This window comes from Ipomoea nil, unplaced genomic scaffold, assembly GCF_001879475.1.
Source record: "Ipomoea nil cultivar Tokyo-kokei standard unplaced genomic scaffold, Asagao_1.1 scaffold2922, whole genome shotgun sequence".
Lineage (NCBI taxonomy): Eukaryota > Viridiplantae > Streptophyta > Magnoliopsida > Solanales > Convolvulaceae > Ipomoea > Ipomoea nil.
The window spans coordinates 1288924-1490843 of NW_017619350.1; the positions used below are offsets into that span (position 1 = coordinate 1288924).

At 37.7% G+C, this 201920-nt stretch overlaps 33 protein-coding genes, 1 long non-coding RNA gene and 3 other non-coding genes across 59 annotated transcripts; 15 read left to right on the plus strand and 22 right to left on the minus strand.

Annotated features, from left to right (window-relative positions):
• Positions 1-252: 252 nt before the first annotated feature.
• On the plus strand, positions 253-2710 carry LOC109161514 (probable indole-3-acetic acid-amido synthetase GH3.1). Its single transcript, XM_019309940.1, has 3 exons — positions 253-712; positions 838-939; positions 1079-2710. Exons 1-3 carry the CDS (start codon positions 393-395, stop codon positions 2451-2453), a joined length of 1797 nt encoding a protein of 598 aa, XP_019165485.1. The 5' UTR covers positions 253-392; the 3' UTR covers positions 2454-2710.
• A 6564-nt stretch (positions 2711-9274) lies between these two features.
• Positions 9275-11410, plus strand: LOC109161508 (pentatricopeptide repeat-containing protein At1g08070, chloroplastic-like). The gene has a single exon (XM_019309931.1). It carries the CDS (start codon positions 9314-9316, stop codon positions 11207-11209), a length of 1896 nt encoding a protein of 631 aa, XP_019165476.1. The 5' UTR covers positions 9275-9313; the 3' UTR covers positions 11210-11410.
• Positions 11411-12548: 1138 nt separating this feature from the next.
• LOC109161509 (pumilio homolog 12-like) lies at positions 12549-16020 on the plus strand. The gene is made up of 5 exons (XM_019309932.1): positions 12549-13694; positions 13814-13976; positions 14373-14536; positions 14650-14908; positions 15579-16020. Exons 1-5 carry the CDS (start codon positions 12763-12765, stop codon positions 15699-15701), a joined length of 1641 nt encoding a protein of 546 aa, XP_019165477.1. The 5' UTR covers positions 12549-12762; the 3' UTR covers positions 15702-16020.
• A 1534-nt stretch (positions 16021-17554) lies between these two features.
• On the minus strand, positions 17555-24402 carry LOC109161506. Of its 2 annotated transcripts, XM_019309929.1 has the most exons (10): positions 24251-24402; positions 23829-23895; positions 23436-23689; positions 22212-22797; positions 20988-21647; positions 19932-20372; positions 19249-19443; positions 19081-19137; positions 18060-18122; positions 17555-17978 (listed from the first exon to the last, which is right to left on the minus strand). In XM_019309929.1, the coding sequence occupies exons 1-10, from the start codon at positions 24286-24288 to the stop codon at positions 17895-17897; spliced, it is 2445 nt and encodes an 814-aa protein (XP_019165474.1). In that variant the 5' UTR covers positions 24289-24402; the 3' UTR covers positions 17555-17894. The 2 variants fall into 2 exon arrangements, with proteins under 2 accessions (XP_019165474.1, XP_019165475.1); XM_019309930.1 differs by lacking the exon at positions 19081-19137.
• An 8170-nt stretch (positions 24403-32572) lies between these two features.
• Positions 32573-35240, plus strand: LOC109161242. The gene is made up of 3 exons (XM_019309561.1): positions 32573-33423; positions 33875-34222; positions 34317-35240. The coding sequence occupies exons 1-3, from the start codon at positions 32965-32967 to the stop codon at positions 34938-34940; spliced, it is 1431 nt and encodes a 476-aa protein (XP_019165106.1). The 5' UTR covers positions 32573-32964; the 3' UTR covers positions 34941-35240.
• A 1994-nt stretch (positions 35241-37234) lies between these two features.
• LOC109161501 (upstream activation factor subunit UAF30-like) lies at positions 37235-39010 on the plus strand. 2 transcript variants are annotated; one of them, XR_002050926.1, is made up of 3 exons: positions 37235-37665; positions 38565-38773; positions 38809-39010. XR_002050926.1 is itself a non-coding variant. In XM_019309921.1 (2 exons), the coding sequence occupies exons 1-2, from the start codon at positions 37369-37371 to the stop codon at positions 38682-38684; spliced, it is 417 nt and encodes a 138-aa protein (XP_019165466.1). In that variant the 5' UTR covers positions 37235-37368; the 3' UTR covers positions 38685-39010. The 2 variants fall into 2 exon arrangements, 1 of the variants encoding a protein (XP_019165466.1); XM_019309921.1 differs by having other exon boundaries at positions 38565-39010.
• Positions 39011-40096: 1086 nt separating this feature from the next.
• LOC109161500 (3-oxo-Delta(4,5)-steroid 5-beta-reductase-like) lies at positions 40097-41765 on the plus strand. The gene is made up of 2 exons (XM_019309920.1): positions 40097-40284; positions 40432-41765. Exons 1-2 carry the CDS (start codon positions 40246-40248, stop codon positions 41557-41559), a joined length of 1167 nt encoding a protein of 388 aa, XP_019165465.1. The 5' UTR covers positions 40097-40245; the 3' UTR covers positions 41560-41765.
• Positions 41766-42047: 282 nt separating this feature from the next.
• On the minus strand, positions 42048-43669 carry LOC109161502 (zinc finger SWIM domain-containing protein 7). 3 transcript variants are annotated; one of them, XR_002050927.1, is made up of 6 exons: positions 43511-43669; positions 43344-43365; positions 43165-43270; positions 42960-43067; positions 42563-42840; positions 42048-42377 (listed from the first exon to the last, which is right to left on the minus strand). XR_002050927.1 is itself a non-coding variant. In XM_019309922.1 (6 exons), the coding sequence occupies exons 1-5, from the start codon at positions 43569-43571 to the stop codon at positions 42739-42741; spliced, it is 399 nt and encodes a 132-aa protein (XP_019165467.1). In that variant the 5' UTR covers positions 43572-43668; the 3' UTR covers positions 42048-42377; positions 42737-42738. The 3 variants fall into 3 exon arrangements, 2 of the variants coding, with proteins under 2 accessions (XP_019165467.1, XP_019165468.1); XM_019309922.1 differs by having other exon boundaries at positions 42737-42840; positions 43511-43668; XM_019309923.1 differs by lacking the exon at positions 42048-42377 and having other exon boundaries at positions 42480-42840.
• A 409-nt stretch (positions 43670-44078) lies between these two features.
• On the minus strand, positions 44079-47128 carry LOC109161505 (probable protein phosphatase 2C 63). The gene is made up of 4 exons (XM_019309928.1): positions 46550-47128; positions 45911-46284; positions 44744-44980; positions 44079-44560 (listed from the first exon to the last, which is right to left on the minus strand). Exons 1-4 carry the CDS (start codon positions 46803-46805, stop codon positions 44309-44311), a joined length of 1119 nt encoding a protein of 372 aa, XP_019165473.1. The 5' UTR covers positions 46806-47128; the 3' UTR covers positions 44079-44308.
• A 2806-nt stretch (positions 47129-49934) lies between these two features.
• LOC109161538 (probable E3 ubiquitin-protein ligase RHY1A) lies at positions 49935-52950 on the minus strand. Of its 2 annotated transcripts, XM_019309981.1 has the most exons (4): positions 52858-52950; positions 52477-52742; positions 51437-51627; positions 49935-50861 (listed from the first exon to the last, which is right to left on the minus strand). In XM_019309981.1, the coding sequence occupies exons 2-4, from the start codon at positions 52711-52713 to the stop codon at positions 50450-50452; spliced, it is 840 nt and encodes a 279-aa protein (XP_019165526.1). In that variant the 5' UTR covers positions 52714-52742; positions 52858-52950; the 3' UTR covers positions 49935-50449. The 2 variants fall into 2 exon arrangements, with proteins under 2 accessions (XP_019165526.1, XP_019165527.1); XM_019309982.1 differs by lacking the exon at positions 52858-52950 and having other exon boundaries at positions 52477-52836.
• A 1299-nt stretch (positions 52951-54249) lies between these two features.
• On the minus strand, positions 54250-54854 carry LOC109161304. 2 transcript variants are annotated; one of them, XM_019309639.1, is made up of 2 exons: positions 54733-54854; positions 54250-54625 (listed from the first exon to the last, which is right to left on the minus strand). In XM_019309639.1, the coding sequence occupies exons 1-2, from the start codon at positions 54789-54791 to the stop codon at positions 54316-54318; spliced, it is 369 nt and encodes a 122-aa protein (XP_019165184.1). In that variant the 5' UTR covers positions 54792-54854; the 3' UTR covers positions 54250-54315. The 2 variants fall into 2 exon arrangements, with proteins under 2 accessions (XP_019165184.1, XP_019165183.1); XM_019309638.1 differs by having other exon boundaries at positions 54250-54628.
• A 2499-nt stretch (positions 54855-57353) lies between these two features.
• On the plus strand, positions 57354-61890 carry LOC109161351. Of its 3 annotated transcripts, XM_019309707.1 has the most exons (6): positions 57354-57854; positions 58931-59089; positions 59191-59363; positions 59456-60872; positions 60960-61457; positions 61577-61890. In XM_019309707.1, the coding sequence occupies exons 1-6, from the start codon at positions 57729-57731 to the stop codon at positions 61637-61639; spliced, it is 2436 nt and encodes an 811-aa protein (XP_019165252.1). In that variant the 5' UTR covers positions 57354-57728; the 3' UTR covers positions 61640-61890. The 3 variants fall into 3 exon arrangements, with proteins under 3 accessions (XP_019165252.1, XP_019165251.1, XP_019165253.1); XM_019309706.1 differs by having other exon boundaries at positions 57355-57854; positions 59456-61457; XM_019309708.1 differs by lacking the exon at positions 57354-57854 and adding an exon at positions 58562-58704 and having other exon boundaries at positions 59456-61457.
• Positions 61891-62032: 142 nt separating this feature from the next.
• On the minus strand, positions 62033-62942 carry LOC109161362 (histone deacetylase 6). The gene is made up of 3 exons (XM_019309725.1): positions 62699-62942; positions 62482-62607; positions 62033-62398 (listed from the first exon to the last, which is right to left on the minus strand). The coding sequence occupies exons 1-3, from the start codon at positions 62860-62862 to the stop codon at positions 62245-62247; spliced, it is 444 nt and encodes a 147-aa protein (XP_019165270.1). The 5' UTR covers positions 62863-62942; the 3' UTR covers positions 62033-62244.
• Positions 62943-69574: 6632 nt separating this feature from the next.
• On the plus strand, positions 69575-73160 carry LOC109161353 (QWRF motif-containing protein 2-like). 2 transcript variants are annotated; one of them, XM_019309711.1, is made up of 6 exons: positions 69575-71168; positions 71246-71365; positions 71652-71768; positions 71850-71939; positions 72413-72520; positions 72620-73160. In XM_019309711.1, the coding sequence occupies exons 1-6, from the start codon at positions 69840-69842 to the stop codon at positions 72677-72679; spliced, it is 1824 nt and encodes a 607-aa protein (XP_019165256.1). In that variant the 5' UTR covers positions 69575-69839; the 3' UTR covers positions 72680-73160. The 2 variants fall into 2 exon arrangements, with proteins under 2 accessions (XP_019165256.1, XP_019165257.1); XM_019309712.1 differs by lacking the exons at positions 71850-71939; positions 72413-72520; positions 72620-73160 and having other exon boundaries at positions 71246-71402; positions 71590-71672.
• A 1025-nt stretch (positions 73161-74185) lies between these two features.
• LOC109161361 (LOB domain-containing protein 38-like) lies at positions 74186-75236 on the minus strand. The gene is made up of 2 exons (XM_019309724.1): positions 74818-75236; positions 74186-74733 (listed from the first exon to the last, which is right to left on the minus strand). Exons 1-2 carry the CDS (start codon positions 74999-75001, stop codon positions 74348-74350), a joined length of 570 nt encoding a protein of 189 aa, XP_019165269.1. The 5' UTR covers positions 75002-75236; the 3' UTR covers positions 74186-74347.
• An 8186-nt stretch (positions 75237-83422) lies between these two features.
• LOC109161358 (zinc finger protein ZAT6-like) lies at positions 83423-84503 on the minus strand. Its single transcript, XM_019309722.1, has one exon. The coding sequence runs from the start codon at positions 84389-84391 to the stop codon at positions 83606-83608; it is 786 nt and encodes a 261-aa protein (XP_019165267.1). The 5' UTR covers positions 84392-84503; the 3' UTR covers positions 83423-83605.
• Positions 84504-90169: 5666 nt separating this feature from the next.
• Positions 90170-94274, minus strand: LOC109161357 (zinc finger protein-like 1 homolog). Its single transcript, XM_019309721.1, has 9 exons — positions 94048-94274; positions 93485-93565; positions 93156-93276; positions 92951-93045; positions 92228-92299; positions 91886-92152; positions 91611-91719; positions 91222-91408; positions 90170-90582 (listed from the first exon to the last, which is right to left on the minus strand). The coding sequence occupies exons 1-9, from the start codon at positions 94069-94071 to the stop codon at positions 90498-90500; spliced, it is 1041 nt and encodes a 346-aa protein (XP_019165266.1). The 5' UTR covers positions 94072-94274; the 3' UTR covers positions 90170-90497.
• Positions 94275-94810: 536 nt separating this feature from the next.
• On the minus strand, positions 94811-99524 carry LOC109161352 (vacuolar-sorting receptor 3-like). 2 transcript variants are annotated; one of them, XM_019309710.1, is made up of 12 exons: positions 98931-99521; positions 97651-98343; positions 97477-97565; positions 97319-97388; positions 97153-97236; positions 96986-97062; positions 96824-96905; positions 96646-96728; positions 96499-96562; positions 95969-96097; positions 95772-95884; positions 94811-95325 (listed from the first exon to the last, which is right to left on the minus strand). In XM_019309710.1, exons 1-12 carry the CDS (start codon positions 99238-99240, stop codon positions 95227-95229), a joined length of 1893 nt encoding a protein of 630 aa, XP_019165255.1. In that variant the 5' UTR covers positions 99241-99521; the 3' UTR covers positions 94811-95226. The 2 variants fall into 2 exon arrangements, with proteins under 2 accessions (XP_019165255.1, XP_019165254.1); XM_019309709.1 differs by lacking the exon at positions 94811-95325 and adding an exon at positions 95616-95691 and having other exon boundaries at positions 95728-95884; positions 98931-99524.
• Positions 99525-101035: 1511 nt separating this feature from the next.
• TRNAN-GUU lies at positions 101036-101109 on the minus strand. The gene has a single exon. It is a non-coding gene; the product is annotated as a tRNA-Asn (tRNA).
• Positions 101110-115521: 14412 nt separating this feature from the next.
• LOC109161354 (protection of telomeres protein 1a-like) lies at positions 115522-120721 on the plus strand. 6 transcript variants are annotated; one of them, XM_019309715.1, is made up of 12 exons: positions 115522-115732; positions 115839-115975; positions 116339-116534; positions 116623-116687; positions 116817-116905; positions 117602-117883; positions 118421-118497; positions 118585-118646; positions 118893-119045; positions 119454-119549; positions 119642-119688; positions 120646-120721. In XM_019309715.1, exons 1-12 carry the CDS (start codon positions 115624-115626, stop codon positions 120707-120709), a joined length of 1377 nt encoding a protein of 458 aa, XP_019165260.1. In that variant the 5' UTR covers positions 115522-115623; the 3' UTR covers positions 120710-120721. The 6 variants fall into 6 exon arrangements, with proteins under 6 accessions (XP_019165260.1, XP_019165258.1, XP_019165262.1 ...); XM_019309713.1 differs by having other exon boundaries at positions 119454-119688; positions 120646-120702; XM_019309717.1 differs by lacking the exon at positions 120646-120721 and having other exon boundaries at positions 119454-119553; positions 119642-119762.
• Positions 120722-120728: 7 nt separating this feature from the next.
• Positions 120729-123480, plus strand: LOC109161356 (dual-specificity RNA methyltransferase RlmN). Its single transcript, XM_019309720.1, has 9 exons — positions 120729-120855; positions 120940-121102; positions 121343-121453; positions 121594-121728; positions 121831-121935; positions 122176-122345; positions 122491-122590; positions 122743-123001; positions 123092-123480. The coding sequence occupies exons 1-8, from the start codon at positions 120764-120766 to the stop codon at positions 122983-122985; spliced, it is 1119 nt and encodes a 372-aa protein (XP_019165265.1). The 5' UTR covers positions 120729-120763; the 3' UTR covers positions 122986-123001; positions 123092-123480.
• Positions 123181-124686, minus strand: LOC109161360. The gene is made up of 2 exons (XM_019309723.1): positions 124108-124686; positions 123181-123665 (listed from the first exon to the last, which is right to left on the minus strand). The coding sequence occupies exons 1-2, from the start codon at positions 124609-124611 to the stop codon at positions 123459-123461; spliced, it is 711 nt and encodes a 236-aa protein (XP_019165268.1). The 5' UTR covers positions 124612-124686; the 3' UTR covers positions 123181-123458.
• A 305-nt stretch (positions 124687-124991) lies between these two features.
• Positions 124992-129321, minus strand: LOC109161557 (DNA polymerase kappa). The gene is made up of 14 exons (XM_019310017.1): positions 128975-129321; positions 128667-128839; positions 128429-128602; positions 128211-128334; positions 128027-128127; positions 127792-127878; positions 127479-127574; positions 127243-127363; positions 126850-126978; positions 126578-126669; positions 126302-126413; positions 125782-126113; positions 125412-125698; positions 124992-125308 (listed from the first exon to the last, which is right to left on the minus strand). Exons 1-14 carry the CDS (start codon positions 129072-129074, stop codon positions 125185-125187), a joined length of 2052 nt encoding a protein of 683 aa, XP_019165562.1. The 5' UTR covers positions 129075-129321; the 3' UTR covers positions 124992-125184.
• Positions 129322-129378: 57 nt separating this feature from the next.
• TRNAP-CGG lies at positions 129379-129450 on the minus strand. The gene has a single exon. It is a non-coding gene; the product is annotated as a tRNA-Pro (tRNA).
• A 210-nt stretch (positions 129451-129660) lies between these two features.
• Positions 129661-129732, minus strand: TRNAP-CGG. Its single transcript has one exon. It is a non-coding gene; the product is annotated as a tRNA-Pro (tRNA).
• A 637-nt stretch (positions 129733-130369) lies between these two features.
• Positions 130370-136068, minus strand: LOC109161532. Of its 2 annotated transcripts, XM_019309973.1 has the most exons (18): positions 135905-136068; positions 135630-135700; positions 135172-135265; positions 134913-135021; positions 134785-134823; positions 134506-134589; positions 134127-134188; positions 133832-133934; positions 132928-133077; positions 132618-132686; positions 132467-132523; positions 132115-132378; positions 131885-131968; positions 131680-131790; positions 131485-131555; positions 131115-131306; positions 130911-131004; positions 130370-130820 (listed from the first exon to the last, which is right to left on the minus strand). In XM_019309973.1, the coding sequence occupies exons 2-18, from the start codon at positions 135688-135690 to the stop codon at positions 130527-130529; spliced, it is 1938 nt and encodes a 645-aa protein (XP_019165518.1). In that variant the 5' UTR covers positions 135691-135700; positions 135905-136068; the 3' UTR covers positions 130370-130526. The 2 variants fall into 2 exon arrangements, with proteins under 2 accessions (XP_019165518.1, XP_019165519.1); XM_019309974.1 differs by lacking the exon at positions 133832-133934 and having other exon boundaries at positions 132618-132690.
• A 1380-nt stretch (positions 136069-137448) lies between these two features.
• On the minus strand, positions 137449-140920 carry LOC109161546 (telomere repeat-binding factor 1-like). Its single transcript, XM_019309993.1, has 7 exons — positions 140772-140920; positions 140004-140199; positions 139643-139860; positions 139021-139105; positions 138691-138774; positions 138170-138520; positions 137449-137905 (listed from the first exon to the last, which is right to left on the minus strand). The coding sequence occupies exons 2-7, from the start codon at positions 140151-140153 to the stop codon at positions 137891-137893; spliced, it is 903 nt and encodes a 300-aa protein (XP_019165538.1). The 5' UTR covers positions 140154-140199; positions 140772-140920; the 3' UTR covers positions 137449-137890.
• Positions 140921-142019: 1099 nt separating this feature from the next.
• On the minus strand, positions 142020-143603 carry LOC109161544 (cysteine-rich and transmembrane domain-containing protein A-like). The gene is made up of 3 exons (XM_019309992.1): positions 143398-143603; positions 143116-143305; positions 142020-142362 (listed from the first exon to the last, which is right to left on the minus strand). The coding sequence occupies exons 1-3, from the start codon at positions 143444-143446 to the stop codon at positions 142317-142319; spliced, it is 285 nt and encodes a 94-aa protein (XP_019165537.1). The 5' UTR covers positions 143447-143603; the 3' UTR covers positions 142020-142316.
• A 1223-nt stretch (positions 143604-144826) lies between these two features.
• LOC109161302 lies at positions 144827-145584 on the plus strand. Its single transcript, XM_019309635.1, has one exon. The coding sequence runs from the start codon at positions 144900-144902 to the stop codon at positions 145362-145364; it is 465 nt and encodes a 154-aa protein (XP_019165180.1). The 5' UTR covers positions 144827-144899; the 3' UTR covers positions 145365-145584.
• Positions 145585-146963: 1379 nt separating this feature from the next.
• LOC109161551 lies at positions 146964-148050 on the plus strand. 2 transcript variants are annotated; one of them, XM_019310001.1, is made up of 2 exons: positions 146964-147789; positions 147913-148050. In XM_019310001.1, exons 1-2 carry the CDS (start codon positions 147242-147244, stop codon positions 147914-147916), a joined length of 552 nt encoding a protein of 183 aa, XP_019165546.1. In that variant the 5' UTR covers positions 146964-147241; the 3' UTR covers positions 147917-148050. The 2 variants fall into 2 exon arrangements, with proteins under 2 accessions (XP_019165546.1, XP_019165545.1); XM_019310000.1 differs by having other exon boundaries at positions 146964-148050.
• On the minus strand, positions 147994-150505 carry LOC109161550 (40S ribosomal protein S3-3-like). Its single transcript, XM_019309999.1, has 6 exons — positions 150396-150505; positions 150138-150285; positions 149240-149411; positions 148614-148668; positions 148399-148530; positions 147994-148310 (listed from the first exon to the last, which is right to left on the minus strand). The coding sequence occupies exons 1-6, from the start codon at positions 150423-150425 to the stop codon at positions 148134-148136; spliced, it is 714 nt and encodes a 237-aa protein (XP_019165544.1). The 5' UTR covers positions 150426-150505; the 3' UTR covers positions 147994-148133.
• Positions 150506-162433: 11928 nt separating this feature from the next.
• On the minus strand, positions 162434-165894 carry LOC109161275 (protein FAR1-RELATED SEQUENCE 5-like). The gene is made up of 6 exons (XM_019309597.1): positions 165837-165894; positions 165451-165534; positions 164381-164979; positions 163907-164115; positions 163229-163541; positions 162434-163135 (listed from the first exon to the last, which is right to left on the minus strand). Exons 1-6 carry the CDS (start codon positions 165892-165894, stop codon positions 162434-162436), a joined length of 1965 nt encoding a protein of 654 aa, XP_019165142.1.
• Positions 165895-169944: 4050 nt separating this feature from the next.
• On the plus strand, positions 169945-172211 carry LOC109161511 (cyclin-D4-1-like). 3 transcript variants are annotated; one of them, XM_019309938.1, is made up of 6 exons: positions 169950-170311; positions 170482-170568; positions 170772-171084; positions 171162-171271; positions 171380-171421; positions 171455-172211. In XM_019309938.1, exons 1-6 carry the CDS (start codon positions 170126-170128, stop codon positions 171656-171658), a joined length of 942 nt encoding a protein of 313 aa, XP_019165483.1. In that variant the 5' UTR covers positions 169950-170125; the 3' UTR covers positions 171659-172211. The 3 variants fall into 3 exon arrangements, with proteins under 3 accessions (XP_019165484.1, XP_019165482.1, XP_019165483.1); XM_019309939.1 differs by lacking the exon at positions 171380-171421 and having other exon boundaries at positions 169945-170311; positions 170772-171088; positions 171162-171254; positions 171454-172211; XM_019309937.1 differs by having other exon boundaries at positions 169949-170311; positions 171380-172211.
• Positions 172212-175832: 3621 nt separating this feature from the next.
• Positions 175833-176943, plus strand: LOC109161513. Its single transcript, XR_002050930.1, has 2 exons — positions 175833-176513; positions 176572-176943. It is a non-coding gene; the product is annotated as an uncharacterized LOC109161513 (long non-coding RNA).
• Positions 176944-177237: 294 nt separating this feature from the next.
• Positions 177238-178332, plus strand: LOC109161276. The gene is made up of 4 exons (XM_019309598.1): positions 177238-177636; positions 177726-177809; positions 177918-177994; positions 178092-178332. The coding sequence occupies exons 1-4, from the start codon at positions 177238-177240 to the stop codon at positions 178117-178119; spliced, it is 588 nt and encodes a 195-aa protein (XP_019165143.1). The 3' UTR covers positions 178120-178332.
• Positions 178333-183060: 4728 nt separating this feature from the next.
• On the minus strand, positions 183061-191296 carry LOC109161510 (receptor like protein 30-like). Of its 4 annotated transcripts, none has more exons than XM_019309934.1 (3): positions 189668-191295; positions 184428-184898; positions 183061-183178 (listed from the first exon to the last, which is right to left on the minus strand). In XM_019309934.1, exons 1-3 carry the CDS (start codon positions 191280-191282, stop codon positions 183108-183110), a joined length of 2157 nt encoding a protein of 718 aa, XP_019165479.1. In that variant the 5' UTR covers positions 191283-191295; the 3' UTR covers positions 183061-183107. The 4 variants fall into 4 exon arrangements, with proteins under 4 accessions (XP_019165479.1, XP_019165480.1, XP_019165478.1 ...); XM_019309935.1 differs by having other exon boundaries at positions 183094-183138; positions 184388-185132; positions 190931-191296; XM_019309933.1 differs by having other exon boundaries at positions 183094-183138; positions 184388-184898; positions 189668-191294.
• Positions 191297-192495: 1199 nt separating this feature from the next.
• Positions 192496-193620, minus strand: LOC109161277 (putative F-box protein At1g32420). Its single transcript, XM_019309599.1, has one exon. It carries the CDS (start codon positions 193618-193620, stop codon positions 192496-192498), a length of 1125 nt encoding a protein of 374 aa, XP_019165144.1.
• Between the last annotated feature and the right edge of the window lie 8300 nt (positions 193621-201920).

Below are 201920 nucleotides of genomic sequence, written 5' to 3' on the forward strand. Positions count from 1 at the left end.
TACCCTACAGTAAGGGGCATGCAGACGTGGATGGGCCCCCACTGTGTCCCCTCTTCCCATTGCAACATGATATTACAAAATTGTCCACGACCTCTCTAGTCTCTAGCTAGCTCCCGTCGACTTCCTTCCAACCTTCCAACCTTCTTTTTGTCTGTGCCGCCCACCGCGTAGGCCCCACCATGACATGGCACGTGACGTGGCTCCTTACTCTCCACTTCTCCTATTTAAACACTCAATCCCCTCAATCCTTTTCCCTCACTACTGCACCCCAAACGCAAAGGCAAAGCTCTCCGATCTCCGATCTCCGATCCTTAGTCTCTCCCTCCGATCCCTCTCTCTTAAACTAAAAACTGTAATATTATTATATATATACTTTCCTGAGAACTCCATAAATGGCGGTTGACTCCGTTTTAACGTCGCCGTTGGGTCCTCCGGCCTGCGAGAAAGACGCCAAGGCACTTCAGTTCATTGAAGAGATGACCCGAAATGCCGACGCCGTTCAAGAGAGAGTGTTGGCCGAGATTCTTTCCCGGAATTCACAGACCGAGTACCTTCAGCGTTTCGGACTTAACGGCGCCACTGACCGCGAAACGTTTAAGTCCAAAGTTCCGGTAGTAACCTACGAGGATCTCCAGCCGGAGATCCAACGCATCGCTAACGGCGACCGCTCTCCAATTCTGTCTTCTCACCCCATCTCTGAGTTCCTCACCAGGTCAGTATATAACTATATATTAATTACTTAATTGCCTAACAAAAACACAAAAATATCTTATATAAAAAAGCATATATCAAATGCGATTGATATTGACTGGCATGTGTATTTGTCAATTCAAACAGCTCTGGAACGTCAGCTGGCGAGAGAAAATTGATGCCCACAATCAAAGAGGAGCTGGATCGTCGTCAACTTCTTTACAGCCTTCTCATGCCTGTTATGAACCTGTAAGTATTTAACTCAAGTAAAAAATATTAATATAACCCCAGCCAAATTCGTCAGATTAAATAGTTACGAATAACTTAAGTTATTTTAGTGTTTTTATTATATTCTAATAATATTTTGCTTGTTTTGTGTATGTAACAGTTACGTGCCTGGATTAAACAAGGGAAAGGGGTTATACTTCATGTTTGTGAAGTCTGAGACGAAGACGCCGGGAGGGCTTGTGGCCCGGCCCGTTCTTACCAGCTACTACAAGAGTGAGCACTTCAGGACCCGGGCTTACGACCCGTATAACGTCTACACCAGCCCGAATGAAGCCATACTTTGCCCGGACTCTTTCCAGAGTATGTACACGCAAATGCTTTGCGGGCTCTACGAGCGGGAGCAAGTGCTTCGACTTGGCGCGATTTTTGCTTCGGGGCTTCTCCGGGCCATCAGGTTCCTCCAGCTACACTGGCCGCAGTTGAGTAACGACATCCGGACCGGAATTCTGAGCCCGCATGTGACAGACCCGGCAATCTGCGAGTGCATGACACGGGTTATGAGGCCCGACCCGGAGTTGGCGGACTTTATAGCCCGCGAATGTTCGAAGGAGAACTGGGAGGGAATTATCACCAGAATTTGGCCGGGGACGAAGTATCTGGACGTGATCGTCACCGGAGCCATGGCGCAGTATATTCCGACGCTGGATTATTACAGCGGCGGGTTGCCGATGGCATGCACCATGTACGCCTCGTCGGAGTGTTATTTCGGCCTGAATCTCAACCCCATGTGTAAGCCTTCAGAAGTGTCCTACACAATCATGCCCAACATGGGCTACTTCGAGTTCCTCCCACACGACCAAAACTCCGACGGGTTCACCCGTGACTCGCCGCCGCGACTCGTTGACCTCGTGGACGTCGAGGTCGGAAAGGAGTATGAACTGGTAATCACAACCTACGCCGGCCTCTGCCGCTACCGAGTCGGGGACATCCTCCGAGTCACCGGGTTCCACAACTCGGCGCCGCAGTTCCACTTCGTTAGGAGAAAGAACGTTCTACTCAGCATCGACTCGGACAAAACCGACGAGGCCGAGTTACAGGGCGCCGTGGAGAACGCCTCGAAGCTCCTAACTCAGTTCAACACCAGCGTGGTCGAGTACACGAGTTACGCCGACGCGAACACCATCCCGGGACATTACGTCATATATTGGGAGCTGTTAATGAGAGACCCGTCGAACTCGCCCAGCAAGGAGGTGTTGGACCAGTGCTGTTTAGCCATGGAAGAGTCGCTGAACTCGGTGTACCGACAAGGCCGAGTCGAGTGCAACTCAATCGGGCCCCTGGAAATCCGAGTCGTGAAAAGCGGCACGTTCGAAGAACTGATGGACTACGCGATCTCTCGAGGCGCGTCGATTAACCAGTACAAGGTTCCCAGATGTGTTAGCTTCGCACCCATCATGGAACTCCTCGACTCACGGGTGGTTTCGTCGCACTTCAGCCCCTCTCTGCCACGTTGGACTCCTGAACGAAAATGTTGACCCGACCCAGTCAACCCAAGTCATTTAGGAACCCCACCCCCTCTTCAGTTTTTTTTTTCTTTTTTATTTTTATTTTCTCTGTCACCTTTTGTGATTAGATTTTTTATTGTATCTAGATTAGGACGTTTGGGAAGAATTAGGTTCTGCTGTCTCATGAATGCTTTAACATGTGAAAAGGATGTAATATCCCATGCTTGTTCAAATCAACTGTTTCTTTCGTCCAAGCAACTAATGCATTATGGCACTATTGACTAAGATAATTATTTATCTTCTATATAAATATCCATATCCTCTTTTTTGTCAAAAACCAATATAAAAAATTTAAGTTTATAATATATATTGGGTTGAGACTCGTTAATTGATTATATTCAATAATTTTTTATGTGATAAATTTCACTGTTTATACGTATTCGTATGCTTTATTAAGTAGGGAATATTTAGTTACAAGGTCTCGGGTTACCGTAATCGAAGGTCTCTCTTTTTACAAGCATCTAGCAAGGTATTTATAGGAAATTAGAGGGGACACATGCCGGGGGCCAGTATGTACGCCACGTGTACTCCATGCACTCAGCAGTCTCAGAGGCCAGAGAAAGGCGTCCACGTGTCGAAGAGTATCCGTCTAGCCAATAGCTATTGGGCTTGGTTATCAACATACCCCTTTAAAGACTTAGCACGGGATCAGGGCCTTGCTCGGTCAACCGGCCAAGTCGAGACCGAGCACAAGAGCTAAGGGCAGAAGCTCACCAAACCAATAATCAACAGTGGTCCGGCTCTAGAGTCTGATCCGAGCAGGTGTTCAATACATACGGGTCAGTATATCGGGATAAATTCTCTATCAATTTTATTCATATGCATTACGGTAATTGATTGATGACCTCGATTCAATCTTAAATTCTAGCTAATAACACTTTTTAAAGATATATCTGCACACATATGATGAGCATTAACCAGTAATAATTGGGTCATCTTAACCAACCCATCCAACATATAATGTTGGTAACAAAACAGTAATCATCATCGGCTTGCATTTTAAATCTTGTAATGTCGGTAACAACCTAATAATTATCTGCTTAGCTTGTATTTCAAGTCTTGGTCGAAGCTTCTTGCTTGCTACGCCTTAACACAAGGAAGATTAGAGCTTTAAGCTAAGCTAGCTAGCAAGAATCGAGACAGAAGTTAATATTAAGAAAAAAAATTATTAAGTATTTAATAAAGCATTATTCGATCAAAGATAACTAAATTGTGTGGAAATTGTATACATGTTTGGCAGCCGCCGGCCGCCGGCGGTTGACCTGGGACAGAATATCCATGGCGGCGACTTTCATGAAATTCAAAAACCATTTGATGTTTGCACTTTAATGTAAGGCTGCCAACTCAGTGCAATTAATAGTCCGGCATAAAGAATGAATGGAAATTATTCGTCCCCTAGTTGAATCTCCAACCCCGTTCCTTCAGGGACATCCAGACATTCGATAAAATTAGAACGATACAGAGAAAATTAGCATGATTCTGGACAAAAATGACATGCACACATCAAGGAACTTCAGTCCGACAGTGCACCGTGACTCAATAACTTAACAAACAAGACCAAATATTGTACAATGAATTTATCTAATTTAAATATAATCCCTAAACTATGGTCGCCAAAATTCAAACCTTAATTTATTTTCCGAATATTGCCCTCTGGGACAGGAATGGAAATTATATATAGTTAAGGATAAGGAAGCTGCGAAGGCATTTGATTGTTAATTGGTGAATGGGGCCGTGGCCAAGGGGTTATAATAATCATAGATTATTTAAAAATATATATTTTTTAGTGGTAGAAATTTTACCAAGAATGACAGAATAATTACGCTGAAATTTTGGTACGTAGGTGAAATGTTTGAATTATCTTACCAAAAGAGACGACAATATTCAATGCCAAAACTATCCTAATTTGTACTTGATGATATCAATATGTCGGATATCCTATTTATCCACTATCCTATTCACTATTTTTTTCATATTAGAAAAAAAAAATTTAGATGGAACAAAGTATAGTCACGACACTCCAAAATTATCCACTGCTAAAATGAATTGTGGGCACATCTTGATGGGGATCATTCAAAGTCTGCAAATTAAATTAAGTTGTACACTCTTTACATGCGTTGCCAATTCAATCAGTATGCACACGAATTAACTTCAATTCATTATGAATACGTTTGACACAACGCACCTGTCTCGTCGTAATTATATATAGAATGTGACAAAGATGATTACATTTAGGAAATTACAACAAAGTGGAAATGCATCAATTACAATTTGATTAAGTCCTATTCTACTATAAGATAGGTATAGATAATAACATACAAAAGAACAAGACCAAGCCAATATACTAAGAATTAACAAATTATTCTGTAGACTTGGATCCAATATGATCCGTTAATTGCTTTTAAATTTTATATTATCGATCTCTATAAGTTTAATTCCAATACAATCAATTTATGATAAATAATTCATAACTTTGCAAAGAGGTTCATGGTAACCCTCATCCTAAATTGAAACTCACAATCTATTCAACAATCATTATCATGTTCTCTAAATCTCTAATTATGAAATTATGAATAATTAATCCCTGATTCTTCTCTTTCGGAATACTTTAATTAGCTACGGTCCAAGCATGGTTTAAGAGGTCATGAATATCACATTAGGAAAAGAATCTTAGCACAATTTGTGAGAGTAAAAAAAGGTCGTAAATTACGACCGCCCTGGCTAGTTGCTGCCAAGCTAGTCTATGTGAATTAGATCTTGCTTTGTGTATTTAATCCACAAGCACATGGCTATGGCATTGAATCCCATATTTAAAGTTTTCATCAATTTTGTTTTCCTATTTTAGCTAACTTTCTTTCTTTTGGGTTTATGAAAAAGTCCGCAATCGATATTTAAATTAAAAGCTACTCGAAAATGCACCCTAGATGAAGACTGCGGTATGACAACAATAGTCATCAAAAGACTATAAAGAGATAAAACAACACTCTTTGAATGTAGCTTGTCTTATGACTTTATTTAGCAAATTAAAAGACCATAAGAAAATAAAATAACTTAAGTTGCCCATAAAGATCAAATGTAATTCCCACAGTAAATTATATTTGGAACTCTTGCCAGACCAACTCGACTAGAGTTCTTCTTCTTGATTTACTCCCAACATATATGTCCATCTAGGCATCTAGGGTTACATATAACATATATGCCATGGAATTCCATCAATATATATATATATATATATATATATATATATATATATATATATATATATATATATATATATATATATATATATATATATATATATGCCTTTAATTTTGAATGAAAGACATACTTATGCAGTGTCTAAGCCACTATATTATATTACTAATGGACTCACTTGATTCCAATAAATTTTTTATTCAAAAAGTGTGTATATATAGAATTGTATATATTATGTCTCTTACAATTGTATGGTGGCTTAATTAGCTTCAAAAAATAGGAGAGGACAGAGTGTGTAGATTATATTAACTAGCTATATAGGTTGAGAATAGAAATAAAAAAAAGTGCAAGTTGACAAAACCGCCTAACACTGTTTTAAAATTTTGATGATAAGATAACACTTATATTGTAGGGGACAGTAAATCTTTTTCTTGTATGTATAAAAGTGTAGGTTGACAAAAATGTCCAACACTATTTCATATTTTGACAATTTTACACCTATTATAGGGAACATTAAATTTAAGATTCACGTGTACGTGTGTGAAAGTGTGAAAGTGTAGGTTGACAAAGATGTCCAACACAATTTCACATTTTGACAATTTAATACCTATTACATGAATCATTAAATCTTTCTTATGTAAAACGTAACTAGATTAACAGAAATGTCCAACACGATTTCATATTTTAATAAGTTAAACACGCAATGCAGGGGACATTACTTTTCTTTGTGTGTAGTCGTTTTTTAATCTTTTAGTAAAGTTAAAAACACTGTTGAAAAGGTAATTAAAAGTTTATATTTAATGGTGTCAAAATGTCTATGGAAAAGAATAACATGCATAAGAAGACAAACTGCTCTTTCACAAAACAATGGGCATATCTACCTAGCTAGTAGCTACCCACCACGTTATACACAACTTCACTCTCTCTTCATCTTCTACGCAATTGCAATATTCACATTGTAAATATAGTAAATTATATTTTGATTCACATCGTAAGGTAGACAGCTAACAAATGTTCATCTTTAATATATTTACTTTTATTTTTAATTAATTAGTGTATTATAAGTTCATTTTCAAGTCGTATATAAAAAATAATAAACCTTCAAAAAGAAAAAAAAAAAATTCTGTATTGTCCGTGGTCAACCTTACAATATATATTAATCATGAGGTAAATTCTGCTTTTATATGATAGTTTACAAACTATAGGAGAAAGGTATACCTAAACCGCACTAGAAAAAACTGTATACAAAGAGCTTGACGTTGTTGACAAAAATTATTGAAGAATCAAACTCGTGATCTTTAAGTACGAAAATCATGGTTTGTCCCCTTCGCAACCTTTTTTAACCCATTGCAGCATTTACTCTAACCTTTTGGAAGGATTATGAATTTTTTTAACAAAAATAATAATAATAATTCTTCTTTGGAATAATGAAGACAACGGTCCGTGGTAGTATTCAATGTACGTGGCCTTTAATTTACTTATCGTCTACCTCAGCTCACTGCCTTCATGTCTGTGCTTTTATTGTCAAGATGTTATGCTTTCCTACCGCATGCAGTTTCAGCGGCTATAAACCAACCGGCCGGCCGGCAGCCAAAGCTTGCCATCCATGCATACGGTCGGTCGCCATATCAAAAAAGTGGTTAATAATGTTCTGAATTAACCACGCAGCGTCGGTAAATTTTTGGCTTTTTGTCTCAATGTAACGTAACCTTTTCTCTGCAAGGATCCATCTTTAATTTGAAATTCGGGACCGCTTACAAGAATTTACTTTCAATCTTCAAAAAAAAAAAAAAATCTTAAAAAGTGTTAAAAATAATTATTATCAGCTTATGTCACTCTCAGTTCGTATAGTGTAAGCGGGCTTAGCTCAATGATTTCAGTGGGCAGTATTTGAGAGAAGAGATCAAGGTTCGAACTTCGGCGGTAGTGTGGGAAATATGTTCAAAGTGGGCACTGGTATTTGGTCCTGTCCGCTGAACCCATTGAGTCACCATGATTTACATCCTCCCAAATACTATGTCGGACCGAGGTGGCCAAAGTATAGTGAATTTCGGCTTGACACCATACAAAAAGGTCCGTACTTTTTACCTTCCACGTAAAGATCATTGTGTCCCTTTATTTTTCTTCTCCATCCATTATTTATCTTTTATTTAATTTTCCGATTATATTAACCCTCCGCTTGACTACTCTGGTGGGAAATAAAATCAACAATTGTAATAACACGTACTCTACTTTTAGCTCACCCCGAGTGACAAAAAACTCTTCATCCCTTCCTAGTATTTAATTTATTCATATTTTCATTATCCATTATAAACTCAAGTCCAACAGTTTATGTTGGGATTACTAAATTAATTGTGTCGAAATCCAAAAGTGATACAATGTATTTGGATCAATTCTGAATTTTCCGACAAGATGGAATTTGTTGGTGAACTTTGTGGATAATCTGAAAGTTTGTTGTAGTGCATTTTCCATACAAATGCCGTGACAATAAGTATATATATATATATATATATATATATATATATATATATATATATATATATATATGGATCTTGGATTAAGCAATAAAAATATTATCTATCATGATAAACCTTTAATATATTATTTGGAATCATTGTACTAACAACAAAAGACATCATGTTACACTCACATGCCATCCTTCCACGTGATCTTCCACTCCTTTAGGACCAACCGTGCAATTTTAGATATAAAATGCCCATGGATTAGGTTGGCCCATTAAGAAATAAAAACAATAAATTTCTCGTGGGACGGGCCCAGTCAGCTGAAGTGGGTTGGCCCGTTAAGAATTGTTTATAGATGCTGCGCTGACTCACCACGTGGGGCGGCCCGCTTGACACAACTAAATTGATGCTCTAGAAGAAAATTAAATAAATATTATGCAATTTTTTTTTATTTATTTAAGATACATTCAATAAATATATGGCGTATGAGCTCATGATGATTCATGGAATTATTATTGTGTGGACTGTGATCTACATAGCTGTACATAATTGTGTGGATCATACTATGATTATTATCAAATAAAGTATATTTAATATATAAATAATGTACTTTTAATATATTAAAAACGAATAATTTTTAGTATATTAAAAATGTATTTTTTTGTTATAGTCCACAACACTTTGTGGATCATGATTCACATAATAATTTGTCATTCATGGGTTGAGTTGGAACCTACTAGATTACTCATTTCCGAGAGCAACATTTTTTTAGGGTGAAAATGTAACATTCTTCTGAATTTTTCGCAGTGTTGATCTCACGAGTATTGTTGCCACTCATAGGATTGTTTCACGACTTTCGAATCTTGTAAATTTGGTCCACGATTATCATTTTTTTTATAGTATAAATGGTTCTTCCGGCTAAATCTCATCCACGGCTCAACCCTACTATAAAGGGAAAAAAATCCTCACAAATGGACGAAAATTGAGAAGGAAGGACCATTTGTGCTTAAAAAAAAAAAGTTGTGGACCAAATTTATAAGGTTTGAAAATCGTAGTGGAATCATGTTAGTGTGACAAAAAATGTGAAAAATCCATTTTTTTGTTTCCCATGGATTCGTTAAAATTAGTTAATTACGGACAAATGTGGTAGTTGTCGAAGCAAGGCCACAAAGGATGATGCACATTTCCCAGCATTCTCATTTCCCCAACTGGAGAGTGCATGTTTCTTCTCTCTTGCCATTTCTCTATCATTTCATGCACTCGCTTTCACCCAATTCAGATTTCGCCCCTCTCTCCCAGCTTTTACAAGGTCGTATTCCCACCTCTCATCTCGTCCAAATCCACGCTCGCGTTTTTCGTCTTGGCGCACACCAAGACAACCTCGTAGCTACTCGCCTTGTCGGCCAGTACCCGTCCAAGCTAGCTCTCCACGTTTTCCATCACCTGCAGAAGCCCAATCTTTTCCCTTTCAACGCCATTATCCGAGTGTTGTCTGAAGAGGGTTTATATTCTGATGCGTTTTTGGTGTATAAAAATTTGATTAAGTTAAAGTTCCTCTCTCCCAATGACTTGACGTTTTCTTTTCTCCTTAAAGCTTGTGCCCGCGCCAGTGATTCAAGTTATGTTCAGCAGGTTCATGCCCACGTTGTAAAGTTTGGATTTTTAGTTAATTCTTTTGTCTGTAATGGCTTGTTGAGCGTGTACGCTAAGAGCCTGAAAGATTTCGACTCTGCTTGTAAATTGTTTGATGAAATGCCTCAAAAGGATGTGATTTCTTGCTGGACTTGTTTGATTTCGGGATATGCCAAGTCGGGTCAATCTGAGAAAGCTCTGTCAATATTCTTGTCAATGGTTAAGGGGAATTTGAGACCTGAGAAGGATACTATGGTTAGTGTACTATCTGCTTGTTCTAATCTTGATTTTGTACAGGTTGAGAATTGGATCAGGAAATTATCAGATACAGTTAACCATTATGATCTGAAAGATTTTAGCTTTGACTCTGTGAAAACTGTTCTTGTTTATTTGTATGGTAAATGTGGAGAGGTTGATAAGAGTAGGGAGATGTTTGATCAGATATCTGTTGATGGGAAGAGAAGTGTGCTTTCTTGGAATACCATAATTGGTGCCTATGTCCAAAATGGATGTGCTTTGGAGGCTCTAAGTCGTTTTCGGTTGATGACAGAGCAGCACAAGTGTAGTCCCAACCATGTTACAATGGTTAGTATGCTCTCAGCTTGTGCTCAAGTTGGTGATTTGGACCTCGGTGTTTCGGTCCATGAGCACATGAAATCGAGCCAGCGAGAGGGAGTTGGGTTACTTTCAAACAAAAATCTTGCAACCGCGTTGATAGATATGTACTCCAAATGTGGGAGTTTGGAGAGGGCGAGGGAAGTGTTTAATGAGATGGTTGCAAAAGATGTCGTCTCATTCAATGCCATGATCATGGGCCTAGCGGCGAATGGTGAAGGGGAGAACGCGATGAGACTTTTTGCCACGATGCTAGAGCTCAACCTGCAACCAAATGCAGGCACATTCCTCGGCATCCTATGTGCTTGCAGCCACTCAGGACTATTGCAGAAAGGCCGGGAGATGTTCAAGGAGATGAGCCAGCGCTTCTCCATTGCCCCGAAACTAGACCACTATGCTTGCTACATTGACCTCCTTGCTCGAACGGGTTGCATTGAAGAAGCGCTTGAAGTAGTTACCTCAATGCCTTTCGAACCAAACAATTTCGTGTGGGGGGCTCTGCTCGCTGGCTGCCTGCTTCATAACAAACTAGAACTCGCCAATTTCATCTCTTCCATGCTTGTTCAGGTGGATCCACATAGCTCTGCTGGCTATGTGATGCTGTCCAATGCATTTGCCATAGATCATCATTGGAACAATGTTTCAGGGCTGAGATCTTCCATGAAGGAAAGCGGGGTAACTAAGCAGCCCGGTTGTAGCTGGATCAACATTGAAGGAAATGTGCATGAATTCCTTGCAGGATCTGCAACAAATTTTCAAGATGGAAGAATACATGATGCACTTGAGGGATTACTGAAGGAGATGAAATTACCAAGTGCATAGAAGAATTTGATAGCCTTTTTTTGTAGGATTTTTGTGTATGTTATTTTCTGTACAAAGCTAAGAATAGAGATTGAAGATGCAATAATCTCTTGTATACAATTTCAGGTTTTTAATTTGCCATTCAATTATATGTATTTAGCAGTTCTTGTGAAATTTGGGAATTAGAAACTAGCATTATATTGCCTTTAAGGACCATTTACAATTCCATTTTTGTTGTTGTCATCCAAATTATTTAGGAAAATGCTAAGTTCCTAAAGGCTATTTGATTTACAAAAAAAACCTTCCGGTGACTATTGCTCTTGGTAAAATCCATCTTAGACAAAGAGTCAGCATAACCTAATATTAATATTAGAAGGGTAGAGATTTATAGAATATTATAAAACATTATAGAACTCATATGATTGTATAGAATTTTAGGAAGGATTTTAAAAATATAATAATATCATACAATCGAGTAGATCCCCACCTTCCGTTGTGAAGGTGGAATGAGTATAAATAACCTCATGGCTCATTTTGTAACAATAAGTTGTCGAAGAAGATGCTTGGTGGTGAAGAGTCACAAGATGAATAAAAAATAGGAGAAAGAGAAAATGTCAAAAAAGTTTTAATTAGAAGGGGTAAAGGATGCCATTTATTTAAAATAATAAAAATAAAGATGAAAAAAAAAAATTTAGAATCTACCAACTTATTTTCGAAAGGCGTTTCATAGACCACAATGGCAATTTTGTTCCTTAGCGGGGTTCCTTCTCCTTGGTAGACAACAATGGCCAATTTTGTTCCATAGCGGGGTTCCTTCTCCTTCATAGAAGGACGATACACCATTTTGTTCCTCTGGCGGCTTCTCCGTGACAGTGGAACCCTCAAAGATTTGCAAAATGGTGCCAATAGGAACATCATTACTCTGTTGAGATTCACCGTACTCCTCTTTTAAAAATAAGCTATTATTTTGATCATGATGATAAGCTATAAGCTTTTAAATAATAAGCTAATTATTACGGTTTAGGTTTCTATTCAGCAAGTTGTATATTAAAATATGTTAATTAATAAGATAATAATAAAAGGTGACCAATTTGTTTAGAGGATCAAGTATCAATCATTATGTATATAGAAAAATCATATAATAAAAGATTTTGTTGCTGGATTAAATATATATTGATTAGTCGACCATTTGAACTCTCTCAGCTGGATGAGACAGGCTACACACAATATTATCCACACTGCACCACGAAATGCACTCTAAAAAAATTTAATTTTGTAATATTATAGCACTTGCAGAAGTAACTTATTATTATTTACCCTTACTACCTAGGAAGATCAGATAAACAATTTAAAAAGCCTAAATATTAGCCGAAGAGTTGTATTGTGATCAGATTCAATGCCTACCCCACTCTCTAAAATCTTGTTGCCGTGATCCATGGAACAAACTCTCCGTTTGTTTGGTTTCATCTCCATCCTCCTCTCTTAAACCCTACTACTATACTGCATATACTTCAAAACCCTATATTTTTTCACCTCTTTGAATTTCTTTGGGTTTATTTAATTTCTGTTGCAATATGGATGGATGGAATGGAGATCGGCTGTTTCCCACCGTGAACAACCGCAATCTGCTGCCGGGTTCCGCATTGCTCTCGCCGTCCGACAGCTACGGTTTGTTCCACGTAACTTCTGCTCCGGTGATCGGAAAACACTTCCAGGTAAACCCTAATAATCTAACTACCAACGCGAATGGGATCCATTCCAATCCCTTTGATCTCCTACCGGTTACCGGTAGATTCCACGGCGGCGGCGGCGGCGGTAACAATCCTTTCGCCATTTCACCAGTTGCCGGCGGCGGCGGCGGCGGCGGCAATATTCATCCTGCTCAATTCGGCATTAAACGTTACCCTAATTCAAGCCTGGTGAACGACAGTTTCGAGTTTCTCGGAGACGCTACTGCAGATTCGAACTTCAGGATCGGCGTCCGGAGCCTGATGACCGACCGGATTCCGTCCGCCGCCGGTTACAAGACCAGAGACGGCGCGCTATCTCTCCATGAATTAGAACACGCTCTTCGTGAAACCAGCAATTTCAACCTCAATTTCAGTAGCAGAAACAACGGATATAGCAGATTGGGAAGCAGCAACAACAACAACATCAACCTCAACCTACAACCACCCTCCATTAACCGCAGTCCCCGACAACCTCAGCCGCAGGTCATGAATTTCTCCACTCTCGAAGACCTGAGAGGCAAGGTTTTGCTGGTGATCAAGGACCAGCAAAGCTGCCGATTCTTGCAGCAGAAGCTGGAGGAAGGTAAACCCGAGGAAGTGGAGATGATCTTCTCCGAGGTTAAGAATTGCGTCCGTGAATTAATGATCGATCAGTCCGGGAACTATCTGATTCAGAAGCTTTTCCAGGTCTGCAACGCCCCACAAATGTCTGAATTACTCGTCTCCACCGTCAGAGACGATCGTCAACTCGTCGCCGTCTGTCTTGACATGCATGGGTAAATTAAACCTCGTAAATCATACATTACATGATTATTGTATCGAGTATAATTTAAAAAAAAAAAAAAAAAATTCTCGTATTTTATCATTTTTGAGATTTGGTTTTTGTGGATGGAAGGACGAGGGCGATGCAGACAATGCTGCAGCACCTTACAACAATGGAGCAAAGAGCTTTGGTTGTCTCAGTTCTAAGGCGCATCACAGTAACCTTGACAAAAAGCGTCAATGGACATCATGTGATTCAACACTGTGTCAAGTTCTTCTCCGATGAAGAGAAGAAGGTATAACAAATGAAAAATACTACATATACTCTCTTCTCTACTCCCATCGCAATACTCAAAATCCAACCCAGAGGCTTGTAATGAAGCCCACATGAAAAAAAAAAAAAAACTTTACTTTACACATGGGGAAACCCTAGTTACTATTGCCTTGTGACTTAACCGGCAAGTACATCAGGTTAAGTTGTTTATAGTTGATAAGGTTTCTCATTGGATGTGAGGGATCTTATAAGCAGATTAGACTGTCATAATTGATTGGTTCAAACTAAGAGATTGAACTTTAACCTTGTGGTTATCATGACCGGGCACAGACTTGATGAGTTGCCCCAACATATGATGTTATGAACATATATACGCAGTTTCATTGTAATTATCATCATATTTTGGGTTTGTTTGCAGCCAATTCTGAGTGTGATAGCAGACAACTGCCTGGACATTGCAACGGACAAGAGTGGGTGTTGTGTTCTTCAACACTGTGTTGAAAACGCAGATGGGCAATCGCGAGAGCGCCTCGTGGCTGAAATCACTGCAAATTCCATAGTCCTATCTGAACATCCTTATGGGTATGTGCAGTGCTTTTTCATGTGTTATATATGGAAGAAACTAAGGGGTCGGTTGGTTGGTTGAAATGTGGGTTGTTCTTGAATCTATGGATGAATTTGTGGCGTTGTTTCAGGAATTATGTTGTGCAGAACATTCTGGGACTGAAGATACCACATGTGACGTCGGAGATCTTGAAACAGCTGCAAGGGAGCTTTGTTTCGTTGTCGATGAACAAATACGGGAGCAATGTGGTGGAGAAGTGTTTGAAAGAGTCGGAGAATGAACAGGCAATGCAGGTGGTGGAGGAGATCATATCCAGCCCAAATTTCTTGATGCTTCTTCAGGATCAATATGGCAACTATGTTGCCCAATCTGCACTCGCAATATGCAAGGTTAATATACACCCCATCTTCTCCCATTTTATCACTTTCTTTAAAAAAAAAAATTAAATTAAATTTTAAATAAACCGGACACACCTAAAGAACCTGTGCTCCTAAAACAGGTTAATCCTGAATACTGATCCTCCTCACACTTAATGGACTAAATTATCGTGATTTACTCAAATTGGGATGTGAGCGAGAACTATGGGGCCAGGAAATTTTGCCGCCTTTGCTAGGGGCTAGGTTAACCTTGAACATGCTTCCAAAATAGACCCTAAGTGGTGAACTCCTTGAACACCATGTCTTCCCACCTAATTATAGGTCATGGGTCACTGTGGTTTATCTATCCATTATCCATTATATCTGGGGGTGTGGGGTCGTAAAGAGAGATAATTTTGCTTTTGAGTGGTGGGCTCCTTGGGTACCGTGTCCTCCCACCTACTGAGACCCACCTACTGAGGCGAGAGTCACCCTAATTATCCATATCCTGTCAGGTGGAAGAATAAAGACTTGGAGAAGAGAATTTTACTTTTTATAGACAAGGTTAACCTTGAACATGCTCCATCAAAACAGGTTAAAATGAGCATGCATAGACAGTGACACATAAAATAGGATGAAAGGAGAGTATAAAATTAGGTCATCATAATATATTATTGAATATTTTGTTGTTTTGTATGTACAGGGATCTACCCGGCATGCAATGGTTAATCTCATAAACATGCATTATAACTACTTGCACAGCCATCCCTACGGGAAGAGGGTGCTGGCAAAGACCAGAGGGAACAAGCAGCAGCTGCATGGATGAGCAACAAAACCCATATATGTTTGTAAGCTGTGTAGGATGAGAGATTGAGAGAGAGAGAATGGTGGTGGTGGATATATGCATGCATGGGATTATTATATAACAACGTATCGATCGCTGTGTCACTACGTACGTACACTATGTTGTCAGCTTTAAGTTTGTGAGTCTTATTAGATCGAAATGGTTTGTTGCTTGTAGTTTTTCAAGTGTCATTGTGATTCTGCTCCTTTGGTATATATATATATGTATGCTGATAGAGCAGATGTAAAATAAATTAGTTTTGTTTAGTCCGGATTGGATAATTGTATTAATTGTCTGCATCTCCCTGCTGCATATCATGCTGCTTCTCATCTTACACTTCTTCGGATTTTCCAAACTTTTAGTTTGTATGTGGTGTTTAGCTTGGCTCAAGCTATCTTTTGATGGAGCTTCATTCACATAAAAATAGTTGTTAATTAAATCTAGAATGTGAATTTTTAATTACTAGAGAGAACAAAAAAAAGACAATTACTTGAAAGTGTTATATATTGACTTTTTTTTATTTATGTCTTCACATCTTTTTCTTTCCTTTTTTCTCTCTACAAAGACACATACTTCTCGCGAGGATTAAGTTATCTGTGTATTGGGTAAGCGTCTTTTATGATACAATCAATAATTCACAAACGATCATAGTACAAAACTAAAAGTTGGTCAATGTTTGGAAAATTGCTAATAATGTTACTAAGCTTGGATCGGAGTACGTGAACTTAAAGCACCATCAATAGTATGCAAACAATGTCAAGTATTTTGGCCAAAAAAAATTGTGCTTACATGGGCAAATTTTTTTTTTTTCACTATTCTGATGGGAGCCTATAATTTGAGTCATAAGGGGCCTCATGTGATTAACCAAGACCTTAGAAATCACCTTAAAGGCCACGTCGAGAAGGGAAATCGGCCTGAAGTCTGCAGCGGTCTCCGAAACTTTCTTCTTAGGGATGAGAGTGATAAACAAGCGTAAGAGATTTTCAGGCATCCTACTAGTCATAAGCGCTCAATTCACCATCTCTGAACAGACGTTATGCCATGGAACCGTTCTCTCTTACTCTCTCTTCCTCCAATGCACTTCTTTGCCAAAAACAAAAAACCATTGTTGGCCATGTTTTTACATCTCACAAGTTACTGCCACTTTTAGGTTGTTTTTTTATTGAGACTTTTATATCTTACTATGCGATTTGATACTCATTCTTATATTTATTGTCTACTTTTATTATCCTCAAATCATTAGAAAATTATAAAACTCATTACCATTATCATTCCATAATGCACTGTCAAGCAATTATCTATGCACTATTATAAAGCATGTCCAAATGCACCATGCATTATATGGTTCTCATTGATTGTCAACTCTAGTGGATTTTATAAATGACTGACCAGATTCTCATTGATTGTCAACTCTGGTGCATTTGAAAATGCTTGCAATACATATACTTGCTTGACAGTGCATCTGCACATGAAGCTTTGTCCGCACCAGAATCCAACACACACACACACATATATATATATAAATATATATATACACACACACACACACACATACACACATTAATTATTTATTTTATATTTATTACAATTACCAAGTTGATTCTCATTATTAATTCAAATGCTTGAACCAAATGCACCCTTAGTTTATTCTATTATCTTCTCACATTTGATCTGCAATTATTAATCTTATCATATTTGGTGCATAAATATTCAACGTAACAGCCAAAAAAGTTCATTTTTCAAATGTGATAAACGATAATAGTCAAGTGAAAAGTGACAATAGCTTATCTAAAATGAATGAAATTCGTTATGACACTAATGCTTATCTGCACCAGAAATAACAGCCACTCTTGGAATAATTACTGGCAACACAATTAGAAACCAAAGCAAATTAAGGTTTAAAAGAAAAGCTTGAGATATGGTAGACAATATCAATACATCATTATTTTCTTATTATGATATACTACTATATTTACAAGCGCAACTAAGCAAGCAATAATACTATATATATTTCCTCTATTTTGCACCAAACTTTGTCCAAAACGACACAGCTTTATCGAATAGTTGATAAATACGATAAACATTTATGACAAGCCACATCATTTCTGACATAATTTGGCGCAAATGAGGAATATGGATATATATAGTTTGTACATGGGAATTGCAGCAACTATGTTAACCTCCACTACCAAATGATGGATGGGGATGGTTATGGTGTGAACGAACTCTATATTGGTCATTGGATGCCAACAGATTCACCTGCAAATTACAGGGCATAAGCATATGTGAGAAGGAACTTATAGATAGTATGTGGCCAACATATTGAATTGCCTATCTAACCTTAACAATTTCTGAAACTGAACTTGGACGCGTATAGGCTGCTAAGAAGCTCATGTTGAAGTCCTGGAGGTGTTGCAAAGAATGTAATGTTAAACAAGTTGGCAACTTTTCTGGAAAAATTATAGGAACAAAGCCTCCAACACAATAGTAAGAAGGAGGATGTAAGATTGAGGTCATTGACTCAAACAAGCAGATATTGGATGTAGAGGATGAAACACCTTTCATAACTTTGACAAAAATAAGCAAAACTCTTTTGCGAGATGCATTTACCAAACGCATTTAGCTAACATGTTTCAAGTAGAAATGCATTTAGCTAACGTGTTTCTGGTTGAAACGCATTTAGCTAACGTGTTTCAAGTAGAAATGTGTTCTAGGTAGAAACACATTTATTTAGCTAATGCGTTTCAGGTAGAAACGCATTTAGCTAACGCGTTTCAGGTAGAAACGCATTTAGCTAACGTGTTTCATGTAGAAACGCATTTAGCTAGCGCGTTTTTGGTTGAAACGCATTTAGCTAACGCGTTTTAGGTAGAAACGCATTTAGCTAATGCATTTTATTTTAGGTAGAAACACATTTAGCTAAAGCGTTTCAGGTAGAAACCCATTTAGCTAACGCGTTTCAGGTAGAAACACATTTAGCTAACACGCCTGAGGTAGAAACACATTTAGCTAAAACGTTTCAGGTAGAAATGCATTTAGATAACACATTTCAGGTAGAAACGCATTTAGCTAATGCGTTAAACTTGGTAGAAACGCTTATAACATCTCACTCGCTAAGCCCAAAATTAGAAATTCAAGTGAAACGCATTAGCAAATGAGTCTCTCCTTGAAACGCATCTCACAAAAGAATTTTGCCTATCTTGGTCCAAGTTTTAAGAGTTGTCACATTTAAAATCTGCCTATTTTAGTCCATGATTTGACAATCATATGAAATTAAAAATTCTTCACTTTCATACATGTATTTTAACATAAAAAAAAAAAAAGAAAAAGTGAAGGCATCATTCAATAAAAGGGAACTCACTCTGAAAGGGTCACCCCTCAAAGATTGAACAAACATAGATGCTCCTGAACCTTTTCCCTGAGGAAAATCAGATAGTGCACTCAGTGTTAAAGATAAATTGTATCCCATGCATAACACTGCCCTTCCTATGATCTTTAAATCAAATGCTATATCAATATAATAGAGTACCTCCAACGATACATCCCTAAGTCGCCTCCCCGTTTGAGCACAGCAGATACGAATGACATGCTCATCACAACTTCCACTGATAACATAATCTCTCCCATTCATGTAATAAGATCGAGTGTAATTCTGTGAACTGCCAGTTGAAGCAATACCAAAATCCAAGTGAAGCCTTCCATCAACAGCCAATAGTTGTTTCACCTGTCATGATATCCTCTAGTCTCAAAAACAGCTGGCACATGATACTTATGAGAATTTAATTCTAGCAGTGTGTATTAAATAATTTCCAATTAATACAACTCCTTCAAACAAACAATTGTTTCTAAGGCTAGAGTACTTATAACACATAATTGGCATAGGTAAATGGACTATTCATAACTATTTCCCTCACAATGCCATAGAATGACTTATCCAGAGTTTTATTTAATCATCCTCTTGTATCTAATTCAAATGCTTAGCGATAATTGAAATTCAATGCCTGATTAACAGGACTCTGTATTATTTATGAATTAGTTGAATCCATGGTTCAACTATATTCTTTACGGTTATCCTTAAAATCCAAAGCAGTATATACTGAAATTGTTCAAAGCATATTACAAGTACATGTTAACTCCACATCAAGCAAAGTAATGCATTAAATTGTCAAAAGGAATTTTTTTTTTTTTTAAAACACTAAATAAAAAGTTCACCTCATTATCAACAGCTGAAACTAGAAGATAGTGATCATCTGGAGAAAAGCAAACCATTACATTCCCGCGAGAGCTTGAAGCAGTATAGCAAGGGTGGATTGGTTTCTGTCTCAAATCCCACAGCTTAACATCCTGATCAAACGATGAAGTGGCAAAAATGGACGGGGAGTGGTTTGAAAACTTAACAACGTTGATATGTTCTTGATGCATATCATCAAACACCTGTAAACGTTTTCCACTGCTTATATCATACAAGGCAACATGCTTTGAGTATCCACTTGCAAGAAACAGTTCATCAGTTGAATTAGCATGAACAGACGTTAACTGGTCAAAATCATCAAAAGTAACTGAGCTAGCACTCTGATATGCGCCTGTCGTTGTCATAGTCATACATTGGATATCATACAATCTCAGCAAACCATTATCAGAACCAGCAATGACCTGAAATTTAACAGAACAATGAAGGAGATGGAAAAGCACAAGAAGTCTCACACGATTCACATTGGACAAGGATTTCATCAGGATAAGATCAAGAAACCTTGATTCCAACAATATAAACATTATGGTCAAATGTGGACATCCGATAAAATTACAGCATAGTTTTAGTGCTTCTTTGGCCCAACTTATTCTGCTATTTTGCTCCAAAGTGCAGAAGCTAGGCCAAATTGAAAACATATAAAAAGGTCTTAGAAGCCAGATAAGATGAAAAAGGCCCAGTTTCGATGAGCTTATTTTCAGCTTATCAATTAATGTAAAAATTATGCTAATTTTGTATTGCATTTGGAAAGGCTTATAAAAAGTGTGTAAGGCTTTTGAAAAGCTGATTGGTTAAATGCAAACCCTTTTAAACTGTTTTAAGTTTATTAAAACGTGCTTACTGAAAGGTGCTTATCTTAAAAGTTAAAAGCACATGTTTTTAGCTGTTTATCCAAACAGAGCCAAAAGTTCTTTTTTCAATGAACTTCCAAATTAAGGCTTTTTTAGAAAAAGAATGTTTTTAACGAGTTCAAGTGTTCAACAGAAAATTCAGTAATAATTAAATATAATTTGACATGCCTTTGAAGGGTGTTTTTTAAGCCAGCACAACCCCAGAACACTGTTCATTGCTCCAAGTGAAGGAATATGACCAATGACTTTCTCACTCTCATGGTTTAAAACAACCACTTCCCCATCCAGTGTTCCAAAAACCATAAGGCTTGCATCAGATGGATGATACTCGAATTGCCGCGGACGAAAGCCTCTTCTTTCCTCCCTTTGTGTGTTTCCAGAAATGCACAGGGGATGCACAGCAGGCCATGCACAAGAACCCACTTTGGCAGCAGACAATGACCTGGAATAGCAGTGCTGTGTATTTCCCAATTGATAAGATAGCTTTTTCCTTGAGGAGAAGGTACAACTGTGTTTTTCTCTAACTTCACGCTTCTGCAATATACTAATGATACCCTCTTTGGCTGTTCTCTTGTATGGCAAGTACTCAAAATGTAATTTAAAGATGAAATTTGCCCTCTCTCTGTCAAACTCACCAATATGCAAATTATCAAGAATTTTCAAGTTTGGCAATGAAGCTATCATGTACTCCCTGTAGTGCTTCTCATAACAGATTGGTGATGAATGACGAGAAATGTGCCTCATTGAGGAAATGTGTAGCCTAGACCTTGGGATGTATAAACTGGAACTGGCTTCATCATTTTGTGTTCCCCATGTGCCGAAAGAAATCTGTCAAAATTAGGAAAAGCATTTAGTATTTAAGTCGTGTTTCCCAAAATCTAAAGATGATGATGCTTGGAAATCAAACAATCAAGAAATGTACTGCTGTTGAACTCCTATATAAATCTCACACCAGCATTATCAATAGGTTTGATTTCTAATGGTGTAAAAGAAGAATTTAATTAAACAACAAGATAAGCCAAGCATACAGCGAAATGTGAGGCAGGCCACAAAAAAAAAAAAAAAAAGAGAAAACATAACACAGCTTGGATAGAGCAGCCCAATTTATGTGCATAGACATTTAACCATATGCATACAACTCAACAGTAGAAGTTCACAGGTATGTTAAAATATATCAGTACACTAAGATTCAGAGAAGATCAAAGGTGATGCATGACTATTATAATACACATGAAAGGCCTTTGTCAGGAGGTGCAAATATGATGTGCTCAATACAAACACAATTGATGAATTGCCAATATGGAGGGTTCATGAAACATAATAAACACATAATTGCCTTCTGTACCCCAAGAAAACAAAAGAGAGAAGATACCCATATGTTCATGCTTATACCTCATTCTGTAGATTAACCAGATCATTCCAGACAGGAGGTAAATCAGGCAACTGTTCCAGAAAACTCAAGTCCCGATCTTGACTGTAAAAGTCTACATCACTGTCATGATCAGAAGAATCATCTGACATGCTTCTCAGATCATGGTTTCTGTTAGTACTAATATCTTCATTGTCAACATTGATTTGTCGATATGCGAACCCTTCACCACTGATACGTGGGACTTCTAAGTGTAAACCAAAATCCAGATGACCTGAGTCTGAATGGTTATTCCTTCCAGATGATGCAGGATACTGCCATGTATCAACACTATGTAAACGATTTTGAAAGCGCAGTTCAACCAAGGAAGGGAGCTTGGCAAGTGCAGCACTTGTTGTCCATAAATTAGAGATTCTTGTCTCACATAATGAAAGGCACTTCAAATTTGGCATACATGTAAAGCAATCCTCGCGGAAATTAGAGAGTGAAGCACTGAAATCCAAGTTAAGTGTGTGCATCCGCAGAAAACTCCCAGCCATGTTGAGCTTCCGGAAATGAGAAGACCTCAGGTTTAAGACTTGGCATGTCAACCCATGTTGAGCAAGGTCCCTACAGAAATATCTAAACAGATTGAAAGGAGGAGATAAAAGTATTCCATGGAAGACAGCATGTCTACAGAAAGTCACATAAACAGCTTCATTCTTAAGTCAAACAAGTGAAAAAGCAGCCATGCCCCCCTAACTAAGAAATGACTACATCACTAGTTTAGGCAAAACATTCCTTGATATATTGAGTTGCATTTTGCAAGCTTAAAGAAAACTATAGATTTTTTATAAAAGTAGAGAAAATTTCACTTTTGGTCCTATGAATATTGGGGTGTTGTTAATTGTAGTCCACTGAGTTTCAAAACTATCAATTTAATATAGTAACTATGCATTTTTTCTCAATTTCAATCACTCCGTCCAGATTGCGGGAAAATTTTAATAGGTAAAATAATGAGGGCAATTTAGTCATTTACTCCATCTCTTCTCTTTCTTCTCCATCACCATTATTTTACCCATTAAAATTTTCTGGCAACTTTTTGCCGATAATTTGGCTGGCGTGACTGAAATTGAGAAAAATTGCATAGTTACAGTATTAAATTGATAGTTTTGAAACTCATGAACTGCAATTAACAAAACTCCAATAGTCAAGTGAAATTTTCTCATTAAAGTATCTAACAGAAAATAACTGGAATCAATACGTACAGCAGGAAGTCCTTCCCAAATAAAATATCCTGGAGATCAACAACTCGAAGCTTCCTACTCACAGCCCGCAAAAATAATATAACACGATCCCCACTCAAGGTACATGTCGACCTAGTAATTATGTCTACTGCATCAATGTCCGAAGCATCAATTTCCCTCAACAATTCAAGAAGTGGCTGGAAATCAACATCTCCCATATCATCTAGCACAATGACAAGGATAGTTGGCTCACGGAATACTTGGTTCCACCTGACCTGAAGATAATCATTGACATACATTTCAGTACTACCATAGCAAGATTTAGAGAAACAATCAATAAATTCAGTAGCAAGAATCACAACAGTGATGGAAAAAAGTGGAAAACAAAGGTGCAAACTATTAAACAAGACGCACCTTGAAGAGAGCCGAAAGAACTGAATGATTAGGAACAACTCCGCTCTCCCGGCAAGAATTAAAGTACCTGGACTCAATACCATTAAATTATAACAGCACCTAAAGCATTGTAAGATGCGGACAATGGAAGAAGAAAGCATATAGAGCACAGAGAAAGTGATTAAACATTTAAACGAAATACTATTCAACTGAAGAAAAAGTACTCAAACAAAGCACTAATGCAACAGCATTTCGCATAAATTTCCACAATCAAATAGTATCAGAAGGGAGCTGGGGATGGAGAATGGAAAATCGAAACAATACACTATATAGCTGAAATAAATAAAAAATCATCGCAGGAAAATTGAAGCTTACGAGGAACAGAGCAGGCAGTATATTGGAGAAAGGTCAAATCTAGGAAAATTTTGTTCGAATTACGTTACCTCGTCTCTAAGTACTGTATATCGGTGGCCATGGCCATCGGCCGGCGGTGTGGCTCCGGTGAGATCAGAAAGCCGTGAGGCAAATTCAGGAATACAAACTGGCGCCCCGTCTCTAAAAGCTCCGGATTTAACGATGTTACGGTGTAACAGTGGTGGGTGGATGGGGCCGTTAGTGAGAAGCGTTTTGTAGTTTGTACATATTGATTCCATAACGGACGTGGTGACCCCACAATCACGATGGGCCGGATTATGAAATGGACTTTGTTGGGCTGTGTGTTGTCGAACAAAGCAGGCCCATTTAATGCCTATACGTAGTGGATATTAAAGCAGATGTTTGTTTATGGGCTACAGCCCATTTGGATAGTAGGACTGGGGCCCGGAGTTGCTTTTACTTCATTCATTCACTTTGGATATATAGTTATGAATTTATGGATATATAGTTATGAATTTATGGATCTTTAGTTCATTCATTGTGGATATTTAGTTCAATCATTGTGAATATTTAGTTCATTCATTGTGGATTTTTACTTCATTCATTCACTGTGGATATATAGTTATGAATTTATGAATATATAAAAATGTTATTGCCGGGAATCGAACCTGATTTCTTTTTTAAGTGGGACGCGCGTTTTTTAACCAAAACGACGTCATTTTGCATCGTATGCACCATGTGCATGGTGCATTCAGTTGCACAACATAATTTGCGAGATAATACAACTGGGGCCCAAAGTTTTGTAATATAGTTTATTTTGAGAATAATTAATTTAGTTTTATCAGTTAAATGTATATATTAAAATTACATTAAAAGTTATATCAGAATAAGGATCAAATAGGTCACTTAAGTGCACACCAAATTGAAATTAGGTCATTGAATTTAAAACAAAAAAAAAAATACAATTAGGTCCCTGGACAACGCAAACTCATGCAATTCAACCAAAAATGACATGTTTATCTACAGTTATCGAATTTTAAAAAATGATTTTAAATAACATAATTATTTAAAATATTTAAAAAGAAAAATAAAAAGAACCGTCGGAGACGAATTCGTCTCTGTCTCCCATAGGCTTCGTCTCCATGGTCAAGCAAGTTATGAGATTTCTTTCCTGATGTGAAAAAGGAAGCCACACTCCCCAAACTCTAGCAGGGCGTTTGGTTGGAGGGAATTTAAATTCCCTTCCCACTTAATTCCCACCTAATTCCAAAGGCCATAAAATTCCTTAGTTTGGTTGGAAGGAATTGGGGGAATTGCAATTCTCCCATTTTCATGGAATTAAAATTCCATGCCCCCCCCCCCCCCCCCCTCCCACCCCCCGGATTTTAATTCTTAGGATTTTAGGAAGAAAAAAGCTAGTGATGAGACAAAATTACCCATCACTTTTTTTAACCTAAAATTAATACAACTACAACAATTGGCATTTTAGACTTTATACTACTTATTCCTTTTCAATTCTCATGTATACCAAACATTGGAATTGAAATTCCCAGTAATTCTATTCCTGTAAACCAAACACTGGAATTTAAATTCCCACTTTATTCTCAGTAATTCATCTCTCATGAAATTGCAATTCATTTCCAACGTAATCCCCCCCCCCCCCCCCCCCCTCCAACCAAATGCCCTATAGAGGGTCATACAAGAAAGCATATCTCACGCTGGGCCTAGTATCCACCGCCTTCTGCCAACCGCCTACCTGGGGCTCCCGACAAGGGTAGCCTACCCGGTCTAACCAACTGGGTACCTACTCGAGGTATTCAACAATTAGAATAAATTTAGCGGATTGAATTTATTGATAAATTATTTGGTGATCACACAATTTTAAGTTTGATTCGCATAACATTAAGCTAAGGAGTATTGATTGGTAAAATGTTATGCTTCTCTAACTTGTAGTTGACACTCAGATTGCCTGATAAAGTGATTACAAAATGCACACAATAACAACTGCAAAAAGGCAGGTAATAATTATGGCCAACCATGATGGACTTACCATGCTACTTTCATTTGTCTTTTACAAAATCTTTAAAATGCGGAAAAAAAAAAAAAAAAAAAAACATTACGTTAAAGCTAGAAACAAAAATGATGAGTGTGTAAAAACATGTCTGAATAGTGAAAACATATTTATATTAGATCAAACCCATATTTCTTTTTAATGTACGAGAAAGACTTATTTAAAGTATTCGCATTTCATATTTTTTTATCCGATCTAAATCGATAGTAAATTACTTTCAAAATTGAATAACCACTCACACATCAGTTTCAAGCTAATTTTTCAACACATAACATGAAGACTTGAAAATGTGGTGAATGGGATGAATGTGGAGAAGTTTGCAAAAAATGAAGAAGAAACCAAAGGTGCTTTAGATTTGTCGATTGCATGACTTTATGATCGGAGGTGGGGGTAGGCAATAATAGTGACTTTTGTATGGCCATGCAATGCATGATGAGTGATGACAGAAATTCCAAATATATATTATTTGGTGTGTTGGGCTGGGCATGCACCCAATTCAATCGACTTTAGGTGTTGAAAAGTGAAAGAAGGAAAAAAGGAAAGTGAAAGTATAGTAGTAGGATGGATAATATATATTGTACGTTGGAATTATATATGCATGCTGTGTATATTTGTATGGTAGGGTGATCGGATGCACGTGCTGTGCCGCGTAAAGCACAAGGTAGGTTAGTTGTTGATGCGTCAACGTGCAGTGCCATCAATTTCAATTCCTTCCGGACCCATTATTATATTCCAATGCCATGCACCCATTTTCCACCACATTTAACTCTATTCACACTTCTTCAAATATTACATTCTTCTCCCAAAATGTCGAATCCGATCCCTACCCCCAATCTGATAAAACATTTGGAAGATGTAAATTACGGTGACTCAATGGCTCAGCAGACATTGCTAAATATCGTTGCGCACAAGGGATCTGTCCATTTTAGGCATAATCTCTACACTGACGCCCGCTGAGGTTCGGCATAATCCCCACACTGCTGTCGCTGAGGTTCGAACCTTGATTTCTTATCTCAAATACTACCTACTGAACCAATGAGATAAGCTCATGCGGGATCAAATATTGCCCTCTAACCCTGTAACACGTGATCGCTAATATTATCAATTTATTTTGAATTAGTTAAGTAAACAAAGAAAATTACATATAGTTTATGAGCTTGTCCCTACTTGAAGGTGCATATTGTTCCTTCCTAACATCTCAAGTGGATCTTTGATGAAAATAGGCTTGTTGTTACATGACCTAGGAAAGTTACTATAACCATAGTCGATTGTTCCAAGGTGTTTTCCTCCTTCCAAATCCACATCAGATACTACCGGATCCATGTCATCAGGTTTACAGGGAAACTTTTAAAAAAGACTAGGCGACCAAAAAAAAAATTAATTTGTGCATCAAATCAGCACTTATGAAAGGTCAAGATGCGGCAAGAAGAATAACTTATGACACTTTAGCCTAAAAATAAAGATGATTACAAAATTAAAATACACCAAAAGCATATAATCCTTAAACGAAATTGCTAAGGTTTTTCAATAATGGCGGGTTGTAGATTCAACTTACAAAGTGATATGTAAGAAATGGCATGTCTTCTTTATTTGGTCTCAGACAAAAAGTAGAAAAAATAAAAGAGGAACTCAGCTTTTATATGCATTCCTGTTTTTTTTTTTATTTAATTGCAGATGGAGATAACAAAGAAACATATATATTATCTTTTCAGGCTTAAAGATACTAAAAGAGTAAAGGGTGGCAGTAAAGTGAGGTGGGATGGATGCTTGGTTTTGAAGGAATAGCAATTTTGTCCGACACCCTAGCCTTTAGAAACAAACAGCCCAGAACAAAACCTATAATTGTATTGTAGCTCCACTTGAGCCAATTATGAATCTCTTCAATTGTCCGGCTTACAACTTTAACTTGTCAATTAATTCAAAATAAGTATATAAATTTTATTTTATAAGCGGTTGTTGTAAGATGTAAGGTTCAAATCTTTTTAAGACCAGAAAAATGAAGGTGGCCGTACAGTCATAAAATATTGGATTTGAATCCTATCAAAAGACCAAAAAAATGGAAGTGGTATAAATTTAGACTTGTTGTCTTAGAGCATCTCCAATGTAGCGGTAAAACTGCAAAAATTCACGCCATCCCGCCATCTTCCCTAATTTCGGAGCTCCAACGTGGTGCTGCATAACGGCATAACGCCAAACTATTTGGCGTTAATGAACAGTGCTGCGCCATATTTGGCGCGGCACTGTTCATCTACGGCAAATATGAGAGGGGCTGCCAAATTACATTCCTACCCTTATTTCCTTTTCTAATTCCAAATGTATCCTTATTTGTTTTATATATAATTTTTTATTTTGTTAAATACTTATATTTAAAGTTTGTATTATTAAATATATATTATACCATTTGAAAGATCTCATTGAAACGATCGAAACAAGACTAATATTGAATATAGATTAATTAAAATTTCAAATACATTAAACATAACTAAAACATAATAATAAAAATTAAATTTTATGCTATATTATTATTGTGGAATAAATTAAATTTTCAAAAATATTGTTAAATTTGATTTTTTAAAATAATTAATGTTATAAAAAAATTAATGTTAATAAAAAATTTTATTTACATCACAAGTTATATTTTATATTAAACAAATTAAGTTCGAACTAAATTATATTAAACAAATTAAATTCGAACTAATAATTGAGAAATCAAATTATTTTAGTGTAGAAATTTGGTATTTTGGTGTAAATGGGTTGGAGATTGAATAAAATTTGGTGTAAGAATATTCTTTCTGATGTGACATTTGATGGAGAAATTTGGTATTTTAATGTAAATTGGGTTGGAAATGCTCTTATTGAGACACATCATACAATTTATCTCATTTACTTGTGTTTAAGGGAGAGAGAGCCCACTAATTATGGAATGTTTTAACATTGATAGTTAATAATTTGTGTCAAAATAAGTGTTTCAGGTGACGTTTGGACGTTGCTTTTGTGTGGATGATAAGAAGTGATGTTATGACAATTGACAGGCAACATTATTGCAAAAACAATCAATAAAACATATCTTTTCATATCGGAGTGCATTCCGTTAATTAATCATTAAGACACGTGAAAACATAACGCATGTAGTAATCCCATCCCGTCATTGAATTGTGGTTCTCAAAAACTTGAATCTGATTTCACGTCCCCACCTTACAGAATATTTTGGAGAATGTAAATTATGGTAATTCATCTGAACACAGAGACTAAATTTGTAAGGTATTTATTTTATTGTGAGGATGTAAATTATGTAAATCCCGTCATTGAATTGGTTGCATAAGTAGGTGTAAACTTGCGAGGTATTTATATTTTTAAGGAAATAAAATGACTCAATTATTATGTAGTATGATGACACATTGATTTGTTACCATTTTAAATAGGTGATCAGTTTTTTTTTTTTTTTTTAGGAAAAATAGCTTTCTCATGGGTGACGTGTGTAGAGCATGATTCTCGTACTATTCATTTGGATATGATTCTATCGAAAGTGTTAAGCTGACAAAGATGGATAAGATTTCCAGCAAACCCTGTCACGGGATAATTCATTGACTTCATGTAACGTCTATTAACTTTTTTGTAAATCAAAAGATAATTCAATATTGGTATGATTCTTTGCAAATTGATTCGTCAATTATTATTCTTTAAAAATTTCTATAATTTGATTGCACTTTCGCCTCATTCTCCAATTGGGATATTCTTAAAAATTGTATCTATTTCATACATTTCAAAATTCTATTTGGATTTTGAGATCCCATGCATCTTACCATTGTTATTTCTTGAACTCCCGCTTTGAGTCTAATTCAAAAATTAGATTTTTACCAATCTTTTGAAGCTTATAATAAATTTATGATCTTTATTTCTGGTCGATTTATCTTAACATCTATCCCATTTTGATGGTGATCTCATTCTGGCATTGATTTATTGGATTTGATTTCTATTTTGGGTATGCCTGAACCGTCACAATTTGCTATTTTCATAACATGAATTCTATCGATGAGGACAAACCAACAATTCACTTAGGTAACTTTTGCTATTTTAACAGTTTCAACACACAATTAAAAAAGTATAATTTATGAATTTATTTTTATTTTGTCAATCACTTGAGTTGCGTTTTCAAAGCATCATTTTTGGTATTTGTTATCTTATTGGTATTGTGGTTATTATCATTATAATCATTACATAATAAGAAAGGAATTGAAATAACAACAAATGATAATGAAACATTGTTTTAAAGCATTCCCATTAGAAGAGATATATATATATATATATATATATATATATATATATATATATATATATATATATATTATGAAGAAAAAAAAATAGTTGAACGAAAGAGATAAGAGGAGAGAAGAAGAAATTGGATTTGCAGTTTTTTGAATTAATATTGGTATTTCAATTCACTCTATTAAATTGGTATTTCAATCAACTCTATTACAATGTAGTATGTGCAAATTGAGCACAACGTGCTTGGTAATTCTCAGTTATTCGTTATGTTTTTTTTTTTTTTTAAATGTTAGTATATAGCAAATATATATTAGACATTTAAAAAAAAAATTATAAAAAAGTTTAAACAAACCAAACATGTTAATCAAATTTCTAAGTAATTTAATTATTATGTTTATGTACATGTTAATTAATTAATATATGGTGGATGCATGTGCATGGTAACAATAGTAGAAAAGATAACGGAAGTTATAACGGTAGGGGTATGTTTGTCCAAAATATTGTATAGTACAATATTTATAACATAATGTATCATAAAATTTAACGAAAAAAACGGACATAAATAAAGGGTATAACCTTCATCCACACTTATTATGTTTTTAGATTAAAATTTTAGATTTAGATATAAATAAATATATAAATGGTGGATTAAAGGCTCTCTTTGGCAGAGTTTATAGCTTATTTTAAGCTACTAATAAGCTATAAGCTCTGTTTGGTAATGTTCCCAAAATAAGCTCCTAGCTTAAAATAAGAGCTTATTTTGGAACGCTAACTTAGGTAGCGTTTCAAAATAAGCTCATAGCTTCTTAACTTTTTTTTTTTCCATCTTTATCCTTATTATTTTAAAGAAATGACGTAATTTACCCTTTCCAATTAAAACCATTTTCTCTTCTCCTTTATCCGCAACTTTCACCGCAATTATTATTATTATTATTATTATTATTATTATTATTATTAAATTTTCAACAATATTGCTACTTCATTATGAGATGCTAGATCATGATTATGCTAATAGTTTTATTTTAAAATGTTAAATTTTTTTAAAGACAAAACGTTAAATTTTAATATGTAAACAAACTAATTTAAATTTTATGAAGATGTCCTTTTTAGTTTTTTTACATTTATCAGCTTATCAAAAAGCTAATTTTACCAAACACTTTCAATCATAACAACTAGCTTAACAACTCTTCAGTTTTCAGCTCCGAATTTATAGCTTTTCAACTTTCAGTTCCTAACTTATAGCTTTTTAGCTTTCAGCTCCTAGCTTATAGCTTTTCAGCAAGGTTTGTCAAACAGAGCCAAAGTCTATTTACAGAGTAATATTTTTTAGTGAGTTAATACCCAAAATCGTCCTCGACTATAGTGGTTTTTCTCAATTTCGTCATAAACGACTTTGGTGACCTAATATCGTCCCAGACTTTTGTGTTTCACTCAATTTAGTCCTCCATTTGTTATTCCGTCAAATTGGTGTTAAATTAAGGGACAATTCAGTAATGTCAATATTGATATCTCTTTACTTTCCACTTGTGAAGTGCGAAATTCCTCTTTCTTGTACGAATTACACCCAGAATTACTCCTGGACTTGCAAATCAAATTCGCAGTTTTAGGAGTAATTCGTAAAAAAAAAAAAAGAAAGAGATTTCGCAGTTCACATGTCTATGAGTAAAGAGATGCTAATATTAAAATTACTGAATTGTTTATTTATTTAACACCAAATGGACAGAATAACAAATGAGGGACTAAATTGAGCAAAAACACAAAAGTCTAGGACTAAATTGAGCGAAACACAAAAGTTTGGGACGATATTAGGTCACCAAAGTCGTTTAGGACGAAATTGAGAAAAACCACGAGGACGATTTTGGGTATTAACTCATTTTTTTAGTTTTGACCGATTAATTATAGTGTTATTTTTAGTAATTTTTATCTTAAAATATATTTTGACTGCTCCGTATTTTGTTCTGTAAAGTTTAACGAAAATGAGGTGAGGTGGGGCCACGTAACAATTCGGCGCGTGAGACACGTGCCGACTTCCCCCACATATCACACAAACCAGCAGGCAGCATTCACAATTTCACACTGTAAAACTCTTTCTTGCTCACACCAGTCTTCTTCTTCTTCCTCGCTCTCTCTCTCGTAACCTGCATTTTCTTCTCGAATATTCCTCTGCGATTCATATCTTAGTTCGATGATTTTAGCTTCTGGAAAACCTAGATTTTCCGTACATTGCATAGCCATTGCATCGACTTCCGCATACTCGTTTTCGTGTTTTCTATATCTCTGATTTTACGTGCGGTTTTTGTTTTTGGTTGGATTTTTAGCTTTGAATCTGTGGATGGAAGTTTTTCCATGACAACTCCTCAGTTACATTGTTATTGTTTCCCGCTCTGAGAGTGCATTGTGTATTGAGCTTGGTTAGGATATCTGTAACGTGTACTCATATAGGAAATGGAGCGGAAGCAGGGCTTCTTCTCGGCGTTGAAGGAATTTCGGGGATTTTCTCCGGCGAGGTCGCGAGCAGCGAGTCCGGCGAGAAGCGGGTCGCCTAGGTCGGGTCTGCTTTGGAGGAGGAGGAGGAGTATCAATAGCAGCAGCCATTTCGTTTCAAATCCTGAGCTGTTAGTCTCTAGATCGGGGAGTCTAAGGCAGCCCGGCGAGACCCTGACGCCGTTGATGGAGGGTCCGGATCCGGACGGGGACGTAACCGGGGAACCGAAGCGGGTCGGGTCAGGAATCGGCCAGTGGGTGAAGGGACAGCTCACGCGAACTCCCTCCGTCGCCTTGAATAGCTACGGCCGGAGGTCCGATCTCCGACTGCTACTCGGGGTGATGGGCGCCCCTCTCGCGCCGGTGCACGTTAGCACGTCCGACCCTCTGCCTCTTCTCAGCATAAAGGACATTCCTATTGTAAGCATTTCTGTAATTTCAGTTCATTTGTCTGCATCTCACTGTCGTTGTGCATATAATTAGTTACATGTTAATTTAGTTCACTCGAGAAAACGTGACCAACTTGCTTGCCTTTTTTTGCAAAATCACTGTACAAGTAGCAAACTTTTGTCATTTCTCTTAAAATCATTGCAAAAATCATGAAATGCTGCCTCAAAATGATGAAGACTTGAGCGTTAAAGGTGAAGTTTAAAGCAGCATACTGAATTTCAGGCCTTTTAGTGAGCAATTAAGTCACTGGATTTGCAGAAAACGTGTGGTGATGGGTTCTTTGGATGAAGATATTGTTGATTGTGGGACTAACCCAATTTTGGCCACTGTGTCTTGTCTATATTGATATAGTTCTTGTCATTATTGATATTGATATTGATATTCCTGCTTTTGCCTTATCTGATTCATTTTAAAAATGAAGGAAACTTCGTCTGCTCAGTACATACTGCAGCAGTACATTGCGGCTTCTGGAGGGCAGAAGCTCCAGAATTCAGTTAAGAATGCTTATGCCATGGGAAAGCTTAAGATGTTGTCTTATGAGATTGAAACTCCTACGAAGATAGTGAAGAGTAGGAATGGTGCTAGGGCTCCCGAGTCCGGTGGGTTTGTCATCTGGCAAATGAATCCTGACATGTGGTACATGGAGCTTGCTATTGGAGGAAGCAAGATTCATGCAGGGTGTAATGGCAAGATTGTGTGGCGACATACTCCATGGCTTGGTGCTCATCCTGCAAAAGGACCAGTTAGGCCACTGCGACGAGCCCTTCAGGTTGGAAGATAAGACCAAACTATGTGTCATATTGTGTGCAGATTATTATCTGTCCTCCTTGCCAATTTACTGATTTGGGCTGTATTACTTTCAGGGTCTGGATCCAAAAGCAACTGCTACTATGTTTGCCAATGCTAGATGCATAGGAGAGAAGAATATCAATGGCGAGGACTGCTTCATCCTCAAGCTCTCTGCTGATCCTCAGACATTGAAGGCCAGGAGTGAAGGATCTGCAGAGATCATAAGACATGTCCTTTTTGGGTACTTCAGCCAGAAGTCTGGGCTCCTCATACATATAGAAGATTCTCATCTTACCCGCATCCAATCTAATGGCGAAGATGCAGTGTATTGGGAAACAACCATAAGCTCTTTCCTAGACGATTACCATCCTGTTGAAGGAATCATGATTGCTCACTCTGGGCGGTCTACTGTGACACTCTTCCGATTTGGAGACATGGCAATGAGCCATACCAAGACCAGCATGGAAGAAGCTTGGACAATTGAAGAGGTCGCCTTCAACATTCCAGGCCTATCATTAGACTGTTTCATCCCCCCTGCTGACTTGAGATCAAGATCTTTAAACGAATCATTTGAACTTCCTCATAACGAAAGCGATAAGAATTCAATTGCAATTGCAGCTCACTGTGCCAAGGTTGCCGCGGTGGAGGAAACCTGTGATGGCAGTGTTGATAATGTGATGTTGAAGGTGAAACTATAACCTAGTAGGATCAATGCTGTTTATATTGATATTGATAGACAGGTTCTAATTGACTAACCAGCAGAAGTTACAATTAGGAGCATAGTTGAATGAGAACTTTATTATAATATGTATCTCTGTAAATAGAGCATAATTGTTCACAGACTCTTCCTTCCCTTACCCAAAATTTTATACCCTTCACATAGAATCATCAAAGGGATTGATTGTAGCACAAGCCTTCTAAGGCCATAGGAACTTCCAAGTTTAGTTCTGTCTAGTTTACCTTCTGTGACCCAAGAAAGATGAGACTATTACCATTTACCAGTGTCATATCACTATCTGCATTCAGGCTCTTCCTACCCTAAATGTTGTTTATTCCCTTCAAAAAATATTAGTTGTATTTCTAAAAGTATATATTTTTGTCACGCTCACTACCTTGTATTGAAGTGACGAACAGAGATTGATAGCATCCAAGTGACATTGGTTTAGTTGATGAGAAATCTCCCTTAAAACTTGTTTTAGTGACAGAGTAAGAATTTGTTTCTTGTAATGAATATATATAAAAGTGTATAGTTTGATGTTAAATCTCAAAACTAGATTGACTCATTTATTTCATCATGAATTTATGAGTGGGATTTATAAGATTCACAATATAGTTTGGCATGAAAAAAAGAAAAAAATCGAATTAGGTGAGCTTTCCTATGTTTTAACTGCTAAACCTAGTAAAAGACAAAACTGTCGGCGGTCGTAATCGGCAAAATGTGGTACTGTTGGGGGAAAAGCATTTAAGACGGTGGAAGACTCTCTGTAACCAAACCTGATGAATTATGATTTAAATAGGAATTTTTAAAGATTTTTGAATTAATTTTTTTAATGAATTCTTTTTTTTTTTTAATAAATTCAATTACGAGCATTGGCAATCTTTCCTTGATGGAGATTAAATAGTAATATATTTTAATTAATTAGAATTTAAGGTAATTACCTGGTACGTAAATAGCAAATGCAAGGCAATACGGTGTAGCATATTGGTGTGAATACCAAGGTTGTTAAATTATATTCCGTATCATTCAATTGTCCCTCCATTTAAAGCATTTACTCCCTTTGTCATACACCCGTCCCTGTATTCACGCTTTGACCTTAACAATATCAACTGGCTAGGTTGGAATTTTTTTATTTTTTATTTTTAAAAAAATGAGTCATTTTCCTTTCCAATGTTTGAATGCATAATAGAAAAATATATTTGTGTGTTTGGTTTATTTTATGAAAAATGAGTAAAATTGTATAATTAAATATTTTAATTATTTTATTTAGAATATAAAAATATTTATTAAAATATTAAAATATTATTATTTATTAAAAATTGAAAAAAAATGACAAAATTAAACTGAAACTTCATTGATTTTCAACAGAAACTAGAGATCCGCCAGAAACCATGTCTGGCTTCCACGTTGCAAACGAGAACATATCTCTGGTTTATGCGCGGAAACCAAATGATTTGTTTTCAGCGGTCAGAAATCTGGTACTATGATTTTTGTTTCGTTTCCAACGGATTGAGTGTCAAAAATTCATGCTGAAGATGAAGACTGAGCTGCTGAAGACTTGAAAAATGATTTTTCCAGAAAAAAAAAAAAAAAAAAAAAAGGAAAAGTTGTTTGATGGAAAAGTAGGCTCATTTTATTTTACCAAAACACCCTAAAAGAGAATCCTTTACAAGAACTGGGCCGAGAAGGCCCGCTCCATTTAAGCCTCAAAGTGTGGCCCAAATGACCAAATATATACGGAATAGAGTAGTTATGCTGTGCATGCATGGTGTATGCGGATGCAAAAACGACGTCGTTTTATTAAAAACGCGTATCTCCTCTTTAAAAAAAATTCAGGTTTGATTCTCAGCAACATCATTATGTTGTTTATTCATTATAGAATTTTAGTTCATAGATTATGAAATTTTAGTTCATTGATTATGGAATTATAGTTCATCGATTCTGGAATTGTAGTTCATCGATTCTGAAATTTTAGTTCATAGATCCTGAAATTTTAGTTCATTCATTCTGGAATTTTTAATTCATAGATTAAATTCTGGAATTATAGTTCATCGATTATGGAATTATAGTTCATCGATTATGGAATTATAGTTCATCAATTTTGAAATTTTAGTTCATATATTGTTGCTGGGGATCGAACCTAATTTTTTTTAAAGGAGAGACGCGCGTTTTTAATAAAACGACGTCGTTTATGGTGCATACGGATGCACAATATAATTTGCCTACGGAATAGGCGGGAGACGGAAGAGGATAAAGGGCAACATGGTCAATAAAGAATTTGGCCTAAACTCTGGAGGCGGATTAAACCTTTTTTTACACACGGACACAAAAAACCCTTTCTCCCACTCTTATCTGCTGCCGCTCTTCTGCTTCTCTGTAATTTACAAATCCAAAGTTTTATCAGAGAAATGGCGTTGTCTTTGCACCTGTTCCCGGGCTTCGTCACCGGCGGAAAACAGTCTTTTGCGAAGCCATCGGCGCCGTCGTTGTCTGCTACTTTTGGTAACCCGCGCACTGTGCGAATGTTGACGGTTGTTGCCTCTTCCGAGCAAGCTACGGAAACGAAGAAGCAAGCCGGCCGTGGCATCATGAAACCGCGCCGAGTCTCGCCGGAAATGCAGGCGTTCCTCGGCGGCGTCTCTGAGATTCCTCGCACTCAAGTGCTTAAGGAGATTTGGGCTTACATCAAACAGAACAACCTTCAGGTATGTGTATGAACTCTGAAGCATTTTATTCTCCAGTCCTTTATGTTCTTTTACTATTGAGACTGATTCAGCTTAACGCAACATTATTATATATTTGCTTGTTTGCCTCCCGGTTTTATCTTTTGCTATATTAGGATATAGTAGTAGTAGTAGTAGTTAGTTTATTTAAGCTAGTAATCCATAACTTGGACTTGATTATGGAGTGTACACCATCCAAATTAGGTCATTAGCAGTAATATTGCCTATTATTCTGTTTTGCAAGACTGTTAATACTAACATTTGCTAATTTTCTTAAGATATTCTGGATATTAAATGCTAATTTTGCCTTATTGGATATTGAAATGAATTATAAATATAGGAGTTTATCTATTGTCATTAGACCTTGGAATGAAAGGAGGTTATTTGCATTTAGGGATGTTAACGAATCGAACATGAACGAACGGAGGTTGTTCGTGTTTGTTTGTTAAGCGTTCATTAGTGTTCGTTAACGAGCACGTTAACGAACACGAACACAAACGAACGCTTATCGAACACGAACACGAGTAGTTTACTGAAAGCTTTGTTCGCTAGCACCCCTATAATTGCATCTTTGACTTTAGACTTGGATTTTTCCCAAATGCAAGAATTTTAAATCAAATCTATAATAAACATGGCGACCTTTGTATGTTGTGGTATCATTTCTGTTGCTTAAATATATGATAACAAATTAACAATCAGGTACATAAGAAAAAGAATCACTGCTTTTTATGCTGCAACTAAGCTCACCCCACCCTTCCCTAAGATTTACTTTTGATAAGCAATGAAACTATCCACTTTTTACAGTCCAGATTTTGCCTTAAAATTTTGTTTCTTGAACAAGATTTTACTTGAGTCATTTGACATTTTCTTTTCTATTGCAGGATCCTGCAAACAAAAAGGTCATAGTGTGCGATGAGAAGCTGAAGAAAATTTTTGCTGGAAAGGATCGTATTGGGTTCCTTGAGATTGCTGGCTTGATTTCTCCTCACTTTCTTAAGTGATTATTCGCTATTGAGAAAGAATGGCTTCTTTTTTGTTTCCCCCCTGTTTATTTGCCTCTGTATCTTCTTTTGTAAATGGAGTCTATGGGGTTCTTAATGATATTACACTCGGAAATCTATGGTGATTCTGCCTAGTCTAGATTAAAAGCATCTTTGGTATGAAGATAATTATTGTTATATGGAGGAGCTTAGCTATATGTTAGGGAGTAACTTTTAAGCTTGATGCTACAATGCAGTTATGACTAAATTATGTTACTTGAGATGCCTCTGCTTAGTATTTGATGAAAAATGTTCAGGCAAAAAGTTAATGTACCATGTTTTACCCACTTCTTCATCTTGTGCTTCTCTCAAAAGGTTGAATCCTCAATCCCAAGGGTCTCTCACATTTCTATCTAATAGAGCATTTGGAAGGGTGACTTAATGGTTCAGTAGACATAGTCAAATACCACGATCTACCCACTTTGAGCATAATCCCCATCTTGTGCTGTAACTACAAATTCATGGTATTGCAATCTCTAACATGTCATTAGTGTCTTGTTCAATAAACACGAAGAATCGCCAACATATTAATGTGTCATTAGCATCTTGTTCAATAAGGTTATGAGTCACTAAGTACATTAATGTTATTTGTGTTCACATTGATGTGTCATTAACGTCTTGTTCTATCAATGTGAGTAATCACTAATAGCAAAGTAATGTGTCATTGCTCCATGAGCATGAAGGATCGCTAACACTCTTAACAGCAGGTTAATATTTCATCATTCCATGATTGTGAAGAATCATTCACAGCACATTAACATGTCATTGGCGTATTGTTCAATAAGCGTAAAGAATCACTAATAGTACATTAATGTTTAATGAGCGTGTTTCATGAGTGTGAAGGAACCACACTAATAACACATTATGTATCATTAGCGTCTTGTTTTATGAGCATGAAGAATCACTAACAATACATTAGTGTGTCATTAACATTATATTCAATGAACGTGAAGAATCACTAACATCACATGAATATGTGTTAGTGTCTTATTCGATGAATATTAATTATGTAATCATTGCATATAGTCATTGTGATCCTTCTGTTCAAACCTAGAACATGATCATTATAGCTGTACGCTGCGTCATTTGATCACTCCACCTAAAACTGGTTATTTCCTGGCATCATTTTTTTTTTTTTTTGCCTATTAAATTCAATACAGCCTTGCACTTTTGTCCTCCCCTAGTCCCCTTTGCCCCAACCCCAATTTTGTTTATTTATTTATTTATTCATTATTTTAATTTTTAAGTCCCTTGGTTCCAACTGATTGCAAGGGATTAATTACATTTTTTAATTGACATTAATTCTAAATTATTTTAATTTGAGAGTTCAATCACAGTTTTTAAAATTGCATTGGATAAATATGAGAGCTGAGATGGATTTGTCTGTCCATTAGGCAACGTTTATCTCATCTTTGTTCTACCAATTTATGCACGTCTCATTAATCTTTCTTCTACAAATACCCCATCTTCACTCTCCAATTGCAATTTGCAGCGAACAGTTTCTCGTCCGGAAATCTAGAAAATGAGCTGGTGGTGGGCCGGAGCTATTGGCGCTGCCAAGGCACATCCTCTCTTTCTCTCTTTCTCTCTCTCTCTCTCAAATTTTTTATCTTTAGGTTCGGGGATGGAAATTTTAAATTTAATCCAATTTTGATGAATCGATGATAGTTAAATCTGATACTAATGATCTTGATCGTCATTTCCGCAGAAAAAATTGGAGGAAGATGATGCGCCACCCAAGTACCAGAGCGTGGCTCTGATCGTCGGCGTCACCGGAATCGTTGGCAACAGCCTCGCCGAGATCCTCCCTCTGGCCGACACCCCCGGCGGCCCATGGAAAGTCTACGGCGTCGCTCGGCGCCCCAGGCCATCCTGGAACGCCGATCACCCCATCGAGTATATCCAGTGCGACATTTTGAACTCCGAAGACGCCCAATCCAAGCTCTCCGTTCTCACCGACGTCACGCACGTTTTCTACGTCACCTGGACCAATCGAACCAGAGAAGACCAAAACTGTGAAGCCAATGGTAAAATGCTGAGAAACGTGGTGAACGCGATAATCCCCAGTTGCCCGAATTTGCAGCACATCTGCTTGCAAACCGGCCGGAAACACTACATAGGTCCCTGGGAATCGTATCTGAAATTCGCCCACGACCCGCCTTACAGCGAAGATTTGCCTCGATTGAAAGTACCCAATTTTTACTACACTCTGGAGGATATCCTGCTCGAAGAGGTGGGGAAGAAGGAGGGATTGACATGGTCAGTTCACCGGCCGGGGACGATCCACGGCTTCTCTCCGTTCAGCATGATGAACTTAGTCGGAAGTCTGTGTGTGTACGCGACAATATGTAAACATGAGGGTGTCCCATTGAGGTTTCCCGGCGTTAAAGCCGCCTGGGACGGCTACTCAGATTGCTCCGATGCAGATTTGGTGGCGGAGCACCAGATATGGGCAGCCGTGGATCCTTACGCCAAGAATGAAGCATTCAACATCAGCAATGGAGATGTGTTCAAGTGGAAGCATTTCTGGAAGGTGTTGGCTGAGCAGTTTGGAGTGGAAGCTGCAGAGTTTGAGGAAGGGAAGAGCTTTAGTCTGGAGGAGGCAATGAAGGAGAAAGGGCGAGTTTGGGACGAGATCGTGAGGGAGAAAGGCTTGGCTCCAATGAAGCTGGAGGAGGTTGGGAATTGGTGGTTTGTAGATTTGGAGCTCGGGGGAGATTGCCCTCTGGACACCATGAACAAGAGCAAGGAGCATGGGTTTTTGGGATTCAGAAACTCCAAGAATGCATTCGTTTCCTGGATTGATAAGGTGAAGGCTTACAAGATTGTTCCCTAGTTTAGTCAGGTTGGTTTTTGGTTAAATTATCATTACATTTGTGTTAAGAGAACATGCTTCCTATGTTGTACTGTTGAAAGGAAGCCAGTGAATGATACTAGGAGGAGCCATATCATCTGTGTGTGTGTGTATGGGCTTCTGCTTCTGTTGTATTCTATTGATTTCTGTATCAATGTTATTTGGAAATTCTTAGTTCAAGACCAAAATTCTTGAGCATTCATATCATATTGGTACTACGTGGTAAGACACATTCATAGGGAGGCCAATGCCTATGCTAACTAGTATCGCTACCCACCACAGATTTCTTATGCTGCAAGTGTACAATTGTCTTGGCTACCCACCACAATTTCTCTAAACCTAGGCTGCAAGTCAATGATCTTCACCCGATTATCATTGTTGACATGGTTGGAGTTGTCTGGTGTCGTTTTATGTAGTTTCGTGTTTTTTAGTTTTATTCTTTCCTTAGATTCAAAGCATTGAGTATGGTATTGAAGAGGAAAGATCTATTTACCATTGAGATACTGAGAAGGGGCTGGTGCCTAAAACGCTAGTAAGAGTCTAAGAGATCAGAGAAGAGCACTATGAAGGAAAGAGGAAAAGCTGCATTTTGCCTGAACTAATAGTCTAATACAGTTCATCATGCAATGCTATTAAGCATGGTATACGAAGCTGATGACTGAAACATGTTTACAGAAGGTTACCTTGAGTGCATTTGATGTTCCATTGGTTTAAGACAAAGGCAATTGTTTGCATATTCCAAGCATCTGATCCTCCTGAATGCATCATATCTGAGTGCTACTTGTTCTTAGCAATAGATTCTGGATAAGACAAATGTGGATTAATCAAACAAACTGATTCATCATTTCTCGAAGCAGTAGTAATTATCGGGATTCAAAGAATCTTGGCATGTTGTAAATTCCTTTGCTAAAACTCTTGTAAATTAGAAAGAATGAGAGGCTAATGAGGCTGCCATAGCTTTTCACTTCTTACAATTCAATGGTACTACATAATGTTCTGAGAGAACTGAAGCAGTGCTCTCACAAACTGCATATGTATTCTCATATTCTGTTCAAATTATAATTCCTACATGCATCTATAGGTGCTATAGTGATCATTCAAGTGTGACATAGAAATGCAGCTCATTTACAGTATGAAATAAAAAATCCAGAGTGCAAACCATCAAAGTTGGGAGAGCATCACCGCGAGCTCTTCATCGGACACCATAACTTCAATGCAAGCTCCCAAAGACTTGGCAAGTCTTGCAGCCAGTTGATGCTTACACTGCAGGACAAGAAGCTCATAAGATAATTACAGAAATGCAGCAAAGCTTCAACACTTTTGAAGGGAGAAATACATGGGACACAGAATCTCAGAAGAAAAATTCAATCTAGAAATCTCACACATAGTTGCTCCCCTCTGTTCACGACGTCGTAGAAGAAAGAATAACAAGCGCAATAATGTTCCGGGAAGCACAAATACTCCTCTTTCTTCTTAGACTCTCCAACCACCTGAGAGAGAGAGAGAAGAACACTCTTTTAGGAAACTCAAAATTCATCATTTTCCATGATTATTCAGCTTAATTTGATTAGGTCTAGAAGATCAGACCTGAAAAACGGAACGTCCACTTGGTTGACCGCAGATTCGCTTGACTCCTCTTTGATCAACTACCCGCGATGCTCGCTCGAAATTTTTTCCAAATAGAAAATGCAATCTGGAGAATACACAGAAGTTACGGATACAGAAAACTTCTAATTCAACGGAGAAAAATAGCAGAATGTACCGACATCGATAGCTGGTCATCCGTCACTGCTCCAGTTCAAATTCAGCGCCATTAACGCAGGCGGGCGTGCATACGAAATTGAGACCAAACAAAAATAGGTAAATAAATCCAAAGAGTGAAGAAGAAAGATGAATGTGAACTGATTCAGTTTAATGTAAGCGTGGCGAGGACCTGAACGAGTTGACTCAATGTCGTTCCAGATTTTCTCTGCCACCATAAGACTCGTACTCATTCTCCGAAACCAGGAGGCCGCGTTTGGTTTCCTAAAAAACTACCCAGCGGGCAGCTCGTTATAACATTTCTTAGGCATGGCGTAAATTTTAAAAGTAAGGGATATATAAGTCAAATGGCCTCTTTTGCAATTAAAATTTTTGCTTACTTAAATCCGTCAGTTATAACTTAGGTTGGTCCTTTATCAGCTAGAATCATAAGACGGAGTTTATGTTGCGCTTTGGGAACCAATCAATGTTAAAGATAAGGTATTTTAGTCTCTGAAGATGAAGACTCATCCTCGATCACTCCTGCCGGGAGACACAAATGGAAAGGACTTTATCGTCTACTATATTGCGGGGATGTGTCTAGACCTCATCGCCCTTATCCAACAAATATTGTCATCATTGTTGAAATTAATTTAGGGATTAAGAATCCAGTAGCAAATCAAGGATAATTTGCGGTTAACTGGTGTTAAATGACAATGATCCAAGTGAAAATGGAAAACCAACCAAAAAGAGGAAAATAATACAGCAAATAAGTCATTTTGGGATCCCTTCTTGCATATTATGTATTATAAAGAACAAACAAATGTATACATCAGATCCAAAACAGCAGAAAAACCATGTTTTCATGCTCAAGAACCATAATTATCTACACCAACCCTGCACAGTCTTTCCAGGAAAGATGGTTCTTTCAACCAGAAAGCCTACTCTTGTAATGTAGTCAGTATGCTACCCTTAATTAGGTTGTCCATGCTCAAGAAAGTCCGAGCATTTTATTGTCTGTAACGTTGGCCGAGAAGATGTCCCTGGGGGCGCTAACAGAGTCAACCGCCCCTTTAGGATGGGAAGATCTTTTATGTTGATCCAGATAAATCACAACTACTGTAATGTCATCATGGAAATGGCGCCTAACTCCCTTTTCAATCTTCTTTATGTCCTTGTACCTCATCTCCCTCTTCTTAGCAGCCTCTTGAATAGCTGCTCCCACCAGTTTCTTAGCTATTCCCTGCAAGTATTTCACTGCCGCATTCAATATACATCCATTGGCAATAGTTTCAAGGATATGGATTTGGCAATAGTTTTGATTAAGCTAGTGGCTCAACTGATGAATGAATGCACAGAAGTTTTATAATTTGCCTTTTTCATGATGAAAAGAAGTAATGTCAACATAATAGTTATGGAAACTTACAGGTCTTGGGTTTTTGAACACTATATCAACTGCTGCTTCGTCGCTTAAATGTTCCCAGAGGCCATCAGAAGCAAATATCAAAAACAAGTCATGTGGCCGAATTTTTCTGGTAACAATTGACGGCTCGGCTGTTAGTACAGGATGCTTCAAAGGTACAGGATTTCCAAATTGCTGAAAGAGGGGATCTCTGTTAAACTCGGGTTTCTTAAGATAGACGTCACCAATAGATCTTGACACCTAAAAGTGTAAAGATACATGTTAGCAAAAACTATCACAAATAAGTAACAACTAGAAGGCAAGTTAAAAGGCAATCATTTGTTTAGCCTTGAAGAAACAAACAAAAGCTTATTTTAGAAGCTAGATGAAAATGATGTCAATTTATAGCAACATGATCTCTGGAAAGGCAAGATGTATGAGAGGCTAAACATTCAATGGAATCACAACACTTTGCTTTATGAAACCTCCATGTCTGTCCCATGCAACTATGTAAGGAAGACTAACTACCTTTATAACTTCAACAGCATGTGATAGTGGACCAAGGGGAAGATGATGTTACCCTCTTAGAATAGAATGGACAGAGACTTTAGTGATGCTGTTCAAAAGACAGATAGATAAAGGGAAAGGCAATATTCCAAATAGGATAACATAATTGTGAAAAACACACAACTGATTTGAGTGGTACTGATAATGAGAATGACCTTCTCTCTTGTGGTGACACTGAAAGATCCTATGTAAACAAAGAAATCCACAAGCCAATCCTTACTATGTTCACATGACAAGATCAGGACAACCACTATGCCTTGCTTAGTCCCTATTTAAGTCTTGATAAGTTGATATGACCATCAATTTGAAGGTTTCTCGGAATTGAGAAACACCCCAATTGGAGAACTAACTGCACATGTCTAGAGCACATTTTCTCTTTTCAGATAAGTGAACACACCATAAATGCACATGGAGTAGATGATGATGCTACAGAAGTTTAAGAACAGACAGAATGAATCATATAGCACTGCTTGGAGAATCAGATTCCCATGTTATCTAAACTATTATCCAGCAGTGTTCACTATAGCCTATACAGTGCCCACACTTATCAACAAAAAATATAATAAAATTAGTATTAAAAAAATCATACAATTGTAGTCAAAAGAACATTTGCAGCTAGGTTACCTGAATTATGCCTTTGATTCTCCAAACTCCTCGACAATAGAATACAATAGGGGAATCGTCAGGATGAAGTTCTTCAACCTCCTTTCGCACCTTCTCACATGAAACATTATGATCAGTAGATAATCGTTCTGCTACAATGGATTTCATATCCCCATCAAAACCTCTCCTCCCCAGAACTGCTCTTGAGTCTCCTAAATTAGCTACATACAATTCACCATCCGAAATCGCACCTACAAGACAACAAGATCCAACGGAAGCAATCTGTGGCATTACTGGCAACGATCTCTTAACTAATCGAATAAAATCCTCTTCTGTGGCATGAAAAGCCTTCTTGATTACATCCGTTGACAGTCCTCCTTGTTCCGTTGCAAATTCTGACCAAATTAGATCAATAAAATCAGTAAAACAGGACCAAAAAAAACTTCTATACTATCTATAGACAACACCCAAAAAAAAATACATTTCAAACTTCAAAATTCAAATTGAGCTTATGCTAACAAAAAGAGAAAATCCCAAAAAGCTCAAAACCGCACAGACGATCGTCGTAATATGGAGAAACTGCCAAACTATTAGTTTACAAACACGTATGTATTCATACACAGAGATATTGCAATAAAAAAAGACGAGTAATTAACTCACGTTGTAGATAAGGGAAGAGGTGGCGATTGACGAAGCGGGAAGCTTCAGGACCGCCGTGGCCATCGTAGACACCGATGTAAGTAGCGGACGGAGAAGTGAGGACTTGGCTCTGGTCTTCGAGGGAGGAATTAGCCTGAACAACCGCAATTGAGAAGTCGCCGGAGGCGTGAGGCTTCAAGTCCATGTGCCACAGAAGTCCGTCGCCGCTCCGCAGGCCCAAACACCTCTCCAGCGGCCTAAAACACGATCGCAACATGGCTCCTTACTGTTCCGTCCTTATACCTCAGAAATGATTCAAAAAACTCCGGCGAAGATCTCAAATACACGATAATGCACTAATACCTCGGAAACGAATTTTTTGTTCCTAAATATATATAAATATATATCTGTGTGTATATATAAAATATATACACACAACACAACGTGTGTGTGTGTATATATATATATATTAGAGATAGATTATAGATGGAAGTGCGTATGAGAATTGAGGAAGAAGAAGATGAAAGGGGCTTTAGGCTTAAGACCCGGAGGAGTAGACCGGGGGTTAGCGAAAGTCTCGGAATTAAACCGCGTTGGAAGATGACTCAAAATTCAGAAACACGGTGATAATATCTTTACATGTATGACGCGTTTGTCCGCATATATATATATATATATTTCTCAACTCATTTAATTATTAATAAATTCATTAAATTACGTCATCAATATCTCTATTTTCATTTTAAATTTTTTATTAACATAAGATGGAAATATAAACAACTCGAGTTTGATGGGGGTTAAAGGGACTAGGGTAGTTGACATAATAATTTAAACAATAAGTTCAAATATAACAGCACAAGAATTAGTATTATGAAGGATGAACCTGATCTTGTTTAGTCGAGGGAAAAATGATCAACTCAACTCGATTTGTAAAAGATTGTTTAGACTAATCTACGCATGTAATAGTAATGATATAAATCATTATAGTCGAGCCCAAATCTACCAATTAAGCACAACGATTATCAATATGAAAGACCAATCTAATCTTGTGGGAGTTATCTATTGATCTTATTTATTTGATTCAATCAATTTTGATAACCTAAACAATTTTACCTCAGTGTGGTCTTTTGTCGACTAAAATCACAAAATGAACTTTATCCAAATCGCTCATTTAAGTAACATTTCCGGATTTTTTTAATAAACCAAAACACCAACATTACCATATTTGATAAAGGAAAAAAATGATTGATGGCATAAGCCATCATAGTCATCTCAAAGCACTGATATGCCACTTAATTGGTTGATTACATCAACCAACAAGAAAGTAGCATAGCAACTCACCCTTAAGTGATCAAAATCAAAATCATAATTTTCTAATACTAAAATTATGGTCCATATCCCCTCTCCCTTCTTTCCAAAAAAAATTATGGTCCATATACTCCTTTGGAGGGTGACATATTCCTTCTTAAATCCATCCTAGATTTTAATTTGCATACTCTACTTACCATTTATCTGTATTTAGTATACTTTAGTCTTATTTTGCGTGCATCATGGGGCAATACTATAGGTATGCATTGTTTGCGTGTAAGTTTACAAACCTTTATTACATGCAAAGGTTTTTCTTTTACTTATTATTATTATATTGGCATTATTTATGTTTTTCGTGTCCCAAAAGATAGACGACTAGGACCAAAATTGTTTAGGTAAAGTTTGTAATTAAAGTTCCTTAAAATGGTCAGTAGCAATATGAAATTAGCTCTAATTTGTGAACCGTCCATATTTTTGTTGATTTTGATTTTGTAGTTCACACATGACATTTGTGGTCTTTTTTCTTCTACTGTATATTGCCTTGCTAAGCACGCTGCAGTGATTAGTCGTGGTCAATGCAAGCGACCGTATTTGTACTGGTGAGAATTAATGGAAAGAAAACATATAGGTGAATATTTTTTCTTTTTTGGGCGTAAATCCATGATTTTTATAGTCGGACACAATAATTAATTCTTCCAAAAGACTGAACTCCAAGACACAATATTTTTTCTTGTTGAAAAGTTAAGATTGTTTCATACCTAGAGTCAAAAGATCAAATCCTTGTCGTTTGGTCAATGATAAATAAATTCTTTCTACTCAATCACACTCCAGAATTATATATAGGGTGAATATATTTTGCCATAAAAATAATTAATTTGAACCCCACACTCCCACACCATTTTTATCTTAAAAATTGATGGAAGAGATAAATCACAAGTATCTCAACTAGCATATAACCCCTAATTTGTATACTTGTGGAGGACATAACAAACTTATGTCCACTTGTTAGCCTTACACGTTGTGGCTGATAATCCTGAATTAAAGATAATTTTTTTTTTTTTTTGTTTGAGTACTACTGACTCTGTTACAATGTAGTATCTATTCATAACTACTTTCTCAACCTGAAATACAAAGAGTCAATACCGCCCCCACTGAGGCTTGAACTCATGACTTCACATTTGGCAATATAAGATAATTATTATAGCCTCAACTAGAGTGTCCAATTTAAAATTTTGTTTAAATTGCAACGATATAAAAAAAAATAGTAACAAATTACAATTGTAGTGATAGGAAAGATAAACCCACATTTAAATTTTAACGATAATATCTAATCGATGAATTAACATTATTAATAGGGGATTGTTCTTGATGGAGTTTGAACTCCTAATCAGATCGAATTTGAGATAAGATTATAGTGATAATTTTCCAAGTGATACAAGTCTTGTCAATGTTAGTGCTTTGTTCCCCACCATTTGAAAGAGAGACAGGATTGCAGGGCGGGAGTTGGGTGGAGCATTTTACACTTGGTAGCATTTATATGCGGACATTTCAAAGGGGAGAATGATTTGACCCAGATATTATTTTGTTGATTCCACTTGGACGGCTAGCGGGCAAACCGTCCAGTATTTATGAATAGTTTGGTTAGTTGGTCATCTAAATTAAAGTGTTTAGTTAGAGAGAATTCTAATTCGTAACCATTCCCATATGAATTGCAATTCAATAAGAAAATAAAAGGAAAAAAAAAAAAAAGACTTTAACCTTAACTATTATTAGTATTATTATCACACAAAGACATTTTAGTCATTATACCACTTCTTCGTTTTTCATTTCCAATAATTCTATTCATCTCTACTAAACAATGCAATTTGAATTCTTACTTTATTCGCACATTATTTTTTTCTTTCCAAATTACAATTCCTTTCTCCCTAATTCATCCCTTCCAACCAAAAGCCCTATTAAGATTCTGGAATTTTCCTGCGACGTTAGAATCTTGAAGGGATCCTGTATTTGACCAATACTCAACCCAACTGTTCAATAGTCCAAGTGTCCAACCACAACCTTAACCTTCACGGAATTTCCATGCCCCGCGTATGTGTCGTGTTTGAAGAAAAATTTATTAAAAAACACAAAGAACTAACCACTCTCTCTAGACTTTTGAAGAAGGTTATACATTACAGCAGACCAAGAAACCTAACTGAAAGTTACAGCTTACTCAACATAATTGGCTGACACCAAAAGTTTAGTAGGTAAAGTGTTGACCTTTAGACAATACTTTGATTACATTTCAACATTGCATCAGCCTCCCCACTTTCATTGAAATTCCAGTAACAATCCAAAGTGGCTTGCTTGCGTGGTTTTGGAATGGCACCACTCGGGGCCCCTCATCACGCCATATGTCTGTTGGCTGATGCTTCCCGGTTTTCGTCTGGCATTGACACTAGTTTACAGATGGGAGGTGGAGGACGACCTACTTCGTACTAATGTATTAGTGTGCACTTAGTGGTCACTAGACATGTGTGGACCAAGGAAAGCAACAAAGACCTAAAGACAAAAATGCATTCTATACAGCGTGTGGAGAAGAAAGTGTCTGTCACTACTTACTGGGCAGGTGTTTTAGGTAGACAGAGATGATATACCTGCTCGGCAGTTTGGGCAGTCCCCACAAGTTTGAACCCAGGGAACCAAGCAACTTTTGTGGAACATGTGCCCACACGGTAAAGATATTAGCTTGTCTCCGTCCAGAAACGCCTCGAGACAAATGCTGCACTCTCGTACTATACTGGGAACTGCTTCGCTGGTGTAATCCAAGTTGCGGAAAATTTTAACGGGCAGAGACTCCAGTGCTTCTTTGGTTAGCCCAGGAGGTCTACTGATCTTATCCGGTCTAAGAGAGTTAGAGAACATGTCTGCTCCATGCCACTCCCTAGAAATTTCGGTTTCCCAGTCAATAGCATCAGTAAGTTGAAAGTCATCTGCAATTGTCGAGTCTCTTCTATGGAAGCTTGCTGCAACACGGTTACTTTGTCTACAATGAAAAAACAACACTGCCTTTCATGATTTGACAAAAGCCGAGGTGGGAGATTGGAAACCACACAAGCAACAACTACCACAAAAAGCATATAATTGGAAAGCAATCAATGCATGCCTGACCAGAGATATTTTTGCTCCTCCATTTTAGGACTAACAGATGTACTAAGTGCAGCAAACTAACCCACAATACACCTAACATCCCACATTCCAACACGCCACACGTTTAGGACCAACAGAAAGATATTTTGCTGAAAAAATCCCAAACACTCATCCCACCCCACCCCCTCACCACCACCCAAAAAAAAAAAAAGATACAGCTCCTACCCTATTGTGTGGAATGCGGATGGATTAATCACACCACAACCCTTGTAGGAAGAGATTGGAAGAGAATGTAAATTGAACTAGATCCTTGGAATGTTAAGATACAGAAGTGGACCCTGATTAACTGAATCTTCTAAAGGTTTAAAAATTTACGGTATCATGAACCACCATTGGATGTGATCATACAATTACGCGAGAAAAAAAAAAAATAGAGAGAATATGAAGTTCCATATATCTGAGGGAATTAACCTGTTTCCTGATAGAGATACACCTCTCAGCCTCTGAAGGAGCCTTTCCCTTGCAAGTAGTACAGCACTAGGAAGCCTTTCATTCCCAGTAATTCTCAATCTATCTTGAATACTAAACTCATTTTCTATGCTGTTAACATTTCCGGAAGATGATGGGGTACTGCTCAGGTCAACCCAAAGTGACTCCCGCTCCTGAGCATGCAAGAAAAGAGGAGACAACTTCAGAATTAAATGCCACCGATAAACTATGAGACTTTCATATTCAGTGTAGAAAAATAAGGGCGAGAGCAGAGAAGGTGCAGCTTGCTTTTTAAAGAACACTTATGTTAAATAGAGGCAAGAGAGATGGAATCAAGCAATCTAGAATTGCATAGCAAATTCTAACACTAACCACTTACATTGCCTCGCCTCTATGGCTTAGACGTCTAGTGGAGAAAGTAAATCGTGAGGCGTGTTTCAGTTAGACAAGGATAAAAAACCGCTATATCAGTGCCTACAATGAATCTAATCCCAAATTGTGTTACTAGCAAAACCAGAATATACTTAAACTCGACCCCCACCTTACTATTGTCAACACTATTAAGACTCTACCCTTTGCACCACCGAACTATGTTCTAGGGGAGTCACTACAGGACGATGTGAAATGTGTAAACTTCTCCAGTCTTTCCTCCGAATATAAACTAAGAGACACAAAAATACAACCATTAGGTAGACACTGATTAACCAATTCTGGTAGAATGGAACGTTTCACGGAATGCCCAAGTAATGAACTAAGCTTACATTCAACAAGCATCATACACAATATACATTGCAACTTATAAGGATTAGATCTCAAAGTATGCATTAAGGACTTCAACTAAAGATTTTCTAAGAAAACATAGACATTTTCCAATTTCCATGGAGATAGGCCATTTAAGCACATATAATGATAGGGAAAAATTTAAATTAAAAACATATACGGGAGAATAATTAAACCACTTAGCTAAAATAAGATAGCAGAACAATAATCATAAGAGAAGAAGAGAAATTCAACGGTCCAACCGGAAAAGAGGAACGGTGGATAGAGCTCAAAGAGCGTCGTGGATTATCACAGCCATTCAAATCGTTCCGGTCAACACGGCGATCAGTACTGCTGCTATGGCTATGGCTGTGGCGGCGGTGATTGCGGTGACGATTGATATGGTTGTCGTGGGAAGAGATTTGATCGGACTCAATCACGGGTATGCTCCGACCCAAACGGGTCCTCCGGTTGTGGAAAAGCTCCAAAGCTTTCGTCATGCAACGGTGACCCGGAAATTCTCCGACTCCTTAGATTCAATTCAAATGCATAAGAAATCAATTTCAATCCGCAAGGAAGAGTTACGTTTGCATTCAAGGATGTTAGCGAAAATAGCATCAGAATTTTATGACGGAATAGCTTACCTGGTCACGTTGAGAAGGATGATGGCAAGACAGTGAGACACGATAAGGTTTCATCATTTTCATGTGTGATTGCCGGATTTGGGCTTAGGAAATATCTTCCCAATATTTGAAATAGATCGTAGGCTAAAATCTAGCAGCCGGAATTACCTACATTTTCTTGGAAATGGATTAATGGGCTTTTAAACATATAGAGAGTTACTCAATATTGGCCCAATGTAGAAACTTAACAAGGGGATTGGTGATGGCAAATTATGCTGTGCATCCGTATGCACGATGCATGGTGCATACGGATGCAAAAATGACGTCGTTTTAATAAAATGCGCGTCTCCCCTTAAAAAAAATAAAAATCAGGTTCGATTCCCAACAACAACATATAAACTAAAATTTCATAATCGATGAACTATAATTCCATAATCGATGAACTATAATTCCATAATCTAATCTATGAACTAAAAATTCCAGAATGAATGAACTAAAATTCCATAATCTATAAACTAAAATTTCAGAATCGATGAACTACAATTCCATAATCGATGAACTATAATTCCATAATCAATGAACTATATTTCCATAATCTATGAACTAAAATTCCAAAATGAATGAACAATATAATGTTGTTGCTGGGAATCGAACCTCAATTTTTTTAAAAGGAGAGACGCGCGTTTTTTAATAAAACGACGTCGTTTTGACATCCGTATGCACCATGCATGGTGCATACGGATGCACAGCATAACTATTGATTGGTGATTGCTATATCGTGCACCACCACCACGCACAATGCATTGTGCCTCCTAAAAATTTCATGTTTCGTATATACATAATTGTATAGTAGAATACACATAAACTCATAATAATAATATAATACACAAAAACTTTTAAGGTGCACAATGCATTGTGTGCCTTGGTGCGATATAATTTGCCCGTGATGGAATTGGACTATGAGAATGCTAAAGGCTCGCACTACCTCACCTCTAGAGACTTTTAACTCAAATGTCTAGTAAAGAAAGCAAATAATAGCCGGCATTGACTTAACTTAATGGTTCAGTATACAATATTTGAAACAAGAAACTAAGGATGGAAACAAGAAACTAAGGATGGAATTGATTGGAGCTGGCAGTAGTTAGATAAATCTCATAAGGAGTAGTTGAACTTAGGTGTAGTGTAGCAAGAGAAGTAAATTAAAAGCTGGAGAATCCTGATTTTTTTTTTTTAATTATATATTTCTGAATATTTCAGGACATAATCTTATACATATCATATCCGATCCTTCAAGATCGACTTATTAAGTAGCTAGGAGAACACGCAGTCGCTTAGGTAGCATGCATGCATATATATATATATATATATATATATATATATATATATATATATATATATATATATATATATATATATATATATATATATATATATGTTACTGTAATTCGGTCACATACAGCAACAACTAATTAACATTAATTAATAGTGTCGCCTGGCGCCGTAAGTTTGGTAGTAGTCGACGTCGGGGTCGGGTTTGTCAACCCCGTCGACGCTCCTCAGCCAATAAGTCTGGTTGAGAGAGGCGGCGCCGCTCGGAACGTCGTCCATCACTCGCTCGTGCCCTGCCGGGAAATATATTCCGGTGCGAGGATGCGGTGCCCAGCTCGGCGATACCTCTTCCAATCGCTTCTCATCCTCCTCCTCCATCGCCGCCGCCACATCCGCTTTGCTCCTCCTGTTTGTCCCCGGCCCCATCTTGCTCATGCAACGCCGTGCCGCCGGTGCCGCGCTACTGCATATTCAGTTCACGATCGATGAATTAATAAACTAATTAAGAACAAAACACCAATTAATTAACGAAAAGTATACCTCGTACTACTGGTTATTATTAATTACCTGAATTGCAGTGATTTCCTCGGAAACTTAGCCAGCCATGCTCCCGGCATGCCCGACATCAACGAACTATATATTAGCTGCTGCAAAGTACAAATATATAATATATTATTGTTTAATTTTTATTTATTTATTGAGGTCGAAGGAGGTATGGGGACATGGGGTTTTATACTGTAAACAGTTTATGGGAATAAAGTCAATAAAAGCATTTTTCTCTTTTAGGTACAGCATCCAATATCTCATTTATCATTTTCTACTCTAGACGGCTTACACTTAAAATTCTTCTCGATATTAAGTAGTAAGTTTTTTCTTCTTTAGAAGGCTTTACCCTAGATCTTAAGTCACTCATCTGCTAAATCGACATCAATTTCCCTGTGAACTTTTCTCAATTCCCTCTAAACCTTATTATCAACCATTGGCCATCGCCCACACCAAGCGAGTGGACGGATAGTCTTTTTCCCTTTAAACATCTTCACTTTGAATTTTAGGTTGCCCCGGCTAACATTGACAGATGGATTACTTCAATCTGTATTCTTCTCGATTCCTTTGAACATTATCAAGCAATGCACTGGCCTCTTAATAGAATTAAGCACCAAATGATAAGGCACTCAAGTTATTAACTAAACCACAAAAGTCGAGTAGAGGTTTGACCGGCCATACCTTAAAAACCACTATACACTCTCTTCTGGAGTCCATGATCATATCACCCGTCCAAATTAATTCAAATTCCACAATTTGACTCATCTTGTATTTTCAAAAGAAAAAAAAAAATGACTTAGAAATATTTAACATGCATGTATAGTAGTACCTTTTAGTGGACATTATAGTTTGCTTATTAATTGTCTCAAACTCTACTGTTACGGAATAAACAACACAGTGTTTAAGACATTAAATACATCAATTTGTACTGTTAAGGAATAAATTCGGACTATTGATCATGCATATATGCATTATCGGTGATGCTGCTAATGGCCGTCGCAAGTTTTAAAGAACAAGGTATCTCGTCAAACTTTATGTTTCACTTTTTCCGTAGTATATAAACCTGTAAGCTATGTTCCATTACTTGTAATCGACATGCATTTTGTGTGGTGTTTAACGCTTCGCTGCGTTTTTGGCAACGTAATCTCCGTACCTGTTGTACCTATTTTTGTCAAACGCGGGATGCACACACACTTCTATCATATCAACGTGACCTCCGTACCCGGCCTGCGTGCACAATTTCAAGCCCCGTCGCGTCATCGGATTATGTTACATTTTGTTAACAAATTCGTCTTAACCATGCAAACGACAACACACGTTATCCCTTTTGGGAATTTGATTCTTTGATCTTCGACAAAATTACTCGTACCACAACAAGGACATACAAATGTCCTATTTATTTCTACATCATATCATATCCCTGTTAAAGTAATAAGGTTCAAATATACTCATCTATCTTATATATTTTGTTTGTTTGATTCGCTTTAAAGATGTTTTGTGTATCTCATAGGTTACTGGATTATGGTTCTGTTTGACCGAGTTTATTTAGGAGCTTATAGCTTATTTGGAATGGAGCATGGAATAAAGTGATAACACTTGTTTTTGTGGTTTGAATTCAAATCGATTTAACGAGTGGTCGAAAATGCAGGGGTAGCCCCTCGCAGTACGATACAAGGGTAATTTAGTAGATTCATCATTAGTATTGTCTATATGCTTGTAACCCTTACTATTTTATCATCACAATTTTTTTTTGAAGAGTCACAATTCTTTTTTAAACATCTCATTTGTTTGCGTGTATGTAGACTCTCGTCCGAACAATGTAAAATATTCTTCTTCGTTTTTGTTTTCTATTCTTGATCTCATTTTTCTCAAAATAATAGAGTTGACTTAAATTATTTATAATTTAATTTTACTATATATATATGTGTGCGTGTTGAAAAAATCGCTAGTCGCGCTTTTAAAAAATAAATTTGTTTAACATTTTTTTAAAAAACTTGGTAATTATAAATTATTTAATACTAAAATATTAAATAGTATCCTAAAAACTATAGGGGTTGAGTAATTATATTTAGGGTTATTTTACTCAAAACGACGTCATTCAATTAAAATGATTTAATTTGGGGTTGAGTGATTATATTTAGGGAAATTATATAGCATTTGGGACAAGATATTTGAATGATAAAAATTATATGGGGTTGAGTGATTATATTTAGGGAAATTATATAACATTTAATTTCATCATTCAATTAAAATGATTTTAAAAAACAGGGAGAGAAATTACATGTTGGGACAAGATATTTGAATGATAAAAATTATATGCTATTCATTTGTATTAAATGGTGAAATGATAACAATTTAAACGGAAGACTAAATATGGTAAGAAAATAAAAGTCAATGACATAATGATGCAAAAAAAAAAAAGTTAAATGTAACAATAAAACAATAGATAATGTGTTGCTGGGAATGGATTGATATTCCACCTCCTTTCCTTGTTGATCGTTTGTCTATTGATTCAATGAATTAAGTTCTTTCCTTCAAAAAAAAAAAAGAAAAAAAAAACAATAGTTGAGGATCTAACGTGAAATTTGATATTTTTTGTGTTCTCTTTGCAATTCCATTGGAGTTTGGTCCTTTCTTGGCAATTTCCTTATTTCCTGAGGGACCACGTAATTAGCCATCGGTGCACTAGCATGCACCTGATCTGACTCTCTTGGAAGGAAAATTAAAAAGAACCGTTGCGAACGAGAGAATCGCCTGTAACGGATAGTCCCCCACTTCTCTTATTCAAAATCATCAGCCTTCTTCTTCCAGAATAGCATCACCATTCACCAGTAATCCTTCTTCTTCTTCGTTCAATTCTCAAGATCAAGAAAGAATCTCTCTGTCGATATTCCTCGCTCTCCTTTTATACTTAATTCTTAATCTTGGATACGCATCGATCAGTACACTGCGTATCGTTTAGTTACTCTGTGCTCAATCAAATCTTTGGCGGGTATCGATAACCGGATCCGGGCTGGGAAATGGATTTAGGTTGCTTGGACATGGGCTGCATTGAAAAGAAGAGAAGCTACGCCGATCAGACTCTGTCTCATTCTGAGAGCTTCACCCCTACCGCCTCTGCAACGGCCACTTCCAAAGCTGGGAAGGTAACGAATTCCGTTTGATCGTTTTGTTTTTTGGTTTTAATATTTATTAATCACCGCAATTAATTATGGTAATCTATTGGAGTGTTTTCTCTTCGTGGTTTTGCTTGGCTTTTAGAGATTTACCAGTGTGCGTTTGGTGGGAGGGGAGAGGGTTAGGGTTTGTTTATCTTACTTAATCAATAATTTCGACAACCAGAAATAGTGATAATGACTATGATGTGGTGTTTGGAGTGTGCTTTGAACTTCAGGAAAGTCTAATGGAGCTAGGGTTTAGAAACCGGTCCATGTTTCTGAGTAGAACTTATAATTCTGAAGAAGTGATATAAGCTGAAATACATGAATGAGTGAATGAATGAATGAAATTGTTTGTGACATAATAATTGTCTTATTCTGTTATCCATGAAGGTGCAATCAGATGAATTCAGTTCATCTAGTCAGAACTGTACCACTGAGATCAAGATGAAGATAATGCAAGTAGAATGGAGTATAGCCAAAGTGGCTGAATAGTATAATGCGTGCTTTAGATAAAAGTTACACAGGATTTTCTGTCACTTTAAAGTTTGGTAGAGTGTCAATGAAATGATAAACATAAGCACTGTGATATGCTTTTCAGTCACTTTACAGTTTGGTAGAGTGTCACAGAGATGTGAACTAGATGTCAAAGAGAATGATTTGGTAGAGTAGCAAGATTAAGTGAAGTAGGTGTTACAGAGAATGATTTTATGTAGGACAAAAATGCAGTAGAAGAAACTAGTTTGCTTAAACTTTTGCTCTTTTCAACGACATTAAGTGCGTTTGTCTATGTGATCTTGGAGTAGTGCTATAGTGCCTTGCACGGAAACTCTTATTGGTGAGCGTTTCCTCATTTCTTATCCTGTGTCCCCTATGTTCTATTTCCTGTTTCCATGCAACTTTAGGTGCCTTGTATGAAGTATCTGTGTATACAAAAATAACTCATCAAACAATTGAGGGTTGATCTTCAGTGTTCTAAGTTGCATCAGAGGTTAACAGTTGATTGCAGCTTTTTTTTTGTTTGTTTTTTATGGAGTATATGTCATGTCTTTTGGATTTTGCAGAATAAGGCTATGAAAGATGGTCTCCGTTCAAGCTTGGTTTCTCTAAACAAAAATGCATCACAAATTAGGAAGCCACCACATCGGAAAACTTCTCCTCTAAGTTGGTTCCCTCGTCAAAAGGTGGACTCCTATTTGAAGAGGAAAATTAAGTTGCTGCAGGTAGTATAATCTTTCTGTCCTATATTCCCCTTTTGCATAGCATTATAGCAATACCATGTAGCCTTCTAGCCACCAGGTTTTAAACTAACACATTGACGCAGGAAGTAGATGGTATGAATTCAACTCTTGATGAGACTTTGGGTGATTCTAATCCTCATTATTCAAGAGTTTTGAGAGAAAAAATTGCAGTCAGGGAGGCTGCTCAGAAAGCAATGGAGGCACGGAAGGCTGCTATGGTTGAAGCATCTTGGTGTCGAATACTTAAAGCAGCCAGGTGACTATTTTTGGTCTGAGTGAGAAATAAAAATTTTCTTTACTTTAATGGTTCTTCCAGAATTTATTCCCCTTGGTGTCATGTATGTACAGGATTGATAATAAGCAAGCAGAAGAGCAGTTGATGAAGGCAGAGAAAACTTCAGATGAAGCTTTTAAAGCTGCCACAGCTATTGGAGTGATATTATATGACATTCCAGATGCTTCACCCAAGCATTACAATATAGAAACATCATCAGCTAAAGTAGGAGGATCCACCATGCACACTGTTAGAACATCTTTCGAAACTGCATTTGAGGTGGATAAGCAAGTGGCGTCAGCAGTTAAAGCTGCCCTTATCAATCTTGCAAATTGCCCTTCAATAAACAAAGACGAATTCAAAGAACTGCTGCGTAAGATCAGTCAAAACCCTGATACAGATGAAAGCTATCATGAACCTTCAGAGATTCATTCAGAATATGAATCCGATACTGCATCTGAGCTTGAGTATGGTGGCACACAGAATGACCACGATTGTCATGAAGACATAAATTTAGAGATGGAGTTTGCAGGGGGAAGACAAAGGAAATGTAAGAAGAAGCAGGTATCTGACAAGTTTAATATGACAAACCTTGTACAGATGATGATGGAAAGACTTCGGTGTTTGCAAGAAGATGAACTTGCATCTCTTGCCACTATCGTTGCAACTTGTGGGTTAAATGCTGCTCTTGCAGAAGCTGAAAACCAGAAACATCATAAATTGGAATCAGCATCTGATAATAAATCAGACCCGGGCCTTGATTTTCATGGAAGATTACCTTCTTCCGGAACTGTACGTGCAAAGGATTCAAGTGTGGATGAGGCCCCACTTCCAAGCCTAGACAAGTTTCTGGTAAAGCGGTTGACAAGACTTGAAAGGGAGGTCCTAGAAGCCAAGAACGCAAAAAGGAATGTAGAGAGTGAAGGACTTGAACAAAGGTCAGATAAATATGAAGATGAAAGACTTCCTTCACATGATTCTACAAATTCAAGCCAAAATAATTTGGATCTTGAAAGTTCTCTTCTGAAGCCTTCTTCAAAATTTGAGAGGGAAATTGAAGAGGCCAAAAAATGTTCAGAGCCATTAATTGGAAGCAAGTCTAAAGCTTCAAACAGTAATGCGATTTCCTCTGACATTCCTGACCTTGGAAGTGTATTGGTAAAGCATTCTTCAAAGCTTGAGAAAGAGATCGAAAAAACAAGGAAGAATGTAAAACCTTATGAACCACATGGTAGGGCAGTTGGCAATAAAAAAAAAGATGTTATGGGTGAGCTTCCCAGTCTAGATAAATTTCTAGTGAAACATGTGTCAAGACTTGAAAGAGAAGTGCAAGAGGCAAAAAATAGAAAAAACGTCTCCAATGGAGGGCAGTTCATCAATTTGAGTGGGACAACCTCTTCTGTAACTTCTACAACAGATTCAGAAGACAATTTAGTGCCATCTGGTGGAGGTGCTGAAAGAATTCCATCATGCTTTGATGGAGACAACCAACTGGGGAAAGAAAACATGAATACAGGTGTAGAAGTAGAAGCAAGTTCTGTGACTGGAGAACAGCTATCAAAGGTAAACACATTGTCTCTTGGGGACAAAGATGATAAAAGTACAGTATCAGATAATAGTCTGGACAAGATTCTAGTGAAGCCAATTCATCGTCTGGAAAGGATGAAAATGCAAGAATCGTCACTGGGTGTCCTCAGATCTCAGAGAAAGCATGGAGCAGATGCTGCTGCAAATTGTGATGGGCTAGATAAAATATTAGTGAAGCATGTCTCAAGGCTGGAAAAGGAGAAAATGGCTGCTGCTGCACAAGCAGCAGAGAAGGAAAATCTGCCAAGTGTAAATAAGGTCACTAGGAAGGAACTGGTGAACAATGAAGGTAGTTTGGATCAGGTTTTGGTCAGACACAAATCTAGACTGGAGAAGGAAAAGATAGCTGCTGCTCAGCAACCAGATGACCAGATTAGGCATTCAGTTTCTCGTCGAGAAGCAAGGGAGAAAGAGTTGCAACAAGCATGGGGAGGCTTGAGCCTTGGAAACTCCATGCGCCCTCATCTCTCCAGACTTGAGAGAGACAAGGCAAGTTCATCTTTTTCTTTCCCCTCCTCCCCATTTCATTTGATTGTTTAAAGCATGCTTGAACCCACTCTAATTCCAGTCTAACATCCATTTACAAAATTTACTTGTCCTTTTGTCAGGCTGCTTGGCTTCAAGCCGAAGAAGAAGAAGAAAGGAGAAAAGTCTCAGAGGAGGATATGTGAAATCAAGCAATCATTCATCTGGAGTCTTTAAACAGCTTATGCACATAAGCCAGGGTTCTAGAGAAAACAGACTTGTTGGGAATGGCTATCAAAGGATCCAAAAAACCTTAATAAGCTCATTGTATAATACTTTTCAGCTTTTTGTCAATGGTGATCTGCTACCATCTTTTTTCACTTCCACCTCCTATAATATTATTATTATAAAGATTTCATGAATCCCAGCAAATCAGGCAAAAAACTCTTACGTCTCATTTATATTTGCATTCTTATTATGTAATCACAATCCCCAAATTGAAGGCAGATTCAATCACCAGTTCAATATCAAAATCACAAGAATTCGAGAACTTAAGTGATAGAGGGAATTAAAGAAGTTTATTATGTAATCACAGTTTATTATGTAATCACAATCCCCAAATTGAAGGCAGATTCAGTACATTTTCGGCAGACGTTTCTACAATCACCAGTTCAATATCAAAATCACATGAATTCGAGAACTTAAGTGATAGAAGGAATTAATGTCGAGAAATCAGGTAAAAGAAACAGCTGCGCTTTACAATCATGATAGAAAGGAAGGGACCTAGTTCCCGGAGATGGAAGTTTCAGACTCAGTTATTTTCCAGCTGCAAATACTCGCTGGGGAGCTGAGGAGGAGCTTCACCGAATTTCAGCAAATACGCAGTTTGATGAACAATGCGCAAAGCCGGAATGGCTTGTTCATCCAAGTACCCATCGCAGGAAAAACACCACACTGATAAATCACTGCATCCAAATATACATGCGCAGAAGCAGATTCAAAGCGAAGAAATACGAAAGGAAATCCGAGAGAAATGGAAAATAAGTACCTGAAGCTAAGCGCTATAGAGTGATCAACTTGTTGATAGTGTTCCAGCATGTGTTTGTTCACGAATCGGCCGCACAGAACTTCCTTGCAGCTCAAGCATAGCCAGTTCTCGCTCGGATGTTGGCACCTGTAATGAAATTCGATTGGATTAATTGAAGAAGAAGATTGGGGAAATCAACAGCCAGAGGTTTTAGGGTTTGGTGGAAGGAAAGACGGACTTGTTGCAGGGAGTGTTGAGGGTGGGAATGTGTGCCAGATCCGACGATAACGAAGCGAGATGATCACAGTGAGTTCGAACCTCCACCCAACCCGATTCCGACCCGTCTAGAGGCAGTTCTCCGTTTTCGTGGATGACCGGAATTGAAGACGACGATGAAGCCATTTCAGCGTTCTTCTTCGCCGGCCGTTCTGAATTGTGATTATTTGTGACCGCCCTTTATTCCGGTACCCGCCGCTTCACGTTCAAGAGTGTAGCCCAATTAATAATTGGGCCTGTCAGGAAGAAGCCCAAATCTCTAATGGGCCTAATACGCTGAAGCCCGCTGAGAGCCCAGCAAATTAGGGTTTTTGCGGGTATATATATACATGACTTAAACCTGGATCAAACCTCCCCAGATTCTTAAGCGTTAGGGTTTTCTCGCAGCTGCTCTGTGGTCGAAGCCTCAACGAGGAAGAGAGAACAATGGGACACTCTAACATCTGGAACGCTCACCCCAAGAACTACGGGCCCGGCTCGCGCGCATGGTATCTTCCTTGTTCCTTTTCTGCTTTTATTTCTCAGAACCAATTTGAGCTGCTTAGTATTTGTTTCCAGTCTGCTTTTCCTAGTAGTAGTTTTTCGCATATGGATTCTAGTTTATCCAGTAAAGCTTTATATATTGTGATTTCGGAATTCATTGTTCGTTTAATTGAAATATACTGAGCTGAGTTGCTTGATTTAAATCGTCTTTTGACCATGTTGTGATCCATGCTTGCCTGTCTTATGATTGTTTAAGAACCAACTTTCGAGCTTTAATTGGGTTTTAATGTTTGTTGAATGCCTGTTCTAATGTTTGTACTATTTCAATCCAAATCCGAAGAGTTATTAGTCAACCTTACCATTCAAATGATAATGATGCCGTGTCTTTCTCCATTAATGGATTCTTCTATTACCTGTTTGTATTGTTAATGTCTTGCTTTGGTGATTTGGTTTTGAGGGTCTATGACCTTGTTTGGTAATATATTTAGCATTTTAGTCAATATGGGTGTTTGATTAATAAGCTTTTTGTAACAATTTTTGCTCCAAAGCTAAATTTCAAAAAGCTCCTCGAAGTAGCTTTTTTTGATTATTTTTAAGAAAGTCATTTTGAACACTTTTACCAAACACTTTTATACAATTAGCTAATCTTATCAACTAGTCAAATCCACTAACCCAATTAGCTAACAGGTAATAGTTATTTACCAAACACCCCTAATATCTTGTCTCCATGTTATGCATAATTCAATGTATATGTCTGCTACTTCATTTATTAATTAGTTTACCTGTTACTTGGCAGCCGTGTCTGTGGTAATTCTCATGGAATTATCAGAAAGTATGGGCTTATGTGCTGCAGACAGTGCTTCCGAAGCAACGCCAAGGAAATCGGATTCATCAAGGTATTGAAATGACTTATGAGTGTCTCATGTATGGAGATATAATTACAAGTTGCAATTTCATACTGTCCTATCACTTTATCTTGGGGTGTAACCTAGTTCTTTTCTCAAATTCTGTGTATTAAATACTTGCTTATTGTTAAAATGCCATGGTTCTCATGTCTAGAGGTACTGAACTTTTTCTTCAATTGTCTTTGCAGTACCGCTGAAGAATCCAGAGACCCTTGCAATCAAGAACAAGAACAATTTGATATTTGATCAATATGTAGTTGCCTTAAGAACAGATTATAATATCTGATATTTAATGGTTTTGTTTTTCCATATTATCAAACTAGCTGTTATCTTGTTTAAAGATTGTTGAACTTTGTGATATGTTTTCTCCCATCTTTTAAATTCTTGATTGCCATTTTTGAACTTCTTTAGACAGATCCCATGTTTATCTCTTGTTTGTGTTTGGAATTGGCTGCACTGCAATCTGCAGATCTTTCAGAGCCTTCTCCTGCATAATAGCCTTGATAAAATGGCTGTTAAATAGAGGTCTGAATGGTCTGATACAAATGGCATTTTGTGTGTGACGAGAAGAAGACAATTGAACTAAATTGAAGTCATTATTCTTGTTAGTTAAGTGATAATGTCGTTCCTTGAGAGATCGTTATGTTTAAACTCAATTATTACTAGAATATTTGTTAAAATGGATCATCGGGCCGACACCATTTGTTCTAACTAATCTCTCAACCTATCTTGATTGACAACATCCCTTGGAAAATCTCCAATTAACAAATAATAAGTGGAATCAAAGTTAATTGATTGATGCAAATTAATCTCACTACAACCACCTTGTTAGTTGTCCAAACTCATTGTACCTTAGATTTCTTTGCATCTAAGCAATCCTTAATTACAAGTTTGATAGCCTCTTTTGTTGATGGTTGACTATAAATTTAAATAATACTCCTTATATAGTACTCCTTTTAACCTAAAAGTTAACACTTGTCACATAGAACCATTGGCTCTAAGTGTACTATTAATACATAATGCTTTTAGTTGAATCTCATTTCTTTTGGTAGTACGAAGGGGGAATTGACCCCAAAATTGGATAGAGTAAGAAATCGTCGGGTGCCAGTGGCTGCCTGGCTGGGTCAAGTGTCCCTAAATGGTCACCTATTACACAACTCACTAATTCTACTTGATGTGTGGGGTATCCATTGTTCCTTGATGGTTTATCGTACCCTTATTATATAAAGTCACCCCTAATTGACTTAAACCACTAAAACTAATACATTGGCATCATTAAATCTTAGCTTCTCCGAGTGTCACAAAAGTTGGGGTACTGGATATTAGAGCATCTACAACGCCTAATGCCTTAGTCGGTGCGTGCACCTGACTGAGTGCTGTTGTGCGCGACGTGCATGAATTGTGCATTTCCTCCGATTTTTATCTCTCCTGGGGGCCCACAAAAACAACTTGCAGGAGATCAAAATGCACTTTCTCACCTTCTTCTATATCCTCCATCTCATATTGGACCCCACAAAAACCAAGAAAAAAAACTAAAGCAACTACATGGTTCAATAATAATTCTAAATAATGAACTTTGGGTATATAAAATTTTAAAAATGGTCACATTTTCCTCGTGAACATGTACCAAGTGGAAAGAAGAAGCTAAGTATGGGTAGTGTAGACTTTGGAATTGGGTTAACTAAAACTATATATAATATACCTTTTGTTTGACAAATTGCTACATTACTTCTAATGTTGAGTGACTTTTCAATCAATCCACCATCATCATTTTCTTCTAAAAGTGCAAAAACGTGATGGATTAATCAGATCGCCACAGCTTTTAATTAGTAGTATTAACAAAGAGACCCATCCAACACCACCACCCACTGTAAAATATGAGAAAACCCATCCAACAAATATACATACTTTCGACTTAAGTCTGAGTTTAATGTTAATTAAGGTTATATATGTTTGACATGCATGCATGTAGATAGGCAGACACCCTGTGTTAACAGAGACGTTCAGTGACCGAAACACGTGCACTGCCATGTTTGTATGTCCCAAAAACATTTGTCACATTCATCCAAAACAACAATCATATGGGCTCTTGTTTGCCTCTGTATATGAGCAAAAGTCTTTTTTTTTTTTTTTTCTTCTTGTTTTTCAACTTTACTTTGGCTATATATACAAAAGTTAATTTGTGTCCTAAATTTGAGAGTTCTGGTTAGGGAAAACTGAATCACAAGATATGTTTAACGGTGTTAAATTTCTTAAAATGTTTGTGCACTTGTGTTCACAATCAGACAAATTTATACTCTCCATTCAGTAAGATTTTGAACTCGGACATTATGCCTGTCAGTAAAATACGCCGTGAATCTTATTTACCCGAAGTTGCATTCTGCGGAGGCTTGCCTTATGGTCCTAGGTGGCAAAGGAAGTAATGAGGGTTGTCCATATATATAGAAATATAGTTGATCAGTTCAAACCAATAAGACCAATAGATAGCTCTCACGAAAAATCAAACTTAGAATCCTATTGGTTATCAAACCTACTATCCCTATAAACTTGGCTAGTTGCCCACATGTTACTAGGGACCTGTACTTTGAAACAAAGGTTTGTACCTCAACTCCGAGAATCCTCACATGCCCTTACCCTATAATACGTTTTGGTGGAGTAAATTGAAACATATACTTCAAGTATCACAATTTTTTTTTTTTTTAATTGGACAAATTAAATATACTGCTTTCGTTGATAAGATCCTAATTGCACACTACAATTACTAACGAAGCATAATATTATCATCACTCGACATTCAAAACAGACTATTAACATTACTCAATACGTAGATGTAATTAATGATGCCACAAGTGTATGGGCAAGTTGTAGAGAGTGTGTATATATATACATAAGTGGATATATATTTCACCAACTTCTGTTGGTGCATCAGATCCGTAATAAAAACAATGAATGGCGTTCACGACTCACGGGTTGCTATAATGCTTATTGAAGAAAGGAAGGATGGATATATATGATGGTGGAATTGAAGAGCTTCCCCACACCTCCTTACACATTCAATTTTTCACAATAAATTAAAATTAAACCCAATGCCACTATAGACTACTTCTATCTGCATATATATGCCCTTTCAATTGGACCACATATATATAAAATCTTATTCAAATAAGAATTTGAGAAGTGTGAACAAATAGTGTCCATCCATCTTGAAAGATCTAATCGCGGCGCACAGGTTTAGCTCACTGGTTCAGTAGACAATATTTGACAGCAAAGATCAAAGTTTAAATTTCGGCAGCGGACCAGCATTTGGCCCCACATTTTTCCAAATGTTCTATCAGGTGGAAGTATGAAACTGTTGAAATTGGGGATTCAACCTTTTGAGGGAAAAAGATCTAACAGCTATCAACTAACAGTTATTTATCCCATAAAGGGAGTGGCGAAGAGCACAAAGAGAAGATGCAAGAGGAAGAAACAATTGAACATATGGACTAATAAACTTGCGTTAAAAGCAAGGGAAGCATAGGGGTGAAGAGACGGTGATGAGTGGGATGGTTCATCCTATATCTAGACATATAATATAAATTAATCACAAAATTAGATCATTAATTTCTAAAAAAGCAGTAATAATACAAAAAGACAGGTTGGATTATGATAATAACATAGGTATTGTCTTAGGAAAAGCTTGCCAATTTTACAAGGCAAGCTGCTAAGGTTGTCCTTATAAGTGCAGCTTTCTTCAACAGTAGAGAAGTTGAACCCTAGCTTTATTTTGTGATCTCATGCCCCTACAAAATTCTTCCCCTATCTAGCTTTTCAAACCCTAAATTTACTTCACCCTACGTTTTAATTCTTCCAAATTTCTTACGTCTCTGTTAATACAAGCTGGCGGGACGGGGCAAGCCAAAGCGGGTAGATCGAAATACAAATTATATTCATGTTACAAGTTAATTAAATACGCTCAAAAAAATTGTCTGATGAGGTGATACCGACTGGTATAATGTGATATTCTCTTGTCAGGTACTCTACATGAATGCAATTAAATTGTATTTTCATTTTCAATAGAGGTATGTGTAGTATAATGTATTTTATGCTTTCATTATTACTAATTTACTACTACTCAAGGGAAAGAAATTATGATTATAGAAAAGGACCTTTGAGCCTTCTTGAACCAATATAGGTTATTCACACTCAACTTGAGAGGTCAGCATATAGATCAACCTATTCTCTACTTACTTTGTGTATCAACTTCTCCCAACACATTATATTTTAATTTTAAAATATATTACACCCACAAATCAGATTTAGTTCATGACTCTTCGAATCCTATAGTTAAATTAGCAATCCGTTTACTAATTAATTAACTGTCCTAAAATTATATCTTTAACCCTCGGAAATTTAGACAATAATATATAATTGTTGGATGGTCTCAATTTTTATTTTTATTTTTTAAAAGAGTTGGTTTGGCAGCTCAAAGTGGGTAGATAGAATTAGTTAAACTAGCAGCCATATAAAAAAATGTTGTTGAATTGCCCAAGAACTGGGCATTAGTCTTGCAGGGAGAGTTGAATTGAAATTGAGAGAAAAATTTATAACTGACCTATATTAGTAGCTTAATAGGCATGGAATCTTCATGGGTTTGACCATTTGAATCTATCTGTTCACCATTATATTGTAACATGCTTTAATTTAACCTTGTAATTAACCTAAATCCAAAAGTAGAATGTTTACATTTCTGTACTTCCCTTTCTTGTCTGCTTCTCCCAACAATTGCAGCAATGATTTCAAAGCATGTCTAATGCCCACTGTCCTGTCAAAGCTGGTAAACATAATGGTATCTACGGAGTAAGATCTTGTACTACTAATGTCGTGACACATAATTTAACTTTACCCTCACGAGCTTAGCTCAATAGTTCAGTAGTCAGTATTTGAAAAAAGATACCAAATTTTGAATCTCGACAATGGCGGTAGTGTTGGGATTATGTTCAAAGTGACAGATTCCTTGTACCCAGAGACATTTGGCCCTGTCTGCTGAGCCATTGAAGAATTATGTCCAAAGTGACAGATTCCTTGTACCCACCAGCATTTGGCCCTGTCTGTTGAACGATTGAGTCACTCTAGTTTACATCATCCAAATGCTCTATCAGGCCTGGAGATTATGTCCTATCTCTTATCGTAATTTACATTCTCCCAAATGTTCTGGCGGACCCGAGTTGGATACAGAGTATAGTTAAAATCTTTATTTTTAGAAAGTTGTTTGAGTATAGGGGTTTGAAGTGAAGTTAGGTGAGCATCATCAACTAGCTTCAGTCACTGTTTGCAGTGTTTAACTGGCAAAATTATTATTATTATTATTTTAAAATTCATTGCAAAAGAGCTAAGTAAAAATGATGATTAAGAAATAATTAATGGAAAAATTTGTGATTTGGTTAGCAATTAGCATAACGTCTGTCCAAAGTTCTTAGAGGATGCAGGAACTGTGTGTCCCCAAATCTTACCCTTCTTCTCTTCATGAACAAACAAACTCTCTTTCACTCTCAGGGTCAGGGGCGCCTCTTCTTCTCTGGTTCCCGGGAAAAACTCCACATTTTCACTTGACAAATTTCAAGAATCTTGAGAACAAGTACACAAAAGCAGAGAGAATGTTGGGTTTTTCTGGGGAGAATTACAATGTGGGAAGCGAATTGTAGTTATTAGGGCGTGTTTTTGTGAGGTTTTGTGATGATGGTGGCTGCTATTTCGGGAGCAGCTTCAACGCACAACACGAAAATCAGCTCGCGAGATGAGGCGCAGAATGAGCAGAGAAGGCCGCCATTGTTGCCGTCGGAGAAGGACAACAATGGATGTAACAGTAATAACAGACGTCCCAAAGCTAGAGTAGTCGCTTCTAGGTACATGACGCCTTCTCCTTCCACTCCCTCTTCAATCTCTAGAAGATTCCCGTCCCCGTTAGTCTCGAGAAACTCCACCCCTTCGTCGAACGCGCCGCCGTCTTCCGGGCCCAGAAGGTCCGTTTCGGTGGATCGGCGCCGCTCCGGAGTCTCCAGGCCGCTAAAGCCTGATCTCGACTTGAATGTCGGCAATGGGAGTGAAGTTTCCGCCGCTACCAAGCTCCTGGTCACTTCTACTCGGAGCTTATCGGTTTCATTTCAAGGGGAGGCTTTTTCCCTACCAATTAGTAAGACAAAATTGGCTCCGCCGTCGCCTAATTTGAGCAGTATAAGGAAGAGCACGCCGGAGAGGAGGAGGACTGGTACTCCGGTAAGAGGAGTAGGAGATCAATTCGAGAATTCTAAACCCTCCGATCAGCAGCGGTGGCCGGCGAGGTCCCGGCAAGGAAATCATTTGTCAAGGAGTTTAGATTGCCGTGAAACGAGCAAGGTTGTTGGATCTCGGAATGTTATCCTTTCAGTTGATAGTAGATTGAGCCTTGATTTGGGGAATGCCAAATCTTTCTCAGCTGCAAATCAGGGTTTAGATGAGAGCTTAGTGAATAATACTGAGTTATCTGTGCCCTCTGATCTTACATTATCTGATACAGACAGTGTTTCTTCTGGTAGTACTTCAGGAGTGCAAGAATGTGGCGGGGCGGCGTTTCACGGCCAAACGCCGCCTTGTGGGATCGTTTCAGCTCGATTTTGGCAAGAAACTAATAGTAGGTTGAGGAGGTTGCAGGATTCTGGATCGAAATTGGTTGGGCAGCCGAGGCTGAGAAAGTACCCGAGTGATGTTCCCGTGTCATCGCCTATTCGTGGAGCCATTCGGCCCGCATCTCCGAGCAAAGTAATGACGCCACTAGGATCATCTCCCTCCCGGGGAATAATGCTCAGTCCATCTCGTGTGAGAAATGCTGTTAGCACCATTGCTAGTAGCTTCCACGAGGCCCCTTCGGTTCTTAGCTTTGCTGTGGACGTTCGGAGGGGGAAGGTCGGGGAGAACCGGATCGTGGATGCACACCTCTTGAGGCTTCTTTATAATCGACATTTGCAATGGCGATTCATTAATGCTAGGACTGAAACCGCTTTGAATGTGCAGACTCACACCGCAGAGGTAAAGATAGTATGCTTTTACTCTATGCTCGATCTCGAAAGTGTAGTGGATAAACTAAATCGTTTTACTTTGTGCAGAAAGATCTATGGAATTCGTGGATAAAAATCTCGGACCTGCGAGATACAGTCACTAAAAGAAGACACAGGTTGCAATTGCTGAGGCAAAAATTGAAGCTCGCATCCATTCTGAAGGGACAAGTACGCTTTCTTTTCTAATTTCCACATAGATTCTTCTTTTTGCCTTTATGCAATGGTATTCTTCCTGTGATTTTTTAGTTCTCACTGCAAATAATTAAATGAATTAAGAACTGAAAACATTCTTCATTTGTATCTTACTTTTGTTTGTTTCTGCTATGTAGACTATTGCCAATCAGTTCTGTTATTTTCACTTTAGCCTGCGTTTCTTGCTATCATTAAACAAATTTGAATGGCTTCAGCCCGGTCAACTGTTTTTGTTAACTTGAGTTATTACTTTCTTGTGCAGATTTCGTATTTAGAAGATTGGGCTTTATTGGATAAAGAACACTCTGTATCTGTACTAGGTGCAATTGAATCTTTGAAGTCTAACACCCTTCGACTTCCAGTTGTTGCCGGAGCAATTGTAAGTGCCTACTTTGTTCCCTTTATCCATATTGGTGAAATGCTGTTTGGTGAAATACAATAATGTTCTTGATTTTAACAGGCTGATGCCCAGAGCTTGAAGGAGGCTATTGGTTCAGCAGTTGACGTGATGAAGGCAATGGGATCCTCGATCTGTTCACTTTCAGCAAAGGTAATCTAAATTTTCTAACTTCAACACTCCTTTCCCCTTGACTTATCGGAAATTAATCTATTGGCTTCCCTTGATATATGTTTTTGCATTTGCTAAAGATGTCGAGTATAGATGCCATAGTTTTAGTCTCGAGTTAGAGTAGAATGTGTATTGGCACATCCTCCGGATGTCAATTCTTGATGTATAGGTTTGGTTAGATGGAAAAAAAAACAACAAAAGAACGAGCAAATATGAAAATGGAATGAATAAAGATAAAGAAAGCCAATGACCTTGTGGTCTAGTGACACGAAGTGGCTATCCCTTTAGTAGGTTGAGAAAGTAGTTATGAACAGATACTACATAGTAACAGAGTCAGTAGTACTCAAAAAAAAAAAAAAAGATAAAGAAAAATACCACACATAGTGGTGGCGTGCAACATCAAGACCTATCCCTTCTTTCTCTCATAGGCACATTAAATTTAGTCACATTTTCAGGTGGAGGAAGCAAATTCATCGGTGACTGAACTTACTAAAACATCAACAAAGGAGCGAGCTTTGCTTGAAGAATGCAAAGATCTCTTGTCTATGCTAGCCATAATGCAGGTGAATACACCCGACCCTCTGTCAGTCTATCCTTTTCCATCTTTTCTGCTCACTTCACTTTAATGAATTTCCTCTGTTCTTACTTATCGAACACTACAGGTTAAGGATTGTAGTTTGAGAACACACGTATTACAACATAACCATATATCAACATCCTGACAAAACCGACCTGTGTAGAAGAGATGGTCTTTTTTGGACAAATTCTAACACTCATCAAACCTTTCGTCCTCGATGGAGGTGGAGTTTGGAAGCAACCAAGTGCCGCTTTTGGCTTTGCATTGCCATTTTTTGGAACACAACTCCCCTGCATGAATTCATCTGAATATTGAGCAAGTGTTTTCCTGTCTCACTGATATCTGTATTCATACTAATCTTTTTTCTTTGATTGTGTAGTAAAAAGTTAGAAAAGCTGATGTGTGTATATATGACAATGTAAAATTTTAGTTAGGTTTTTCTTTTGATTTTTTTTTTTTTTTTGGTTTTCTTAATTTCACCTAGTGGTGGTGGTTTGGTGTTGAAAGTGGCTTGTGTGTTTTTTCTCTGCAAGTGCTTTTCAGTTGTGCAGATTTTCATGGTGAAACATCATATTGTAAAATCACTTGGCAGCAGCATTTCAGTTGTTTGTTTCGGATTAAGGTCATGCTTTTTTTTTTTTTTTTTTTTTTTTTTTTTTTTTCCTTTTCTCTTTTAATATGTTGGAATCTCGGAGTAGGGTGCAAACCCTACAAGCCATTCACGAATCACTTGGTCAAAACTTATTGAATTTAAAAAAATTTCAGCTTGTTACTTGTCAAACTGTTCGTGAACTATATATTTCGAACTAATAGAACTAAGTTCGAGTATTAAACTCTAGTAACTATAACTATTTAAACCCCGAGCTCAACTAGACTAGAAGTCATAAAATGTAATGAGTACCTCAATTAATTTCTGAATGATAGATTTTGAGTAAGAATAATCTTCTCATCTAATAAATCGCTGAGTCACCCTAAAGTGTGAGCAAAAAAGAAGTCAAGAAGCTCGCATGGACAGCTCAACTAGTCATAAGGGTGAAGTTTGGGAAGAATGATCCGGGATCGAATCTCACCAGCGACAGTGTAGGGGACTTCTTGTGTGCAGTAAGCAAATGTCTAGCCTCTGTAATTCAGTTGGTAATCTTCTTCTAAATACTCTATCGGGCCGGAACGGGAACGTTTGGGTTGGGGATTCAAAGAAGCCAAGAAGTCATAAAAACTTGTTGGAAGTTGGGTAGGTGAAAGCCCAATAAGAAAAGCAGTGAATGGGCCAAGAATTGGCCGACCGGGAGACAGCAGACAACGCCGTAACACAGCCCAATGTGTGGCGTGCCTCGAACGAAGAAACGAATTGTTGGGAGTGTGATATTTGCCAAATACTATGTTGATTTTTATTGGGATTCTGCTTGCCCCCCCTAACTTGGTCAACATTTTAAACTCAACAATCTCTAAATCACCCCAACCCACCAACGGTGAATGGCCATGTTATACATAATTTATATTGATTTAGGTAGTAAATGAGTGAGCTATGAACAATTAGATCATCATTCAGAGCATTTTGAATGAGTTTCTCTGTAAATAAAAAATTATAGATTATGTAATTGGGTACTAATGAATTGGTTGGAGATGTGGGATACCAAATTATTTGAGGTAACAAAAATTAATGTCAAAGAAAAGCTTACATTTAATTGAGAGGTAAAATGATCTGAGAGAACATTTTTTAAGGCACTTTTCTTAAAGTCCACGAAAAGAAAAAGAAGTGGGACAAAGAAACTACAGTATAGTTCCAAGGTTTCTCGGAAAACTGGTTTAGCTTTCAGAAAAAGAGTCTGAGAAGATTAGTTTCAGAAGATTGGTGTGAACTTAGATGATACACAAAACCGCTTTCCAAGGTTGAGGTTTCCGACTCCTCCGACGGCGTGTCCGCCCTCCTCTTCTCAACGCGCCGGTAGCCCCTCCCGCCGCCGGTCATCCTCGCAGCCGTCGTCAGGCCTAGATCCAGATCGCCTGCCACCTCGTCGGATTCCTGCGAAGGCGTCGGGATTGTGTACTCCGGCAACGGCCGCGGCGTTCCTCCCCGCAGCACCGCCTCCACGGCCGCCTGGCAAACGTGCCAGTTTCCGGTCCATAGTAGCCCCACGGCGCCGTGAACCGGGTTCACAGTTCTTCCACACGCTTCTAGAAGCAAGGATTGGAACAACGCTGCAAAAGTTTAATAAAAGATCACATAAATACCAGAAATCGACCGTTTTGTTTGGGTTCCCAGTTCGGGGAAATTGAAGTTACCTGGTCTCTGGGATTCGGGAACGGAGGAAAGGAAAGACATGAGGCCGGCACGGCCGAAGAATTTGGCGACGAAAACAGTGGCATTAGCTTGCGCCTGCGGGGTTTCGATCCCTTGGAGACTCTGTCGAAGTATGCAATTATCGTTGCACCCTTTTCTAAGAATCCGGCAGCCGTTGCAACTCATCGGCGGCACCAGTAACGATCCCAACTAACTCCGGCAACCTTAAAAAAATATGAAACCTCAAACAGAGAAGGCGGAGGTGAAGAAGAAAATTAAAACCCAGTATTGATCTTATCTTAGGAGAGGAAAAGGGGAGGGATGGGGGAGATATATAGAGCGAGAAAGTGAGGTTGGGATGTGGAGAATTGAATAACCAGAGTTAATGGGTGACCATGGGCGTGGTTTAGGGTTTGGGTGGCAGGGATGAGTGTGACAAGTGACAAGTGACAAGTGAAAATGAATAATATTGGGTAGTGGTAAGGTGGGTTCCAAAGTAATTGGGTGAGTGCGAGCGGCTCCGTGTCTCCGCGAATGGGTTGGGTGGAAGGGAGACTGCTTCCCTTCTACCTTTGACTTTTGTTGTTGTTGAGGAATCTATTTTCATTTTGTTCTTCCGATAAGTTTTAATTTTTTGTTGCATGTGATCTAAGGATGCTCTATACCTAATGTTAAGGATGGAACCTTTGATCTTATTAAAGTTTAATTTTGAGATAATATTCACAACAACCATTTTATATGGCTTGCACCCCATGAAAGTCCATTCATTCCATGTAAATCGCAATTGTTTAATTGTTTAATCGAGATTGCAGGATTCATATGTGCCACCACTAATTTATAATAATATCAATGTGTTCATAGAATCCATCATATTCATCAAGAGACAAATTTTTTGAACTGAATAACACTTATTTTGACAGCTAAGTACATTCGAGTGGTGCAGGTTAACCGTATTTCAATACATATGGCAAACAAGTGAAAAGAAATTATATCAAACAGCTATCAGCTAACAGCTAATTTACCAAACACATTTCTACGATCAGATAATGTTATCAACTAACGGTCATTTATCAAACAGGACCATTTTCAGCTTAAATGAGATGTATGCACTTCCCAGATTCATATTATATCAATAGATTTGATCCATGAATTAAAGAGATTAGTAGGTACCAACATAATCGGATGAGCCCTAACAGGTTTACAGGGTGCACAACACGCAACCTCAAACTTCATGATTCATATTCTATCACGTTGAGAGAGAAAAAACAAAAATCCAAACTTTGATTTATGAGAAATCTTACAACCGTTTGAATGTTTGTTTTATTTGAAGTTTACTTTGTGCTAGTAAAAAATCACAAGTAAACTGTTTCTTAAAAAAAAAATTCGCAAACAGCCTATTGACCTTTTTAGTTTGAACCAGACAACCAATCATAGATAAACTCGTCTACTTTCTTCTGATCTTTTATCGACTAGGATTACAAAACTAAGTTTACTCAATATATACCGTCGAGTAGTGATTGTGGGTTTTCCTTATCACCCAACAAATTTGGATTATGAGACTAATTTGGATTCGACTAGATTGATTTAGCAAAGTTTGACTCTTAGCTAGTGAATGAACTACGAGCCTTGTAAGTGCATTAGCAATCTACTTGTCATTTGTCAACCACACTATCGGGTTAAAATTTATCATATTTTAACTATTAAAAAATATACATTCTTTCTTTCTTTTATATATATATATATATATATATATATATATATATATATATATATATAATTAAAGTATGTATCTACCATGTAACAAGCGGTGAATAACTCGATCAAGATATGTTTAATAGGGAAAAAAAATATGTTATATTTTTTCTACCATCAAAAGAAATTGGAACATTATTAATCCACATTTCATTTTACCTAGGAATAGTTGTGAAATGCATATAATTGATGAAAAGGGGCACCCTTAGCTAGCTAGCATGATATGTACTCATCATTATCATCTCCAACCTTAATGCCATAAATGCCTTTTGAAGAGCATGTAAAGATATGATGCAATATAATTTTGTAGCAACATTTAGGTAAGATTCCTTCTCCATCTATATATTATTGTTGTTCTTGTATATATATGCTTTCTCTTCGAGGTCTATGACTCATCCCTCACTATCATCTTATACACAAAAGCCTATCCCCCACTTCCACCTTGCTTTAATTATTTATATATATCCCATTTATATTTACAATTTATTTCAATATTTAATTAATGAATTAACTTGAAAGAGGTAATGTATTTCCAAGATGGCTGACATGATCCTCTATCTAATAAGGTTTAAGGATCAATTATTGCATGGGAATAATGTCATCAATCTATGATTAGTTATTAATAAATTGCAAACCCCATGAGCCCATGACTGAATCTAGTTAGAAAATATATTTTGTGCTAAATATTAAAATTTTAATTTAAACTATCAAATTCAAATATTAGTCTAATACTTAAGTATTTAATTCTTCACACACACACATATAATTTTAAATTTAATGTACCTGGACGAGGCGGGAAAGGGTATTTTCATCCCTATTTTTCAAATTTTGGTCCCCATCTCAATTAGAGAAGAGATTGGGAATCTCTACAGAGTCAATGAGAAATTATTATCACTACAAACGTACCTGATCGACTTAGGTTTTTAACCACTTTTCATTTGTCAAATTATTATTATTATTATTATTATTATTATTATTATTATTATTATTATTATTATTATTATTATTATTTTGCATTGGACATGCGATAAAATATGATCATAAAGTTTGATATTATTAATACAAAAACTCACTTTGGAGTACTTAGAACATGTTATCCTGTTAAGAATTATTAGGTCATTCCTATCTGCGTTTACAATAAACTAATCAAACACTCCAAAGGTTAATGACAATCTTAATTACTTGCGTTTGTCTTTAAAAGCAAGGCACCAAATTCATTGGATTAGGTGGTAAGACAAGGCCAAAGCTGACTAGGTAGTGTGGGCAAGCCTGGTTAATTAACAACCACAACTTTAATTAATTATTAATATTATCGGATTACTTATGATAGAGCTTAGAGTAATTAAATCGTAACTTCCAAAGTATAGAGGGTTACAAGAGGCAGACAAACAAAGATTCATTGGAGTTGCAGATATTGAGCCTAGTACGTGGCATCTATCTTCATTCCTATGTGGACCACATTGGAATTTTTGTTACCTGTAAACTATGAGGATGGGATTCCAAGCCATGAAAGAATTGAATTTTGACCCAAAAAGAATGATAGGGTGGATAGAATACGGTTTAATTTTCATACTTAAATGTTAAAAAAATAGTTAAATATGTGGTATATAATTTTTTTTTTTTTTAAATATGGTTCACCTCTCACATGTAATTTATGGACTATTTGAATAAATCCTAGAGTATTGATTGCAGGTTTTCTGTTGTCATCCAAAAAAGGACTTAGTGTATACTTTTGAATACTGACTGAAAGTTTCTCTTGCCACTGAATTAGGCTTCCAAAATTTAATAGATGCATATATTTTTTGGGCTTCTTTTCAAATTTTCTGTATGATTATAGTTCATTTCTTTGGTTGACACGCTTGTCGTGTCCTGAGCCAAAAGGTCCTCTATCTCATAAGGGCATCCTCAATAGTAAGGGTTTTGGTGTGGTTTTTGGAGAGTTTTTGTATATGTGATTAGGAAAGAGAAAATGAGGGAAGGGGGTTAAAAAAGAAGCAACCAAATGTCAGCAAAATTCAAAAAATAAAAAATAAAATTACAGGCTCTAAATGTGCCCGACTGGGTGCAAATGTGCAGCCCAGGCACAGCTTGCTGACAACTTTTTTTTCTTGCAGGAGAAAAAAAATTTCAAAATTCACCACTCCCATTTGTTAAAAACTTAACAAAGGAGATCTTATTGTTTCAAAAGTTATGAATGAACTTCCTATTAGGGTTGTTCTAAGGTGCCTACTCCATTGTCGTAGTACCTGGACTCACGTACTTGGCTCAAATTGACTAAAAAATTTGTACCCGATTCACAAATCGACTATACATGTTGATAAATATCTTAAATTTTATCCGAGTTATTATTGTGTATTATAATCTTGTTTTCCATTATATGGGGATGGGACCACCGGAGTAAGCTGAGCTAGTCTGGGGAAAATTTTTAAATGGACAATTTGGCCCCTTCGTCACCTTAGTTAAACTATAACACTATCCACTTCTTTTTTTTCTTTTTTCTTTTTCTTTTTTTAAGATTGTCCCTCCATGGATTAGAGAGACAAGTGGTGTTTGACACGCTTATGGAGCCAATCTAAGAAGCCAGTAATAATATCCCACCAAGAAATATATATGTTGTATCAAAACATGATATCTATTTTTATTAATGTTGATTTTACAGCTACTAGCTATTTGGTTGGCAGACTAATACTACTGTAAATAATATGAAAATAGCTTAGAAACAATTTTATTGTCAGAAAATAATAATCAAACTCCTTACAATGTACTTATGAGAATATTTATACATAGGCAGTTAATTCAAAGAAAATAGTTAATTCAAAGAAAATAAAGAAAAATGTTGGGAGAAGAAGAAAGGAAAATGTTTACAATTATTTTAACTTAGGAAACTTTCCTAAATCAAGTTTGGACTTATTTCTTAAAACGTGAGATATATACTTAGATCCAGATCGAAAAATGAAATTATGGGGTGAATATGAAAATGGATCTTCTATCTTTAAAGCGCCTATTTAGATGTCCTTCTAATATCTAGTAGACAAACTACGTCCTCCAGCTAACTAACCAAAGCCGCCGCCCTAGTAAGTATCCATCAATCAACATTCATGTGATTGAGTTGACATTTAAAATTTTCAAGTATTCGAATAAGAAATGTTATCTTTATGATCTTAAGTTTCAATTTTAGATCATATATTAATAATGTGTCTAGTCTGTCTAGACTTAATGGATGGTACATAGAAACATATTATGTTGGTCTATGTTGTCGGCAAGAAATTGGTATCCTCAATACCATCTTTGAGCTAGAAATTCACTATGCATTTGTAGGAGATTTGTTTACATGTATATGCATATCAGACAGCTGATAGAACTTGAACAAAACTGAATGCCTTTGCCTTCTTAAAGGTGTGGATTTTGCTTCTATTGACAGACCGAAGAATTTCCGACGAATCTAAGCCTTTCACTGACCAGATTCCAGACAAAATCCGGCAGCATTTTGACATTATTATTTCTTTTTATTACACAACGAGGTATATCCTAAGTAACCCCTAATTATAGGAGTCACTTTAACCCCGTACAAACGTATTATACTTAGACTGATCCTTATTTGGACCTGATTGGCCTAATTAAGGAGCCTTTTGACATTATTGTTATTGTGTTTGTATTAGTTAGTTGTTGCAGACTTTGAAACATCAAATAGATGAACCAAAATGGTGTTTCTGCAGGGAAACATCAGAGTGATCCCTATTTGCACCGGGTCGACCAGAAACATTACCAAACATAGCATTTCCCAACTTCCAAATTTAATAGCTTCTGCAGGGAGGTCATTAGTTTCACTGAAATGAACCAAAATGGTGTTTATACCTTATCAGAATGGCAACTTCTCTTTGGACAGAGAATTATGTATATGCCTTAGTGGATGGCAACCAAAGGTGGAATCAAGATTGAAGATTGTAACTTTTTGGCACCAGAGTTTCCCTTTTCTCATTTGTTGTCACAGACAAAAGTGAAAGTGAGAACCCCCATATTCCTAGCTGAACTTGACCCATTACTCTATATGAATTATCATTTGATGAAGTCTAAATTAAACCCTCCCTGTACTGCAAATGACTTGTAAATCAGTTGTTATTGTGCTGAGAATGTTGGCATTTCAGCAAAGGTTGTTTCTTAGCTTGCAGTGCCATTTTGCTAGGAGTATTACTTAATTTTCACCGGCCAAACATTCCTGATGAACATGGCAGTGCATTTGGAAATTAAAATGGGGTGTCAAAAGTTTTGGTGTTGTTGAGAGTGATGAAAGCTACTAGGAGGAGGGACTGACAAAGAATCAGGTGGTAGATAAGTCAGTTGATGAGTTGTGTTTTGGTGATGACAGAAGTAGGAAGTATTGCAGGAGTGTGGCAGCTTAAGTGATAGTGAAACTATGGAGAGAATGCCCGCACGGACAACTCAGTGGTTAGTTCTTAAGTGGTAGATTGCGGGCAAGAGCGAGAATATCAATAAAAATGTGACTGGAAAAGTTATGATCTTCTCGAATATTACACTTATCCAACTCAACAATTGGCAGTTGGGCTGCCAATGCAACCGCAAGGTTAGAGAATTGATGGTCACGTGACTTATGGCAAAGAGAATGTCAATAAAATGTGTGTGACTGAGAAAGTTTTGATCCTTCCAAATATAGCACTCATTCAACTCAACAGCTCGAAACAATTGACAAGTGAGCTGCCAATGCAACTGTAAGGTCAGAGAACTGACTATCATACTGAATAGCTCTGGGTCAAGCCTTACCCGATCAACTTTTGTAGTCACTATGGACACGACTTAAGCTGAACCCAGAGGGGATAACCGATATCGGGTATCATAACCAAAAGACACTGCACCCATTTTCACAAGAAATCCATTCCTAACAAAAAAGAAAGGGGGGATGTTGACCAACACCACAAAGTCCCAACCAGTAATGGAATTCTTGGAACAAGACAAGCATATATGCAGCAGTCTTAGTAACCAACTGATGGTGTTTTGTAGAGTAAAGTGGGAAGTAATGGTGAGTACAAGTTTTGTTGTGTAGAGTCAAACAAGTTTGGTCTAAAGCCTATGAAACTAGAATGCTGTGTCTGTCTGTTAGCAAATGGTTATCAGTTATCAATAGAGTGGTTTCACTTACTATCCGTGGCAGTTGAAAAATTCCACCTACCAATCTCTCAAGTAGATACTGCTCTTCTTCACACTAATACACGTAGTAATCATTGATTAATGAAAATAAATGAAGTTAATGCCCAGCTGGTATCTTTGAAAATTTCACTGGAACCATAGTGTTGGTTGGTAATCAGGCCTCTTCTCAATACAGCTCTGTCCTCAGATTTTGTAAGATTTGGGTTCATTTACTAATCCAATTTTTTTTTTTAAATGTAGAGAAATGAAAATTCAAGAAAAGAAAACAAATAATGTGTGTGTGAAACTAGTTCAAACTGAGAAAGCTAACTGGAAATTTGTAGCTGAGTGTTTCAAACCAAAAAAGTTAGCTTATAAAATCAATAGATCACTCTCACTGTAAATCAAACTTATATGCTCTGTTTGGCAAACCTAGCTGAAAAGTTATAAGCTAGGAGCTGAAAAGCTATAAGCTAAGAGCTGAAAAACTATAAGCTAAGAGCTGAAAGCTAAAAAACTATAAGCTCGAAACTGAAAACTGAAGAGCTGTTAAGCTAGCTGTTATGATTGAAAGTGTTTGGTAAAATTAGTTTTTTGATAAGCTGATAAATGTAAGCTATAAGTTCCTAAATAAGCTCTGCCAAACAGAGCCATAATCTTGTAATTACTAGCCCTATTCCAAAAATAAGATTTATTATTTTCATTTTCTTTTTCCACGTTGTATGTGCGTGCAAGCGTGCATCACATTCCCAAAGACATAACCTTAAACTGTTAAAGCACGTAAAGCACAAAAACCCGGGAAGCTAGGTAGGTGCTATCCCTTGCTTGCTTCTATGGTGCTAAATAAGCAAGCAATGCCTGGCTAATTAAAACGTAATTAACTCCCTAATTTTCAGCTTACTTTATCCCCAAGCAATGAACCGCCGCCGCCGCCGTCATAGGTCGTCGGAAACTTAGAAAAGTAAAATAGCTAGCTAGCGTGGTCTCGTACGTGGCCGTCGATCGCAGCCGCCGCGTTGTTCCTGCGACTCGTGACTTCCAGATCCACACGACTTAGCCTGGTCCCCGTTCATACGCTTTCTCTCGTTTGACAAACAACCACCATAATTAATTAATTAATTAATTAATTAATTCTTAGGATTTTGCTTCCACTAACAGTTCCTAATCAAATTTATTCACTAAAAAAAAATTAAAATAATGAAAAGTCAAGGAATTTCTCCGCCGCGTATAGTGGTACACCAAAATTCCCTTCGAATATAATCTTAATTTTCACCAACACCCTACGGTTATAAAAAAAAAAATTAAAATTAAAATAAAAACCATAACCACTCTTCGTCAAGTTAGTTAGACAGAAGACTTAATAATCACAAAATTCTGATGTTTATTAGTTGACTTAATTTCGAATTATTGTTCTTAAGTTTCACCTCTGTGACCAATTAAACTGCCCATACGAGCATATATCTTTCAATTAAGCATATATCTTTCAATTAATTGAAATTATGGAAGGATGATAATTAGAGAAAATTAGTTACGGGCTGAAATAGAAAACAAATTGACAACTAAGTGTAATGCTAATCTTAGTAATGAACTAATGATTGTAATGAACAGAACGTGCAATGGGGCATATACATACATAGCACATGGGCAACTACCGAATCGCATGTATCACGGCCACGAATTAAATTAAACACGTAATTAGAAGGAACATTAGAGGATTGATTGATTAAAATGGAATTATAAGTAATTACCCGATTAACCAAACCAATAAGAAATATCCAATTCAATGAATGAATTAATGCATGGTAATAACAAAGAGAGAAGAGCTAAAATCAATGGCCTACTCTAACTCTCTGTACATGAAGAATTTGGTAACTATAATAATATTTTGAAATTGAATTAGGCGGTTTCTGGGAAGGATAAGCGCGGTTTCTTTGCCGGCATCGGACTTTCTACTTCATGGTCGCCGGTAGTTGGTTGACTTGGCTGGCCGCAGTCGATGCTCAGGCGAAGGTCTAGCTCCGGTGAGGGTGGGAGCTCGTTGAGGTCGAATTCCAGGGGTGTGCGGCTCGAGATAACGGCGCCATCGGAGGATGTGCCGCTGCGGCTGCCGCCGCCGCCCAGTTTGCCTTCGTAGTGGCGGCGCTTGTGGCCGCCCAGAGCCTGGCCTGTCGGGAAGGATTTGTGGCAGATGGAGCACTCGTGGGGCTTGCCGCTGGGGATCAGAGCACCCGCCGCCGTGACGGAGGTTGACGTGGAGGGGTGGTTGTCTTCCGCGGCGGCGGCGGTGGCGTATTTACGGTGGCTGGCTTTGTGCCCACCAAGTGCTTGATAAGATGCGAACGCCTTGTCGCACACGCTACACTTGTATTCTTGAACGGTTTCTTGCACCGACTTCGGCGGCGACGGCGGCGGAGGATGCGGAGTAGCCTCCTCACTTTCCTTCTCCGCTTCCCCGGCGGCCTCCTCAGCCACGATCCTCCTCCGCGGCTCCTCCCCCCTAGCAAGCATAACAAGACACATCGCCAGATACTCCTCTTCACTTTGCGACGGCTGCGGGCTCTCAGTGCGGGGGCGCTTAGACGACCGCCTCTTCTTGAAACTGTGAAAATCAACCTCCCCAAGCGGCGGCGGCGGCATCTTCGGCGCCACCGCTGCCGCCGCTTTCAGAGCCTCCAAGGCCATCCCACAATTCGGAAAGTAACGCTAGAAAACAACTCAAGAGAGAGAGAGAGAGAGAGAGAGAAAGAGACTAAAGCAAGAGAGGAAAGGGAGTTTGAGTGAGAGTGAAGGACTGAAGACAAGAATATATACAGACAGGTAAGGGCAGAAGAGGTTGGAAGTTGCGTATGGAAAGGCGGTGGTGGAGTTGTACAGGCTATACCTAAATACATATACCAATATTATACTCCCATCAGGATTAGGAATTCTTTTATTTTTTTTTATTAATAATAATTCAAACAAATACACCATATTTTTTAATAACAACAATCAAAAATCATTACGTATTTTTTGAGATATATACGTAAAGGCAGGAGTTGAGTGTGATCACACGTTTGCAGGTTGGTGGAAGTGAAAGTCGGTCCAAACTAAACAACAGTTATGGTAGTGGTAGGAAAAGGTCAAATTTTTGAGCGATAGATTGTGAACTCAGGATCGAGTCTTAACAGTACGATAATTATACCTATCATAATAAATTTTTTGTAGACGTTAGATACTACTTTTCTCACTTAAATTCATTAAATTATCGTGATTTACATTTTTATTATTTTGACGGGTTAGGGTGTAGCCCTGAGATAGAGAATTTCACCTTGTGGGAAAGTTAGTAAAATTCAAGAACTATTTTTTGGTCTAATTTGTACTTTTCCACAAATTTTAAATTTCCCAATTTACAATAAAATATCGTTATTACAATTTTTAAGTATATCTTCTTTTTTTTTAAAGTATATCTACCATATACTAATAAATAAATAAATTACAACAGGATAAGTACGAGATTAGTTAATGAAGATTATTACAGGGCGTATAAGGTTTAGGAATTTACTGACTGCCCTTTTTCTTTCCTATTCATTGTTTGGTAATTAAGATTGCAATTACCATTCTTAATCTCTCCGAATTAACAGGGCGTTTGGTTGGAGGGAGGGAATTATGTGGGAAGGAATTGTAATTTTATGGGAGTCGATTACTGAGAATAAAGTGAGAATTTAAATTCCAGTGTTTGGTTGACAGGAATAAAATTACTGGAAATTTCAATTCCAATGTTTGGTATACATGGGAATTGAAAGGGAATAAGTAGTATAAAGTCAAAAATGTCCATTATTGTTGTTAGACATTAATTTTAGGTTAAAAAAGGAAGGGGTAATTTTGACTCATCACTATCTTTTTTTCTTAGGAATTAAAATACCAGGGGGGACATGGGATTTTAATTCCATGAAAATGGGGAAATTGCATTGCAATGCAATTCCCTCCAACCAAACTACGGAATTTAATGGTCTTTAAAATTAGGTGGGAATTAAGTGGAAAGAGAATTTAAAATCTCTCCAACCAAATGCCCTGTAAATATTTATATTTTTTTTTCTTTTTACTACGCCCTCAAAACAAATCTTGTGATGCAAGAGTGAGTTTTGGAAATTACTTACTAAGTAATTGTTTAGTTTTAATAGTTCTTCCCCGATTGGTTTTAATCGTGTTGTTATGGAGAGTGGGTCAATTAGGGATACCAACGCGGGACGGGACAGGGCGGGGAGTATACTATCCACCTCTGAAACTCCAACTCAGTCTCGTCTCTGTCTCCATTCCCGAACTAAAATTGAAAATAGTCTTCATCCCTGGTTAACTCTTAATAAAAATCTTAAATTAGTGTAATTTTATAATTTTAAAAACTAAAAATTTAAATATTAATTTTAAAAATAATATATAGGGAAAATGGCACTTTTTCCCCCTTTGTTATATACTTATAGCACTTTTTTCCCCTAAATTATTTAAGTGGCAGTTTTCCCCCTGATATATTAAATGGACATATTTACCCTTAAAATAAATATTTCATTTATTTTTCTTCTCCAACAAATTATAACCACGATTTGAAAAAATAAAATACATTAAGTGTTAAATTTAGAATATTTTAAAAATAAAAAAAAAAATTAAAAGAAAGTTTGAACCAACCGTTCAAATTGGATCCAAAATCGTGAACCGACGGTTCAAAATAAAACTCAAATCGCGATTATATATACTTATATGTGATAGTCAATATAAATGCGGAAAAAAACATGCACTATTTGCAAATATTATAATTCTAATTTAAGCTATTGCTAGTAGTTGTTCCGATTTGAACCTCCGGTTCACGGTTTAGGATCCATTTTTTTCCAGTTCACGATTTTAATAAACGGAAACCCAAATATTGGGTTATGTTATGAATCATAACCGAAATTTTTTAATTTGATTGCTATAGTGTTTGGTTCAGTTCGAACCGAACCGTGGTCATCCCTACGTATAAGCAATAATTTGGTGAAGAAGATAAATAAATAAAATATTTGTTTTAAGGGTAGAAATGTCCATTTAATATTATCAGGGGGAAAAATCGCCACTTCTATAATAATTGAGGGGGCAAATATGAATACATGAATAACCCAGGGGGAAAAGTGCTATAAGCATATAACACAGGGGAAAAAAGTGTCATTTTCTCTAATATATATATTGTATTTACTACAATAGTAGAGAGTGTATCCGCCAACTGGCGCTATGGAATTGGACAATTTTAAGTATCCATTTCTCTTTCACTTGGATCACCCTCGTACATTGATTTCCATCCATCGATTTCAAACCTCCTTCACTTTTACATCAACTTTATCATCTACAAATTTTATTTACATTAATTAATTATTGGAAGCAAATTAGATAGTCCACCTAATAAAGTCCAAACGTCGGCAAAGAAACTCCCTCAACTCAGCCACGTGTATGTATCCCTACTTAGAAAAATAAAAGTACAAAAATTTTCTAGAAAGCATGAGAAGTAGTAGTATTCCACTATTTTGAGAAGAAATTTGTAGATATATCCACATTTGGTGGCAAGTGTAAGTTCAAGAAGCTTTTGGTCACGTAAAACAATTCTAGATCAATTTTAAATTTTTGTAAAGAATCACAGGTATTCACGTCCCGATAGACCGTAAATCATGGTAACTCAATTGAGTATTTGATTACTGCATATTAGGAGTCTCCACTCAGTTGAATACAGATGCTAAACATTAGGTTATTACGCACAAGGAGCTACATTTGGCTAGATATTAGGTTATTGCACACAAGCGGTTATAGTTAGTTACTTACTGAGCTAAATACAGAGGCTAGACATTTGGTTACTGCACACAATAAGTTCACGCTTAATCATGGTAACTCAGCTGGATACAGAGACTAGACATTTGATTACTGTACACAAAGAGCCCTCTCATTTTAAGAAGTTATTCTCACACTGTGATAGATTCGATACAATATTAAGTCATTATTTTTAAATTTTTCGTATGACCAACTGAACTGTACATGTGCCGTTTAAGAATCAATTCAAAAGTTTAGAGTTTATACAAGTCCCACACGTACCAAACTAGTCTTAAAGAATCGAGATAGAGCTGGGAGAGTGAGGGAGTGGAGTAGTAATTAGCTTAACAGAGGGGCAACCCGTCTGAGATACGGCACGCAAACGCGTTGTAGAGCTGAGGTGGTGACACGTGGATAATTGATTCTTCAAGGGAATCGAACAACGACACGTGTCAGTCAGAATGGTTTTTAAGCAACTTGTTATTAACCGGACAAGTAAGGAGTGAAGATTGAAGGGCTGCCAGCTGTAGGTAGTATTTTACCAAATTCAGGAGAGACAACAGCCTTTACATCTGCTATTTAACAATTTTTTTTTTTTTTTATTTTTGGATAAGACCTTCCAAACCCACTTTAATTTATTTATTTTTTATTATTATTATTATTATTATTATTAGAAAATATATATTTTTGCCCTTCAATTATTAAAAAAGAAATATCAAATTTTATTCCTCAATTATATTAGTGTTGTTTTTAATTCTTTAATTATTTATAAAATATCTTCTTTCGGTTTTTAATGGTAATACGATTTTATATATATATAAAATACACTACTTCAAGTGACTGTGAACTCCAATATAAAATATACACAGAAGGTAAGATATACTAGAAAGATAATTTATTATACATATAATTAAACTCGTGATCTTTAAATATAAAAATTAGGCTCTATCAACACGGTAGATCTTTATTTGGGCAAAATTTATTATTGTTATTAGTCTCTTTAACTGTTCGGTTCGGATAGCACGATGACGCAATTGATAGTTTCATGCTCTGCAGCGACTTAATTCTATACGGAAGATTTTGTTTTTTTAGCAATATACCCTTCTTATTTCTTTTGTTACTTTTGTGCCATAACAACTTCTCCATTCAATAATAATAATTATTATATTATGTTCTAAATTTAAAATTTTGTCCAATTTATTTCCTTTCAAATATAAAATTATAAGTCATCTTCAATATAATCAATTACATGAAAGTGTGCACTAAATCATCTTTAGTCGACTATCTGAAGGTGTACAACAAGAAAATTCTGGTCTTATTTGCACAGGAGAAGCGCACAAAACTCAACCGAGAGGTGCTAACAACAATAGGAAAATATGTTGCGTCAATTGAGAGAATTTTGACAAAAATCAAATTCGTAAATTTTAAGTACGAAAATCATGTCTCACTACTCCTTTTGGGGTCCGAGAAATAGTAATAATATTATTATTTATTAATGATGGTTTATGACTGATTCCATATTGACAAATCACAAGTTAATGCGAACACGGTATGTTATTTTGGCACAAATTTAATATTATTGTTAATTACTTTTTGTACTGTATAACAATGTAACAGATAGTATATGCAATTGCACGGCGTCTCAATTTTATATATGGAATATGGTCCAGGCCACGTACTGCTACTTTATCGTCACAGTTTACAGATAAGTTGGCAACTTGGCAAGTCATCGTTAACAAAGCCACTAGGAATTAGGATAGCTTTAGATCAGATCACAAATGCATTGCATGTACCTACCATACCGTATGTATGTATATGGGAGGTTGCCAACTTACTAACAACACTATTGCCTCCATCTCCAATGCTTATCGTGTTTCATCATCACATACTCATATTTTACATATATAATTGTTATTCGTTATATTAAAAAAGAGAAACAGAGAAAATTGTTAAAATAGCACGGAAGAAACGTTGTTTAAACACGTGACAAAAATCAAGTGACTTGAAACACCTACCGTTTAAGGAACGAAAACAAAAATAGAAAGAAAAGTTAAAGTCATTTCTTTACACAATGAAACTAGTGCTCCAGTTATTGAGTTCTTTCCATTCTTCACGTGCAAATGTCAAACTCTAACTCTAACTCTTTCACAAGCTCTACAATTTGGGCTTCCCAGAGCACATTCACAACTTGGGTTGGGCTTCACAAGCTGGTATTGGTAAAATTTGAATCATGCACTAGGCTTATTCACTAATGACACAATAATGTCAATTTTTTTTTTTTTTTTGGGGGTCATTAGTAGGATTTGAATCATGCACCTTACAGTTGCTAGACAAACAAAACTTATAAAGTTATTTTGGATTGGTTTACCAGATAAGCTGTAAGCTCAAAGATTTATTGCAAAAGTTTATATTCCACAGTAAAATTTTGTAAAGAGAAGCCAATTCCCAATTAATCACCAAAAGGAATTGTTTTGTCTAAATTCACAGAAGTATAAGTTTTATATTATTATGAACAATTAAGACTAAAAAAAAAAAAAAAAAACAAATAAACAAACAAACAGAGCCATACTAACAACAGAAACACCACCTGTCCAAGTGGCTTCACTACTCCTTTGCAAATGGTCTCCTCCTTCAGGACTGCAAGGTATACATTTCATGTTGAGAAGCAAAGAGATAGTCACATACTGAAATGAACTGGAGTCACCATCTTTTAGATTAAATGGAAAATTAAGAATAAAGTAAAGATGATGATGTTATAAGACGTAAGAAGATCAGCAATAAAAGACACAATAATTCTGTCCTGTGAGTTCTCTTTAACTGACTGAACAACCAACCATTGCTATTTCCACAAATTGAATTCAAGAGTTGCCACGAAATCCCCAACCAAGAAGAGCTAAAGGGGGAAAAAATGGCATCTGACAAGGAACATTTTGATCTTTCAAATGATACACCACCGATCAAGCTGCAACATAGCTTGTAAGGTGAGTCACTGCTGCTCATCTTCAGGGAGCTCCTCTAAACCATTCTGTGCAATTCTATAGTACAGGATGCCCATTGTTGCCATGCAAGCCCTACAAGTAAGAAGAACAATTGGTTAATCCATACTTACAATATACTCCATATATTAGACTAGAAACATGATTATCATCTCAGGCATCCTGAATGTTCAAGCACCCTTGGTATTACATGATATAAAAGGTTCGTGCATCCTAGTATATTCTTGTCTATTTCATGTTCCACCTTCCTCTTTTCCTTTTGTTTTCCCTCAATTGATTTTCTCCTTCTAGTTGCAAATGAAACTACCAATAATCTTCCAATTTAAAATGTTTTATGATATTCCAGTCAGGTACTAGCAGAAACTTCTGATGAATGTTTAATTTGGTCATAATGGGACAGGGATAGAAAATATTCAAGAAACCAATTTGGAGGTCACATAGTTTCACCTAGAAGAGGGTGTTTAAGTTTAGCAATTTAGTCCAATATATTTATACACATGATTTCAGCACTAATCTTAACTACTTGTACATAGATCCCTATAGATAATAAATAGATTCGGTTCCATCATATATCCTACTGTATATTCTTTTATGCCTCAAATTCTCTTGTGCAAATTAAATAGGCAGATGTGTTATATTCAAATCTAAGTAGAAGAAAACAGGAAATATTGAGAACTCAACAACTTAAAGAAACCAAGAGGCAGAAAGTGTTACATGATTGCTATAATGAGGAGAATTTTTCTTGGATCCATTCTTGAAGATCTATGTTGTCGAGTACGACCTTCTGGCACATCATCAGTGTTTGATGTTTCTTTTCGTGGAGGTGCAGTTACAGGTAGTGTTGGTAATGCACTTGACCAGAAAGGCAGCAATGACCTAAGAAGCTTATGTCGGAATGAACCTGTAGAGAATAACCATTAATTGGACCTGGAGGAATCTTTATAGAGTAATCCAAATCATAATATAACATGCGTCCTTAATATATAGTATTGACAATAAAGGAAGATTGGAATAGAGTTTTCTTTGTCCATTGAGTTTCATGAATTTGCAAGATCTTTTTCACAAGTACTTGTGCAGATTAGAGCCACATAACATGTTCTCACCCCTTTTTGTGTACTTTTTCTGGTTTCCATCTTCATCATCAGCATAATATGAAACTTCAGAGTTTTGTTTATCAGCTTGCACCGTGCTCTTTCGTGTAGTAGCACCAGGCTGGGAAAGATGAAATTTGATTAAAGCATGTGAGATAACAGATACCAAGTAAATTAAAGAACATGTATCACCCATGCATGACATCAAGTATAGATGCATGATTCAAACTTATCAAGGAAGCCTTTCACCCATTGTACAATGGATAAAAACAATAAAATTTGCTTACGCCATGTGGGCTTGTGCTCTTAATGAAATTGGACTCATGATTGGACAGAGGTGAAGTAGCTGAGCTGGGGTCATCTATGTCTATGGCCGAAGGTTTGGCAGAACCTGTTGCAGGGGGAGCTATGTATCCTTCAATGTCTTTACTACTAGAGTCAGCTGTAGAAACTTGCTTCAACGGATCTGAAGCAAAAGCTGGTGGAGGACTTCGAGAATCTGTTGCTGGCAATGAAACAGGATGATTTCCAAACAAATTTTTCTCCATACCAGTCTGCACCGCATCAAAGTAGAGTTACAGAAGTGTCCCTGGATATAATTTATTCAATTTTTCTTAACAAACAAATACCTGCAGAATTGCCTCTTTCAGTTTTGAATGAAGACGAGATCCTGAATCTTTGAAACTTTTAGGAGGCCATATCTACATCAATAAAAGCACATCTCAGAAATCAAAGATGACCAAAAAAATTTACTTTTAAACACCTCCCAGTATCTCTCATAATCAAAATTACTTTCATTCCCGACTATTTTTGAATTTTTGAATCAAAATCTTCAAATTATGTGTCAGGCGTTGGATTGAAATTTTGAAATCTCACTGAAGAACAACAGTTAAGGCAACACAAAATCATATTAGGGTCCCTATGGACAAAAGCATACATGGTCAAATGTCTATCAATTATTCACATCATTAATAGTCTTGCCGTTATGCCTTTACAATAAGCAAGAATAGCTTCACATTGTAACAATGTAGACCTAGACTCCGCCTTCATTTAACTAACACAAAGCAATCAAAGCAGGAAGAATTTTCATGAAAAATGCTGTGAATAAATAAGAGCACTATCTCAGTGCTTATTTTAGATGCTTCAGTGAAAACCACACTATGCAGCTTATCCTTAACTCCAGCCAAGTCCTTACACTTCCCAAACACATATAATTAGGATGGATCTATTATGGAGTACCATTATCATTAGGTAATACATATTTCTCTAAAGTCCATCACTTCTTATACTGCAACAGGAATGATCTAGTTAAAGTAAGAAAAAGAGGTGTTACTTTTGGAAGTAGAACTTACTGCAGTTGAACAGGCAGGACACACATATCCAGCTGGAGCAGTGTGTGGTGCAAAACCTTTAATATGTGATATGAAGCAATTTTTATGTATTACATCTGCAAATTAAATCAAACAAAAGCATAAAGTCAGTATACAAATGGGAATGCATAACATCCAAAAAGGATCACATGCACAATTGTTAAATTGCATCAGCTGGTATACATACGCAAGCAACCCAATCGGATAGGTTGAGTATCAGTTGCCTCTTCGAGCACATCATGGCAGGAACAACATTTTGGAGGCCAATCATAATCTCCATCTATGACCCATTCAGAGTAGGTTCGGACCTAAAATGATGGAATTCTTTAAGAATGAATAGAATAACAAGAAAAGACATAGGTGATGCCAGTTTGCTGTAATTTCATAATATGATCAATTACAGACTCAATTAATGTGATAATTTGGAAGAATTTATTGAAGTTTAAATGCCAAAAAAACACAGAAATATATAAAATCTGTAAAGTAAATGATGTGATAGTGAGTTTCAAATAGTACCACACATATTTGATGTTCTGGAAGGCATATGCATTCTCCACATACAGGTACCTTATGTACAAAACAGTACAACTTAGTCGCCTGCAACCACATTAATACAATCTGTAAGAAATCTGAATAAAGCCATTGCGATCAAAAGAATTTCAACTACCATTCCCATTAACCAATCCAAATAGTGACAGACCACTAAACTAGCTCTAAATCAGTTTAAGTTAGAAAAAAATTTCAACAACAATGGCTAATGTGGAAACTCAGGATACAGTAAGCAATAACGTAAACATCAATTCTCCCCTTTCCAATACCTTAAATTACGCCGTAGATCATACCAACAAAAGCCAGACATCTAGTCTGGATTCATAAATTAAAAACAACGCTAAAAATAAAATTCCAGATGAACAAATGCTTCGGATTGCAAATTACTGCCTCGATCAGATATTCAGATCTAATATTCGCAGGACAACCGTTTTGCTTACATAGCCAGAATCACCATTTCTCAAAGAACGTACAATTATGCATAAACAGATGTACAGAGAGAAGGAGCGAGAGGTTTCGAGAGCGGATACCTTTCGGCATTTACAGACCACCATTGTAGCTGATCAATTGGAGCTGAAGAAATTTGAGATCAATTTTCTATAGCGAAGAATTTTTTTGTATTTCTCCCTGAGGTTTTAGCTTAGCCGAATTGGAAATTGGGAGATCAAACACATTCACAGCATCTTCGTCACTCATGAGATTTGTATGTGATTATTTTGAGCATTTTTTATTTACTTTCGGGGCTTCACTTTTCATACATCCATCTGGGAATTATACGGTTTGAACTTACCAGTCTGGTTTCCTATTCGAGTACCCGGAAATGATTTTGACGGGCTTTGTAATCATTCCAGAAAATATCAGGCCCAATACTTTTTTCTCGGGTAAATTATTGTACGGATCATGGTCTACACACTGTTATGTGAACTATAACAAAAAATATATTATTAATATACTAAAAATACATTATTTATGTGCTGAATATACATTATTTAATAGTATGATTTACACAGTTGTGTAGATCATCATCCACACAATAATGATTGTTTCTCCCAATTTGGAAATTGGTAACCATAACTTGAATATATATATTGGTGGGCGCAATATTTAGCCTGCAAATTATACATGAAAGTACTATTTTTGTGTGATAACGCATAAACTACATGTAAATTAAAAAGACTCCGTGTGAGGAACCAAAGTGAGAAAATATTGACAAAAATAAAAAATAAAACCCCTAGCCTATAACTCATAGCCCGTGTATTAATTGATGGGATATAGAAGCCATTTTTAAAACACGAGACATAAAGAAGACGTGGAAATAATCTGTAAATTCTAACGGTACAAATCTTAGTCACCATTCACCATTTCTAAATGTACTGATTTCCTGTTGCATAAGAAAAACAATTGCACTCGTTAAAAGCATCCACCATAGAGGGGATCTACATAACCCCACATTCCCTGGTGCACCTTAGCTAATTCCTAGCTCACAACGTTACAAGACACCAAACAAGATGTTTATAAGTTTATTGTCTGACATAATTTACAACTCTCCCAAATAATTTTACCAACCCTTGATAGGAAAAGAGGCATTTGATCCCTGTGCAATGATTCTGAAAGAATGGTAATGATTAGAGGCTTCCCTTTCTCCTGCACAGTTTTTACAAAGTTCCGGGAACTTCATTCTTGGATGCATAGCGACAAGTATCCATCCTTCAGGTACGGTCATCAGAAACATGGTATGGAACTTCATTTTGGCTGTCGAGTGGCATGTATTGCGCCATTATGGCCCTGATCTCAGTGTCCATGTATGACTGAATTAAACAACACAAAAAAAGGTTAGCTTACAAACCAAAAGCACAATTGAGTGTGGAGAAAAGTAGTGTGGCTAAGTTGGTCATGTTGTTGACTTGGTAACCACAAAGTTACAAATTCGACTCCCAGCGAGAACGGCCTATTTGCCTTCTTGGTTTGGCGGGCTTTGACGGGTCCCGCCCCGCCAACCCGCTTTGACAGCTCTGAGTATGGGTAACCTAGGTTGGTTCATCTCACTGTAATCATTTGCCAGCTAGAGTCACAAGACAGGGTTTACCAGCTAGAGCCACAAGGCAGGGTTTACCTAGTGGCTGCGGGTTTCCCTCATAAACCAAAAAATATTTAATTGCAGATTTATGGTGTTTGTATTGTCAGGAAGATTAATGTCCAGTGATAAGTATGTATAACCAAAGACCATTATAATTCTGTTGTGTTTTAAACTTACCCTAAATCTATATTTGTATACAAGATATGCCCCACCAGCAGCCATGGCGAGTCCTATAATAATGACCAATACAGCAGTCCATGCAGACTTGACTTCAGTCGCAGCCTTCTTACCTGCAAATGAGAATCAAGATAACTTGTCCTTATATGTGTGTATACATACACTTAGAAATATGAAGTAATAATTTTTAAACTCACTAATGCAAGTATCGTGGTCTCTCATGTACAGTAGGTCACTGCTACAAGTGCATTCGTAGCTACCCCAGGTATTTGTGCAGCTGCATTCAGGGCACTGGCAGGCTTTCTTTTCCTTGCATTCATCAATATCTATTTCAAAGAATAAAGAACAAGTTTAAATTAAGAATTTTCAAATGAACCATTATCATTTAAACAAGCACAAAGCTTTAACCCGCCACTTTTTATTAGAACTAACCTCCAAGCCAAATTTCTCGTGTGCATCAAAATTAATCAACTTCTTATCAATTTTACCTTTAAACTTTTCCATCAATTCAAAGTTCACTTTGTTTCAGTTTTCCAGAAGAAGGGAGTGAAACCAGAGTGTCAGTTTTTGAAGTACACCAGATTTCTGAGTACAACTACAATAGGTATTGCAACCTAAGAAAAATCTCGGGATAAATTACCTCATTGGCGCTATTTGGAGTTCCCTTAAAACATGATGAATTTTCTAATACAATACGCTTTAAAAATATTCCTGAAGAGCAATATACCTTGACAACTTTTGCCGTCTCCTTTAAATCCTGGAGGACATGTGCACTTGCCATCTTCCTCGTCCTGTTGAGAGCAAATAAGGAATTTAAATCAAACTGAGTTTCAACCACAATGATGATAGGGAAAAAAATTGTAAATGAACTGACCACACAAGCAGAATAACTACGTCCATTTCGAGTTTCATGCCAACAGCCTCCATGATTCAGTTTGCATCGGCCTGGTCCACTTGCTGCAAATATGGACTGATGAATGACGCCAAAGCATGATAGAGGGGACGAGCATAATTAAATAAATAAGTATTGGGTAAATAAACTCTACACTCACGCTTGCAAGAACTGTAGCCATCTCCTTTGAACTGCACACCATCAACCGTGGGGCATTCACAGACTCTTCCACGAAATGTATCCTGAATATGCATAAATGGCATTACTAAAATATGAAAAAGTTACATAGAAGAATATAATCTGCTAAAGTTTAGGAAAGAACCTTGCATGCTGTAATATTGGCTGATTTGTCTTGCCAGCAGCCACCATTATTGTCTAAGCACTCATTTGTCTCTAAATCTGTGTAGTAAAAAGATACTAATTAAAAATTCAAGCAACGCAAAAAACATATCATCGAACACTTTGCTTTAAGCAGAGTTACAAACATACCATCACTCAAACAAACTACAGGCTCTGTGGTTTCCTCAAAGCCAGCACAAATAGCCTTTAAAACAGCACCTTTCTCCAACTTCCCTGCACACAAATGTATTTGTGAAGAAAATGTCTAGATTCCCACAAAGATATGAGTGTATAAGTACCAAAGAGTCAATCTAACCTCGGTATTGTCGGTTATTGACAACAAGGGTGGGCAATATAGTGACATCACCTCGCGATCCTTTACCAAGCTGCAAAAGTTTCACTAGTCAAAATGCTTGAACAATTAAAAAAAAAAAAAGGTGTTGAATCACTTAGGAAAAAGATGTTGACACTTACTTGAGCATCTTGCTCTTCTTTCAAAACAGGATTGTCAGCATCAGCACTAGGGTCTCCCATACACTTTTCAATCCCTTTCAAATCAAGACCTGTATGCAAACTATCCTAGCATCAATTCTTGTTTTACAGATCAATACCCCAGCAAGCCAGCAGCAAGAGGAAACAATAAATTACCTAAGGACTTGATGACTTCATCAGCACATTCCTTGTTATATTTCTTCTCTTTCATGGGACATCGAATTTGGAAATCAGTCACGTAATCCCACCAAACCCAAGGCTTTTTGCTGTCATTGGCAACTTTAAAGACACAAAGCTGCCTTAAATTTTCAAGAACAACATCCTTTCCATTATAACCTGAACTAAAGTCCTGATCAGGATCAGGTGCACAATATCTGCCATGATTAATGCATTGTGACTTGCATTGTCTGCTAATAGTGAATGCCTGAGGGCAATACCAAGTTATATAATGGGGTGTAAACTGAGTGTAGCCACCTTTTTCAAGGATCTGAGCAGCACCTTTAAAATCTTTCACAAACTTCATCAACATGTCACACTTAAAACCGCACTCATCATTACTGTTGGTCCATAGCTCAAATTCCACACGATCATCAGGATGAGGAACAGCTTCTCTCCAGTCTAAATTTACATTTACCAAGTCTGCTCCATTAACTGCTTTCTTCAATTTCTCACCAAAATTCTTCTCAATAAGTGCAGATGGAATTGTTACATTCTCAACATATTTTGCAGCAGAAACATCCTCTTCAGGAGTATCCATGGTTATCAGTGGTTCTTCCATGTCATCTGCAACTAGAACAGCAGAAGCACCGGCATTCTGGGCATTCCAGACCTTCAATGCAAAAAAACAATCTGCAAAGAAGTAACGTAATTAGGCTCAAATTTTCAGAATAAATGCGTGGATCCATGGAAAATTTAGTGACTTCCTATTTAGTGGCTAAAAATTCAAAAGGCCCATCAATAGCCTCAGCATTCATTACCCTGCCCTTAGAAATTCCTCTGTTCCAAAAGAAGACATCAGTAGGGTCTGAACTGGCATATGATTGATCTATTCAAAAACAGATTCCCCATATTTATGTTAACTTTCTAAATAATTTTAGAAAATTTCTCTGTTCAATTTTCCTTGTTAATCTCCCCAAGCAAACTTTCAATTTTGTTAAAGTCCACAATTTCATCTGAGACACCAAGAGAGCATCATAGAAGCATATATTTACAGCAAGGTCAGGCTGGACAGATGACACTCCATAAACAATATGTATAAGCTAAAGAGTACTGTCAACATCAGGCCTCTTATCTAAAGCATCAATTACAAATAGCTAAGTATATCAATTATACTTATCCCAGCAAATCGAAGAATCAAACATTAGCATAATCAAGTATTCGAACAAGTACTAGTGATCCTCAGATAAAATATTAAATATAAAGGCAAATTTTAGCACCTCCACGATCGAGAAGGACAAATGTAGGCAAAGAACCAGGCTTGGACTTGAAAGAAATATCGAAATCCTCAAATTTCCGACAGCCCTTGCGGTTATCCTTGGGGTAAACCACAGTCCCGGACATGCTACCCCCATACTGAGGAATCCCAAAGTTGCCAATGGCACAATCGTAATTGCCTTTGATGTTATCCGGTGAAAGCACCCTCAAGCTGTTCTTCTCCACCACGAACCGACCTGCCGCCGACTGGAGTAGGATCAGCAGCAGAAACCCTAGCAAGATTACACCTTTGGATCCTTCAGAACTTCCCATTTCCTCGGATTTCAAATAGAATAATGCGGGAGATAGATTGACGGAACAAGGCAGAATCTAGAAGCTATATCGATTAGGAAATTTCCCGCTTTAGGGTTCCTTCTGCGTGTTTGTATCCCCTTACAGTTTCTTCTGCAGTGATTGATAGTGATCTGACTTCTGAGTGAATCAATTCTCTACAAATTTCAATAATTTTCTCTCTGTATCCAAATTTTTATTTTGACAACACTCAAACAGTACGCAGTGGTTAGAGGTTAGAACGTGGGACTGAAGGAGTCATTAAAAAATGCCATCGAAATCAGCAATTCGATAATGAGCATTTTATTTATTATAAAAATTATAAAAATAAATAATAACAATATTTCTGTAGTTAAATTATCAATCTTTACTGCTCAATTTTATTCTCTGATGTGATAAAAGATAAGGGATTATAAATTATCTTCATTTTCCTGCTTTCAAAAATCTTCATTTTCCTGTAATGTGATAAGAAATTATTAGTTATCTTCATTGTATAAGGCTCAACAAAATATCAGCATCACAATTTTGAGTGTATGAGTAACAATATAGAGTAGAAGTTGAGAGTCTAAATGGTATTTTCCTTTTACATATGTTACGAGATAAAAATTTCAATTCATACCGCGTATATTCACTTGAATATATATTGTAGATAGTGAGTTTAAAATATTAAACTCATATAGAGTGTTGGATTGAGTGAAAATGACTTGCATAATATGCATAAAATATAGATGTGAATTAGATGATTGATGTAGTAACCTCGACCTATTGTCATCTTTCGATAGTACCTAATTACACATTTGATCATTAATTTATGAAGTCATTTTAAAAGTTGGTGGACAATGTCTTGTACTATTTATTAATTTTAAATACGTACAAACTTTTTTTAGTAACTCATAACTATTAAACAAATCGTACTTTTAATAAAAAAAATTTAAAAAGTGCAGATGTAGATGGGGTTGTTAGTCCATCGAATTGGTTTATTGTTTGTGTTGTAGTATTCTTATTGAATTATAGATAGAGTGACGCTAACAAAATGTCAAATTGCTTGACTTCATACTTTCACTGGATCATTAGATAATTGACTTAATACCCAAAATCGTCCTCGACTATAGTGGGTTTTTTTCAATTTCGTCCTAAATGACTTTGTGACCTAATATCGTCTCAGATTTTAGTGTTTCGCTCAATTTAGTTCCAGACTTTTGTGTTTTTGCTCAATTTAGTCTCTCATTTGTTATTTTGTCCATTTGGTGTTAAATAAATAGACAATTCAGTAATTTTAATATTGGCATCTATTTACTCATAGACATGTGAACTGCGAAATCCTGTTTTTTTTTTTTACGAATTAATCCCATAATTACTCCTAAAACTGTGAATATAAAATTTGATTTGTACAGGAGTAATTCTGGGTATAATTTGTACAAGAAAGAGGAATTCCGCACTTTACAAGTTGAAAGTAAAGAGAGATCAATATTGACGTTACTGAATTGTCCCTTTATTTAACACCAATTTGACGGAATAACAAATGTAGGACTAAATTGAGCGAAACACAAAAGTCTAAGACGATATTAGGTCACCAAAGTCGTTTAGGACGAAATTGAGAAAAACCACTATAGTCGATGACGATTTTGGGTATTAACTAGATAATTAATTTAAAAAATCAACTTGAATTTTCAATTCTTACAGAGTCCGGACAGTATGATATTTATTGGGCCGTACAGGTTATTTTGGGTTGCAATTGTGTAATATATGTATTGGGTTGGCAGTATATCAGAAATAACGCTAGAAGGAGGGCTTGAACCTCCGACCTTGTGGTTAACAGCCACACGCTCTAACCAACTGAGCTATTCCAGCTTGTTGTTTAATTTGGGTTAATAATCTCTATATTGAGTGGAGGTGTCATCGTTGAATAATCTCCTCCGTTGACTGGGACCAAAGTTCAAAACAGGCAATCATAAAACAAGGGACTGGGAAAGGCGCAACCCAGTTCCGTTTCAAACATTTGCCTACATGAAGTCAAACTTCAACTGCCTTCCAAACGTCTAATATAAACTTAAACTCTCAATATTTGTAACAATAATGAAACTCTTACTATAAGACAATTCATCCACTAGATCAATGTCTTATGCAAGTTGATTTTTAGTAGTTTGGTAACGTAGACTTTGTCTGACATAACTAGTTAATTAAATATACTAATTACAATTTTATCTTTTCATATTTTTATAAAATCGAACATATAGTTTATGTGTAGCTTAAAATAATAAGTTTATAACCTCAAATTATACAACTTTGTATTAAAGATGATGATTGCTTGTGGGAAGTGGAAAATGACAGCGTGCTTAGCAAATATAATGGTCATTCATATATATATATATATATTGCGCGTTAAGCCGCCAATTGCTGTTGGGCTTCACACGGTCAAAATGGCCAAATCCTCAACGTTGTTGACTTTTATACCAGGTTGTCCCCACTTACATCATTCTAATTCCGTCTCGTGCGCTCATCCTCATCAACTTCTGCTTCGATCTGTCTGTTTTCTTTATCCAGCAGGCAGGCCCGACCATAACCACATCATTAATCATTCTATTATCCAATTAACTTGGACATCCTTAATCTATCACACCTAACCTTCAAACTTCGGCTATAAATATTGCATATCACAAGTTGAGAGTTGAATGTACTAGCCAGCCAGCAGCTTAGCAGATAAGATAATCAACAAAGGAAGAAGAAGATGGAAGGATTGATCCCGTATTTGGTCCACGCCATGAAGAAGCAGAAGCCGCCTCATCGCCATAGTTTCCGGTGCCTCTCCGACACCTCTAACCGGAGCTACCACATGCTGATCGGAGCTGATTCCGCCGAGGGCTCTTCTCACCGGAGAACCTTCTCCGATTTCCAGCCACCCGCTCCCGATCATTTCTCCGATCACCAGCGCTCTCCCCGCGGCTTGGGCTGTTTTCCCAAAAATGTTACCAGAGCTGGTTCCGTTATGTCTCCTGCTGCCTCTAAACACAATAATGGCCTCAGACCCGGTACTGAAACTGCGGTCACGAGTGGCCATCAAGCTTCGTTGTCAATGGCCGCCACTGTTAGTCACCGGCGATGAAACTTCCGGCGATATTTCAAAGTGTTGTGTACTTTATTCGTATGAACTATGAAGTGTAGATATATCATTTAATTTGTTTGGTGTAATAATATTATGCTCTCTGTTTTTTATTAGTTTTTTTTTTCCTCCACCGTCAAGATGTAAAATTCATAACTTATATTCTATTGGGCAATATTATCCCGAAAATACTCTCATTTTAAAAAAATAGACCCTACTTGTACATCATTAAATTTATAAGTCTTTTGTTATTTTTTATATATCTCTGCAATACTATCTTACTTTCAAAAGTATATCACTCCTAAATAATAGTATATATATAATATATAATATATAATATATAATATATAATATATATAATAACAAAATAATAATAATATATTAATAAAGAAAAAAAGTATTACATTTGTCATCAAAATGATTGCATTTTCTCTTATAGTAACAAAATACTTAATTACCAACATTAGTTAAAAGGGGAAATGTAATACTTTTACCTCAAGATTATATGTAAAAATATTACATTTTGTATAACAAACATTTTATTTCTAATTAATATATTTTCTAATACAAATATTACATTTTTATATTAACCCGACCGACATGTCTTACGGGTAAGAATCCATAAATAATGATTCGTGAAACGATCTCACACAAATGTGATCCTTATAAATATAATATTAAGGCAATAATTCATAATAACATGTAAAGTGTGAGTCTATTAATAAGTAACAAATTAAAAAACCCCAATGGTGTTAAAGTGAGGGGATGTACTCGTGACTTTCTGAGTAATTAAGATTATTTTAATTTGTATTCTGAGTATACATAATACATATTCTTATGTAACATTGTAGTCTGATATATTGAGAATTGACACTACCAAAATTCAAAGCAAGCAAATCATAAAACTATGGATTAGTATAAGTGCAATCCGCTTACTGCATTACTTAATAACGAATTCGAGCATGCAATTCAATATTCAAACGTCAACCCTCCAACTGTCCCCCACGTTAAGCTCGTGGGTTAATTGTCAATTTACCTTGCACAGTAGACTTTTTCTATAATTTTATTAGGGTAAAAGAAAGAAAACAAAGCGGTCAAAAACTCACGGCATACACATATGATGTTTCTGACTTTAAACGTTGTTGACTTTTGTACAAGGTTGCCAAGGCCACTTGCCAACTTGCCTCTACAGAATATTCATAGTTATCAACATGTATATTCATGACTGTTGGGTCATTCAGGTTCATCCAGCCCATAAACATCTTTTTTATCATATGCACCTGCTTCCACGACATTCATAATCTTGAAACTTCCGCCAACCTTCTACCTTATCCTTAATTAGTTTCCACTATAAATATATATGTCGCCGTTCAGTAAATATACCACATTACATATCAACAAGCTAAAGTTCAAATACTAGCTAGCTTTCCGACCAGTTTCTTGCCAGCCAATCAAGAACTAACGAAGACTGAAGAAATGGAAGGATTGATCCCATATCTCCTCCACGCCATCAAGAAGCAAAGCCCAAATCACCATAGCTTCCGGTGCCTCTCCGACGCCTCTAACCGGAGCTACCACTTGCTCATCGGAGCTGACTCCGCCGCCGACGGCTCCTCTCATCACGGGAGAAGGCATATGCAGCCTCCCGCTCTCGACCATTTCTCCGATCAACGCTCTCCCCGTGTGATGAACTATTTTTCCAACGGTGCTGCAGGTCCCATGATGTCTCCCGTCGCTTCCAAAACTGCCGTTACAAGTGGATATCAAGCTTCGTTTTCAATGGCGGGCACCATCACTCACCGGCGATAGATGAAAATCCCGGCAATATTCATTCTCGTTCTAAAGCTTATTAATGTTACTTTATTTGTTTCAAGTGTAGATAACTTGTTTTATTATTTAATTATATAAGTTGTAATGTGATTTGCTTTGTAATTGTACTTATCGGAAAACCGCAATTATTACGGAAAATGTGGATTAGATAAACTCAGTTATTATATATATATTGTGTAGTTGTGTAATAATAAATTGTGAACAAAGTCTTAACAAAAAAAATGTAAGGAAAATGGTCAAATATGCCTTTTTAACTTTGTTTAAAAGTAGAGTTTTTTGTGAACAAAGTCTTAACAACAAAAATATAGGAAAAAATGATCAAATTGGACTTTTAACTTTATTCAAAAGTAGAGTACGCAATAACTTGTAAACAAAGTCTTAACAAAAAAAATATAGGGAAAATAGTCATGATAGTGCTAATTACACGTAAGCAATATATAACAACACGAGACCAATTAAAGCAAGTAAATATCTTTATTGATCACGGTAAGGCCCTAAGTACAATCTACTTGGTTGCTCTGAGTACCGACTGACTGCGGTCGGGATTCTTTAACAACAACCTATCGATCGTCCAAAAGTCCCTTACACTGTAGCTACTGTGGGTATTTATAGCCGCTATGCCGGGGACAGGATTCCAGCCGTTCGGCATGTCCTCCACGTAGCCACCACGTGTCATCCTCCCGGGTGCCCTGCCTGTCGATGTAAAGAGCCGCCACGTGTCCTTCGTCAGCTCTTTCGCCAAAGGGCTACCGCTCGGTGGTCGACACCGTCGCTCGGGCAACTCCCGGTCGGTCTACGACCGGGTTCTTCTCGTGGAGCCCGACCTGCTACCTGCAAAGACAAGGAGAAAGAGACAAAGGCTCCTCGGTCGTGGTGAAGCTATGTCGGTCGGGATATTCCCTACCAAGAGCCCCCCAGCCCGGGCCTTTTTGATCGTCCGGGAAAAAATGGGCCGGGATGAAGAAACCCAACCATCGGCCGCTAAACCGACCGGCCAGCTGTCATTCCCTCTTCGCCACGTGTCGGCCACTGCCGGCCTCTGCGACTGCAACCGTTGCCTCGGAATCAGCGCGGGTCGTGTCGCGCAAGTGGACGACTTTCCCGCCTAAATGTCCTCCTATAAATAGGCCCTTGAGGCCCTCATTTGAACTTTCCTCAGTCTTCTGAAGCAATCGGTACCCTCAGAGAGTCCCGAGCAGCAGATCGGCAATCCGACCAAGCAAAGTAAAAGCTCAAATCCACTTCCAAGTTTCTTCACTCGGTAAGCTTCTAGCCCTTCTCCTTTCTTTACGCTTCCATGTTAGGTAGAACTGCTAGGCCAACTAACTGTCCCGGACACTTCAAGTCCTTCACTAACCCCGACCGACCTTTAGGTAGATCGAAATGACGGACTCTGATAGCCAAAACGCATCGATCGCGGATTACGACGAGGAGGTCGAGCACCTCAGCGACGAGGAGGTGGACATCATGTCCTACTCTCCCGAAGCTACCAGCCGACCGGGTCCAGCTTCCGAGCAGGCCGCCGCACAAGACACGTCGTCCAGCTCATCCGGGTCGTCGAGCTCTAGCTCAAGTGGATCGGGGAGCTCCGACGAGGAAGAAGAAGAAGGGACCACGTCGGGGAGACAAGGATCCCCGACCGAAGGCGTTAGGGAAACGCCCACTCGGGTGGTTGGGGACCACCCGAGTCCTGCTCCTGAGCCGACCGAAGAGGACACGGCCGGGCCAGCCGCCCCAGCCGTCGCGGAGTTCGAATTCTTGAACAGCGAGAATGTCGAACAACAAATGAGCCAGCTAACCAAGGGCGAGGCGGCTAGGATTGCCGAAAGGCTCGTGGGTCGGGTAGAATTTGACACGAGCCGGCAGCTGGGCAACGTCATCGATCGGCATCGGGGCAAATGGATCGGGATGCACTACGACTCCCTGATGGCCCCGATCGCCATTCCCTTCACCCCCCTCCTGAATGCCTTCTTGGCCTATTACCGGGTCGTCCCGGCCCAGATCTGCCCTAATGCGCACCGGATCATCGCCTGCTTCCCGCAGATATGTGCTCGGCACGAAGCCGCCTGCACGATGGAGCTGTTCAACTTCATCTACCAGGTTAAAGTCCTCCCGGGCAACTATGGAGGCGGGTTCCTGATGTTGCAATCCCGGGCCGATATGTGCGCAATCAAAGGCCTGCCCGGGAACAACAGAGGGTGGAAGAATAGGATCTTCTCCCTCAAATATGACCCCTGGATCCTCCCGGTTGATCGCGCTTGGAGCACCCACTTTCGGAAACAAGTGGTGCCGGTCGAGACGCAAGCGCTGAGGGAAACGGTCAGCCGGATTTCGAGCGAGCTGCACGAATACACAATCTTCCGGACGGCTGAAAGTCTCGAGGCAGCTCAACTCCCGCCCCCCACATACGAGCTGCAGGAGAAGTACCTGCCCGTGCCGATGGGCGTGACGGTCGCCAAACCCGCGAGGCGAACGAAGAAAGGTTTAACTCGAGCTAAACCCCCCCCTCCCGACTCATTTTTATGCCTCGATCACACTAACGATCTCTTTGTTTTGCAGCTATGGCGGACTTTGGTGATGAAGAGGCCCCCCTTCCCCCGCCCGCCAAGATCTCCCTTGGCGGCAAGAAGAAGGCCAAGGCGAAGTCGGCCGGGGAGAAGGAGATCCCCTTGGCCCGACCACTGAGCGCCTCGACCGTGACGACGGGCGAGGGCTTCATCGTCGAGCCCTCCGACGTCCTGATCACCCGGGTGGAAGTCGCCCGGGGAAAAGAGAAGGTGCCCGAGCAGGGCGTGAAGGAGGTGGGCGGCATGAAGCGCCGCCGCGAGCAACGAAGCCCGAGCCCTTCGGTCGGGCGAGAAAGGGACGGCTCGTCCATCTTGGCCCGCATTGGCAATGCGGGGCGGGCCAAGAAAGATCTGGGGAAGATGACCCCGACCCAGGTAGCCGAGAGGATCGGCTACGACCTGGCAGAGGTAAGCCTTCTTTAACTATCCATCTTTCATTTTTTGTGCAAGTGCCTTCAATCGGGCTAACCCGTCTATTTTCGCCTTCGCAGATCTCCCGAGCGGCCCAACTCCTTCAGGGCCGGGCTATGCTGGCCGAGGAGGCTGATCACCACAAGAAGACGGCCGCCCGTCGCCTTCTGGAGGTCAAAGAGCTCCAAGCTGAGCTCGAGAAGGTCCAGAAGGCCTTGAAGAAGAGCGAGGAGGACCGGGCCCTCGCGGAGAAGGTCGCCCAGCGGGCTATCGGCGAGAACAAGGAGCTGAAGACCCGGCTGGAGAGCCCGGAGGAGCTGGCCCACTCGGCCTTCAAGGACGACCAGATCGGCTCGGCCTTCCTCACAGCTGCTCGGAAGACCAAGGTCGGGGATGACCTGATTCTTTCCTTCGGTCGGTGGGCCTTCAAGGCCGGCCAAAGGAAGATGCTCGAAAAGGCCCAAAAACGGCTGGGGGAAGCCCTCGAAGGCGACGACCTCCAGCTCGTACTATCCGCCCTTCCTCCCGACCTAGCTGATCCTGGCCCCTCTCCCTTCGCTCCGAAGGAAAGAGCGGCTGAGCCCGGTGGAACCTCAGCGGCCACCCCGAGCGGAAAGGAACCGGCTGCCGGAGCTCGGGAGACGAAGAAGTAGAATAGGCTTCTTTCTTCTTCTTCTTTTTTTGTAAAGGACCATTGGTCGGGAGCCCGGTCCCGAATTGTACCGGGCAGCTTTTGTTAATTAATAAAATTTATTTTTTGTTCTATCTTGCGTCGCTCGTCTCTTGTTTCCTTGCTTTCAATTTGCACACACTGATCATAATCACTCGACCACCTGGCCTTTAGACCCGGTCTCGCAATACTCAATCCGCTCAACGCCCGACCTTACGACCTTATGGCCTGGTCGTGCGTTCGATATTTCGACGTCAAATCTGGCCAACCGATCGGGTTTACCCGATCACCGGGCCTTTGTCGAAAATTTTTTGAAAACAAGCCTCTACGGTCGGAATGTAACCGAGCGACGGGCCTGCAAATACTTCCTTATCCCAGCCCCCACACTATTGTGCGCTCGAGGCACGAGTGGGTGCAATAGTGGACAGAAGTTGGACGGATCGGGGAATAATGCTGAGAGCTCCTGGCTTCCCCGATCAGTGGCATGACTTGGGTGTCCGCCAATGTGGAGCGCGTTTTGACCGGTCGATAGATTTCGCCCGGTTGATGAATGTTGAATTGATCTGCATGTAACGAGGGTGAAAGAAAATAACCGATCGGGCCGCCGCATACAAACGGTCGAGCAATCATCGATCGTATATACATTAAACTTTCCCGCTCGCAGGCGGTTGAATTAATTTTACAACCATAAATTTACATAGAAATGACGACCGGGACTAACTCGCAGGTCAAGCCCCCACTTCGTCTAAAAAATACAAAAAATAGGCTAATGCCTGAAAAGAACGAGGTGCTCGGAATTCCAAGTCCCCTCGATTACCCGACCTGTTGTTGTCTCTAGTCGGTATGTACCCGGCCGTATGATCGCACTGATGATATACGGCCCCTCCCAGTTCTGAGCTAGCTTTCCGCCCTCTAGAGGTTGGCTGGCCTCCCTTCGTCGTAGAACGTAGTCTCCGACTTGAAAATAACGAGGGTTGACCCGAACATCTTTAGAACTTTTGACGCGCTTCTGATACTCGGCTATGCGTCGAGCGGCTAGCTCCCTTTTTTCTTCGACCCCATCAAGGTCCACGGCCATCGCGTGTTCGTTCTCTTCCGCATTATAGGTTCTCTCTCGATCGGTCGGAATCCAGGCCTCGATCGGAAGTCGGGCCTCAGCTCCGTAAACCAGGGCGAAAGGGGTCTCCAAAGTAGCTTCCCTCGGGGTCGTCCGATAAGTCCATAAGACATATGGAAACTCATCAGCCCAACTACGACCGGCCGAGTGTAACTTCTTTTTCAGACCTTCCAATATCGTCCGGTTAGCATTCTCCACTTGTCCATTTCCCTGTGGGTAAGCGACCGACGACCGGACGTGAGTCGTCCCGATCGTGGCCAAGAAATTCTGGAAGTATTGGCTCACAAACTGGCGACCGTTGTCGCTAATGAGATGCACGGGTGCGCCAAAACGGGAAATGACATTGCGCCAAAGGAAGCGAGCACACTGCTGAGATGTGATCGTGGCTAAGGGCTCGGCTTCTATCCACTTGGAGAAGTAATCTATGGCGACGATCACGAACTTTCTCCGACCGGAGAGCTGAGGGAAGGGGCCCAAGATGTCTACCCCCCACCTAGCGAAAGGAATTGCGGTCGTGACTGGCTGGTAGAACGTTGCCGGTCGTCCAGGCATCCGGGCGTACAGTTGGCACGTCTCACATTCCCGAGCTAACTTTTCACAGTCTAGCTGGAGGGACGGCCAATAGTACCCGATCAACATGATACGACGGGCCAGGGATCGACCTCCCTGATGTGAGGAGCAGATTCCCGAGTGCAGCTCCTTCATGACTAACTCGGCCTCGAACGCGGTCAAGCAACGCATAAGAGGGCCTCCATACGATCGCCGATAAAGACGACCATCCAAGACTTGGAACCTCGGGGCTCTCAGCTTGGCTTTTCGAGCACGCTGTGGGTCGTCTGGCAGTCGACCGTGCTCGAGGTATTCCTTCAGATCGGTGATCCAGCTGTCCTCCACCGGTTGGATTGGATCGACCGGCAGGCGATGGATACTGTGTTTGGGGATCACCAAGATCCGAGCTATCTTCGACATGTGTTCCGGGGCGTCTTGGGCCAGTTTGGATAAGATATCCGCATCGGCGTTATCCAATCGGGGTATGTGTCGGACGGTATACCCCCGGAACTGAGCGAGCTTTTCCATGGCAAGGTCTCGGTACAACTGCAAACGCTCACCATTGACTTCATAGTCCCCGAGAACTTGCCCGACCACGAGCGCAGAATCTGTTTGGGCTCGGATGTATTCAGCCCCCAAGTCCCGAGCGCATTGCAAGCCATTTACAAATGCTTCATACTCGGCTTCGTTGTTGGTCGGGTGGAACTGATACATGAGAGCAAAATAGACTTTGAATCCTTCTGGGCTCGTGACTACTACTCCTCCCCCTGCTCCTTTTTTGCTACTTGACCCGTCAGTAGCCAACGACCACCACTCAGCCTCGGGATCCGCAACCTCAGGAGGCCGGGTATCCCGGGCGGTGCACTCAACCAGGAAGTCCGCAAGAGCTTGACCTTTAATAGCCGGTCTTGGTCGGTATTCGATCGCGTACTGGGTCAACATTAACGCCCATTTGACTAGGCGACCTGATGATGAAGCAGTTCGGAGGACTGGACCGATCGGCTGATCGGTCAACACGCGAATTGCTCGACCCTGGAAGTAGGGAGCCAACTTCTTCGCGGCAACGTACAAGGCGTAGACGACCTTCTCTAGCCGGGAGTACCGGAGCTCGGGACCATGTAGCGCGTGGCTTACATAATACACCGGTCGCTGGACCCCTTCCGGATCGGTTCGGCACAACACTGCGCTTACTGCGCGATCGGACACGGCGAGGTACACGTCTAGCTCTTCTCCGAGCTCGGGCTTTGAGAGCACGATTGGTGACATGAGATGTTCCTTCAGCTCGTCAAAAGCCGCTCGGCATTCTTCGTCCCAGACGAATCCATTAACCTTCCGCAATACCTTGAAGAAAGGCAAAGCGCGCTCGGCTAGCTTGGAGAGGAACCGGCTGAGGGCTGCCAACCGACCGGTCAACTGCTGGACTTCCCGAACGGTGGAGGGTGGTTGCATGTCCAGAATCGCTTTTACTTTGGCCGGGTTGGGCTCGATTCCTCTCTTGGTCATCATGTAGCCGAGGAACTTGCTGGTCTGAACCGCGAATGTGCACTTGGTCGGGTTCAGCCGCAACTGGTACTTCCTCATGATCTGGAAGCACTCCCGGAGATCCCGAGTGTGGTCGGATCGGGCACGACTTTTGACCAGCATGTCGTCAATGTAGGCCTCCATCGTTCGGCCCAATAGATCGGCAAAGAGCATATTGACCATCCTCTGGTAGGTGGCTCCTGCGTTCCGCAGACCGAACGGCATCACTCGGTAACAATACAGCCCATCCGGGGTCACGAAGGCTGTCTTGCTCTCGTCTTCATGGTGCATCATGATCTGATGGTACCCCTTGAAGGCATCCATGAAGCTCATTAACTCGGCCCCGGCAGTCTCGTCGACCATCTGGTGAATGCTCGGTAGAGGATACGGGTCGAGCGGACAGGCCTTGTTGAGGTCCGTGAAGTCGATGCACATCCTCCATGCTGGGGGCTTAGGAACAAGAACAATATTCGCCACCCACTCAGGATAGACCACCGGACGGATGTGCTCGATCGCCGCCATCTTCTTGACTTCTTCTCTTACAAACTCGCGGCGATCGGAAGAGAGGTGTCGTGTCTTCTGCACGACCGGCTTAGCTGCGGGATCGACGGCCAACTTGTGACAAATGACCGACCGATCGATCCCGGGCATGTCTTCAGGCCCCCATGCAAAGATATCTGCGTACTCCCGGAGCACGGCCAGAACTTTCGCTCGGATCTCGGGGGTGAGGGCTCGTCCAATCTTTATCTTTCTGTCCGAGCGGTCCTCGGACAGGGGAACTTCTTCAATTTCTTCGGAAGGCTCAGGCTGCTCCTTCCGTTCCTTAGCCTCCTCTTTGGCTATGGTGTTCACCCGGGAAGACGGACCGGAATCACGTCTATTGACCGCTCGGGTGTAACACTTCCGGGCGAATTGGACATCGCCACGGACCACGCCGACCCCGTTAGGGGTGGGGAATTTCATGCACAGGTGGGGCATAGAAATTATCCCACCGACCTTCATAATGGCGGGTCGGCCCAAGATAATGTTGTGGACGCAATGGAGGTTGACCACAACAAATTCCAGCTCCGTTTGGATCGACTTTGGAGGCGTGCCGATTTCGACTGGGAGCGTTATTTTTCCCTCGGGGTAGATAAGAGCCCCGGTAAATCCTGACAGTGGTACACCGACCGGAGTCAGCTCCTTCCTGTCAAGGCCAAGCTTCTCAAACACGTCCAAGTATAGGACGTTCACGCTACTGCCCGTGTCAACCATAACCCTCTGGACATCCGTCCCCTTAACGTCAATCGTGACCACGAGCGCCTCCATGCCGTGATCACTGCTGGTAGGTTGGTCCTCGAGGGTGAAGGTTATGGGCTCCATCTTCTGCCTCTTCCCGGTCTCCCGGGAATCCACTACTGCGACCGGGCAATTAGTCCGCGGTCGGGAAGCATCTTCCAGCCCACCAAAAATGACGTGGATGGTAGGCTTTCCGGACGGGCGGCTACCGGACGGAGGGTCAGGGTCCCGTCGGTCATCTTGACGATCGTCCCTTCGATCGTCTCTTCGGTCCTGACCCAACCAATCAGAGCGGTGATGAGATTGCCTGTGATCCCTCCGATCGGTATTCCTTTTGTTTTCCTCTCTCTTCCCCACACACTTGTCTAATTTTCCCAAATTGAGCAAATCTTCTAATAATTGGCGCAAGTGGGTACACTCCTCGGTGTCATGCCCGGCGCATCGATGGTAAGCACAGTGCTTACTCTTGTCCGGGCCGTCGCGATCGGGATGGGGGAGTTTGATGAGATTGCAGGACTGGGCGTACTGCATGGCCTCCGCTGCAGATCGGTTCAAGGCCGTAAACTCGCCAGGCCTGGTGCGGGATCGGGGATGGTCGTCTCCTGACCGATGCTCCGCCCGGCCGGCCGGCTTACGGGACGAAGAGCCGACCTCCTGCAAGCGCTTTACGGCATTCGCCTCACCTGCGTTGGCGTAATCAGTGACCCTTCGGAGGGCCTCCTCATACGAGGTCGGGGGGTGAAGGATGAAATCCTGATATAGGTGCCCCGCCCGGAGAGAAATGTGAAGCATGTGGGTAGCGGTCGCATCATCCATGGGCTCGACCTCCCCGACCGCTGTCTTCCACTTGATGAGGAAGTCGGTCAAGCTTTCCCCTTCGAGCTGCTTGGCCTTTTCGAGGTACATGTAGGACTTCCTCACCACTTTGGAAGTAATGAACTTCCGTACAAACTTGATCGCCAGGGTCTCAAATTTGTCGATTGACCCCGGCTGCAGGGTTCGGAACCATTCTGCCGCCCGACCGGTGAGGGTTGAGTAGAAGGCCCTGCACATCACGGCGTCTGAAACGCCCTTCAGCATCATATTGCTGAAAAAATCATTCACGTGAGCCTCAGGATCTGTCCGACCGTCGTAACTCTTCTCTCCCGAGACCTTTAAGTCGAGCGGGTAAGGCTGAGACATTACCGCTGCTGTGAAAGGCGTCTGGTGTAGGGTCGATCGGTCGGCCGGGGGTGCTGTGGGATACGCACTCCTGAGCTGCGCAACTTCAGCCTGGAGGTTGTAGAGCAATCCTCGGGTTTCGTTGAGCTCGGCGGCTTGGGCTGTATCCCGAGCGCGTCGCCGTCGGTGAGATCTCGACCCGCTATACCCGGATGAAGCCTCGTGGCTAGCTTCCTGCATTTGTACGTCCTCTTGCCCGCGATTCGGGTCTTGGGGTCCCAAACGCTGGCGCATCTCTGGTCGGAGACGATCAAAAGCTACCGCTCGGGCAACTTCTTCAGGGTCCTCCGCTTGAACGGCCTGAGCTGGTGCCTCCATCGCATCAGCACCCCCCGACCCCAACCGCGAATGAGCCGAGCGTCGAGCCCGGGATGTGGACTGACGCTGCGGCTCTACTTGTGCGGTCGGTTGTACTGGAGGGGCGGCGGCTGGAGCTGTATAGGCAGGCGTATATGGTGGATAACCAACCGGGGAAGTGTAGCACATCGGTTGGCCTGGCCAATACCCATACGGTGGAGGTGGGACCGGGTACGGATACTGGGCGGGATACATCATCGGCTGCTGCTGGTATGGCAGGCCGGGTGGTGGGTATCCCGGTTGTATGTAATTCACCGGCTGCTGGGCGGCCGGGTATGTATTTGATGGATGTGGTGGCGAGAGGTTGAGGTTGAGGTCCATCGTCTGACCCTGCTGTTGGGTAGCATAGTGGTCGGAGGAGCTCGCCGCATCCGCCTGGTCGTCGGCAAAGTTGTTGTGTGCCCACGGATACATGTCGATATGGTGATCGGGTGCTCGTCAAGACGTTGGTTTCTTGCACGGTCCCCACAGACGGCGCCAAAATGATACTGCTAATTACACGTAAGCAATATATAACAACACGAGACCAATTAAAGCAAGTAAATATCTTTATTGATCACGGTAAGGCCCTAAGTACAATCTACTTGGTTGCTCTGAGTACCGACTGACTGCGGTCGGGATTCTCTAACAACAACCTATCGATCGTCCAAAAGTCCCTTACACTGTAGCTACTGTGGGTATTTATAGCCGCTATGCCGGGGACAGGATTCCAGCCGTTCGGCATGTCCTCCACGTAGCCACCATGTGTCATCCTCCCGGGTGCCCTGCCTGTCGATGTAAAGAGCCGCCACGTGTCCTTCGTCAGCTCTTTCGCCAAAGGGCTACCGCTCGGTGGTCGACACCGTCGCTTGGGCAACTCCCGGTCGGTCTACGACCGGGTTCTTCTCGTGGAACCCGACCTGCTACCTGCAAAGACAAGGAGAAAGAGACAAAGGCTCCTCGGTCGTGGTGAAGCTATGTCGGTCGGGATATTCCCTACCAAGTCAATTTGACCTTTTTAACTTTATTCAAAGGTAGAACCGTCGAAATGGGTTTTACACCACTTAGTTTCATTTAGACTTTAGAGTTTTGGAGTCTGGAGACGTCAGACGCAACACAGAGCCTCAGACCATAGTCAGGTTGTCTTCTCTTGGAGAAGACGACCGGAGATCTTATTCTCCGGTGGAAATGGGTTTTTTCAGCGGTCAACGTCGATAATTTTATGGACAACCTATTGGTTATTGGTAAATTAGGTCTATTTGACTCACTTTGTCAATTTCAAGATTTAATTGCATTTTTTCAAGTTCAAGAATATAATTGTACTTTTAAAGAAAGTTGGAGATTTTGTACTTTGTAATATAAAATTCCTATGTTTAGTTCAAGTTATGTAACTTTCCCAGAGAATATCATATAAACTTCGCATTATGTTTTTAGTTATTGAAAGGGAATGTGAAATACCCTCTAATTTCTTATATAATTTCACATTTCTTTATCTTATTATTAATATTGAGTTTATATTTTTTAATCAATTTATTTTATTAGTTGCATGAACCAAACGCCCTTAAAAGTTTTTAACTTTTTAGGCATCCTTTAAAAACTAGATAGGCAGTGATTATCATGTTGTCATTCATGAACCATGCTTTGAACTTAATTTCCGAAATTACCCGACTTTTGGCTCCAAAACTATCCAAATTGGCGCTCCATATATTTCCATAATTGCAGCGAGGAAATGCGTTGATTTTCTCCGCCCTCAAAGAGAGCAAAAATGTCGAGGTTCATTCATATAGCAGACGCCATGGCTTCACTGAACCAAAAAGTCAATCTCATTGGCGTCGTCACCGAGAGTGGCATTCAAAGGAAGTCTAAAGGAACTGGTAAAAACCTTACTGAAAAGTGAAAACTCCGTTTCTTCATACTCAGTATAATCTATGCGCGGGTTGAATTAATTTTTCCTTTAACTTTTTGGTGGGCTATACGTAGATTATTATGTTTCAATCAGAATCGTTGATGAATCGCGGCCGAGTCCTGCGCTTCCAGTTAATTTTTTCACGGAGACAATGGACAAGCTGCCTCAAGGGATAACAGAGGGAGATATCATTCTGCTTTCTAAAGTTCTGGTAATATGATTTTACGAAGTTTTCAATTTTTGTTAAAATAGTTCTGGTAAAGTGAAGCCTTCTTGCTCTTCTAATTTTTCTGAGTAATATAACATATTTGTCCAGTCCTGCTCTCAAGCTGTTTGGAAGTGCTAGTATTTCATACCTGAGGTGCAAGAGCTGTTATAGTTCTTATGAACGTATTTGATTTTGGTTTTAGGGTGTTTATGGTGCTTCATGCTAGTTTTACTGACCTGACCAGTGGATAAATGTATGTAGACCAGTTAACCATACTAAATAGGTGGAACAATTACATTTAGGCTTTTTATAGTCTTTCAATATTTCAAAAAGTGGTTATTAGCAAGCAAAACATATCTTGTGCAGATGAAAATTCATGGACCTGATGTTTATGCTTGTTTCAACAAGAAGTACTCATCATTTGCTTTATATGAAGGAAAAAACAGTACAAGCTTTGAGCCTTACCAATGTTCTGATAAATTTTGTCCAATAGAGCAAGTTAATAAGAAAATTATATTGGACCTGCGAAAGTGGTTGTTGGCTGGTCACCAAATTGATGCTGGTACGAACTTGATAACATGTTGAGAGTAATTGAGTTTATAGCCTGGCTTTCCCTGTACCCCTCTACTGATGATCTTTTTCCTTGTTAGGGTTAACTGACTTACTACAATTGGAAGAGTTGAAGGAAGGTGTCGGCTTCAGTTTGGTTTGTAAGGTGCTCATTTATAATCCAGTACACTTTAATCTATTGCCTATTTCTTCAGAATTATCCAACTTCTGCTGCATCTCTTACTCAAAATTGCCATTATGATAATTTGGTATTATTTCTGCTCTTCAATGCAAGGTTCTTCATGTGTGTGAAACTGAAGGAGACCACTGGATGCTCTTTGTGTGGGATGGTACTGACACTCCCCCAGTTGCAATCAAATCCAAGTAATCTTCGTGGTTTTATTTTTCTGTTTATTTTTAGGGTTCATTACCATAAGATATACAAACTTTGACACAATTCCCAATGGTAGCTTGGCCTGTAAATAACTACTCTTCAATAAAAAATGCTAACAATATACCATCTGCTAAACTCCATTGAGTTTTTTGTTCCGTATCTATTCATTCATTTGGTATTTTAATTTTTATTTTAATTTTAATTACTTTTTCGTATTTCTTACCAAAAATTACAAAAATTGAAAAGGAAAAAAGAAAATTAAGTGCCTGTGTTATGTCTGTAAACAGATAATCTGTCACACCCCAAATCTGGATCATAACATGTCCTTGCTATAACAACACCAAGCCTCATTGCATGAAGCCAACAAAAGCATCACACTTGAAGGGACAATCACTTAAATGCCAAACATACAATTGTTTCACTTGGCCAAGCACTCTAAGCCCCAAGCCCCCAAGCAACCGTCATGAACACTCACAATATTCTTGACAAGCTAAATCTCAAAGTTCATCAAACAAAACACAATTTCTTGAAAACTGTAAAACCTCAAAAATCTTCCACCCTTATTTGTGCGGATCTGGTAAATTGGATAGATAAAATATACTTTAAATTTGAAATCACTTGTGTTAAGAACATTTTTGCCTTTTATTTATTTATTTATTATGATTATTATTATTATTAATTTACAGCCTAGAAGATGAAAAGGAAAATCCGCTTCCTTTACAGTTGGAACCTATTCCTTTATCAAGAGATGTTTTATGTACATTCCCACCTGTTGGAACTGTTTTAAGAGTGACTGTTGATTCTGGTGATGTAAAGCTTGGCCTCAACTGCATTAAAACGGGTCGATGGGTGAAGCTCATAGGCTTGAAATGTGAAGTTCGCTCATCACTGTGGTGTGCTGTTCTAAAGTCATTTACAAAATTGTGTTACTTGTCTGATGACAATGACCTCGTATTCAAGCACGAAAGGTTTTGTTGCTTTAATTCAGCACTTTGTTACCTTTAATGTAGTTTAAGATGGTTTGGGACTGTTCAAAATGGCTTATAGATCCCCTTGTTAGAGATAAACAGCATGGTTATAATAGGATATAGGAGGGGAAGTACATTCAAAATAACAAAATTCTCATTCATCTGTCCCCATATTGCTTTCACCCTTGAACTTAATTTTTATTTTGGAGTCTAACTACACATTCAATCACTGGCCAGATGGTTTTGACTTTTAGTCCTTAGCCCCTTGCAAATTTCATATTCTAATTGACATTTCTCCTAATACACTTACAAAAACCCCCAAGCAAACAACAGAGGAATCATCAGAATTTCTGGTCTACCCAGCATTTTATGCATTTTCTTCTCAAGTTACAACCTTTTTGTTTTTTTTTTTTTTTTCATGCTTTTTTCTTTTTGGTTTTGTTTTTCAAATAAGACGTTTGTTATGCCCAGCATGCTGCTAGTACTCTATCATGCAATGCTTATTTTATGTGTTATTCTTCACCATCTATACAACAGGAGTTACAATGGCCGTTTTTCATCAAGACGGGGACATAAGGTTTTTACATGTTTTCCTTGCCATTCTGGCTTGACAGGTTTGGTTATTATGTTCATTGGATACCCCTATGTTTTGACATGGTAACTGCTAATTTATGATTTCTTTTAATATCTAAAATTTTCAGAGACTTCATGTTCTCGGAAAGTGCCCTTCATCACTCTGATGAATGTTCTAACCTATCCAGAGGTATACCACCTTATCTTTACCCTCTCCTTTAAAAGTTTTTTGATAACAGTGGCAAGCAATGGAGAGACATATAAACCCTAATTTTTCTGCCCAGCAATTCACCAATATAGGAATGAGATTCAAGCTCGGATTTACTAGATGGGAAGTAGGAATGGCTGTAACATACTTTAAAGCTAAACCCTAAACCCAAAAAAGGTGAAGCTATACTTGGGGAATATTCTGATAAGATCCTGCCTTGTGCTGTAGGTGACATATAAGTATCGATGTGTAGTTCGAGTAGTAGCAACAGTACCTTGGCGAGTTTCAGACTTCCGTTCTCCTTCAAAAGTCTACAAGATCAGGTTGACACTAGAGGATCCAACTGCCAGAATCCGCGCTTTTCTATATAAAGATGATGCGGTAAATTGAAATTCCATTCACATTTTTGTTCTAGTTCATGATTATTATGACTACTAACTACTGTACAGGAAGCCATAAAAGAAAATTTGATATACTGGCATATGAATAAATGTAATTACAGCATCCATAACACACACATGCCTATAACTGGTTATGTACATTCATAAATTATGTCCCTAATTAATCAAACTCTGATATCTTGCTTTACTTTGCCTTCTGCCTGAACAAATGTGTCCTACCACAACAATAAGAATTGCAGTAATGACTGTGGCTATTAAAATTACAATTCTTTGTCTAGTGAGACTTCCACATTTCCACTGATATATGCTGCTTTTGTAGCTAAGATTAATTGATTATCTAAATTCTACAAAATTCTTGATAAAGCTATCTATTGATCTCATTACTCAGGAAGAGTTTTTTGCTCGTTTCCCATCGCCTGATGATGTATTAACAAGAGAGTGGAATGCGTTGCTTGGAATTCCCAACACTGATGATTGTAGTGAAGTAGGTGATGCTTCCAGTTCCAGACACCCGCCATGGATTGATTGCTGCTTGAAATCTTATTACATTGACAAAAATGATGTTTGGGGAAGTAGGTACTATCAGATCTTTTCAACAACTCTCGTAGGACGGCCACAAGCAGGTCAGTAACTGTGAATTCTGCATAATCTGTAATCTTTTTGGCACTACATCCGTAAATATGGTTAGACAGAAGCAGTAGAAGTTGCAGAATTAGTGTATAATGCTAAGGAGTGGTGCAGTAATCGATTTTTGCCAGACCAAAACCCACCAGGTAGAGTGGTACATTAAATAATTAGGTAGAGTGACGCTAACAAAATGTCGATTTGCTTGACTTGATACTTTGAGTAGTTCATTTAATTAGAAAAAGAGTAAGAGAAAAAGGTCAAATAGGCCCATGATCAACGCTCTCCCCGTGTGAGCTATTTTTCCAACGGTGCTGATCCCATGATGTCTCCCGTCGCTTCCAAAACTGCCGTTACTAGTGGATATCAAGCTTCGTTTTCAATGGCCGGCACAATCACTCACCGGCGATGAAAATCTCGACGATATTCCTTCACCTTTTAAACTTATTAATGTTATATACTTTAATTGTTTCAAGTGTAGATACACATGTTTTGTTCAATCGCAAGTTGTAATGTTATTTGCGTGGTGCATTTTCTTTAAATAAATTTATTACAATGCAAACCACAACCACTATTCAATAATATATATTGGATTAATTCTGTTATTGTGTAATCATATGTGACATGCTTAATCAACAATATATTAACAATAATAGAACCCTTGACTTTGAGTATGAGAATTATATACTTTACCTAGTCTATTCACATAATGTGAATGATATAATCTTTATTCACACTTATTATGTTTTTAGATTATATATAGTATACTTTGTTACTTTGGTATTAGTGGGATGTTAAAAAATTCGATAATTATAATGGGTGAGTATGTTTTTGAAACAATGGATAAGGAAATTGTTAACCCAATCTTTAGTTGTTATCTAATTGGGCCTTAAAATGTTTGGATTGGGCTCAAGTATTAACAAGCACAAAATCTCAAGCCCTAAAGCGGGCTGCAGCGATACGCCGTCGTACGGTGTGTTAATCTTCCGTCGTCTCTCTTTCGCGAAACTGGAGCATTAGAGTCTGCTCTGCGAGGAAGAAGCAGACGTGAGATATTGAATTGAATATCTAAGAATGGCATTTAAGTCAGTGTTCGATTCTTCTATTGTTAGAGCTGAATTTGAGAACGCTGGTATCAATACTCGATTCATCCCTCTAATCTGGAAGTAAGTTTCTCATTCCTATGATTTTGTTTGTTTGTTTGTTTTGTGCATATATGGTGTTTACCGATGCGGATGACACTATTACAGGCATGTGATACAGAACCCTAATTGCCAATGGGATGATATTCCATCTCTGCCATCACGGGCATACCCTCTGCTTCGTTCAAAGTTTGTACCTTTAACTTCTACCCTTCACTCTGCCGTTGAATCAAACGACGGTGTTACCACCAAGCTGCTCATCAAGTTGCAGGTGATTGTTTTCCTTTCTCTCTCATATCTCTTGAGCTGCCATTAAATAATATAAGTATCTTCCCATACTTGTTTGGGAGTGATTTAGAAGTGCCCAAGTTGCAGTCTGTTTTAAAATTCTCCTGGCTTGAACCTTCCAAGTGTTGCTCGCATATTTGGCTGATTGGTTTGGGTGGTGGGGATGACAATCATTAATATGTTACAGATTTGCAATAGTTTTTCTTCTTGTTGTTGTTGCTAGAATGGAGCATTTGTGGAGGCTGTTATCATGAGATATGACTCGCGCTTGGGAAAAATTAATGGAAAGCCTCGTCCTGGTGGACCTAGATCAACCCTGTGCATATCCTCTCAGGTTTGCCAATTCTATTCCACTTTGCATTTATTGCTTCTTCTAGGTGTATGGTGTTGTTTTGTTGATAATGTTAATGCACTAACTGATATAATGTTAGCTCCAGAAAGCGGTGTCTGACCTAAGCCTCTTTGTGATATAAGGTTGGATGCAAAATGGGCTGCACATTTTGTGCAACAGGAAGCATGGGATTTAAAAATAATCTCTCGTCAGGGGAGATAGTTGAGCAGTTGGTGCATGCTTCTCGTTTGTCACCCATACGCAATATTGTTTTCATGGTATTACCTTGCTTTTCCTTTGGGGCCTTGAATACCACAAATTCTGGATACAACAGATGGCTGAAATATTTTCTAATCTGTTATAATTCAACTGCTTGATAGGGAATGGGAGAGCCATTAAACAATTATTCTGCCCTTGTAGAGGCTATCAAGGTTATAACAACATCCCCATTTCAGTTGTCTCCAAGGAAAGTTACTGTCTCAACGGTATGTAGGGTGCTGTGATTTCTTAAACTACTACATTCTCCAACTTTTGCTTTATTAGATTTATACATGTGAAACTCTTGTAAACTATGTTTAAAAGTTGACCTATAACTGTGGAATATATCATAGTATCATACACTACCTGTTCAGTTGCATTCTGTTTGTGGATGATGGATATAGGAATAATACAGACTAATGTATCATACGAAACTATCTGAAAACTTCCACTTGGATATTTATTAGGTTGGCATCATCCATGCCATTAACAAGCTCCAAAATGATGTCCCAAATATAAACCTTGCCGTGTCTCTGCATGCACCAGTTCAGGACATCCGTTGTCAGATAATGCCCGCAGCCAGGGCTTTTCCTTTGGAGAGACTGATGGATGCATTGCAAGCGTATCAAAAGCGCAGGTGTTTTCCAAGTCCGCTCTTCTTTCTTTTCCTCCTTGATCAATGACTCACTTTCTATGACTTTCATCTTCGGTACATGTGATAATCCTTCTTTAGACTGTTGGAAGAAATTTCTCGCAATATCTCATTTAGTCCTTATTTTTAGCCAGCAAAAAATCTTTATTGAATACATAATGCTTGATGGAGTGAATGATGAGGAGCAGCATGCCCACCAGCTTGGAAAGTTGTTAGAGACATTTCAAGTGGTAAGTTTCAAGTGTAATTAGACTGTTCTTTTCGAGGTAGGGATACTGAGCACCTAAAACATTTCTTGGCACGTGCAAGATCTTTATTGTAATAGCATCATTGACATAGATTTATAGTCGTGCCAGCTGATTTGAATATACCACTTTGGCAGGTTGTGAACCTGATACCTTTTAATCCTATCGGTTCACTGAGTGACTTCAGAACGAGTAATGATCAGAAAGTGATCAGATTTCAGAAAATTTTGAGGGATATTCATGGCATTCGAACAACAGTTCGTAAGCAAATGGGGCAAGACATAAGTGGTGCTTGTGGTCAATTAGTAGTTAATTTACCAAACAAGCAGTCTAAAGGGCATGCAGATGTCTTAACTGACATTGAAGATCTTCGCATCTAAAGATCCCATTATTCAAGTAAGCTACTTTTGTTGATATCTGAGATTTTGCCCTGTTTGAATTATTTTCATTCAAAGTGATTTCTGTTTTTCGTTTTTCCTTTTCCAGGAAAACATTTATCCCTTCTGAAGATCTTTCTTTGACAACATTGGATTTCATAGGGAGCAGAAATTGGAATTCCTTCACACTTCACTTAGAACTATGCATGAGAACCTGTTATAATCATGGCTGGTTTCCTATCCAGGATCAGAATATATACATATGCAGATTGTAATATTTGTAGATGGCACTGCAACATACACTACATAGCCTAAATGTGTTTATATGTACTCTGTTTTGTTATGGAATAGTGCAAGAAGTGTTGTGTTGCAACTTGCAAGCATCCTCCACCTCTTCTCAAGTTGGAATTTTGGCATTGTATTCTTTAGGCCCGAATTGTACCCGCAAAGTTTGACTCTTACTCGTGAGAGATTTATCAAAATTGTTGTCTTGTCCTGTTTGCAGTCCTATCACTGCTAGATGGTTTAAACCTAGCACACCATTTGATGAGGAGATCTTCAACATTGGCATCCATTCTTGTTCCAATACCTCCCCAAACCAGCATGTGCCCTATATCTCCAAAGGACTCACCTTTCACTTCCTGCACCACCTTGAACCCAATTCTTCTGTAGAACCTCACCAGCTACTCATTACCAACCAAACCAAAATGTAAAAACAAAACAGACCCATTATTCATGAAAAAGTATGCATTGATCACTTTAAAAAAAAAAATTATCTGGGTGACGAGGGAACTTGAAGCCCACTCTCTGAAGGTGTGCACTAGGTAAACATTGTCTTATGATCCTAATTGGGACCACAATGAGATAAATCTGGCAAAAGATTACAAGGAGGTAAAACAACCAGCCTAGATTGTTTATAGTTGATCGGCTCAAATCAAGAGGTAAATCCTTATAAGGAAGTAAAACAACCCACCTAGATTGTCTATAGCTTATTGTTCCCACTCAGAGGGAGTCGAACTTGTGGTTAACAAGTCAACAACCCGAACAACTTGGAACATTAATCTTTATCTAGTTGGAGTCAAAATGTTGTATTGTAAAAGTGAGTTGGTAATTGGTGTAGCATACCTTGGAGTGGTAGAGATGAGTGTCATTAATGGCAAGCAACTCTGCTTTGGTACAGCCACAATCATATCCATGCCTAATTGCCACTGCTCCAATAAAAACACCAATCCCAAATATGGATTTTTCCATCCCCAGTGTCTCCCTGTTGAGCTTAATGGAGTCCAGATGGAGGATTTTGCCTCCAAACCACACCCTAGTTAACCCTTCAGCCCTCCCAAGCTCATTCTTGGTTGTCAGATTCCTGGCTGTTATTCTGAAAAAGGGTCCTAGGGTTTGGAGCTGCAGATCAAGATTCTGCGCTCTTGATGACTCCATTATCTCTGACATGGTTGGGATGATGGCTTCCAGATTGGCACAACTACTGCTGGCTTTGGGACTGGAAAAACTGAAGGATTTGTTGAATGAAGAATATGAACCAATGGTTTGTCTTCTAGCTGCTGCTGCTCCGAAATGAGGAGATTTATGAGTTTTGGGATTTATAAGCGCCGCAATTCGACAGAGTTCCATTTGAGGGGAAATGGAGGCTCTGCAACACCACAGGAAGGGGAAAGATTGAGCATTGAAGAAGACGAGTATATATACTGTCGTGGCCAAATATTGTCCTTTTTTTGAGCGAAAATCCAAACACATAGTTCTTTGACTATTTGGTTTTCATATCCTATTTAAAATCAATTTCATGGGTGAACATTAACCACATCTCGAATCAAACAGGGACTGAACTCAGCCAACCCAGTAGAAGCCCAACAATGGTAGTTTTTGTTCTTTTGTGCCAATAATATACTCTATTGGAATAATTTATTTGTTTAAATTATAATTCTAAAAAATAAAATGTAGGAATATACTATGATTAATAAGATTATGATGAATTTTAATGTTATAAAAGTGTATGCAATTTATCAAACGTGTACTCTACTCCAAACATATATCAAATATATAGTGTGGTTTTATTTTACATATAATACTAACATTCAACTAATTGATTGTTATATACAAGAGAGGGGGAAGGACAACTAAGCCAAGCAGTCAGCAAACCAATTCATTTTGTCCTACATCTTTGAACACTGCAATGGAGTTTTGATGTTAGAAATTCTGACTTGTCTTCACAAAGAAGCTATCAATGGGAGTGCATTTAGTGGGTGTTGGAGATAATTTCTTCTTCTTTCTCTGCCTACCGCGATTCTGTGTATCGTTGCTCTGTACAGATCTGCTACAAGGTGAAAACAATGGAAGAACATTCTATGATGGATTGATTCAGAAACTATGTTCTTATCAGGCAAAAGAATGGAAACTAGGTGGTGGGTGGGTACCTTTGCTTCAGTGTCGGCCATCTAAGGTTGTCTTTTGATTCCTCGTCTTGCAGCCTTTCAGCAAGATGGAAGTCGGAGTGCTCCTGTCTTTCCTCGACAAAACTTGGAGGCAGTTCGGTTCCACATAGAGAGCATTTGTAGTCGTCCAACCAAACAACGAGATCTTTATGATCTGAGCATGATCCCGTTTCATCATATGCACAGTTAGCACCCCTCTTCGGTTTATCTAGGCTGATCCCCTCCAACGGTCCTGGAAAGGGTATCCCCTCTTCATTTGATTTACATACCTGGATAAAGCGAGAACAGTTTGGTTAACTGAAATTTTGATTCTTGAACCGGGTATTCATTAAAATATAGGCTCAATGCATACATTGATTTCAAGTTCATCATTTTGAGGCTCGGGGCGTTTCCCCAATTCTTCACTATAGTTCCCTGATATACAGCATCTGTCATTAGGATCTGATATTTGTGGGTTATCGGTAGGGGCTCTAAGATCCCAAGATATTGTTTCACCGCTGTTGGTAGGAAAATCAGTATGTGTGTCGTGGGTGAAGGCGTTATCGCTAACATCTGAGCCCAAAGGCAAACACTCATCTGCGTTTTTCCCAGAAGCGTCTCCTTGAACAATGAACTTGGAAAGTGTTCTTTGCGTAGGATCAGAAGGACCAACGTTTTCTTCCATAAACTGGGAAATACGAAGCCCTTGTTGAAAATAAATATTCAAATGATTGGTCATGCTACCTCGGAACAGTTCAAAGAAATAATGGACTACGGTTTCATGTTCTCCACAAGATAAAAATAAAAATTTAAAAAGAACAAAGTGGCAGAATAGAGGCTGAGTTATGAGAACCATTAGACGGATATGTATAGGAAAAAGCGAGGTTACATACCCATGAGTCTCAAAGATACAGGGAATTCAGCCTTCAGCAGCTTTGAAGCGTGCTTCAAGATATCCTCACTTGAGGAGATGTAATTAGGCAAAGTCACTGCTCGGGTCCTTACCTGAGGTTCATCGTTGATATGACCAACCAACAACCGAAAACAAAGAAGTTAGGGGACCAGAGTATTCAAGCATTATATGGTGCCATTCGTTTCCTCTTCCAATAGATCGGCAATCCAATTGATAATAACGACACTAGCTCTCTACTCTGAAATACTGGAAATACCTCGAAAGATGCAGTTTTCAATTTTAGCGTCAATGTCCGCCCACAAAGGCCTTCTTGTTCCATCTCGTCAGAGAGCATCTCTGCAAGCTCCACTGCAAAAGAAATTATGGGGAGAATTCCAGAGATTTCACCATGAAATTAGAAAATGGACCTTATATTAAGTATATGCGATACCAATATGCTTTAAAATCTTTGTACATATCATTTTGGCCAGCTTGAATGCCATAGTATGGTCTTCGTCACAACATAAATAAAAGAAATTATGGGCATACCTAACTTTTTATAAAGCAATGTCTCGTCACCAGTGGCTGAAAATGTCCTCTCATTACTCATACTCTTTCGCATCTTTGTTTCAGGTGTATCTGTCCCGCCAAGTCCTAGACCGACACAAAAAAAAAAATCTACAACAAAGAGGCAAGAAGATATTAGCACACCACAGGACGGAAATGTTATACTAAGCCATGTCAGTTGCTAATATCAAGTTTCTTGGAGAATAAGAAACACCGTAAAACTGATTTGAATATAAAAGGCAAATAAAGAATATTAGTATGGTAAAATTAGATTCTTATACTCGGGTATTGTTGTAGGGAATTCTTACAGTAAATTTCTGAATGAATTTGAAAATTACGGGGAAATGAATGATAAGAACCAGAGAATGAGAGGACCTGCTGAGGAACGGGAAAATAGTGCACACAGAAGATTACTTTTCTGCAACATTTCCTCGCATGTTGTTATTCCAAAAACATCCTTTAATATGTTTTCAGTAACTTTACCAATGCCACCAATCTGTAAAAGTTTTCCAGAACCAAAACAACAATAGATGGTTTACCAGGAAATATAGATTCTTTTTAAGAACAAACAGCGAAAAAGACCAGCTATAAGTGAAAATCTAGAAGAATACCTTCCTAATAGGAAGTGTAGAAATAAATGCCATGATAGCCATGCGATCATTAGGCAAAACAAACTGTCCGTTAGGTTTGTTGATATCTGAACAAACCTGGCAACCAAAAGATTCACTATCAATAAATATAGAACTTATACTCTTATGGTATACCTAGAAAACACACCCAAAACTCCAAAAGAAAAAAAAATTCTACTCGGAAAAATAATTATCACTTGAAAGGAAAGAAAAGAGAGATGGACTTTCACCATCTATTAATGATGCAGGGACTATACATAATATCAAGCATTTTCCAGTGCACAGCTTGCAATACCTTAGCGAGTAAGCGATTTGGAGCCACTCCTGCACTACATGTGAGGCCAGTCTCGTTGTAAACACTTTCTCTGAGCTCTTCAGCTACCTTAAAAAGTATCACATCCAAGTAAAACATAGGCAATGAAACTCGGTCTTACATATAGACTAGAGGCAATAAGCATTAGATGGAAGAGGAACGACAAAGACATGAAATTTAGTGGTGTACAGATATAGCAGAGTTGTTTCCAACTTACCTCCGCACCTGTAACTCCCCGTTCTTTGCAAATCCTTGTTATATCCAGGTATGCCTCATCCAAACTCGTTGCCAAGAAGTTAGGATCATATTTCTGGAAGACTGTTAGAGCAATTTTATACCAAATATAAGCAAATAAAAATGAGACATAAAAAAAAATGGGCCTTGTAAGCAAAGCAACTGACTTTTTCTTGTCAATCCACTGTAATGATTATACTTCTTGAAGTCAGTAGGTACAAATATCAGCTCTGGACATAATTTACGAGCAATAAAGCCAGGCATTGCAGCCCGAACCCCAAATTTCCGAGCCTAATAACCATCAAATCATGCACTCATAAGAATAGAATCAATACAAAAATAAGACAGATTTCCAATCCCCGGGATTGCCATCTGCAATTCAAACCTCATAATTAGCAGTGGAAAGCATTGACAAGGTGCCAACCGCCATCGGCTTGCCTTGTAATGAAGGATTACTCAAAGTTTCAACAGCTGCATAGAATGCATCCATATCTACATGTATCCAAATTCTTGACAAATCACGCGTGGCTTCCAGCTCTAATATCCTTCTTTCAGCAAGCTGTAAACACCATAAAGCATATGCAATCACTAAAATTAAGAAAAACCTTTAAGAATTAGTCTACCTTCTGGTAATGAGATATATCAGCTTTAGTGAGTTTTAAACACTGGGCACGCATGTTTTCAATTTTCTGCTTCATATAACCCTCCTTGCGCTCCTCGTTCTCAAAATACTTGGACCCTTTGCTCATTTCATACACTATTCTCTGCACTTTTTCCTTGTCCACCCCTTCCATCCCTACAATTTCACCCCCAAATTATTAAAGAAAAAATCACCACATTGATACCCACTTCGCCAATTCTACGACTTTCGAGACAAAAATCAAAAGAAAAACTATAATTTACAAAAATTACGGAGTTGTAGTGGTAGTACCGGCTTTGGCGTTGGTATAAACGGTGTTATAGGATTGCCATGGCCGTGAGGAGGAAGGAGACGCATCGTCGCCGGCGGCTGAGACTTCACTCTTGGCCATTTTGGGGATTTTGACTTACGAATCTATTGTTTGATCACAAAGGATCAAAGATACACTCAAATCATCAATTATCAAAATAGAGAGGGAATGGCGGAAAGACCGCGCGAAAATGGGAAAGTGGATTAGAATTGCTTATATGCTTTAATGATTGGAATTCATCTCGGCCCGTATATGAAGGCCTTATATGGACCTCACGGCCTCATTGGTAAAACAATACTACATAGCATAGTTCTACACTTCTAGTTTCATCTTCCTCTGCACGCTTCTCTCTCTTTTAGAGCAAAATCTTCAAGAGATAGAATTGGGGGCATTCCGAGAATCGAACTCGGGACCTCTCGCACCCGAAGCGAGAATCATACCACTAGACCAAATGCCCAACGTTCAACACTTTTAATTTCAGCTTTTTCTGTAAACTTCTCTCTCTTTTAGAGCGCAAAAACATAAACAGATGAAATTGGGACCTCTCGCACCCGAAGCGAGAATCATACCACTAGACCAAATGCCCAACGTTCAACACTTTTAATTTCAGCTTTTTCTGTAAACTTCTCTCTCTTTTAGAGCGCAAAAACATAAACAGATGAAATTGGGGGCATTCCGAGAATCGAACTCGGGACCTCTCGCACCCGAAGCGAGAATCATACCACTAGACCAAATGCCCACGTTGTTATTGGGATCATAAACTAAATATAAAACTGTAAATTTGCAGACCTTCGTTGGATAGTAAATAATCAGTTAGGTTTTGCCATTTTGGTTATAGAGAGAGGGACGTTTAGCTTAAAGAAATTGTAAGGATACAAGAAAGTGTTTTTGATATTTGATAAATCATAAAATCAATATAATATGAGACTCCGATAACTTCAAGAGTAACATAGAAATTTTAATTTTTACTATACAGTTGTAAAGGCTATAGGTTATAGTATTACATATTGTTTTTATACAAAATTTCTAAAGTTGTATAGTACCATTTGGTTTTGATATTTTGTATCTTTTGTTGCAAAGCTTCCAGGTTTTTCTTCATCTTTCAGCTGTCTAACTTTCTTTAATCTAAATTTTCATAACCTTCATATGTTTGTGCTGTGTAGTGTAGAGATTAATGTTTCTGTTGTTTGTTCTTTGAATCTTGGTAAGGTTTATGTCAATGGAACTGCTGCAAATGCATGGGGGGGGGGGGGGGGGGGGGGGGGAGGGTGCTGCACAGATGAAACCTTTCAGAATCATTCAAAAAGTTTTTAATGATGAATATTCAACTGTGAAGAACAGTCTGGGAAGAGTAGCAGTACATATGAAAGGAGAAGAAGACTGAAATGGAACAAGAGCATTGATGAAATTTCAAACACCACTATATATACAATGGGCAAATCTCATTATAGTCTTCTTGCTATCAGAGCTTACTCCAGGGGACACAAACCCTATACTATACAGCCATTAACTAGTGACTATATATGTTTCAACTTACAATGGCTTCTTCGCCTCGCCTCGGCAAGTCTTTTCTTTCAGCAGCTGAGCAGCAAACACCAACAGCTCCACCATCTCAAACCCAGCAGCAGAAACGAAGTCTATTTTTTCTTTACTAGTGTGGGTACAATCATCATCCAACATCTCCTTATTGTATCCACTGTCTGACTCGGCTGACCAACTCACTGGAAGGGAGGTTCCGAGTGCAGTTTTTAATAGTTTTGCCTCGTAAATAATGTTCTCCAGAGATTCCGGTGAGTTATTAGTCTTTGTATCAATGCACTCTTTAACCTATAGAATAGTTAACAAGACAAGACGGAGATAATGAGAAAAGGGATGTATAAGTAGTATTGTCAACTATGACATCGTGCAGTTTATTACCTTCAACAGCGAGTGGCGCAGCCTTCGGATTGAAGATGTTAGATGCTCCATGCATTCCAAGCTCTCTCTCAGGGTTGCATTCTCGATTTTCATCCTAGAGAAAGGTAAAGAAAATGGGGTAACTAAAAGCGGAATTCAAGCTTCATAGGAGCATTGGACTAGGTATCTGAGGTACGCAGAAAGAAAAAATAGATTTGTACGAACCTTGCAAACCCTATGCTGTTGACTTCAGAACTCGGGTAAGATTCAGCATCGTTTCCTTCTGAATCACCAACCCAGCGTTTCAAATAAGTTTTCTTCAGCAGATTTTTAAATCTTCCTTCCCCATCTTGAACAGTTTTCTTCCCTCCAATCTCGGAATGAGGTTTTCCTTGTTTCATATCCTGATCATCTTTCCTACAATATGTCACTACCAAGTCGTGAACATTTTGAATAAAGCAGTTGAAAGTATACCCCGATCATCTTTCCTACAACATTTCACTACAAAGTGGTGAACATTTTAGAAAAGCAGTTGGAAAAAAAAATGCTTTACGAAGACAAAGTGTCCACACTATTGCGGAAAAGATCAACATACTGTAGCAACAATTGGTACTCCTGCCTCAGTTGTGCGAGTTCCATGAGAGCCTTCACCTTCTCATTGGTAACCTATGAACATAGAGTTACATCAATCTCACATCAAATGTTCAAGGACAGTAAACAAGTGTCTGGAAAATCCAAATATTAAATTGAAGAATATGCATACTAAGCAAAGATATTAATGCAAAATTACCTGCAATAGGTTTCTCTGGAGTTCCTCTATTTTTTTGTGCAGTGCTGCATTCATATTCCTCTCCAATAAGTGACGTTCTTCTTCTTGTGATAGAAGCAATAAAGCTTCAATCTGGAGTTGAGATTCAGAAATCACAAATAAGAAGAGAAATTGGCACATATTCACAGTACAAAGATGTTTAGCGGTGAATCAAGAGGTAAGGCACCTTCTCTTGTAATGCCATAGTAAATGCTTCAGAGGTGTCACTAGTTCCCATAGCAGTGGTAGTTGACAGATTAGGGTCATTCCTCTGGCAGATACAACAAAATTCAATACACGCAAGAGAACACAAGCAAATCTACATAACATATACACTAAACTAATAGCAAAGAAGCAAATAAGTAATAAACGATGACAAGAATTCAAGTGTTGGAGGAACTGCAAGAAGGCGGTTACCGTTGTGCTCGGTTCTGCACTAGACTCAGTATTTATGTGAACATCTCGACATTCACTTTCCTTCACATCATCTACCTGAGGAGATATAAGATCATTTCCTCTGCTGCTCATATCAAGCTGCCTGAATTTTTCTTCTACCATACGAAGATCTGATTTGAACTCAGAAAATCCCTCATCAAGCAACTTTGTTATGTTGGTTCTATGCTGAGAATGAAAATCCCGTAACATGGATATTTCAGCGATGATCTTTTGTTCCGAAAGAATCTGCAAGATAGACTTTTTAGTCAATCCAAAACAAAGAAAGCTATGGTTTTAAGTCCATCTTCAAGATAAGAAACTCAATAGTCCTTACTTTCTGCTTTTCCAAATCACGTACTTTCTTCTTTAGATGATTTTCTATTTCCAAACCCTGGTAACCCAAATAAATATGAAGGAAACAACTTTTAGTAAATAACTTGATTGCTGCACAAAATAAAAACAAGAAATGATAATAATGGGCATACCACTAGCAGCTTGTTTCGAAGATTATCCAAAGAGCTTCTTAATGTCTCCACTTCTTCTTCCAGAGAACTCTGTCTGAGGAAAAGTTAGTGCATTTATAATAAAAAGTGAAACATTATATGCACATAGATCATAGACGTTAACAACATTGTTTTCTTAAATAGTCATAAAATATTGATTTGTAATTTAAACCATTTCATGCGTTTAGAATGTTTTCCCAACTCATGTTCAGCTATAACAACATTGTTTTCTTAAATAGCTGTGAGAACTCTAAAAAAATAGTAGTCAAAAATATAGATTTACATAACTTACAATGTATGTAGAGGTGGATGTCTCCCCATCAACATTGAAACTCCACATTTCCAATGAGTCATGCAGGAGACACTCACATTTGTCTTCCAAGCACGTATCCTTAATATCATCCAAAGCATGTTGTCTAATGTCATAAAATTTATTAACAACCTGCAGTACAAATTACAAAGCATGAGGTCCTTCCAACTAGCACTTAGAAAGAAAAGATCTGTTGCAAGCAAAAAAAAAATGCTAATTAGAGAAATTTCTTTCTACTATCCTGTTGCAGGATAAAGTAGAGGGAAAACAGAGTTGCTGTTCAAATTGTACTGTCATATAAAAAATTAAAAAAAAAAAATCCAGTTTTTCATCAGTTTGGGAAATCTTATAATTATTGTAGTCTCTTAAGTGTGAATTTTCTTCTTGTTGTTTTTATGGTAGACAAGGATTAGCATGGTTACAGTGAAGTGAATTAGCATTTGTCTTGTGTTCTGATAAATATAGGTGCTTGTGTTGTGTTTAGATAGCTAGATCTTGTTATTAATGTAGTTCTTCTTTCCGATTTTCAAGTTCTTTTAAGAAACACAGTGTTCTAGCTCCATTCGTAGCTTGTAGTTTTCATTCATTAAACCTAGGCTTCATATCAAATGAAGTTCTTCCCTTCCTCCCACCATGACCAAATCCAGAAACTGTAAGCTCAAGAGTCTCATGCAATCAATAAAGAAAAATGTATCTGTTGCTTTAATGACTTTATGTGTATCTGGTTGAGATCCTAAAGGATGGCTGCTGATTTTGACAAATTAATATATGTTGAACTCCTAAATGCATCCAGGATTTCCTTGTACAGATATGTAGTAACTAATCATTACATCAAGGAAAACCACGAAATACAGCTTAACAAGGCGATTTCAAAGTAGGTTATTACCTCTCTGAAAACCTCCAGCTGCTTTGATTGCTTTTCTAGGTCACTCTGTAGAGTGGCAGTGAGTGCTTTTTCCTCAAGCAATTCACAGCTAATCTTTTCAAATCTATCTCGACATTGGAAAAATGAACAAGAAGATCTCATCAGAAAAACATATCCAGTTTGGTGAGTATGCATTTATGCAATAGAAGTCTACACAATTCAATGATATGGATCAAATATTTACTGAGGGCCAAAGTGAAAGACATTTAAAACTGTTCATTAGGAATTATTCTTCTATCGGATTTAAACCAGATACCTTTCCTGAAGTGGATAGAATTCTCTTGAATTAAACTCCTCCTGTTCCTTTGCTTTCTCAGCCTACATAATTACATATGAGCATCAAAAGCCTGTCAGGAATCAATATTTAAGTCTACAAGAGCAATAATTCATATGCTTCCACACTAAAACTTATTAGTCCATTTATACTAATCATTATTTGAATAGAAGCACCAAAGTTAGCAGATAACAGCAGCAATATTATAAGTTCCTTAATTTTCCAGTCTGGCACAAGGTAATAAGATGGCAAACATATCCATTATATTTTCCCTTGTTTTGACCCTTGATTTTTATTTTTATTTTTTGGGGTGCCAGGGGAGAGAGCCCAGGAAAGGTTGAGAAGGCACAAGATTAATCACCTCCATTACAGCATTGTCCCGCTCAGCAAATGCAGAAGCAACACAACCCTGAAAGAACTTAAGCTGTTTTTCTGCTTCAATGTTCTGCAAAATTAATGAAGAACAGCAAAAATATAGTGAACATTTAAATTTTAAATTGTTAGAATATAATGTGTTTCCTCATTCCAACTAAGTTTAAATTCAAAATAGCAGACATCTTAGAAATCCAACTACACAGAAAATGGTAGCAAGAATAGGGGAATATTGAATGGAAAGGTTGATTGTGGAGGAGAAGACAACCTTGGAGACTTCTGCACTATGTAAATCTGCTAGCTGACTCTGCAATAAAGAAAACAAATTCAAGATTTATAAGCAGGAAAAATATACAATTAACTATAAGGAATTAAAGACACAGCATAAAGTCTCACCTTGACATGATAGGCTTCTGAAAGCTCCTCTTGAAGATTTTGATTTTCTCTAGTGCAAGCAGCTAACTTCTTTTTTAAGTTTTCAATCTCTTGCTCCAACGCAGCTGTCCTAATTGGTTCCAAAAAAATTCAAGAATCCTCTTAGTAAAGAAGTACGTCAGAAAGACCAGAAAGAACTGCAGAAGGATACATAACACACACACATGTATAGTAGAAAATACAGATAGATGATGACCAGTTAACCACATAATATTCATACCTGTGAAGGTGCATACGAGTAGCCACACCTAGATAGGCAGGTCCGGCTTGTTGCATGCATAGCTGTTCAATGTCTTTATGCAAGTCATCCCGCTCTTAAAAGTAAACCACCAATACATCAGAAACTATCATTAACAATTTAAACAGAGAACAAAGCAATCTTAAGGATTAAATAATCATCAAACTTAAAAACAGCATACTATTTTGTGCTACCAACATGAATTAAGAAGCACAACTTCTAATCATAAATAAAAGGCTGCAAGTTTGCAATTCTACTTAAGACAACTGAACTAAAACTAAACCAGCCATTTGGATAACAGATACAGAATAACAATAAACAAACAGAAACTTCAGCAAAACTTCTAAGAATATGATCATGTGAGTTCTCAATTTCAGCTAAGATGTGAGAACCGTAAAACTTGTACAATCAAAAAGACTTTGGCAAGGGAAACAATATACCACGCTCCAACTGCTGAATACGAGCATGAAAGGCTGTATTGTCTTCCAAATTTCCTTCCATAGCTGAAACTCTGAAAGACAGTTAATTCCAGTAAGATACAAAACCAAATTACGATTGCATATTCTTATGATGATGCAGACAGCAAAACAAGAGCAACCTTCCAATCACGAATTCCTCAATTAAAACACAGTAGAATCACAAAAGCGTCTGTTAGATCTATTTCCTGTTAATTATCCTAGAAATTAACGAATTTATACAACGAATTTTAAATTACCTGGGAATGGTAGCAGAACGAAAATTCGGAAACGATGGGGCAGGAGAGGGGGTATTGATTGTGTGTAGTTAATCCCCTCCGCCCAATGATTGCTTAAACCGGAAGAGCTGCTCTCTTCCTTCCCAAGTCTACTTTCCTGTCCCGGAGTTTTGTCGGATACGATAATACGTAGTACTACGTATTAAAATCGCGATGGGTAAACGTAAACTTCAAATCGGCGCCCTCTAGAACACAAAATTATATATTTATCCCTGTATTTATTAAAATGAGTTTTTTCGGACTCAACTATTTTCACTTTTGGTCCTAAAATTTTAATGTTATTTTCACATTGATACTTAAAGTTTTATTTTGCTACATTTTCATACTTTCAAATGAAATGAGTTTTGCCACTTTTAGTAAGTTTTATCAAATCTTTGATAAATAAAAAATAAATAAATTTAATCTTAAGGTGTATATTTTTAATTTAGAAGTCTACTATTCTGGATAGCTCAAAGCTTTTTCACACAAAAAAAAGAAAAAATTAAAAAAAATTATGACGTTGAAATGAAAATGTGTTGTATTTACTATATCCCCTCCAACTTTACACGAAAGTGTAATTAAACACTCCAATCTATTAAAAATCGATCAAATAAGCCTAATTTTCAAGTAACATGTTGGTACCGGTAAATATAACATCGTTGACCGCCATTAGTCACTGTTGGGAAAAAAATAGCGACTGACAAATCGTCGGTGGTCGCATTTTTTGAAGAAAGCAACGACTTTCGCCCTCTCCGGCGAAGAAGGCGAACAGTTGGTCGCCTTCTCCACAGAGAAAACAACCAACTGGAGAAGGCAAGCAACCGTTGAGCGGCGACCATTCGAAGTCGCTGGTCACCGATATTAATTCTTGGAGTAGGCTGGACGTTGCGAAAATCTAGTGACTTGCTATTATAGGTCATTAATATGATTTTGGGTTTCAATGCACCAAAATATCAAGTTTATATACTTAATTTAACATTTTAAAAGTTTAAGAATCTAATTGACTTTCTGAGTAAAATTTAGGGATTTATTTGACCATTTTCCCTTTATTATATTAAAATTAAAATTTTGATTAATAAATAAAAAAAAAACAAATGTAACAACAATTAAAATGGTGTCTGATTGTAAATTTATTTTATAATTTTTTGTATTTCAATTATTTGTATCTTTTTAACTGTGTGAAATAATTAAATGACTTTTGATGATATCGTGATAGTATTTAAATTCTATTTTATTTTTTGGTGGGTGGGGAATTAAGTAGGGGTATTAAAAAATTATATTAGAAGTAATTTTGGTGAGTATGTATCGCGGGTGTGTTTAACGACATTGATACAATACTAAATAAAAATATTACGAGTTGAACAAGCATTTAATATGTATGATAGATTCATAAGTATAAAATTAAAACATATAATTATTGAAAAATTCTATAATATATATAATAATGGTCTATTAAATTCCACAAAAAAAAAAAAAAAAAAAAAAAAGGTCAAGGAAATTGGCAAACAATAAAATTAAGATGTCCAGATAATAAACATGATAGAATAGAGGTTGGTATTATTCTCCTGAGTACTGGAACTTGGGGATCCCCAAACATCATACAAATACAAATTATCAACATTCAACACTACATAAAAAGCTGTGAATATTTCATCCTCTTCCATTTTACAGTGGTTTATTACTACCTTTCCATTTTCTTTCTATTTCTCCTTTTTGTTGGAGGGGGGGAGGGGGCTCCTAAAATTCCACTAGAACTAAATGCAGAGGAAACAAGACAGACACAAATACCATCAAAGGATTTGCCAGTACTGTATCAAAGAATGTTCAGAATGAGAAGGTGCATCTTAATCCACCACCTGATTCTACAGACAAAAAAATCTACTCCGTATCATATTTACAACCATGGAGAAACAGTGGCTGGCATCCAGAAACGGCCTCAGAGATTGTGACCGCCCGTTTGCAAATCCATCAAGCACGGATCATCTACACATGTTCAGAGAAAAGAAATTAATAAGAGATTGAGTTGTAGGCAGATTTCAACACTGATGGATGAAAAAATCAGTTGGTGAACAAAAGAATAACCACCTATATAACGCTGAAGTGGCAAAACTATGGAAAACAGAATGGTGCTCTCTTTAAAGCAGGAATTGACAAAAAACAACACAAAGGCGTTGAGTGCTAAAAAATGTGAGAGGGGGGTAGGAAAGCCAAGTAAATACCTAGTACAGTAGGAAATAAAGACCTTACCGTCCTTGGAGTGCTTCTCCACTGTAGTGTCTTCATTGCTGCTTCTGCAAAGGCTTGGGCAGCTTCTGCTTCAGCTTCTGCGGCCTCTGCTTCCCTTGCAGCCTCCTCAGCTTCTGCTATGGCAGTTTCTGCTTCAGCAACAGCTTGAGCAGCAGCAGCTGCCGCCTCTTCAGGAGTCATACTCCTCATCTTGGATAACTCTGAGTCGATCTGTGATTTAGTGAGCATGTCAATATCATCAGAATCAGGCTTTGGTGACAGTTTCTGTCTTCCCTCCAAGAGTGAAATTGGAGTGTTTCTTCTTCTTTCAGACAGCGTTAAAGTTGTTGCTATTCTATACTTCCGTTTCATCTGTGAAAAAGAACCACTTGTAGTATTAAATCAAACCTGAAGAGATAAAACCAGCTGATATTTCAGAAAATTAAAGTGCAATTGCCATTTTTAAGTTTCAAAGCAAGGTAAAATTCATATTAGCAGTAAAACAATAACACATACAAAATCATACCCCGAAAAAACCCCACCTTAACAAGTTTCCCTGTTGCAGTCAGATACTTCAGTTTTGCTGACAATAACCTTTTAAAATTTGGAGGCGCCCAATATTGATCCTACAAAACAAAGAATATAAAAACCTGAGGATAAAATACTAACAAGCCAAACTCACCAAAGCAACAAAATCAGATTTCAGTAATGGGGAGTTCCAAGCATAACCATTTCAACTTTATAGCTTCTTGATGCTTAACATTAACCAGAATAACTATAGTGAAGAAAAAGAGTTATGTTCAGCTCAATAGGCCAAAATGGCAGAAAGCACAATGGGTTTCAATTAAAAGGATAATTAAGAAAACAACTACCTCTATGTAGGCAGAGATAGCTGTCTTGTTGGAACCACCAGACTCTTTCAAGTTGTTTATGGCATCCATGATAAGATTGTCCAATCTATAAAGGAGGGAGGGAACAATAATTAGAGTGACCCAATCCACCATGAAGCTAAAAAATTTTAATTTTAATTCAATAAATATCCTGAAGCCAAACAAAGAATGATGCAATTTCCTATTTTCCAATGGACAAACAGAAAAGAAAAGCTACATTTCTAGTACAAAAATATGTTTTCAGCAAGTTAGAGTTACGCCTTCAGAGAGTAAAAAGATTGAGATAATTCACATTAATTACAAAATCCACACTAAATTTGTGTGCGTTAATAATCCTACTAGAAACTCTGATAATAAAACCAAATAATCATAGAATATGCAAACCTAAAGGTGATTAAGTTTTAAGGTATCAAAAGCTTCAGCTAAAAATTAAGATACGTTTAGAAATAAGAATTCATGTTCAAGATCATATTTACATTAAAAAAAAAAAAGTGCCACATTCAGTAGGGTAAATGGACTATGTGTTGAAACATGTAGCGATTTATGCTAATGGATCTGTAACGAGAGCATTGTGATATAGCAAACTATTGAAACAGTGTTTAACCTTATGATAGATCTTCTTGAGCCACCAGGACGTGGAGAATCACTAGAAGTTGCAATTGGCTTGGCTTCACTAGTATCTTCATCACTTTGAGCTACATTAGCAAGTGCCATTGGGCTCTCATTCTGTTTAGGGGTTTGATGAATCCTTTTAAGAGCTAACCTTGCCTTTTCTCTAGATCCCAAGCCATTTGCCATGACACTCATGTTTCTCCACTTGTCCTGTCATGTCAAGCAGAAATAAATTCTTATAAAGCTTCACTGAAGAGAATTTTTATCACAAGAACTGTTAGGGATGATGCCCATCTATCATCATATACTGGGAAAATATAATATGCAGAGAAACAATGAAATAAAAGTTTTACCTTGAGATCTACATTTGATCGCAGATACAAAACTCCACTGAACTCTGGATCCTTGAGAATTGTGCGCCATTTTCCCTGCCCATGCCTAAGAACTCCAGCTTTAAGAGCAGCTTCTTCTTCAGGAGTCCACTTTTGTTTAGGTGCACCCATTAAAGGATTGTACTAAACAAGTTCTTAACTACCTAGTTGCAAATCTCTGAAAGAAAAGCTTGAATTAGATCATCAGAAGCCATGGAAGGTATGCGGTGCACCCATTAAACAGATTACTGCAAACAAGTTCTTAAGAGATCTAATCACAAATCTACTTGTAACGAGATAATTGAAACATGCAATCAATGTTCTCCTTAATATTTACACGTCTATAACAAGTAGTTAATGAAACTAATATGGAATTATAGACAATTTAAGTAAATGGACACGAGTGCTTTATTGAAGCCAGAACAAACATATGGGGATAAAAATTAACGTTAACAGCCAATCAAATATGCAAAATAAATGACGAAGCAAATGAAATGAGCGTCCGCGAAGATAATTCAGAAGAAAGGTTCAAAGTTTATTGCGTGATCCAAATTATAGCTCAGGAATCCCAAACGAAACACCAGATAGCTAAATCCAGAGAAGATTTTGACTCGCAAATCGAATCATGCAACAAAAAAAAATTAAAAAAATGGAAACCCTAGACTCGGATCAAACAAAGGGGCAGAGGCAATCAATATAAGAATTATGCAGGGGAAAGCCGATTAAAAGGAAAGATCAATTGAGAATTACCAGAAACGATGTTAGAATGCAGTGATTTGTTGATCGGATCTTTGTAATTTTGAAAGGCACACTTATTCCAGCCGTTCTTTCCTTTTTAGTTTGTATACGTATATTTTGTCTGTAACTCTGTATACAGTCTCTATCTCTCGTTCTCTCTCTCCTGATATCGGATGCAGAATGAATGATCTGTTGAAGATCAAAACTGTGTTCAGGCCCAATCTCTCCAGCTACTTTTTGCATTGAGAATTGGGCCCAATTTTCCTCTAACGACATTTTAACTGCTCAAAGCCTCTATGGTGCGTAAGGTTCAACATTGAAATGAATTTTAGTCACATTAATATTTTGATTTGATTTGATTGTAAATATTTTTTTTTAATACTATTGACTCTATTATAAAGTAGTACCAATCAATACCCTACCACCATCATTTTCAAGAAGAGCCACAGAGATGTATATACACATACATTCAAATCTCGCAACCAAACATATAAGAGATTTTTTTAAAAAATATTTTTTTATTATAAAGTAGTAAAGAAGAAAAAGAGTAATGAATGTCAATAATCATGTGGTTTAGTGGCACAAAATGACTATCTCATATTTTAGTGAGAGCGAGTGACATTAACTCATTATGCTTCAGTGTGTTAAGGAAATAGTTATAAACATATACTACATTGTAATAATAGAGTCAGTATTACCAAAACAAAAAACAAAAAAAAAAAAGTAATGAAATTATCGAAATGTTAATTTTGTGCCTTCTTTGGAGATGGATGGCCTAACAACGTGCATTGTGCCAAAAGTAGACAACTCTTGTTCCCCATCACCTTTGATTTTTTCCACTTGTTCACTATAGAAAAATTCTTTTCCCATCTATTCATCACCAATGTTGTACCCAAAGTAGAAATAGAACAGTACACATCCACATCAATCCACGTGTCTCTCCCCACCTAATTCCAATTTCTCTAGCAATATACCCAATAGAATAATTAAAGTATAACTAATCCATTCAAACAGGCAAAAGATCACGAGAAAATTCAATTCCTTGCCGGAAAGGCAAAGAAAACATATATCACAAAATGAGCTGACAGTTCATCACAACCCAACACAAGGAATCATATTCAGTTTCTTTAAGGCTAATTGATTGCTCCGGAGCCAAAGTGGCAAGATTCCAATATTCCGTTCTGCAACACTTTGGCTCCAAAGCCAATCACCACAAGAACTTAAACTATAGTAGGGATTATAGGGACCAAACAGAGGGGAGAAGAAGAAGAAGCAGGAGTTGTATATCCACATAAAAGAAATTAGGATCTCTTGAAATTTACATGGTATTTCACACTTTGAAGCATCATAAAATCGATAGGAAGTTCTGAGGAAGTCTGTCTGCAAATTATTTATCAAAAGCTAATTTAACTAAGAAGAACGAAAGACAACTACAAGACTAAGATAAGATAATCCATTGTTCGTAAAAGATCCTTTTTGCAGGTGTAATGGGATATGAATGTACTCCTGTTCGCCCCCTCCATAGCCAACCATTTCCACTGCAGTTCATCATCAACCTCAAAAGCACGCATCTAAGAGACAGCAACAGCACAGAGCAGCCAAACTGCAGACAGAAGATACAGTGAATCAATTTCTCCATCCCCTTTATTACAACTATGATGTTTTATGAAAGCTATGTACAATTACACAGCAATTTGATTACTTAAACAAGGAAGACGATTAATCTCAGAGTCTTGTAAATGCACCCGAACAATTGAGCAGAATGTCACTTCTCCAGACACATAAAAATACCATAGGTAAATCTAATTGATAGGGATTGCATGAAAAACAACACTGATTAGGTAATACTAAGCACATTATATCCTGATTTCGAAAGAGAATTGAATCTTATGTCGGCTGACAATCCTGGCCTGAGGGATCGCACAAGTTTAGATCAACATACAGTAATGTTCTAGAGCAATTCATCAAACATGTGACGGGCATTCAATTGTGCATTGTATTTGGGAGTACCATGGAAAATTAACACGACACAGATATAACAGTTAAAGGGAGTAGAGATGTTTTCCGACGGGAATGCCGGGGAAGGAAGCGAGTAACAGTAAAGTCGGTGTGGAACTATTGCAAAACACCGACGCGATTCGCGGAAGCACAAGCTCGGTCTAAACAACACAGCAACCGGTGGTGCGCCGCCATCGCGCATCGGCGCCGCCAGAGGGTTGACTAGGAGTCAATCGGAGTGGAAAATCCCAGATCACATAGATCTAACACATGCATCCCGATATAAATGCACAAAAGCGAAAATCGATACTCGGATAGTGCAAAACCGTCATAGATAAGAGGATTGAGAGAAGTTTACCATCCTTCCAAGCAGCCGGAGCTACCAGATTGCTGAGGCGGCGGGGCGGCGTACTGCGGCGGAGGATACTGTGGAGGGTAACCGCCCTGGGGAGGGTATCCCTGAGGAGGGTAACCTTGTTGGGGGTACCCTTGGGGCGGGTAACCGGGCGGAGGATAAGCATCCTTGGGATATCCTTCCGGCGGATAACCTAATCCAGAAACTCAAAAATCCATCAGATCCGTCCCCAAAAACTGGCAAAAAAGACGATTCAATTGAAGAAGGAAACTGAAAAAAGCTTACCTTGAGGAGGCGGCACACCGACGGGAGGGGGACCTTGATTGTAACTCATGATGATTGAATGCCGGAACGGGAATCGAGCGCCGGAATGGGATACCGGAGAATTCTGGTGTGTAGAGAGAGAGACAATGCAAGACAAATACGGCAGAATGGTTTAAAGGATCCGGAGGGGTTTTTTATATGCGCCTATGAGGTATCATACGCGTCAAAGGAAATCCAAAGCTTGAAGACACATTAGTTGTCAAACGTTGTGCGTTACACCAAATACTTCAATTTTATTTCCCCTTTTTATATTCTTCCCTATTAAGTAATGATTAACCCCAATTTCATACATATTGAATGAGAAAGAATGATTGAGGCTGGTTGGTAAGGGCAAATTTGTCATTACAATTTTCTTTTTCATTTGCCGAATTAGAGTTCTAAAGAGATATAAGATTTTCGGAGAGAATTATAATTTCTTTCAACCAAACAATAAAGTTGTGCATGTCAAAGAATTATATGAAGAAAAAAAATTACAATTACAACTTATCAAACATCATGTAAAAATACTTTGTGCAAATTATGTTTTAGGACAGTATTGGGGTTGTTACCCTAAGGAGGGCGGTTCAAGCTCATTTGGTTGAGTCATGATCTATTATCTCTAGTCTTTTCTCATCCCTCATAAAATTACAATATTTTCCCTAATACTTTTCAAGAATCAAATACTATTATTTTTCAATGAAAAAATGTAATACTGCTGACAAATATTACATACTTATGACATGTTTTATGTGATAACGTGTCATAACTAGTATATTTAGAATATATTAATTTCTCTAAATATACCTCATTCTAACGTTTCAATAAATGTGTTTGTGTATATCTTGTTTGTAAATGATAAATATTGAGAATTATGTTATATCTAAATGTAACCACCTAATACTGATTTGAATAGTAAAGTAAATAATCATTGGATAGTGTCATAGAAAATATTAAAGAATTGTAAACCCAATAAAATTTGGAAATACATTAATTTTCTTTATAAAGAAAATAAATGAATAACATTGGATAGTCTCATAGAAAATATTAAAGAATTATGTTATATGCTTTGTCATTAATTCAAAATAAATTAAATAAAAAAACATTAGAGGGACTAGGTTTTAACCAGACTCTTTATGCGCATAAATGTACAATGTTGTTAACAAAGGAATTGAAATAATAAACTGAATTATTATTGGTCTTTATGATCTCATTCTGTTCCTGCTTGTATTGAACCTTGGTTTAATTGAAATTTTACTTATTCCTAAAAAAATATATAAAAAAAAAAAACTGAATTAAAAGTGGATCTTAGCTTGCTAACTAATTCTCCTGAATTGAAGTAGAACGAGTCATTCTAAGAATCACACAAACTCTATATAAATAGTCTGTACGTATTCCTAACTTAATCATTCTCACATCAATAAAGCCATCCACTAATTAAAAAATAAAAATAATAAAACAAGAGCCAAAGAGGATCCGATCGATCCATGGCTGCGATGAGATTCTCTCTGGTTCTTTTGTTGGCTTGCATCATCATCTCCCTCCAAGGCGTTCTCGCCAATATTATCTGTGAAAAATTGCCGATAAATTTTTGTGCCTTTTCAATATCATCGTCCGGCCATAGATGTTTGTTAGAGAACTCAATAAGAGACGACGGGAAGGTGGAGTACCAGTGTAAGACATCGGAGGTGGTGGTTGGGAGTTCCATGTCGGAGTACGTAGAGAGCGATTCGTGCGTGAAAGCGTGCGGAGTTGATCGGAAAACGGTCGGAATGTCGTCGGATGCGTTGCTTGAGCCGACTTTCACCGCCCGGCTTTGTTCCACGGCGTGCTTCAATAATTGCCCTAACATCATTGACCTATATTTCAACTTGGCTGCGGGTGAAGGGGTGTTTTTGCCTAATTTGTGCCAGGTGCAACAGACCAGCCCTCAACCGTCGTCGTGGCAATAGTTGATCGAGGTTCACAGTTTTGAGTTTTGACAACGATCTCAACAGATATATACAGAAATATTGGTTATGTATGGTTTTATATTAGCCTGGGAGGGGTGTGGATTTTTGGATTATTCTATAAGTTGTTGGTTGAGGTTTGAGATTTTTGCTCAAACAACAACATTCTTTTTGCCTTTTCAAAAGAAAGCTCATGAAATAAGATGGCTTATTGATTGCTTCATACTCCATTGCAAATCTTACATCCAAATTTAAGTGCAGTTATATAAATCACTCAACAATATGCATTCATGTCATTATATTGTTTGATCCCACAAAATCATTAAAATTTATGCACAAAACTTGAGATGAATGTAATAATCACGAGGCTAAAAAAAAAAAAAAAAAACTTAAATGAAGAGAACTTTATAGTGTCACTATTAAACATGGTGAATCAGTATAACAATTGATCCTTCCATGTGTCACTTTGTAAAGGATTATGTTGATAATTACGTTATAGGATTATATTGAGAATTATGTTATAATACTAATTTCAGTAGCACAATATATTTTTTTTTTTTCAAAAAAGCACCCTAAATAAAATAAGAAAACAAATTAATAACTTTGAAAATAACGGCTTTAAAAATAAAAAAAAAAAAAAACCGTTGAAAAGAATGTATTGCATCTTTCTCTTTCCCAATTGTATATAATTTCGTAATTTTTAGTATTTTAGCAACGTAACATGAATCTTTTGTAAAGTTATGATATTATAAGTTCCACTTCCTTTAAATAAAAATATAATATGAATCTTTGGCGAGTGGCAGAATCAGGTTTGGCTATGTTTGACCAGATCTGTGAAGAAACACCGAGTTCATTCAACAACTTCGACTCAAATTTAAGTTTTCTATAACATTATTAGAAAATTTATTTTTATATCTGACTGTAAAAAATGCACAGTCATAGCAATGTATATAGGGTTATAAAAGTAACAACTTCTCTTTAAAAAAAAAAAAAAGTAACAACTTCTTTGTCACTCCTGAAATCTTTTCTTGTTAAAGGGACTCAATTTAATTTATTACAAAGGACCAATGTTTCTTTATGATTTTATAATTACAAGGAACTTTTTTTCCCTTTAAATTTCATAGAACTTTTTTGAGAAATTAAAATTAGATCATTATTGTTGGGAGGATGATATGATGAGTTAGGCAAATTAAAATTAACGTTATATTTCTAATTTTTGTCCGTATTTTTAGAGTTAACATGTTTGTACATTAAATTTAAAATATTGGTACTTTATATTTTATCAAGATAAAATAACGTATTTCAATTCCATTATAACTAATACCGATAGTGTCATGTAATTAAAATTATTTAAAGAGAAATTATTAAAAGTAGTATTATAACAATTTAGTTAACAATATCATTTTGGCACCTAATTCGCTAATCTCTACAACCCCATGAATCATAATAATTCTAAGACCCAAAAAATCACTTTACTACCATTTACATGCTATAACATTTTTTTAAGTGACTGGGAAATTCACAGTTACGTTATTGTTCAATGTTCTGAAAGAAACATTAAGATATAATCCGTAAAATTTGCTAGTACTGGAATTATGTTATTCATCACTCGTTAAAGTAAATAATCAAACGCCACTAAATTAAAAGAGGATATTGACTTCGATCCATATATCACTAACTAATTTTCCTCATTTGTGTGAAACCTCGCTCGATCACATTTTACTGTGTTAGCTAGGTACCACAAAATCATTGTATAAATAACCTTCAATATTTCTACCATCTTCTCCATCCCACAAATTAAACTCAGCCAAATATAATAAACAATAAAATCATAGGATCGATTGCGAGTGAAATAAAAGAACCAATTTGAGATCGAATCCATGGCTTCCATGAGATTCGCATTGGTTCTTTTATTGGCTTGCATGATCCTCTCCTTCCAAGCCGTTGTCGCTGATATTATCTGCGAGAACTTGGCTGTAAACATTTGTGCCTTTTCCGTCTCATCCTCGGCAAAGAGGTGCGTGTTGGAGAACTCGATCGAGGACGATGGGAAATTGGAGTACCAATGCAAGACGTCAGAGGTGGTGGTCGGAAGTAACGTGGCGGAATACATAGAGACCGATGAGTGCGTGGAAGCGTGCGGGGTCGATCGGGAATCGGTTGGGATGTCGTCAGATGCCTTGCTTGACCCGACCTCCATGGCTAAGCTTTGCTCCGCCGCATGTTACAATAATTGCCCCAACATCGTTGCCCTTTACTTCGACTTGGCCTCCGGTGAAGGAGTGTACTTGCCGGAGTTGTGCCAGAAGCGAAGTGGTGGCCTTCAACTTCAGAGCGACGGTGCGGCTACTCCACGGCGTGGCATGGCTGAGCTTTCGAGCGATAATGCTGAAGCACCTATCGCTACTCCACGGCGCGGCATGGCTGAGCTTTCGAGCAATAATGCTGAAGCACCTATCGCTGATACCGCTACACAGCAAGGGTACCCTCGTCGGGCCATGGTTGAGAGCAGTGACAGGACAGAGGCACCTGCCCCCATTTCTAGTAATGAATGATGATACATTAGAACCATCTCTATTATATTTCTAAAGGATAAATTTATGTTGGGGGAGGGTTAATGATGGTCAGATCATTGTATAATTTGGTTGAGGTTTGGGATTATCTCAATAAAATCTGGCTAGAGTTCTCATATGATGTTTATAATATAATCCTCAAAACATGGTTTTATAGTATCCTCCTAACCTTAAAAACAGAAACTAGCAGGTGGTCTAATCAAGCAGAAACTGGGACTTCAATATCAGTTGGGACAGCCATTATGGGTGCCCTAGCGTACTCTTCTTCTTCCTTGGGAGGATGAATAGTGACAAGATCCGGCAGAGGGGTCATGGGACCTTGCTTTCCCTTGGGGTCCCAATCAAGCATGATCTTGACCTTGATTCCAAGCACTCCCTGAAATAATGTAATGTCAAAACAATTACAAGATTTTTGGCACTAAAACTGTGTGGAAAGCTAAATTATCTCGCTGAAATGTACTCACCTGTCTCATGAGAATGTGTCTCACAGCAGTGTCAATGTATTCCTTGACGGGTTGACCAGAAGAAATCATGTAACCATCCTTGAACTTCATGGATTTAGCACGCTGAGCCCTCAGCTTCCCACTGACAATAACCTGATAGAAGAATATAGAACGTTAAAAAACACACCGACCATGTGAAAAACATCCGAGAAATGGGTTGAGATTTTTTAAGGTACCTCACAACCCTTGGCTCCACTCTCCATGACGAACCTCAGAACACCATAGCACGCCCTAAACAAACAAGAAAACAACATTAATTGGCAAAACATCATTGAAGAATGAAAAGGAATAATATGGATTTCAAGTGATGTTGCAACCCAAGAACAAAGAGCTAGATGTATCAATCACATCGCAGCTCTTGGAACCCGTCCTGGAGAAGCTGAAATCATTTAGTCATCTTCCGACACAAACTTGGTACAATGATTGACCAATTTGCTTTATAGATGACTACAACATGATTAAAAAACATGGTCTGCTATCTACCATAGATAAAAACTATGTTTCCACACTACACTAAGGTTACTGCAAAAATACAGATCCATTTAAGTAGTATTGAGTGGATAAAAAGATGTTCTAGTCAGACACAAAATTGATATTTGCTTTGTGGATGGCATAAAATTAAAGCACCAACCTCAATGAAATAGCCAAAGATTCAATATTAACATGTAAGAGAATGTATGCATGTGTTAAAGATCAGTTTTTCTCAACACAGGCAATATACACGTAATAACCAGCATGTTATGAAGCATGGTGAAATTAACTAGAAATAATTATTAACTAGAAATAATTCAAACTATTTTACCTCCTGACTGCCAGGCCGCCAAGCAGCTTGTAACGCAGGGATTCAGCCTGGGCAATGGCACAAAGCCCCCTATTGTTCACCTTCTCTGCATACAATTCTACAGTGTTGTCCTCAAACTTGAATCGTTTTTGAACCACTGATGTCAGTTCCCGAATCCTTCTTCCTTTCTCACCTTTAATGACCAATACAAAATATCAGCTGAGAAAATCAAATCAAAAGGCAAAATAATACCCCAATACTCAATAACTGATTTAGCATTTGGCTTATAATTCACATCCCAGGAAAGCTTCAAATCCAAACTTTTAAGTAGTTTACTTACTCTGCATAGATATAGTTACATACCCATAAGAGCAAGGCATACGGGTTCATTGTATTCACAAAGGTACCCACTACACAAGAACACAAACTCAGGAATTTATTGAACTTTTATTTTACTTCCAAGTCAATAACAGCTCATACAAACTTTGGTTTCAATTGTTGCAAATTGTACGAGTTTCATTTACAATCAATTTACAGATGACATTAACATTTACTGTGAATGGAATGCATATTAAAACAAATCTAGGCAAAACCTTGTGCTTCCATATTTACGGCAGCCAAAATTCAGCTAACCAACTTAAATCAATACACAGATATGGAGCAAAACATAGGCTTGTGCCTATTTTTTAAAACTAATCCATGAGAGATAATTATTAACAACCTGATCCAAAGCAAATAAGCATAGATTTAAAACCAATGTACAAAAAAAAATCACATCAATTTGGACAGAAAATACAACAATCATACTGCAATTACGCAAAACCAGTACCAAATAACACTTCCCCGCCATATAAACAAACAAATACACAAAATCGCAGGAAAAAAAAAATTACTGCATAAGAAGCTAGATCCTATTTACCGAGAACGTTCTGAGTACGAGTGGCTCGGATGATAATCTCCGTCCTGACGGGAGTAACCCTAACCTCGACGCCAGAGTATCCATCCTCCGCCAACTCACGCGTCAACACCTCGTTCAGCTCAGCGAAGAACACTCCATCCGCCACAAACTGTCAACACCAAATAATATCCATACCGTGTTAGCATATGCCTGAGCGTCTACGCAAACGGCTTGCATATAAACAGAAATGAGAATGGAGGAGAGAAAGAGATAACTCACCTTTCGCTTCTTGCTCATCTGGGTAGCCATTCTTGGACGGAGAGAAAGATAAGAGATTAGAGAACTAAATAAGGTTTGCAAGTTCTCAGTCTTTCCCTAGATTTCTGGCTCTGATGCAGTTTTATAAAACAACGGAGGAATTAAAACTAGGATTTAGACTCTAATTCCGCATCTAAGGGCCTATTATAAAGTAAAGCCCAATTATAAAAAAACATTTAGGAAAATGACACTTTTTCCCCCTGAGTTGTATACTTATAGCACTTTTCCCCCCTGAATTACTTAGGTAAGCACATTAGTCCCCTCAATTATTCTAAAAGTGGTGGTTTTCTCCCCTGATATATTAAATTGACATTTCTACCCTTAAAGTAAACATTTTATTTATTTTACTTCTCCCTCAAATTATTGTGTATACGTACGGATGACCACGGTTCGGTTCGAACTGAACCTGACACTATAGCAATCGAATTAAAAGTTTCCGGTTATGATTCAGATCTATAACCCAATATTTGGATTTCAATTTATTAAAATTATGAATTAAAAAAATTAGATCCTGAACCGTGAACGGGCGGTTCCGGATCCGGTTCGCGATTTTGAACCGTTTTTATTTTAAAATTTTATTTTTATTTAAAATAGTCTGAATTCAACAATAAATGTATTTTATTTTTTCAGTTTGGAACATGAATCAGCCGTTCCGGTTCATGATTTTAATAAAATCTAAATATCGAATTTCGATTCTAAATTGTAATTGGAATATTTTGGTTTAGTTGCTATAATGTCTGTTTGGTTTGAACCAAATTATGGTCTAATTTGTTGGAACATAAAAATAAATAAAATATTTATTTTAAGGGTAAATATGTCCATTTAACATTTCAGGGGGAAAAACAGTCACTTGAACAATTCAGGAGGGAAAACTGCTATAAGTACATAACTCAGGGAGAAAAAGTGCTATTTTCCCAAAACATTTTTAGTGACTATTAATCTCAATCTCTATCTCTATTAAAGCAAAATGATGGCCACCAAATTTCTATTTCTATATCTATCTCTCTCTCTCTCTCTCTCTCTCTCTCTCTATATATATATATATATATATATATATATATATATATATATATATACACAAGCAAAATGATGACCACAAAATTTTACCTCAGAATGAATGCATTTTGATAGAAATAATATTAGCAAGTATGAATGCATTAATTGTGTGGGTAAATTATTTATACATATTTTTTGGAGTTATTATGTGTATTTATATTTTATAAATTATATTTTATTATATCTATATCTCTATATACGGAGTATATATTAAAGCACAATGAAGTAGGGAAAAAGTTTATTGTGTTTAATTATATATATAACAAGATTTTGCGGCAAAAAATTTAAGTAACTTTATTATTGATAATATTTTAAAAACAATAAAATAAAATATTAATCATGAAATTAAAACTTATTCTGAAATGTATTTTTCTTTAACAATACTAAATTGGTTGTTATATCAAACATCACATACTGTTAGCATATATTATAAAGAATTGTGTTATAACATACCACATGAGATTTAAAAAGTGTACATTAAAATAATTATATATATATATATATATATATATATATATATATATATATATATATATATATATATATATATATACACACACACACACACACACACACACACACACACACACATTTTTATAAAAAAAAAATTAAAAAATTAGAAAATTAAAAAATTAGGAAATCAAAAAATATACAATAAAAAATTATGAAGTTAAATTTTCTTATATATAAAAATATTTATTAATATGATTTGCAATTAAAGCCTATAGTACATATACTTGACAATATATAAATAAAAAATACAGTATCATCATCATACATTGAAACTAACTACGAAAATCTTTTCTTAAACATTGCTTAATAATAATTATTATATATGTACAACATATATAAATTTAAACTAAATATGAAATATTTCATGACATGAAAGAAAAAATAAAACCTGCTTAACAATAAATTAATTTATATAATAAAATGTTAACTTAAAAATACTGTAATGTATTACATGCTTCATCATTAAATAATAATAATTGTAGATTAACATGTATTGAAAATAGATAAGTATGCTGCACTATATACCTTAAAATGATACAATTTCATTTAATTGATATTTAATACCTTAAAATGATACAATTTCATTTAGGGGGGAAATTGATTGGCAAAAAACATTATGCTATTATATAGAGTAAGATAAGATAAGATATCTCTATCTCTATATCTATATTTATTGGTAAGTTTTATATTTAGTATAATAATTATGTATATATTCATTTAAACCTCAATTATAATTAATTTGACTTCACATATATAAAAAGGATAAATTATATATAAAATAAATATAGTTCTTACAGAAATACTTTTTTTTCAAATGAATAAGTTTTTGGTATAGATTTTCGACAAATATTGTCTGTAATTTTATTTACAATTTTTATTTAAATACGTTAATTGTATAAGTAAAGTAGTTATTTCAAATTCAAATACAAATAATAATACAAATAACAATAAACTTTAAAATCAACATAATAATAACATAATTAAAATTAAAAAAAAATTTACATTGTATAGTTATACTTATATTTTTAATAAAACTAATTTTGAGCCGAACAACTCAAGTACGTTTTTCTGTTTTCACAACCATTACTTTCTTTGTTAATTTATAGGATATATGTTAAAAATTTAATTGATAAATTTGTTAAATTGATAATAGTTCGTGCATCGCACGGGACAATTACTAGTATTGTTTATAATAATATACTATTTTATATGTGTGATGTAAACATAAAAATTTATATACATATATATATATATATATATATATATATATATATATATATATATATATATATATATAGAGAGAGAGAGAGAGAGAGAATTCCAATTTTGGTCCTATTGTTATAGGGGCTTTTTCAATTTTAGTCCATCATAATTATTTTTGTCACATTGCGTCCACTATTATTAATTTCTTCCTAATTGTATTTCATATAATTATAATTTTAACAATATAAATAATAAATAAGACAATTATATTTAGAAATTTAAAAATATATAAATTTTAATTGTTGTATTAGTAAATTTAAATTTTAATTGGATGCATTTCTTTATATCTTTATATAAATGCATTTCTTTAATTAGATGTATTTCGTCTAGTTCTATAATATAATTTTCTTAATTATATTTCATTTAAAAATTAACAAAATTAGTGTTTTAATTTGGTATGTTTAAAATAGTACATAAACATATGTATGTATTTAAGCAACTTTTTAAATATTTATGAATACACATTTAGTTAATTTTATTTTCTTGATTATATTTAATAATTTATTAATTATAATCAAGGAAATTGCATTTACAACTTAAAATAATGGGAAAATGGCACTTTTTACCCCTAAGTTATATACTTATAGCACTTTTTCCCCCTCAATTATTTAGGTAAGCACATTAGCCCCCTCAATTATTCTAAAAGTGGTGCTTTCCCCCCCCCCCCCCCCCCCCTCCCCCCCTTGATATATTAAATTGACATTTATACCCTTAAAGTAAATATTTTATTTATTTTACTACTCCAACAAATTATTGCGTATACGTAGGGATGACCATGGTTCGATTTGAATTGAACCGGATACTAAAGCAATCGAATTAATAGTTTACGGTTATAATTCAGATCTAGAACCCAATATTTAAATGTCAATTTATTAAAATTATGTATCAAAAAAAATTGAATCTTGAACCGTGAACCGGCGGTTCCGGATCTGATTTGCGATTTTGAACCGTCTTTATTTTAACATTGTATTCTTTATTTTAAAATAGTCTAAATTCAACAATAAATGTATTTTATTTTTTCAGTTTGGAACATGAACCGTCCGTTCCGGTTCACGATTTTAACAAACTCTAAATATTGAATTTCGATTCTAAATTGTAATTGGAATATTCGGTTTGGTTGCTATAGTGTTTGTTTAGTTTGAACCAAATTATGGTCATAATTTGTTTGAGAAAAAAAATAAATTAAATATTTAGTTTAAGGGTAAATATGTCCAATTAACATTTCAGGGGGGAAAAACAGCCACTTCAATAATTTAGGGGGGAAAAATGCTATAGGTATATAACTCAAGGGGGAAAAGTGCCATTTTCCCTAAAATAATTTAATTTTTAAAATTGTATGGCCGGATTAATGTAGTCCCAAGCTATATTATGTATTGAGACAACTTTCTATTTTATATATGAATTTTTTAATTTTTAATTAAGAGTATGTGTTTATATAAATTTTAAAATAAAAAATTATTGATGAGTAACCGCCTTAGAAATTAATGTGTATAATTATAGCAGTAATCACAATTCTATAAAAAATATACATATTTTCATATTTTGCAAGATAATATGAATATCACCTATGTTTACATAAATGGGTAAAAAGAGATATGCTTGCATTGGTAGTCAATTGGTCATAGGGATGAAGTTTGAGAACAATAACACAAGATTGAGTCTTATTAGAATGAAATGGTTCATCATATTTTGGACATAATTGGTCATTCCAGTGATTTTTTTTTTTTTTTTTGCCAAACTCTATTTTATGCAAATATATTATTGTTTTGTCATTTATTAATAATTTCATATTTCTACACCGATTTTCTTTAGAATGCATTGGAGCCCAGTTGCTATGTACGATGAAATTGATACTACAGCCAGTGTTGTTGTTGTTGCTATTGCAGCAGATGACGAGAATGTACACACAACCAATTGAAAACATCAAGTCTAACAGCACATGCATTATCAGACGACAGAAACATGAGATTCTCCGATTAAAAGTGTTAGTATAGTAAAAAGAAGATAAAAGTTTGGGGTTGTAGTTAAATGAAGTGGTAGGGGTAGGGGCAAGGGCAATATGATATATGATCGAAGGAAGTTATAGTGTGATTTTATAAGAAGAGTACTGAATAGGGAAAAATAATTAAGAGAGAATGAGATTTATGCTTAAAATTGAAATTGTAGAAATAATAAAAGTCATAACTAATATAATAATTCCATAAATTGATTATACGAGTGGCTATTTTGAGCGACTAGAGATATGCAAAGAAACTTAGCTATCTCAGCTAGAAGCCTAGAAGGTATACTTCCCCTATTGCTTTAAATATGGCCCTTGTTAAGCTGCCACAAATTGGGCCGTATTCCCTGATTTGCAGGTGTTATGCCATGGAACCGTGTTCACCATGGTTGGTGAACACGGTTCCATACGACGCCGTTTTGAGTGAGTGGGACTAACGGTGCCCGTAAGTGGCACCGTTAACTCCCACCACTCATATTTTTTTTTTTTTTAAAATTAAACGCGCCAATAGCGTTTGCAGTTCCCACTACACCATTTCACTTCCTCTCCACGCAACGTCCATCACTCTGCTCTCTGAACTCCACTCTCGAGCTCTCTTCTCTCACTTCGTCTTCCACAGCCATTTCCTTCGATCACTCTCAAACACTCTGCTCCACAGCCATTCCTCTCTGCTCTCGCATTTCTCGTTCTCGCATTTCTCATTCTCGCATCTCTCGAACAAAACTTCACGTTCTCCCATAGCTATCAAAGGAGACAGCCTCTCCATCGCTCATTCTCAACGTTGATTCACTTGTCTTACAGGTATTTTGTATATGGTGTGTTTATGATTTAGGGTTTTTGTATTCCGTGTACATATTTTGAAATTTTAAAATGGGGTTTTGAATGTAATGTTATGAGCTTATGAATGTATATCTGTAGCATTATATATGTGTAGATTAACCATTATGAATTGATTCGTATATGGTTTTTACTGCTGTTTATTCACTTTCTATGCAAGCTTTGAATGTCCATAACGTTTATTCACTTATGTATTTTATGTCATGCAAATATGTATTTTATGTCATGCAAATATGTATTTTCTGTGTGAGATTATGAATTTTCTATTGTGCCTATGAAATTACGGTTTTGCTGTTATGAACTTTCTTATATGTGGTTATGTATTTTCTGTTAGAGATTATGAATTTTCTCGTAGGAGAGTATGAATTCTGTATTGTGAGTTGTGAATTTTATGTTCTGTAGTTATGAATTTTCTGTGTTGCAGTTATGAACTTTCTGTTCTGGGGTTATGAATTTTCTGTTCTGAGGTTATGAATTTTCTTTGTGGGATATTATGAATTGCATGTTACTATACTATGAATTATATGTGACTGTTATTGATGGACAATATGGAATTATGGATTTTCTCATATGAGATTATGAATTCTACAATGTGAGTTGTGAATTTTCTGTTCTGTATTGTAGTTATGAACTTTCTGTTCTAAGGTTATGAATTTTCTGTTATGATATTATGAATTTTCTTTGTGATATTATGAATTTTATGTTACTATATTATCAATTATGTGTAACTGTTATTTTGATGGACAATATATTCTTTTCGGTAGAGCATGGCTGGATTTATTCGGCACTCCCCATCCCCCCTCTACTGAAATAATGAATATATTTTCCATCAATCTATATTATATGTTGTATATGAGTTACTTGCTTTCTAACGTTTTTAATAAAAGCAATGGACACTGCTCAACGAAGGAGAACACGCTCACAAACAAAGGCAGTCTTGAGCTCTCAAGCTGCAGAACCATCACAACCCTCACAGACGACAGCTGAACAAAGCACTGCAGTCAAACCTACAACAAAAAACAAGAGAAAACGAACAACAAGGGCTGTACTTGACTCACAGGCTGCTCAACCATCCCAGCAGCAGTCTGATGACCTGCTCGAGCAAGAAGTTATTAAAGAAAAGAGATCAAAGCAGATAAATGACAGACATAGGGGCAAAACAGCCATTGGAGGTGATTGTGTAGAAGGGAGTTCTACTCCCTACTTCAGCACACGGATGGGACCAAAGACCATGTTTAGGCTTGTACAACAACTACTGCCAGAACAAAAACAATCTGTCCGTGATATTGGTTTTGGAGCCCTGTTGGACCTTCAATTGTGTGCAAATGAGTCACAATTAGTCCAGTATTTGATAGCCAACTTTGAGGTTTTCCAAACACATTTCAAGTTGGAGAACGACAAGCTCACAGTTGATGAAGAAGACGTTGAGTACACTCTTGGCATTCCAAGAGGAGAAAAGAAGGTTGTTGAGGCCCCAAAATATGATGAACAGGGGACACCGGAATACATGGCTCTCTTGAAAAGCTGGAGGGAAAGGTGGAATATTAAGCTTGGTTCCCCAATCACTACCCAGATGGGAGATGTCATAGTTCAAAGGGGAGATTCTGGAGATGACTTTAAGAGAGACTTCATGGTCTTGACTGTTTCGTGCATGATGAGGGGATTTCAGACACGCTACTGCAACAACAGAATCCTCAACTCCTTGATTAATGTTGATGAGATAAAGGAGTACAACTGGTGTGGCTACACCTACAACTCTCTGATCAAGTCCATCGAGCAGTACATGAAGAAAAGTAATAGCTTCTTTACTGGACCAATGACATTCATATTGGTAAGGTCTAGCTCCACTTATGAATCTTATGATATTCAGATTGTAAATTATATGTGTTAGATTATGAATTTTCTTCTATGTGATTATGAATTTTTCTCTATGTGATTAAGAATTTTCCTCTATATGATTATGAATTTTCCTTTATGTCATTATGCATCTTCCTCTATGTGATTATGAATTTAGAGTATGTACTTATGAATCTTATGTTGTTTAGATTTTATGAGAATTATATGTGTCATATTATGAATTTTCCTTTATGTGCTTATGAATTTTCCTTTATGTGCTTATGAATTTTCCTGTATGTGATTATGAATTTACAGTATGTACTTATGAATTTTATGCTATTTAGATTTTGTGAGAATTGTATTTGTCAGGTTATGAATTTTCCTTTATTTGATTATGAATGTTCCTTTATGTAATTATGAATTTTCCTTGTTGTCATTATGAATGTTCTTTTAATATTATGCAATAATGAATCTCATAATAGAAAGTTCATAATTGCATAACATAAAATCCATAATACGATAGTTGAATATAATGTTCATATGGATTATGAATTTTCTATTATGATATTATGAATTTTCTGTAGTGTAATTATGAATTTTGTGATTATAACTTTTTTATTTTACCTTTTTCTTCAACATTGTAGCTATTCTACTTTGATCGGGTCCAATTCAAAGGAATGAGCGTTCAAAGAACATATCCAAACATTACTGCATGGACAAATAAACTTGCACGGCAAAGGGTTTCCGCTGAGAAAAGGTCGGGCGGATATGGTAAAGGGAAAGTTATCCCTCGTATTGCAAAGCCTACTGCTGATTGTATCGCTTCTACTTCTGCCCAACCAGTCCCAACCATCTCTGTGCCGCCATCTAGTGTTGATAGGGTCACACGGGTTCTACAACGCCTTGCTGCTGATGTCTTGGAATTCGGTGAGGCTATGGCTGAAGATGGCAAACAAAACGCCCCAGTGGATGTTATGAAGGCTGCATTTTCTGGGATTTCCACCATGATTGGCGTTGCAAGCACGATAGAAAGACCACCATCTCCAACCTCCTCTCAACTTGACGACATCTTCTTAGGCCAAGAGTCTTTCACAAAGGCTGTTGATGCCTTGGTTGAAGCCTTCCAAAAGACCAATCGGCAAATGGAGATTGACCCTCCCTCATTTGATTTAGGGATTTCTTATACCCCGGCACCATTGGTTGATGAACCACGTGAGCAAAGTGCAATGGATGACGATGAATTGGATGCCCTTGTTGAGAACATTGTGAAAGACACTCCTGGTGCTGCTGATGTTGCTACACTCTCTACTACTCCTACCGCTATCCCTGCTACAACCCCTGCTGCTACGCATGGTGCTACGGCTGTTTCTTCCCCTGCTCCTACACATGTTCCTACCACTGCTGCTACCCCTACTGCTTCATCTTCTGAAACATATACTGCTACCCCTGCTACATCAAGTTCTGAAAGACGAGAAATAACTCCATTGATCAAGGTTCCATTCGCCAGAGATGTCCCTGATGCTGCTAATACTTCTACGCCTGCTGCTACACTACCTGCTACCCTCGACGATATTGATAGGTAAACTAATTAGAATATGAAATTGTGTTATGAACTTTCTGATATTATATTATGACTTTTCTTCTGAAATATTATTAATTTTCACATATGAGATTATGAGTTTTCTATTATGAGTATTAAATTACAGTTTTGATATTATGAACTTTCTGATATGCAATTATGTATTTTCTGTTCTGTATTTATGAATTTTCTGTACTGCAGTTATGAACTTTCTGACCTGAAATTGTGCAACTATGATGATATTAACTAGCTTCGTGTGTTTACAGTGCATTTCTGGACAGTGAATCTGATGTCGAGGATGTCACCAAGCGAAAGAGACCAGTCCGGAAATACAAAAACATCCCGTTAAACTTGAGGTCACCTTTTTGGACAAAGAATGTGCCATTTGACCATAATGCCAGTGTGACCGAGAGGGCCGTATCAAACTACGCCTTCATGGATGCTTCTACGGATCATCCAGTGGAGTATGTTTGACTCTAACCATTTAGAAAACTTTTTATTTTCATGAATATTTCACATTTATAACCATATGTTAATTTATTTACCTATTTATCAAAATTTTTTGTTCATGTAGTGAAACTCTGTTTATCTTTGATGATTTCTCAATGACAAGAGGAGATTTCCACACCCTCCGCAGCGGTGAAATTTTTAACACATTCATAGATGTATGGGCGTTGAGGCTTACACTCCTCAACACAAAACGGGCGTTGGGGAAGCCAAAGTGCATCTATTTTAGCACGTTGGTACATGTAAGTTAATAACAACAATTTTTACTCTGCTCACTTCCGAATTTCATGTTAAACCATTCTGTATTTTATGTCATGTAAATATGTATTTTCTGTTTGTGATTATGAATTTTCTATTGTGAGTTTATAAAGATACATTTTTGATATTATGAACTTTCTGATGTGAGATTATGTATTTTCTGTGTGAGATTATGAATTTTCCCATATGGCATTATGAATTTTCTATTTGTGAGTTATGAAATTACAACTTTGATATTATGAATTTTCTGTTCTGTGGTTATGTATTTTCTTTGTAATATTATGGATTTTAAGTATTTTCTGTGTGTGATTATGAATTTTCTCATATCATATTATGAATTTTCTATTGTGAGTTTATGAAGTTACATTTTTTATATTATGAACTTTCTAATGTGAGATTATGAATTTTCCCATATGGCATTATGAATTTTCTATTGTGAGTTATGAAATTACAACTTTGATATTATGAATTTTCTGTTTTGTTGTTATGTATTTTCTTTGTAATATTATGGATTTTATGTTATGATATCATGAATTACGTATGACTGCCATTACATATTGCACAACTTATCATTGATACGTATTTTTTTCCCCTTAGCTTCAACTCGACCCATCTGAACAGTGGATGAAGAATCTTCCGCTTCAAAAGCGGAAGGATAATTTCAATGAGCGATTACAGTATGAGATTTCAAAATTTGAAAATCTTGATGTCAATGATGCTGATTTGGTAATTTATAATTACCCACCTTCAACATTTATTCATTAATTACATATTTCTTCTCTATTCTAACTACTTCTTCTTTTGATGTTAGCTATTTTTCCCCGTGCTTCGACACGAACACTACTTTGTTGTCTGCATCAACACCATCTCAAAAAGTGTTGAAATCATTGACAACAAGATGTTGCCTAAGGGTGTTACTGAAGCTGACAAGTATGAAGATTGCCCAAATCTACTGGTAACTTAACCTTAAACTTGACCTTTCAAACGTTTGTTATACATTTCATGTGAATCATTATCACACTAGTTTCATTTTTGTCCAGATGAATGCTTTGAAAGAGTACTTGACTGCAGAAAAATCCCCCCTACTCCGTAAGATACAAAACCTTCCTGTATCATACTTGGCCATTCCTTGGAAGGAGCTTGACAATGTCATTGATTGTGGCATATATGTCATGCGACACATGGAGTCCTACAAGGGGAATGTTCAAGATTGGGACAGTGGATTCAAGATAGGCACCCATGTAAATGTAAGAGTATAAGATATATTAATTTCAACTTAGATTTGTTTTTTTTTTTTTTTTGTTTTTTAACATCTTTTTTTTTTTTTTTTGAAGGCTGACTTCATTTGGGAGCTTAGAGCTAAATACGCATCAAACATTATCACATGGGGTAGGAACACTGAAAGATTGCGAGTTATGAAGGCAGCCAAGGATCTTTCAAAAAAGAAATGAAACTATACCGCTTTTTGGTGTTTGAATATGTTGTGAACATGAAGCAAATCTTGACTGTTGGTACCCTAGATTGTGAATCTCTCATTTTGTAATGTGCACAGATATTTTGCACCTATGAATATACAATCTATTGCTCTTAATTCAGATTACATGTGGATCATGTAGAGTTTATGAATTTTCAACTACCATATTATGAATTTTCTATTATGCAACTATGAACTTTCTTTTATGAGATTATGAATGTATACGTGTTAGCTATAACTGAAATTCATTATTACATAACATTAAAATAACATTCATAATGACAACAAAGAAAATTCATAATCACATAAAGTAACATTCATAATCAAATAAAGGAAAATTCATAATCTGAGACATAATTCTCATAAAATCTTAATAGCATAAAATTCATAAGCACATACTCTAAATTCATAATCACATATAGGAAAATTCATAATCACATAAAGGAAAATTCATAATCAGATAAAGGAAGATTCATAATCTGAGACATAAAATTCATAAGAACATACTGTAAATTCATAATCACATAGAGGAAAATTCATAAACTGGTAAAGGAAAGTTCATAAACTGGTAAATGAAAGTTCATAAACTGGTAAAGGAAAATTCATAATTTGACACATAATTCTCATCCTATACCTAAAAATCATAAAATTCATAAGTACATACTGTTAACACGATCTCAATCTATAGCTACATCGTGGTCTACATTCTTATTAAAATGAACAAATTGTGAACCCCCGGTGCTTGGATGTACAAGATATCCATCACGAGCAATCTCTGAAATATTTTCCAAGACCAATGATTGGACAGAGCCCTTTGTAATTGAAGCAAGCTTGTTTGCAGCACTCTTTCTTCCCCTTGCTGCATTGTACTTCTTCTCAATAACACTACTACTCCTTTTATTTCTCACACCTTTACCCCTCCGGCTTGAGGGGTCTTGGACAATACCACTTGACGAAGACACAGCACCCTCCTCAGTGTTCACATCCCCAATCTCAGCTTCAATGTTTTTCCTTGCATTCTCAACGGCTTCATCACAGAATTGTCTAGCAACACTGTTATCTTGGCTAGAAACAATAAGCCTTTGAAATTTCCTACTAATCTCAACAGCCCAAATTGAAGAAGGGACACCACCATTATAAAACACAGATGCAATGTCCACGTTTCTACCCTCAACAACCTTTTTAGTCCATCTTTTTAGAATGTATTTATCGGGAATACTGGAAACACAGTGCACATGAAGTATACGTAAGCAGTGACAGCAAAGTATTCCCAATTCTGAAAACAGCTTGCAACTACAGCATATATCCAAATTGATTGCCTTAAAGGTTACTTCATGCCTTATGATATCTATGTCTGGTCGCCACACGTGATACTTGCACTTACAACCATCGTTCAACACCATTTCTTGATAACAAGAGCTACCTTTCATAAATTGTTCCTCGAACAAAAAATAAATCTCAATTGTATAAACCTCTCTAGCATGTGAAAGGAGTTTCACATGATCCATCATCATGGCGGGTACTCCTTGAGAACACCGGAAATCCTCGCCATTTTCCTTACTTCTCCATTCAGATATAACACTCACAAAGGATGAATAAAAATCACATAAACCAGCAGTCTTGGACAGCCTCCTAGAAATTGCATGATTTGTGCTTTCACTCCTTTGCGAAGATAAAATACCCCCGGAGAAATAATCCTTGTTGAACGCTGGACACCACTTCTCCCTACAGTCATAAAGCTTCTCTAGCCATGTATTCTTATGACAACTATATTTTGTAACCATCCTGAAAAGGTTAAAACACATGTTTATTACTCATATTCTGAAAATTCATAATCTCATATTAGAAAGTTCATAATCATATAACAGAAAATACATAATGACATAACAGAAAATACATAATTGTATACTGTGAATTCATTATCTCATATTACAAAGTTCATAATCATATAACACAAAATACATAATGACATAACAGAAAATACATAATGACATAACATAAAATCCAGAATTGTATAACTGTGAATTCATAATCTCATATTAAAAAATTCATAAATCATATAACAGAAAATACATAATGACATAACAGAAAATCCATAATGACATAACAGAAAATTCAGAATTATATAATGTAAATTCATAATAACATACCTTGTCCAGTAAACCTCAAATTCAGCTTCAGTCTCGGTGTATTTCAACACACAATTGAACATATCCAGCAAATCCTTATGATTCCTCAATGCCTTGATATGCTTCTTCGAATTCTCACCAATATGCCATATGCAAAGACAGTGGCGTGATGTAGGAAACACCATGGAAATGCCAGCAGCCATAGCTGAACATTGATCCGTCATGATAGTCTGTGGACACTTGCCATCCATGGATCTTAAAAACACTCTAAACAACCACGCAAATGACTCTATCCTCTCATTCATCAAAAAACCACAACCAAACATTACATTCATGCAATGATGGTTCATCCCTACAAAAGGACCACAAATCATATCATATTTGTTAGTGCGGTATGTTGTATCATGCACTAACAGATCACCAAACACCTCATAATCCCTTCTCATTTGACCATCCCTCCAAAAAAAAACTACACAATCTTCCATCCAAATCAACTTCGAAATCAAAAAAGAAATCAGCCTCATTAGATTGCCTCCTCCTGAATATCTCAATCAAAGAATTGGAATCAGATCCATCCAAACACTTCAAACTCACAGAAGCCATCGAATTGTAAGCATCGCGGTTGGTAAAGCCAACCAATGGAGAACCCCCTGACTGATGTTTCAAAAACCTCATACCATCCGCCAATGCAACACCACTACTCTTCATGTCTTTTAAATATTCAAGCTGATTGTTTCCCACTCTTCTATGCGACCGAAGCAGATGACTCTTGCCAAATGAACATAACTCGTGATTGTGCTCTTTCAAGTGTTTTGTAACTGTCCACATCCCATCACCCCCCACATCAAATTGAACAAATGCACCACATCCAGTCCTCATATCAATCTTTGAATAAAGCTTAACACCACTGTTTGGTTTCTGCTTATACCCAGCCTTAGCACAGAAGAACCTCTTCATCTGAATTGACTTAGTAGATGCCTTATAACGTTGTTGGCCTTTCCTCACACTAAAACCAACTCTGTATGCATATCCATTATATAACTCAAAAGCTTCGTCAACATTTCTTACTACAACACCCACCAAGTCTTCATCAACTGCAATTGCAACAAAAATATAACCACACCTATACCAACTACTAAAATATGATTGTGGATTTCACCTATAATGAATATAATATGCTACACTATAGAATTCATAATCTCATGTGAGAACATTCATAATCACAAAGAATAAAATTCATAACATCATATAAGAAAGTTCATAACAAAGACCGGGTATCAATAACATTTGTGACATTATGAGCATTCAAAGTTGCATAGATACTCATGGCATGAAATGCATAAACTCATAACATAAAATTCATAACCTCATATGGAAAATTCATAATCTCATATAGAAAATTCATAATAACATAACGGAAAATTCATAACCTCAAAACTGTAAATTCATAACGTGAACAAATTATTAATACCAATCACAACATTCAATTTGCATATAATCACCATGAATCAGTACATACACCTACCAGAAACAACATTCATGATACACCAACTAATAAAAAGAACCTGGACTTGAAGACGAGCCATCAATGTCAATGTTTAACTCTGCTTGATCATTGCTTATTGAATCACCAACACAATCTTCATTCACTGAGTATATGCAAGCAGTGTAACATACCAGTTAATATGTTATGGACATAGTACTATTACATTATGAATATTCATATCACATGCATGAACAGAGTATCAAAATTCATAACTCTGTAACAGAAAATACATAATTGCATTATGTAAAATTCATAACAGAAACATGGAACTAATACACATTTACGGCCATTATGAACATTCAAACTGCATAGATACTGAACAAATACCAATAAAAATAACTAAATCTTCAACAATCCATGATCTCATAAATCAAACGAAATCAAACGCATAAAATCTAACGCAACCTGGAATCGCAGAAATCATATCGGTTGAATCTTCTCCTCGAACCGTCATCTCCTCCATCGCGAATAGGAAAGAATCGCGAATGTCGGATCACAATTGCCTTCAGAGATTTGCGAATAGGAAAGAATCAAACGCAAAGAGTTGTCTGATCATAACTGCCTTCCTAACGCCGTTAATAGAACAATGTTTTTTTTTTTTTTTTTTTTTTTTTTTTTTTTTTTTTTAAAACGACGCCAAAAACGACGTCGTTTGGAAGCGTGTTCACCAAGCATGGTGAGCACGTTTCCACGGCATAATTTGCGCCTGATTTGTTTATAAAAAAAGGGAAAATGACACTTTTTCCCCCTGAGTTATATACTTATAGCATTTTTTCCCCCTGAATTATTTAAGTGGCTCTTTTTCCCCCTAAAATGTTAAATGAACATATTCACTCTTAAAATAAATATTTAAAATAAGTATTTCATTTATTTTTCTTCTCCAACAAATTATTACTATAATTTGGTTCAAACCAAACAGATATTATAGCAACCAAACCAAAACATTCCAATTACAATTTAGAATCAAAACGCGATATTTAGAGTTTATTAAAATCACAAATCGAAATGGTCGGTTCATGTTCCGAACTGAAAAAATAAAATACATTTATTGTTGAATTTAGACTATTTTAAAATAAAAAATAAAATAAAATTTAAAATAAAGACGGTTTAAAATCACAAACCGGATCCGAAACCGCCGGTTCACGGTTCATGATCCAGTTTTTTTGGTTCATAAATTTAATAAATTGAAATCTAAATATTGGATTCTAGATCTGAATCATAACCGGAAACTTTTAATTCGATTGCTATAGTGTCCGGTTCAGTTCGAACCGAACCGTGGTCATTGCTACATATACACAATAATTTGTTGGAGAAGTAAAATAAATAAAATATTTACTTTAAGGGTAGAAATGTCAATTTAATATATCAGGGGGAAAAACCACCACTTTTAAAATAATTGAGGGGGCTAATGTGCTTACATAAATAATTGAGGGGGAAAAAGTGCTATAAGTATATAACTTAGGGGGAAAAAGTGCCATTTATAACTTATTTTTGTTTGGGTCAAATGTAAAACGGAAAAATGTTGAGCATATAATATAAAATATAAATTATATAGAAACATTTATATTGACTATTAATATTGTTTATATGAAATTTTAAATTATTGAAAACAACGTTACTTTATTTATTTAACATTTAAGTTGTATATATAATAAAGTGAAATTGGGAGAAGAAGAAGAAGGAAATAAAGTGAAATATACTCATATAATTAATATTCAAACAGATATATATATCATCAATTTTATTAGTGAACAAGTAAGATTTCTTTATACAATATAAGGGATTGAAGTTTACAAAATATTTTAAAAGTCTTTTGGTTTAAAATATTCTACTTTACATTATGATCATCACTTGTGGTTATTTTATATTCCAAGGTGTATTTTACATTTATTTTTAATTGATAATATATTCTTATTTGTTAAGTTCAAAAAAATATTATACTTTTATAAAACCAATCTATCCTAAAATGGGCTTTCCACCTTTTCTCCATTATAATCCTCTAGATGATGAGAACAATGGTTTTGTGAATAATCTTATTATTAATTAATTCATTTATAATATAAAATACATGATAAAAAGATGCATTTATAAATATATAAAAATATGCAAAAATAGTTTTAATATTCACCTCCTCAGTAACGGTTTCAGCAATTGTGGCTTTGTTCTTGGACCTCACCCATGCACACAAGCCTGATGTATATTTTTTTGGTTAGACCATCAGGTGTTTTGAATAGGTCTAACTATAGGATGCATCTTTAAGTTCATACCATATTTATTAAGATAAATACTACTCCGTAATTTTTATCGAATCAGACTAATTAAAGAGCAAAGCGCTAGTTATATTTGTTTTTCTATACGAGAGGGAATTTTGAACCCTCCGCATCTCTTAAGAGATGAAAGTGTATAACCACTCGCACCAACTAAGCTGGTTACGAACATGATATATAGACATATAGTATATGCAAAGATAGTGGTTGGCACTGGTGGCCTTTCCAAATACTTCACCATGAGGATCTTGCATTCTTGCTATCCATAATCCATGAAGGTAACAAGTACAAATTCACTATAGGTCTATAACAATCCCTAATACAACCTATGATTCTATGGGGTTTAGTAAATTGCTGGTCTTTCGCTTAAAATGAACCATGATCGAAGAGAGACAACATATATATATGGTTCAAACCCCAAAGGACAAACTTCAGCTGTCAAGTAGACCATAAGAGAGGAAACTGAAACACTGTTTCTGAATGTTAAGCCGTACACACTGTCCTGTTTCAATGCTAGATTATATTCTCTTCTGAAAGGAGGCATGATTTCAGACCATCAGTTTATCAGGAAACCCCAAAACAAATATGGGTATTTACAAAAAGAATGGATTTCCAAGACTGAAGACCAGCTAGCGTCAGTCAGTCAATCTCAAATATCAAAGTGTTGGACTGCTGGACCGGTAACTTAGTAATCACAAGATTTTATGTTTGACTCATAATAAAGTCTATTGACATTATTGGTTTGAGTTTGTCAGCTATGAATAACTTAGATTGTGGTCATTTGCTGTTTAGGATCACAAAACAGATTTATCCAGTACACATCTTCAAATTATATCCATTGGTCTCTTGTTGATATACATAAAAGGCAAAGAAGGGATGTCTACTTTTTTAAACAGATATCAAATCATCCACCTGACCTTGCACCAACACAAATCACCCTTTAACTTCTTTTTTTATTTTTTTGAAGAAACCCTTTAACTTCAATACATGAGATGTGGTGGAAAAGAAAAAGTCCCCAGATCAAGATAAAAGGGAACTTATATATCAAAAAAGGCTTTGATGAATAGTAAGTGATACCAGACAGTCTCCGTGTCTTTTAATTTAGACTAATGAAATTGAAAAAGAAATATGTATATAAAGTGTAATATTATTATTTTTAGTTGTTCATAGCTCTAGATAATTTTCACCAAAAATCAAATAAGTTATTACTTTACTTGTTTGGAAAAATTGTGTATCATGTATTCTGAGTTTATCATATTTTGCGAGATGACATTGTTCTGATGTCATAATTCCGTCATTCTGGTTCCATTGTAGTAAAATAAATAATTTTATTTTCTAGAATCAAACTTAAAATTATTATTTAAAAAAGAATATAATTTAATCTCTAAATTTACCAATAGACAATAGTCTTCTGTTTACAATATGTCACGATGGAGAGTGCACAGCAACAAATCAAGACCGTACACATAAACTCCTCGAGCCCCAAGATCATTAAATCTTCGGTGCAGCTTTCATCTTCCCCGGGCCAACGCAATAAGGCAAAGACATCTGGACTTTGGACACTGTTGCTTAGTTTTTATTGATTGTGATCCTCAATGGAGGTTCTGGGATGTGCTAAAAAATGTTTTCATGATTTTCCAATGAGGATGCTTGATTTTTTCTTGTTTGATTTTCCTGCAAAGATTGTTGCAGGAGAAAAAAATTGATAGGTAACGCGTTTGGAGCGGTGTAAGCGGGTGCATGTTTCTCATATGTTTTCTGTGGCGCTTCAGAGTGGTCACTAGCTAATTTTGACCGTTGCATTTTTTTTTTCTTTTATGTTTCTCTTTCTCATCTTTCCTACTTGACTTTCTAAAAATCAATAAAAAATCTTAAAATAATTAGAAATATTTTCAGAGGTCGTGATTTACTATTCACCATCTTGTTAGAAAACTCTTGAGGAAATAAAATTCTACCGCACTAAGAGTCTAAGACATTGATCATCTAATGAAATGATCTTCTTGTGAACATAGACAGACACTAATTTTCCTATATCTTCAATTTAAGATGTGGTGATTATCTTGTTAGGTCAAGATATAGAACTCTTTTAGTGTGATAGAATTTTAATGTCACTATTTAGTATGTAATTAGTCACTAAATAATTCTTTAGAAGCTTTAAACTGAATATTTTAAATTTGCGAATCCCAATTTTTACTGATGTACTGACTACTGAGAATTGAGAAAAAAGAAACAAAAGTACTTTGCCTAGGGTGAGACAAAAAAAAAAACCTCAATTAACACGCTCTTAATACTCGTCAGACAATATAAAGGTTCTGCATCTCCATACAATATATATAAAGCATCACCACCACCAGCATCCCTTAGAAACTTCCGCCGCCGCCGCCGCCAGCTAGCCCCTATATATGAGCATTCTTTCCCGGCGTCATTATGCCGGAGATCTCACCGTCCAACGCCGGAATGCAATTGGAGCCTGTTCCAGATCCACCCTTCATTGTTCGGGTATTCGAGTCGGAGCACAACCACGTGCCCCACCCAGATTACCGTCTCCAACTTCTCCGTCACCGCCCCGTCCACCTCGCCGCACGCCAGGACTCCATTAATTGGATTCTCAAGGTATTTATATTCTTCAGTCCAAAGACCAAAATCATCGTACGCCAGTACTACACACTTGTGGAAATACGTACATAGTACATCTTAATTAGCATATACGTAGGTTTCCGGTAGCAGAATGTCTGATATTTGTCTCATGTAATGTAATGATTCAAACTGATCGGATTCTGCAGGTCCACGCGCATTATCACTTCAACCCTGCAACTGCGTTTCTCTCTATCAACTACTTTGACCGTTTCCTTTCCCTCCACACCTTACCGGTATTCAGATCCTCCATCTCTCTATATAATGTATATGTATACATTGTTGAGCATGCAGCCATTAATGTGCAATCCAACTATACTTTTAGTTAAGATGGAGCACATGTTTAATTTGTTATCAGAGCGATTCTCATACGTGAGGGGCGTGCATATTACGTGGTGTACTAAACGTGTTTTGGATTTCGTATTTTCATGGCGTGTAGGTCGGCGGGTGGCCGCTGCAGCTGCTGTCGGTGGCGTGTTTGTCTCTGGCGGCGAAGATGGAGGAGCCAAACGCGCCGGTGCTGATGGACTTGCAGCTGTTCGACCCGAAATACGTTTTCGAACCGAGAACCATCCAGAAAATGGAGCTCCGAGTCATGCACGCTCTCAACTGGCGCCTTCACTCTGTTACTCCTTTTGACTACCTTGATTACTTTATCTCCGAGCTCCGTATTTCCCGGCCGTCGGATCCTCGCCGCCGGTTTGAAGATATTATTCGCACCTTCTCGGATTTCGTTCTCAACACCGCCCATGGTAGGTAGACCCGCAACCCGATCAACGACCCGTTCGCTTTTCTGATAAATTTTATTGAATTTTTTTGTGTGTTGCAGTGACAGACTTCTTGGGATTCCCGCCGTCGGTGATAGCAGCGGCTGCCGTGATAACTGCCGTTGGAGACGCCATGGATATTCCAGAAAGCTTCTACAATAGAGTAAATAAAGTACGGGGTATAAATGTATAATTAGCGAAAATAATTTGAGGTTGAAACTGTAAAATTCTTGTTTTTATTGTGGGCCAAAATACAAAAAACTGAAAGTGTTTGGGACAGGAAAAGGTGCGGAGCTGCCACCGGCTAATGGAGGAGTACCTGGTGGACACGTCTCCCAAAATTGGGGGAATGGAGGCGCCGCCGCCGCCGCCGGCTGACGCTTACAGCCCCTGCGGCGTCCTCGACGCGACGGATTGCGGCAGTTGCGACACTCGCTCCGAAGATCCCGCTTTAGTTTCCGCCACATCTTCAGTCGCCGCGCCGATCGCCGGAGGTGATCCGCCGCCAGAACTGAAGAGACTAAAACCATCCACCGCCGATGTACAGGAAGAACAATAATGTCACGAAATATTTAATTTCCATATTTTTCTTTACAAAAAACTAAAAAGAAATTTTGGGATTCGAAAATATTTTTTTTCCACGTCCTCGGGGAATGCCACGTGTAGGACAAGGTTTGTGCCACGATGGACTAATGGCAGAGGTTTTACCGGTAAACCATGTTTTTATCTTTTCTTAATCATGTGTTAAATAAAAAAATGCTCCTTTTATTCTTAAAAATTCGTGAAAGGGTGGGAGCGGGTGATGTCATCTTGATTTCACCGAATGGAATGGAATGACGTGGGCATTGTATGGAATGGCGGGAACGGAAATGAAAGGTTAGAGGTGATGAGAAGTCGCGTTGTGGAAGACAGCGAGGATTATTGAATCACTGCCGTCCAACTGTAAAGGCAAAGATTTTCGTGTTGGACGTATGAATAATGAAATCTATTGCCCCGGATTAATCGGATCTTATCCACGTCACTTTCATTTTTTTATTTTTTCCTTAAAGAGAAAGGCAAATATTGTTGAGGTTATTGCTTATAATAACTATTGGACTAAGCTTTTGAGTAAAGCTGTATACCCTTACTAATTTTTTTTTTTTTTAATTTTATTCTCGCAAGGCATTATCTAATTGAAATTTTTAATATTTGTTTGGGAATATAATTTTTTTATATTTGATTCAAGTTATGTAATTTGTTTTGGAAATTTAGCTTAACCTTCACATAAGATTTAACTATTTAAAGAGAATGTGAAATACTCAATACTCAATAGGTTTTTTTTTTTTTTTTTGAATTAAAGCCTTTTAGTGCATTTTTCTTTTTCAAATGAAAAAGTATATAAATGAGATAGTATGAGTATCTTCAAACAAAATTATACTTTAAAATTCATAAGAAAGTGCTTTACTAGTTCTTATTCGATATAAATATGATATGTCTTAATGTATGATTCAAAAGAAGAAAAAAAAAAGGGTATCATAGTCGCATGAAATGGTATGTGAGTTGTCTCACAGGACTAGCTCAAGTGGTAGACCATCTGACCTAAAGTCACAACTCCAGTAATAAAGTATGGATATTAAACTCTTGAACAAATAGTCGACAATTCATATCTCTTCTAGCTACTATAAGAATGGTATGTGAGTTTGGGTAGGCATTGTTTGGTTTTGCTTAAAGAGTGACCCACCTGAAGAAGTCCATTGGAATTACAGAGAGAGGGCCAGAAGGGAGACAGAGTAGAGGATGTAATAAACAGGCTTTTAGAAGAGTGGAGTAAGAAGGACAAAAGAGTGCATGAAATGAGGCCAATGCATGAGACAAAGGGAGCATTAACCCTTGTGCCATTTTGGTGTCAACCACCCTTACCCATTTCTTATGTCATTTGATTTGATGGGATGGGAGGACTCCTCGCTACCTGATTTGATTTATTGTAATGTTGTTTATTAAAAAATTCTACCTAAAAAGTTATATATATTATTGTTTATTTAATGTCAGTTTTGGAATAACCGACGTTATATGTTAGACGTTAAATGTTATTTCTGTAGTAGTGTTTGTCGGTAGCTATCTAGTAGGCTGCCACAATTGTTAGATGATGACTAATCATAGTAGCATCCATATACAAAAAGCTTTAGTTGTTTCAAGGTCCATATATAGTAGCTTGAAGTATATATGGTGTTTTTGGTTAGCAAGTTTTTGGTGCAAAAAGTTGAATGAGGGGTTTCACGTGCAAAATGTCATGATGGATATATATATATATATATATATATATATATATATATATATATATATATATATAGGTAAAATCTGATGAAAATGAATCGGACGCGGTTGTCGGTTCCTCGGCACACCACAACAAAAACAATGATAAGAAGACAAGAGTAGAAATGACCTTTCATGTGAGGCAATGTTGCAGGTTGGTCTTCTTTGCACATTCTGCAATCAATGCTATGAACCCTTGTGACCTTATAGGCCACCACTGTGACAATACTCACTCGATCGTAATTGGAAAAAAATTAACGAGCTGAGGTAAAATTTTTGGATTAGGGTTTACAATATAACTATTGGATTGTCCGTTATATCCACCATTTTTGGATGCTCTGTCCATTTGCTCAAGTGACATGTATTCTTATCATGAGTGATGAACATATTAAGGACCGAATCCGAGACGAACTTGACCTGAGCTAGGTTGACCTTGTGTTAGTCCCAGACAAACTGATCCCAGCCTAAGGTCGGGGTTGGGTCAGATGGGCACCCTTTGCAAGCTCAGCTCAACCGAGGAAACTAAGGCGTGGTCAAGCGGGCCTGTAACCACCCGCCCCGAGTGTGAGTTGGGGAGAGGGGAGGGGGGAAGGGGCGCTCATTTCGTGCGGGGTAGCTATAAGGAGAGGCCAAGTATAAAAATAAGCTATTTGCCTTCTTTTAGGACATAACTTAATTGTCTTATCATTACATTCTTTGTACTCTCTTTAAGCCATTAATACGAACACCTTGTCTTTTTTGAGCATTATACATTGTCTTTGCATTCCTTTATTCTATTAATTAATCGGACTTAGTTAATTTGGACTACCCAGATTATTGAAATTAAAGTTAAATTAAATATATACACACTAATAATTTCAACATCTAAAATACAGTTTGGTGTTGCCCCATTCTAGTTATTGCTTTTGACCTATTCCCTACGTACCGTCCTTTTAAATCGTTGTCATCCCATTCATCTTAATCTTATTGTGTTCCCATACATATGTTCATTTGAAACACAAGTTTATATATATTGACATGATAGTGTTTGGATTGTTGTGAAGATGTTACACATGACATATATACAATTGAACTATAAAAAAAATTGTTTTCATATTCTAAAATTACTCATAAAGATAGCAAATTAAATTAGCATGTTACATTGTAAAAGACTATATGATGGAATATTAGGTGTTAGGCTATCCTAGCCTAATAAGTAATAACCAAACACAATATATATTTAAGAGTCTGGTGAAGCGATTCAATAGATATTTAAGAGTCTGATGAAGCGGTGCAAGGAGTAATCGAAACCAAACTCTCTTAGACATGAACCAAACATTATGATTCTTACATAGAAATTCCAGAAATGAGGGAAATATGCAACTGTTATTTGAAGGTGCGCATTAGATAAAATTTGTTCTTTTGTAATAGTTCGTAAATTTCATAGGAGAGGTAAATGACAATAGAATGATCCAGTACGATGGATTTGATCCAAAAAATGTTAGTAAGAATCAAAATTATAAAAAGTCTGGTACACAAATTATGCTACACCATTCGACCATTTCTTTCGAGGCTCAATATTAAAGTGTTGCTATTTCATTTAATCACTCCCACTCAAATTGATGGCCCAACAACTATCTTTAATTGGTCAGGCCCAATATTATGGGCTTCAGCATAACAGATAATGAGCTAATGGGCTTAGTCGATCAGGCCAGCCCATAAGTTTGATGAGAGGCTGAACACAGATTTGGCAGCGATATATCCATGTGAGTACCAGGTTGAGGGTCCGTACGTGGTACTTCACTAAACGACAAAAACAAAAGTAGGTGGACGAACCAAAACAAGATTAGATTTTGGGTGCGGACCCCACCCCCCACATGGCGCCGCTTTCATCAGCAGCCAGCAGGACACGAGAGGGCCTGCCTTCTTCACACGATGGTTCAACCACTCCTCTCAGGCATGGGTCAAGAAAATAAATTATCAGCACAACTCGTCAGGTTGGTTAGGCCGTTAATTTAATAATTATAAAGCTACAAATTCAACTCTTTAAGTGAGTAATGTAATATAGTAGGAATGTTTAGCAAATAGCTGATAGTTCATTGAATTAGTGAGTTTAGCTAATAGTAATCAAATAAGTCAAAATTGATCGATAAACTAACTATGTTACTAAACATGGTATTAACTTTCTTAGTTTGAATCGGTATTATGAACAACTTAGCATGGTTTATTTCCGTGATCCTTTGGCAATTAGGATTTGCCAATTTGGTTTGAGCCAGTGTCTTGGACAATCTAGGCTATTTTGCCTCTGTAGTCCTTTGTTAACCAGAGTTTGGTTTGACCCCATGTTATAAGTAACCTAAGTTGATTTATATATGTGGTCCTTTGCAGACGGAGTTTATTGGGTAACGGCTGTGGATTTTCCTTGTATGTTCAGAAAAAAAAAAAATGATCTTTGCGGTGAAATCAAAACTCATATATGTAACCTAGATTTGTAAGAAACAAGACATTTGAAGCAAAAATTGTACAGAACCAAATAATTGCTACCATGATTCAGAGGCCAATGGAGAATCTTGATGCGTCCCCATCACTTGACAAGGCCTTAGAACCCAAAACTCAGTAAACATGTATGCATTCCAGAATTAAGATGAAGAACAACCCTGGAATCACGGGGGCCCCAATTCTTCACCCTCCGTATTGTGTATGGAGCCCTGGGTGAGCTGTAATCCTGGAACTGACACCCCTTCCTTCACTGGATCATTACTCCATATCTTCAATGCAGTACAAGGAATGAGACAAACCAGAACACTCATCTTTAATTTGGGCATTGTTAAACTAGTTGCAGAAAGCTTGAATCAATCTGGGTTCCAATTCTTGACCTGTAAAGATTGAATCTTTCATCAAAATAATGGGTTGTTGATGGACATGTAGAGATAGGATGATGAGCAGAAGTGGTAGTGAGAACAAGCAGCAGCAGTGATAAATTTTGGGTTGGTTTTATAGCTCAAGTGTGGTCGACCACTTGACCTAAAGTCAGCATTCTAGCAGCAGGGTGAAGGTTCGACTCTCACCAAGTTAGATAGGTCCTTGGGCTCTCCCAAATTGGCAGAAGTGTGGAGATGAATCCCTTGTGTGCAAAGTCGAGGGTAAAGGCCGCTTGGGCGACTCGCGATTTATCTCTTCTAGCAACTTTTGGGCTCAAAGACAAAAATTGACTGGGAGACTGTTTGGGCGACTCGGGATTTACCACTTCTAGCAATTCTTGGGACGAAGGGTTCTGGGAACTTAGGATATGCTTAACGTAAGCTGGGAACCTAATGTATATATAAAAAAAAAGAACAGCAATTGGGGGGGTTGTGTGTTAGGGGTGAAGGTGGATGGAGATAACTACATGCATGATGATTTATGATAATTGGGTTGATGGGTGTTTTGACTGTTTGTCATTTATGATATTAAGATGATTGTACAAGGGGAATTCAGCTAACAGACAAACCATCATTCTTAAATGTTAATATATACAGATGATGACAGAAAACAGATGATGTGGAATAGGTTGTTATATATGTCAACCTCAATAATAATCATAAAAAAAAAAAAAAAACTAGTTAGCACAGCCCCCACAATGCCATTCCACACCAGCTGTCACTCTCTGATTCATTCACATTTCACAATTGGAAGGCGTCAAGACAAAACAGGTCTAAGATTTGAGCCCAGATTGTCCTTTGGTGTCTTCCTATCTAAACCCCCACTTGGAGGAAGACTAAATACACTCATCAGCTTCACTGTGAACCACCCCATTCATTTCAACTAACTGCTTACTATTTGCCTTTTTTTTTTTTTTTCCTTCTTGCCCAAATCACACAGTCCACAATGGAGTATGGCATGTTTGATAATTCAGAGTGTAGCAGTGGGTGTGAGTCTGGGTGGACTGTGTATTTGGAGAATTCCATTATGCCTCCTTACAGTTCTTATAACAATGGCACCAAATTTCTTCAAGGGAAAGCTCGAGTAAATGGAAAAGAAGACGAAGAAGAAGAGGAAGAAGAGGACTTATCTATGGTTTCTGATGCTTCTTCTGGACCTCCACAAGTCTTGGCTGAAGAAGACTATCATGGCTGGTGTTTCCACGCCCCCGTTGGGGCCGTTGGTTCTGCATTGCCCAAGAAAAGCAATGTGAAGAGGCAGAGAAAGAAAGAAAATAGGCTTCAGAACCTCAAGGAAAAGGCTTCGATTCTTGATGATACAGCCAGCTCTCCCATCTTCACTAATGTAAGTTGCCATTACTATTAGCCTTTCCCTGCCACTGCATGAACAAATTGAATTGTTACCGAATTTCATGGCTCAAAAAATTTCTGCAGAACAACTTCACCATCAACAACCAGACCAAACTGGAGAGTGTAGTACCGGATTTTTCTCAGGGCTTCTCCACAACTCAATTTCAGGTACTCTGCATGTTTTCGTTTAGAATGGTTGGTTCATTTTAACCACACAAATAACGGTACATTCGGGTACTGATATGATTATCTGAGGAAAAACGTGTATTCATGCAGGGGCAATCTGCATATCAGGAGCACTGTGAATTCTTCCAGTCATCTCTACTTCCTGCAAACCAGTTCCAACAGAATCAGTTGAGTCATATCGTTTTTTGTCCCCATGGATTGAAAAAAAACAAAAACAAATCAGCTAAATGGCTACAAAAACTCATCATAATTATTCCTTTACAGGTGGTTTGAAGGGAGGAGGTGGGGATGAAAGGAAACAATCTTTTTGCTCTGCAGCTTAGTCAAAGTTCAGAGAGGGAGGGAGGGAGGGAGGAAAATTTGGCAAAGCAAAAGGAATTGGATCTGAGAAAAGAGATGTTGTTCCTCTTCATTTCCTTTCTTTTTCTTTTCTTTATCTTTTAGCTGTCAATGCACTGGGAACACAACCCGAAAAGAAGACTAGGAATGAAGCTCTGTCATGTTTCTCAGAATTGAATTTCCTATATTTTTCTTGAGCAATTTATATGAAATGCAGACCTGTTAAACCTCGATCCTTGTGGGCTTCCATGCCCGCTTAACGCTCCAAAAATGTTTCAATTAATATCTGCAATTGAAATAATCCATACGATAACCTATAACCACAACAAACTCAACTTGTAACATGTCTTTCTTAACAGTCTATACTCACATAAGTTTTGATTGAGGAAAAGAAACAAAGAAGTTTTGTGCCCAATTAATATCCTAGAAGTCGTGTCTTTTGATCTTTTTAGTCATCAATGTTCAACAGAAGGAGAGAACCAAAATCAGCAAAATAATTCTCAATCTGGAACAGGAGAACCTGTTGTTTTCTAGTGCCAACGAATTTGCGAGGTGAAACAGGACAAGAAGCAATAAATAATAAATTGCAATGCAGGCAGGCTATAGATATGATCCAAACACCTGTTACAAAATGAAATTATGGTTAGGTTGAATTGTGATGGAATTCACATTGAAAAGCTCACCACCCAGTGGGAGTAGAACAACAAAAAATCTTTGAAAATGTTTGGCTATAGTGCTGACAAACCTCAATGTCTCTTAGTGTCCAGACAAGACCACATCATTAAAGTTCCAGCTCTTAGCTGCTCCAAAAACTCTAATATTTTGATATTGGTGGGGAAATATGTGACACGATAGCCATGAAAATGTCACAAGGTGATGGGCAGTCAGATCAGGAAAAAAAAGAGCACATAAATGAGGGTGGAAAATGACAAAATTAATGCAGAATTATATCATATGCATCTTCATTAGCCTTTTCAAGTGCAGAGATCCTGCCTGAGATCATCCTCACCTTACCCACCTCTTCAATCAACCATTTGTAAGTTTCTCAATATTCAAAAGATTTTATGACCTCAAGACTGTATGAATTCAAGCTGTCATGCACAATTATATATATTTCCTCCCAAATCCTTGATCCTTAGCTTGACTGTTTCAAGTCAAACTCCATTACTAGGAAATCATGATTCAAATATGCGGTTTAAGTTGGTCAGACTGTGACTTGGTAACAACAAGGTTACAAGTTTGACTCCCAGCGAGAGAGCGGCCTTTTGGCCTTCTTGATTTGAGAAGATCAGCTATGAGCAACTAGGCTGGTTTACCTGGAGTTTACCCAATGCAAACCCTGGGTAGTGGCTGCGGGTTTCCCTCATCACTAATTTAGATTTTTTTTAAAAAAAAAACTACAATCTTTTAATCAAAAGAACAGGTGGCAGTACTAAGAAAGAGTGGCATTGAAAGCAAAGACAAAATAAACAAGCATACAAGAGAGATGATTAGGGGTTGGATCTATACAATCAATCATGGAAGAAGGGTAACAAGAAGGTATGGGGGAGAACACTTTTGCACCACCAACAACCATCAAAACAAAGCCTCCAATCCCTATAACATGGCACAAAAAAGCTGTGTGTTAAGCTGCTTCCTATCAAACACACATAAAAATAGATTAAAAAGCCCTGTGAGCTAATGAATTTTCATCTAGGGTTTGTTCCCAATTTTCATGACAACAGCATTAATCCCCTCTACACTGTAAATGGCTCACAGTCCCCCCTTCTTATCTTTCTGCAATTTCCCCACTTTCCTGGGCCCACATGCATGTGGTATCCATCAGTGAGTGAAGATGCAGAGTGTACTTGCATACATTCACCCTCAGATCCCACCACTAACATCACTGGGTATTAAGATTGTTAGATGTAAACAACAAAAGGATTCATCTTTGATCTTTCCCCTTCCCTCCCTCCTCCTAAGATCGAATTAGATTTCAAGAATCCTATGATATGGGGTTTAGATCAGAGTGATTGTGAGGTGACAATGCACCACATCAAAAGTGATATCATATCATATCATATCCGACATATATGCATGCTTCCCTGATTGAATCATCAACTTATTCAAAATGGTCCTCGTACCAGAAACATCTTCTCCAAAATATAATTCGATCATGGGATCTGATGGAATACTTCCAGGGTGGAGATTCCTGCTCACGCAGCTAGCTGTCATATCATCATCATAAAGTTGCAGGCAGTTGGGGCTTGGGAGCACCGTGACACAACTCCATTGTACCATATATATATAAAATCATTTTAACCTGCAGATAATATATATATCTCAATACAATTTCAAGTTCCTCTACTGTCTGCAGATAAAACAAGCGATGTAGGGTAAATTAGGATGAATAACTTTAACCAAAGACGACAAATTTCAAGAGGAAAATATTCACAGCATTTTCCCCAAGGCAAGACGACAAAGATCATGCATTTCAGGATCAATTAAGGTTCACTCTGATTTCATCTCATCTGATCTACTGTGTTATTATAGCAGCGGGAGGAAAAGTACACTTCAAATTTCATCAAAATCTAATCTTTATAGAGAATTCACAAAGTAATAATAGTATATTAACGAAATTCAGGACTGCAAATAAGAATTCGGAATTAATGCATGGATCGGCGCTCATTGCGAGGAAAGAGGAGACAATTGGTGGCGCATTATTCGGGGCAAGGACCACATGGGCCGTGTGTAGTCCATAAATTCTGATCCATTCGGCCCATTTATACATGGGTATGGAAATGAAGGCCCACTCATGGCCACCTTTACATGTAGCAATTTTTTTATTTTTTTTGACGATGAATATAAGATATATTTTTAATATATTAAAAATATATTGTGTTTTAAATATAAATGATTTGATAATACACGAAATAATATACTTTTAGTATTTAAATAATACACTTTTTATTTGTGATTGAGGGCTTCCATATATGCACGTGAGCCACGATATAATTATATTTTTAACAAAATCTACAATTTCCAATATGTGTGTATTTAATTTATACATCATACCAAAACACAAAAGAAATTTTATTATTAAAACATTAGGTGAAATTAAAATAAACACTCGTACAATTAAGTTTCAAAATGAAAAAACACAAAGCTCATCTCTGCCCCTAGCTTTCACCACTTCTTATTCCTAATTCCTAATCGGCACCACTAACTTTACAAACCATATTGGTCTTTCATACAAAAATGCAAGATATTCCATAAAAATATCAAATGGCATGCAACTGCAATATCCTATAACAACACTTTGCCACCCAAATCCGCCCCCAAAATTGTTTGAATCCTCCTCTCTATCTGGTGCTGGTCTTTGGGGCGGTGACCCGTTATTGCTGCCTTTGACATTGTATCGTTAGTGGGAACACACATAGAGCCGTGTTCCCCATAAAGGAATCATTGCTAAATGTGTTAAACTGCGGGCCATGTGGAATAGAACCAACAAGATGATTATAGGAGAGGTCTAGTACAGCCAGAAATGTCAATGAGTTTGCAAGTTGTTCGGGAATTTTACCTACGAGTCGGTTTGATGACAGATCAAGTACCTCAAGAATAGATAAACTTGCTAATGATGGTGGAATATAGCCCTTGAGCTCATTATGGGATAGATTCGGGAACCTGATGCTGTGTAACTTTTCTATAGATTCTGGGATCTCCCCATGAAAGTGGTTACTTGATAAATCAATCAATGTGAAGATGGTAAAGTTCCACACTGGAAGCTCATTCCTTTTCAACATGAGGTCTATATAATCATCAAGGTTGGTGAGATTGGAGTACATTGATTCAGGGAACTATGGCCACTGAAAGAGTTCCAAGATATATTGAGGTATTCAAGGTTGTGGAGGTGGCTAATTTGGTCTGGGATAGTACTATTGAGAATGTTTACACCAAGGTTCAAATACCGGAGCTTTGTTAACATTGTAATCCCTAACGGTATCTCAGTTTGAAATAGGTTATAACTAAGGTCTAAGACGGTGAGTTTAGAGAGATTAGCAATAGCCGATGGAATTGACCCGAAGAAACTGTTGTTAGAAAGGACAAAATGGGTGAACTTTGGAAAGGAAACGAAATCAAAGCGATCAAGTGTACCTGTGAAATTAGAATGATCTCTCAAGTTTATCTGGGAAACATATGTTGCAGTGGTACGCGTAGTATTACAAGTGATGCCTGTCCAATTGTTACACAAGTTTTTGAGGTTTGAAGGGGACCATGAATCAAGAACACCCTGAGTATTGGATAAGGTTTCCTTCCATTGAAGGAGGGCTCTTCCCTCTGCACTTTCTAAGGCTTCTTGCATCTCTAATGAAAGGGAAAGGAGAATAATAAGAAGAAGAAAAGAAGCCACTCGAGAAGAAGTTGTGACCATCATCATTTTTCTATCTAATTAAGCTTGCTAGCTAGCTAGCTTCAGTTCATGCATATATGCGCTGCTTATTAGCTTTAAAAGAAGTGATCGAAAATCAATTCTTTGACTTAGAAATCATGTTAGGAAGTTGCTTAGAATATACACTACTGGAAATTATGAAATTTCCGACCACCTGAAAGTGATTTTAAATCAAGTCAAAAGTCTTGTTCCGACCACTTTTGGTATCCGGAAAAACCTTTGTTGCTATTTTCGACCATTTTTTAGTATCAACTTAATTTAGGATCACTTTCAGGTGGTCGGAAATTCCATAATTTTCAGTAGTGATAATCTAATCAAATCGTTGACTTAGAAGTAAAGCTGGGAAGTTGCATATGAAAATGAAATGAAGCACTCATACAAGACAAAACTAAAACAAGCTTGAAAATGGAAACCAAGGCACACTGCACCAGCGTTAAACACAAATGAAATATATATATGCTCCAACATTGCATCATCCATCAAAACGAAAACCAAAGCTCATCCCTGCCCTTTCACTTCTTATCTCCAAGTATAAGCACAAACCTTACAAACCATCTTGGTCTTCCATATGAAAATGCAAGATATCCCACAATAATACCAAATGGCATATCCATATGAAAATGCAAGATATCCCACAATAATACCAAATGGCATGCCACAACAGTATCATACAACAACACTTCGCCATCCAAACCCGCCCCCAAAATTTCCTGAATCCTCTCCACCTGATGCCGCCGCCACGGCCCACTGCCTTGGCAATGTAACGTCAGTGGGAATCCACAAAGAGCTGTATTTCTCAAATAGGAGTCGTTGTTGAAAGTGTTAAATTGCGGACCATGTGGAATAGGACCAACAAGATGATTGTAGGAAAGGTTTAGTACAGCCAGAAACGTCAATGATTTCGCAAGTTGTTCGGGAATATTACCCACTAGTTGGTTCGATGACATATTGCAATACTCCTTAGAATTGCAACAGAAAATTGAGAGGGGGTTGAGTAGAAATTAGGGTAGGGAGAGAAGAAGAATTTAGAAAAAGGAAATTGTAATTGTTATTCAGCATAAAAACTACAGCACTCTAATCCTTTTAAACAAGGAAGGAAAATACAGCTAAGCAATCCACTACCCTACAATTCTGGATCATAACAAAACTGTTAAAACGGCTGGCAAGAGTAAAACGACGTCGTCTGAACGGCCTTCGACTTATTCCAACGACCCAGGGAACGACGTCGTCTGATGTTCTTACACAAGAAAGAATATAGCAAAAACACAAAACAATTTTTACATGGCGAAGAAAACCTGAGATCACTATCTAAAAATATGCATAGCGTAAACATGACTCGCGTATAATAGTTACAATACTGAAGAAGTAAACCCTACAGAACTATTCATGAGTAATAGCACGCAAACCACACCCAACAAAAATTTTTGTTATATTTATAGAAGCAATTGCGTACACAGTGAAATGAAAAGAAGCACTCATGCATACAATTAAGACAAAACTACCCCCCACAAGGCATTTTTAACAACAACAAAAAATTCATAAAACGCAATCTACAATTTCCAATATGTGTGTATTTAATTTATACATCACACCAAAACACAAAAGAAATTTAATTGATTAAAACATTAGGTGAAATTAAAATAAGCACTCGTACAAGTTTTAAAATGAAAAATCGAAAGCACTCTGATATGCATGCATAGCTAGCATTAAGCACAAATCAAATGAAAACCAAATCTCATCTCTGCCACTTTCACCACTTCTTATTCCTTAAGTCCTAACCGGTACCACTAACCTTACAAACCATCTTGGTCTTTCATACAAGAATGCAAGACATCCCACAAAAATACCAAATGGCATGCAACTGCAGTATCCTATAACAACACTTCGCCACCCAAATCTGCCCCCAAAAACTTTTGAATCCTCCTCACCATCTGGTGCTGGTGTTTGGGGCGGTGACCCATTATTGCTGCCGTGGCATTGTATTGTCAGTGGGAATCCACATAGAGCCGTGTTCCCCATAAAGGAGTCGTTGCTAAATGTGTTAAATTGCGGGCCATGTGGAATAGGACCAACAAGATGGTTACAAGAAAGGTTTAGTACAGCTAGAAATGTCAATGATTTTGCAAGTTGTTCAGGAATCTTACCCACAAGTTGATTTGATGACAGATCAAGTACCTCAAGAATAGATAGATTTCCTAATGATGATGGAATACAACCCGTCAACTGGTTATGGGATAAATTCAGAAACCTGATGTAGCTTAGCTTTCCTATTGATTCTGGAATTTCCCCATGAAAGTGGTTATTTGATAAATCAACCAGTGTGACGATTTCAAAGTTCTGCACTGGAGCCTCTTTCATTTTCAACATGAGGTCTATATAATCATCATAGGAGAGAGTTATATTATCTGCAGTGGCATTGGTAGTTTGCATCTGTTCAAAATTCTCTAAATAATACCTTGGCAAAGCACCTCTAAAATCATTGTGGGAGATATCAAATATATGCAGCTTCCTAAACGGACGCTTAGTCTTGGATGTACCTATTGTGCCATAAAATTGATTAGATTTCAAGACAAGAACACCCAAATAAGATAGACCGTCCAACCAATGTGGGAAAGAATCAACCAACTTGTTGTGTCCAACAACTAGAACCATAAGATAGCTACAATTTACAAAACCCTGAGGCAATAGCCCTCCCAAGTGATTGCCATTCAGATTGATATACCGTAAATGGTTTCCCTTTGCAAATTCTTCTGGAATAGTTCCCTCAAATTGATTTCTTGATAAATCCACAAACCAAAGTTGGTTGCTGAAGTTCCATAAACATTGAGGTAGTGGACCTCGCAAATTGTTCCTAGACAGATCCAGAATTCTTAGGGAGTTGAAATTGCATAAAAATGGCTCTAGGGTAGTACTGAGATTGTTGTGAGCAAGTAGCAAGTGAAGCAGATTTGTCAGATTTCCAAATGCAGAAGGCATAGGCCCAGAAAGATGGTTGCTTGCTAGATTAAGTTCCTCCAAGTTGTTGAGGTTTCCAATTTGTGGTGGAATGGCACCCCAGAAGTTATTCTCACCAAGATCAAGCTCTACTAAATTTGTGAGTCGACTAACTTCTTGAGGTATAATGCTATAGAAATGGTTATCATATAGGTCGATTATCTTAAGCATTGAAAGGCTGGTAATATTGATTGGAAAGGGGCCTTGAAAAAGATTTGATTCACAATATAAAGACTCAAGCTTGCTTAGGTTTGAGAATATTGATTCTGGAAATGGGCCACTGAAAGGATTAAATGATATATCGAGGTATCGAAGGTTGTGAAGGTAGCTAAATTGATTGGGAAAAGTACCAATGAGTTGTTAACCTTATAATCCCTAGTGGTATACTAGATTCAAAAAAGTTTAGACTAAGGTCCAACGATGTGAGTTGGGAGAGGTTAGCAATAGCGGATGGAATTGATCCGACGAAACTATTATCATAGAGGACTAAATGGGTGAGATTCGGAAATGAGATGAAATCAAAGTTGTGAAGGGTACCTGTGAGGTTGAAATTATAACTACTCAAGTTGATCTTAGAAACATACGATGGCGTAGCTGCAGTATTACAAGCGATCCCTGTCCAGTTACAAATGTTTTTGAGGTTTGAAAGGGACCATGAATCAAGAACACCATGAGTATTGGATAAGGTTTGCTTCCACTGAAGGAGGGCTCTTCCCTCTGCACTTTCAAACGATGGCATCTGTTGTAATGAAAGGGAAAAAATAACAAGAAGAAGAAGAAGAAAAGAAGTGATGATCAGGTGCATGATCAATATCTTTCTAGTTAGTATGTGTTTGGTCTGTGTTCTTTCTTGTGGTTGATTGGTTTGAAGATTGATGATAAGCAAGTACTATATGCATCTCTAATTTTCTATTAAATTATATTCCTTTTGATAAAGAAAGGAAAAAAGAGCTAAAACCTTTCCCCACGTCTACTCCAAGGATATGATGTAATTGTCTCAAGTAGACTCAAATTTACTCGCATCTTATAGTGTAGTTTTCTACTAAATTATATTCCTTTTAATTTCAAACAAAAGGAAAAAAAATTAAAATCTTTCCCCACGTCTACTCCAAGAATATGATGTAATTCACTTAAGTAGACTAAAGTTTACTCACTATGTAGTGGTACTGCAATTTAACCTATATATAGTATGTGCTGAACATGATATATAATTCACTCAAATAGGCTTAATAAATTAAAGTTTCTTTTTTCCTATCTTTTTGGCAAAAAAAAAAAGTATAATAAAAAATATTTTACATACAATCAAATATCATAACAAAATTTAATATTATATCTTAATTATAATTTTATAATTAAAGTTTACAATGATGGGATGTGAGATATTAAGAGGACAAAATAATACAGTAATAATAACAAAGGGTAAGTAAGTAAAATTATAAGAAAATACTAAAACAAAAATAATACAAACCATTCATTTAAACAAACAATTATATCATTATTTTTTTCCATGTTAGAGGCATAACTACTTTATTAGCTCTTATTATATTTAGTGGATAGTAAATTTAGTAGATAAAAAAGAAAAAGTTGGCTTGGTTTCATGAATGTCGTGCTCAAACTAAATGTTAAGATGTTTCAATTTGACTACTCAATTTGTTATTCAAGTTATTTAATTTGAGTTTTTACTAAACTTCATAGTAATGGATCAAATTTAAACATCTATTGATTCTAAACTAAATAACTTATGAGTAGTTTAGCTTGCTTATCGCGTAATCTATATAATTGCTTTTTAATTTAATTTAGTTTTAATTGTTGACTTTCGATAGCTAAGTGTTTAGAAGTCAAGCAAGGGAATTTATAGAAAGTGATATGATAACATCTATCTCTAGAGTGATGTATGTGTGTTTATTACAAACTTTTTTAAAAAAATAATGGAGTCATTCACATATTAAAGTTAAAACATAATCTAAAAAGAATCTTGATTGAGTGGATCAAATTAAATTGATGATCAAATACGAAAAAGACATTGGTGGACTTAGAAGTCAAGTTGGCAAATTGTTTATGAAGTGATTCATTATAAATTTTTAGAAGATTTTTTAAAATTTTTGAATTTTGTGTTTCCGCTTTTTGGTTTAGAAGGAGACAAGACAACAATAGTTTATGAATACCTAGGGATCAAATTTCCCTCTATTTGGTTAAATACTTATAGGGAAATTTATTGCTAAATTGAATATTTACAAATTTTTTTATTAATAAATTTAATTTTCTTGTAATGTCTCCCGACCCTTCTAAACTTTGTTCCTTCTTGTATTCAATGTTTGATTTATGAAATTTAATTAAATTTTCTTTAAAAGAAAAAACACACACAAATTAAACTTTAATAATTAAGGGGTTGTGCAGCAATAAGAGAAAGACATAATTCTCTATTTTTTATGTTGGAATTAATTACTTGTGGTAATAATGAAATAATTAATACTTCCAGGCCGGGTGGGGATGGATTTGCAATCCAGCCTGCTCACACAGCTATAGCTCACTAATTTAATTGGCATCATTATATTATCCCTCTAATATACATCTCCTATACTAGTTGTGTTAGACTAAATATATATTACATGCATATAATATGTGATACATGACTGACTAACTTCCAGCCATAGTTCTTGAGACAATTGAACGATTCGGACTGCTGCAGAGATAATACGAGTATTTTGCCCTCACTTTACTCAGATTTCTCTAGATGTTGTATTGGTGTATGGGGTATGTAATGTGAGCAGTCAGAGGACTAGTGACTTTATATAACTATTGGCCATTGTGGTTGTATGTCTTTAATTTAGGTCTCCTAAATCCTAACCAGACTCCTAATCATAATGGTAGTCTAACTATTAGGTTATTAGTGTTGCACCACATCAAATACTTAATATTATCATAACTTATCATAATGTTATACTAATAGTAATAATAGTAACGGATAAAACGTTATAAGTTGATCTCAGCCCACCTGTCACTTCATCATATTCTACAAATTCTAACCTAGCTTACAAACCATCTAGATCTTCCTTTTATATATATATATATATATATATATATATATATATATATATATATATATATATATATATATATATATATATATATATATATATATTTTAATAACAAACAATGAAATTTATAAAACACAATAATGACGAACAATAGGATATAAAGTGCTATATATATATATATATATATATATATATATATATATATATATATATATATATATATATATATATATATATATATATATATTCTATACTAGCTAAAACATAATCTATCAACTATTTCCAACATGTGTATATTTATACATCATACCAAAACACAAAAGAAATTTTGTTCATTAAAACGTACAATAGGTGAAATTAAAATAACCGCTAATACAATACATGCAAGTTTCAAAATGAAAATTAAACTCAAAGCACTCTGCACTAGCGCATTAATTAAACACACATGAAATACTCCATCAAAATGAAAACCAAAGCTCATCATATACCTGCAGCGCAGCCCTTTCAATTCTTATCTCCAGTCGCAAACCTTACAAACAATCTTGGTCTTCTATATAAAAACGCAAGATATCCCACAAAAATACCAAATGGCATGCCACAACAGTATCCTACAACAACACTTCGCCACCCAAATCCGCCCCCAAAATTTCCTGAATCCTCTCCTTCTAGTGCTAGTGTTTGGGGCGGTGACCCATTATTGCTGCCTTGACATTGTATCGTTAGTGGAAATCCACATAGAGCCGTGTTTTCCAAATAGGAGTCATTATTAAATGTGTCAAACTGCGGGCCATGTGGTATAGGACCAACAAGATGATTATAGGAGATGTTTAGTACAGCTAGAAATCTCAATGATTTTGCAAGCTGTTCAGGAATTTTACCAACTAGTTGGTTGGATGAGAGATCAAGTGCCTCAAGATTAGATAAATTTCCTAACCATGATGGAATATTGCCGATCAATTGGTTATGGGATAAATTCAAATACCTTATGTAGCGTAGCTCTCCTATAAACGATTGTGGAATCTCTCCATGAAAGTGGTTATTGGAGAAATCAAGAAATGTAAACAATTTGTAGCTCCGCACTGGACGCTCCATACTTTTCAACACAAAGTCTATATAATCATCTTGGGAGAGCTCTATGTCATCCCCAATAGCACTTTCATTCTGCATCTCTTCAAAATTCTCCAAGTAATACCTTGGCAAAGCACATGTGAACTCGTTGTGGGAGATATCAAATATATGCATCTTTCGGAATGGATGTTTAGTGTTGGAATTAGTGCCTACTGTGCCATAAAATCGATTAGATCTCAAGATAAGTACATCCAAATGAGAGAGAACATCTAACCAATGTGGGAAAGAACCAACCAACTTGTTGTTTCCAACATCTAGAACCTTAAGGATGCTACAATTTACTAGGCCTCGAGGCAATGGCCCTCCCAAGTGATTTCCCTTCAAATTGATAAACTCTAACATGTTTTTCTCTGCAAATTCTCCTGGAATACTTCCCTCAAATTGGTTTGTTGATAAATCCACAAACCAAAGATTTTTGCTCAAGTTCCATAAACATTGAGGTAGTGGACCTTGCAAATTGTTCCTAGACAGATCTAGAATTTCTAGGGAGTTGAAATTGCATAAAAATGACTCTAGGGTGGTACTGAGATTGTTGTGAGCAAGTAACAAGTACATCAGATTTGTCAGATTTCCAAATGCAGAAGGCATAGGCCCAGAAAGATGGTTGCTTGCTAGATTAAGTGTCTCCAAGTTGTTGAGGTTTCCAATTTGTGGTGGAATGGCACCCCAGAAGTTATTCTCACCAAGATCAAGCTCTACTAAATTTGTGAGTCGACTAACTTCTTGAGGTATAATGCCATAGAAATGGTTATCATATAGGTCGATTATTTTAAGCATTGAAAGGCTGGTAATATTGATTGGAAAGGGACCTTGAAAAAGATTTGATTCACAATATAAAGACTGAAGCTTGCTTAGATTTGAGAATATTGTTTCTGGAAATGGGCCACCGAAAGGATTAGTTGATATATCGAGGTATCGAAGGTTGTGAAGATAGCTAAACTGATTGGGAAAAGTACCAACGAGATTGTTTCCATAAAGGTCTAAATATCGGAGTCTTGTTAACTTTGTAATCCCTAGTGGTATACTAGATTCAAAATGATTTAGACTAAGGTCCAAGAATGTGAGTTTGGTGAGGTTAGCAATAGCGGATGGAATTGATCCAATGAAACTATTATCATAGAGGACTAAATGGGTGAGATTCGGAAATGAAACGAAACCAAAGCTATGAAGAGTACCTGTGAGGTTGAAATTATAACCACTCAAGTTGATCTTAGAAACATATGTAGTTGCATTATTACAAGTGATCCCTGTCCAGTTACAAATATTTTTGAGGTTGGAAAAGGACCATGAATCAAGAACACCATCAGTATTGGATAAGGTTTCCTTCCACTCAAGGAGGGCTCTTCCCTCTGCACTTTCTAATGCTTCTTGCATCTGTTGTAATGAAAGGGGAAAAATAACAAGAAGAAGAAGAAGAAGAAAAGAAGGCACTTGAGAAGAAGTGAGCATGATCATCTTTCTAGCTATACTAGCTTGTACGTGTATGTGTTCTTTGTTGTGGAGTGGTTTCAAGATTGATATGGACATATGGTAGCTAGGAGGTGAAACCCTCCTAATTTAAAAGAAAGGGAAAAGTGGTAAAACCATTTGGTAGGACCACACGTCTAGTGGGAACAATTCCTTTTTTTTTTTTTTTGACTTGACGTCGCTTTAATTTTCTGTGGAGGTTGCTCCGTAGCTGATCGGTTCAAATTAAAAAAGTCAGTATAAATAGATTCTATGACGTTCAAATTTAGAACGTTATAGTTACCAAGTTAATTAGCTGTGTGACCAAATTAGCTGAAATTTTATCATATAACTTCTTTGGTGTATGCTGTCTACTGCTCTCTACAAACAAACACAAAATCATGGATTGTTCGTATATATGTGGTCATTAATTAATGTAAAAATATAATCTAAAAAAAATCTTGGTTGAGTTGATCAAATTAAATTATGACCAAATAGGAAAAAAGTGATAGTGTAAAGTTAAGTCTCCACTCCACCCCTTTGCCGTGTACAACGCATTAGCTCATTTCCTCATATATATTTTTGACCAATTACAAGACGACAAGTTGGGAAAGTGGTTTAAAAAGGAGACAAATAAAAGCTATGGTGAATGCATCCATTCCAATAATATAATATAATGCACCCAAAAGGAAAGGGTCCATATTACTACGTGTGTGTATGTACATTACCATGCATTCAGACTATTCATAAATATAAAAGTAATTAAGCTGGTTTTAATCACTTCTCACAAAATTATATTGAAAGGACAATATATATCTTCAACATATATAATTGTATAGTAGATAATTAAGATCAACCTAGCTCAACTACTTCCGATCCATATAATTACGTTCAGCATATATATATATATATGCCTCCAGGTTTCACTTTCCAAAGAAAGATCCACCACATACTTATTAGGGTTACAAGTTATAACCACTCAACCAGAAGTTATTATAGTAATTGATTGTTACATAATATATAATTATGTGACTACATGACTTATATTCTTACAATTATATAATTTTTGACAAAACCACAACAACAACAAAAAGATTAATAGCTAAATACTTAAAACAAAATATTATAAGAAATAACCAACAATAATCATTCAGATAAGATCTAAAGACAACTAACTCTATAATCATGAAAACATAGTACTAACTAACTAATATTAAACCTAGCTATCTAGTTAGTTTGTAATCATGCATCACAAAGGGACAATATTTTCAACATAATTGTACAACAGAGGATCCTAGTGTGGCTGCATCATAATTATACTCCTCTTAGTACGTTCCAACGTCTTCAAATCATAATATAAAAAATAACTAGGGCTTACATCAAAACAGCTGCTTTTCTTACAGTTAACTATTACCTTGTCATTATCTATAACACCCATGAATTCCACGTAAAGATGATTATTATAATTTGGTAGTGTTAATCTCTTCTCAACCCAATAATTGTTATCGTAGTCTTCCAAAATCCAAATTCGGAGTTGCCTCACAATCTCATGTTTTCCGACCACAACCGCTAATTTCCCTCCAAAGTCGGCTAAATCCGTGTAACGGTTAACGCCCTCTATACTTTCTGGGAAATCCACTTCTCCGAATTTCTCCTCCTTCAAATCGAAGAATGATATAACCTCCTCCTTTAAGTTTTTGATATAAATTCTGCCATTAATGGAAGCCATACCTTCGTGTCCGATTCCTTGAAAAATGAAACCTTCCCGACCGTTCAGAGAGATGCCAATGTCTGCGGCCGGGTTTCCTCGTACCTGCCTCCAGGTTTGGGTTCCCAACGTGAGCACCTCGTACGCCTCGTTGTAATTGTGGAGAATTTTGTACTTGTTTGAGACTGGATCTGAATCGAACCCTAGATAGAATATGCTTCGGCAGAAATTTGGCACACAATAATAATTCTTAGCGGCCAAGCTTGGTGGGAGCGGGAGGGCTTTCTTCTCCGTGGTGGTGAGATTGAGCACCCAAACACGTGGCTGCATGGACCGGACTGAACAGACGCAAACAAGGCCGTTGACAACGTTAGAGCAAGGTTGAAAATCCTCGTCAAAAATGTGCGACGGGAGTTGCGAACTTAAGAAAAGATTCTTGTTGGTCGGGAAAATTGTCTGTATTTGGTTGTCCATGGCGAAGAAGGCGAACAGAAGGTGCGAGGCGTCGGGCCGGGTTCGAGCGTGGTTAAAGTGAGATTCTGCCATGGAAGGGTCGCGTATTAGGTTAAACCAATCTTTCGAAACGCACTTGAATTTCATGAGGGTTTTTGCCGGGAGCCTTTTCAGAATTTCCACGAGGATATCGCGAGGAAAATTTGACGGTGACGGCGGTGGATCAGAAACGACGGCCGCCAATCTCCCTCCGTCCATTGTTTCAGTTGTAAGAGGAGCAGAAATTTCACGGCGGCAGCCGGCAGGAAGTATATATATATAATATATAGATAGTAATGTACTTTGTAACCTAACCGGTAGGTTGCTTAATGCCTTATATAGGTATTGCTTCAGATCATGACATTCCTATTCTTAATCCAATTAGGAAATATAATTCTGTCCCCTAGCCTCTCTCTACTTTCTATATATTTTTTTAAATAATTAATTAATTTCGCACTTTCTTTTTCTGTGTAAATCAGAACTCCATGACAATGCTCTTGGCTTGATAATTATAAAGTTATAAGTTTGACTCATTTAGAATGACCTATTATCCTCCTTGGTTTGAGGTGATCAACTATGAACAATTAAGTTTTTTTTTTTTTTTTTTTTTTTTTTTTTTTTTTTTTTTGAAAGAGAACAATTTAGATTGATTTATCTCTTTATAGTCTACTAAGGTCATAAACCTAACATTGGGTAGTAATTGCGGATTTTTCTTGTCACACACCAAAAAAAAAAAAAAAAGTACAATGGAATATAACTCTTAGGCAAGGATGTGGACACAATCATTATTACATTGACCATAGTCCACACAGTTGTGTGGACCATAAATAAAAAGTATATTATTTTATATATTGTTAAATAATGTAAATTTAGTACACAAATAATGTATTTTTAATATATTAAAAATGTACCTTACATTCATAGTTCACACAGTTATGTGGACCATGGTCCACACAATAATTTACCCTGTGGCCAGGCGGGCCAGGGCAATGGCCAATTTGGGGGCCCAAAGTTTTTTTAAATAAATATTTTATATATAATCAATTAAGTAGATTGTATAGTTCAAGGGAGTAAAACTTTTACTATGTGTAGGGCATGAAAACTTATCTACTCCGTATATTTCTGACGTCTCTCTCTCTCGCTCTTTCGCGAGTACCTAGGGTTTTCATTGTTTTTCGGTTACGACTTTGTTTCTACGGCGTACAACGCTGCAACTTACCGACAACATGGCTGTTGATGACGTAGCTGATCAGTGTGCCAATCTCACGCTAGCGGACGTCGACGGCGAAGAGTACTCTATCCAGGTTCCGCAAGTATCACGTGACCAGAATGATGAAGAGGAGTCCTTTTATGCGGTTGGGAGGCTTGTTACTAATCGACCGGTACGCTTTGCATACTTTCTGGATACCATGACCGGTGTTTGGCAGGCTGCCATGGGGGTAAATATGAGGGAACTGCAGCCCCGTCTGTACTTAATACGTTTCTATCATGAGGGGGATCGGGAACGAATACTCAGCGAGGGGCCATGGACTTACGAGCAGAGTTTGTTAATAATGAAGAAGGTGCAACCTGGAGAGGATCCCGAATCTATACCCTTAACCCATGCTGATTTTTGGGTACAAATTCATGCGTTACCGGTTGGCTTTCTTTCGGAGACTGTGGTTATGGCAATCAGATCGTTCTTAGGGTCGGTTGTGCAGACGGACGAGAGGAACTTCGACGGCTCAATGAAAACATTCTTCCGGGTTCGTGTCTCTTTGGATGTTTCCAAGCCACTCAAAAAACAAATGAAGTTGAAGCGGGATGCAGGTAACTGGTCTTTTATTGATTTCCGATATGAGCGCCTACCTACTTTTTGCTTTCTGTGCGGGTTGATTGGGCATGGGGATAGGCACTGTCGACTGGCTTTACAATGTGTTGATCCTAAGGCCGAGAAGCCTTACGGAGCTTGGTTAAGAGCAGGCTCACGTCGGGAGCCCCGACTTAGAATCGCTGCTGGATTGCTCCAGAAACAACGGCCGAAAGGAGGGGTTGGAAGTCTCCTGCTTTAATGTGTGTTCCGGAGGTTCATTCTGGTGATGGGGCAGAACAGACACACGAGAGAGACACTGGCCGAGGTGAGGGCAGTATGCATACCATAGCTGCTGCGATGGGTGTGTCGGGTGTGGTGGTGGGGGAGCAAAAGAGGAGGCGGGTTGATCTGGAGGAGGCCGAGACTGTTGAAGGGGATGTGGGCATGGAGTGTGATCAAGCAGTTTCAAAAAACGGATTGGAGGCGGGTCTTGCGGAGCAGGCCCGCCTAGAGTCATGAGTTTGATGACTTGGAACTGCCGGGGCTTGGCAACCAGACGGCAGTTCGTGTGTTAGCGGATCATATCCGTTCTAAGAGGCCGAGTGTGGTTTTTCTCATTAAAACTTTTGAGGACAAGCAGCGAATGGAGACAATACGGGTTCAGTTGGGCTTTGACAGTGTGCTCACGGTAGAAGTTACGGGTCATAGTGGAGGGTTAGCTCTACTTTGGTCTAACACGGTGGATTTGAATGTTAAAGGTTATTCTTCTATTCATGTGGATACGGAGATAAGGTTGGATGTTGGTAGTCCAAGATGGCGTTTAACGGGGTTTTATGGGTACTCAGATCGGAGTCGTAGAAGAGAATCCTGGCAGTTGTTGCGCACTCTCTCTTCACTCTCGGCATTACCGTGGCTTGTTATGGGGGATTACAATGATATTCTGGACCAGTCTGAAAAGTATGGCCGAACACCACACCCACAGTGGTTGATAAATGGGTTCCGGGATGCAGTAGCGGATAGTGGGTTGCTGGATGTTCCTTTTAGTGGGCATAAGTTCACTTGGGTTAAGTCACGGGGCACGGATCATATGATAGAAGATAAGCTGGATCGATTTCTTGCTAATGACAGTTGGTTGAATATGTTTGAGGGAGCGCATGCACTTTCATTGTCAACTACCTACAACGACCATCTTCCTCTAGTTATTACGCCGGTCATGCGGCCTAGAACCCGGAGGAAGGCGAGATTTTGCTTTGATAATATGTGGATAAGGGAGGAGTCGTGTAGGGAAATTGTGGCGCACAGTTGGGGCCGAACAGTGGGACTGGGCACGTTGGAAAGGATAGAAGCATGTGCTCGGGATATCTCGAGATGGGGGCGGGGGTACAATAAGGAGTTTCAGCGGAAAATAGAGCATAGCAAGCGCCGGTTAGATGGGTTGATTTCACGTCGAGATTTAGCCGGTATGCGGGAATATGCAACTGTAGAGAAGGAGTTGCTCCTTTTGTTAGAACATCAACACACATATTGGAAGCAACGAGCTAAGGAACATTGGTATCGAGGTGGAGATACAAATAGTAAGTTCTTCCATAATTCCGTGAAGGCCAGACGACGAAAGAATGCTATAAGGAGGTTGCTGGATGAGTCCGGGAACTGGGTGGAGGAGGAAGTGGCGTTGGATGGGATTATGGTAAATTATTTTGCTAATCTGTTTGCGCCGGATTATGGGGATATGCAGGAGGTAGTGGATCCTATTGATGAGAGGGTTTCTGAGCGTGATAACGCATGGCTGTTACGGCCTCTGAGTATGGAGGAGGTTCGTTCAGCTGTTTTTCAGATGCATCCGGATAAGTCCCCGGGGCCTGATGGCTTTGGCCCAGGCTTTTTCCAGTACTTTTGGGATGTCGTTGGGGGGGAAGTCACGGCTTTCTGTAGGAGGTTTCTGGAGACGGGCAGGTTACCTGACAAAGCAAACGAAACTCTCATTGTCTTGGTCCCTAAAATAACGAGCCCAGAGACTATGAAGGACCTTCGCCCAATTGCGTTGTGTAATGTTGTGTATAAGGTGGCGGCTAAGGTGTGTGCTAATCGAATGAAGTCTCTTTTGCAAAATATGATATCACATGCGCAGAGTGCGTTCATTCCAGGACGGTTAATTACAGACAATATAATGCTGGCTTATGAAGTGCATCATCACTTGAAACGGAAAACTCAGGGTAGGGAGGGGCTGGTGGCTTTGAAGCTTGATATGTCGAAGGCCTATGACCGGGTAGAATGGCTGTACCTCCAGGCGATGTTGTTGAAGATGGGGTTTGACAGGAGGTGGGTGGATTTATTGCTGGAAACGGTGACATCGGTACAGTATCATGTTCTCCATGACCAGCGGCAGCTTGGGCCTATCACTCCGGGTAGGGGGCTGAGACAAGGTGATCCGTTATCCCCTTACTTGTTCCTTTTTGTTACAGAGGGGTTGAGCGCATTGATCGAGAAGAGGATGTCTATGGGCCTTTTACATGGGGCGGTTGTTGCCAGGGGAGCCCCGACTATTTCACACTTGCTCTTCGCTGATGACTGCTTCCTATTTCATCGTGCGAGTGTCAATGAAAGTGTGCAGATGAGGTATGTGTTAGACACTTATGCTAAGGCTTCTGGCCAATATATAAATTACGACAAATCTGCTGCTTGTTTTAGTGCTAATGTACCACAGAACATGCGGAATGAGGTGGTGGATATTCTCGGTGTGGAGGAGGGGGACACTAGTGGAAAGTATTTGGGACTGCCTTCATTAGTAGGTAAGAAGAAGAAAGCTATTTTGGGGTTTCTGAAGGATCGAATCCTATCCCGGATTCGGTCTTGGAATTCTAAGTTCTTGTCCAGAGCAGGAATGGAGGTTCTACTGAAGAATGTAATCCAGGCTATGCCAACATATGCAATGATGGTTTTCTTGTTACCCATAGGGCTATGCCGTGAAATTCAGAATATAATGAACCAGTATTGGTGGACAGGAAAAGTAGGGGATGGCCGTGGTATAAAGTGGCGCACTTGGGAGGGTTTGTGTAAGCCGAAAGCTGTTGGTGGGATGGGTTTTCGACGGTTACATGAGATGAATAAAGCCCTTCTGGGAAAACAGGCCTGGAGGCTGTTAACTAGACCGGCAAGCCTAGTTGCACGAGTGTATAAGTCCAGGTACTATCCTCGTTGTGATTTTTTTGATGCAAGAGAAGGGAATAACCCGTCATATATCTGGAAGGGTATGATGGAGGTGAAGAGTTGTTTGAAAGAAGGAAGTAGGCGGGTGATTGGCAACTGGGAAGATACTATAATTGGCTCCGATCCGTGGCTGCCTGTTGTTGCTAACCCTTATGTGGAGACTGATCTACACCAGACGGTATATGATGCTCCGGTGTCTTCACTCATGGATTTGCAAGGTAATGGTTGGGATGTGGATTGTGTGAGGGATATTTTTGGTTCTCGTGATGCTAATTTGATTTTAAATATTCCACTCAGTATTAGGAAGCCACGGGATCAGTGGTTTTGGAATTGGGATCAGAAGGGTGCTTACACTGTTAAATCTTGTTACAGGCAGCTTACTATGGTGGCTGGGGATGATCGGCCATGGTCTACAATCTGGAATTTACACATTCCGCCGAAGGTGAAAAATTTCTGCTGGCAGTTAGCATCATCTTATCTCCTTACCGTGATATTTTGATGACTAAAAATGTTGCTTGTGCGTTGAATTGTCATATGTGCAGACATGTTGAGGAGTCTGGCCTTCATTTGTTTGTTCATTGCCCGCAAGTAGTTCAGCTCTGGAGTAAGTTAGGGATGCCATATATCAGTACTTTTCAAGGTAATTATCTTGCCGACTGGTTTTTTTGGAGTGTAAATTCTTTGGATGCTAGTCTGTGGCCTAACTTGTGATGGTGTTGTGGGGTCTGTGGTGTATGATAGTGTCTGGAAGGGTGTTGTTTTTTATTTGAATGTAGTGGCCCAGAGAGCTTTGTTGTTTCTAGATAATTGGAGGGTTGTGAATGAGGTGGCAACAAGACAAGCTGTGCAGGAGGCTGTAACACGATGGACCAAACCTGCCCAAGGGAGACTGAAATTGAACACGGATGCGGCGTTACAGGTGGCTGATAATGTAATGGGGTTGGGTTGGGTGCTACGTGATGATAATGGGAATTTCCTTGAAGCGAAGAATGTGGTGATGCCCGGGGTCTTTATGGTGAAAGAAGCGGAGGCTTTGAGCATCAGGGAGGCTTTGAGCTGGTTAAAGCATACAGGAATGGGTTCCGTGGATGTAGAGATGGACAGTCAGGTAGTCTGTCATGCAATTGGTTCACCACCATTTAATTCGGCTTTTGGATTTATTGTTGATGATATTAAAAATTTAGCATTAGAGATAGATGATGTTAAATTTTGTTATGTTAAGCGATCTGCGAATAGTGCTGCCCATGCTGTTGCTAGGGAGGCCTTTTCTGAGTCAGGTTGCGAGGAGTGGTATGACTCTCCACCATCTTTTCTTGTAAACGTTATTCTTGGTGATTTAATGAATTAATCTCTCGTTTTCAAAAAAAAAAACTTTTACTATGTGTATTAATTTTATTGGAGGAAGAAAAACAAAATGAATAAAAACTATGGTCCATGTTTTTTTACTGAATCAAAATGTGGCATGTAACAAGGGAATAAAAAATAGAATAGAAAGTGAGAGTATATATATATAGTATTACTCCGATTTTAATGGGTGTTGTGAGCAAAATTAAAGCCCTACGGATGGCCATGGTTGTTGAAAAATATCATGCATGACTAGGGATTGGAGTATGATTATCTTACTAGAAGATCATGAATTCTATTTTTATCAATACTTTCTTAGTTAAGATATATTGGAGCGAAGTTAGCGAAGTTCACTCAGTGCATGCCTTCAGGATAATGGCTACGGGTTTCTCTCGTCACCCACCTTATTAGCAAATTAAAGGAAGTGGGTTTCTCTCGTCACCCACCTTATTAGCAAATTAAAGGAAGTGTCGTCACCCACCTTATTAGCAAATTAAAGGAAGTGATCTGATTTGCTGATTAATGGGCAGCTAAGTATGAAGTTATGCACTCTATCATAATTGGTATGGAAGCATAATATTTTAGCCTTAACATGTAATTGAAGCATGTGCTTCATCACGCCTCCTCACGTGTGCGGTGGGTTCCAAGCAATACATGGACCGGTAAACCGTAGTCGCATGGCTCTGATACCAAATTGAAGCATGTGCTCCATCTCAACTAAAAACTTAAGCTGATAGTTAGATTGCACATTAGTGGCTATAATTGAAGCATGTGCTCCATCTCAGCTAAAAGCTTAAGCTGATAGTTGGATTGCACATTAATGGCTATATGCTCAAACGCCCCCTCACGTGTGCAGTGCGTTCCAAGCAACACGTGGACCGGTAAACTGTAGTCGCTTATGAGTGGCGCCTCGTTAACGGGTTGACCTGTTAAGGACCCGTTATGTTTCGCGTCTTAACGGGTCAACCTATTAACCGATTAAGAACCCGTTTAACCCGTTAATATTATCGTGTTAACCCATTTACACGAACCTGTTTACACAAACCTATTTAGAACCCGCTAAGAAAGTGGCTATCCCACTATAATAATAATAATAATAATAATAATAATAATAATAATAATAATAATAATAATAATAATTGTAACAATACTATGGTTGTAACATTTCCCCGCCCATCAAAATCACCTTGTCCTCAAGGTGATGGTACAGAGTGTATTATTAGAACTCATAAATTTTTTGGACTAGCCAAAATCAGTCACTTGATGCGCAAATGGATCACCCGGTTGTCCAGTTGGGTTGGGTCCAATTTCTTCTGCAGCCTCATCAATAACCAAACAAAATAAATGTGCACAATCGTGATTTGGAGTCCACGCTCATTATAATGAAAATAGAGACCCTTGGAGCGCCGAAGTAGGTATTCCGATCGCGAGAGGCGATGTTCAAGTGGGAAGGACGAGGACCCAAGCAAACCGCCGGCGGAAGTGGATGACGACGGAGCCGGCCTAGGGTTCACGACGGGGAAGCTGTTCGCCGAACTCGCTGCGGAGTTCGCCGATGCCGACTTCCCAGGCCGCGCTGGAATGGACTGCCCAGGTCGTGACTGCGTCTCCGGCCACGAAGATCCCTGTGCAAAGTAAGAAAGCGGTGAGCTCGCGTGCGGCGACTGATGGCGACATCCAAGTTCGGCGAACACTGGTTTTCAGCATCGAAGCGTAGCCAGTCGTCTAATCCCGCGGTGTAGAGGTCGACGACTTGGTCATGGCGAATCGACGATGTACGAAGCAGCGCCGTCTAGAAGTCATCAGAGTAGTCTTCGATGGTGCCGCCTCCTTGGTTCAGTTTGGCATGACAACCCAACGTATTACCCCAGAAGCCAAGTCCGAAGCGCAAGTAGCAACGTTGTTTGAACTAAATCCAGGTAAGTTTCGGTTCTTCTAGCCGGAAATGTCATAGTTGCGCCACCCCGGTCAGGTAGAAAGTCGCCTGACAAAATCGCTGGTGGGAGTGCCCTGTACCTGGAAAAACTGCTCACACTGGTGAAGCCCGCCGAAGGGGTCCTCTAATCCGTTGAAACGAGGAAACTCCAGTCTGGTAAATTTCGGAGCAGTAGTGGTGGTCGCGGTTGCCGTACCAGCTCCTGGTGGGGGTGGTTGAGGCCCGTCGTGGCTGCTGGAG

What these genes read in the sequence shown, in the direction of transcription:
- LOC109161302 (XM_019309635.1), top strand. Translation starts at nt 144,900, where the DNA reads ATGGCTGCGATGAGATTCTCTCTGGTTCTTTTGTTGGCTTGCATCATC.
- LOC109161546 (XM_019309993.1), bottom strand. Translation starts at nt 140,153, where the DNA reads ATGGGTGCACCTAAACAAAAGTGGACTCCTGAAGAAGAAGCTGCTCTT. An exon ending in GATCAAATGTAGATCTCAAG is followed by an intron (nt 139,861 to 140,003) that starts GTAAAACTTTTA and finishes TTGACATGACAG; the next exon opens with GACAAGTGGAGAAACATGAG. An exon ending in TCAAGAAGATCTATCATAAG is followed by an intron (nt 139,106 to 139,642) that starts GTTAAACACTGT and finishes CCTCCTTTATAG; the next exon opens with ATTGGACAATCTTATCATGG.
- LOC109161358 (XM_019309722.1), bottom strand. Translation starts at nt 84,391, where the DNA reads ATGGCCTTGGAGGCTCTGAAAGCGGCGGCAGCGGTGGCGCCGAAGATG.
- LOC109161532 (XM_019309973.1), bottom strand. Translation starts at nt 135,690, where the DNA reads ATGGAAGGAAATTTGGAAGACAATACAGCCTTTCATGCTCGTATTCAG. An exon ending in ATAGTGCAGAAGTCTCCAAG is followed by an intron (nt 134,590 to 134,784) that starts GTTGTCTTCTCC and finishes TTAATTTTGCAG; the next exon opens with AACATTGAAGCAGAAAAACA. An exon ending in AACAGCATAGGGTTTGCAAG is followed by an intron (nt 131,005 to 131,114) that starts GTTCGTACAAAT and finishes ACCTTTCTCTAG; the next exon opens with GATGAAAATCGAGAATGCAA.
- LOC109161500 (XM_019309920.1), top strand. Translation starts at nt 40,246, where the DNA reads ATGAGCTGGTGGTGGGCCGGAGCTATTGGCGCTGCCAAG. An exon ending in GAGCTATTGGCGCTGCCAAG is followed by an intron (nt 40,285 to 40,431) that starts GCACATCCTCTC and finishes TCATTTCCGCAG; the next exon opens with AAAAAATTGGAGGAAGATGA.
- LOC109161544 (XM_019309992.1), bottom strand. Translation starts at nt 143,446, where the DNA reads ATGAGTTACAATCAAGGTCCCCCTCCCGTCGGTGTGCCGCCTCCTCAA. An exon ending in CGGTGTGCCGCCTCCTCAAG is followed by an intron (nt 143,306 to 143,397) that starts GTAAGCTTTTTT and finishes TTTCTGGATTAG; the next exon opens with GTTATCCGCCGGAAGGATAT. An exon ending in TCCGGCTGCTTGGAAGGATG is followed by an intron (nt 142,363 to 143,115) that starts GTAAACTTCTCT and finishes TTCTGTCTGCAG; the next exon opens with TTTGGCTGCTCTGTGCTGTT.
- LOC109161276 (XM_019309598.1), top strand. Translation starts at nt 177,238, where the DNA reads ATGGAGTATGGCATGTTTGATAATTCAGAGTGTAGCAGTGGGTGTGAG. An exon ending in GCTCTCCCATCTTCACTAAT is followed by an intron (nt 177,637 to 177,725) that starts GTAAGTTGCCAT and finishes AAATTTCTGCAG; the next exon opens with AACAACTTCACCATCAACAA. An exon ending in TCTCCACAACTCAATTTCAG is followed by an intron (nt 177,810 to 177,917) that starts GTACTCTGCATG and finishes GTATTCATGCAG; the next exon opens with GGGCAATCTGCATATCAGGA.
- LOC109161304 (XM_019309638.1), bottom strand. Translation starts at nt 54,791, where the DNA reads ATGTCGGGCATGCCGGGAGCATGGCTGGCTAAGTTTCCGAGGAAATCA. An exon ending in AGGAAATCACTGCAATTCAG is followed by an intron (nt 54,629 to 54,732) that starts GTAATTAATAAT and finishes CTGAATATGCAG; the next exon opens with TAGCGCGGCACCGGCGGCAC.
- LOC109161361 (XM_019309724.1), bottom strand. Translation starts at nt 75,001, where the DNA reads ATGAGTTGCAACGGCTGCCGGATTCTTAGAAAAGGGTGCAACGATAAT. An exon ending in TCCCGAATCCCAGAGACCAG is followed by an intron (nt 74,734 to 74,817) that starts GTAACTTCAATT and finishes AAACTTTTGCAG; the next exon opens with CGTTGTTCCAATCCTTGCTT.
- LOC109161550 (XM_019309999.1), bottom strand. Translation starts at nt 150,425, where the DNA reads ATGGCTACCCAGATGAGCAAGAAGCGAAAG. An exon ending in AGATGAGCAAGAAGCGAAAG is followed by an intron (nt 150,286 to 150,395) that starts GTGAGTTATCTC and finishes TGGTGTTGACAG; the next exon opens with TTTGTGGCGGATGGAGTGTT. An exon ending in TCGTACTCAGAACGTTCTCG is followed by an intron (nt 149,412 to 150,137) that starts GTAAATAGGATC and finishes TGGTCATTAAAG; the next exon opens with GTGAGAAAGGAAGAAGGATT.
- LOC109161353 (XM_019309711.1), top strand. Translation starts at nt 69,840, where the DNA reads ATGATGGTGGCTGCTATTTCGGGAGCAGCTTCAACGCACAACACGAAA. An exon ending in CATCCATTCTGAAGGGACAA is followed by an intron (nt 71,366 to 71,651) that starts GTACGCTTTCTT and finishes TTTCTTGTGCAG; the next exon opens with ATTTCGTATTTAGAAGATTG. An exon ending in TCTGTTCACTTTCAGCAAAG is followed by an intron (nt 71,940 to 72,412) that starts GTAATCTAAATT and finishes TCACATTTTCAG; the next exon opens with GTGGAGGAAGCAAATTCATC.
- LOC109161508 (XM_019309931.1), top strand. Translation starts at nt 9,314, where the DNA reads ATGATGCACATTTCCCAGCATTCTCATTTCCCCAACTGGAGAGTGCAT.
- LOC109161277 (XM_019309599.1), bottom strand. Translation starts at nt 193,620, where the DNA reads ATGGACGGAGGGAGATTGGCGGCCGTCGTTTCTGATCCACCGCCGTCA.
- LOC109161557 (XM_019310017.1), bottom strand. Translation starts at nt 129,074, where the DNA reads ATGGCCAAGAGTGAAGTCTCAGCCGCCGGCGACGATGCGTCTCCTTCC. An exon ending in ATTTTCCCGTTCCTCAGCAG is followed by an intron (nt 126,979 to 127,242) that starts GTCCTCTCATTC and finishes TCTTTGTTGTAG; the next exon opens with ATTTTTTTTTTTGTGTCGGT. An exon ending in TGAAAACTGCATCTTTCGAG is followed by an intron (nt 126,414 to 126,577) that starts GTATTTCCAGTA and finishes GATGAACCTCAG; the next exon opens with GTAAGGACCCGAGCAGTGAC.
- LOC109161352 (XM_019309709.1), bottom strand. Translation starts at nt 99,240, where the DNA reads ATGGGAAGTTCTGAAGGATCCAAAGGTGTAATCTTGCTAGGGTTTCTG. An exon ending in TGAAGTCATCAAGTCCTTAG is followed by an intron (nt 97,566 to 97,650) that starts GTAATTTATTGT and finishes GTTTGCATACAG; the next exon opens with GTCTTGATTTGAAAGGGATT. An exon ending in TGGCTACAGTTCTTGCAAGC is followed by an intron (nt 96,729 to 96,823) that starts GTGAGTGTAGAG and finishes CCATATTTGCAG; the next exon opens with CAAGTGGACCAGGCCGATGC.
- LOC109161275 (XM_019309597.1), bottom strand. Translation starts at nt 165,894, where the DNA reads ATGGAGGAGATGACGGTTCGAGGAGAAGATTCAACCGATATGATTTCT. An exon ending in TATGATTTCTGCGATTCCAG is followed by an intron (nt 165,535 to 165,836) that starts GTTGCGTTAGAT and finishes GCATATACTCAG; the next exon opens with TGAATGAAGATTGTGTTGGT. An exon ending in TCCTTTCACATGCTAGAGAG is followed by an intron (nt 163,136 to 163,228) that starts GTTTATACAATT and finishes GATGGTTGTAAG; the next exon opens with TGCAAGTATCACGTGTGGCG.
- LOC109161538 (XM_019309981.1), bottom strand. Translation starts at nt 52,713, where the DNA reads ATGACGAAAGCTTTGGAGCTTTTCCACAACCGGAGGACCCGTTTGGGT. An exon ending in TCCACCGTTCCTCTTTTCCG is followed by an intron (nt 51,628 to 52,476) that starts GTTGGACCGTTG and finishes TTGCATGCTCAG; the next exon opens with GAGCGGGAGTCACTTTGGGT. An exon ending in GTATCTCTATCAGGAAACAG is followed by an intron (nt 50,862 to 51,436) that starts GTTAATTCCCTC and finishes TTTTCATTGTAG; the next exon opens with ACAAAGTAACCGTGTTGCAG.
- LOC109161510 (XM_019309934.1), bottom strand. Translation starts at nt 191,282, where the DNA reads ATGTCCATATCAATCTTGAAACCACTCCACAACAAAGAACACATACAC. An exon ending in TACATTTCTTGATTTCTCCA is followed by an intron (nt 184,899 to 189,667) that starts ATAACCACTTTC and finishes TTGATTTATCAA; the next exon opens with ATAACCACTTTCATGGGGAA. An exon ending in ATTTGGTATTTTTGTGGGAT is followed by an intron (nt 183,179 to 184,427) that starts GTCTTGCATTCT and finishes TTATTGTGGGAT; the next exon opens with ATCTTGCATTTTCATATGGA.
- LOC109161514 (XM_019309940.1), top strand. Translation starts at nt 393, where the DNA reads ATGGCGGTTGACTCCGTTTTAACGTCGCCGTTGGGTCCTCCGGCCTGC. An exon ending in ATCTCTGAGTTCCTCACCAG is followed by an intron (nt 713 to 837) that starts GTCAGTATATAA and finishes CAATTCAAACAG; the next exon opens with CTCTGGAACGTCAGCTGGCG. An exon ending in CTCATGCCTGTTATGAACCT is followed by an intron (nt 940 to 1,078) that starts GTAAGTATTTAA and finishes TGTATGTAACAG; the next exon opens with TTACGTGCCTGGATTAAACA.
- LOC109161362 (XM_019309725.1), bottom strand. Translation starts at nt 62,862, where the DNA reads ATGGCTTCATCGTCGTCTTCAATTCCGGTCATCCACGAAAACGGAGAA. An exon ending in CTCAACACTCCCTGCAACAA is followed by an intron (nt 62,608 to 62,698) that starts GTCCGTCTTTCC and finishes ATTTCATTACAG; the next exon opens with GTGCCAACATCCGAGCGAGA. An exon ending in TCTATAGCGCTTAGCTTCAG is followed by an intron (nt 62,399 to 62,481) that starts GTACTTATTTTC and finishes ATTTGGATGCAG; the next exon opens with TGATTTATCAGTGTGGTGTT.
- LOC109161242 (XM_019309561.1), top strand. Translation starts at nt 32,965, where the DNA reads ATGGAGCGGAAGCAGGGCTTCTTCTCGGCGTTGAAGGAATTTCGGGGA. An exon ending in GCATAAAGGACATTCCTATT is followed by an intron (nt 33,424 to 33,874) that starts GTAAGCATTTCT and finishes TTAAAAATGAAG; the next exon opens with GAAACTTCGTCTGCTCAGTA. An exon ending in CACTGCGACGAGCCCTTCAG is followed by an intron (nt 34,223 to 34,316) that starts GTTGGAAGATAA and finishes TATTACTTTCAG; the next exon opens with GGTCTGGATCCAAAAGCAAC.
- LOC109161356 (XM_019309720.1), top strand. Translation starts at nt 120,764, where the DNA reads ATGGCATTTAAGTCAGTGTTCGATTCTTCTATTGTTAGAGCTGAATTT. An exon ending in CCCTGTGCATATCCTCTCAG is followed by an intron (nt 121,454 to 121,593) that starts GTTTGCCAATTC and finishes TTGTGATATAAG; the next exon opens with GTTGGATGCAAAATGGGCTG. An exon ending in TACGCAATATTGTTTTCATG is followed by an intron (nt 121,729 to 121,830) that starts GTATTACCTTGC and finishes ACTGCTTGATAG; the next exon opens with GGAATGGGAGAGCCATTAAA.
- LOC109161354 (XM_019309713.1), top strand. Translation starts at nt 115,624, where the DNA reads ATGTCGAGGTTCATTCATATAGCAGACGCCATGGCTTCACTGAACCAA. An exon ending in TTGCCATTCTGGCTTGACAG is followed by an intron (nt 118,498 to 118,584) that starts GTTTGGTTATTA and finishes TAAAATTTTCAG; the next exon opens with AGACTTCATGTTCTCGGAAA. An exon ending in CGTAGGACGGCCACAAGCAG is followed by an intron (nt 119,689 to 120,645) that starts GTCAGTAACTGT and finishes AGCGGGCTGCAG; the next exon opens with CGATACGCCGTCGTACGGTG.
- LOC109161511 (XM_019309937.1), top strand. Translation starts at nt 170,126, where the DNA reads ATGCCGGAGATCTCACCGTCCAACGCCGGAATGCAATTGGAGCCTGTT. An exon ending in TTTCCCTCCACACCTTACCG is followed by an intron (nt 170,569 to 170,771) that starts GTATTCAGATCC and finishes CATGGCGTGTAG; the next exon opens with GTCGGCGGGTGGCCGCTGCA. An exon ending in TCTACAATAGAGTAAATAAA is followed by an intron (nt 171,272 to 171,379) that starts GTACGGGGTATA and finishes TGTTTGGGACAG; the next exon opens with GAAAAGGTGCGGAGCTGCCA.
- LOC109161502 (XM_019309922.1), bottom strand. Translation starts at nt 43,571, where the DNA reads ATGAGTACGAGTCTTATGGTGGCAGAGAAAATCTGGAACGACATTGAG. An exon ending in ACGGATGACCAGCTATCGAT is followed by an intron (nt 43,271 to 43,343) that starts GTCGGTACATTC and finishes TGTATTCTCCAG; the next exon opens with ATTGCATTTTCTATTTGGAA. An exon ending in ACAGAGGGGAGCAACTATGT is followed by an intron (nt 42,841 to 42,959) that starts GTGAGATTTCTA and finishes CTTGTCCTGCAG; the next exon opens with TGTAAGCATCAACTGGCTGC.
- LOC109161551 (XM_019310000.1), top strand. Translation starts at nt 147,242, where the DNA reads ATGGCTTCCATGAGATTCGCATTGGTTCTTTTATTGGCTTGCATGATC.
- LOC109161509 (XM_019309932.1), top strand. Translation starts at nt 12,763, where the DNA reads ATGGATGGATGGAATGGAGATCGGCTGTTTCCCACCGTGAACAACCGC. An exon ending in TCTCCGATGAAGAGAAGAAG is followed by an intron (nt 13,977 to 14,372) that starts GTATAACAAATG and finishes GTTTGTTTGCAG; the next exon opens with CCAATTCTGAGTGTGATAGC. An exon ending in CTATCTGAACATCCTTATGG is followed by an intron (nt 14,537 to 14,649) that starts GTATGTGCAGTG and finishes GCGTTGTTTCAG; the next exon opens with GAATTATGTTGTGCAGAACA.
- LOC109161505 (XM_019309928.1), bottom strand. Translation starts at nt 46,805, where the DNA reads ATGTTGCGATCGTGTTTTAGGCCGCTGGAGAGGTGTTTGGGCCTGCGG. An exon ending in CCTCTTCCCTTATCTACAAC is followed by an intron (nt 46,285 to 46,549) that starts GTGAGTTAATTA and finishes TAATTTGGTCAG; the next exon opens with AATTTGCAACGGAACAAGGA. An exon ending in TGTTCAAAAACCCAAGACCT is followed by an intron (nt 44,561 to 44,743) that starts GTAAGTTTCCAT and finishes AAATACTTGCAG; the next exon opens with GGAATAGCTAAGAAACTGGT.
- LOC109161501 (XM_019309921.1), top strand. Translation starts at nt 37,369, where the DNA reads ATGGCGTTGTCTTTGCACCTGTTCCCGGGCTTCGTCACCGGCGGAAAA. An exon ending in TCAAACAGAACAACCTTCAG is followed by an intron (nt 37,666 to 38,564) that starts GTATGTGTATGA and finishes TTTCTATTGCAG; the next exon opens with GATCCTGCAAACAAAAAGGT.
- LOC109161351 (XM_019309706.1), top strand. Translation starts at nt 57,729, where the DNA reads ATGGATTTAGGTTGCTTGGACATGGGCTGCATTGAAAAGAAGAGAAGC. An exon ending in CCACTTCCAAAGCTGGGAAG is followed by an intron (nt 57,855 to 58,930) that starts GTAACGAATTCC and finishes TGGATTTTGCAG; the next exon opens with AATAAGGCTATGAAAGATGG. An exon ending in CGAATACTTAAAGCAGCCAG is followed by an intron (nt 59,364 to 59,455) that starts GTGACTATTTTT and finishes ATGTATGTACAG; the next exon opens with GATTGATAATAAGCAAGCAG.
- LOC109161360 (XM_019309723.1), bottom strand. Translation starts at nt 124,611, where the DNA reads ATGGAACTCTGTCGAATTGCGGCGCTTATAAATCCCAAAACTCATAAA. An exon ending in CTCATCTCTACCACTCCAAG is followed by an intron (nt 123,666 to 124,107) that starts GTATGCTACACC and finishes GGTAATGAGTAG; the next exon opens with CTGGTGAGGTTCTACAGAAG.
- LOC109161506 (XM_019309929.1), bottom strand. Translation starts at nt 24,288, where the DNA reads ATGGCCATGGCCACCGATATACAGTACTTAGAGACGAG. An exon ending in TTAGGGATGTATCGTTGGAG is followed by an intron (nt 19,138 to 19,248) that starts GTACTCTATTAT and finishes GATTTTCCTCAG; the next exon opens with GGAAAAGGTTCAGGAGCATC. An exon ending in TGAGGGGTGACCCTTTCAGA is followed by an intron (nt 18,123 to 19,080) that starts GTGAGTTCCCTT and finishes CAACACCTCCAG; the next exon opens with GACTTCAACATGAGCTTCTT.
- LOC109161357 (XM_019309721.1), bottom strand. Translation starts at nt 94,071, where the DNA reads ATGGTGGTCTGTAAATGCCGAAAG. An exon ending in AGAGCACAAGCCCACATGGC is followed by an intron (nt 91,720 to 91,885) that starts GTAAGCAAATTT and finishes CATCTTTCCCAG; the next exon opens with CCTGGTGCTACTACACGAAA. An exon ending in CTCCTCATTATAGCAATCAT is followed by an intron (nt 90,583 to 91,221) that starts GTAACACTTTCT and finishes TCTTACTTGTAG; the next exon opens with GGCTTGCATGGCAACAATGG.